This window comes from Nerophis ophidion, linkage group LG04, assembly GCF_033978795.1.
Source record: "Nerophis ophidion isolate RoL-2023_Sa linkage group LG04, RoL_Noph_v1.0, whole genome shotgun sequence".
In the NCBI taxonomy this organism is placed as follows: Eukaryota; Metazoa; Chordata; class Actinopteri; order Syngnathiformes; family Syngnathidae; genus Nerophis; species Nerophis ophidion.
Genome location: NC_084614.1, coordinates 32653015 through 32941372, shown reverse-complemented (window position 1 = coordinate 32941372; position 288358 = coordinate 32653015). Strand labels below are relative to the sequence as shown.

Genomic DNA, 288358 nt, shown 5'->3' with positions numbered 1-288358 from the left:
GGCCAGAAGGAAGACTGGTGCCGATAAGTTCCATTTGGTCCGAGGACGGCGCCATCTTGCCGCGGTCCCGGAAGCACCGACCCCAACGAAGGACGTCAAGGAAGACTTCTGCGAGCGGACAGGACGCGTCGACCACGCAAGCTCCTCCCCCTCCGGGCGGAAACAGACTCCAACGTGCCCGGCGTCCCCAGGACAACGTCACGCCACCGTCAACAGATGACATCACAGACAAATAATTTTTCTTTTCTCAACTCTCTTTTTTGTCAGCCGCTCCCAACTAAAGACTCTATGTCCATATCAAAACTCTATCAGAACATGTTTTTGAACTCTTTATCTAATCAGTCACAGCCCTCCAAGTTTCATGCCCCTCCCCCCAGGACTCAAGTCCTGCCTATCAGGGGGGGGGCTGTTCAGATGGTGTTGCCCAGCGTCATGCTAAGCCACAGCCGCCAGCACAGCCGCCACCACCAGTTCTTCGGCCTGCCAAGCCACAGCCGCTAGCACGGCCGCCGCCACCACTGGTCTTTCGGCCTGCTAAGCCGCAACCCCCAGGTAGGCCACCTCCACCTGCACCACGGCTAGCTTCACCACGGCTAGCACCTGTCGCTGCTCCAAAGCTAGCTCCACGGCTAGCACCAAGTCCAAGGCTAGCACCAAGTCCACAGCTAGCATCAAGTCCAAGTCCACGGTTAGCACCAAGTCCACAGATAGCACCAAGTCCAAGTCCACAGCTAGCAACAAGTCCGAGTCCACAGCTAGTACCAAATCCAAGTCCACGGCTAGCACCAAGTCCAAGTCCCCGGCTAACACCAAGTCCACGCCAAGCTCCAGTGCCTGCACCACGCCAAGCTCCAGTGCCTGCACCACGCCGGGTCTCAGTGCCTGCACCATGCCGGGCTACAGTGCCTGCACCACAACAGGTACCATGGCCTGCACCACGACAAGCTCCAGTGCCTGAACAACGCCGAGTCCCAGTGCCTGCACCACGCCGTGCTCCAGTGCCTGCACCACCACAGGTACCATTGTCTGCACCACGTCTAGCCCCAGTGCCTGCACCACGCCGAGCCTCAGTGCCTGCACCACAACAGGTACCAGTGCATCCTCCACACCAAGCTCCAGTTCCTGCACCATGCCAAGCTCCAGTGTCGCCAGTAGCAGGACCATGCCAAGCTTTGCCGCCTGCCACGATGACGTCGCGTCCGCCTCCTTGTCGGCCACGGATGTGGCTACTACGTGATCGTCCGACACGCCAGGGGCACCGACCTCCTTGTCGGCCACGGATGTGGCCACTACGTGGTTGTCTGCCACGCCAAAGGCGCTGACCTTCTCGTCGGCCACATATATGGCCCTTCCCAAGTCGCCTACCTCGTCAAGTACAGCGGGCCTCTAGGCGTCGCCGCCACCTAACTACGCCCCGGTGGATACGGGGACACGTGGTCTGTCGACCCACCGCCATGTCCCCATCCCGCGCTTCCATGATTCTTGATCATTGTTTTGTTTTTTGTTTTTTTTTACATCTGGTATCTGTCCTTGACGGAAGGCTCTGTCACGCCCACAAAATCATGTTTTGTTTTTGTCATGTTTGGTTTTATTTTTTGGATACTTGTTTCGGTTTTGCACTTCCTTGTTTCTCTCATTTCCATAACAACTCATTGATTTTCACCTTGCCCTCAAGTCACGCCCCTGTTCTCAGTTCTCACACATGCTTGTAATTATCACTGGTATTATTTAAACCTGTAGTTGCCAAGTATTCAGTCTGGCAACTTTAAAACATATCCCACATCCCGATTCATGACAAGCCATGCTGTTTATTCCCACTTGTTCATGTCAAGTAAGTTTTTGATTTAGTTATGGAATAGCGTTAAATAATTATTTAATTGGTGAGGAAGTACGGACAAAGGAGAGATTATTTTTCGACAACGTGGTGCAGTAACGCAAGTCTGTTCACACCAGATGTCTGCGGTTATTTTCATCTGTAGGATGGCGCTGCGTCATTCTTTTGTACTTTTCTACTACTTCTCTCTATTGCTTTGGGCTTATTACTTGCACATTGCCTATATTTCTCCGTGTCCTGGGATCACACCAACAATGCCAACCTGCAAACATGACAGTTTTTTCTTCACAAAAATAGTGAAGTAAAAATTTAAAAAAAGGTATGTAGCAATAGAACTACTCAGACAAGTACAATTTATCCAAAAAGTTACGTAAGTAAATACAATGAAGTGCATTATTCACAATCTCTGACAGTAACCCACCCTTTCAATCTGTTTTTGTTTTAATAATCATGTGAACAAGTTGCTTCTGTCTTTCTCTTCTCATTTCATTATCCCTTTACTGAGCAGGTTATATCCTTGCTTTCATCTTCTTTCGTTCACTCCTAATCAACAGCTGCAATTAACGTAGCACGCAGCTCATGCAATTTCAACAAACTCATCAAAGTAAAGATCCAGGATTGACCATACTAAACCTTCCTACACTGCTTTGGGGATTTTCCGGAAAGTGTGTCTGAAACCTTTTAATCTCGGTGCTGCAACATCCAGGAGGGTTAAACCTGTTCATGGAGACCAAAGTGAGGTGAATGTGCTATTAAATTTAGGAGAAATGAATCCTGACTGAGGTGAAGGCTTGCTGTAAATCTTAAATCAGAGTTTTTTTGGGGAGGTAATTCACCTTTTCCTCTTCCACACCTGGAGTCTTAGTGATATTAGGGGTAGAGGAGGAGTGCGCCCACCAGAAGGCACTGTTTCTTTATTTTTTAGTTCTTATGTCACAAACGTTTGTATGTTAAGTACAAACGTACATGGTCTTGATTTTTTTTCTGCAGGTTAAATGTGTAGCAGCAATGTAAATCGATGCTGCAACTTAGAGTATAAATGGCAGAGGAAATATATTTCTGATTATAGTTAGCGTTAAAATGTGATACATGTATTCACTGCTTAAGATTATCTGATTTTATGTGAGTATTCCTTGTTAAAAAACATTAGGTTGTGCAAACATTTGTAAAACATTGAATAGTTGGTCATGTGCATTTTAAAAGTTTAGAGAAGGTCAAATTAGGTTGACTTTTGAAAATGTCATGATCCACTACTTGGAACATGGCATGTTCTGGTTTTGTTCTGTTTGTTATTACATTCTGTCTAGTATTTGTCGTCCTCAGTTCCTGATGGTACTTCCTGTTTCGTTACCGTTTTCTTAGCAACGCATTTGTGTCACCTGCCTTGTTTTTCGACGCACACCTGCCTCATGATTTCTGTTCCTATTTAACACTATATTTGTTTGCCATTTGCTCTCAGATTCTCATTTACCATTTGATGCAACAAGTGACATCGCTCTTCCCGCATTGTGGTAAAGACTGTATGACCCTTGTTAGCTTCCATACTTTTCCTGCATTGCTTATGTGCCTAGCTTACATGCTAGCGCTTTCTGTTTGTTTTGTCTTAGTGCCTTTGTGCAAGTCTTTCTGTTCCTAGTCCGTTTTTATAGCTAAAGGGGAACAGTATCACGATTTCAAAAGGGTTAAAACCAATTAAAATCAGTTCCCAGTGGCTTATTTTATTTTTTGAATTTTTTTTCAAAATTTCCCCCATCCCAGAATATCCCAAAAAAAAGCTTTAAATTGCCTGATTTTCGCTGTCTGTGAGGCCCACGTCCATTTTCCTGTGACGTCACATAGCGATGCCAATGCAAAAAAATGGTGGATAGCACAGCAAGATATAGTGACATTAGCTCAGATTCAGACTCGGATTTCATCGGTTTAAGCGATTTAGCAGATTACGCATGTATTGAAACAGATGGTTGGAGTATGGAGGCAGATAGCGTAAACAAAATTGAAGAAGAAACTGAAGCTATTGAGCGAATAGCTATTGACGCTATTCAGCCATGTTTGCCTTAGCATCGCCGGTAAAATGTGCAGACCAACGATCGGGACTTTCGCATCTTGTGACACTGGATCAACTTAAATCCATCGATTGGTAAGTGTTTGTTTGACATTAAATGTGGGTGGAGGGAAACGCTGGATGTAAATATAGTTTCAAACGTACATACAGATAGCCTAAATAGTATGTTAGCATCGATTAGCTGGCAGTCATGCCGTGACCAAATATGTCTGATTAGCACATAAGTTAACAACATCAACAAAACTCACCTTTGTGATTTAGTTGACTTTATCGTTGGAAATCCATCTGCAGGTTATCCATACATCTCTGTGCCATGTCTGCCTTAGCATCACCGGTAAAATGTGCAGACACTCTGGCACATTCAATGGGGGTCTGGCGGCAGATTTCTTTGACTTTATCGTTGAAAATGCATCTGCTTTGAGTGTGGCAGGATATCCACACAATCTTGCCATCTCTGTAGTAGCATAGCTTTTGTCGGTAAAGTGTGCGGAACAAACGACTGACCATTTCGTCGGCTTTCCCCACACCCTCGTATTTTGAACAAATTTCGTCCAATTTCTTGCCACTTTTGCATCTTTTGGCCAGTGGTGCAACTTGAATCCCTCCCTGTTAGTGTTGTTACACCCACCGACGAGGCATGATGTCTCCAAGGTTCCAGAAAATAGTAAAAAAAACGGAAAATAACAGATCTGAGACGCGATGTTTGTAAAGTGTTTGAGAAAAGGAAAATGGCGGTAAAGACTGTAGTTGACGTCTCGTTCTGACGTCATCGCTCCAAGAGCGATAAATAGAAAGGCGTTTAATTCGCCAAAATTCACCCATTTAGAGTTTTTCAAATCAGTTGAAATAATATATGGTCTTTTTTTTGCAACATCAAGGTATATATTGACGCTTACATAGGTCTGGTGATAATGTTCCCCTTTAAATAAATCAGCATTCTTACCTTCACGCTGTGTCCATCTCAACTGCATGCTCAAGAGAACAAAAACCAAACCACGATGCCAGCAAACCGTCACAGGAGTATCCCAGCAAACAGACGTTCTCTCGCATCTGAGATAGAGGAATTTGATGTGCTTATGGGGAAGATAGCCCAATCGATAGAGGCTGGGACATTTCGCTGTACGCCGCAGATGATCTGGGGCCCTGGAGGTCTCCAAGCCCCGATCGAGTCCACTTGGTCCAACGACATCCCGTCTCGCCCCGCTCGCATGCGTCAACGAAGGGGAAGCCACGGAGAAAGACTTCGCCTCGCGATAGAGACGCACCAACCTCGCCATCTCTCTTCCCGGGACACAGCCTTTTCCAACCCGTCCAGGACTCACCCTACATGTCTGGTAGTGCGTTTTTGTACCTTTCTATTGACTCCTCCGGCTGGCCTGTCAGTCACGGGTACTGCAGCCGTGACGTCACTCCTCTGATGTCTCCAGAGGAGAGTGGAGATGAGGATTTTTTTTTAGATCATGCACTCCCTCAGTCGTCCACAGGGGACTTAAATGAAGCCATCACGATTCTTAAGGACAATTGTTTTCAGTCCCAATATAAGTCTTTTTTCTGACACCCCACCACCTGTGACTTGGCCTCCTCCCCCAGTGATTTTTCCTCCCACCCTGTCGACCTTTTTCTGTTCCTCCCTCCTACCCACCCCTAGAGTTAGTTTTGGACCGCGGGGATCGCGTCTGGCATCTGCTTTTTGAGGGGGGGTTATTGCTGGTAGCTGTGCTTTTCCTGAGGCGGGCCCTCCGTAATTTGATGGTTCTGTACCTGTGTCCTGATGGTAGTGGTATTATGTATTGGTGTAGTAGGTGAGTGACATCCTGGACTATCGTTTTTCCCAGTCGATTGATGGACATTTGGTTTAAATCTGAAATGATGGGTAGAAATGTAGGCCGATGATTTTAGCTGCTATGTTTGAAATGCGTGTGAGTTTGGTGCGGTTGGTTACAGAAAGCATGGTGAAAAACACATGTGGAACAGTACATAAGGATGTGTTGAACAATGCTTTAGTAAAGTAATAACTGGAGATTAGGTGCAACGTATAGCCCTTTAAGTTTTATTATTATTATTCCATAGTAAATTAAGTGCATACATTTGGCACCATTGTGACAACGTTAAACTAGTGTTACAAACATGTTATGCTCGCTTATTTTACATGCAGGAGTCATGTATTAAATAAGCAAAATGAAGGTACTTACGAGACGTTACTTGCTTAATGTCATCTTCAAGCACTAGACTATAAAAATGGGACCCATTACCTCCCTGCTTGGCACTCAGCATCAAAGGTTGGAATTTTGGGTTGAATCACCAAAATGATTCCCTCTCCTGCTCACTGCTCCCCTCACCTCCCAGTGGGTGAGGGTGATGGGTGCATAGGATAATCTCACCACACCTAGTGTGTGTGTGTGACAGTTATTGGTTCTGTGTTGCAGGTGGCTGAGTCAGCATATTTTTGGTGACGTACAAGTGTAACCGGTGGTCTTTTCCTCTGCGTTGTGTGTGATTTATGGAAGACGACCGACACCACGGGTTTCTCCACTGCACTTCACTTATAATACGGAATACAATTGTCATTAAAAACTTTGTGCCATCGTCGAGCCCCTCTCCCGTTATCATAGACAAAAAGGGCGGGCGTAGTTACACACAAAGTAAAATAAAAACGAACCTGATAATACAGAATACAATTGTCATCAAAAACGTTGTGCCATCGTCGAGCCCCTACACAAATATAATAATGAACAAGAAATAAATTAGAGTTCTTAACAAGACACAATATTTTCTGTCGTCGCATGGACGCCTACCTCTCCCGTTATCGTAGACGAAAAGGGAAGTTGGAGGGCGTGTCCAACGCATATAAAAAGACAGGTGTCACAGTAATTATTGCAGTAGGAAGGACAACGAGACAATGGTTCCACATTGACAAAACATCAAACAATATTCAGATATTTACATGTAACTTACATATTTTGTGTAATTATAACAATAATAAAACATCAGAAAATACATTATTTACAAGACGTAATTGACCCTGTTACACAACCAAACTTTAGAAACTTTTAACTCACAGTTTTTGCATGTGAAAAACCAACGCCCAATGTAACACCGTCAGGGCAGTTGACTCGTCGGTAACCTCATTTTGGTGGCACTATTTTAGCACCAGCAGACTTGGTTTTTCCGTCCTATTATTATCGGTCACTGTTGTACAGAGTATGGATGCCTATCCCTAATTATTAGTGCCTCCTGTATTTTTCTATTAAAAACGCTGCTCTGGTGTTTTACACAATACAAATAAATAAATAAAAATGACACCAAATATTCAAATTATATAGCTGTACTTTGTTTTCATTTATTCAAACAAGAAATAAACAGTTTCTCATCTACAAACTTTGTATTCCATCAAGGTTTTTTTCCCAGTAGTACAATATTACCTTGAAAGTCTACCAACCGCTTGATGACAGCTGATCACGGGAAAACATGATGTGCATTTCATTTCCTATTTGTGCAGAACGTCCCCTTTGCCTACCAAATGCTAAAGTCTGGTAAAAGGTTTTACTGTAAATAAACACGATCAGACACATGAAGAAGAACCATTTTTCATTACAGCTTTAGTTTAGCACATTTACTAAACAGGTGGCGTAAGAACATGCCACTCAATGAGTTTTAAGGTTTAAAGAGTCAACTTTTTCCACTGAGGGCTGCATATAGAAAATAATTGAAGAATGCGGGCGGGCACTTTGACAAATGTTGTACTTAAAAGACAATAAGACTACCACATTTTTCAGACTATAAGGCACACTTAAAATCCCTTCATTTCTCAAAAAATGACAGCCTTAATAACTAGTGTGACTTATACATCTATTGATTCTGATTGTGTTCTTTCTGGCTGCAGTACATGGTGTAATGATAAGTATGACCAGTGGATGGCAGTCAAACATAAGAGTAAGTGAGGACTGCAGGTTGACGCCTGTTCAATAAGTGACACGATCCAAAACTATGATCTTCATTGAGAATATGAAAGATTACTCATGGCGTACGATAATCTGTCAAAATGTTTAATGAATTATTGGAGCATTACGGCTTCCGTAGTCAGATGTACTGCGCTTCAACATATGGGTATTATTGTGTTATCGTTGTCTGCGCTGTGGTCGATCAGCTATTTTTTTTTATCTATCTGAGGCATTCATCCTCTGCTGTTGCCATTTCTAATATTTATCAGCGTACATATAACTTAAATATGTCAGTAGACTTGCTATGGAAGTGCTAAAAACTACAACAAAAGATAATGGGGAGAAGACGTCGTTGGAGCCAGGTAACTAAGACCACCCACAAAAAGGCACATTCTGAAGAGAGCACCTTGAAAAAGGTCTGTAAAACATAATCTATGCAATATTTTGACCAACGAAACACTATTACATGTTATGTAGACCACAGGAATAAGAAGGAAAACACCAGGAATTGTTTTATATGTAAAAAAACAATCATAATATAACCCATTTAATGCGCATTATAATCTGGGGCACCTTGTGTATGAAAATAGAGCTGAATAGACCTTACAGTCCAAAAAAATATGGTAATTAAAACTACATAATTTTAAGGTAAGCTAACTTAACAATCTTTTAACATTGTAAAAAAAAGTCTGTAGAATTTATTGTAAAAAAAATAATGATTTTATTGTAAATTAAATCCTCTGAAGATGGCGCGTAGTAAAACTGATTGATCGCATTTAAGACCTAACCTTTAACCTCACCATGACACTTTGGATTTGAACATCAAAATTAAAACAGTTAATCCGAACATTAATTGTTGAATAATCACAACCATAACATATAAGAATACTGAAGTCAATAGGAGATTATATACAGTAACATCTAACATAGACACATTTGGTTAAGTCTGGTGACTGCATATGAATATATGTCATGCACATTTAACCATGAAGCTCACTTGGAGCCTATTTTGTCTATCAAGGACACATTTTTAATGTTAAAAGTTAATGCTTCTAAAGAGAGATTTGAACATTTGCAGGAGGGGAGTACAGACTAACCTTGGACATGTCTAAAAATTGCCACACAGGAGAGAACTGACAGCGAATGTAAATCACGTGCCGCTTTAGCTGATTAGAGTGTCGTATGCAGTCTAACGGCACAATATATAGAGGAGCGAAGTGCAAAACGTGTGCCACAAATAATGCATCCTTCGATCAAAGAGGGGCCCAAAACGAGAAAGACAGCTTTATGTGCTAACTGAAAATGACGAGTGTCCTTCGTAAAGAGAGCGAGCGCAGACTGCCCTCTGAGTGACTCGCCATCATAACCAACATGACAAACTATGTGCTCATGGTTGGGAATGACCAAACAGTAAGAGTACAGGCTCTCGTCTTTTGAAAATGTAAATGGCTTCCACGGCCTGTCTACTGTTTAGTCATAATGATATATATATATATATATATATATATATATATATATATATATATATATATATATATATAAGGGAATAAGCGGTGGAAAAATGGATGAATGGATATATGTATATATATATATATATATATACATGTACACATGTATATGTATATATATATATGTGTGTATATATATATATATATATATATATATATATATATATATATATATATATATATGTATATATGTATATATATATATATATATATATATATATATATATATATATATATATTAGGGCTGTCAAACGATTTAAATATTTGTTAATTCAAAATTAATCGTAATTAATCACAGATAGGTATAATTTTTTACCATTAATAAGGGTACCCCAGACAAATAATTTTCAGGGGGGGTGGTTTCATATTGCTGCATGACAATGTTTTAAACTTTTCTATTATTGATACAATGTAATATCCAGCCTGCTAAACATTATGTAATTGAGGACTCGACCAGAACATCTTATACAATTATTTACACAATATTTCAGCCAGCCAGAAAAGAAAACTCTCCTATATTTTTCTAAACTGATGTACTAGCAAGGGCAGCACAGTGGAACAAGGGTTAGTGCATGTGCCTCACAATACGAAGGTCCTGAGTTATCCAGAGTTCAATCCCGGCTTCGGGATCATTCTGTGTGGAGTTTGCATGTTCTCCCAGTGACAGCGTGGGTTCCCTCTGGGTACTCCGGTTTCCTCCCACCTCCAAAGACATGCACCTGGGGATAGGTTGATTGGCAACACTAAATTGGCCCTTTGTGTGAATGTGAGTGTGAATGTTGTCTGTCTATCTGTGTTGGCCCTGTGATGAGGTGGCGACTTGTCCAGGGTGTATTCCGCCTCCGCCCGAATGCAGCTAAAATAGGCTCCAGCACCCCTCGTGACCCCAAAAAGGGATAAGCGGTAGAAAATGGATGGATGGATGATGTAGTAGCATGTCATACAAAACATTTTTGACAAAGCATGATCGTAATGTAAGACATTTTTTATTTTTTAATGTCAAAGTTTCTCCTAAATTGCCAAAATACCTGTGGCGGTGGGGGTGTGGTCGATATAACGTCTTTGCATGATTTGCTGTAATGCATATATTCTTTAAAAAAGCAAAATATGTGAATATACATTGAAAACAAATCTGTTATCATTAAGTATAGTGTTTACTTATATACTTTTCTTACATAATATTATTATTTTTTTTTTTAATTGTACAATGTACTTTGGTGAGAATTTTTATTTTTATATTTAGAGGTATTTCCTGATCTTTTTAGTCACTTTTCCTGTGATAAAAATGATTGTCAATAAATCTAGCATCTTTTTCTGGTGTTTTTGGTTACTGTACTTGTGTTTTGAGACTCTGTTTGGATTTTGTCGCACTATGTCCATGACAAAAAGCACACTTGCTTCGCGTTGCTGTGAGTCTTCCTCTCATAACAAGCCGCCAGTGTCATCTTAAACTGTGAAGATCTATATATCTATATATATATGTATAAATGGTAAATGGGTTGTACTTGTATAGCGCTACTCTACCCCTTTTTAGGGAACCACAAAAACCTTATTTCCAAATTCGCCCATTCACACACTGACGGCAGGAGCTGCCATGTAACCCATCAGGAGCAAGGGTATAGTGTCTTGCCCAAGGACACAACACAACAGACGTTACTAGGATGGTAGAAGGTGGGGATTAAAACCAGTAACCCTCAGATTGCTGGCACATGTATGTATGTGTGGGAAAAATCACAATACTACTTCATCTCTACAGAACTGTTTCATGAGGGGTTCCCTCAATCGTCAGGAGATTTTAATGGAAGCATTCACATACAATGGTTTATATAGGGCACAGAGTGGGTAGGTACAGGCAGGCGTAGGGGCGTGGTGATTCGCTCCGGTGTTGCCTAGGAGGTGTTTTCGTCTGTGACGGCATGCTGATATGATTTCGCTGCGCTTTTTGAGAGATAACAGGTCTGTGTGATATATAATAAACAGTTTCTCTTTTAAGCATAGGTTGCATCTTTTATTACCACTGTTGTAAAGTGTACTGGATGCAAGAATTTGCCATGTTATTGAATATTCAACATTATTGTCTTTGAGGTTCCAAATGTGCTTGCTGAGTTCTGTAGAATTTCGCAAGGTCTGGTTTCTAAAGGAGGCCTTGTGATTATTCAGTCTGGTTTTAAACTCTCCTTCAGTTAATCCTACGTACATGTCGGAGGTGTTAATGTCCTTGCGTGTAACCTTTGCTTGGTAAACGACTGATGTTTGTAAGCACCCCCCGTTGAGAAGGCAATCAGGTTTCCTGCGGCAGTTGCATTCCTTAATGGTTTTGGAGTCGTTCAGTCTGGGGGCAGGCAGTCCTTTAGCAATTGCTTTATTGTGATTTGAAATGATTTGTTGCATGTTATTCATACAGCTGTAGCTCAATTTTGATGTTGTTCTTGTTGAATACTTTTCTTATTCTTGCATCCGGCACACCTTACAACAGTGGTAATAAAATATGTAACCTATGTTTAAAAGAGAAACTGTTTATTATATATCACCCAGACCTGTCATCTCTCAACAAGCGCAGTGAAATCATATCAGCATACCGTCACAGACGGAAAACACCTCCTAAGCAACACATGAGCCAATCACCACGCCCCTACGACTGCCTGTACCTACCCACTCTGTGCCCTATATAAACCATTATATAAATCTATATAGATCCCCTGACGATTGAGGGAACCCCTCATGAAAAAGTTCTGTAGAGATGAAGTAGTCTTGTGATTTTTCCCACACATACATTTGTGCGCTCTACCACGGTATCGAGCACTATTCTCTGGATAATCCAATTAAGACGTATATATATATATCAATCAATGATTATTTATATAGCCCTAAATCACTAGTGTCTCAAAGGGCAGCACAAACCACAACACAAACCACAACGACATCCTTGGTAGAGCCCACATAAGGGCAAGGACAACTCACACCCAGTGGAACTCACACCCAGTGGGACGTCGGTGACAATGATGACTATGAGAAACCTTGGAGGGGACCGCATATGTGGACAACCCCCCCCCCCCCCCCCCCCCTCTAGGGGAACCGAAAGCAATGGATCTTAAGCGGGTCTAACAGGATACTGTGAAAGTTCAATCCATACTGGATCCAACACAACCGTGAGAGTCCAGTCCAAAGTGGATCCAACACAGCAGAGAGAGTCCCGTCCACAGTGGAGCCTGCAGGAAACCACCCCAAGCGGAGGCGGATCAGCAGCGCATAGATGTCCCCAGTCGATACGCAGGCGAGCGGTCCATCCTGGGTCCCGGCTCAGTACGAGCGGTCCATCCTGGGTCCCGACTCAGGACAGCCAGCACCTCATCCATAGCCAACGGACCGGACCCCCACCAGTGGGACAGATGATAAAAAGAAAAGAAACGGCAGATCAACTGGTCTAAAAAGGGAGTTTATTTAGAGGCTAGAGTATACAAATGAGTTTTATGGTGAGACTTAAATGCTTCTACTGAGGTAGCATCTCGAACTGTTCATTCCAGAGTACTGGAGCCTGAACGGAAAACGCTCTATAGCCCACAGACTTTTTTTGGACTCTGGTAATCACTAATAAGCCGGAGTCCTTTGAACGCAGATTTCTTGCCGGGACATATGGTACAATACAATCGGCAAGATGGGCTGGATTTAGACCGTGTAGTATTTTATACGTAAGTAGTAAAACCTTAAAGTCACATCTTAAGTGCACAGGAAGCCAGTGTAGGTGAGCCAGTACAGTCGTAATATGATCAAACTTTCTTGTTCTTGTCAAAAGTCTAGCAGCCGCATTTTGCAGTCTTTTAATGCTAGACGTAGGGAGACCCGAAAATAATAAGTTACAGTAATCGAGGCGAGACGTAACAAACGCATGGATAATGATCTCAGCGTCGTTAGTGGACAAAATGGAGCAAATTTTATCGCTATTACGGAGATGAAAGAAGGCCGTTTTAGTAACTCTTTTAATGTGTAACTCAAAGGAGAGAGTTAGGTCGAAGATAATACCCAGATTCTTTACCGAGTTGCCTTGTTTGATTGTTTGGTTGTCAAATGTTAAAGTTGTAATATTAAATAGAGGTCGGTGTCTAGCAGGACTGATAATCAGCATTACCGTTTTTTTGGCGTTGAGTTGCAAAAAGGTAGCGGACATCCATTGTTTAATTTCATTAAGAAACGTCTCCAGTTGACTACAATCCGGCGTGTTGGTCAGCTTTAGGGGCATGTAGAGTTGGGTGTCATCAGCATAACAGTAAAAGCTAATACCATATTCGCGTATGATGTCACCTAGCGGCAGCATGTAGATGCTGAAGAGTGCAGGGCCAAGGACCGAACCCTGGGGAACTCCACACGTTACCTTAATATAGTCCGAGGTCACATTGTTATGGGTGACGCACTGTATCCTGTCAGAAAGATAAAAGTTAAACCAAGACAGGGCTAAGTCTGACATACCAATTTGTGTTTTGATACGCTCTAATAAAATATTATGATCGACGGTATCGAAAGCAGCGCTAAGATCGAGGAGCAGCAATGATGCATCAGAATCCATCGTTAGCAATAGATCATTAGTCCTTTTTGCGAGGGCTGTCTCCGTAGAGTGATTTGCCCTGAAACCGGATTGAAAGGTTTCACAGAGATTGTTAGACGCTAAGTTTTCATTTAGCTGCTTTGAAACAATTTTTTTGAGAATTTTGGAAATAAAGGGAAGGTGAGACACCTGTCGATAGTTTACCATGAGGTCAGGATCGAGGTTAGGTCTTTTAAGGAGGGAATGAATAACCGCTTTTTTGAATGCTAGGGGAACAATGCCAGAGGAAAGTGATACGTTTATAATATTTAGCACTGATGGACCTAATAATACAAAGAGCTCCTTGATAAGTTGCCCAGGAAGAGGGTCAAGTAAACATGTTGTTTGTTTTATTTCATTTACATATAACAATTCTTCTAATGTTATTTCCTCAAAACGAGAGAAACTATTTTGGAGGGCAGTACCCGCCGTATATACAATCGTATCTGTGTTAATAGAACCCAGTTCTAGCTGGGACGCATTATGTATATATATATATATATATATATATATATATATATATATATATATATATATATATATATATATATATACATATATATATATATATATATATATATATATATATATATATATACATATACATACATTTAATAATGACAACATGCCTATGTTGCGTTGAACCCCCCACCCCAAAAATCGGGATAAGCTTTTAAAATGTGGCCAAACACCAGAAGCAGGTCAATCATGACTCCAGCAAAACTTAAGATAGCCGTGAAACACAATTCACATGTTATTGTCCGAACTGTTTTTCCCAAAGCTAATTAAATTTTAAGCTTACTCTCTTTGAGAGAGTAAGCTTAAAAAATGCTCAGTGTCTGTATGCATGTATGCAAATTTTCTCGACAACAGCAGACATGATGTCCGGGAACATGAGCATGAGTTTAGACGACTGAATCTCTGCAACTATCGCCATCCATCCAGTCAATCTCAGCTGCACTCGGGCAGAAGCCGGGGTACACCCTGGACAAGTCGCCACCTCATCGCAGGGCGCAAGTATCGCCTGTAATTTCAAATCACTTGTCGAAGCGGTCGGCAACCCGTTCCAACAGGAACTAGCCATTGTCTCACTCCAAAAACTGTCGCTCAACTCGTCTCAACAAGAAGGCTGCGCATCATCTGGGTACCCGGGCACTCTAATCTTTGAAGCAATGAGATGGCAGATGAAGAGGCCAAATTGGGGTCCCTTTCTCCCCAAACTGGCAAAACAATCCTGGGATCCTTCGCCAAGGAAGGTGGGTAACCGGCGAGAAGACAAATTCCCCACATGTGAGCACCCTCGATTCCAATCTCTTCACCTGCAAACGCAACACTGCCAAAGAGAATGTCCTAACACAGGCAGACCTCACTGATCACATTCGATTCTGTAGCAGCCATCATCCACCTCTTAGGAAAGTCAGGAATGCATGTTGTAAGCCGTTTTTTCATAGTAAAATCAGCCCCTGAAGTGATCAATCAGCTATAAAATGACATTGCTGACGAGACTAAATAGTTTGACACACACATAATTAGTATGTGTAATTGTGCCAGTTTTATACGCACCTTCCAAACTTGCAAACAGTAAACGCAAAACAACGACCGTAGAGTATCCGCCCTGAGAGCGGTAGGTCGTGAGTTCAAACCCTGGCCGAGTCGAACCAAAGACTATAAAAATGAGACCCATTACCTCCCTACTTGACATTCAGCATTAAGGGTTGGAATTGGGGGTTAAATCACCCAAATGATTCCCGGGCGTGGCCATCGCTGCTGCTCACTGCTCCCCTCACCTCCCAGGGGGTGATCAAGGATGATGGGTCAACTGCAGAGGATAATTTTACCACACCTAGTGTGTGTGTGACAATAATTGGTACTTTAACTTTATTAAAAACAGTATCAGTTTTGATGTTGTCTCACGTTGCAAGAGCTAAATGGTTATATTTGCTTCTTCCCCTCACTTAGTATTGTGAGCATTTTAAAAGTCAGCATATACTGTATTCTGCATGAGACAGACATGCTCAATGGATTGTGCTCTGTATTTTTCTCATTTTAGAGACACAATTCTCAGTGCACAAACCTACTAGATCAGCTTTGCGTGTGCTATCAGATTTGCACATATTTTTTAATACATGTAGGTCTTTTTAGAGCATCCCTAAAGTGTCAATATGCAAATTGTTTAAAAAGCACTGAATTCTGAGTAGCAGTCACGGGCAGTTGTGGTTTACATGGTGATAAGTATACATGTGCTAACCCAAACAACATTTAGGGAAGAAAACCTGTCCAATGGCCGAAATTTAGAAAAAGTTGTAACGATGGGTTAGAAGGGTCATTACTGTTGCCAGAGGGGAGGGCTCCTTCCCAAGCAAACTGGTTGGACATACACATCTGGGCTGAGGTGAAGCGTTCCGGCGCATGTCCAATTTCCGGTGAGTATCACCAGGGCGCATGGAGGCATGGCGAGCTCCGTGTCTGATGGCAGCGCAGGGGGCAAAGCGTTGGGAAAAAAGTAGCGGTTTGAGTTCCAGGAGATAAGTAATATTTACTGCCTATTAAACATTGTTGAAGGTTTTTTAGAAGGCCTTTCAGGCAGAATGGATAAAAAATCCCCATCACCTGCATTGTTAGCCACCTTTTGCTTGCATTTATTTCTACGATTTGGAATGCTTAACAGAGAAAAACATGTGCTTGTTTGTCTCTCATAGGATTTGTGGATGATAAGCAAAAAATCCAAAAAAGTGCTGTTCCCCTTTAAGTACAGTGGTATTTTGGCATAGAAGTTTTATTGGTTGTCTAACACAATTTTTACATGTAACATGTCTTAAAAAATGTTTTTAGATAAGAAATATGGTATAAAAACAATACAATAGAATGTACTGAAGTAATATAATGAAATAATAAATTACAGCTTTTACTTAGGAGAGTGCAGTGGACTTCTACGGTATCTCTTTCCAGCTGCTTCTCCGGCAAACACACCTTCAGCAGCTTCTCTATATTTTCATGGATACATGTCCCCGTCATTAGGGCAGACCGGTTGAAAAAGGGTTACTGCATGTGCCTTACAATACGAAGGTCCTGGGTTCGATTCCTGGGCTCGGGGTCTTTGTGTGTTAGTTTGCATTTTCTCCCCGTGACTGTGTGGGTTCCCTCTGGGTACTCTGGCTTCCTCCCACCTCCAAAGACATGTGCCTGGGGATAGGTTGATTGGCAACATTAAATTGGCCCTAGTGTGTGAATATGAGTGTGAATGTTGTCTGTCTATCTGTGTTGGCCCTGCGGTGAGGTGGCGACTTGTCCAGAAATCGTTTAGATATTATTATTGGCAGGTGTTAGACACATCCTGCTACATTCTGACTCACTCCAATTGCTTCACCAAGTTGGCAACATGCTCCGTCTTTTTTTTTTTATTATATATTTTTTTAATATGATCCTCATCCACTTCTTCTCAGCACTTTCCTTCACAGTTATTTTCTTTCTTCCTGTGGTTAGAAAAAAAACTTGTTTGTCCCCAGTTATAAGTTAACACTAGGAAATAATATGTAATGCAGGACATTATATCGTATGCATGTTCTAATTAAACTGAACATTTAACTGAACTGAACGGTACAGTAAGACACTGGATGATTAGGGACAATCTTACGTGGTTAATTGTGACAATTACTATGCCAGCTAGCGGCGGGGATGTTCATAACCCAATTTTTTGGGTGAACATATACATGTGGAGCCCCTGGACACCAACAAATTGGATTGATTTTGTCAGCTGTCCACCTTTTTTCTCTTTACTGTGCCAAAAGCATCAAAACATATTTAAGTCATTTTCTCTCCAGCATATTGATGCATTTTATATTTAGCATATGTTAATAAAAACGAAAGTCATTCCAAAAAAAGTGAAAGAAGTGCAAATGAAAATGTGTGACAGTGAATGCAATTTCTATTTCAGGTGTCTTTGTTCATATTAGACCTCTGAAAGGAGCTAAATGTATCGCTCTAAAAATACACACAAAAGAAAGGCGTTGTTCCGAGACAGAACCGTGTCATGCAAAAATAGAAGTTGTAATCATCCTAATGATGATAAAAATGTGCAGTGTATTGTAACATATATTGTATTAAATTAGAGGAGTCAAACGTACGGCTGGCAGGCCGGATCAGGCCAGCGAACAAGTTTTTTCTGGCTCGCGCAATGAATTTGCTTAATGAAAAAATTAGCCAAAAATTTGGAATTTTGAATGAAAGAAACTGCTGTTCTAAATGTGTCCACTGGATGTCCCAAAAGCAATTATTTTTATCTTTGTAGATTATGCTATACATGTAAAAAAAACACACAAAAAAACACATGATGTTAGTGCACCACTCGAGGAAAATGAGCAAATTACAGAAATCACATCCTGTAATTTCATTTTGATATTATTTTTTTATCTTGATGATTGAATGAGTTGACTGCTAAATATTATCACATCATTTATTCTGAAAGTATAAGTAACAACAAATAAAGATATACAACTATTATCCACCACATGTAAGTGTAAAAATAACAACATTATTATTCGTACATTTTCAGAATGTGCTTGTTCTATTTTTAAATAAAGAAAACAATCTGAAGTTGTCTTCATTTTTAAGTTATCGTGCCGTTGTTTTACCAGTCCGGCCCACTTGGGAGTATATTTTTCTCCATGTGGCCCCCAATCTAAAATGAGTTTGACACCATTCTATTAGATTACATATTAATGATCGCAAAATGCAGCCTTAGAATATATTATACATAATACTTTGAGTGGTGCGGGTTAGTTAATATAAGGAACATTTCAGTGTGATGCAGTCAAGTTCTACACTAAAAAACTTGACTTTATCTTCTTCTATTATTATCCCTGTAATGTACAGGCGCAGGTGAACTTGATTCTGTGGCTGGTACTAAAATGAAAGGCAGGGGCAACAAAGTCTGCATTTCTTCTTTAAAGCATGATCATTTAAACATGGCAAACAAAGAGAAAATGATAATTCTGTGTGGTGACGTGATATACCAGTCGTCTTCAGAAAGTCATCAGGGAGCAAGGACACAGGACTCCATCCAGAGGACCACACAGGTACTGCAGGAAGACAACCTGAAATTGGAGATGCTTTTTTTTTCTTCTTTCTCTCCCTTCATCACCCACAATGAGACCTGCTGAATCACAGCAGTGGTCACCAGATGGTGCTGCAAAGGCAGGTTTGATCAATGTTTGCCTGCTCCAGTAAGTACCATGAAGGTGTGAGGGAGAGGAAGAGCCCGTATTCATCAAAACGCTGTCTTGAGTCTCTGAATGTGACTGATGGCTGCTGCAAATCTGACTGGGGAGGATGAAGGTTGTTCTGTTGTAGGGAAGAAGAGTGATGCTTTACATTTTAGAAATTAGTGATGACCTAGCAGGCAATCCACTATATTTTATGCCCCCATACACTCCCCATTGAATTTGAATAATATTGATAATCTGATAATATCATGTATTTATACGTACTTACACCGTGGGTAGCTGGCACCGGCATTCTGCATGCAATCACCTCATTGTCATAATAGATTATATCAAATAAAACAAGAAATCACCTGTATTAATCAGTCCCTCTGGGAGTTTACTGGCTTATTATGCGATTGCTGCTACCTGAAAAATGCCTGAGTGGTATTTATCAGCGTTATCAGTAAGTTGTGGGAAAAGTTGTTTTGAGGTTTAGATTTTTTTAATTACACTGAATCTAGTTTCAATTGTATGCAACTATTTTATTTTATTTTTAATCAATGTATTAAGTGTTCCTTGTAACGTTAACCTAAAAAAAGCACAGGATTTCAACAAAAATTGGAAATCAAATGTGTGGATGTTTTACTTGTTTTATATCAAACAGCTTTCAAAGTAAGACACCCGCACATATTCATGGTAAATTACTGTACTGTTATCAATAATAACAATTGTATCCCTCCATCCATCCATTTTCTACCGCTTATTCCCTTTGGGGTCGCGGCGGGCGCTGGTGCCTATCTCAGCTACAATCGGGCGGAAGGCGGCGTACACCCTGGACAAGTCGCCCCCTCATCACAGGGCCAACACAGATAGACAGACAACATTCACACTCACATTCACACACTAGGGCCAATTAAGTGTTGCCAATCAACCTATTTCCAGGTGCATGTCTTTGGAGGTGGGAGGAAGCCGGAGTACCTGGAGGGAACCCACACATTCACGGGGAGAACATGCAAACTCCACACGGAAAGATCCTGATTGAACCCTGACTATTCAGGACCTTTGTATTGTGATGCAGACACACTAACCCCTCTTCCACCGCGAAGCCCCATAACAATTATAATACTTTAAAAAATTATTTAAATATTAATTAATAATTATATTTAATAATTATTAATTATATACAAAACGGCATCACGGTGGAAGAGGGGTTAATGCGTCTGCCTCACAATTCGTAGGTCCTGAGTAGTCCTGCCGGCTTCCTCCCACTTCCAAAGACATGCACCTGGGGATAGGTTGATTGGCAACACTAAATTGGCCCTAGTGTGTCAATGTGAGTGTGAATGTTGTCTGTCCATCTGTGTTGACCCTTTGATGAAGTGGCTACTTGTCCAGGGTGTAGCCCGCCTTCTGCTCGATTGTAGCTGAGATAGGCACCAGCGCCCCGCACGACCCCAAAGGGAATAAGCAGTCGAAAATGGATGGATACATACAAAAACACCACCAAACAAAGGTTTCGTTATTGTCCAGTGTCTGCTCTGTCGTCCACAAGTTGCAGTCCTTCTATTTGTATGTTTTACGCCTAATACTTGTTTGTCCATCTTGAACATGCATTTATGTTTCATTACATTTACCCCACACGTTAAGAGCATTTGTGAACTGTTTAGAACAATCTGTAGCGCTAATTTGTGTTGGTAAACAAGTGACAATGAGGGATTATCATCACACTTTAACATCTCTAACATGTAAATGCTGCCTCTTTGCTTGGTCAGCATTGCAAATAAAAATATGTTCTTAATTTCCCAATCCTGCATAATCCATAAATACATGTAAACTGGGAAGTAAATGTTTATACAACATTACCCAGAAGGCTTAGCGCTGTAGACAGGAACAGGAAGCCTGTCTGAGCTGCAAGAGAAAATGGTGCCGTTTGAGCAATAAAGAGTTGATATATTTTTACATGTTGCTGTCCTTGTTCTGTCTACACAAAAAACAAACACACGGTTTGAATAGATGTTTCACATGCGCATTTGAGCGCCACTCAGGGACTAATTTGTTTGTTGCAAATCGCGCTAACGCTACAGTAACTAGTGTTCCTGACTAATTGAACACAACTACCCTTTTTTGCAATACTTAGCTGGAGGTTTGTGTATCATTAAAACACACACAAACAATAACGTAGAAGGCCCCTCCTGCCTCTTATGCACCAAGTATACAATAATATTTTGTGAATTGATATTAATACTATTTTTCATCATGTATATTAATCCTACTCACATATTCTTTGCAGTGGAGCCTCTCTTAATTAGCATGTAATGCATGTAATAATTGTAGTGTTGTAAGTAATAATGGGGCGGCACCAAGCAGCAAAGGAGGCCATGCAGGATGTTTTCATAGAAGCCATTGCATGGGCGGGGAGCAGGCGGGCAGCAGATGGGATGTCCTATTAGTGCTTGTCTTGTTAGGTCCAGCTGCCACTCTGTTGTTTTTTTTCCTCGTCCTTTACACCCACGGAGTTAAAGCTCTAGGTATGGTACGCCTCAAATGTACGATTTAAAAAACTCTGTATAAAACTGTCAGCTCAGTCGCCAGAAATGGATTGTAAAATAACAATGAACCATATTTTAATTTATAGTAAAGCACTGACAGTAGATTTTACGGTAAAAAAGCAACAACCTGGTAGCTCAGTCTCCAGAATTGTAACACCAAATCTAAAATTTTTTTTTTTACAGTGTACTGTTTGAATTCCTTAGGAGTTAGAATAACCCATCCTCTGTTTGAAATTACACTGTCACTGACGCTCTTCATTACTTCATAGCAAATTAAAATACCCAACATTTTGTAATCATGGAAATATTGATGACACTTTGGACACTGTTCTTTATTTTCCAGTGTTTTGTATCATTTCCAGTCCAGTGCTCTGTTCCACTTTCTGTGTGCCTCTATATTCAGCCAATTTACCTCTGACAAGAGCGTTGATCTTCACACCTTCCCTTTGCAGACCGACCTGTCGACGATATATAATTATGAGGCGTCATGAACCCAGCTTGGTCTGTTGGTTGTAGCAGTTCATTTTGCATTCTGTTTGTTGTGTTGCCTGCATGCTTTGTTTGTTGTTTTACCGTACACTACACGTTTCCGTTTTGCACCCGTCAACGCCGGTGCTGTTTGTTTTGCCTTTCATCTGTCTCACCTGCACTTTGCTGCCATCTCTTAAATCTCTGGTTCACGCTGACAGCAGCCACGCGGTTCTGTAATAAATAAATGATAAATGGGTTGTACTTGTATAGCGCTTTTCTACCTTCAAGGTACTCAAAGCGCTTTGACACTACTTCCACATTTACCCATTCACACACACATTCACACACTGATGGAGGGAGCTGCCATGCAAGGCGCCAACCAGCACCCATCAGGAGCAAGGGTGAAGTGGCTTGCTCAGGACACAACGGACGTGACGAGGTTGGTTCTAGGTGGGATTTGAACCAGTGACCCTCGGGTTGCGCACGGCCACTCTCCCACTGCGCCACGCCGTCCCGTAATGCCAAGTCTACACGTATAAAACAAAAAACACCGTCTGCGCACGGACGTGGACTCTGTTTCTCTGCATAAGTGGTGTTCCTCCATTTTAGCACTTTGGGATAGGCATTGAATACACAATGCAATATAATTCTACATCGTCGCAAATTATAACCACCATAGTCAACCCGTCCAAATGGAAGACTAATGCATCATACGTTAGTGGGTGTTGATAAAACGAAACCCACTGGAATTGGTTCATCTTATGTCGACAAGACGTCTGTTACTCCCTTTTGCACTGCAGTGGTTCCAGAAATTTCCATTTTCAAGGCACCAGAAGGTTGTCTACTTTGGAGGTTTTGATTTTGGTTCAATTCTGACTCCAAAAGCTTGCTGGGCCTGGTAGCAGAATTATCTGGCAGGACACCGTAGTCTCCTGTAGAAACTAATATTGAAACATGGACTTTCCATGTAGAGTTATTGTTCCAAGACGGAGTCCGAGTAGGGTTTAGCGCGGGAAAATTATTCCCCCAGCTTCAGATGTAGTAAGACAGCTAGGCGCCTCCTCTCTTCCCAAGGAATATTTGAAGTTGTTAGAATCTGCTTATAATTTTGTAGAAGATGGTGATGAGATTTTTGTCAAGTTCCTAAATACACACCCAAATATTGGTAAGAAAGCTTCAAACTACATGCAAAGACTTCCAGTACTGCTCCTCACTGCTGTGAAGAGAAATGGAGTCAGTCAGTCAGCAGTAAGCCATCATCTTCTTAGACATTTCAAAAGTGGCTGTTGGGACCACACTCTCCTCATACAGTTAGAACTGAGACCTAAGAACCACTCAGATTTTGCGGGGTTACTGTTGTGGCTGAGAGCAAAGGAGGATAGAAAGGCAACCAAGTTAGAACAAATGCATCTACATTTCAGGGTTTCAATGCCAGAATTCACTGCAAACGTGTATTCTGTTCCTGACATATCTCCCCAAAATGATCCAGATTCAAGTATTCTCCGAACCTACATATCTGAGACAAAATGTCTAAAGCTCAGCACAGACGAAAAGTGAAAAAAAAACATATGGACAAACCAGATTAGCAGACATCTAGAGCTGAGGTGCAAGTTCAGCCAGTAACTCAAAAACCTCAGCCTACATCTTGGTTTTGTTTCAGATGTGGTTAGTATGTGTGAAAATCCATTCAACAAAGCTGCTGCTGGCATAAACATGAATTATTAAAAGCAAAGCAACATGCTTGGAAAGCTAAACACTATCCTTAAACTGGACAGGTTTCCAGTAAAAGGACTTACTGGAGCCCAAAAAATATCAACAGTCCCACGACAAAATGCAATGAAAAAGCTGACGGTGACCAAATAGATACATGTGCAAACAGTGTCAAGCAATGATTGATTGTGGTTCAAGGGTCACTACAATTTCAAAGTCTTGTTATGACATTTAGCTGCCTTGCTTACCAATCAGGCCCCACAAAGACAATCTTGAAGTAGAGTGCGCCAGAGGTCAAAGTTTGCCTTACCTGGTCTATGTTGAGATTAAAATGTAAATTCCAGTGAACATCACTGGCAAAATTCAACTTGTTAGAATACTTGCTCCCGTTGTCCCAGATTTAAGGTCTAATGCTGAAATTCCTGCTTTTCGAAGCACCATTAAACCTATATTCGCAACATTTACGTTTAATGCCTTACATAATGACGTAAGCCTGCATTGGCTTAGGGCACTTCTTTATCAAGAGCAAGATGGTGAGATGAGGGTAATTGCTTGTGTGGGTCAATACTTGTCTAACTCTGAGCAATGTTACCCCACTCACAAAAACACTATTTTATCCCTTAAATGGGCTATCACCAATTTGACTACCTTTATGGCGCAAAGACAACAATCCTCTGACAGATGTGTTGACATCAGCCAAGCTTGATACTACAAGTCAAAGGTGGCTCCCAGTTTTGTCCAATTTCAATTTTAACATACAGTCTAGAGCCGGTAAAATAAATGCTGATGCTAATGGTTTATCCAGACGTCCTTAGAATCCAGCACAAAGTGATGAAAGTGCCCGAGTTGACGACGGCAGAGTGAGACAATTTATATCAATTCTGTTTTTATTTTAGTTTCTTTGTCCACTGTGGCCTACACAAACGTCTTCATAGAGACAAGGGTTGGGAATTCGAATCTGCTCTAGTCAAAGACCTTTGTCAACTAATCGGAAACAAGAAGACTAGGACAACTCCTGATCAACCCTGAAGTAATCCGGTTGAGAGGTTTAATAGGACACTCTTGGATATGGAAGGAAGAAGACAAAGTTAATTTGCATGATTATGTACAATCGCTCGTCCATGCCTACAATGTAACAAAAACTTGATTTTCTCCTTACTAGTTGATATTTGGAAGACAGCCTCACCTTCCTATTGATGTGGCATTTGGACTTAATTCAGAAGGATGTAAACAAGATATTCATGCAAACTATGTGAAAAAACTGAAGGAGTCTGCAAGATAACCTGAAGCACATTGAGAAAAAAAGCTCAGCCTAACAAGCAGAGATATGACTTTAAAGTCAGAGAATCCATCCTTGAGCAAGGAGACCATGTACTTGTCAAAAATGTTGTCTTCAAAGGTAAACACAACAAAGCAGACTGATGGTGTATCACAGCCTGTAAGGTCATCTATCCATCCATTTCTACCGCTTTTTCCCTCTCAGGGTCACGGGGAGTGCTGGAGCCTATCTCAGCTGCATTTGGGTGGTAGGCAGCGTACACCCTGGACAAGTCGCCACCTCTAGCATATTGATAATTCTCCGGCCAATAAAGTTGCTCCGGTGTATTCAGATTACACAGAGATTTGTTGTTACCCTGTGGATTTCTAGATTCATCAATTCAAGATGAGTTAAACCTAACCGGAAAAAAGGTAGTTTCTCAAGGCGAAATTGAATCAGAACAGCCATGGAAAAATGAAAAAGAAATTGATTACCATTACCCACAAACTTCTAAAGAGGATATTACACTCACAGAAATGACCATGATCATGAAATCCCGCATTTTAGAGTTGACTTGACTAAGATTTACAACGAAGATGGACCAAGCTTGGTTTGAATCCAGAGGCTGACGTATTAAATCCTACAGAATACTGTGATAAAAACTTACCTCAGGAGGACAGTATACTTGTTGAAAGAGTCTTACCTCTAGAGGATAATGCAGGAGTTTGAAGTGAAACTGTACAACATTAACTTTATTGAGTAAACAAAGAAAGGATGGAAGAACATATTGAGTCCACAATATCCTCCTCGAGCGAGACAATATCTTCTGATCGGCCTCAGTATCATAGAGTACATCAGTGTCACTTTATCCGCACTGAGGTTACATGTATTTGTTTAATTTAATAATATCCATTTCATCAACGTTCCCATTTTGTGCTGGTTGAATTTGTTTATTGTAAAATTGTAATTTTAATTTAAGAAAAGGGACAAGCGGTAGAAAATGGATGGATAGATAATTAACATGTTTTGTCCAGCTATTCAGGCAAATCATTCTGCTGTACAGATTGGCTTTACAAAAAGTGTGGATTGTTTCTCTTGTTGGGGGAAAATAGAAAAAAATAAATATCTATTATAAGTGCACAACTACAATTCTGTTTTAATACTACTACTTTTTGAACCAGTAGCAATTTTCATAACTTAGCTATTTTTAGACCCATATAACAAGGTAGTTGTATCAAAGCAACAAAGAAGGAAAAATGACTGCAAATCTGAGGGGGAGGGACAAAAAATATGGAGTTTATCCACAACGGTTGGTTGTTGTGCCATCTCGCCTTCCATCTTCTTCTGTCTATCCGATGCAGAGAAGCCCAGACTTCCCTCTCCCCAGCCACTTCAACCAACTGCTCCCAGGGGATCTCAAGATGTTTCAGGGATGCTGGGAGACAAAGTTCCCGAAACGTATCCTGGGAGTCCACGTGGCCTCTAAACACGGCCCCAGGTAGGCGTTAGGGAGGCATCCTGAATCGTAAATCATCTGAATCCTCTTGATGTGGAGGAGCAGCTGCTTTACTTTTAGCTCCTCCCGAATGACAGAGCTTCGCACCCTAAGGGAGAGCCCTGCCACCCGACTGAGGAAACTGATTTCAATCTCTTGTACTCGTATGCAGTTCTTCCGGTCATAACCCAAAGCTTATCACCATAGATGAGGAGAGGAACGTAAATAGATTGGTAAATTGAGAGCTTGGCCTTTGGTTGATCTGCATGTAAGAAAATCTATGACGATGGGTTGGTTTACAAATGATAAGCCAGAATTGGTTAAAGTAAGGGCAAAATATTCCCTGGCTAATCTTAGGCAAGACAGGGTGGGTCATCTAAAACAGAAAGCAAAATCAAATCACACATGCCGCAAGACAACGAGGGAGTCAGAGATAAAGGGAAGCTGCAAATAACGACTCAAAAAAAAAAAAAAACTTTTAAGAATGCCAGAGGGATTCTCTGTGCAGATTTTCCTTTAGTGCTTAAGACAACGTCCAGGAAACCCGCAATAATGCGTATTGTTGGTCATATTTTGACACACTCATGCATTTAGAAAAAAAAACGCCCAATAACGTATTTGGTTTTTTTTTACTCAGTAAAACCAACATCCAAACTTCTACGGACATATGAAACGTCCAACACATACTTAGGTAGATGCATTAAGGTGAGTTGTGTTCATGAAAGGTTTTACTGTTACATAACCATTACCAACTGTTCCCAAACAACACTCAATATCTCCAAAGCTCCTGTTTTTTAATTTAAAGTAGGCAAAGAAAATGAATAACATTATATGGCAGGGCCAAACAAAAGTCAAAGTAAAATAATTGCGTAAGGTACAGTGGATTGTGAGGACCCCTAGTGGGAGTTTTAGGGTGTCCCCATGCAGCTAAATGACAGTAACTGTTATAATAAAAACAGTAATGGACTTCCATTGTGTCCATTTGGTTCCATTTGTACACTCTCAGTTTAACATTGATTTTATACATGTGGACCTATAGATAGACATGCTATTAAGTGGGGGTCTGTAGTTTAATGCATGTCAAACTGGGGGTCCTTGAAATTAAAATGGGTGATGATAATCACTGCAAGAGCCGTAATACATACAAATATTCTCCCTTGGGGGTCCCTGGCATATTTTTTCAAACGGCAGTCCGTTGAGCTAATGAGTGTTAATTTAATATGTAGTATTAATGTAGCAAGCTACAAACCATATCCATCCATCCATTTTCTACCGCTTATTCCCTTTCGGGGTCGCGGGGGGCGCTGGCGCCTATCTCAGCTACAATCGGGCGCTCATCGCAGACAAACCATTTGAGTTGGGGAATTGTGCGACTTGTCCAGGGTGTACCCTGCCTCCCGCCCGGTTGTAGCTGGGATAGGCACCAGCGCCCCCCGCGACCGCAAAGGGAATAAGCGGTAGAAAATGGATGGATGGGATGGATGATAAATATAAACAAAATACAATGATTTGCAAATCCTTTTCAACCTATATTCAATTGAATGCACTACAAAGACAAGATATTTCATGTTCAAACTCATAAACTTGATTTTTTTTTTGCAAATAATAATTAACTTAGAATTTCATGGCTGCAACACGTGCCAAAGTAGTTGGGAAAGGGCATGTTCACCACTGTGTTACATCACCTTTTCTTTTAACAACACTCAATAAACATTTGGGAACTGAGGAAACTAATTGTTGAAGCTTTGAAAGTGGAATTATTTCCCATTCTTGTTTTATGTAGAGCTACAGTTGTTCAACTGTTTGGAATCTCTGCTGTCATATTTTATGCTTCATAATGCACAACACATTTTCGATGGGAGACAGGTATGGACTACAAGCGGGCCAGGAAAGTACCTGCACTCTTTTTTTTACGAAGCCACACTGTTGTAACACGTGATGAATGTGGCTTGGCATTGTCTTGCTGAAATAAGCAGGTGCATCCATGAAAAAGACGACGCTTAGATGGCAGCATATGTTGTTCCAAAACCTGTATGTACCTTTCAGCATTAATGGTGCCTTCACAGATGTCTAAGTTACACATGCCTTGGGATCTAATGCACCCCCATACCATCACAGATGTTGGCTTTTGAACTTTGCGTCGATAACAGTCTGGATGGTTCGCTTCCCCTTTGGTCCGGATGACACGATGTCGAATATTTCCAAAAACAATTTGAAATGTGTACTCGTCAGAACACAGAACACTTTTCCACTTTGCATCAGTCCATTTTAGATAATCTCGGGCCAAGAGAAGCTGGCGGTGTTTCTGGATGTTGTTGAAAAATGGCTTTCACTCTGCATAGTAGAACTGTAATTTGCACTTACAGATGTAGCGGCAAACTGTATTTAGTGACAGTGGTTTTCTGAAGTGTTCCTGAGCCCATGTGGTGATATCCTTTAGAGGTTGATGTCGGTTTTTGATACGGTGGCGTCTGAGGGATCGAAGGTCACGGTCATTCAATGTTGGTTTCCGGCCATGCCGCTTACAGGAGGTAATTTCTCCAGATTCTCTGAACCTTTTGATGATATTATGGACCGTAGATGTTGAAATCCCTAAATTTCTTGCAATTGTACTTTGAGAAATGGTGTTATTAAACTCTTTGACTATTTGCTCACGCAATTGTGGAAAGACTGGGTATAAAAACAGCTTCCCAAAAAAATGCTCAATCATGGCACCCACCTGTTCCCAGTTATCCTGTACACCTGTGGGATGTTGCAAATAAGTGTTTGATGAGCATTCCTCAACTTTTTCAGTATTTATTGCCATCTTTCCCAACTTCTTTGTCACGTGTTGCTGGCATCAAATTCTAAAGTTAATGATTATTTGTAAAAAAAAAAAAAAGTTTATCAGTTTGAACATCAAATATGTTGTCTTTGTAGCATATTCAACTGAATATGGGTTGAAAATTATTTGCAAATCATTGTATTTATATTTATATTTACATCTAACACAATTTCCCAACCCATATGAAAACGGAGTTTATACTTTTGCTATGTATCTTAAATGGGTTGTACTTGTATAGCGCTTTTCTACCTTCAAGGTAATCAAAGCGCTTTGACACTACTTCCACATTTACCCATTCACACACACATTCACACACTGATGGAGGGAGCTGCCATGCAAGGCGCCAACCAGCACCCATCAGGAGCAAGGGTGAAGTGTCTTGCTCAGGACACAACGGACGTGACGAGGTTGGTTCTAGGTGGGATTTGAACCAGTGACCATCTTGGTACATTTCTCTATGGATAGCTTCTCCTGTAGTTAAATTAAAGTTAAAGTACCAAGTATGGTCACACACACACTTGGTGTGGTGAGATTATCCTCTGCATTTGACTTGGGAGATGAGGGGAGCAGTGAACAGCAGCAGTGGCCGTGCCCGGGAACCATTTTTGGTGATTCAACCCCCAATTCCAACCCTTGATGCTGAGTGCCAACAAGGGAGGTAACGGGTCCCTTTTTTATAGTCTTTGGTATGACTCGGCCGTGGTTTGAACTCATTCAGCTGTATTTAATCCAGAGTTACTAGTATCTTACTACATTTTCCAAGTGGCTTTCCCTTCGCTGTGTATCAAGAAGTGCTTGAAACTCCTGACATACCTAAAAGATAAATGTAAAACGTTATTGCTGCTGGCTGCAGCTGAGTGGACCAACTCAAGTATTCTTCTTCTTTTTCAACAATTTGAGACACAAAAGGATGATTTCTATGCAAAACGGTTTTACTGTATTTTATTTTTGTGAACGTTGATATTATGAGCTAAATTGATATTATGAGCTAAATTATGACATGGCAGATACTAAAAATCAGTGGTTCTCAACCTTTTTTCAGTGATGTACCCCCTGTGAACATTTTTTTTAATTCAAGTACTCCCTAATCAGAGCAAAGCATTTTTGGTTAAAAAAATAGATAAAGAAGTAAAATACAGCACTATGTCATCAGTTTCTGATTTATTAAATTGTATAACAGTGCAAAATATTCCTAATTTGTAGTGCTCTTTCTTGAACTATTTGAAAAAAAAAGATGTAAAAATAGCTAAAAACTTGTTGAAAAATAAAAAAGTGATTCAATTACAAATCAAAATTTCTAGAGGTAATCATCAACTTAAAGTGCCCTCTTTGGGGATTGTAATAGAGATCCATCTGGAATCATGAACTTAATTCTAAACATTTCTTCACAAAAAAATAAATATTTAACATCAATATTTATGGAACATGTTCACAAAAAATTTAGCCGTCAACACTCAATATTTCTTTTCACAGTTTATGAACACACATTCATATTTTGTTGAAGTATTATTCAACAAAAATATTCATAAAGGATTTTGGAATTGTTGCTATTTTTAGAATATTTTAAAAAAATCTCACGTACCCCTGGGCATACCTTCAGGTACCCCCAGGGGTACGCGTACCCCATTTGAGAACTAATGCTATAAATGAATAAATTGTTTGGAAAAGGAAGCAGTGGCGTTGTGTTAAGACGACAGACGAAACTGTTGTGCAAGATTATAATTGCGGGATTTCCGAGCTGCGACTCGCGAGTCACGTCCATCACTTCCTCCGCTCCACACTGAGACAGCGATTCATGTTCACTTCCCACCATTTTATCCTCCAATCAAACAGGCATGCACTTACATGTTTGTCTTTGGGTTTTTTTCTGCCCCGCAACCTTGTTTTCCCACTCCTTGTTGTCTTTTTTTAATAGCTCTTTGTTCTCTGCCCATGTCTATTTTTATCCCTGCATTCACGGGAGGAGTCAGAGAAATGACGAGGCTTGGGAGACTTGCTCATTTCCATGGCAACAATATTGCAAGCCGACATTGTCAAGCACCACCTGTTTTGTTTTGTATACGGTGTCCATGCTATGATGGATGAATTGATTTTATTACATTTTTCCATATTTTACAACATTTCCTTTACAGACGGTGGACTTTACTGCCATGCAGACTTCCTCTTGCATTATCATCTCAGCGCCACTCATCATCAGGCCCCCATCGCCCCTGAAGGAGTGGATTGAGCTGTCGGGTTCTCTCTGAACCAATAGGCATGCTGCTTTAGAGTAATTGTGTACACGAGCCCACTTTGCATGCCGTGCAGGGTGCCGCTGCTATGAGGCCCACTCCCGTGAGGAGGGAGTCTGCTTTGTGTGGTTCTAGAGGGTTTCCCCCATTCGCCCTCACACCCCCCCACACTTCTTGCACTGAAATGCTGCTTAGCAATAACTGGCACCCATATTGTATTGCTTACAAGATGGAATATTTGAGATTGTGCATCACCCCCATCTGCTCTAAAACACTAATAGAATAGAAGAGAAAATAATAGAATAGAATGCTTTTTATTGTCACTCACTATACACAGGTACAATGAGATTAAAAGCAACTCCAGTATCAGTGCGACAGTCTATAAATATGCAAAACATGGGAAGGAAAGAAAATAAAAAAGAGTGCAAAAGGGGGTAAGATGCAGTCCAATCCTGAGAACGAATGTTCTGAATGTGTTGTTTAAATGTTAAATATTATACTACATACGTATATACAGAATCATTCAGACTGTGGGTGGAAAATAAAAATTGCACACAGACAGGTGCTAAATTATAAAATCAGTGCCGATGAGAGTGCACGAAATTTCATGCATCACAAATTTTGTGCTGCAGGAATTACGTATTTACACACTAATATACTCAACGTGTCACTGGTACGTCAAATTAAGCAGCGCAAACAAACCAGCGACCAAACAGATTCCCCATCCATTAGTCATCTCATCTTTAAAAATTTCCTCAATCTGTCTGCTTGGGAAACATGTTTTTCCATTGCTTGCGGGGGTTCCTTGTGGTTACATGGCTATCTGACGCTACTACTCTCTACTTGAGGCTTCATAAGCTGTATACGAGCAGGAAAAACCCACATAGAGATGTAAAGAAGAAGAGAGTCATGGGTGCTATATCGGTAACAACATGGGGGTGGGGGTTTCTGAGGTGGTGCAGCAATGAAACATGAGCAGGAGACAGAAATGTAGCACAGCGGAAAATGGCTCTGTTGCACTTCCTTTAAAAGGAGGAAGGAATATGGCTACCTCTTACAATAATAATTCCAGGGGAGATGTGAATGTGAGTGTGAATGTTGTCTGTCTATCTGTGTTGGCCCTGCGATGAGGTGGCGACTTGTCCAGGGTGTACCCCGCCTTCCGCCCGATTGTAGCTGAGATAGGCGCCAGCGCCGCCCGCGACCCGAAAGGGAATAAGCGGTAGAAAATGGATGGATGGATAATGACGTTAATTATGTGCTGCCTTTTGTGCCAGTTCACAAGTGCCGACCGATGCCAGTAGCCCCGGGGAACTAAGTGCTCACCCATGAACCTCCAGATTGTCTCGAAAATATGCCTTTCGCTGTTCTGCCCGCTTCCGACAGCATCAGTGACCCCTTGTAGTCGTCACTGCACAGGGAGGGAACAGGTGGACCCAGCAGGGCCAGGTGGAACCGTCATCTGTCACGCTTGCCAAAGGCACAGAAATGTCGGCACGCATAGTCCACAGCCAGAGGCGTAGCACCAAATTCTTGGGCCATATTTTTTTTTTAATTTAACATTTTTTAATTTTGTATTTTTTTTTTTCTGTCCAGCTTCTCAGGCAAATGTAGATGCCCATATCGGCTGTACAAATTTACTTTACAAAAGAAAAGTGTGGGATACTTCTCTTATTGACTTAATTGTATATTTGACTTTATTAAATTGATTTATATTATCATTTGGTGCAACCGGGCCGGATCAGGAGGGGATAGAAAGAGAAAGAAAGGAAGACAGAGGGGGAAATTGTGGGGATACGAGGGGGATAAGATAGACACACAGACAAAAACAACAACAGCAAACACATAAAAAACAACAACGACAACAACAACTATAGAACAACATCAGCAAATACAACATGTACAAATGTGATAGTAAAATGGATAACAATGAAGCAGTTAGTAAAATAATTAATAATACAGAAATGACAATGCACATTATTACACTGCAAATGAAGCAATACAAATACCAATAGAAGTAGCACTATTGATAATGTCACGCCTGTAAGATTGTTTGGTTTTTTTCCATGTTCGGTCAGGTTATGTTTAGTTTTTTAGACATTTAGTTCTGTCTTTGCACTTCCTGGTTTGTTTTCATCTCCATGCCAACCCATTAGTTTCACCTGGTCTCCTAGTCACGTCCCTGTCACCAGCCTCACACCTGTTTTCACTAATCATCACAGCTGCTATTTAAGTCATTCTTTTTCTGTCTTCGTCCCGGCATATTCACCTACCCATGCTTCACCTCCCTCATGCCCTCGAACACCTTGCCATCCATGCCCTTTGTTTCGGTCACAGTAAGTTTTGTATTTATGCCTCAGTACAAGTATTGTTTTTTTTATGCCACAGTGCACGCTTTTGTTTCATGTCCTTAGTCATGCCATTGTGCTAGTTTTCTTTTGATTAGTCTCGTTTATTATCCGCCATTGGGCGCGTCCTTGGCTCGTTCCAAACATTCTCTGCATTGAAGAAACAACCCTAATCCAAGTCATAGTTTGATAGATAATGAATAACTGCCATGACTTGGAGACTTGTCCAGGGTGTACGCCATCTTCCGCCCTAATGCAGCTGAGATAGGCTCCAGCAACCCCCGCGACCCCGAAAAGGACAAGCAGTAGAACGTGGATGGATGGATAATCAATCAATCAATGAATGATTATTTATATAGCTCTAAATCACTAGTGTCTCAAAGGGCTGCACAAATCACAACACAAACCACTACGACATCCTAATAAAAATACAATAATTTACCTCAATTATCAACAATACAAGTGTTAAAATGCAACGATACTATGTAATGATAACTTCAAATACAAAAAATAAGCCACATATTGAATACAAAATATAGAAATTCAATGATTTGGTGCATTTGCAAACAGCTAAAATGATACACGAAGCAAACTATTTTCTGCTACCTAGTAATGTACACGATTTCCCCTCAACAAAAGAGGAAAAATATAACCTCAGACAAAAATCTGATTTTAAACGTGTGTATGCACGTACAACACTTCAGACCTTCAGCATATGAGTATACGGAATTAAATTATGGAATGGATAAAGCAAAGAAGTTCATTAAAGCACTATTACGATCCAATTTCTGAAACTGTTTGTGGAGGGGGGCGTGGTCGCCGCGCCTCCTGCAGGAATGGGGTTGTGTATGGACCGGCCTCGAAGCACAGCTGGCAGGTGATTGGATTAGCCAGCTGGAGCTGATCATCCAATCACCTGCCATGCTTTTTAGCAGCAGCCGGGCCAACACACAAGGTTAGAGCTGATGTTGCTGATGAGCAGAGGCACACGGAACATGTCCAGAGGGACTGAAAAGTCACGGGTGAGAGACTGAAAAGTTGTGTGCTGTGCTAGCGTATGAGCGCAGCAAATAAAAAGACATTATTAAAACCAGACCCCGAAGCTCTCAAGAAGATTTGTCAGCCCCGGGTGAATCTACGAGAGGAAGGCTTTCACACTGTTCAAACTCAAAGTGTTTACAAAGTACAAAGAAGATGAATCCTGATAGACATTTTAAACTTTATTTAAAAAATGAGATAATCATATTCACCTCATTATGTGAATTACAATGTATTTAATATATAATTGATAACTTTATAATGTACGGATTTAAATGGTGTAAAAATTGAGAACATGAATTTAAATATGTTAGAAATTGCTATGAAATGGAAAAGGGGTCATTTCAATAAGCTCTGCTTCTTTCTACTTTTCATTGTAACAACAACCTTGGAAATGTATGATATATCATATTGTAACTGTATGCATGTTCGAAAAACAAACTTACAGCATATACCAACGTAGACCAGCATTGTTCTACAAAACAATGCAAACACAAAACACTACAAATGCCAGAACAACAATATGAATCCCTAAAACTGTATGACGAAAATGGCAACAAATCAGAGCAAAACTGAAGCTAGCCAGAATACCAAGAATTTGGCAAGGCATTAAAAGTGGGTACGGTTTCCCTTGTCTTTATTTTAATTTCTTGCTTCTTAGTTTTAGTTACTGTCATTAGTTTTAATTACTATGGTATGTTATCTATGTTTATTTTTACTGAAGATAAGGAACATGTACCTATTATTGTGTCCTGTTACAATGACAAGACATATATTCTATTTTATTCTCCTGAATTTTGGCTGTAAAAATACTGTAAAATATTGCGTATTACGTAATGCTGTCTCAAGAGTTCAAGGCATCCCGTCCCCTTCCGCGGTGAAATACAACATAGTCAATAGTGGCAATGAGATGCAGTGTGACGAGTGGCCCATCAATACTTCCGGGCAGAAGGGGTCGGATTCATAAATCAATGCAGTGTATCACAGTCTGATTGTACAAAATAATTTACAATAGTAGTAATAGTCGCAGTTTAGTTTTTTTTCAACACTGAAAAAGGATATTAACAAAAAAATAATATCATGTCCTTTTCTTCCTGTGAATATGCATTATAAGGACAACAAGTATTACTTTATTTTGTATTTCAAGGTATCGTTACATATATGTATTGTTGCATTTGAACAATTGTAGTGTTGATAATTGTTATTATTCATTATTAATAGGGCTATTTTTATTGGTATATGCATTGCTCCATTTGTAGTGTAATAATTCAATTCTCATTTCTGTATGATTTATTTCACTAACTGCTCCTTTGATTTCACTTTTACTATCATATTTGTGCATATACTATTTGCTGATGTTGTTCTTTGTTGATGTTGTTATTGTTGTGTTTGCTGTTGCTGTTTTTGTCTCTCTGTCTTATCCCCCTCTTGTCCCCACAATTTCCCCCTCTTCTTCCTTTTTTTCTCTTTCTATCCCCTCCTGCTCCAGGCTGGCTGCACCGAATAATAATATAAATCCATTTAATAAAGTTAAATACAAATAAGGCAGCAAGATAACTATCCCAAACTTCTCTTTTGTAAATCAAATTTGTACAGCCAATATGGGCATCTACATTAAGTCTATGATTTGCCTGAGAAGCTGGACAGGACAAAACAAAAAAAAGTATCACTGACGAATCGACGGAATGAGAACAATAACATGATATTATATTGCACTGATCCAACCTAGATCTTACACAAGAAATTCCACATATTCCTCGTTTTCATCCATCAGCGATAACAACGTGATGAATGTGCAGTCAGAGGGTCGCACGCCGCTCCTGTGGTGACGATACTGAATGTTACAAGATGGATGCTTGAGTTTAGCGGGAGAGAAAGCGAGAGCTCAATCTGATCACTACAGGACTAACTTTAGAATGTTGAAGGCTACCTTGTCTTTCAGCTTCCCGAATGTTCGCCATGTTGGCCTGCTCTGCACTCAAGCCAGCTGACATGTGATGAGATGGCATGTGTGGAGATGCGTGTTGTCACACTTAGTTGCCTGCACACTTGTGTGCATCCTCTAAAAGGATCCATGCGAACGTCCCGGGCCCTCACCACCCCATGCCCCCACTTCGGTACCACCGTTGCTCTCAGTAGGGAAATCCCCCAGGATTGTTCACATCTGCACATATCAGCATAGTTTTTTTTTCACCATTTTTTTCATGGCCCCGTCAGATGAGATCCGACGGCTGACAAATGGCGACGGCCACGGCACAGGTGATACTTCACACATGTCCAAAGTATAAAACAATGAGCCAGGTGTAACTTACACATGTGCTCGATTATTATCACAGAAATCCTCAAGATATTGTAATTGGGGCTAAAACTAGATGGATGCTGATGATTATGTATATAATGTAGCAAATAAAACTGTTAAACAGAAAGGTTAATTCGCCACACCAATGGAGAGAAATCTACAGTGGCCTGGAATTGCAAAACACTTAAACATTTCATGAAACAAAACACAAAAACAAGCGATGAAACCGTTTATGTGACGTCTTGGTGGCATTGTGGTGACAAGTTGTTCTCTCGTGGGTGCAGCGAAGATGGACACAGCGTGAGGTAGGAACAATAATTTATTTATACTAACTAAAACAGACTAAGAACCAAAAACACTTGCTCGTAGGCACTAACAAACAAAAATGAAAGCCCTAACACGAGGTAGGGGACAAACAACTGAAATAGCATGGAAGCTAATGTACATGAAGGTAGTTACCACAATGCTGGAAAGTGCGACGTCAACTGTAGCGTGAAGCAAACAAGAGTCCAAGAAAGATTGTCAAACAACGGCGGTCTTAAATAGGGAGATAACTAATCAAGAGCAGGTGCGCGTGATCAAAGGAGAGACAGGTGACACAAAATGGGTAACTATGACAACGGAACAAAACCAGGAAGTGCCACAAAGAACTAAGGAAGACAAATACTAGACAGAACCAAAACCAGAATATGCCATGATCCAAGATGTGGATCATGACAGTTCACAAAAAAACTAACAAAAAAACAAAACGATTTGCAACCAAAAAACTATGTTCAGCAAAAAAATTATTAGTAACCAAAACATGTATTTACAACTCAAACCTTTTTTGGTTGAAACATGTTCTTTTGTATTTCACACCAATTTTTTAACATTTAGAAATCTTTTTTTTTTGTAGATGGCATAGAAAGAAATATTTTTTTTTATATAGGCCAGGCCTGCAAGATAGAGGTTAAGTCGATGTACCAAAAAAAAAAAAGATTTGTAACCAAAAACAAGATTTGCAACCAAAAAACTATATATTTTTCTGTTTTATTTATTTTCAAACCTATTTCTATTTCTCTGCAAATCTTTTTTTTAATTTTAGTAACAAATAAATGTTTATGTTTGGTTGCATAGAAAAACACAGATTTCTACAGTGGCCTGGAAGTGCAAAACATTTGAATATTTCATGAAACATATTACAATTTCAGAAAACACAAAAAAAAAGTTGATCGGAGCTGTGGCCGTAAGGTGGTCGGTGTCTCTATTTTTCAATAAAATGTTCTGTAATTAAATCGTCAATAGTGTGCCAGCATGCTTTCGCTTCAGTGATGTCCTCTCAAAACGATCAAAGATAAAATAGTCTTGTCGGGTGAATGACTTGCCATGGCTTTTGATCTCCGATATCCATAATGTACGCTTTTCTTTGTGCATTTCTGCTTGCTATTTTCGAGTTTGTGGCTCAATGATAACCGAACAGCATTAAATTTCCCACATCTTTACGTTTGAGTCAATAAGGAGTCAGGACGCATGCGTGTTCATCGCACATTAAAAAAAAGAACTTATAGTCAAAAGCGTTATTATCACATTAACTTTGACAACCCTAATATAAATCTTGATTTTCAAATGAACAACTTTTTTTGGTTTCAAGTCTTTTTTTGTTTGGTTGGATGAAAACACAAACAATTATTTAAGCCCCACTCTTGAGATTAAAGGTGAGTCATAACCCAAACATAAAAAAAACAATAATAATTGAACTTTTAACTCTTTTTTTTGTTTGTTTTATTTCTGTTGGTTGCGTAAAAATACACACCAATTTCTTTCCATACGTCCTGCCCACAATACTGAAGTTGAATTGTAACCATAAAAGGAATATAATCAAAAAATATGAAACACTTTACAAATACAGAAAACACACCGGTAACGACACACACCACTTGGACTGCTGCCACCGATCCCATGAGCCTACTAGACCCGAAAGGACTCCTTCAGTTTGACGACATGCTTGGTTCTAGGACTACCACAAATGCAGACACCGACCACCTTACGGCCACAGCTCCGATCAACTTTTTTTTTGTGTTTTCTGAAATTGTCAAACTGAAGGAGTCCTTTCGGGTCTAGTAGGCTCATGGGATCGGTGGCAGCAGTCCAAGTGGTGTGTGTCGTTACCGGTGTGTTTTCTGTATTTGTAAAGTGTTTCATATTTTTTGATTATATTCCTTTTATGGTTACAATTCAACTTCAGTATTGTGGGCAGGACGTATGGAAAGAAATTGGTGTGTATTTTTACGCAACCAACAGAAATAAAACAAACAAAAAAAAGAGTTAAAAGTTCAATTATTATTGTTTTTTTTATGTTTGGGTTATGACTCACCTTTAATCTCAAGAGTGGGGCTTAAATAATTGTTTGTGTTTTCATCCAACCAAACAAAAAAAGACTTGAAACCAAAAAAAGTTGTTCATTTGAAAATCAAGATTTATATTAGGGTTGTCAAAGTTAATGTGATAATAACACTTTTGACTATAAGTTCTTTTTTTTAATGTGCGATGAACGCGCATGCGTCCTGACTCCTTATTGACTCAAACGTAAAGATGTGGGAAATTTAATGCTGTTCGGTTATCATTGAGCCACAAGCTCGAAAATAGCAAGCAGAAATGCACAAAGAAAAGCGTACATTATGGATATCGGAGATCAAAAGCCATGGCAAGTCATTCACCCGACAAGACTATTTTATCTTTGATCGTTTTGAGAGGACATCACTGAAGCGAAAGCATGCTGGCACACTATTGACGATTTAATTACAGAACATTTTATTGAAAAATAGAGAAGGTTGAAAGATTGTCATGCATTGATATGAATACCATTAACTTGTACAACATGTAATGTACAGAATACCAGAATAATTTTTTGACATTTACATTAATACACTCATGCATGCAATAATGTTTCATTTAAACTTGGTTGAAACACAGCACACTGCTTAAAATTAACCTATTTTTCCAAAACAATGTAAAAGGTTAATTAGTCAGCTCCTTTTTCTCCCCATCTGCTTACTTTTGTAATTCAAGTAATAATAACAATTATTTCTGGTTGAAGCAAATATAATGTTGATATTAGAGGCCATTATTATTAACCATTACAATAGTGTTATTTATATTGGTATTTGATTATTGCTTCATTTCTAGTGCAATAATGTTCATTGTCATCTTTGTGTTAATACTATCTACTTCATTAACTGGTATTTTGTTGTAATGTATGGTATCTTATTTGTATACATGGTATTAGCTGATGATGTTCTGTCGTGGTCGTTTCTTTCTGTCTTAACCCCCTCTTGTCCCTGAAGTTTTCCCTTCTGTGTTCTTTTTTTTCGTCTTTATATTCCCCCCTGTTGTGGTCCTGCTGCACCAAACACCAAATATATTGATTTGATAAAGTCAAATTAAAATAAGGCAACGAGAAATATCCCACACTTCTCTTTTGAAAAGTAAATCTGTACAGCAAGTCTGGTTTACCTGGCCGGTTTTAGGCAGCGTGGCGTCTTACCCCGGGTACTCTGGCCTCTGTTGGTGTATGAGGTTCCTCTGTCAACAGTGGGAGACTCTAGAGAGAAAGATCAGCAGCTACCTCCGCAGATGGATGGGCTTTCTACGCAGCCTGTGCAGCACAGCACTCCAGCTCCCTTTCAGCAGCCTGGATGAGGAGTTCAGGGTCTCTCGCATTAGAGAGGGTTTGCTCTATTGTGATTCCAATAACTCTAAAGTGGCATCAGCAGGCATCGTGGAGCCTGGAAGTAGCTGAGCCTATGTCTCGGCTGAGATATAAGGCCATGGCGGGCACGGTGGCACCAGACCGTGCTGGGCTGGGAGCCTTTCCCCAACCTCGCTACGAGAAGGTGCGTGGTGAGGACAAATGCCAGCTAGTCCTGAAGGAGGTGTGTGTAGATGTTGAAGAGGAACGAACCAGCAGGATGGTGGGCATGCAGCAGCAGAGCGCATGGACAATCAATCAATCAATGTTTATTTATATACCCCTAAATCACTAGTGTCTCAAAGGGCTGCACAAACCACAACACAAACCACAACGACATCCTCGGTTGAGCCCACATAAGGGCAAGGAAAACTCCCCCCAGTGGGATGTCGGTGACAGCGACAATGATGACTATGAGAAACTTTGGAGAGGACCACATATGTGGGCAACCACCCCACCCCCCAATCCCCCCAGGGGACCGAAAGCAATGAATGTCGAGCAGGTCTAACACAGTAGCGAGAGTCCCGTCCATAGTGGAGCCAACAGGAAACCATCCCAAGCGGAGGCGGATCAGCAGCGCAGAGATGTCCCGAGTCGATACACAGGCGAGCAGTCCATCCTGGGTCCCGACTCTGGACAAGCGGTCCATCCTGGGTCCCTACTCTGGACAGCCAGTACTTCATCCATGGCCACCACAAGGGGGAGTGGGACAGAGGAGAAAAAGAAAAGAAACGGCAGATCAACCGGTCTAAAAAGGGGTCTATTTAAAGGCTGGAGTATACAAATGTGTTTTAAGGTGAAACTTAAATGCTTCTACTGAGGTAGCATCTCGAATTGTTACCGGGAGGGCATTCCAAAGTACTGGAGCCCGAACGGAAAACGTTCTATAGACCGCAAACTTTTTTTGGGCTCTGGGGATCACTAATAAACCGGAGTTCTTTAAAAGCAGATTTCTTGCCGGGACATATGGTACAATACAATCGGCAAGATAGGCTGGAGCTAGACCGTGTAGTATTGTATACGTAAGTAGTAAAACCTTAAAGTCACATCTTAAGTGCACAGGAAGCCAGTGCAGGTGAGCCAGTATAGGCGTAATATGATCTTGTTCTTGTCAAAAGGCTAGCAACCGCATGTTGTACCAACTGTAATCTTTTAATGCTAGACATGGGAGGACCCGAAAATCATCCATCCATCCATCCATTCTCCACCGCTTATTCCCTTTGGGGTCGTGGGGGAGCGCTGGCGCCTATCTCAGCTACAATCGGCCGAAAGTTGGTGTACACCCTGGACAAATCGCTATCGAGACGAGACGTAACAAACGCATGGATAATGATTTTGGCGTCGTTAGTGGACAAAATGCAGCGAATTTTAGCGATATAACGGGGATGAAAGAAGGCCGTTTTAGTAACATTCTTAATATGTGACTATTGATATCTATTGCTACTGTGACACAAGCAGGAGTCTGATCAACCCTGGCTTCGTCACCTGAGGGAGGGGGTATGATGTTGAAAAACCCGAAACCGCTGATGATCTCAGACATATCACGGATGATGTGTTCCAGTGCATCCTAGGACACGACATTATTCTGGTAGCAATAGCATGCATTACATCACCAAAAATCTTCGACAATCAAAACATGATCATAACAGTCCACATTTTGTGTTATTAATGTGAGAAACTGGTGTCTAAACATGGTGTAGCTTCTCTCCTCTGAATGTAAGTGCTGTATTCCTTCAAAATATACCAGCACACTGCAGGTATATATATATATATATATATATATATATATATATATGTATATATATATATATATATATATATATATATATATATATACTGTATATATATATATATATACATATATATATATGTGTATATATATATGTATATATATATATATATATATATATATATATATATATATATATATATACACATATATATATATATATATGTGTATATATATATATATATATATATATATATATATATATATATATATATATAGTCATTAAAAAGCATGTTTAATTTCATTTTGTGTTGAGCTGTTAAAAAAAAATTTATGTTTAAAAAATCCTTTTATAAACACAAACTAATCAGTAAACTATATATGTATATATGTCCAGGGCACACTTATTACTGATAAAAAATTAAATCTATCTGCAAATAATCACAAATACTTTTGAGTTAACTATGAACAAACTGTGGTTAATCGCGATTAAAAATTGTTGTCGTTTAGCAGCCCGAATAAATATATTTTTAGTTCCAAGATGGCGGCGCCCGGACGGGCTGCGTCCTCGAGGGGCTCTTGCTAAAGATGGAACATTTGGCAGAAATACCGGACAATTCCACAGACTTTATGGCTGGCTCACATCGTGGTCACTCCGTGATCACGTACGACCGCCAGACACTTCTGGATGTGGACATATTGGGCCGTTTTGGACTGATAGACGCGTGCGTGCTAAACATGCTAACTAGCATGGGAATACGTCGGCGGCTACATCCAGCGGCCTGTGAAGCAGGGGAGTATAGTAGCAGCGGGGGCCGTCTACGGAGCAGACGCCAGCGGTGTGATCGGAAACGCGGATGTCGAGCGGGGCTAAAAACAAAGCAGAAGGCTAATCCCCACAGAACACCACTTCCCTCCATCCTGAAGACGGATTTAAATGGAAAATGCGAGACTACTGGTCTGGGTAAGGAGTCAGTTAAATTAGAACACGTTTTTTCTGCTTTGAGTGTTTCAGAGTTGGACATGTGTTTTACCGAGGTGGCTAACTATGATGCGTGCAGTTTATCAAAGCAACAAACACACAATCGGAAAATCCCCGTTACTGAGGTGGCTAACCATGATGCGTGCAGTTTATCAAAGCAACAAACAAACAATCGGAAAATCCCCGTTACTGAGGTGGCTAACCATGATGCGTGCAGTTTATCAAAGCAACAATCAAACAATCGGAAAATTCCTGTTGTATCAATTCCTAGATATGGTCGTAACTATACTAAATGCACTGGGCATAATAAACACAACATTATTAATATTGCTACTACGGATAATTTGATCAAAAACTCCCTAAAACAGCCCACTACCTATAATATAGGTTTTTTAAACATAAGATCATTGTCTCCCAAAACGTTATTAGTTAATGATATTATCAGAGACAACAATCTTAACGTCATCGGTCTCAGCGAAACCTGGCTTAAACCAAACGACTTTTTTGCGCTAAATGAGGCATGTCCTCCTAACTTTACACATGCGCATATTGCCCGTCCGCTTAAAAGGGGTGGGGGGTCGCACTAATATACAACGAAAACTTTAACCTTAGTCCTAACATAAATAATAAATATAAATCATTTGAGGTGCTTACTATGAAGTCTGTCACACCGCTTCCTCTACACCTGGCTGTTATCTACCGCCCCCCAGGGCCCTATTCGGACTTTATCAATGAATTCTCAGAGTCCGTTGCTGATCTAGTGACACACGCCGATAATATAAACATAATGGGGGACTTTAATATCCATATGAATACCCCATCGGACCCACCGTGCGTAGCGCTCCAGACTGTAATTGATAGCTGTGGTCTCACACAAATAATAAATGAACCCACGCATCGCGACGGTAATACGATAGACCTAGTGCTTGTCAGGGGTATCACCGTCTCCAAAGTTACGATACTCCCGTATACTAAAGTATTGTCCGATCATTACCTTATAAAATTCAAGGTTCAGACGCATGTTCGTCAAACTAATAATAATAATAACTGCTATAGCAGCCGCAACATTAATACGGCCACAACGACAACTCTTGCTGACCTACTGCCCTCGGTAATGGCACCATTCCCAAAGTATGTGGGCTCTATTGATAACCTCACTAACAACTTTAACGACACCCTGCGCGAAACCATTGATAACATAGCACCGCTAAAGTTAAAAAAAGGCTCCAAAAAAGCGCACCCCGTGGTTTACAGAAGAAACTAGAGCTCAGAAATTATTATGTAGAAAGCTGGAACGCAAATGGCGCACGACTAAACTTGAGGTGCACCATCAAGCATGGAGTGATGGTTTAATAACTTATAAACGCATGCTTACCTTAGCTAAAGCTAAATATTACTCAAATCTCATCCACCGTAATAAAAACGATCCTAAATTTTTGTTTAGTACGGTAGCATCGCTAACCCAACAAGGGACCCCTTCCAGTAGCTCAACCCACTCAGCTGATGACTTTATGCAATTCTTTAGTAAGAAAATTGAAGTCATTAGAAAGGAGATTAAATACATTGCGTCCGAGCTACAACGGGGTTCTATTAACACTGATACGATGCTATATACGGCGGATACTGCCCTCCAAAATAGTTTCTCTCGTTTTGAGGAAATAACATTAGAGGAATTGTTACAACGTGTAAATGGAATTAAACAGACAACATGCTTACTTGACCCTCTTCCTGGGAAACTGATCAAGGAGCTCTTTGTATTATTAGGTCCATCAGTGCTAAATATTATAAACTTATCACTCTCCTCGGGCACTGTTCCCCTAGCATTCAAAAAAGCGGTTATTCATCCTCTTCTTAAAAGACCTAACCTCGATCCTGACCTCATGGTAAACTACCGACCGGTGTCTCACCTTCCCTTTATTTCAAAAATCCTTGAAAAAATTGTTGCGGAGCAGTTAAATGAACACTTAGCGTCTAACAATCTATGTGAAACCTTTCAATCCGGTTTCAGGGCAAATCACTCCACGGAGACAGCCCTCGCAAAAATGACTAATGATCTATTGCTAACGATGGATTCTGATGCGTCATCTATGTTGCTGCTCCTCGATCTTAGCGCTGCTTTCGATACCGTCGATCATAATATTTTATTAGAACGTATCAAAACACGAATTGGTATGTCAGACTTAGCCCTGTCTTGGTTTAACTCTTATCTTACTGATAGGATGCAGTGTGTCTCCCATAACAATGTGACCTCGGACTACGTTAAGGTAACGTGTGGAGTTCCCCAGGGTTCGGTCCTTGGCCCTGCACTCTTCAGCATCTACATGCTGCCGCTAGGTGACATCATACGCAAATACGGTGTTAGCTTTCACTGTTATGCTGATGACACCCAACTCTACATGCCCCTAAAGCTGACCAACACGCCGGATTGTAGTCAGCTGGAGGCGTGTCTTAATGAAATTAAACAATGGATGTCCGCTAACTTTTTGCAACTCAACGCCAAAAAAACGGAAATGCTGATTATCGGTCCTGCTAGACACCGAACTCTATTTAATAATACAACTCTAACATTTGACAACCAAACAATTAAACAAGGCGACACGGTAAAGAATCTGGGTATTATCTTCGACCCAACTCTCTCCTTTGAGGCACACATTAAAAGCGTTACTAAAACGGCCTTCTTTCATCTCCGTAATATCGCTAAAATTCGCTCCATTCTGTCCACTAAAGACGCTGAGATCATTATCCATGCGTTTGTTACGTCTCGGCTCGACTACTGTAACGTATTATTTTCGGGTCTCCCCATGTCTAGCATTAAAAGATTACAGTTGGTACAAAATGCGGCTGCTAGACTTTTGACAAGAACAAGAAAGTTTGATCACATTACGCCTGTACTGGCTCACCTGCACTGGCTTCCTGTGCACTTAAGATGTGACTTTAAGGTTTTACTACTTACGTATAAAATACTACACGGTCTAGCTCCATCCTATCTTGCCGATTGTATTGCACCATATGTCCCGGCAAGAAATCTGCGTTCAAAGGACTCCGGCTTGTTAGTGATTCCCAAAGCCCAAAAAAAGTCTGCGGGCTATAGAGCGTTTTCCGTTCGGGCTCCAGTACTCTGGAATGCCCTTCCGGTAACAGTTCGAGATGCCACCTCAGTAGAAGCATTTAAGTCTCACCTTAAAACTCATTTGTATACTCTAGCCTTTAAATAGACTCCCTTTTTAGACCAGTTGATCTGCCGTTTCTTTTCTTTTTCTTCTATGTCCCACTCTCCCTTGTGGAGGGGGTCCGATCCGATCCGGTGGCCATGTACTGCTTGCCTGTGTATCGGCTGGGGACATCTCTGCGCTGCTGATCCGCCTCCGCTTGGGATGGTTTCCTGCTGGCTCCGCTGTGAACGAGACTCTCGCTGCTGTGTTGGATCCGCTTTGGACTGGACTCTCGCGACTGTGTTGGATCCATTGTGGATTGAACTTTCACAGTATCATGTTAGACCCGCTCGACATCCATTGCTTTCCTCCTCTCTAAGGTTCTCATAGTCATTATTGTCACCGACGTCCCACTGGGTCATTATTGTCACCGATGTCCCACTGGGTGTGAGTTTTCCTTGCCCTTATGTGGGCCTACCGAGGATGTCGTGGTGGTTTGTGCAGCCCTTTGAGACACTAGTGATTTAGGGCTATATAAGTAAACATTGATTGATTGATTGAAACTATAATAGTTTTGATTACCAATTTTTTTTGGGGAGGTTACAAATCAACTTTAATTTTGTGGTCGGAGCCCCTTTGAATATTATTTTAGAAGTCTTTGTCAGTTGTCGTAACCATATGGGGGTGACCGCTGACTATTTCCGCCCACAACTCGTTTGGATGGAAAGCACCAGATGAGATGCTCAGAAGAAGCACTGTCAAAAAGATTGAAGTTAAATCGGAACCAAAAAAATAAATATAACATTTGTAACCAAAGCATTTTTTTTTAAATTCAAATCATTTTTTTTTCGTTTGTCAATCAATTTTGTGTGTCTGGTTGCATAAAAACATATTCTTTTTATACACAACAAACATTCCTCTTGTGTCTTTCTCTCATGTTGCACAAGCCATTACTGTCTTGATACTGTACAGTGTATGAGTTTCTCCCCTTGGGTCTCTCTGACGTGCAGAATCATGAGTTGTGCACATTTAGGTTGACAAATTAGTTTACATTTGGTTCGACACCAGAAGTGAAGGCCTCGGCTTGCCTGCAGGAATGTCTCTTGTGTGTAAAAGCCTGGCTTGCTTGCTTGGAAAAATCTGGAGGTTCAAACTCAGACACTGTGGATTCTGCATACTAACGCAAAGCCCCCCATGCTTGCCTGTAGTATACAAGGTGAATCATCTATATGTGCCTCCATATATACTAAGTAAAGCAGAAATAGGCCGCGGGGAAGATTCTGTTTCTAAATTAGTAGCCACTGAAGGCCACATTACGGAAGAATGCATAATCAGCGTTCAAATGTGCTTAAATCAACACTGACCATGTCTGAGAGAAACCAAGTTAGTTGTGGTACTGTGTGTAACATTGACTGTTACTTGTCATTGTATCATGAGCTGCTTATTGAAGTGGAACTCCTTTTTAATATAAACTATTTACAAATCAGTACTTCTATTGTTTTTGTAACAAATTCATATTTTCATTGCAAGACATGTTAAGGTTCAATATGATGAATTCAATGCTGGCTTTGTTTCTAAATCTGTTTCAGAGCTGCTTTGTGATGGTGCAGGTCCCTTGGGTGTAGCCCCTAACACACACACGCACACTCACGCACGCACGCACGCACGCACGCACGTACACACACACACACACACACACACACACACACACACACACACACACACACACACACACACACACACACACACACACACACACACACACACACACACACCTTTCCCCTGCTGTTTGTTGTGCAGCTGTTCTTGTTAAGGCTGTTGAGGTTGATCACTCAGGCCAGATTAAAGTGTGTAGCTCTGCAGAAAAAAATGAGGTACTTGAAAGAAAATGCCTTAAACGACAGTAAACAAAGTCTTAAACACTTTGTAAGCACGATATATATGAAGGTATGTGCATTCTTTTAAGGGATTTTCAAAATTGACAATGCAACCTTACAGACCGTATTCCTTAATATTTTGGGTGCAAAGAATTGATCCCGTTGGCCAAATTCTAAAAATATTGTTGGAATCATGATTTTTTTTTTAAGAATTTCCCTTAAAAGTGAAGAGTAAAGATAAAAGCTATTCCTAAAGAATCCTAGCTCTTAAGAGAGCTCCTAAGGTGAGAGCAGTGAAGAAGACTTTAACGCAGGTTTGGAACAGGGCAGTGTCCACAATTTGACAAGATCAAAACCAAGATCAAAAAATGGATGAAAAAAGGCTTAAACCATGGGTTTACCCAGGACCATTTCAATTACATTAAATTACCTGTATGAATAGCATTATAAATAATGTTGACATCATTCAAATATAGGTTTGAACCCTTTACTTCGACTTCTACCTGGACTTGAACTCGCAGCATTCTACCTACATATCATGCCTAGTCACACGCCCCACAAGGGTATCCAGAAATGTTAGGAGACATTTTTGTTGATGTTCTATTCATTGATAGTGCATGATATGCCCTGGAATAGTTTGGGGTGAAATGTTTTAAATTTGAAAAATATGAAACGCCTGGTCATTCAACAATTTACATTTGATATGACGCCGTCCATAGGAGGGTCCATAGAAGTCGGGTGCTCTGTGAGCTGGAGAGGAGGCTATGTCAGATAGTCGAACCTCGGAGTCAGGAAGAGCTGTGTGTGTTCATCCTTCTCGTGGAACTGTGGACCAGCTCTATACTCTCGGCAGGATCCTTGAGGGTGCATGGGAATTTGCCAAACCAGTCTACATGTGTTTTGTGGACTTTGGAAAGGAATTCAACCGTGTCCCTCAGGAAGTCCTGTGGAGGGTGCCCAGAGAGTATGAGGTTCCGGGTCATCTGATTGTGGCGGTCTGCTCCCTGTGTGATCAGTGTCAGAGCTTGGTCTGCATTGCCAGGAGTAAGTCAAACTCCTTTCCAGTGATGGTTGAACTCCGTCAGGGCTACTCTTTGTCACCGATTCTTTTTACAACTATTATGGCTATAATTTCAATACGTGCAGTCAGACCGTTGAGGGATTCAGCAAAGTTCTCAATTTACCGATTGATCTACAACACTATCATCACCTATGGTCATGAGCTTTAGGTTATGACCGAAAGGACAAGATCACGGGTCAATCGACCGAAATGAGTTTCCTCGGTTGTGTGGTAGGGCTCTCACTTAGAGATAGGGTGAGAAGCTCTGTCATTCAGTAGGAGCTCAGAGTAAAGCCGCTGCTCCTCCACATCGAGAGTAGCCGGATGAGGTGGTTTGGGCATCTGGTAAGGATAACTCTCAAACACCTCCCTGGGGAAGTGTTTATGGCATGTCCAACCATTAGGAGACCACGGGGAAGACCCAGGACACGATGGAGAGACTATGTCTCCCAGCTTGCCTGGGAACGCCTCGGGGTCCCCCGGGAAGAGCTAGACGAAGTAGCTGGGGAGAGGGAATTCTGTGTTTCTCTGCTTAGGTTGCTGCCCCCGCAACCCGATTTTGAATTAGCATAAGAAAATAGATGGATTGAACATGTAATGTGCCGAATATCAGAAGCATTCATTTCGGAAGAAATATCAGATTTTAAATTACCTTTGACAATCAAATAATGATTGTAACAACCAATTTTTAACATTTATTAATGCGCAAAATTGCTATCTCAACATGGTGTTGCTCCTCTTTTGAATGCAAGGGCATCTACAGCAGCAACACAAATTATATATTACTGCAACATACACAATCTGTCAATACACCTGGGCACTGCAGGTATTTGTTTTGTTTTTTCATCTTGTTTTAAAAGTGTGTTTATATAATTTTTGTGTTGAGTTGTTTAAAAAAGGCATATTGTTTAAAAAACATTTCATTCAAGAAAGCTGATAGTCCAGTCACAGTATTTAAATTTTGAAAATTATCCGTCCAGGGTGGACTTGTCAATGATGAGAAAGTAATTTATATCTGCGATTAATCATGATTTATTTTGAGTTAGCTATTAACAAAATGGGAATAATCGTGATTAAATGTTTTAATAGTTTGACAGCCCTGTCTTCGCAGGGGTGTATAATATAGTCAGGAAGAGTCATGGGTGCAAATGATTCTGGGTATTTGTTATGTTGCGTTTATGTTGTTTTATTGTGAGGATGTTCTCCTGAAATGTGTTTGTCATTCTTGTTTGGTGTGGGTTCACAGTGTGGTGCATATTAGTAAGAGTGTTAAAGTTGTTTTATATCACAACCTTTAGTGTAACCTGTATCACCCACATGTTGTAGAGGACGTTAAAAGTAAAGCCATCACGGCACGCCCTCAATGTTGTAGTCCGAGTGAAAATCGGAGAACCTTGACCCCGGGTGATGTCCGGGAGAGGCACTGAAATCCGGAATCCCCCCGTAACAGTCTGGGGCGTCGGCGATTATGCAGCTGAGCCACATCAGAGTTGCCAAAGAGCCACATGCGGCTCCGGAGCCGCGGGTTGCCGACCCCAGACCTATAACAACATCAGTTAGCAGATTGATCAGGGGCTGAAAGAGTTACATTGAGAGAATTAAATTATCCGAGCAGTGTTCCGCATCATAAAGCCTGCCATCTTCAAATATGTGCTTTCTAGTAAAGATGACATGACATGACAGAGCTGAAGAGCTTTTTACAATCCTACCTAAGAAAGATGAGCAGTACTGAGCTGTTCCAGGAGCTAATAACTCCAAACAACACGAGTAGGAACCGCTGCATGACTCCTGGGAAAAGTGGAGAACTATGTCCCTCTCAGTGCTTTCCGTCGAAGACGTGGAAGACATCGACCTATTTGAACCATGATCGCAGAACATTTACTGATGGGGCTGGGCATCGCCCTGGCGTATCGTCAAATTCGGAAAACGATCGCAGCCACTCAAGGAGCCCAATGGCTGTTTGTTGCAATGGAAGGCATTGGTCAAGCTGTGGGATCACAGACTTGGGCGATTTCTGAACTGAATCATAAATTGGATCACATCATGGAAAGGTTTATTCAAATGCAAAAATTGGATCTGATCCCCTCCAACGATTACCTGTTTCTCACCTTTTTTTGTGAGGGGCAGTCCTCTCCGCGATCCTTTTCTGTCTCCCTGCAATGTTTGTCTGATCTTGAATGGGACAGTGCTGAAAAGCTCAGTTTCCCCTCTGGGATTAATAAAGTACTCCTGAATTCTGAGAGAGGCCATGCAGATTGAACCGCTCAAAACTGAGACAATTTAGAACTCCATGCAGACGACCAAGGAATCCTCACAGAGGAATTAAGCCGGGAGACTTGGTCAGCAAGATGTAGTCGTCCAACCAGATTGCGTTGCCTACATCAAGTGCAGGGTACCTGCTGATTTCACCATGACTGTTGCCCTGTTTGAGGTTAGCTATCCAGACTATAGGTTTGAGCAACTAGATATTGGTGATAGATTGCTTGAGGTCGATCGTGTCAAGCAGCCCTACTTGAAAATACCAGTCGGTAATCACACCAAACATAGCATACACAACTTCACAGTGTTAGTAAGTAGTCAGTCACTCGACAAGATAGTGGGGACAGATTGGACGAAAAGCACCGAGGTCAACAACAAGCACTCACTTGTTCCATTGAAGGTTGATTACACTGACAGTCAATCAACCATCCAAAAGGTGGTCTCCCCTTGTCGATTTAAGCTATCTAAATGAGACAAATGCTCTATGAAGAGTCAAATGTGTTTAGATGAGCATAACCCTGAAGGATGATGTTCCTGTACAACAAACATATGCAGTAATTCCTAAGTCCCTCTAGAAGGAAGTTAAAGAGTACATTCAAGACTTGCTTGTTAAGAGGTGGATCGCAAATCCCCATCTGCTGCCTCTGTTTTTTATGTCCATAAAAAAGATGGAAGTTTGCGCCCATATATCCATTTCAGGCCCCTGAACCCAAAGACAGTCCCAGACAGACATCCACTCCCAAAGATTCATTATGTCATCGACATGTTGAGTGGGTACAGCTGGTTTACAATTTTGGATCAAGGAAAAGCCGATAACCAGGGTTTCATTGCAGAGGGGATGCAACACATGACTGCATTCATCACACTATAGGGCTTTTGCAAGTGGGTGGAAATCCCCTTTGGGTTTTGAAATGTCCCAGCTGCTTTTTTTTACAAGTATGAGGGAAGTGCTCAACTGTTTGCAAGATGAATGCTGCATTCCATACTTAGAACATGTCGAACTTGTTGAATTATTGGGATGCGCGCTGAGAGCTGTTCAAAAATCTCAGGACTACCAAAGGGTGAGCTTTTCAGAAAACAGGTTCGATACGTTTGAAGATGTGTCTCTGCTGACAGATTTTGAATGGACCCAGAAGACTTAGAGGCTATTCAGGCTTTCAAGTTTGAAGATCCAAAAACGGTCGGCGAAGTCAGGAATCAATTAGGTATTTTAACTACTATAAGACCGACTTTGCTAGAATATAAAAGTCGATGTATAAACTCTTGAAGTCCAATAACCCAGTCACTGCCTTGCCTGAGCCTTGACCAAAAAGTGGAAGAGGAGCAGAGCTTTCATCAAAAACCCCAATTCAGTGGATGGAAGAACACTAAACCCCCCAAAACCCTGTTCAATCCATCAGTCCTTGGTTATTCTAATTATGATCTCACCTATGTACTGCACACATCTATCAGAACATGAACTTGAAGAAGTATTATACCAGTGTCAAAGAGAAAAGCTCAGGATAATTGAAAACAGGTCTATAACGTTTACACCTGCTGAGCTGAACTACAGTCTCCATTCCAGCAAACTTGAATTTTTTGCATTAAAGTAGGCCGTATGCGAGCAGTTCAGAGACTTCACTTGTTGTAAGTACCCCATGTTGTTGTATATACGGACAAAAACCAGTCTCGCACATTAATGCACTGATTGTTGACCCTTTCACCAGGTATGTACACGCTTATGAAGGTGTAAATCTGGAAAGACAGCTGCAGAGAAACTATTTGAGGACCTTATCCCCAGTTTAGCTAACCCTCAAAACCAGGCAAAGAAATTTGGAAATTAACTATTCAAGACCCTGCTACCACAAAGTGGAATTGGTCTTTCAATGACCACACCATAACTCCCCCTGAGTAACCCGACAGAACGATTTAACCGCACTCTGCTCCAAATGCTCAGAATCCTGGTTGAAAAAGAGAAAGGAAGATAGAAAGAACATCCACCAGAAGTTATCCATGTTTTAAAATGTAAATGGGTTATACTTGTATAGCGCTTTTCTACCTTCAAAGTACTCAAAACACTTGGACACTATTTCCACATTCACCCATTCACACACACATTCACTTACTGATGGCAAGAGCTGCCATGAAAGGCCCTAACCACGACTTATCAGAAGCAAGGGTGAAGTGCTTTGTTTAAGGACACACCGGACGTGACGAGATTGGGAGACAGCGGGGATTGAACCAGGAACCCTCAGGTTGCTGAAACGGCCACACTCCCAACAGCGCCACACCGTCGCAATGTACCCGGCATGAAACAACAAGGTTTTCACTTTCTTCCTACTGTATGGTCGCCACTCACGTTGATCAGTAGACATGATATTTGGAGTAGAAAATCCAGAAGGAGCCACTTCAGCTATACATTTTGCTGACAGGAATCAAAGATGCTTACAAACTCGCCTCTGAGAACAGCCAACATTCCAGTTCTCGTAGAAAGCAATATTATGACCGCCACATAAAAAGTGTTGTTCTTGAACCAGGTAAACATGTCTTGGTAAGAAACCTGAGTGAGAGATGAGACCCAAGTACAATCCCCGTTTCCATATGAGTTGGGAAATTGTGTTAGATGTAAATATAAACGGAATACAATGATTAGCAAATCCTTTTCAACCCATATTCAGTTGAATATGCTACAAAGACAACATATTTGATGTTTAAGGTGATTAACATGTTTTTTTGCAAATAATCATTAAATTTAGAATTTGATGCCAGCAACACGTGACAGAAAAGTTGGGAAAGGTGGCAATACATACTGATTAAGTTAAGGAATGCTCATCAAAAACTTATTTGGAACATTCCACAGGTGTGCAGGCTAATTGGGAAAAGGTGGGTGCCATGATTGGGTATAAAAACAGCTTCCCAAAAAATGCTCAGTCTTTCACAAGAAAGGATGGGGCGAGGTACACCCCTTTGTCCACAACTGCGTGAGCAAATAGTCAAACAGTTTAAGAACAACGTTTCTCAAAGTGCAATAGCAAGAAATTTAGGGATTTCAACATCATATAACATCCATAATATCATCAAAAGGTTCAGAGAATCTGGAGAAATCACTCCACGTAAGCGGCATGGCCGAAAATCTACATTGAATGACCGTGACCGGCGATCCCTTAGACGGCACTGTATCAAAAACCGGAATCCATATCTAAAGGATATCACCACATGGGCTCAGGAACACTTCAGAAAACCACTGTCACTAAATACAGTTTTTCTATATCTGTAAGTGTAAGTTAAAGCTCTACTATGGAAAGCGAAAGCCATTTATCAACAACATCCAGAAACGCCGCCGGCTCCTTTGGGCCCGAGATCATCTAAGATGGACTGATTCAAAATGGAAAAGTGTTCTGTGGTCTGACGAATCCACATTTCAAATTGTTTTTGTAAATATTCAACATCATGTCATCCAGACCAGAGGGGAAGCGAACCATCCAGACTGTTATCGACGCAAAGTTCAAAAGCCAGCATCTGTGATGGTATGGGGGTGCATTATTGCCCAAGGCATGGGTAATATGTGAAGGCACTATAAATGCTGAAAGGTACATACAGGTTTTGGAACAACATATGTTTCCATCTAAGCGCAGTCTTTTTCATGGACACCCAACTACTTTGGCATGTGTTTCAGCCATGAAATTCTAAGTTAATTATTATTTGCAAAAAAAAAAAAAAAAAATGTATGAATTTGAACGTCAAATATATTGTCTTTGTAGTGCATTCATTGATTATGGGTTGAAAAGGATTTGCAAATCAATGTCTTCCGTTTATATTTACATCTAACACAATTTTCCAACTCATGGAAACGGGGTTTGTAAACTGCTATCACATTGGGAGAACACTGTCCACGTTGAGAAAAAGAGAATTGCAGATGGACCAATTTGCAAAGTCTCGTCATCAACAGGTGAAAACAGACTTCGAATCTGCTTCACTTGGTTACTGATTTACCTGTAGACTTACCCCAGCAACAACTACAACTTCATCTAAAAGAAAGAAATACTCACATCGTGACCATCACTAATAGAACCACGATACAGGTCAATACTGAAGAAAAGCCGGAACATTCAAGAACTTAGGCAAGTCAAAACAGTGGATCTTCAGCATTGGACTATGAAGCACCAAGGCTAAGAGTACCAGCAATTAAACTACTTGAAAGTAAACAAGCTCAACTACGGTATGACCCCTAAAGAAACTTTGTCACAAACAATCAAAGATTTGAGCAAGTGTGATCACCTATCCAAGAAAGGAGAGTGGAAATTGCTGTGAGAGAGAACATTCGTCCCATCCATTTTCTACCACTTGTCCCTTTCTGGTTTGCTGGGGGTGCTGGAGCCTATCTCAGCTGCATTCGGGCTGAAGGCGAGGTACACCCTGGACAAGTTGCCACATCATCACAGTGCTAACACAGATAGACAGACAACATTCACACTCACTTTCACACACACATGCCGATTTATTGATGCCAATCATGAATGTTAGTAATGTGATGCCAAGAGATGAAAAACACTTACCAATTGAAGTACTGTATTTTTCGGACTATAAGTCGCAGTTTTTTTCATAGTTTGGCCAGGGATGCGACTTATACTCAGGAGCGACTTATGTGTGAAATTGTTAACACATTACTGTAAAATATCAAATAATATTATTTAGCTCATTCCCATAAGAGACTAGGTTTATAAGATTTCATGGGATTTAGCGATTAGGAGTGAGAGTTTGTTGGGTAAACGAATAGCATGTTCTATATGTTATAGTTATTTGAATGACTCTTACCATGATATCTTACGTTAACATACCAGGCACCTTCTCAGTTGGTTATTTATGCGTCATATAACGTACACTTATTCAGCCTGTTGTTAACTATTCTTTTTTTTATTTTAAATTGCCTTTTGAATTTTTATTCTTGCTGTTGGGTTTTATCAAATACATTTCCCCCAAAAATGTGACTAATACTCACTCCAGTGCTACTTATATATGTTTTTTTCCTTTTTTATTATGCATTTTTTATTGTGCGACTTAAACTCGGCAGCAACTTATTCTCCGATAAATACGATAGTAAATTCAAATCGTGCGCAGGAAAACATAAACCAGATGAGGGAAAAGGCAGCAGCAAGTTTTTAGAGGCAATAGGCAACCAGACTGTAGTCAAATCAGTACCAGTATTATGGCGGTAAACCGGTGAGAGAAGAACTACCCAGAGATTCACATAAGACTCCTTAGGCAAACCCCATTGTCAACACTGTGGAAACTTATGGGAAACTATCCACGCCAACGTGGTCGTTGGGAACACATCCTATGACATCATACAAACCATTCATAGTCCCACATTATCCCTCAACCTTGATGTACACTCTACCCCTCTTGGCATATTATCGGGAAAGGAATCCACAAAGAATTTTCTTCAAAGATTCCTAATTCTTATGATGTATTAATTCCATACATTTTCTACCGCTTGTCCCTTTTGGGGTCACGGGGGGTGCTGGAGCTTATCTCAGCTGCATTCAGGCGGAAGGCGTGATACGCCCTGGACAAGTCGCTCTCTAATCGCAGTGCCAACACAGACAGACAACATTCACACTCACATTCAAACACTCGGGTCAATTTAGTGTTGCCAATCAACCTATCCCCAGTCCCTAAGGCGGTGTGACCTTGTCTGCATAGTCATTCCAGCAACTGCTGCGATGCCGCTGGTGCCAAGATGTTTCGGTTTTACCTTTCCCTTGGATCCATCAGCTGTGTGGAGAGGAGGGATCTGCTTCATGGGCAACAGCTTACTCTCCATACCACCTTGCCCAGGCTAGCGCCCTTGAGAGGACACTCCAGCTTTGCTGCAAAGCGTCAAAACAACACGGGAAGCAAAAGTTACCGGTTATAAGCCACCTGCTTGATTGGCGTAGAGCTGGCGCCAGGGATTGCTTTCGTCGGTGGGAGAGAACACCCACGTCTCATTGGACAACTACCGCCCGCCTCAAGCTGGGCAGCCCCCATTCTAATAGGTGTTTTCCCGCCACAGTCCGCCTGCCTTTTAGGGTGATTAGGGCTTAGGGTACGAGTATACGACAAGTGGACTGCGATTGCTGCACCAGGCAACAACACAAGAAATTCAAATTAAAAAATGAGAACTTGGCCCCTCAAGCTGGTCACATGGAATGTCAGAACAATGACACCAGGACTGTCCGATGACCTCCAGGCCATCAGCGATGCCCGGAAGACCTCAGTCATCAACAATGAACTTGTGAGACTGCAGGTTGACATTGTCGCACTGCAGGAGACACGGCTTGCCCACTCTGGAACTCTCAGAGAAAATTACTTAACGTTCTTCTGGCATGGGAAGAGTGCATTGGAAACCAGAGAGTATGGCGTTAGATTTGCTGTTCGGAACTCTCTACTGGGAATGATAGAACCCTTTCAATAAGGCACAGAAAGACTACTATCACTCCGTCTCCGCACCATTACTGGGCCTGTCAACCTGCTAAGTGTATATTCACCAACACTCAGCGCCACCAGGTGTACCAAGGACGAGTTCTACAGCCAGCTAGGCTCTCTTATTGACAGGATCCAAAAAGAGAAGATCCTGATACTGCTGGGTGACTTCAACGCCAGAATGGGCACTGACCACGACTCTTGGCCCTCCTGTCTTGGAAAGTTTGGTGTTGAAAAGATGAATGAGAATGGGCAACGACTCCTGGAGTTGTGCTCATACCATGACCTCAGCATCACCAACTCCTTCTTCCAGACAAAGCCTCAGCACAAAATGTTTTGGAGACACCCTCACTCCAAACACTGGCACCAACTAGACCTGATCATCACCCGGCGGTCTGCGTTGAAGTGCGTCCTCCTTACCCGCCCCTTTCACAGCGCTGACTGCGATACTGATCACACGCTGGTGTACTCCAAAATGAGACTTCTGCCTAAGAAGATCCATCGCTCCAGGCCCTTAGGCAAACCCCGCATAGATGTGAGCAAGACCGCAAATCCTGACCTCTCGGAGGTGTTTGACTCAGATCCTTTTGGTGGCTGAGCCACAGAGAGATCGGACCGCATTAGAGTCAGTACCCAGCACTGCCATGGATGGTCTTTGGAAAGAAGCAGACAAAGAACGACGACTGGTTTGAGGCCAACTCCTCCATACTCACTCCAGCCGTAGATTAATGCTGCAGAGCTCACCAGGAATAGAAGCGATCAAGTAGTTCCATGACGGCATGAAAGGCACAGTCCAATATGACGGCTCGACGCCAGATGCCTTCAACATCCGCAGTGGCATTAAACAGGGCTATGTCCTCGCTCCCACTCTGTCCGGCATCTTCTTTGCCGTTCTGCTGAAGCACGGATCCTCGACCGAGGGTGTTTTTTTGGGGGGTTAAATCACCAAAAATGATTCCGAGACGCGGCACCGCTGCTGCCTACGGATCCACTCACCTCCCAGGGGGTGATCAAGGGGATGGGTCAAATGCAGATGACACATTTCGCCACACCTAGTGTGTGTGCGACAACCATTGGTACTTTAACTTTAACTTACCTCCACACCTGTTCAGACGGCCGACTGTTCAACCTGGCTCGCCTAAAAGCAAGGAGCAATGTCCAAGAGTTAACCATCAGAGACATGCTGTTTGCAGATGACGCTGCTTTGGCCACCCACACAGAAGAAGAGGTATAGAGCCTGATGGACAGCTTTGCAAAGTCATGCGATGAGTTCAGCCTAACTATCAGTCTGAAGAAGACAAATGTGAAGGCCCAAGATGCTTAACCACCCTGTATCACAATCAACGACTATCAACTAGAGGTTGTCAGCCAGTTCACATACCTTGGCTCCACCATCACTGACAACCTCTCACTGGAAGCAGAGCTGTACAAGAGGATCAGTAAGGCATCCATAACCTTGGCCAGGTTGTCGCAAAGAGTGTGGAACAACAGCATGCTGACAATAATCACAAAGATCGCTAAGTACTCTCTTGTACGCCAGCGAATCCTGGACTCTGTACTCCACGCAGGAGAAGAGGCTAAGTGCCTTTCACATGCGCTGCCTCCGTCGCATTCTCGGGATTACATGGAGTGATTGTGTGACAAACAACGAGGTGCTGATGCAAGCCAAGATTCCCAGCATGGTCACTCACTTTCGTCAGCGTCCCCTTTGATGGCTGGGCCATATGCGTCGAATGGACGATGGCCGGATCCCCAAAGACATCCTCTACACAGAGCTTGCCTCCTGCAAGAGGACAATGGGATGGCCACATTTCTGCTTCAAGGATGTCTGCAAGTGTGACCTGAAAACGCTCGATATAGACCTGAACGCCTGGGAAGAGCTTGCTCAGGACAGATCCAGCTGGAGACACACTGTGAACACTAGACTGAAAGCTGGCGAGGGAAAACTCCGCCAGCTTGCAGATGAGAAGCGAGCTCAGAGAAAGAGCAAGCAACTACATCCTGTAGCTGACTCGACCCACGAATGCACCAAGTGCAACAGAGACTGTCACTCCCGTGTGGGTCTGTACAGGCACAGCAGATGCTGCATGACCAACTAAAACATATCCGAGGGGCGCCAATCCATTGTCTTACGGATGCCGACGACAACAACACACAGTGTGTGTGTGAGACTATCAGTGGTACTATAACTTTAACTTGTGTAAACAAAGATGTCGAAATGTTTTTATCAGCATTTTCATGAACACATGAGGTTTTGCACCATAAGCATCATGATATAACATCTCACAGCAGGGAAGTATTTTATCAACACCTGCATTTTATGTCTTGAACAAGTAAACTATGTGTGCATGTGAAAAGTGCAATGTAGTTGTCATGGTATCATCTTGTAAAGACCACACAGATCCATCACTGTGTTTCTATTGATTACATTTACACTCAGTATATCCATCCATCCATTTTGTACAGCGTGTCTCTTTAATAACATGTACAATAACAATAATTAGATGATACATAATAAAATTAAAAAAAATAAAATGTATGGTATTCATGTTCTCTTACAGAACTTTACCATGATATATCATATCAAATATATACTGGAATGTTAATCAGTAAAATCTATCAACATGGTCGATTTGTGTGCATTTTCTAACAATAAAAATTGTTACTCATGTTCATGTTGTACACAGACTTATACTTATTTGAGTGAAGGACCGGAAGCCAGTGTGGACAACCATCTACGTATGTGTCTGTGTTGTGTCTAAACTATAAAAATGCAAAGACCTATTGATTATTTAAAATGTTCACTGTTTTTTGTGGATTAATATTGGCCTGTGGATTACGGGATCTCTTAGAGGACAGTCGGATTGTTAAAGCGCCATGGTTGTGAGTTAAGTGGCGTACACTTCAAACTGACACCGGCTCCTTTGGGGACAAGGAGAAAATATTGTTGTGTTACAAATTATTGTGTGGTGTTGCTTCCTTATTTGTGATTATTCCAAGATTAAAATTATCTATCCTTGCGTACAGTAATAGCGGCACTTGAAATGAATGTGACAGCATGTAATAAATACAACTGTCAGCTGGAAGAAAAAACAAATACAAATAACAGTATCCTAGTCCAGATGGCTGGACCGACCCAATTGGGGAACTGAAACCAAAAAGTACCAGTACACCGAGTGATGTGTTTGTTTTCATTTTCATTTATTTCACTTTAACTGTTCACAACAATATCAGGAAAGGATTGATAATCAGATAATGTATGAATTTGTTTCTACCAAATGGGTCAGGGTAAGAAAAAAAAAAGGTTTTAGGTACTTTCAAGTTATTTTTACACATTTGAGCGTATAGCAGACATTTGCATATTTAATCATTTACACATGCACTTGTTCTTGTGGTCATCTAAGTGTAAATCATATATGCAATGGGGAAAAGGCCATGTGTGGAAGTTTCCTTCGTCCCTCCCGAGTTTCTTCGGCCAACAGTACCGCACAGGATGCAGGTTTGACACCGTTTTATTTTCGTTACAACACTCAATTTTGGTTCAGCCTCTCTCCAGCTTTTCAGCGGTCTGTTCTCTCATTCGTTTTCCCCCCACTCATGGTCTCCAGCACTGCTAATAAAGGGAACAGGTGATTAGATAACTCGTTCCAGCTGAGGTATCCACTCACCAGCTCAGTCAGTGGGCTGGTCAGGTCTGCAAACCGGGTAATTAAATCGGCGGTAGTAGCCCGCCAGTCCCAAAAACTGCCTCACCTCTTTTTTCGTCTTGGGGGGTGAACAGGCTGCAATCGCCGCCGTCTTGTCAACTTGTGGCCCCAAGTGGTACCCCAGGTACTGTACCTCCCTTCGGCCAACCGCGCACTTCGTCGGGTTGGCGGTGAGCCCCGCTCGCCTCAAGGACTCGAGCACTGCCCCCACCCGCCGCAGGCGATCTTCCCAGCTGCTACTCTGGATGATAACATCATCCAGGTAGGCAGCCGCGTATGCAGCGTGGGGTCGCAGCACCCAGTCCATGAGGAGCTGGAACGTGGCGGGCGCACCGAACAAGTCAAATGGGAGTGTCACGAACTGGTATAAACCTTTCAGAGTGGAGAAGGCCGTTTTTTCCCGGGACTCTGGTGATAAGGGAATCTGCCAATAGCCCTTGGTTACATCCAGTGTCGTGAAAAAACAAGCAGTACCCAGCCGATCTAGGAGCTCGTCGACCCAAGGCATTGGGTACGCGTCGAAATGTGACACCTCATTCACCTTGCGGTAATCCACACAGAAGCATACAGACCCATTTTTTTACCTACTACAACAATAGGACTGCACCACGCAGTGTGGGATTATTCTTTCATCCCCAACTCAAGCATGGTTTTTAATTTGTCCCAAACTATTTTGCGTTTGTGCTCGGGGAGCCTGTATGGCCGAGACCGCACCGTAATCCCCGGGCTGGTCTCAATATGATGTCGGATGAGATCCATGCACCCGGGCCACGAGGAGAACACATCCGAGTAGCGCCGCTGTAACTCAGCAACCTCCGCTCTCTGAGGCAATGTGAGCTGGTTATCACAGGGAAGAGGAGAAGAAGAGGCGGAGCGCGGGATCTCTGGCCCCGACTCCTCCTCCTCCCTCACTATCATCACCATGGAGACAGGCACCGCCTCCCTCCATGCTTTCAGTAGGTTTACATGGTAAATTTGTAAGCCTCCCCCTCGGTCCGAGCGCCGAACCTCGTAGTCCACCTTATTTACCTGCCGTGTGACCTCAAAAGGTCCTTGTCACTTCGCTAATAATTTTGAGCTGGAAGTTGGGAGTAGTACAAGTACTTTTTCTCCCGGTGAACATTTTCTAAGCTGGGTTCCCCTGTTATACATGCGCTGCTGCCGTTGCTGGGCGCGGAGCAAATTTTCGCATGACAAGTATCCCACCTGGTGGAGTTTTGCTCGCAGGTCCATAACGTATTGTAATTCATTTTTACTGCGGCTTGAACCCTCCTCCCAGCTTTCTTTAATTAGGTCCAATACGCCGTGCGGCTTCCTGCTGTACAATAACTCGAACGGCGCAAAGCCGGTTGAGGTCTGGGGTGCCTCCCGCATCGCAAACACTAGGGGATCCAGCCATTTATCCCAATTAGGTTTGTCCTCGTGTGTGAACTTACGGATCATGGTTTTCAGTGTTTTATTAAACCGTTCCACCAGCCCGTCAGTTTATGGGTGGTATACACTGGTGCGGATCGCTTTAATCCCCAATAACCCGTACAGTTCCTTTACCGTGCGTGACACAAAGGACGTGCCTTGGTCTGTCAGAATATATTTCGGGATTCCGACTCGGGAGATGACCTGAAACAGTGCTTGTGCTACACTCTCGGCAGAGATGGAGCGCAGAGGCACTGCTTCAGGATAGCGTGTTGCGTAATTCACCAGGACTAACACAAAACGATATTCCTGTGTGCTCGAGTGAAATGGTCCGAGGAGGTCCATCCCAATTCTTTCGAACAGGACCTCCATAAATGGTAATGGCCGCAAAGGGGCCTTCGGGATAGCCGCCGGGTTAACCAGCTGGCAGTCCGGGCAGGCCGCACACCAGCTGCGCACGTCTGCCCGGATGCCTGGCCAATAAAAACGGACCATGACCCGATCAAGTGTTTTGTTGTACCCCAAGTGGCCAGCGAGGTGATTGCAGTGCCCTGCCTGGAAAACCATTTCCAGGCGGGTTTTTGGCACCAACAACTGGGTGGATTCCTCACCTGTTTGAGTGTCACGGCTCACTCTGTATAATCTATCTCTAATAATCACAAAGTGGGGGAATTACCCTTTTTCCCCGGGCGCACCAGCTGACTGTCTATGCAATCCACCTGGTCTCAGGCCGCGCGCAAAGTTTCATCGCGGGACTGCCCAAGGGGATAATCCTTTGTGGGTTGCCAATGGAGGCCCGGTGGGGCTTCCCGAAAAGCCCCCGCCGGTTCCCGCTTGGCAGCGCCAGATGAACCCGCGACCCCAGCGAGTATTGCACGGATATTCCCCTGTCCTACAGTCCGTGAACGCATCCCAACACATTGTGTGTGGTTAAACCCCGGCCAATTCGTTCCTAAAATTATGGGATGCGTAAGGTGCGCGCTTGCGGCAACCTTGACACTATGCTTTTGACCCTCATACCAAATTTCCACTGGCACAATCGGGTACTCGTGCACATCCCCATGAATACACCTGATTCTTCCCCGTGTCGCCTGCCTCAACAGCCCGGGTCGAACCAGGTTTTGGTGAATCATGGACTGTTTACAGCCCGAATCCACAATCGGCTAGTATGTACTCCCTTGTATTCTTCCCAGGGCACAGTACGTCTCCGCCAGATCGGGGGAAGTGCTGGGGCCCCGACAACCCGCATCACCTGCGCCACCTCCATCAAGGAGCACACCCGGCGAACGTAAAGGGGTTGACCGCAACCCCAGCACACCGGCCCGGGTGTATGAGGCGCCATCTGCGAGGGAAGCCCTCTCTTGACAGCGCTGTTAACCTGAAACAGACAAGGAGACAGATGTGTGTGTGACTGGGTGCGTGTGCGTGTGTGTGCGTGTTGATCGTTCGAGGAGGGGACCTGCTCCATGCTTCCAGGTCCTCCGGCCAGGTGAGGGCACCGCTCCAATACCGTCCCGTCCGGTGGCGTGAGTCGTCGGCGCGGTGCTGGGATGGGCCTTCTGGCTGTTTTTGTTATCGCTTCCCTCTGGACCGCTAGGTGGTCCTCGGCCAGTGTCACTGCCGCCTTTACGTCAGCAGGGCGGTGGTACCTCACCCACGCGGCTGTCCTGAGTGAGAGGGCGTCGATGAACTGCTCCAGCAATATTTTTTCCACCACTCCGGGATCTTGCCCATTCGGCTGGAGCCATTGGGTTGCCGTGTCTCTCATCTGCTGCGCCAGTACGAAGGGGCGGTCCTCTTGGCTCAACTTTATTGCCCGGAACTTCCTTCTGTGATCCTCCGGGATGCTGCCGACCCGATCCAGGATGGCGTGGCTCAGGTTCACGTACTGCATCCTGCCGGCTGCCGGGAGACTCAACGCACCCCGCTGCGCCTCCCCCACCAGAAGCGGCAGCAGCTTCACTCCCCACTCGGCCTCCGGCCATCTGCATGAGGTTGCTGTGGCCTCGAAAATGTCCAAAAATGTGTGGGGGTCTTCTGCCTCCCCATTCGCTGCATGGTTGTTGTTGCTCCCGCTCCTAACGTGGCTCTGTCCATCAGCTGCTGGACTAGCTGCGTCTACTGCCGGCTCGCTGCCGATACCTCGGCCAGCACTTGCCCGAGCGCCTCCAGGGGTGTTGTGGTGGAGATTGTTGTGGTCCGCTTGAGTTGGGCGCCAGTTGTGGAAGTTTCCTTCGTCTCTCCTGGGTTTCTTTGGCCATCAGTACCACACAGTCTCAGGATGCAGCTTTGACACCGTTTTATTTTCTTTACAACACTCAATTTTGGTTCAGTCTTTCACCAGCTTTCCAGCGGTCTGTTCTCTCGTTTGTCTCCCCCCACTCATGGTCTCCAGCGCTGCTAATAAAGGGAACAATAGGTGATTAGATAACTCGTTCCAGCTGAGGTATAGACTCACCTGTTGGCTGCTTCATGACCGGCCCCTGCACACACCCCGCCTGCAGAGAACGTGTGGAACACGCCCTTCTCCACACCATGTTTGTTAATTTGTGATGCAACTATTACCAGGTCAAGGCTATCTTGGTCAGGTACCAACCTTTTTCTTTTTCCTGTGTTTTTTTTTTCTTCCCTGTTCAAGCAAGATTGTGAGAAGCTTCCAGATAATTAATTTGCACGGCAGTGTGGTCCACTGAACAAGGCCTCTCTCCACCTGGCCCATAATATATGTGCAGTGACAGCATGCTTAGCAGGCATTGACTGTCTCCACTGTGGTTCTTGTACAAAGATCAATAGAAAGGTTTTGTGCCGTGATTCCGAGAGTTCAGAAAAAAATGCTCTGCCAGGGAAATGTTAGCACAGCATCTCTTCCGGGAGACAAATCCTTATCTGTTGTTTCTTCAACAGAAAGGATTTCCCTTGTTCAATTGTAATAGATTACAGTGAACTTGTGTACCTGAGTGATTTACGAGCACTGATAACATCAGCAATGTCCAGATGAATGGTTCAATTTCAGCAGATTATGAGATGGCCCTGAGCCCACCTTGTCTCTTTTGACAAGCTGCATGATGACTTGCAGTGCATGTTTTGTGGTTTTCAAAGTTAACAGTTTTTTTTACCCACCAACACTATTTTTGTCACAGTATGATTGTTCAACCAACCAAACCTTGCAGACAGGTAACAAAAACACTCAAAGTATTTTTTTATGACATCACACTAGGGATTGGTGCCAAAAGGAATTTGAACCGATACGGTACAAATTCCTTTTCTACTGGGTATTAATATAGGTAATCAATGCTACAAATATGATATAATGTGTAAATCATTCAGAAAATACAAACATACAGGAAACAAACAAGAGAGATGTGTGCCGATCGCATGGGGAGCTAAGGCGAAACTTAGCACAGGAAGTTCCCTGTATACACAATGCTGCACCTCCAGTCGCCAGTCGGTAAAGCTGGTGAAGTTCGCGGAGGACACTACACTCATCGGGCTCAATTCAGATGGCGATGAATCCGCCTACAGGAGAGAGGTGGACCGGTTGGCGTCTGAATACAGCCTCAACAACCTGGAGCTGAACACCCAGAAAACAGTAGCGGTAATCATTGACTTCAGGAAAGTCACAGCCCCACCATCCCCCCTTACCCTGATTGACTCTCCCACCCCCGTCTTCATTGTGGAATCCTTCCGTTTCTTGGGCACCACCATCACCCAAGACCTCAAGTGGGAGCCGACCATCAGCTCCCTCATCAAGAAGGTCCAGCAGAAGATGTACTTCTTGTGGCAGCTGAGGAAACTGAAGGTGCCGACTAAGATGCTGGTGCAGTTTTACTGAGCCATCATCGAGTCCATCCTCACCTCCTCCATCACCGTGTGGTTCCCCGGCGCCACCGTCAAGGATAAGCTTCGACTGCAGCGCATCGTACGTGTTGCTGAGAAGGTGATTGGCTGCAAGCTCCCCATCCCTCCAAGACCTGTTTTCCTCCAGGACCAGGAGGCGCCTGGGTCGGATCACAGCTTACTCTTCTCACCCTGGACACAAACTATTCTCCCCTCACTCCTCAGGCAGGAGACTACGGTCCATCCAAAACCACACCTACCGCCACCTAAACAGTTTTTTCCCCACGGCCATCAGACACATGAACTATAACACGATCTGATAGCTCAGTTACAGCTCATCTTATTACCTATTCTGTCTTATATGTATTTTATGTTGCACGATTGCACCAAGAAAAATTCCTACTTTGTGAACCCGTTCTCAAACCATGGCAATAAAAACTATTCTGATTTTGTTTCTGATTCTGATTCTGAAAAGCATAGAAGCAGGATTTCATCCAACGTGTGTACTTGTTGGGTACTGCAAATAAGAAAGCCAGACCGAATCTGGTTGTAGAGCCGCAAACATTCCCCAAAAACATATTTTGCCAAAATAAAATTATGCTTAATGTAAGATTATGAGCTGTAGTATGTTTACAGCTATATTTAGACTGATTATTTTGATCTATTTCATCAAGAAAACAATATCAGAACGAATGCAATTGTATGCTACCGAGCACAGCCGCACATGTCCTTGGTGTCCTTGGCGCCTGTTGTTGAGCTGTCCATACTCTGTCTATACACAGCTCTGGGTTACAGTGTGTTGTCATCGTCAGGAGGTAGTCTTTACCATTAAGTTGAATGTGCCAGTCTAGTCTTATTTTGAGCCCTATTAAGTGTTTATACTGTAAATATTGTACTTATTACATACCAGTTGTTTTTTGGAGGTGGTAAAATTGCTAATACTAGTCATTAGCTTGTTTATGGAATATCCAATATAAATCAGCCTTGAGCAGGCGCCTTACTGTACTTTTGAGCGTTTTCGATCAGGGATACTTGCTTTGATGGAATTAAAAATTGTAACATTACCTGGAGGTAGTCTGGCTGAGTCCTCTCTGAGTGCTTGTTTCTTGCCAAGTACTTGAGCCAAACATACGTGATGTCACATACAACTAAGGTATCATTATACATCAGTGTTTAATTCTACGAAAATCAGTACCTGGCAGTACATCGGAATTTGGTCAGTATCTGTAAAAGTACCAAATAACCTTTCTCTTGTCACGATCCTCTTAGCCAGAGTAGGACCCCAACTCATAATGGAAAAATACAAAAGGATAATAAAAAAAAACAGAAAAACTAAGGATGCACAAAAAAAAAAAAAAAACGCTCAAAAAACCCTGAAAAGAAGATATTGAGAATAACAACCCACACTACTACAACTGCAACCAGGACTGAGCCCCAGGGAACAAGAAGCATGAATGGAGCCGAAAAAGAGAAAATGTACACGATTGGCAAAGTGAAACACCAGGAATCTCCTGGCGCCGGGTGAAGGGACTGGGCAGCGTACGTAATCAGGAAAAAATGTGCAGGGAAGTGAATTATATTTATATGGCGCTTTTCTCTAGTGGCTCAAAGCGCTTTTACATAGTGAAACCCAATATCTAAGTTACATTTAAACCAGTGTGGTTGGCACTGGGAGTGGGTGGGTAATGTCTTGCTCAAGGACACAACGGCAGTGACTAGTTCGGCAGAAGCGGGGATCGAACCTGGAACCCTCAAGTTGCTGGCACGGCCACTCTATCAACCGAGCTATACCGCCCCGCAACTTATATGAGTATAATTTGTGTGTGCAGGTGGGTCTGCCCCTTGACCCAGAAACCAGGCAGTGCAACAAAAAGAAGACAGTCGGCAGCAGTGCTGCCAGAACATAACATATCTAACTCTAATCCACTCAATGACGACTAATACTTGGATCACGTATAGTGTTTTGTAATGCTAATATTGGACATTTATAAAATATTTACTAGAATTTTGTCATGTTAATTTTTTTTCCTATTTATTATTAATTTAATTGTATAAAATTGTTTCTAATTTCTAATTACAATCATTTTTGTATCTGCTTTTCTTTCTCGGCACTGTAATTTTCTTTTACCTTTTATTTGCCTTTTTTGGATATATTTTTTTGGGAACACCTTTGCTTTTTTCTTTTCTTCCCATATTTACTCCCTACCTCATATCTGACATGTGTTTCTATATTGTGCCATTCTTTCAAAAACATTCATAAATTGATAATATTACACATTGTTAGTCCTAAAGTCCTTACATTTCTTGTATTTATTTTTATATGCATTGATTAGTTGACATAATCAAAAATGTTGATTACTAGACTATATCAAGTACGATTTACTTTTGTCGATGAGTCGATGAATACAGTTTTATTTGAAAGACCACCAGCAATGTTCGTGTTTACACATTTATTCATTTTAGTATATAATTGCAGCTAGATAAGCCCCAAAGTTTTGAATAAAAAATTACTTTTTGCAATTGAATGTCATGTTTACAGGACATCTTGCGGTGTAAGTATATGTCGAATTATTTCTCACTGTGATTAAGTTTCAACATGTCAAAACTATAGAACAAATTAATTATCACCGCCTCCGCTTGGGATGGTTTCCTGCTGGCTCCACTTTGGACGGGACTCTCGCTACTATATTGGATCCACTTTGGTCTGGATTCTCACGGCTATGTTAGATCCACTATGGATTGGACTTTCACAATATCATGTTAGATCCGCTCGACATCCATTGCTTTCGGTCCTCTAGGGGGCACATATGTTGCCCACATATGCGGTCCTCTCCAAGGTTTCTCATAGTCATCATTGTCGACGTCCCACTGGGGTGAGTTTTTCCTTGCCCTTATGTGCGCTCTACCGAGGATGTCGTTGTGGTTTGTGCAGCTCTTTGAGACGCTTGTGATTTAGGGCTATGTAAATAAACATTGATTGATTGAATGATCACTGATAAATGTGCACAGACAAAAAGTGGAATTAAATTAGCTTTCTATTTAACTCCTTTTCGGACACGGTGAAATGTACAAAAGTAAGCATGTGATGTTCCTTAATGTATTTTTGTGTAACAAAGCAATCCGGGATGTATTTAACAAGTTTAATCATGTCTGGTCAAACCATCTAGAGCATCATATAGTATAACACATTGCAGATGGCTTGTAAACAAATGTTGATTTTTTTTTTATTGACTGTAACACAAGATTTATTGGCCAATGCTTACAGTTTTGGTATATTGTCATCCTTTGAGATGAAGGTTTTGACAGCAGGTGTGTATCAAAAGAGAACATGACAAATATGCCAGGGACCTTGGCTGTCACCGCAGTAAAAAAAGATTTGTATTTGTGCTTGGCTTGCGCTTTGACTTTGATCTCATGTATTTTTGGTTCAGTATAAGTCACAGGTCATAGTCCAAACTTTTAATGAAAAACAAATATCAAAATAAAAATAAAATAAAGCCAGGGTTTGAGCATTCTTGTACATTTTCGAGTCGTTGATAGTACAGGTCTTTGAAATATAAAGTAATTAGCATAGGTTGGATTCATCAGTCTAATGATTGTAATGATGGACTTTGTTTACAAATCACTTTCTTTCTCGTTTTCCCTTCATCAGGCCAAGCAGTATATGTTTACATTCACATTGGGAATCTTTACATCCTTAAAGGGAACTGTCGTATTCAATGGCAGGCACAGATGTCAGCCAATCACAGGACGAGGTACAGTATTTAAAAAAGGTCCGTAAACAGTTTGGAATGGATTTGTTAAATCTGGTAATATGTTTACAACAGCAAACAACACCATATCAATTTTGGGGAAATTATTTATAAACATTTAATTGTTACTCTGTATTAAATAAGAAATCACAATTGATTATTGGATACATCAAGTCGGATTTGCAGGACCATAACACAAACACTGTGTCACAACTGTTGGATTGATGGCCAATCTTGCTGATAGATTGGCTGAATGAGAAGTCTTCGCTTACCATGTATTGATTAACATGGACCCCGACTTAAACAAGTTGAAAAACTTATTCGGGTGTTACCATTTAGTGATCAATTGTACGGAATATGTACTGTACTGTGCAATCTACTAATAAAAGTATCAATCAATCAATCAAAAACGCTGGTGATAGATCGGATCTCTGTCTCAGTGACCTTGTGTTCCTCCCCCTGTTAGTGACTTTTGGTGTGCAGGTCAGTCAGTAACATAACATCCAATTGCAAGTTTGGATCATTGTTCTGGGTATACGTAGGTGCAAACGTTTATCTTTCCAGCTGAGTGTTATTCGTGTGCAATTTTATACACGTGGGTTTGCGTCCTGCTGGCTTCGTGAGACCCAAAAATTCTGCAAGGTAGATCGAAGTTGTACATTTTAAAATGTCTTATTCATGGTATGCGAGTTTTACACTATTTCATCAGGCTTGAATTTGATTGGATCCGTGCCTTGCACTAAAACCAATTCATGTTTTGTGTAAAAGGACGCAATTAACATAATTAAAACATAACTCTGGACATTGTCTTGACACAACTCCAACCAGTATGAATCCCACTATGGTTGCCTTTTAAAGACCAGCACTAACGCTTCACGCCACAGTGGACAGTGATGTATAGGGAATTTGCTGTTATATTCTTATCAATGATGGAGCAGGAAGGAGCTAAATTTCACATGAATCACCCTGTCTTTAATTAACTAAGAACCTACTCAGTGGCCTAGTGGTTAGAGTGTCCCCCCTGAGATCGGAAGCTTGGGAGTTCAAACCAAAGATTATAACAAAATTGTACTTTTTTTTTGGCACTCAGCATTAAGGGTTGGAATTGGGGGTTAAATCACCTTAAATGATTCCTGGGCGCTGCCCACTGCTCCCCTCAATTCCCAGTGGGTGATCAAGGAGATGGGTCAAATGCAGAGGACAAATTTCACCACACCTAGTGTGTGTGTAACAATCATTGGTACTTTAACTTTAACTTTAATTCACAATTTACAGTACATACACCTCTGTTGTACATTAGGGAAATAATTCATACAGCACCATTACTGGGTGCATTTCCCATGACTGGCAATTTTGCAATGCAGTCTTGATGGAAAATGCCACCCCAAAGTCATCACGTTTCATGTGTCAGTTAAACAGTGATGAATGGGGGCATATGAAGCATCTTCCTACTGTACATAAAGTGTTGAATTTAATTGATTTAGTTTAATTTCCTAGATTCAAGTAGTAGGATGCTTCCCTATCCTTTTTGTTAAGCTGTCTGCTCTGACTCCTACAGTAGGCCCTTTCAGTTGATGAAATGTACCCGATGCAAAATTCCGTCCGAAAGTCGGATTCTGAAAAAAATCAAAGATTTGAATCTTTTTTTTTTTTAAATTGCGCTTTTGCAGATATAGGTTTAAGAAAATACACTAAAAGAACCTATCACTGATCTGCATCTAATCAGACGTATATGGGAACTAAATGTTTGATGATTAAAAGTCCTTGAGCTTGAGGATGTGTTCGTTCAGACTCTTCTTAAATGCATGAATATTACTTGATTTAAAATATCCAACAACCACAGGGGAAAGGCTGTTTCATATTGCTATAGCAGAGTGGAGAAAGCTCCTGTCGAGGCGTTTGGTGTTTGACTTTGGGATTTCCAGGGCATGGCTTGGTCGTGCCCTCCGGGTAATACGACCTTAGATGTGGGCTGTGGGTAATAGTGCTTTAAGATTCGCAGGACAGCTGGGGGTGTGCATCTTATAAAGGGTCATCGATGACACAGGTTGGTGATAGCAAACTGCTCTAGGACAAAGTCCTGATACACGCAAATTATTTTTAGAGCCTTTTTTTTGGATGATGTCCACCTGCCCGACAGTGGTCTGAGCGGCATTAATACAGGCTTGGCAGGAGTACTCCGTAATATTCCTAACCTGGCTCTTGTAGATGTTGGCTCTGCCCTTAGCTTCAAGCTCGTTAACATAGCGCTCCAATACGTTGACTAGCACATTTGCAGATGTTGGACGGATGACTAGTTCACATTAGTTTGGAGTCAATACAAAGACCCAGGACCTATATCTGCTCACACAGCCTAATTTTAGTGGCCCTGAAGAAGAGATCTGGGTGGGATGGATTCCTTTTGCTGGACAAGATTATAGCCTTGCACATGTCGGGTTCGAATATGAGCCCACTTTTGGGTGTTCTCCAAGTCTTTGGTTTAGCAATGCAACTACCTCTGGTCCATTTAATGTTGTTGTAGGTGCGAAGATTGTGGATTCGTCCGTATGGAGGAATATGGTGTACTGTTCCACAACATCATTTGAGATCCCCGTTTCCATATGAGTTGGGAAATTGTTTTAGATGTAAATATCAACGGAATACAATGATTTGCAAATAATTTTCAACCCATATTCAGGTGAATATGCTCCAAAGACAACATAGTTGATGTTCAAACTGATAAACATTTTTTTTTGCAAATAATCATTACTTTTGGAATTTGATGGCACAACACGTGACAAAGAAGTTGGGAAAGGTGGCAATGAATACTGATAAAGTTGAGGAATGCTCATCAAACACTTATTTGGAACATCCCACAGGTGTGCAGGCTAATTGGGAACAGGTGGGTGCCATGATTGGGTATAAAAACAGCTTCCATGAAATGCTATTTAATTCTCAAACAACGATGGGGCGAGGGTCACCACTTTGTAAGCAAATTGTCAAACAGTTTTGTGACAATCTGTCACTTTATTTCTGTTAATTTTCGTGTTTTTGTATTTACTTCCTGTTCAGTGATCTTACTTTGTTGTATTTCCTGTTTTATTCACGAGCACTGTTTTTCTCTTTTCGTTGATTGGCAGCGGTTCACACATGCTGTCAATCAAGCTACTGCCTATTTATGTTTCACTCGAGCACTCCTCTGTGCTCGAAGATAATATCATGTTGAGAACGTTACTTTGCACGACTGCTTTGTGTTTATTTGTTTTTTTATGAGTTCTGAATTAAATTCCTCTTACCTACACTCAACTCTCCTGGATTCTTGCATACTCGGGGACACACAACAGCAGACATGCTAGTTCCTAACAAGTTTTAGAACAACATTTCTCAACGAGCTATTGCAAGGAATTTAGGAATTTTACCATCCACGGTCCGTAAAATCATCAAAAAGTTCAGAGAATCTGGAGAAATCACTACACGTAAACGGTGATATTACGGACCTTTGATCCCTCAGGCAGTACTGCATCAAAAACCGACATCAGGGTGTAAAGGATATCACCACATGGGCTCAGGAACATTTCATAAAACCACTGTCAGTAAATACAGTTGGTCGCTACATCTGTAAGTGCAAGTTAAAACTCTACTCTGCAAACCAAAGCCCATTAATCAACAACACCCAGAAACGTCGCCGGCTTCGTCGGGCCAGAATTCATCTAAGATCTACTGATGCAAAGTGGAAAAGTGTTCTGTAGTCTGACAAGTCCACATTTCAAATTATATTTGGAAACAGTGGACGTGGTGTCCTCCGTAACAAAGAGGAAAATAACCATCCGGATTGTTATAAGCGCAAAGTTCAAAAGCCAGCATCTGTGATGGTATGGGGGTGCATTATTGCGCAGGGCATGGGTAACTTGCACATCTGTGAAGGCACCATTACTGCTGAACGGTCCATACAGGTTTTGGAGCAACACATGTTGTCATCCAAGCAATGTTATCATGGACGCCCCTGTTTATTTCAGCAAGACAATGCCAAGCCACAGGTTACAACAGCGTGGCTTTGTAAAAAAAAGAGTGCGGGTACTTTCCTAGCCCGCCTGCAGTCCAGACCTATCTCCCATTGAAAATGTGTGGCGCATTATGAAGCGTAAAATATGACAGCGGAGACCCCGGACTGTTGAACGACTGAAGCTCTACATAAAACAAGAATGGGAAAGAATTCCACTTTCAAAGCTTCAACAATTATTTTCTTCAGTTCCCAAATGTCTATTGAGTGATGTTTAAAGAAAAGGTGATGTAACACAGTGGTGAACATGCCCTTTCCCAACTACTTTGGCACGTGTTGCAGCCATGAAATTCAAAGTTAATTATTATTTGCAAAAAAAATAAAGTTTATGAGTTTGAACATCAAATATCTTGTTTTTGTAGTGCCTTCAATTGAATTTGGGTTAAGAAGGATTTGCAAATCATTGTATTCCGTTTATATTTACATCTAACACAATTCCCCAACTCATATGGAAACAGGGTTTGTATGAATATGAAGGTTAGTAGTGGGCTAAGAATTGATCCCTGCGGTACAGATGCGTTGATGGGAAGTTGAAATGAAGATTGACCAGAAAGTCCAACTTTGATGGTTCTTCCTTAAAGGTAAACAGATGTGCGGTCTTCCAGTTACTCTCTTGGAAATGAGCATAGCACAAAGGCCGTTGTGCCAAACCTGGTCGAATGCACCCTTAATGTCCAGTGCAACAGTGTACATTTCGCCACCTTTGTCAAGCATGTTGTTCCATGTCTGTGACAAAAATATAAGGAGGTCTGCTGTACTATGGTCTGGTCTACACCATATTGTTTATTGGATATAAGATCATGGTAGAGGAGATATCTCTGTACCTGTTTGTGGACAAGGGGGCAGCAACCTAAGTAGACTTCTAACTCCCGAGCTACTTTGTAAGTCAAAAATGAAAATAAAAAAATGTATGCAAAATATTTACTAAAAGGAAACATGGTCATAACCAAACTGAAAGAAAAGCGTGTGTCCTGCTTTTTATTTTGATCATACATATTTGTTTTAATTCATCATCAAAACTTGATTTTTCAGTTCCAAAGTATATTTTTTGAATCAATCATTTTGAAGTACAAAATGATTGACCCTAAGTTAGCTCCATTGAACACAGTTAAAATAAGGGTTTAGCAAGAGTTATTATGAAATTAACCAGAAAAACAACCTGCACTAAATCGGTGTGCTAAAAATACATGTTTTCTACTCATTTATCTAATGTTTGAATGGACATATATTCTCAGCACTCTGCCTTGAAGATCTGAAATGTTATGACAAAGGATGAGAACACTTCACAGTACACAATATTTGTAGTGATGGTTTTGAGTGTACATTTTTCGTTGGGGCGTCAAAATGCACTGCATACGATTCCTCCTAATATTTTTTAGCTTTTATTTACGGACGTGCCTTTCTGATTAGATGGTACAGGTGTACTTAATGTTGTGGCCAATCAATGCATTGTATTTCTTTTTTCCTGAGGGTCCCCCGATAAATCCTCACTTGACCATTTTAGTTTATTCAAAATAACGCACATATCATGGATGATCTCACATTAATGTTTAACAAACAGCATATCAATGTGTCACAGACTTACTACTGCACACACACACACACACACACACACACACACACACACACACGCACGCGTGCACCTACGCAGACACACACATACACACAAACACACACACACACAACGCTATCAGCATTGTTTTTCTTTCAGTGTGTGCGCACTCAGATTGTTAACTGTTCAATCTAGTTTCACAATTCCACAAGGTCTCACAAATAAACCAAATATGCTTACAAAGCAATACTTCTTCTGAATAAAAATGATGTTGATTGTGTGCTAGGGTGTTATACAGTGGTGTTCAGTCACATTTTTCGACCAGAACATTCTGTTTCAGTCCTGTACAGCACAGGGGTCAAACTCAAGGCCCTGGGGTCCAGATCTGGCCTGCCACATAAATTCATGTGGCCCGCCGCATCCCTTCAGTGGTCTTCCACAATATTTCTTGTGGCCCAGAAGGACAAGAAACAATGTCCATCAAAAACATACTTGATCTTGTTTTTTTTGTTTTTTTTTACAAAATATTATTTTTTTCAGTTTTGACAGAAAAAAAAATATGTACAGCTTGTATTTTAATATTTTCTGGCCAAACAACAAATATTATTATTATATACTGTATTACAAAAAATTGTTTTATACAAAAAAAAATACCTTGACTCATGATTTGAAGCAAGTAATCAACAGTTCCTGGGAAATTATTTTAGCCAAGTCCTTTAACATTTATGGTTACTCAATTATTTTTATTTTTTTCATATTCATATTTCATATTTACTTCAAATGGGGATTCAAATGGTTAAAATAAATAAATAAAATAATTAATAAAACATGACACATTAGCTATATTTTCACCCTAGTGCACTGCAGTCTTAAGAACAACTACACGCACTTACTCCTATAGATCCAAAAGGGATCTGCTCATAAAAAATGTAATTTTTTAACAACTTCAGATCCATCTATTGTTTTAGAGTTTCATCCATCCATCCATCCATCAATCCTTTTTATTATTATTAATTTTATTTTAGGTTTTCGGGACAAATATTTTTTGTTTTTTTTGATCATGGGAAAATCCAAAACATGCATTAATTCTAAAAATACATTGCAGACTGGAATATTTGAGGTTGGGTAGTCAGAGCCTTGAATAGTTCAATAATGTATGACAACATTGATTTTGATACAAGAATAACAATTTTTTTTACTGTGCATACTGACCTACAATCAGAGAAAAAGCGAGCGTGACTTGTTTAAGTTCATTGAATTATTTACATATATATATATATATATATATATATATATATATATATATATGTATATATATATATATATATATATATGTATGTATATATATGTATATGTATATATATATGTATATATACATATATATATATATATATATATATATATATATATATATATATATATATATATATACAGTAACACTTTAGTATGGGGAACATATTCACCATTAATTAGTTTCTTATTAACATGCAAACTAGTAAAATATTGGCTTTTAATTAGTCATTATTAAGTACGTATTAATGCTTTATTCTGCATGGCCTTATTATACAACCAGTAAGCCGTGAGTAAGCGTATGTTCCCCATACACTTTAGTATAAGGAACATATTCACCATTGCTAACCCTAACTCTAACCCTAACCCTCTAACCATTACCCTAACTCTCTAAACCTAACCCTAACCCCAGCCTTACCCTAACCAAATAACTATAAATTAATAATTTGTTACTTAGAATATGTTCCCCATACTAAAGTGTTACTATGTATGTATATATATATATATATATATATATATATATATATATATATATATATATATATGTATATATATATATATATATATATATATGTATATATACATACATATATATATATATATATATATATATATATATATATATATATATATGATGACGATTGCATTACATCCGGAGATGCTTTCTTCTTCATTCACCTTAGGTGAATGGAGCCTTGGCCAGGAGAACTTGATATTTTCAGACGGTGTCCAGCGGTCATTGGGTGTTTCGACCCTGAACCGTAACACCCTACCGCTGGCTTCCAGCTCATCTCATGTCTCCTGCTCCATAACCAGCAAGAGGCTCTCTCCGCTGCCTCCCCCATCCTGCGAGCTGCTGTCTTTCTCTCCTTCCCTGTTATTCCCAAAGCTGTGAGCATTCTCCATACCGACAGGGCCGGGAATCCTCTGCAGCCGACCTCGACTGGGAACAGCCATGCCTGCCATCCTTTTCCCCTGCAGTTTTTTAAAAGGTCCTGGTATTTAGCACTTTTCCTTTCAAAGGCTTGGTCGCAAACTTCTTCCCATGAAACTGTGAGTTCAATGAGAATTATCTTCTTTGCCTCTTCAGACCACAGCACCACATCCGGTCTCAGGGTTGTTTGTACAACCTGGGGGAACTGCAGCCTTCCTCCCAGGTCTACCTTCATATCCCAAGACCGTGCCATTTGCAGTAGGCTCTTCCTTGCTGTTGCTGTGGTTGGTGGCTTTTCTCCCTCCCTCACAAACTGGATGGATTTTGTTTTCCCTTGGGGTTGCTGTTTCTTGCATCTCTGCTGCTCCAGCGCGTTAGCCAGTGTCATGAGCACCTTGTCATGACGCCATCTGTATCTCCTTGGGTGAGTGCTGTTTTACACCCTGACAGAATGTGTGCCATGGTACCCTTCTGCCCGCAAAGCTTGCATAGTGGATCCCCTCTCATGCCCCAACTGTGCAAGTTTGTTGGAGTCGGGAGTGTGTCATACACTGATCTCAGCAAGAAAGAGATGCGGAATGGTTCCAGCTTCCACAGATCTGCCCATGTGATCTTTCTCTTAGGGAGGTCCCATTTGGTCCAAGCTCCCTGGGACGGGAGTTCCACTGCTCTTGATATCCGACCTTCCTCCTGGACCATAGCTCTTCTTTCCCTGGATTCTGCCTTACTCCATTGTTGGACATGGGAAGTTCCAAGACCCTGTCTCCCTGTGCATGGCATCCCTATGATGTCACGTAGCCTCAATATGCTCTCAACTTGTGCAACAGTTGAGTCAGCTGCCCACTTGCGTCCTAAATCTAACCCTAACCCTCTAACCATTACCCTAACTCTCTAAACCTAACCCTAACTCCAGCCCAACCCTAACCAAATAACTATAAATTAAGAATTTGTTACTTAGATTATGTTCCTCATACTAAAGTGTTACCATATATATATATATATATATATATATATGAAACTGTAGTTTAACACATTTACGCTCGTCAAAGCTTTGACAATTATTCATCATGTTTTTCTGGCACCACCTAATAGTTAGTGGCCGCAATAACTTCAAAACAACATTATCTTGTTTATTAACCAGCAAAAATGACTATTTTGGTTTAATAGAAAACAAGATAATTTACCAGGATTACTGTCTGCAGTTATTATGGGAGTAAAAGGGTCTGAAAGAGTTCTGAAGAGAACTGTTTTCTTATGTGCAAGGTTATTGTGTTCAAACAAATCATTTTATGTATGGGATGTCTCTTACCTGCAATAATATTTTACCTATCTATTTGAAAAGACTTGATAAACGCAATATAGTCTCTTCTAACAACGATGCAATCAAAAACACAATGCAATTTAACAGAAAAAAAAAATCTCCCTGGCAAAATGTTAGGCTGATTATCTTCCAAATGAACAAACACATCACATATTGAACACGTGATGCCCGTTGTTGTATATTCTCACCTCCAATTCACTAGTAAATGACGCATGGCCCAGAAGGTCAGGCTCAACCAGTGTCTTGGATCAAAGTCTTGTTCAACTTCAGAAGTTCCTCTGCGGCTGTTTTTTTTTTAAATATTTATTTAAGATGGAGAAATATTTGGGATTTTCTGTGCAAAAAAAAAAACGTTTCTGATGATTTTGAGTGTGAGCCTCGCAGTACAAAATCATCACGTCCATCCTTAGCTAATTTGGAAACCTTGATAGGCTGGGTTGACGTACTGGCTGACACTGCTGTCACGGAGCCTCCCACTGATTTTCCTAATAACTCACTCCTCTGTGCCGCTGTGATAATCTAGGATAGTTACTTAATCTCGCAATTTCTGGCAGTTGTAAGCTATCTCGTCAATTAAAGGAAAGCCACAACGGAGGACTGGGTCCCACAAGGATTTACTTGTAAATTATTATCCATTTATAGTCTGTTTACAGCTGTGTAATTACACTAGACCACAGTTCCTCTCACTGTGTGAGGAGAGAGGGAGGGGGCGCGGGCTGAAGTCCACCATTTTTTTTAATTAGCCTAGATGAATATGTCTCAGAAACATGACGGAAAAAGCAGATCGCACGTGTGGGGTTAAATTACAAATTGACTGATGTCTACTGAGACACAACCTGTGACGTTCCTGTTTAATTGCGGCTAATAGGGTTATCTTTAATATAGTGTATATTGTTGTGAACATAATTTCAGTTTTTTTAAACTGTATTTGGATTCTACTGAGTACGCCGTTTTCTCACCATTTAGAAGTGCAAATTATTTGACTTTTACTTTTATTGTCATTGTCAAAGCAGGGATATATATATATATATATATATATATATATATATATATATATATATATATATATATATATATATATATATATATATATATATATATATATATATATATACATATATATATATATATACCTGGGCAGCACAGTGGAGGAGAGGTTAGTTTGTCTGCCTCACAATACGAAGGTCCTGACAAATCCTGGGTTCAATCACAAGCTCTTTCTGTGTGGAGTTTGCATGTCCTCCTGCGTGGGTTCCCTCCGGGTACTCCGGCTTCCTCCCACCTCCAAAGACATGCACCTAGGGATAGGTTGATTGGCAACACTAAATTGGCCCTAGTGTGTAATTGTGAGTGTGAATGTTGTCTGTCTATCTGTGTTGGCCCTGCGATGAGGTGGTGACTTGTTCAGGGTGTACACCGCCTTCCGCCCGATTGTAGCTGAGATAGCCACCAGCGCCCCCCGCGACCCCAAAGGGAATGAGTTGTAGAAAAATGGATGGATGTATATATATATACCTGGGTGTACCCTGCCTACCGCCCGAATGCAGCTGAGATAGGCTGCAGAACCCCCCCCCCCCCTTCAAACTTGAAAGGTACAGCGGTAGAAAATGGATGTTTCGCTGCTTTAAATGGGACAATGAAAAAGGAGGATTTCCTCCAAATTCTTCAGGACAACCTAAAATCAGCAGCCCGGAGTTTGGGTCTTGGGCAGTGGCGTCGCCAGACAGATTTCACTGGGGCACGTGCTCCAGTGTTGATCTGCAGTGCCCCAGTAAAATTTTCACCAATAAAAAAAAACGCTTCAGAGTTTTAAGTCTACATAACATAGACAACAGCGCACATACTACTTAGTATGGTAATTGATTGTTACTGTATTCACTCCACGTAACAATGAGCACATGGCTAATTAATATGGTAATTTATTCATGTGTGGATCGAGACTTCAGTTGAGAGAGAGAGAGAGAGAGAGAGAGAGAGAGAGAGAGAGAGAGAGAGGGGATGCGAATCACTGCTGAGGTAGGTAACGTTAGCCAACAACATTTTGTTAATTATATTATTTTGTTTTTGATTTGACTCAAACTGTAACTCCTAGATGGATATCAGAAAGTTATTCGCCCGCAGCAGGGAAGAAGCAGCGAGGAATGAGAGATGTAAGTGAAGTCCTAGCTGGACTAGGCAACATCATTGTCTTAAGTTGATGCTAAGTTAGCTAACGTTATTCCTTGTATCAAGACAAAAATATTCATTTGCTGTACGAGCTGTCGGGGGAATTTCCAATCAACATGAAACATAATGTTGGTTATTGTCTGCTGGTTCTGCATCACTGATGATTTGTGTGAGTTGAGTGCTTCTCAAATGGTCTATCTTCATGAAGAAAAACATTTTTCCATATCATCAAGTCGTGAGCCAAATTTTTAAATCCTTCAAGTTTATTTCACAGAAAAATAGCACAGTAGACTTGTCTTGTTAATCGGTGTGACTTTGAATAAAATAATCTTGTTTTGTCACCAGAAAGATGGCTGAAAATATCGGGTTTTGTTGCCCCATTTAGATTTTTTTAAATTATATTTCCATGTCTGTCCTGAGTCCTCTTCCAACTTTTTAGTCGGTGTGCCTTTTGCTAAAATGCTCACTAATAGTCACAAGAAAAATGGCTAAAAATATCTGGTGTTGTTGCCACAATTTGATTTTTTTCTCCCTAAACTTTTTTTTTTTCATGCACACATCTGACTGTGACGCACTGAAAATGACACACAATCCACTTTTGTGTCACGACCCACCAGTTGGGAACCACTGGTCAACTGTATAACAGTTACTGTAATATTTCCATGTCCGTCCAGAGTGATTGACCACTTTGCAAAAATGAAAACGAGATATTACAGTTTACTTCTCAGAAAATTATTCCCTGAACAACAGTTGTTCATTTATTCTACTACTGTGGCTTTATTGTTTTGTGTATATTTTATAGTTTTTTGTATCTGAAATAGGATTCGCCACATTGCCATAAATGGAAATTAAATAATATAACAGAACCCAGAGATGTAGGGGTGCTTTATTTTTTGTTTTACGTTTGTAGATGTTAAATTTGCAGATGATTACTGCAATATATATTTCAAAAAGATTCATTGCTCTTCCTTTTTGCTTTTACCAGTAGCAGTTTAGAAGTCTGGAGTAAAAAAGTGCACAATTAGGTCAAATGCATTTGTTAATTTCAGGTGGTTAATCAACGATCCATACAACATAATCTGATATGATTTCATTGTTTAAAGCACTATTTATGTATTTTTTATGATAAATAAGTGCTAAAATTGTTTTTGCTTGCGCGCTTTGCACGCTCACATGAATTATTTGTGCCCCAGGCGTGCCCCAGTACAGTATTAGGTCTAGTGACGCCCCTGGTCTTGGGCACAGTAGGGTGTTCCAACTTGACAATGACCCCAAACACACGTCAGAAGTGGTAGAGGAATGGCTAAATCCGGCTAGAATTAAGGTTTTAGAATGGCCTTCCCAAAATCCTGACTTAAACGTGTGGACATTTCTGAAGATACAAGTCCATCTCAGAAAACCAACACATTTAGCTGAACTACACTAATTTTGTCAAGAGGAGTGGTCAAAACTTCATGGATGGCTACCAAAAGCGCCAAGGGACATGTAACCAAACATTAAAATTGCTGTATGTATACTGTACTTTTGACCCAGCAGATTTGGTCACATTTTCAGTAGACACATAATAAATTCATAAAAGAACCAAACTTCATGAATGTTTTTTTTTGTGACCAACAAGTATGTGCTCCAATCACAGAGTTATAGAAATTATTGGAAACTCAGGACAGCTATGACATTATGTTCTTTACAGGTATATGTAAACTTTTGATGGCGACTGTACACACACACATATATATATATATATATATATATATATATATATATATATATATATACATATATGTATATATATATATATATATATATATATGTATGTATATATATATATATATATATATATTGTACACACACACACACACATATATATATATATATATATATATATATATATATTTATATATATATATACACTTCATGTTGGCTGCACCTGCATTCATTGCATCACCAAGCCAAGTCCTCGCCTAGCACTTAAAAGCTTTTTCAATGCATCTCAAAATATTTATGAATACAAACACAGTTATTTTCCTTTCCTTCTGACTGAGTGCTATTCATGAAGCCTTCACTCACCGTTGGAGTCACATCTGCAGACTCAAGCAGAAAGTCCATTCGGACAACATGAGACATGAGTATTGACTCACTATTAGTCAAATGCCTCATGGCACTGAAAGATTGTTCTTGTGCTTACATAGATTGGGGTCTATATTATAAAATTACTTGCACTATTAATGTATTTTAACATCAGGGAACTCCGTACTACAATGGCACCTGTTCCGACTTTAACAGTAGACACCCTATCGAAAAATCAAGTTCAAGATCCAAGATTCTTAATTTGTCATCGCTACCGATCAGAATGCTTCTTACCCTAGCCCTGTCTTCTGGATAATTAGTTGTATTCGATTTGTGCGTTTCTCAAATAAAAATGGGTTCTTTTATGCATTTGCCTGCTGTCTTTGCAACCTGGGGTTCAGACATACCCCATAACAGAGTACAATTCATAACTAAAATCATAACTATTTCAGTATTTGCTTCAAAGCGGCTTTTGCTTCCCTAAAAAAGGCTGATAAACACCACTAACCAAAATTTTCAGGCCAAAAATGCTCAAAACCCAATTTGTGTTTTTAGACGCTCATAACAAATCTTGCATGTTTAGGATAAGCAAACACACATGGTTGTAACAGTTTTATAATATTACCACAATTGTGTATCAATGATCAAAAAATCTGTGAATTTCTGCTGAATCAACAGACTCATATGATTATTTCTTTACATTAAAAACATTTTCTTCTTGTCTACATAACATTTAATGGTCGGTCTTTGGTCAACATATTGCACAGATTATGTTTTATAGACATATTTTCAAGCCGTTTTTTGCTCACTTTTAGAACGGTTCCTTTTGAGAAGCAAAGTGTTATGTACGTGAGGACTGGAAGGAGAGGACACCATGAAAGACTTAAGGTTACCAGGTTTATTGTAACCTTTGATGATTGTGTGGGATGTGTATGCTACTCTAAGTGTTGGTTGCAGGAGTCAGTGTAAAGTTAACCATGTGAATGAAAAAAGAGGATGTTGTACATGCGTGTTGAATGAAACCTTCGTCTGGTCAAGGAGGGATAGGCACAAGGAAGATCAGGGGACAGGCAGGAGGTCGAGGGCAGGCGGCAAGCAGGTCCGAGTCCTGGCGAGTGATCGAGGATCGAGGGAGGCAACTGCAAGGAGGACAAGGGACAAGTCAACGAGGCAAAAGGCACAAGACAAAAGGAGGCGAGGACAACGAGAGGGAAGCCAGAGACGTATAGGCTTACTACAAGAGTTAACGACGTTCTGGCGCAGGATCCAAGGAGTGACTGGATTTTATGCTGTCCTTCTAATTACTGTCAGGTGCTCTGATGACAGGCAGCCTGCAGCTGCGGTGAAGCGTGGCCGTGGTGTGCATGGCGCGTGCATGGGCGTGTACTGGCATGCTGCCAGAAGGAGTGTGGGTATCAGCTGCAGGAGAATCCTGGGTTCGAATCTGTGCCATGACACAAAGTTGCCATAGGCAAATGAACCAGTCCTCAACACCCCCCTCACGATAAGTTGGACTTTCGCCCCCGCCCGGCAGAATTTTTTAAAACTTTTTTAGTTTTCTTGCTTTTATTGTGCACTATGGACATGGGTGACCACCACCAGACATCTGTTTTGAGGGACTTTCACCATAACACAATATCCCAGACGATTTAGATCACCAGCTCACATGTGTTTTGTTGCCTGCACTAAGAAATGAGGCAATGGTGCGGGCAGTTGCGAGAGAGAATCAAAGCCCGGTTGGAACTATATATGTTACAGTTCAAACACCTGCCACCTCTCACAATGCTGTGTGCTCTGTGGTGCACACCTCGGGAAAAGCCCACGGGCGTTCCTCTTGTGCTGCAGCCGCACCCCGTAGCTACTTGTACAGTGAGCCTCACACGTGTCTCGCTTCTCTGCTTATGTGCTTCTTTGCTCTTTGTGTCTCTCTTCCGTTGTGCTCATTGTGTTTTGTGCTGTGTCGTCATCCAGCAGCTCTTCGTCATCCCCTGGTTTCGAGCTGTGTGTCTCGTTTCCCTGGATCCCCTCTGGACTCTCTGCTGCGTTCCTGGATCTCGACCTCATGCCTGCCCTTGGACCACGACACCACGCTCCAAACTCTGACCTCCTGCCTGTCCCTGGACTTCCGTGCCTGCCTCGCCCTTCCTGGACTTCCACACTAATCTCAACACTCACATTCAACACCCCCTGGTAACGCCCAATATCTTGGTTTAATCACACACTATATATATATATATATATATATATATATATATATATATATATATATATATATACATATATATATATATATATATATATATACATATATATATATATATACATCTATATATATATATATACATATATATATATATATATATACATATATATATATATATATATATACATATATATATATATATATATACATATATATATATATATATATATATATATATATATATATACATATATATATATATATATATATATACATATATATATATATATATATATATATATATATATATATATATATATATATATATATATATATATATATATATATATATATATATATATATACCTTTCAAGAAACACACTGCAAGCTGACAACGTCTCTCCCTCTGTGCCGTCTACTTTTCCCACTGTACCGTTACAATATACTCGCTAAGGTTAAACTTTGACTGAGTCCTTAATGTTCTAATGCCAGACCCTGGATGTATACATGTGTATATTGACAATACAAGCTTTTTTAGTCCATGTAAATAACTCCGCTGCACAGCTGATTTGAGTTGTAATCATTGGAGGCTTAAGATTTTGCCCTAGACTGGTAACTATTCAATCACCAGGAGGATCCAAGATGGCGCCAGTATGTGCTTTGGCCTGCCTTCTCTCGCTGTCAGCTCTGTTCGTTTTTGTGTTGTTTGCGTCTATTTATGTCTCTGTCAGCTCACTGCTTGTGTATGACTGCCAAACACTGTTGGATCTTTGCTCCTCTCCCACTGATATGATCAACTTTGACGTTGGTTATTTGACGTCCCAGTCAGCTTTTTCACCTGGCCGGATTCCTGCCTTCCTTTCCCGCCTCCTGGCTCCTCTCCCCCGGCGGAAGCGTCTCCGGCGCCGCGGTAAATGTGGCGGCCAGCTGGTGAAAGTTAGGGCACTCCTGGCCCGGCTTCCCGTGGCTTCCCGAAGGAGGAATGGTGCAGTATCCGGTTTCCCCCTGCATCCAGGCTCGCTGGATCCCATCGGTTCCTGGCTTGTTCCTATCGTTGGTTTGGAGGCTGAGGTTTAGAGGATGAGGCTTGCCGCCGTCGCTCCTGCTGTCCCCGCCCCCAGAGGCGCAGGGTGGATTCCCGCCACCTGCGGGCTGTGTGTTGGGCCCCACCCGGATTAGGTGCGGCCTTGGACGTGCTGGCCCTCGCCAGGTTCGGTCTTGGGAACGCAAGATCCTTGACTAACAAAACGTTTATCCTTAAGGATTTCTTCACTCCCCGCGGACTTGACTTCCTCTGTGTGACGGAAACATGGCTGAGAGCCGGTGAGTCCGCCCCTCTTAATGAACTTCTCCCTCCGGAGTGTCCCTACTTTAATTATCCACGGTCGTCCAGTCGAAAAGGAGCAGGATTAGCACTCTTTTTTAAAAATGACTTTAAATGCAGTCAGATCCGCCTGCAATCCTCCTTTTCAAGCTTCAAACTGGGTCTTTCTGATGTCGTCCTATGTTCCGTCGTCTATCGACCACCCAAGTACCACAAGACTTTATAACTGACTTTTCTGAATTTCTGGCTGAAATCCTGCCCTGCTGTCCAGACGAGTAGCTTTCCAGGAGCTTATTGAATGTTATTGACTCATTTAACTTTGTACAGTATGTGTGTGGTACACTCGATTTAGTGCTCTCGTATGTGTCATGATCCACTACTTGGATCATGGGATGTTTTGGTTTTGTTCTGTTTTGTTATCACCCGGTTTAGTATTTGACGTCCTTAGTTCCTGGTGGCACTTCCTGTTATGTTTCTGTTGCCTAGTTACGCTTTTAGTGTCACCTGTCTCTTGTTTGTCGTCGCACACCTACCTCCTAATTTTCTGTCCCTACTTAAGCCTGCCCTTTTTGTTCCTACGTCCTCGCAGTGTAGTTTGCTTTCCACGCAACAGGTGACGTCGCATTCCCGCATTGTGGTAAATACCTTTTTGTACTCGGTTAGCTTCCATGCTATTTTGTTTGTTCGTTTCCCTAGCTCACATGCTAGCGTCTTTTGTTTCTTCTAGCTCATGCTAGTTCTGTTGGTTTGTTTATAGTGCCATTGTGCAAGTCTTTTTGTTCTTAGGATGTTTTTTAGTATATAAATAAATCATCATTCCTACTTTCACGCTGTGTTCCATTCCGACTGCACCAACGAGAGAACGCAATCCACACCACTATGCCCACCAAGCGTCACAGTTTGGTTTGTGTGTTTTTAATTTGGACATTTGCGATGCTGTGTTCTCTGATCATATGCCGATCCTGTTTGATATTCCCACTCAGTGACCGGTTAAAGTTGTGCGCTCCGCCTCAATTCGTCGTCTGTTCTTCTCAATTTTTTCAACTTTTTGTGATGATAATTCTGCAGCCTCCTTATGTCTGAATACTGAAGAGTTGGTTTCTGGGTTCAACTGCGGTGAAACTGCTTCTATCAGGACATTTTTGATTGATTGACATGATCTCCAGAAATTAATCCACTCTTTTTTCTCGAATCGTTTAGACTACTGCAATGCCCTGTATGTAGGCATTACCCAGGCTTCCTTGCCCGCCTGCATCTCGTGCAGAACTCTGCTGCTCGTCTGCTAAAACAGACCCGCAGACGTGAGCACATCACCCCTATATTAGCGTCCATTCACTGGCTCCCTGTGCGTTACCGATTCAACTCCTTCTGTTTGTTTTTAAATGTCTAAACAACCTCGCCCCAATATATCTCTTCGACCTCCTTCAGTCTTACTGCCCCACCCGATCCCTAAGATCAGCCGATCAGCAGCTACTGACGGTCCCTGACACAAGGCTGAAGCTTAGAGGTGACAGAGCTTTCGCCGCTGCTGCTCCCAAGCTCTGGAACGACCCACCTCTGAGTGTTAGACAAGCCTCCTCTTCCTGTTTTTAAATCTCTCTTAAAAACATACTTTTATTCCATGGCTTTTAACACTGATTGATATCCATCCTGCAATGACGCCCCATAATACACCTGCTATGAACCTGTTTTTATATTTTATTTATTTTTATTTATTTATTTTCTATCATGTTCTGTTGTGTTTGCTCGGTTCTCGTATTATCTTTTAACCTGCCCATTGTACAGCACTTTGGCTACACCTGTGGTAAATTTTGAATGTGCTTTATAAATAAACAAAGTTGAAGGCTATAAACTAGACTACCAGCTAAAAGCTACATCGTGAACGTAATAACAATTTATATAGATAACTAGTCCATCGCCAAACAGTGCCGGGCAGGCACAATACATTGAAACAACGTTGATTATATATAACAAATCAACGTCAGAACACAGTATTGATTACAAGTCGTCAAAAAGCATGTTGTTTCAACGTTATGTTTGAGTTGCTCAACATCAGGACCTAATTCAACAATCTCTCAACATTGTTTTAATGTCTTGTGCCTGCTGGGTAGGCACTGATCGAATTTAAAATAGTTTTAGGAAGATCATTGTTTATTTTGCTTGGGCTGTTATCTTACATTAGAAGGCTCAGCGAGATACAAAACAATGGAAGCTAACATTGCTAACCATGGCCGGCTCTACGCAGGGGCAAGAGGGGGCAGAGCCCCCTTAAATAAATGTCTTGCCCCCTCAAATGAAAATTTGAGAAAGCAAATGTTAATAAACTCACAAAATTACTACATTACAAGTTGACAAAATTATCTGCACTAGCGGAAAAATCCGCCGAAAAAGGGACAAACACGATATAGTAGTGTCGGCTTCCCTCTCATCCCTCCCTCCGCTGTGCGTGTATTCAACATTCCACAGGCTGCGCAGCAGACACACACCCGCACACACCCCTCAGCCCTCAGTACACATCCAATCACTGTTGCAGTATGAAAGTAAAATAAAAGGAAAAGGTGTCTACATGTATCATATACTTGTTAGGATGGGTGTATTTGTGTAGTCTTATCTGTCATAAACACGTTTATCGTCGCGGACTTTCGGTGCTACGGAGTTCCTTTTTTTATTTTTTTTTTACAACTTGACGAGAGCATTGACAGCGGAGGCTCTGCGCAGCAGTGGTTTGGAAGGCAGAGAGCCTCCACTGTCCCTGTAACAAGCTACAAGTCATTTATGATGCTGTTAATGACGGTAAAAATGAAACATAAAGTATATATCCTGCTTAGCAGTCCTCCTCTGCTGTCCTCTGTTCAGAGTGGAGACCCTAGCAACAGCCCGTTTTACTTAGTAACGGTCTGGCAATCGACTGCTGGAATTCTTTTTCTGTTGTTTTTCTTGTAATTCTACATAGTCAACCTTTAATGTTTCAATCTACATTTTGTAATAAACAAATTATAAGTTTCATTTGATATGACCAAGACACCTAAAAACAAAAACACTGCCGTTTTCATCAATTTACAAGCAAGTGGGCAACACACATACATTGGAGTGAATGAATTTTGTGCCCAGATGAGTGCCCTCATCCACTGCATGTGACAAACTGAAGACAAGTGACCTGTGTCTGACAGACTCCTACGTCAAGCCCCCCCCAGGCTGTAGTCCTGTATTGTTGTTGTTTTTCTTCATGTAATCACAGCGGGTTTTTTCTGTTGTTGTTCAAGCTTACGTATTTTCTGCTCCAGCTTCCAGCAGCTCACAAAGAGAAAGTTCATGCTCTATAATGCATCCATTTTTCAGAGCATTTAAAAAGTCTAGTCCTGCTCCTGCATGTAGTAGTAGCATTGATGCTACTGCTAGTACATCAGGGACAGCAGCTAGCAATACTGCACCTTTAGCACCAGCAAGCACTGTTTCTCCTGCACCAGCTCCCTCCGTCCCCCCAACAAGCGCTCCCCCAAAGCAGCCTGCTCAGCTACCCAGTGACTTAAATGGCAACGCACCATCTCAGGCAATACTGGGTGGCTACCCGAAGCGTGCATTTGGTACAACCTTCAGATCATTCAATCCTGCCTGGTACCGCACACGACCATGGCTAGAGTATTCTGTGTTACGAGACGCCTGCTTCTGTTTCCCCTGTTGGAAATATGGCAGCACTGTTAATGTTTCCCCCCCCTTGAGGGATTGCCACCTTATTGTGGTCAGGGTGTTTGCGTGCCTCAGTGACCGTAAGAGCTATACCAGCAGGAGCTTAGTCTTCAGGTGGGACACCCAAGTTGGACAGGTCTGAAGGTAGAGGCCTGACAAAGTTCAATCCACAACTCCAGGTAAGGGTTGGACACATAGCTAAAGACCCATTTCAATGAAGAAAGCATCGTTACTATAAGCACAGAAAAAAAAGTGCTGGAGCATGATGTGTACACATGATGCCCCCTTCACATTTCTGACTGCCCCCTCATATAAGCATGCCTAGAACCGCCCCTGCTGCTAACATCATTCACAAATTTCAAACCCACTGTTATTACTTACCTTTTCATTGTCTTTTCCATTGCCATTAATAATAGTCACTGCACCTGCCATTAAAAGTAGTTTATTGGAAAATCCATCTCTATCCTGGTGCAGGTTTCTGAAACAGGACGCTTCGAGGTGCTTTGCACACACAAAGAGAGACTTATTTTGAGTTGAAGGTGCATCGCCATGAATTTTAAGAGTTAAAAATAAGGGACTTTCTTACTTTACATGAGGCTGAAAGTTTGTGTAGTGACTTGTGCTGGTTAAAAAAACCAACATCAGATAATTGCCGGTCTTTGTGTCCTACCGTGGACATTGTGTTGTTTTGACTACAAATGCTCAAACATTAAATAAAATGGCAGACTCAAGCAAACAATTTGGGGAAGCCTTTACCATATGTAGAAATATCAGCAGTCACAAGTCTGAAAAACATAACAGGTCTGAAAAATGTCACAGGACATACACATTCCTAAGCAACCATTTGGAGGAAGTAGAGAAGAAGGTAAGATGTTTTATAAATATCTTTGCAATTCCTCCATGGTTTGATTTCACGCTTCATCATATATAAAGATATCCACAGGTGTCATGGGTTTACTTGCCAACCTTGAGATCTCCGATTTCGGGAGGTGGGGGTGGGGACGTGGTTAAGAGGGGTGGAGTATATTTACAGCTGTTGTGTGCACAGTTGTGCACTGCACTATCTAAAAGCTGTAGATGTTATCGTCACATATGCATGATCGATTGATTGATTGAAACTTTTATTAGTAGATTGCACAGTACAGTACATATTTCGTACAATTGACCAATAAATGGTAACACCCGAATAAGTTTTTCAACTTTTTTGAGTCGGGGTCCATTTTTCTCAATTCATGGTACAAATATATACTATCAGCATAATACAGTCATCACACAGGTTTATCATCATAGTATATACATTGAATTATTTTACATTATTTACAATCCAGGGGGGTGGGATGAGGAGCTTTGGTTGATATCAGTACTTCAGTCATCAACAATTACATCAACAGAGAAATGGACATTGAAACAGTGTAGGTCTTAATTAGTAGGATATGTACAGCCAACAGAGAACATAGGGAGTTCAGATAGCATAAGAACGAGTATATACATTAGAAATACATTTGATTATTTACATTCGGTTATTTACAATCTGGGGAGATGGGATGTGAATGGAGGCGGGTATTAGTAAAGGGTTGAAGTTGCCTGGAGGTGTAGCCTGTAGTGTTGTGGTGCATGTACAGTAGATGGCAGTATTGTCCTGTTTACATTGCTGTTTACGGCAGATGAACTGCTTTACGGCAGACGAAAACGTGACTGCTGTTGTTGTGTGTTGTTACCACGCTGGGAGGACGTTAATGAAACTGCCTAACAGTAAACCCACATAAGAGACCAAGGACTCGCCCTCGATCATTCTACAGTTATAACGTCATTAGGCAGACACGCTGTTTATATTGTGGGAAAGTGGATGCGTAAACAGGCTGTCCTCACTCAGGTCCGCATGGAGCTGGAAGGGGCGTGGCCTCCAGCTACGCCTGAATTTCGGGAGAAAATTTGTCCCGGGAGGTTTTCGGGAGTGGCGCTGAATTTAGGGAGTCTCTCGGAAATTCCGGGAGGGTTGGCAAGTATGGTCACGGGTCTGAAAAACATCACAGGACTGACCAATTCCAAACGGGCACCGAGGAACTTTTTATTTAGCGTAGTAATACATCGTCTTGTGACGGCATACTACGGCATTAGCCGTGAGATAGCTACAGCAAGATGTAGGCTAGCTTTTTCTTTAGCAACTGAATTGTGTTTAAGTTTTTAATGCACAACACAATACGACTATAGGGCAGCACGGTGGAAGATAGGTGAATGCGTTTGCCTCACAATACGAAGGTCCTGAGTAGTCCTGGGTTCAATCCCAGGCTCGGGATCTTTCTGTGTGGAGTTTGCATGTTCTCCCCGTGACTGCGTGGGTTCCCTCCAGGTACTCCGGCTTCCAAAGACATGCACCTGGGGATAGGTTGATTGGCAACACTAAATTGGCCCTAGTGTGTGAATGTGAGTGTGAATGTTGTCTGTCTATCTGTGTTGGCCCTGCGACGAGGTGGCGACTTGTCCAGGGTGTACGCCGCCTTCCGCCCGATTGCAGCTGAGATAGGCACAAGCGCCCCTGGCGACCCCAAAGGGAATAAGTGGTAGAAGGTGGATGGATCGATGTTTTTGGACAAAATAAATGTAATGGTTCAGGCACTGTTTTATGTAAAGGATGATATGTAAAAGACATCCAACTCTAGATATTTAGTGCATATGTACATGTAAGTGCATAACTTGAGTGCAGCTATGTTTGTCTTTTTCTATTCGAAAACAGCATCATGGTCCTCAATGTACTTTTGTTTTCGATTCAACCATGAGGTTCATTGCCTCGGGTCTTTTTCATATTGGGTATTAATTATCCACTGCTTGAAATCAAGCGTCTGGGCGTGCATGTGGGCATGCATGCATGTTGTTTTTGCAAAGGAAATGACAAAGCATGGTATAATTGCCCCATCTACCAAACCGAGAACCCTTATTTTGAAGTCAATATGGATTTTTGCAAATGCTTCTCCCTATTGGTATTCACTGGGATTTTAATTTGGAAGGTAGAGAGTGAGATGAGAGGAAGAAAGGGGCTACGTGCAAGATGACTACCTCATAATTTAAAGCTCAGTATATGTTTATCCATACATATATATCCATCCATCTATCCATTGTTCTACCGCTTGTCCCTTTTGGAGTCGCAGGGGGTCGCTGGTGCTTATCTCAGGTGCATTTGGGCGGAAGGCGGGGTACATATATATATATATATATATATATATATATATATATATATATATATATATATATATATATATATATATATATATATATATATACATAAAGTCATTTATTTTCTGTAATGCAACTAAAAACATGAAAAGGTCATACATTCTGGATTCATTACACATCAACTGAAATTTTGCAAGCCTTTTATCTTTTTAATTTTGCTGATTATGGCATACAGCTTTTTTACTTTGTCCGAGGAAATGTTCCAATTTTTTGAGATAGGATTTTTGAGTTTTCTTAAGCTGTATGCCATAATCAGCAATATTACAATAATAAAAGACTTGGAATATTTCGGTTGATGTGTATTGAATCCGGAATGTATGACATTTTCATGTTTAGAAAATAAAGGACTTTATCACTATATTCTAATTTTCTGAGACAGTCCTATTTATACATTTATATATACTGTATGTATTTATATGTACATATGGTTCAGGCTTGTTACTGACTGGTTATGTCTGGGTTTTCCCCTGTGTTTGTGTTTATATATATATATACACATTATACACATATATGTGTGAGTGTGTGTGTATAGATATATTAAAAAAATATGTATATATAACACACATATATATATATATATATATATATATATATATATATATATATATATATATGTGTGTATATATATATATATATATATATATATATATCCATCCATCCATCCATTTCCCACCGCGTATTCCCTTTGGGGTTGCAGAGGGCGCTGGTGCCTATCTCAGCTACAATCGGACGGAAGGCGGGGTACACCCTGGACATGTCGCCCCTCATCGCAGGGCCAACACAGATAGACAGACAACATTCACACTCACATTCACACACTAGGGCCCATTTAGTGTTGCCAATCAACCTATCCCCAGGTGCATGTCTTTGGAGGTGGGAGGAAGCCGGTGTACCCGGAGGGAACCCACGCAGTCACGGGGAGAACATGCAAACTCCACACAGAAAGATCCCGAGCCCGGGATTGAACCCAGGACTACGCAGGACCGTTGTATTGTGAGGCAGTCGCACTAACCCCTCTTCCACCGCGAAGCCGTTATATATATATGTGTGTGTGTGTGTTAATTACATATATATATACATATATATATATATGTATATATATATATATATATATATATATATATATATATATATATATATATATATATACATATATATATATATATATATATAGTCATTTAATTTATAATAATCATGGAGGGCAAGGCAGGCATAAATAGTAGCCTGATTGGCAACTGCAACCAGGTGTACCAGGCTGTAATCATAGACAGGTGAGGGAAACGAGCAATCAGGGAGACCTGCAGGAAATGGAACCAAAATAAGAGCGCTGACAGGAAATAAAAACAAAGACAGCGGAAAACCCAGACATAACCAAACTGTCAGTAACAAGCCTGACACATATGTAAATATAAATACATATGTTTGTATGTATATATATATATATATATATATATATATATATATATATATATATACATATATATATACACATGCAGGTAGTTCACGAGAAAGCTCCTGTTTGTTGAATTTTAAAACACCTTTGGCACCATTGTGTCCCACCCTCCCACCACTCCTGTGTGTGTATACAAGCTGCAAGAAGTCACACGGCTGTTTCCATGGCAATATCTATCTGTGTGAGGAATTCATTAACCCTTTCTCACAGGAGTTCTGAGTAGAAATCCCACATTGAATACAGATTGGGAATGAGGAGGGGTTGCTAATGTGCTATTTTTGAACCACATTGTATTATTCATGAAATTCTACATATTACATTTCTGGAAAGTAGAGTGGAATCCTTGTTTGCTTTTGGCATTTTTTCCTTGTGCTTTTGTATCAGGTTTTGTCAAATATGACTTTTAGAATGTTAATAAGAACATTACTCATGTTGTCACTAGCAGGGTCCAAATAAAGCCTTTAGCCACAATCAAAAATGAGGTATAGTGTAGAACTAAATATGTATACACAAATACAAACATGAACCATCCCGCAAGGAGAGAGTACTTTGACTGGCTAAAGACTAGACAACACATACGTCATACGTGTGTTGATATTGATAAACCATTAAGAAGATTAACCTCATGCCAAAGCTTCACAAACACTCGATCATTGTGATTCTATCAATAAAAAGTAGGGATGGTCTATTTACATATGCGCCATGTTAATCAATGAAATTCATTGGGCGTTGCAAAGACATAGGTAAAGTAATGGATACTAGTCCAAATTCCTATTAGTATACATCCTTCAGTTGTTTTGCATCATGTCTCACGCCTCTCCCATGCTAATTTTGGACCATGTGACCCTAGGTGATGAGCGCCCCTCCATTGCAGAAGACAGAAGCCTGTGTTTTCGGCAGTGGGTGGGGAATAACCTCTACACGTTGACGAACAAGTAGACTCTAGGTTAAATTTAACTTACTTTACACAGTGGAGTCTCTATAGTACACACAGTAAGGTTCATGTATGTTGAGGCACTGACCTATTTTTGAAGCATTGCATTTGTGTAGTCTAATCAATGTTAATACATACCGCTCGTTAAAGGGAAACTGCAGGGTTTTTTTTTTGGTATTTTAGCCTTTATCCAAAATCCTTACGAAAACACATTGGGCCCCATTCAGCAACCGTTCTTAAGAACACATTTTGTCCTTAGGCCCACTTACAAAGTTTTTAAAGAGATTTTTGTATTCACTAATGTTTTCTTAGCTGGGATTTGTTCGTGGGTAAGAACAAAATCTACGAGTGCTCCAGAGCACTCTTAAGGTGGCCTATTTGTTCTTAAGTGTGACAAGTTCCCTTACTTCTATTGCCTAATATTAAATTAATATCATAGATAGATAGATAGATAGATAGATAGATAGATAGATAGATAGATATACATAAGACAGACATATAGCAAAATGAGCACACACGCATGCACACACGCACTCACACACAAACGCACACGCACACACACACGTACACACACACACACGCACGCATCCACACTATGGCAATGCTTTGCTGCTACTTCAAGATGCCGCAGATGTAACTGGGGAGGGAGCGCATATTTCTCTATTTGCCCAAAGTGATGAATATTTATTTGAACCCTTTATGCTAGTTCCCTCTTTCTTAAACTTATGTTTTTGACATTATGTATTTCCCCTGCGGGATAATACAAATTTCTCTTCTGTAATCTGTTTGTGTTTACTCCGTGTGTCTGATGTTTGGCTTTTCCGCTGGAAAATTAGCCCTTATATGGGGAATTAAGGGCGTTTACCTATGCAAATTTCGGAATTAAGGGTGTTTACCGATGCATATTGGGGAAATAAGGGTGTGTTTATATGCAAATTATGATAGACACACACGCACAAACCATTAGTCATTCAGCAACTTAAGAACAGCAGGTGGGAACAATTTGGCCGTTTAAGGACATGAATTTGAATGGACTCTTCTTAGGAAATCACTTAGGGAGAAAGATTAGAGGAAAAGTTAGGAACTTATTGCTGAATAGGGCCCATTGTTTGCCTTATCTGTGCATTCTTAATAATGAAACATGGCTAATACAGGGTGGCTAACAATGCAGGTATTGTATAAGGAATGTATCTATTCTGCCAATAAAGCGCTCCAAAAAAACTCCAACAACCGCCGACAATGCTCCATTTACATGCCGTGACCTGGATCTTAATCACACTATAGCAACATGTCTATTGTAAGAGCTTACACAGAGGAACTACTTTTCTGGTGTAGTGACACAATGCCTTGCTCTCACACTGCTACTCCAACCATAAGCGATTGGCCAGCTACGAGTGAGCTTGAGCTGCTAATAACAGTGGTTGCGACCCACGATGAAACAAAGAAAAAAAGGTAGTTTAAAGGCCTACTGAAATTAGATGTTCTTAATCAAACGGGGATAGCAGGTCCATTCTATGTGTCATACTTGATCATTTCACGATATTGCCATATTTTTGCTGAAAGGATTTAGTAGAGAACATCCACAATAAAGTTTGCAACTTTTGGTCGCTAACAGAAAAGCCCTGCCTCTACCGGAAGTCGCAGACGATGACGTCACATGTTGATGGCTCCTCACATATTCACATTGTTTTTAATGGGAGCCTCCAACAAAAACAGCTATTCGGACCGAGAAAACGACAATTTCTTCATGTTTTTTCACTACCTTTTGGTTACTTATTGTGTTCACCTGTCTCTGATTAGTACTCACCCTCTCACCTGCTTCCCGAGCACTTATCAGAGGCAGTATTTAAGCTTGTCATTTCCAGCCTGTCCTTCTGGCGTCATTCGGTCATAATGGGGGGTAGCAGCTTACTGGGGTGTCGTTCTGCCAGGAAGGCAGACGGACTACTCGAAACATGGTGTTAAGGTAAAAACATGATTTAATTGTGACTAAAAAAAATACAAAAAAAAAGCGCTCACTGCAGAGCCACAACTTAGCTAAAGAAACAAAACTAACACTTTAACATAAACTATGAACATAACGCAAACAACACTTACTGTGACTTGAAAAGAACAGCTTGAACTCTGGCATGAAAAACGAGTATGACTTACTGTGGCAAGAACAGACCATGGAACGAACACAATGAAACCCGAAGGACAGACTGGAAATGACAAGCCTAAATACGGTCTCTGATCAGTGCTCGGGAAGCAGGTGAGCGGGCGAGCACTAATCAGAGACAGGTGAACACAATAAGTAACCATGGCGACAAAAGGGAGTGAAAAAACAGGAAGCAATGGAGTCGTCATGGAAACTACAAACCCCGTTTCCATATGAGTTGGGAAATTGTGTTATATGTAAATAAAAACGGAATACAATGATTTGCAAATCTTTTCAACCCATATTTAATTGAATGCACTACAAAGACAAGATATTTGATGTTCAAACTCATAAACTTTTTTTTTTTTTGCAAATAATAATTAACTAATGACTGCAGTACGTGCCAAAGTAGTTGGGAAAGGACATGTTCACCACTGTGTTACATCACCTTTTCCTTTAACAACACTCAATAAACGTTTGGGAACTGAGGAAACTAATTGTTGAAGCTTTGAAAGAGGAATTCTTTCCCATTCTTGTTTTATGTAGAGCTTCAGTCGTTCAACAGTCCGGGGTCTCCGCTGTCATATTTTACGCTTCATAATGCGACACACATTTTCCATGGGAGACAGGTCTGGACTGCAGGCAGGCCAGGAAAGTACCCGCACTCTTTTTTTACGAAGTCACGCTGTTGTAACACTTGTCTTGCTGAAATAAGCAGGGTCATCCGCGATAACGTTGCTTGGATGACAACATATGTTGCTCCACTCTCCCCACGGCGTGGCGCAGTGGGGAGAGTGGCCGTGCGCAACCCGAGCGTCCCTGGTTCAATTCCCACCTAGTACCAACCTCGTCACGTCCGTTGTGTCCTGAGCAAGACACTTCACCCTTGCTCCTGATGGGTGCTGGTTGGCGCCTTGCATGGCAGCTCCCTCCATCAGTGTGTGAATGTGTGTGTGAATGGGTAAATGTGGAAGTAGTGTCAAAGCGCTTTGAGTACCTTGAAAGGTAGAAAAGCGCTATACAAGTACAACCCATTTATCATTTAAAACCTGTATGGACCATTCAGCTTCAATGGTGCCTTCACAGATGTGTAAGTTACCCATCCCTTGGGCACTAATACACCCCCATACCATCACAAATGCTGGCTTTTGAACTTTGCGCCTATAACAATCCGAATGGTTATTTTCCTCTTTGTTTTGGAGGACACCACGTCCTCTGTTTCCAAATATAATTTTAAATGTAGACTCGTCAGACCACAGAACACCTTTCCACTTTGCATCAGTCCATCTTAGGTGAGCTCGGGCTTTTCAGGATATTGTTGATAAATGGGTTTGGCTTTGCATTGTAGAGTTTTAACTTGCTCTTACAGATGTAGCGACCAACTGTAGTTACTGACAGTGGTTTTATGAAGTGTTTCTGAGCCTATGTGGTGATATCCTTTACACACTGATGTCGGTTTTTGATGCAGTACCGCCTGAGGGATCAAAAGTCCGTAATATCATCGCTTTCGTGCAGTGATTGCTCCAGATTCTCTGAACTTTTTGATGATTTTACAGACCGTAGATGGTAAAATCCCTAAATTCCTTGCAATAGCTCATTGAGAAATGTTGTTCTAAATCTGTTCAACAATTTGCTTACAAAGTGGTGACCCTCGCCCCATCCTTGTTTGTGAATTACTTAGCATTTCATGGAAGCTGCTAATAAATCCAACCATGGCACCCAACTGTTCCCAATTAACCTGCACAACAGTAGGATGTTCCATATAAGTGTTTGATGAGCATTCCTCAACTTTATCAGTATTCATTGCCACCTTTCCCAACTTCTTTGTCACATGTTGCCGGCATCAAATTCTAAAGTTAATGATTATTTGCAACAACAACAAAAAATGTTTATCAGTTTGAACATCAAATATGTTGTCTTTGTAGCATATTCAACTGAATATGGGTTGAAAATGATTTGCAAATCATTGTATTCCGTTTATATTTACATCTAACACAATTTCCCAACTCATATGGAAACGGGGTTTGAAAACAAACAAGGGTGCACAAAGACAGGAACTAATGGAGTCCAAAACCAGAAGAAAAAAAACAAATCCAGACCTCAGAACATGACTTATTCATTGAATTAAAGAACTAAATCATCAAAGACATGACAACTTGGCAAAGCAATTCGAGTGTGATAACTGCTATTCTGCACCATACTGAAGCAGAATGAGTCGAAACGCCCACCAAAAATGATTAAAATAATATCTAAAAGGTGGACATGTATCCATAAAATGATGAGAAATCTGCAGATGATGATGAAGAAGCAGCTGGACGGAGATACAATAGAAGTCATCCCTCCAAGATAAATGTACATTATCAAATTACATTACTTGATAACAGTACCATGGAACAGGGGTTAGTGCATGTGCCTCACAATACAATTGTCCCGGGTGCGATCCTGGGCTCGAGATCTTTCTATGTGGCGTTTGCATGTTCTCCCCGGCCTCCTCCCACCTCCAAAGACATGCACCTGGGGATAGATTGATTGGCAAACACTAATTTGTCCCGGGTGTGTGAATGTTGTCTGTCTATCTGTGTTGGCCCTGTGATGAGATGGCGACTTGTCCAGGGTGTGCACCACCTTCTGCCCGAAAGCAGCTGAGATAGGCTCCAAAAAGGGACAAGCAGTAGAAAGGGATGGATACAACTACTGCATCGTACATGCTTGTGGTATTCTATTGTGGTGTTTTTACACATTAGTTCATCTCTAAAAGTTGTATTTTCTTATTAAAAGGCAATGTTGCTGTTTTGGGGTGCCAAGTATTTAAATCAGTTGGTATTTTTTAATATCAATGAGAGACGTTGATTTGAGATAAAAGTGTTTTGAGTTAAGAGTTCCATAACCCAACCGATTAAGTGTACATTTGTGGCCTTCAACTGAGGTTGGACTTTATTTTCAATTCATTGTTGACTTTGACATATTGTACTGAGCAGCCAGGGTTGCTTTCCTTCAGTTTATTATCTTATGGCTGCCATCATATTAATATTGGAATCATGAAAAAGCCATCAATAATGGGATAGGCTCCAGCACCCCCCGCTACCCCCAAGAAGGACAAGCGGTAGGACATGTCTGAATGGAATAATCACATCAAAGCTCATGAAGACAATGACCTCATTTGTAAATAAAGTACCATTTAAAAGTTGCCAATCATATAAATAAAACACAAATTGGCTCACATCTCCTTTATTTCTGACAAAGTTGCTCCTATAGTGTTTAAAATGTTGCAACAGAACATATATACACTATTTTGCCAAAATTATTTGGCCACCTGCCTTGACTCACATATGAACTTGAAATGCCATCCCATTCCTAACCTACAGGGTTCAATATGATGTTGGCCTACCTTTTGCAGCTATTACAGCATCAACTCTTCCGGGAAGGCTGTCCACAAGCTAGCAGAGTTTCACATTCAGAGCACAGTTTTGAGCGAGCACCTTCCTCTTCCAACATGACTGTGCACCAGAGCACAAAGCAAGGTCCATAAAGACGTGGATAACAGAGTCTGGTGTGGATGAACTTGACTGGCCTGCACAGAGTCCTGACCTGACCCCGATAGAACACCTTTGGGTTGAATTAGAACATAGACTGAGAGCCAGGCCTTCTCGAATAACATCAGTGTCGGACCTCAACAATGCGCTTTTGGAGAAAAGGTCGAAAATTCCTTCCCAGAAGAGTTGAAGCTGTAAGAGCTGCACAAGACGGACCCACGTCAGATTGAACCCTGTGGGATGGCACTTCAAGTTCATATGTGAGTCAAGAAAGTTGGCCAAATACTTTTTGCAATAAAGTGCATTTCGACAGATACTCGGCTTTATCTGATTAGTGTGATCCTTTGCTCTTTTGCACAAGCTGCTCATACTGTACCAACACTATTGATTCATTAAAAAATATATATTGGCTTGTTCCTTGATTTCCGTCAAGGGCCAACACTTCTCTGTTTATGGTCAATCAGGACATGTTCATTCATTTCCAATTACGTTGGAAAATTGGTACTTGGCGCTGAGCGCAATCAGACTCCAGAGTTGAACAATGGAGCATGAAAAGTGTGTGGTAAATGTTGAAGCACTGCATCTGTCATTTTTATGATTCTATTTAATGGTCACGAATGGATGTAATTCATGCCACTCTCTCATCATAAATAATAAATAGGATTTCCTTCAGATATCCTGGAGTATATGTATTAGACATTTATTGATCACTAGTAAATGGGATATATATGATGCATCATCCTTGTTGTTTATATGATTGCACTATGAGACAGTTTGGCATTTTTTTTTTCAATTTGCAGCACAAAAATATCAACATAAGACTTGTGTATTTCAGAGTAAACCGAGCTCCTCCCAGCTATTTGCAGTGCAGTTCAGCTTCAACAACCAACATGCTGCACTCTGAGTGGGCTTTCTGCGGTACCATAGCAACAATTGCTGGGGAGCTTGCTTGGAGGGAGTACTTCAGAGCTGCCTGTTCAATGCCTCTGATCTCATCTCCGCGTCAATGGGTAGCGTGACATACATTGTGGCCCAACCTTCATCTTCTCTCCGAAGTGCACAATCTGATGGCAGCTATGTCTTTGACCTATAGCGGTGTGCCACAGTAGAAAAAAGAAGAATGCATGTTTGGAGAGAGGAAGTTGAAGTCTTTATCTTAGAATTATTGGTAACACTTTAGTATGTGTTACATCAGGGGTCACCAATGCGGTGCCCGGGGTACCAGGTAGCCCGTAAGGACCAGATGAGTAGCCTGCTGGCCTGTTCTAAAAATAGCTCAAATAGCAGCACTTACCAGTGAGCTGCCTCTATTATTTAAATTTGATTTATTTACTAGCAAGCTGGTCTCGCTTTCCTCGACATATTTAATTCTAAGAGAGACAAAAGTCAAATAGAATTTGAAAATCCAAGAAAATATTTTAAAGACTTCGTCTTCACTTGTTTAAATAAATTCATTAATTTTTTTACTTTGCTTCTTATAACTTTCAGAAAGACAATTTTAGAGAAAAAATAAGACCTTAAAAATGATTTTAGGATTTTTAAACACATATACCTTTTTACCTTTTAAATTCCTTCCTCTTCTTTACTGACAATTTGAATCAATGTTCAAGTATTTTTTTTTTATTGTAAAGAATAATAAATACATTTTAATTAAATTCTTCTTGTTTTTTCGAGGAATAATATTTGTGAAATATTTCTTCAAACCTATTATGATTAAAATTCAAAAAACATATTCTGGCAAATCAAGAAATTCTGTAGAATCAAATTTAAATCTTATTTCAATGTGGATTTCAACCTATTTAAAACATGTCATCAAAATTCTAAAATCTTAATCAGGAAAAAATACCAATGATGTTCCATAAATTATTTTTTTTATTTTTTCAAAACGATTCGAATTAGCTATTTTTTGTCTTCATTTTTTTCGGTTGAATTTTGAATTTTAAAGAGTCGAAATTGAAGACAAAATATGTTTCAAATTTTAATTTTCTTTTTTTTTCCTGTTTTCTCCTCTTTTAAACCGTTCAATTAGGTGTTTTTTTCATCATTTATTCTTTACAAAAAAAAAATTCCGTAAAACGAAAAAAAATGTACGACGGAATGACAGACAGAAATACCAATTTTTTTTATATATATAGCTTTATTTATTTAGGTAAATTGAGCAAATTGGCTATTTCTGGCAATTTATTTAAGTGTGTATCAAACTGGTAGCCCTTCGCATTAATCAGTACCCAAGAAGTAGCTCTTGGTTTCAAAAAGGTTGGTGACCCTTGGGTTACATATTCTAAGTACCAAATACTTAACTTAGAGTTATTTGGTTGAGGTTAGAGGGTTAAGGTAAGGTTGTATAAGACCATGCAGAATAAGGCATTAATAAGTACTTAATAATGACTAATTAAGAGCCAATATGTTACTAATTTGCATGTTAATAAGCAACTAATAAATGCTGAATATGTTCCCCATACTAAAGTGCTACCATATTTTCTTATTTTTTTCATTATTTGGATCATTCCGCTCACGTTTCAAGGAGTTTGACGTCGGTTTGTGGGCAACAGCTGGAAACAATCTCTGGACCTTTTGAAAGCTGCAGGGTTTCAACGTCTGAGTGACTCACCACATACGTTATTTTACTGTCCCCCGAGGTGAGGATGGTCTCACCCAGCAAGCAGCTGAGGTGAGACCGGCGGTGAACCACCCCAATCGCCTTCAGTCAGGTTGGCCAAAGTTGAGCTCTTCAGTTTCAGTGGTACTCCTCTAATAATCAGTATTCATGTCTCGTGACCCACTTGTCTTTCAAGAATTACAGAAAGTATAAACAGCAGTACCTTAACTGACAAGTAATTTGAACAATGAGCTGTTTTTCGGGTTTTTGCTCTGCTTTAATTTGAGCATACCTTGAATTGCAATTTTGTCGTCGGTTAGAGTATTATTTGTAACATTTTGCTGTTTGTACAATAAAGAGTTGATATGTTGTGACGCATTGTTGTACCTATCATGGGACGGCGTGGTGGGTTTGGGAGAGTGGCCGTGCCAGCAATCTGAGGGTTCCTGGTTCAATCCCCATCTACCAACCTAGCCACATCCGTTGTGTCCTTGAGCAAGACACTTCACCCTTTCTCCTGATATGTTGTGGAGTAGGGCCTTGCATGGCAGCTCCCTCCATCAGTGTATGAATGTGTGTGTGAATGGGTGAACGTGGACATAGTGTCAAAGCGCTTTGAGTACCTTAAAGGTAGAAAAGAACTATACAAGTACAAACGTATTACCCATTTACCATTTACCTGCTTCATTTACAAAAAAAACAAACAAGTTTGATTAGACAGTTAATGTGCGTGCTTGAGCGCCACTCAGAAATGGACTCAATCCTGCCCTTTACCCAATGAAACTAAGGACGTTAGTGCAAATAAGTTGAAAGAGAAGACCATTAAAACCAAAGCAACTATTAAAAAAACATGTCCTACCACATAACAGCCTTAGATGTCCCAACGATGAACATTTATCCATGCAAACATTAAGAAGCTGCAGATGATGATTTATTATGTTTAGTCCTGACTCCACAAACTAAATGGCTGAGCACCACGTTTGGTACAAGGCTTACATAATACTTGCTGTCAACTCTGACTGCTTCCATCCGTTGCTCAACTACGTACATGTGGAACATAAACAGCAATGTATTGATTCCCTATTGTTACAACACAGACAGTGTTGACAGATGTCAGCCTATTAAAGCAAATCCCTTATAAAAAGTGGACTTGGCAAAACCGAACGAAGAAGCAGCTGAACCTTATATTATTGTATAAAACTACTGTAGTGTGTTGTACATATTATTGTAATGTTTTTCAAACTATTTATGATATAAAAGTTTATTTTTCTGTTTTAAAGTCATGTTATATGTTAAATATGTGGGCGGGACAAGTACATAATAAATTAGTTTGGATTCAGTTAAAACATGATCCGAGCAACGGCTCAGGTTTTGTTTAGTTGTGGACTCCCGCCATTTTATGTTCAGCACCCTTGTGTTTGTGTGTTTTTGGTTTCCATGGGTGCTGATTAGTTTCACCTGCTCCTGATTAGTGTTCCGGATGCTCACCTGCCACCGGGCACTAATCAGAGAGCTACTTTTTCCTGTTTTTCGCCACACTCAGTCTGGCTGTCTGTTTGCTCCAATGCAAAAGTTACGTTGTTACTTCTTGATTCCTGAGCTAAGCTTTGCCATTTGTTTTCGATGGTAAGCTTTCCTGTTAGCTATTTCCTTAGCTTCCCGTGCTATGGGCACGTTTGATTTGTTTGTGTGTTTCGAGGTATGAGATCGGTCATGGAACACAATGTACTTTGTAAACTGGTAGCACGGAATCAGCGTCCAATAAAAATGTTCAATTGTGATGCATTGTGATCAGGATGTGAATTGTGTTGATTTTAATCTCCAAATAATGAAAAAGTATCAAATCGATATTTGTTAATCAGGAGGTATATCTATCAGGCAGAGGTCATTGTTGCCTAACCTGGCTGAAAAATGAATTTACCAAAAAATATATCTTTTTTTACTTTTTTTATTTAAGTGAAACCATATTTTTACTTTGTTAATCAAACTTGAATTTAAATTTGATGAATGTTTGGATCGGTTCGCAGCCGAGTGTGAAGCGACCGGAATGAGAATCAGCACCTCCAAGTCCGAGTCCATGGTTCTCGCCCGGAAAAGGGTGGAATGCCATCTCCGGGTTGGGGAGGAGACCCTGCCCCAAGTGGAGGAGTTCAAGTACCTAGGAGTCTTGTTCACGAGTGAGGGAAGAGTGGATCGTGAGATCGACAGACGGATCGGTGCGGCGTCTTCAGTAATGCGGACGTTGTACCGATCCGTTGTGGTAAAGAAGGAGCTGAGCCGGAAGGCAAAGCTCTCAATTTACCGGTCGATCTACGTTCCCATCCTCACCTATGGTCATGAGCTTTGGGTCATGACCGAAAGGATAAGACCACGGGTACAAGCGCCCGAAATGAGTTTCCTCCGCCGGGTGGCGGGGCTCTCCCTTAGAGATAGGGTGAGAAGCTCTGCCATCCGGGAGGAACTCAAAGTAAAGCCGCCGCTCCTCCACATCGAGAGGAGCCAGATGAGGTGGTTCGGGCATCTGGTCAGGATGCCACCCGAACCCCATCCCTAGGGAGGTGTTTAGGGCACGTCCGACCGGTAGGAGGCCACGGGGAAGACCCAGGACACGTTGGGAAGACTATGTCTCCCGGCTGGCCTGGGAACGCCTCGGGATCCCCCGGGAAGAGCTAAACGAAGTGGCTGGGGAGACGGAAGTTTGGGTTTCCCTGCTTAGGCTGTTGCCCCCGCGACCCGACCTCGGTTAAGCGGAAGATGATCGATGGATGGATGGAATGTTTTGTACTAATATTGATTCATGGAATATATGTTTTTTTCTTTTTTTTTTCAGCGCAAAACAATTATAATATTATTAAAACATAAATGCATAAACATTCTTAACTCATTTCTAAATGGGATTCTAACCCGGTTTTACCTCTTATTTAAATAAGCACTAATGCTGTGTGTCATAGTAGGCAGTGGGACATTCTTTTCAGTGACAGGCAACATTAGGAAAACGACTTTAGAAAAGTAATTAATAACAGTTGGTCTTTACTTTCCCTTTCTTTATGTGATGTAATTAATAAAGTACGTTTTTTTATACAAACATATATGACCATCAAATGCCATCCACATTATGAAATACTACACAAGAGTTAGTCCCGGCTTCCCACAGCACCTTCGTCTTGAAACACAACATTAATGTGGATAATGTTTGTTTGAAAAAAAAAAATAATAATAAATGCTTTGTTTATTTACATGACGTTTGGGTATTTAATAAACATGTTAAGTGCATATATTGTATTTTTCTGACTTTGAACCGCTACCTTTTTTTAACGCTTTGAACCCTGCGGCTTATGAAATGGTCTTCCTAATTGATGGATTTTTCGTCTCTAACAGTCATAATGTTTTGTATTCAACAAAATGTTTTCATATTACACCGACAGAGACACTGAGAATTTGTGTTGTTTGTACTATGGCGCCATCTTTTGGAGGAGTGTGTACTGCAAGTTTTGCAGGTTCGCAATATGTTTCGTGCCAGAAGTATATTACTCTACAGCGATTATTTTTCAGTCATCACTCCAAGCAAAGTTTGTAAGTTTTATAATATAACTCAAACACCTCTCTCCTACGAAACTGTCTGTGATGTTTGTGGGAGTGTTTTCACATGTAATGTAATAAAGCTAGTGCAGTTAGCATTAGTGAATATACTAACATGTTTACAATGTGTCTGTGTTAGTGTTATTAACTTACAATGGCATTTTTTTTGGTATTGTTTCAGTTTTGAAAGTTCATCAAATCGTCACTCTGGAGTTTTAAAGTCTATTTAGCTGATTTGGAGAGCTAGTTTCTGCAACTAGTAGGTCCATGACGATGACTTCAGCTTTGATTGGTCATCCATTATAATGCGAAAAAAAATTGGTGGGGTGCGGCTTAATTACCGGTACCTATGAGGTAAGATAAATATTTTTCTTTGCACATGCCAAATTAAATATGAATTGTGACTATTCAAAATTATTACAAATTAATCTACAGTTACCCTGTGAATGATTAATTAATTAAAAATAATTTGTTTGGCAAGAGTAAATATAATTTATGAGATAACCGTGTGCATTGTTACTATGATGCAACAAGTACAAGCCCCTCAACAAAATTTAAACATTATTTGATACAGTCTACTAGTGTGTCACTGAGAAGAATAGCAGGAGAAAACCAAATGACTGGAAGGCATCGATGTATAAACCATGTGATACTATTTATATCAGAGGAATAAGGGTGACCCAGTAACTCACATGTGTTATGCAACATGTGAATGAAGAAAAAAATTGTTCATGGCACATGATGCACATTTCCTAAGATGTAATGTTAGGATGATGTTATAGATGCCAATCAGTTTGCTTGTCTTCATCATATTCTTGGATGGCAGCAATATTACGAGTGAACATCTCCAGGAAAAATCACTTGGTGATCAGTCCAGTCCGTCCAAAAAGCTCTCCTGTAACCATGAACAGGATAAGTGGTAGAAAAGGACGGATGGATGACCACAGTAAGAAAGTGCACAGTAAACATGCTCTACTCGAACGTCATGATTTTAAAAAATTATATAAAATAATAATTCACTGCACCATTTATTGTGTACCACAAAATATGCATGACAAAACAAGATTAAAGCTATTTTAGTCTCACCCATTGGCCTTTACATAATACATTTTAGTTTAGCAAAGGTCAACACACGTGCTTTTGTTTAGATTTGTCAATTTAAACCTGAGTTTAAAAAGAGGTTAATACTGTTTTCAGTTTAGGAATTGCTCTTGTTCGGTTCCATTTGATTGACACGAAACATTTTATTCTTCCAACTCCATTCAGTATATTATTTTTCCGAGTGTAATATGTGTTCAAAATAAAGTATTTTCATTACCAATTACTACCTCATTGTTGTCATAGTACATGCTGTGTATTGCAAAAACTAACAATTGCCACAAACATGGTGATCAAAATACAGTATATTTATTGTTGTATTCACTCGTAACAGAAGGGTTATTCTCGTCGGACATGTTAAGGTTTATACTGTACAGCTCTTAAAATGGATCTAATTTGTGTGTGTGTGTGTGTGTGTGTGTAGAACAAATACTATATAATTTACTGCACCAAAAGCGTCTTCGCAGCAGCGATAGGGATCATTAAAAACCCGGATGACACAAGGACATGCTTGAGTTCCCCCAATCCAGGATACTGGGTTGCAGCGCCCAATGGACAAAGAGCTTGTTAGAGGTCCACCTCGAGGTCCCGGATTGGAGCGCAGCACAGTCTTGACCAGTTCCTCCACTTTCCAAGTCACCATCCCCACAATGCGGGTAGGAGGGAGGATGGGTTCCGCCACCGACGGACAGGTGGGTTTTTTCATGAATAATCGGGACAGGGCGTCAGCCATGGCATTCTTTGATCCCGGTCTGAAAGAGAGCACGTAATTGAATCGGGAGAAGAATTGCTGCCACCTTGCCTGGCGATTGTTGAGTCTTTTGGCATAGCGGATGTACAGAAGATTGCTGTGGCCGTTCAGGATTTGGAACTGATATCCAACTCTTTCAAGCCAATGTCTTCATACGGCCAGGGCTTCGTGGACCGCCAATAATTCCCTATTCCCAGCGTCGTAGTTCTGCTCAGCTTGGGTCAGGCATCTAGACAAAAAGGCACAAGGATGAATCAAATTGTCATGCTAGGAACATTGTGAAAGAAGAGCCCCAATTCCAGTCTGAAGCGTACACCTCCACCAGGAATGCACATTCCAAGTCGCTGTGGACGAGCACGAGTGCAGAAATGAAGTTCTTCTTCAAGTTCTCGAAGGCTCTGCTAGCCATAAGAGTCCAAATAAATGGCACGTTAGGGGATGTGAGGGAATGGAGTGTTGCAGCAACCCTACTAAAGTCACGTCTGAAGCGTCTGTAGAAGCCGGCTAAGCCGAGGAACCTCCGTAGTTCCGTCCTTGTGGCTGGTTGAGGCCACTCTACCATGGCCTCTACCTTCTTCGGGTCAGCCCTTATGTGGCCCTTCTCGACCATAAAACCCAAGAACTCCACCGACGAAGAATGGAAGCTGAACTTCTCTGCCTTTACAAGTAAGTGATTCTCCAGGAGACGTTGTAGGACAAGTCAACCAAGTTGCTGGTGGTCAGAAAGGTTACGGGAAAAAATCTAAACATCATTCAGGAACACCACCGATTGGTCCAGCATTTCCCGGAGAATGTCGTTAATAAGTGTCTGAAAAACAGCAGGTGCGTTAGTAAGTCCGAAGGGCATTAAGAGTATGGCGTAATACTCTTCGGACTTACTAACCATATGAGTGTTGAACACTGTCTTCCACTTGTCCCCCTCTCTGATTCGTACAAGTGATAGGCGTTACGGAGATCCAGTTTGGTGAAGACGGTAGCAGGCACAAAGGGCTTAAAAGAAGAGTTAAGCAGCGGAAGGGGGTACTTGTTCTTGATGGTAATGTTGTTCAAGTGATGGTAATCAATGCGGGGCCAAAAGGATCTGTCCTTTTTGGCCACCAAAAAGAAACCCACAGCCAGCGGCGACTTGGACGGTGTAATAGATAGATAGATAGATAGTACTTTATTGATTCCTTCAGAAGAGTTCCTTCAGGAAAATTAAAATTCCAGCAGCAGTGTACAGAGTTGAGATCAATTTAAAAAAAGTAAAAAGTAAATAATGGGGGTTTAAATGGAAACAAAATAGAGAAATATTACAATAAGAATAAAAAATAAAAATCAACAATGGGAATAAAAATACAACAGTAAAATAAGACTATAACAAGAGAAAGTAGGCAGTAGTGACCATGTCACGAAAACGCACTGCACTGTTATTGTTTTGCATCCCCTGTCATCCTTGTACCCCCCGCCCCCCGCCCCAGAGAGGAGTTGAACAGTCTAATGGCGTGTGGGACAAAGGAGTTTTTGAGTCTATTAGTCCTGCACTTGGGATGAAGCAGTCTAGCACTGAACAGGTTCCTCTGGCTACTGATAACGCTATGCAGAGGGTGACTGGCATCATCCAGGATGCTCACTAGTTTGTCAACAGTCCTCTTCTCTGCCACCGTCACCAGTGAGTCCAGTTTCATTCCGATTGTGATACCGGCCCGCCTGATCAGTTTCTTAAGTCTGGAGCTGTCCTTCTTAGATGTACTGCCCCCCCAGCACACTACCATGTAGAACAGAACACTGGCAACCACAGACTGGTAGTACATCCACAGGAATTTTCTACAAATGTTGAAGGAGTGCAGTCTCCTGAGGAAGTACAGCCTGCTCTGTCCTTTCTTGTACTGGTGGTCCGTGTTAACAGTCTAGTCCAGCTTATTGTCCACCCAAACCCCGAGGTACTTGAATGAGTCCACGGTCTGTACCTCAACTCCCTCGATCACAATAGGTTGTGACCGTGGACTCGACCTCCCAAAGTCAATGACCAGCTCCTTGATGTTTGACGGATTGAGCTGCAAGAGGTTTGTGTGGCACCAGACAACAAAGTCCCTCACCAGGTTCCGAAACTCCTCCTCTCTGCCGTCCCTGATGCACCCGACGATGGCTGTGTCATCCGCGTACTTCTGGATGTGACACAGCTCTGAGTAGTAACAGAAGTCAGTGGTGTACAGGGTGAAGAGAAGAGGGGCCAGCACCGTTCCCTGCGGTGCTCCAGTGCTGCTGATCACAGTGTCAGACTTGATGTCCTTCAGTCTGACGTACTGTGGCCTGTCGGTGAGGTAGTTCGAAATCCAAGCAACCAGGCAGGAATCCACTCACATTTTGGAGAGCTTGTCCTGGAGGAGGCGGGGCTGGATGGTATTAAAGGCACTCGAGAAGTCAAGGAACAGGATCCTCACAGTGCCATTTCCCTTATCCAGGTGTGAGTGGCCTCGGTGCCGCAGGTAAAGGATAGCATCCTCCACACCAACGCCTGCCTGGTACGCAAACTGCAGGCTGTCCTAATGATGCCAGAGGAAAGGTCCTCCGTAATATAGTCCCCCATAGCCTCCTTTTCCGGAAGTGACAAATTGTAAAGGCGGCTGGAAGGCAGGGTAGCGACAGGGAGTAGCTCTCTGGCACAATCGTAAGGTTTATGAGGATGTAATTTCGAGAGCAGATTCCTTGCAGAAAACCTCGGCCAGATCGTTGTAGCAAGCAGGAATCAGAGAAAGATCGGTCTGGATAGATGCTAACCTGAGACAGTTAGCATGGCATGAGTTGGTCCAAGCCAGGATCTTGCCGGAAGTCCAAAAGATATGGGGGTCATGGTGACGAAGCCAAGACCTCCCAAGGACAAGTGGGGCTACGGGGGCCTTCAGCACCCATAGACTGATGGTCTCCCTGTTGTTTCAAGAAATGGTCAAAGAAAGGGGCTCACCCCTCAGCTGGTGAGACTGGTCCTTTTGGTCTCGACGGAGAATAAACAGGACATGTCCGGTAAGACCACAGTGGAGGCAGAGGCGCTGTGTGTACTTCTTCTCCCGTTCCTCAATGGACAACCGTGTTCTCCCCAACTGCACGGGCTCAGGGGTTGTCAACGTGGTGGTTGGAGGCCGGTATAGTTCAGCAGAAGTTGACCCCTGAAGATGATGTTGACTGCTCCCTGTGCTCGCTCTGCTGCACGCTCAGAAAGTCTCTGGTCGAATAAAAGGGCCAAATCGATGAGACCCCTGCAGGAAGTGGGTCTGTCCCTCAGCAGGCCATCCTAATTCCTTCGGAATGGCCCCGACGGAACACATTCTAGAGCGTCTGGTCATCCCAAATGCTGTCCTCCGCCAAAGTCCGAACTCCAGGCTGTAGGCTGCCACGGAGCGTGATCCCTATGAAATGGAGTCCCCATCCTTGGGGTGGTCAAAGACGGCCTGAAATTCAGCACGCAACACAGAGGAGTCCAAGCTCAGGCACACGGTTCTGTCCACGGCGGCATTGTCCCACTTGACTGCGGTCCGGAGAGTTAAGCAAAAATTAAGGCAATCTTTGCTCCTTCGGTAGAATAGCAGTAGGGCTGGTGTCAAAAATAAGATCACATTGCACTAAGAATCCCCTACACAGTTCAAAGTCTCCCTCAAAACGTCTTGGGCTAGCAAACTTGGGTTCCCGCTCCAGACTGCTGCGGTCAGGTCCCTGGGCTGGGGAGGCTAGCTGGGGCACCACGGGTCTGGAACTTGATCCAGGGCACAGGCTGTCCTGCCTCGAATGCAGTTGGGTGAATGCTCTCTCCTGGGTTGTCCTCTTGTGAAGAAAACCGAACCTGGTGTTCACTCACGATGGAGCTCAGGATAGCCAGGTCAGATGTTTTGGGGGACCAGGGTGGGGCTTGCCGGTGTCGCCTGGTTCCGACATGTTTTAACCAGAACGTACTATTGTGTACTGAGAAGGGAAGGAGGCGACAACCAAGGCTGAACCGTGGTTTACAAGGTTTATTAAGTGACAGCGTAGTCCGTGTCCAAGCCGTGGTCCAGGATCGAGGAAGGCAGTCAGAGATCCGGATGGATGTCAAAAGGCAAAACTCTATCACGGATGACTGGGAAGACACTGCGGGAGACACAAGGGACATGAACGAGGGAAAACAAGGAAGAGCACAGAGAAGGCGAGCAAATCACAAAGGAGGGAATGCCAGACGTGATGCTTACTTGGAAGATGAGCGACGTTACGGCAAAGGTTCCTTGAGTCCGCTGGACTTTGTCGCTCCCTCTCATTAGGTCCCAGTGCGCTCATCCGCGATTGCTTGCAGCTTTGTCGCTGCGTGGGCGTGCTGCGCTCAGCGCGAGCAGGGGTGTGTCTGGGCGTGCTGCCAGTGGATGTGCCGGCAGACCCAGGGAACAGCGGGTTCGAGCTTTTCCCTCAGTTTGTAAACGATCGATAAGTCCATACTAGGGTTGTACAGTATACAGGTATTTGTATAGAACAGCGATACTAATTAATCATTTTCGGTACGATACCGTCTCTGAAATAAACTGCTCCCCTACCCCCACCCTGTCGCCCGCGTCGAAGTTAGGTTGTGACATTGCTGATTTACGAGCAGACGAGCATGTTCAGCTGTGCACAATCACAGAGTACTTACAAGCAAACAAAGTGTTTTGACAGAAAAGAGAGAAAGGACTCATTTTGACTTGAAAACTAATAATAAAGGTGAAGTTATAACACTGAAACGCCCTCAGGAAGAGATGCTTTAAGACATGGCTAGCAAGCGAGCGGCTAACGTCCATCTGCCGTCGGCAGTGTTTTAGCTACTTCTAAATCACTAATCCTAGTCTCCATGGCGACAAATAAAGTACATTTCTTACGAGTATCATCCCTGCAGGAAAAAAAAACAGCTAAACATGCTTCACTACACACCGTAGCTCACCGGTGTCAAAATGAAAACAAACGCCATTAGTGGATCTACACTTGACATCCACTGTGATGTATATTTTGTTTATAAACTCAGGAAATATGTCCCTGGACACATGAAGACTTGGATTATGACCAATGTATGATCCTGTAACAACTTGGTATCGGATTGATACCCAAATTTGTGGTATCATCCAAAACTAATGTAAAGTATGAAACAAGAGAAGAATAAGTGATTATTACATTTTAACAGAAGTGTAGACAGAACATGTTAAAGAGATAGTAAGCAGATATTAACAGTAAACAAACTCAGGGTCAACGTGAATGACTGCTCGCTGACTGCTCTTGTTGCAAAAAAGCTAAGTATCGTTCTATCTGTGTGATTTTAACTGTTTTGCAGCTTTATTTACAACTTCTCAAACATATTTAATAGTTCAATTTAACTTGCAAATCACCCGATGTCTGTGTCACCTCTTTGCCCTCAGTTAGCTAGCTGCTAAGCTAACGAGGCTAGCGGAGAAAGGCAGCGCCGGTCTGAAGGAAGCTTCTCCCCCGCCACCGTGACCACCACTTCCCGAAGACAGCTGGCACCCCACTCGGCGACGGAAAGTTTCTGTGAGTATGGCTTCCTGCGCTTCGTGCACTTTACTCATGGATAGGTTGGCTTTGCTAGAGAGCCGTGTCCGCCAGTTAGAGCAGTGTAATTTCGTAACTTTAGATGTTGCGGACACATCTGCTAGCGTTAGCTGTAGCGAGCTAACTAGCCCAGCTTGTAGCAGCCCTAACCGGCCTACAAGCTACGGTGTACCGGTTGAGACGCATAATAGATTTAGCCCTTTAGCTAGTCCTACACCCCAGTCTACCGGGCACCACACTTTAATCATAGGGGACTCCATCACCCGAAACATAAAGCTTAGCAAACCAGCCACAATTAAGTGTATTCCCGGGGGCAGAGCACCTGACATTGAAGCTAATCTTAGGGAGCTAACTCGCAACAGGTCTAGTAAACACGTACGGCAGGCTAACCGCACCACTAGTTATGCGAATATAGTAATACACGTTGGCTCCAATGACGTTAGGATGAGACAATCAGAGATTACAAAGAGAAACATAGCCAGGGCTTGTAATCTCGCCAGAAAGATGTCCAGGCATCGAGTAATTGTCTCTGGCCCCCTGCCTGGGAGAGGCAATGATGAGAGATATAGCAGATTAGTCTCTCTCAACAAGTGGCTGGATAGCTTCTGCAGACAACAGGGATTTACGTTTATTGATAATTGGCCCTCTTTCTGGGGCAAACCTGGCTTGCTGAGGAGAGACGGCCTTCACCCTAACCAGGAAGGCGCTATCCTCTTGTCTCGGAACATAGACTTCGCATTGAGCCACATTTGACTAACTGCACTAGAGCAAGCCCGGTCACAGGCAATTACAGAGCCTGCTAGCATGGGTATGGAGTCAGTTAAGATAGAACTAGCCAGCGCCAGGCTGGACGATCCCTGTACACATAGCAATTTTCGTAGAATAATACACAACTCACACAATGTTTTTTCTACTGTGTCTATGACTACGTCAGAGTTAGACATGCGTTCTACTGAGGTGGCAAATTTTAATGCGTTCAGTTTATCGCAGCGCCAAGTAGACAACCTGAAAATTCCCCTCATATCAATTCCTAGATATGGTCGTAATTATTTTAAGTACACCGCGCATAATAAACGCAACATTATTAATATTGCTACTACGGATAATTTTATCAACAACTCCTTAAAACAACCCACTACCTATAATATGGGCTTTCTAAACATCAGATCTTTGTCTCCCAAAACGTTATTAGTCAATGAGGTCATTAGAGACAACAACCTTAACGTCATCGGTCTTAGCGAAACCTGGCTTAAACCAGACGACTTTTTTGCGATAAATGAGGCATCCCCTCCTAACTATACGAATGCGCATATTGCCCGTCACCTCAAAAGGGGAGGGGGTGTCGCACTAATATACAACGAAAACTTTAACTTTAGTCCTAACTTAAATAATAAATATAAATCGTTTGAGGTGCTTTCTATGAAGTCTGCCACACCTCTGCCTCTGTGCCTGGCCGTTATCTACCGCCCCCCAGGGCCCTTTTCGGACTTTATTAGTGAATTCTCAGAGTTTGTTGCTGATCTAATGACGCACGCCGATAATATAATTATAATGGGGGACTTTAATATCTATATGAATACCCCATTGGACCCACCGTGCGTGGCACTCCAGACTATAATTGATAGCTGTGGTCTTACACAAATAATAAATGAACCGACGCATCGCAGCGGTAATACGATAGACCTAGTGCTTGTCAGAGGTATCACCGTTTCCAAAGTTACGATACTCCCGTATACTAAAGTATTGTCCGATCATTACCTTATAAAATTCGAAGTTCAGACGCAAGTTCGTCAAACTAATAATAATAATAACTGCTATAGCAGCCGCAACATTAATGCTGCCACAACGACGACTCTTGCGGACCTACTGCCCTCGGTAATGGCACCGTTCCCAAAGTATGTGGGCTCTATTGATAACCTCACTAACAACTTTAACAACGCCCTGCGCGAAACCATTGATAGTATAGCACCGCTGAAGTTAAAAAAGGCTCCAAAAAGGCGTACGCCATGGTTTACTGAAGAAACTAGAGCTCAGAAATTATTATGTAGAAAGCTGGAACGCAAATGGCGCACGACTAAACTTGAGGTGCACCATCAAGCATGGAGTGATAGTTTAATAACTTATAAACGCATGCTTACCTTAGCTAAAACTAATTATTACTCAAATCTCATCCGCATTAATAAAAACGATCCAAAATTTTTGTTTAGTACAGTAGCATTGCTAACCCAACAAGGGACTCCTTCCAGTAGCTCCACCCATTCGGCAGATGACTTTATGAAGTTCTTTAATAGGAAAATTGAACTTATTAGAAAGGAGATTAAAGACAATGCGTCCCAGCTACAACTGGGTTATAGTAACACAGATACGATTGTATATACGGCGGATACTGCAAATATCCAAAATAGTTTCTCTCGTTTTGATGAAATAACATTAGAAGGATTGTTACAACGTGTAAATGGAATAAAACAAACAACATGTTTACTTGACCCACTTCCTGGGAAACTTATTAAGGAGCTTTTTGTATTATTAGGTCCATCAGTGCTAAATATTATAAACGTATCACTTTCCTCGGGCACTGTTCCCCTTGCATTCAAAAAAGCGGTTATTCATCCTCTCCTTAAAAGACCTAACCTCGATCCTGACCTCATGGTAAACTACCGACCGGTGTCTCACCTTCCCTTTATTTCGAAAATCCTCGAAAAAATTGTTGCAGAGCAGCTAAATGAACACTTAGCGTTTAACAATCTATGTGAAACCTTTCAATCCGGTTTCAGGGCAAATCACTCCACGGAGACAGCCCTCGCAAAATTGACTAATGATCTATTGCTAACGATGGACTCTGATGCGTCATCTATGTTGCTGCTCCTCGATCTTAGCGCTGCTTTCGATACCGTCGATCATAATATTTTATTAGAGCGTATCAAAACACGAATTGGTATGTCAGACTCAGCCCTCTCATGGTTTAACTCTTATCTTACTGATAGGATGCAGTGCGTCTCCCATAACAGTGTGACCTCGGACTATGTTAAGGTAACGTGTGGAGTTCCCCAGGGTTCGGTCCTTGGCCCTGTACTCTTCAGCATCTACATGCTGCCGCTGGGTGACGTCATACGCAAATACGGTATTAGCTTTCACTGTTATGCTGATGACACCCAACTCTACATGCCCCTAAAGCTGACCAACACGCCGGACTGTAGTCAGTTGGAAGCGTGTCTTAATGAAATGAAACAATGGATGTCCGCTAACTTTTTGCAACTTAATGCCAAAAAAACGGAAATGCTGATTATCGGTTCTGCTAGACACCGACCTCTATTTAATAATACAACCTTAACATTTGACAACCAAATAATAAAACAAGGTGACTCTGTAAAAAATCTGGGTATTATCTTCGACCCAACTCTCTCCTTTGAGTCACACATTAAAAGCGTTACTAAAACGGCCTTCTTTCATCTCCGTAATATCGCTAAAATTCGCTCCATTTTGTCCACTAAAGACGCCGAGATCATTATCCATGCGTTTGTTACGTCTCGTCTCGATTACTGTAACGTATTATTTTCGGGTCTCCCCATGTCTAGCATTAAAAGATTACAGCTGGTACAAAATGCAGCTGCTAGACTTTTGACAAGAACAAGAAAGTTTGATCATATTACGCCTGTACTGGCTCACCTGCACTGGCTTCCTGTGCACTTAAGATGTGATTTTAAGGTTTTACTACTTACGTATAAAATACTACACGGTCTAGCTCCAGCCTATCTTGCCGATTGTATTGTACCGTATGTCCCGGCAAGAAATCTGCGTTCAAAAGACTCCGGCTTATTAGTGATTCCTAGAGCCCAAAAAAAGTCTGCGGGCTATAGAGCGTTTTCCATTCGGGCTCCAGTACTCTGGAATGCCCTCCCGGTAACAGTTCGAGATGCTACCTCAGTAGAAGCATTTAAGTCTCACCTTAAAACTCATCTGTATACTCTAGCCTTTAAATAGACCTCCTTTTTAGACCAGTTGATCTGCCGCTTCTTTTCTTTCTCCTATGTCCCCCCCTCCCTTGTGGAGGGGGTCCGGTCCGATGACCATGGATGAAGTACTGGCTGTCCAGAGTCAAGACCCAGGATGGACCGCTCGTCGGGACCCAGGATGGACCGCTCGCCTGTATCGGTTGGGGACATCTCTACGCTGCTGATCCGCTTGAGATGGTTTCCTGTGGACGGGACTCTCGCTGCTGTCTTGGATCCGCTTGAACTGAACTCTCGCAGCTGTGTTGGAGCCACTATGGATTGAACTTTCACAGTATCATGTTAGACCCGCTCGACATCCATTGCTTTCGGTCCCCTAGAGAGGGGCTGTTGCCCACATCTGAGGTCCTCTCCAAGGTTTCTCATAGTCAGCATTGTCACTGGCGTCCCACTGGATGTGAATTCTCTCTGCCCACTGGGTGTGAGTTTTCCTTGCCCTTTTGTGGGTTCTTCCGAGGATGTTGTAGTCGTAATGATTTGTGCAGTCCTTTGAGACATTTGTGATTTGGGGCTATATAAATAAACATTGATTGATTGATTGATTGATTGAAACAAGTAGATTAATAATTAATGTTCTACCATTTGTCCTTAATAGTGTTAACAATAATAGAATGATAAATTATACAATATGTTACTGCATATGTCAGCAGAAAAATTACGATCCTTTGTTTGTTTACTTAATACTAAAATACAAGTTGTCGTGAATGTTCACTATTTCAAATAAGGACTTAACTGCAATATGAAACATATGTTTAATGTACCCCAAGAGTTTTTGTTAAAACAAAGTCAATAATGCAATATTGGTGTGGTCCCCTTTATTTAGATAAGTACCAAAATCATTTTAGCACCGGTACCAAAATATTGGTATCGTTACAACACTAGTCCATACAAAACTAAGAGCCGGAGATTCAAAGCAATACACGGCGCACTTACCCGTGTAAACAATTATCCAAAGAGGGAGACCTTAAAGGCCTACTGAAATGAGATTTTCTTATTCAAACGGGGATAGCAGGTCCATTCTATGTGTCATACTTGATCATTTCGCGATATTGCCATATTTTTGCTAAAAGGATTCAGTAGAACATCGACGATAAAGTTTGCAAAAAAAAAGCCTTGCCTCTACCGGAGGTCGCAGACGATGACGTCACCGTGTGAGGTCTCCTCACATCCTCATATTGTTTTTAATGGGAGCCTCCAACAAAAAGAGCTATTCGGACCGAGAAAACGACAATTTCCCCATTAATTTAAGCGAGGATGAAAGATTTGTGTTTGAGGATATTGATAGCGAAGGGCTAGAAAAAAAAAAAAAAATCAAGTAAAAAAAAAAAAAGGCGATTGCATTGGGACGGATTCAGATGTTTTTAGGCACATTTACTAGGATAATTCTGAAAAAATCCCTTAACTTTTTATTGTGTTGCTAGTGTTTTAGTGAATTTAATAGTACCTGATAGTCGGAGGGGTGTGTCCACGGGTGTGTTGACGCCAGTGTCTGAGGGAAGTCGACGGCAGCTGTATGGACGGCACAAGCTTAGCTGATCTCCAGTAAGAGGCGACTTTTTACCACAATTTTCTCACCGAAAACTGCTCTGATCCATAGTAAAGCTTTACCTCCGGGAATTTTAAACAAGGAATCACCGTGTGTTTGTGTGGCTAAAGGCTAAAGCTTCCCAACTCCATATTTCTACTTTGACTTCTCCAATATTAATTGAACAATTTGCAAAAGATTCAGCAACACAGATCTCCAAAATACTGTGTAATTATGCGGTTAAAGCGGACGACTTTTAGCTGTGTGTGTGCGCAGTGCTTATTTTTCCTTACAGTCCGTGACGTCACGCGTATACGTCATCATCCCGCGACGTTTTCAACAAGAAACTCCCGGGAAATTTAAAATTGCAATTTAGTCAACTAAAAAGGCCGTATTGGCATGTGTTGCAATGTTAATATTTCATCATTGATATATAAACTATCAGACTGCGTGGTCGGTAGTAGTGGGTTTCAGTAGGCCTTTAACGATGGTTAGTGTGGCTGAAACAGGGCCTAGGCTAAATAAATATTTATTTAAGGGGTTATCTGGCTTAGTGTGTACATGGCCTAATTAACAATCGATTCATGGTTGCAGCTCAAAACCTATCAAACTGGCACCCAGCATTCTCGTGCACCCCTTGGTGTTAAAAGTTTGAACACCTCTGTGTGGCAAGTGTCAACCACCACCGGAATAGCCGCTTAAATGGACAACTTCTCTTTGCTGCCATGACCAATCCGTGCTTGCTTACTACCGTGACGTCACTTATGGCTGGATGGCTCCTTGGTGATGTGGTTGGCGTGAGGATATTCAGCAATCCCGGCAACAGATGACCGCTGCAGTTTTACGACAAAGCAAGCACAGACTGGTTTGCTTGCTGTTTTGTCACAGTGCTTTTGGGCGGCGACACTGATGGTGATGAGTCCAAATGATGATCAAGCACAAATGTGCCTCAGGCTAGATTCCCTATACATATATGCACACACACCCTTTTTCTTTTTAAGAACACCTCCATTTTGCTGTCTACTTTCATCCCACTGACACCACAGTGGCGGGTCTATTCCTTTAAATGAGCCTTTGCGCATAGCCTTCGCATCACCACAACTGCATTAGTGCTGGATGGGGTTGCCTAGCAACTGGACAGCAAAGCGATCCCAGAAGAAAACCTCCTCTGTATAAAACAAGCATGCGTGTGTGAATGTGTGCGTGCGTGTGTGCTTTTCTGAAATGGTGTTTGTTAATGTTGTTTAGTCATGAAATTGTAAATAAGTCCCCAAAAAGGCAGAAAGTGGGGAGATGCGTGAGAAAACACACGCAGCATCCTAATAGGTTTCACTAAAGAGCATAGGTTGTCGTTAAGGAATTCACCCTAGGTGTCCCCTGCACCTTGCAGTTGGATATTTATTTTCATTTCAGGACTGAGAACTTTTTTTTTTTTTTAAGTAGATGGGAAGTGAACACACGCGCGCACACGCACACCCAATATTGCGCGTCATGTGTCAGCGGATGCTTGGATGTTTGTCATTTGTGCTTGGAGGAGGAGACGCGCGGACCTTGTTGATGGGTCCACACGCCATTTAATTAAAATCGCGCCTGGAAGGACATTTTTTAGCTTTTTTTTTGAGAGGACATCCGAGTTTAATACAAGATTGTTTTGACGTCTGCTGATTCATTTTTTTTTTTTTTTTTTGAGGGGGGATTTCTTTCTCCCCCATCCTAATCGTGCGTGCCTTTTGCGCGGATCTCCATCATCATCTCACAGGAGCAGCAGCGACAAGGGGGTGGATAGCAAAAGGGGGGGATGAAGATTTCATTTTTCTTTTTTTTTCTTTCCCCACAAGAAATAGGGCTTTAACGACAGCGTGCATCCCGTGCTGCTGCTGCTGCGACTGCAAGCATGCCTCTTGTGCACACTTGGACTGGGAAATTCCATCCACCAATTTGATTCCAACCCGACTTGCTGCCCGTTTTTTTTTTTTTGTTGTTTTTTTTTAATTACTAACTTAACTTCAGTAAGATGTCTGATCTGCTGGTGTTGGTCGAGGGGCTCTGTGACTTGCACGGATTTCCATAGCGGGGGGACCACATCTTCTTCAGCTTTTTGACACCATAGAAGACGTCGCATGCTACATGTATAGTAGGCTCCTCCATCCTATATTCCCCATTGATTGGTTTTAAGTTTGTGGAATTCTGCAGGACGGACCGCTGGACTGGTTGGATTATAGATACTAGACATAAGGATTTGTGGAGATGTTGGGTCGTCAAGAAGATAAATTATGTGGAATTGTCTCTGCTCTGGCGGCTTTGTCCTTCGCATGCTTTGTTCAAAGGTAAGGGGACCTCTCACATTGATCTGTGCTATTATGGCGGCTGAATTTGGATTAAAAGGGGTGCCCAGGCCTTATTAGTATTAGAGCACATCGCTGCCGGTGCGCCTACTTTACGCGTGCACGTGCCAGTGTCAGACGTGCACATCCTCCAGACAGCAGAATGCAATAATCCTAATTACGTGGCTGCATGAGGTTGCCGCTGGTGTGTTGTTTAAAAGTTCATATCCATAATTGATCATTCTTTCTACGCCTCTGTGAGATCGTATATCACTTTCTGACAGTTCTATTATGATATACACTATATTGCCAAAAGTATTCGGCCAGCTGCCTTGACTCACACATGAACTTGATGTGCCATCCCATTCCTAACATCTAGGGTTCAATATGATGTCAGTCCACCTAAGGGGCCAAGCCCAACTCCTGAAAAACAACCCCACGCCATAATTCCTCCTCCACCAAATTTCACACTCGGCACAATGCAGTCCGAAATGTACCGTTCTCCTGGCAACCTCCAAACCCAGACTAGTCCATCAGATTGCCAAATGAAAAGCCTGATTCATCACTCCAGAGAAGACGTCTCTACTGCTCTAGAGTCCAGTGGTGACGTGCTTTACACCACTGCATCCGACGCTTTGCATTGGACTTGGTGATGTATGGTTTAGATTAAGCTGCTCAGTCATGGTAACCTATTCCATGAAGCTCTCTGCGTATTGTACGTGGGCTAATTGGAAGGTCACATGAAGTTTGGAGCTCTGTAGCAACTGACTGTGCAGAAAGTCTCTTTGCACAATGCACTTCAGCGTCCGCTGACCCCTCTCTGTCAGTTTATGTGGCCTATACCACTTCAGGGCTGACTTGCTGTTGTTCCCAAACTCTTCCATTTTCTGATAATAAAGCCAACAATTGACTTTGGAATATTTAGGATTGAGGAAATTTAACGACTGGATGTGTTGCACAGGTGGCATCCTATGACAGTTCCACGCTGGAAATCCCTCAGCTCATGAGAGCGGCCCATTCTTTCACAAATGTTTGTCAAAACAGTCTCAATGCCCAAGTGCTTGATTGTATGTACCTGTGGCCGGGCCAAGTGATTAAGACACCCGATTCTGATCATTTGGATGGGTGGCCAAATACTTTTGGCAATATAGTGTATCTATGAATAGGAGGCATCAGTCTTTTGGGGTCCAGCTTGATGAGCATCTGTATTTCTTAAATGAGCTCATTGAGCAATGCTTCCCTCAGTGTTCCTACTACACACACACACACACACACACACACACACACACACACACACACACACACACACACACACACACACACACACACACACACACACACACACACACACACACACCTCCAATCCGTACTCTCCCTTTTTAGTCTTGGGTTATGTGCTGCAGGTCATGGCACCAAAGTAAAAACGTCAGTCGGACTAGGTGGCGAAATGTTGCTCCGAGGGATACAGTACAGGCCAACTATACCTGAGTGTCAACAGCATCTCTGTGAGCATATGAAAAAACAACGCTTGTGACTGGAACATTAACTATTTTGGATGACCCACGTCTGTAAAATCCTTGACAACTGCATATTCATTAAAAACGATGACATAAAAATACATAATCGTGGGTTGGATTGCGCATGTTCTGGTATAGCTTTGTAGCTCTGGAGATTTTGACTCCCACTTTCCCCCTGATCTTGTCTTTAAGCGTTACAGCCAGCTGTTTTCTCAAATGTCCCTGGTAAATCCCCGAAAAAGTATTGTGACACATAATTTATGTAAATAAAATAACAATTTCACCCAGGGATATTCCACTGTTAATCCTGAGGTCAAAATCCAGCTGTGGAAACCAGTCTCAAAGTTCAGTTCAAAACTTGCACATTAAATGTAATAAAACACTATGAGGTCCTGTTGTATAGAGTAAATTGGACCTGTTATGTTTGCGTGTGGCCTTGATGATTTGAACCCCAGGATGCAAAGACGAAGTGCAGGTAAAAATGTATATAATGACAAAAGCAAAGACGTGCAGCAGGGATGTGCGCAGGGCGCTTAGGAAGAACAGAATGCAAAGCAACAGGTTGAGGAGCAAAGCACGTTCGATGCACACAAGGACTGGGCTGGAATATAAAGCATCTTGGCTACTAGGAACCGCTGTGTCGTTATTGCCAATCAGGGACAGGTGAGAAAGCCAGCGTTCAGACAGTAGAAGTAATTACAAAAGGAGGGAAACAGGAAATGTAATTTTAAAAAAGCACTCTGGAAGGAAATAAAACAAAATGCCAGAAACGAGTCATAATTGTCATGCGAGATCATGACAGGACCAGTCTGAACACATTGTCAGATTTTTGGACCCTTGTATTTTGCATAACAGGGGCTATTTTTGAATAGCCCTAATTTAGACTGGCACTTTACTTCTTGCACTTCATTTTTACCAAGACCTTTTCAACGGAAAGTATGATTCCGATTTGTTGGAAAATCAGGTTCTGTTGCAGCTGTCATGACCTCTCAATACAATTATCATTAGTCTCTTGTACTTTGTTTTCCTTTCTAGTCCTGCACGTTTATTTGTTTCTATTTCTTGTTTGCCTCCGTTTTGCTTCAACCCTTCCTGTCTGGGTACTGGCTCCTACACCTGTTGAATATTGGCAATTAGGTAACACATGTTCCTGGTTGCCAATCAGGCTTCTTTTTAAGCCAGCTCTATCATATGAATAGGACTGGATCATTGTGCTTTTAGCTTGGCACCTAAGCGTGAATAGCTTTCCATACTCTTCCTATGCCCTTCCCTGAAGTATTATGTCTGTGGATGTTCGCATTCATCCATGTCATTGTCATCTCAGGGCATTCAATCGATCGCAACTGGACTGTTTGGTCAGATCTAGTCTTAGAAGACAAACCAATCTAAGTCTATGAGCATGAACTGATGAAGCCTACTCGGATTAGCGGCAAACCGTCTTCTAAGACAAACCAAACAGACCAGTTGCGATCGATCAAATGCCCTGAGATGACCTGCAGTAAAAAGTCATTTTTTTAGATTTTATTTTCGATTTATTTTCTCTGCATCCTGAGGTCACGGCCAACAATGATCGACACCGAAACAGCAGTATGATGCTGACCTTGGAGCGCGGAGTGAATTTGACGTGGCATAATTAAATCTATCGGAACACCTTTGAAATTAAAATCGAAATTCTGTCAACAATGTTTGATCCAGTCATATTGCCTGAGAGGTGGAATTTAAAGGGAGCCAAATCCTTAATAAAACTAATCAACTTGTGAATTTATGAATTTTTCAACAATGTTTTTAGTGTCCCTTGTAACCTTTTCCCTAAAAAAAGCACAGGATTTCAACAAACATGGAAAAAAATACTGCATAACCATACCATACCAATTTTCTTTATAAAGCTCTTTGGAAACAACCAGATGCTGTTTTACTCGTTTTGAACCCTACAGACTGAAAAGAAGACCCTGGATTGCAGTGAAAGTGAACACACTAACCTCATCGTCAAATTACTGTACTGTTTCAATAACATTTATATTTATATATAATTACAGAAAAAAAACAACAGAAATGTATTCCCTATTATCCGCTGTCTTATCTGTCATCCACAAGTTGCAGACATTCTATTTGTTTCTTTTGGCTTAAGAGCATTTGTGAACTATTTTTTTGTCAGTAAATGAGAAACAATGAGAGATTTTCATCACATTTCAACATCTCTTACATGTAAATGCTGCCTCTCTGCTGGATCAGCAGTGCATATATATATATATATATATATATATATATATATATATATATATATATATATATATATATATATATATATATATATGTATATATATATATATCCATCCGTCCTTCTTCCGCTTATCCGAGGTTGGGTCGCGGGGGCAGCAGAAGCCCAGACTCCACTCTCCCCAGCCACTTTGTCCAGCTCTTTCGGGGGGATCCCGAGGCGTTCCTAGGCCAGCCGGGAGACATAGTCTTCCCAACGTATCCTGGTCTTCCCCATGGCCTCCTAACGGTTGGACGTGCCCTAAACACCTCCCAAGGGAGGCGTTCGGGTGGCATCCTGACCAGATGCCCAAACAACCTCATCTGGCTCCTCTCGATGTGGAAGAGCAGCGGCTTTGCTTTGAGCTCCTCCCGGATGGCAGAGCTTCTCACCCTATCTCTAAGGAAGAGCCCCGCCACCCGGCGGAGGAAACTCATTTCGGCCGCTTGTACCCATGATCTTGTCTTTTCAGTTATGACCCAAAGCTAATGACCATAGGTGAGGATGGGAACGTAGATAGACCTGTAAATTGAGAGCTTTGCCTTCCGGCTGGTCCACAGTTCCACGACCAGGATGAAAACCACACTGTTCCTCCTGAATCCGAGGTTCGACTATCTGGCGTAGCCTCCTCTCCAGTACACCTGAATAAACCTTACCGGGAAGGTTAAGGAGTGTGTTTCCACGATAGTTGGAACACACCCTCCAGTCCCCCTTAATAAAGAGAGGAACCACCACCCCAGTCTGCCAATCCAGAGGTACCGCCCCTGATGTCCACGCGTTGCTGCAGAGTCTTGTCAACCAAGACAGCCCCACGGCATCCAGAGCCTTAAGGAACTCCGGGCGGATCTCATCCACCCCAGGTGCCTTGCCACCGAGGAGCTTTTTGACTACCTTGGCAACCTCAGCCCCAGAAATAGGAGAGCCTACCACAGATTCCCCAGGCACTGCTTCCTCATAGGAAGACGTGTTGGTGGGATTGAGGAGGCCATCGAAGTATTCGTTCCACCGATCCATACACGGTGTTGACAGTACACTGCTACCCCTTCCTGAGGTGGCGGATGGTGGTGCAGAATCGCTTCGAAGCCATCTGGAAGTCGTTTTCCATGGCTTCCCCAAACTCCTCCCATGTCCGAGTTTTTGCCTCCGCGACCGCTGAAGCTGCACACTGCTTGGCGTGTTGGTAGCTGTCCACTGCCTCCGGACTCCTATGAGCAAAAAGAACCCGTTAGGACTCCTTCTTCAGCTTGACAGCATCCCTCACCGCTGGTGTCCACCAACGGGTTATAGGATTACCGCCCCGACAGGCACCAACTACCTTGCGGCCACAGCTCCAATCAGCCGCCTTGACAATAGAGGTGCGTAACATGGTCCACTCGGACTCAATGTCCAGCACCTCCCTCGTGACATGTTCAAAGTTATTCTGGAGGTGGGAATTGAAACTCTCTGACAGGAAACTCTGCCAGACGTTCCCAGCAGACCCTCACAATGCGTTTGGGCCTGGCAGGTCTGTCCGGCATCCTCTCCCACCATCGCAGCCAACTCACCACCAGGTGGTGATCGGTAGAAAGCTCCGCCCCTTTCTTCACCCGAGTGTCCAAAAGATGAGGCCGCAAATCCGATGACACAACTACAAAGTCGATCATGGAACTGCGGCCTAGGGTGTCCTGGTGTCCTGAACATAGTGTTTGTTATGGACAATCTGTGACGAACACAAAAGTCAGATAATAAAACACCACTCGGGTTCAGATCCGGGCGGCCATTCTTCTCAATCACGCCTCTCCAGGTTTAACTGTCGTTGCAAACATGAGGGTTGAAGTCCCCCAGTAGAACAAGGGAATCACCTGGAGAGCACTTTCCAGTACTCCCTCGAGTGTATCCAAAAAGGGTGGGCACTCTGAACTGTTGTTTGGTGCGTAATTACAAACAACAGCCAGGACCCACCCCCCCCCACCCGAAGGGGTAGGGAGACTACCCTCTCGTCCACTGGGTTGAACTCCAACGTACAGGCTTTGAGCCGGGGGGGCAACAAGAATTGCTACCCCAGCTCATCGCCTCTCATTGCGTGCAACGCCAGTGTAGAAGAGAGATCAATCCCTCTTGAGAGAACTGGTTCCAGAGCCCTCGCTGTGCGTCGAGGTGAGTCTGACTATATCCAGCCGGAACTGCTATACCTCGCGCACTAGCTCAGCCAACCCCCCCCAGTGAGGTGACGTTCAACGTCCCAAGAGCTAGCTTATGTAGCCGAGGATCAGACAGCTGAATTCCCTGCTTTCGGCTGCCGCTCAGCTCACAATGCACCCGAACTCTATAGTCCCTCCTATGAGTGGTGAGCCCATTGGAAGGGTGACCCAAGTTGCCTCTTCGGGCTGTGCCCGGCCGGGCCCCATGGAGACAAGTATGTATATATGTGTATGTATGTATGTATGTATGTATGTATATGTATATATATATATGTATATGTATGTATTTATAAATGTGTATATATGTGCATATGTATTTACAGTATATATATATTTATATATATATATACTGTATATATATATATATATATATATATATATATATATATATATATATATATATATATACATATATATATACATATATATATATATATATATATATATATATATATATATATATATGAATGTGTGTGTATATATGTGTATATATCCATCCATCCATTTTACACCGCTTGTCCCTTTTGGGGTCGCTGGAGCCTATCTCAGTTTCTTCATCTGGGTGGAATAAAAATCTAAATCTAAATATATATATATATATAGACACACAACCATATATAGGCATATATATATATATATATATATATATATATATATATATATATATATATATATATATATATATATATATAGTATATATATATATATATATATATATATATATATATATATATATATATATATATATACATACATACATATATATACATAAATACACATATATATGCATATAAATACACATATATATACAAAAAGTATATATATATATATATATATATATATATACAAACCCTCGTTCCATATGAGTTGGGAAATTTTGTTCGATGTTAATATAAACATAATACAATGATTTGCAAATCCTTTTCAACCCATATTCAATTGAATGCACTACAAAGACAAGATATTTGATGTTCAAACTCATAAACTTTATTTTTTTGCAAATAATAATTAACTCACAATTTCATGGCTGCAACACGTGCCAAAGTAGTTGGGAAAGGGCATTTTCACCACTGTATTACATCACCTTTCCTTTTAACAACATTTAATAAATGTTTGGGATTTGAGGACATTAATTGTTGAAGCTTTGAAAGTGGAATTCTTTCCCATTCTCGTTTTATGTAGAGCTTCAGTCGTTCAACAGTCCGGGGTCTCCGCTGTCGTATTTTACGCTTCATAATGCGCCACACATTTTCGATGGGAGGCATGTCTGGACTGCAGGCAGGCCAGGAAAGTACCGGCACTCTTTTTTTACGAAGTCACGCTGTTGTAACACTTGTCTTGCTGAAATAAGCAGGGGCGTTTATGATAACGTTGCTTGGATGACAACATATGTTGCTCCAAAACCTGTATGGACCTTTCAGCATTAATGGTGTCTTCACAGATGTGTAAGTTACCCATGCCTCGGGCACTAATACACCCCCATACCATCACAGATGCTGGATTTTGAACTTTGCGCCTATAACAATCCGAATGGTTATTTTCCTCTTTGTTCTGAGGACACCACGTCCACAGTTTCCAAATATAATTTGAATTGTAGACCACAGAACACCTTTTCACTTTGCATCAGACCATTTTATGTGAGCTCGGGCCCAGCGTAGCCAATGGCGTTTCTTTGGTTTTGTTGATAAATGGGTTTGGCTTTGCATAGTAGAGTTTTAACTTTCACTTACAGATGTAGCGACCAACTGTAGTTACTGACAGTGGTTTTATGAAGTGTTCCTGAGCCCATGTGGTGATATCCTTTACACACTGATGTTGGTTTTTGATGCAGTACTGCCTGTGGGATCAAAAGTCCGTAATATCATCGCTTACGTGCAGTATTTATTGCCACTTTTCCCAACTTCTTTGTCACGTGTTACTGGCATCAAATTCTGAAGTTAATGATTAATGGAAACAAAAATAAAAAGGTTTATCAGTTTGAACATCAAATATGTTGTCTTTGTAGCATATTCAACTGAATATGACTTGAAAATGATTTGAAAATCATTGTATTCCGTTTATACATACATCTAACACAATTTCCCAACTCATATGGAAACGGGATTTGTATATATATATATATATATATATATATATATATATATATACGTATATATATATATATATATATATATATATATATATACTTTATATATGTATATGTATATATATATATATATATATATATATATATATATATATATATATATATATAAATATATTTATATATTACGCAGAAGGCTTAGCGCTGTAGACAGAAGCAAGAAGTATGTGTCAGCTACAACAATTGTGCTGTTAATCTATAAAGAGTTAATATACTGTATTGTTATGCGTTTCTGCTTTATCTACATATGAACAAAACTTAAGTTTTGATTATCAATTAAAATCAACCATACCATATCAACTGGACCCATGTCCTATCATCCATCATCAGTTGCATTACAATAATTTTCCTCAATAATTAAATACAATTCCCACAAATACTCCCACATGTTGTAGAAGATACATTTACTTTTGCCGTCTACTTCTTCCCATGTGGCCCATTTTTTCCCCTACTCAAGTCAGTGAACATTTTCAGTATATCGCTTTTTAAGAATAGGTAAATTCAAAATCAAACCCCAAGTATTACAAATTGTCTTGTGTTAAATGCATTTTACATTGTGTTTTTTGTCCGCAGCTCCACTGGAAGCACTGGAATGTCCGTGGCCAAGACCACTGTGGACAAGTTACTGAAGGGCTATGACATCCGTTTAAGGCCTGATTTTGGAGGTAAGTGTCCAGGGCTTTTTGTTGTGGCCTTTTGTGTAGCCAGCGCAGCGTGATTTACGAGTCGCTCCTCAAGCGAGTCTTCCCAAGTGCTTACCTTTTGCAAAACTGAGAGGATCGCTTTGATTGCAACCAGGCCATGACAATGCATCTGTTCTCTCATTGAAGATGGCTGTTCATGGAGAAGTAGGGCGAACATGGAGGTGATACTAGCATATATCATAATTTGTTTTATTTTGGCTTTTTCCTGTCAGGATTGCCTCCGCAAGTCAATCGCATGTTTGATATGGTTTAGTTGTGTTTTTGGTTCTTTTGCTGGATGCCTTTCCTGATGCAACCCTCCCATATTCTTCAGGTTTGGGATTGGCATTGCTATCTCCAGCGGCTAGTGAATTGGTTCCAGGACTGACCATGATACATTTATTTTCGCAAAGTGGGATTATCCTTTTTAAATCAAATATGTACAGTATATACTTGGAGAATAAAAAAACTGTTTACAAACTTCTAAACAAGTCATTTTCGAAACAATATTAGAGTCCTTTACACTCCATCTATAGTAGCCTTGAGTTTGTTCTACTTGCTGATCGGCGGGAGATCCTCCAATTATCATTGCTTTGAGTTTCACTGACGCACGGTCACAATGTGGAAACACTTTGTCAAATTCTGGGTAATTCCTTTCAGTTTGAAATGGTCCTGGATGTGCTAAAATTGAGTGGGCGTAAATTGTTCTGAAAAAACCTTGTCAACTTAGCAGTCGCAGCAAAGCTAGCCGTCGACATTGTCCTGCCGCGTTTTCTTTTTTTTTTGCTGTTGTCATTAGGGGTGTTCCGATAGAACTTTTTTACTTCCAATATGATACCGATATTAGATAGAACCTTGCGTATTGGTGACATCAATATTAATCCGATACTATGTTAGCACAAATTGTAATACATGCTTTTATTATCTTGAAGTGTGAAACTTGAGAAAAACGCTTGATGGACACCAGCCTTATGAAGTATTTATGCTTTTAAAATTAAGTGATAATTGTTTTCCCGGTAAGGTTTATTCAGGTGTACTGGAGAGGAGGCTACGCCGGATAGTCGAACCTCGGATTCAGGAGGAACAGTGTGGTTTTCGTCCTGCTCGTGGAACTGTGGACCAGCTCTATACTCTCGGCAGGGTTCTTGAGGGTGCATGGGCGTTTGCCCAACCAGTCTACATGTGCTTTGTGGACTTGGAGAAGGCATTCGACCGTGTCCCTCGGGAAGTCCTGTGGGGAGTGCTCAAATAGAATGGGGTATCGGACTGTCTTATTGTGGCAGTCCGATCCCTGTACGATCAGTGCCAGAGCTCGGTCAGCATTGCTGGCAGTAAATCGGACACGTTTCTAGTGAGGGTTGGACTCCGCCAAGGCTGCCCTTTGTCACCAATCCTGTTCATAACTTTTATGGAAAGAATTTCTAGGCGCAGTCCAGGCGTTGAGGGGTTCCGGTTTGGTGGCCGCGATATTAGGTCTCTGCTTTTTGCAGATGATGTGGTCCTGATGGCTTCATCTGACCGGGATCTTCAGCTCTCACTGGATCGGTTCGCAGCCGAGTGTGAAGAGGCCGGAATGAGAATCAGCACCTCCAAATCCGAGTCCATGGTTCTCTCCCGGAAAAGGGTGGAGTGCCATCTCCGGGTTGGGGAGGAGACCCTGCCCCAAGTGGAGGAGTTCAAGTACCTAGGAGTCTTGTTCACGAGTGGGGGAAGTGTGGATCGTGAGATCGACAGGCGGATCGGTGCGGCGTCTTCAGTAATGCGGACGTTGTACCGATCCGTTGTGGTGAAGAAGGAGCTGAGCCGGAAGGCAAAGCTCTCAATTTACCGGTCGATCTACGTTCCCATCCTCACCTATGGTCATGAGCTTTGGGTCATGACCGAAAGGATAAGATCACGGGTACAAGCGGCCGAAATGATTTTCCTCTGCCGTGTGGCGGGGCTCTCCCTTAGAGATAGGGTGAGAAGCTCTGTCATCCGGGAGGACCTCAAAGTAAAGCCGCTGCTCCTCCACATCGAGAGGAGCCAGATGAGGTGGTTCAGGCATCTGGTCAGGATGCCACCCGAACGCCTCCCGAGGGAGGTGTTTAGGGCATGTCCAACCGGTAGCAGGCCACGGGGAAGACCCAGGACACGTTGGGAAGACTATGTCTCCCGGCTGGCCTAGGAACGCCTCGGGGTCCCCCGGGAAGAGCTAGACGAAGTGGCTGGGGAGAGGGAAGTCTGGGCTTCCCTGCTTAGGCTGCTACCCCCGCGACCCGACCTCGGATAAGCGGAAGAAGATGGATGGATGGATGGATGGATGTTTTTTTTTTTTGGGGGGGGGGGGCAAAACCTAGTGGCCACAATCATTCATTAAATTAACCTCGTATGCAGTAATTTGAATGATCCAGACATGTTTTTTTTTACTGGATACACTCTAATACGCTTCTACATTGGAAAGTTTATATATGTCAATAATACATAATTATAATTATTCTATACTTGTTTGGACTGACAAATTTGCTATTTTAAACTGCAATATTGTTCAAAAAAGGAACCTTACTTTGTACAGTAAGTGCTAGCTATAGACTACCTTGTTTACCTTTTGTTAATGAGTTCACTAAATTACAAGAAAAGATCACACCAATGTGCTTAATGAAGGACATTTAGCTGGCGGTCCAGCTAGTGAAAGAGTGCAAGACTGTGTGTGTCAGAGTTTATGACATTTTACACGCAAGCCAATATCATCCGATAAATATTTTTTGAAGATATCGGACCAATATTCGATATCAATATGGGATCAGGACACCCATGTTACGTTATGGGTTGATCGTTGTTTGTCAGGATCCCAGGATGCAGGCAAAGTGAAGGTAAACTCCATTGTAGTAAGGAAAAAAACAACAAATAGTGCTGAGGGCATGAGCACAAAAAGAAACTAGACACGGAAAACTTAGGTAAAGCTTTGCAGCAAAATGAGATACAGGGCAAAATAGTCCTGCCCAGTCCAGAGAACTGATTTGGCATAACAAAGTTAAAGTACCATTGACAGTCACACACACACTAGGTGTGGTGAAATTACCCTCTGCATTTGATCGATCCCCTTCTTCCACCCCCTGCGAGGTGAGGGGAGCAGTGAGCTGCAGCGATGGCTGTGCTTGGGAATCATTTTGGTGATTTAACCCCCAAGTCCAACCCTTGATGATGAGTGCCAAGCAGGGAGGATCTAATTTTTTATAGTCTTTGTTATGACTCTGCCGAGGTTTTGAACTCACGACCTACCGATCTCAGGGCAGACACTACAACCACAAGGCCACTGAGCAGGAAGCAAGCATCCTGATTGGCAACCAGGGACAAGTGTGTCGTGGTTTCCTAAAGGGGAAAGGAAAGGAAGCCAGCTCTCAGCCAAGAGAAGTAGAGGAGGAAAACACGAAATGGAAAACCAAAATAAGTGTGGTGGACAGAAAATAATACAAACAGTAAACTAAAGATCCCATATAATCCCATTGGGTTGAGATTTTTCTTGCCCTGATGTGGAATCTGAGCCAAGGATGTCGTTGTGGCATGTGCAACTCTTTTGAGACACTTGTGATGTAGGGCTATATAAGTAAACTTTGATTGTTTGATGTGAGATCATAACAACTCCTAGTTGGCATTGAAGTTGTGTTATTGATCTCAAAGATGAAGTGCATCAACAGTCCAGTCCAGTGTCGCCACTTTGTGTTGCGCCGACATTAGCGTTGTTGCGAGCAGGAAGTGACGCGCCCAGTCCCATCAAGTCCTGCCACTTTGGTACCCCTGCTGTCTTTTGACATCGTTCATGTCAAAGGCTCAGAAATGTGGAGATGTGTTATTGGTGAGGCAGTAGTCTGAAATGAAGCACATATACAGTTATACTATAGTCTTCGCTAAACAATGGCTTATCGCAATTACACCGAAAGTTACTGTAGTTACTTGCTGACTGGTCTTTTTTTATGATAGAAAAAAAAATACGAATACCGCACTGTAATGCGCATAAGACTTTATTTAAGAAATAGCACAGGCATAGTGTTGTAAAAGTATAGTGTGCATAAACAATATCGTCTGGTCTGAATGCAGCTTTTGCTGTTCTTCCTATTATAGTAGTAAATGCCAGCATGACCGTTTACTGCTTAAAAGAACGAGAGGTACAAAGCAGGCTTTTCATTAAAAAGACACATTCATGGAGTGAAATGATAATTACATGAGTGCAAGGAATGGAATAGTCTGAGGTTCATCATTTCAATAAACTACAGCCCTTGCCAGTCAGAAGTGACCGTACACTAACTGATCATAAATGTAATGGTCATGCATGTTCTTCTGCATTTACTTAGGTTTTGACACCGCTCTGTTGTTTATTCCACCATTGATCCCTGAGTAAGTTAACAGTCTGTTTTTAAATTGCTTTTAGATATTTATACATATATTAATAAATGAGGTGATACATTTTCTTCTAAAGGCAGTCAGACATGACAATACAACCTTCATAATGACTGTGAGTAAAACAATATTACATGCACTACAGTGGTACCTCAGTTTCCGTGTTGTTTTACACAGTAAAGTAACACTTCATTAACAATGTAGTAATATTGTAGTAATAATATAGTAACAATGCTGTCACAATGTTGTAATAATGTCCTAACAATTTTGTAACAATGTCATAACATTGTTATAACAATGTAGTAACAATTTAGTAATAAAGTAGTAATAGTATAGTAACAATGTTGTCACAATGTCGTAGAAAGGTAGTAACAACATAGTTATAGTAACAATGTAGTAACAAAGTAGTAACAACACAGTGATAGTAACAATGTAGTAACAACAAAGTGATAGTATAGAAACAATGTTGTCACAATGTCGTAAAAATATAGTAAAAATGTAATACCAATGTAGTAACAAGTGTAAAACAATCTGGATCAAATATTTTATGTTAATATTTTTGGGTGACTGGAATGGATCAGATGGATTCACAATTTTTATTATGGGAAGAGACAGACTCTTTTGAACAAATAACAACCACGTGATGTATATTTACAAAAGGATGTTTTAATATACTGCAGTTTTGCTTAACCATCTATGTCCCAGGACACATTAACAGAATCATACCGTATAGTAAACAATGTTTTTTTTTTACTGTAATACCACGTGCTGAACCGTGTGTGCAAACCTTAAAATTGAGTGTACCATTAGTGGGTGTGTTGCGTTTGATCTACTAAGACTGCGTATATAATTGATAACCGGTGAATATTGTCTCATTTAAATGCGGTTGTTGCCTTACTACATTGCTTTCACCATGGAAACACTCATTTACAGCACATTCATGCCTACCTGTGTGGTGTTATGCCATGTTTTGAAACAACAGCAGATATGTATGTTCCACTTCCTGGTGGGCATTCTAGAAGCAGTCCTGCAAGGCATCCATAATTGGACACACCTTTTTTATGCGCTGAAGGTGCGCCCTGGGAAAGTCTGCCACTAACTGCGAGAGTGCGCTGGAATGTTCCAGCCACAAAAAAATGCATATTGCAAGATGTTTTTTTCGTACGTGAGACAAAAAAGAACATCATTAAAAATAAGAAGCCCACACTAAAACGGAGCACTTCAAATAAGTTTAATCAGCCCCTTAAGTCATCCAGCAGCCATAAAATTATACATAATTAGTGCTAAATAGATAATGTATCTAATAACTTTATATTGGAATGTCCATATATGTTGACAAGCATACGTAGGATGTTGCTGAAGCGCGATCGCCTCCATTTTCAACTGCCGGGTTGCACTTTATTTCAAGACGTAGTAAATATAGATGCAAAACACCTTCTGCAATTTAGTTTTAGCCTTGTTAAATCACACTGCATGTGTTAAATAATTATATTTGCATTTTCTCATACCATAGTTGTGGGCGTTCTGATGTTCAGCATGTATTCTGCATATTCATGAAGACAACCATGCTAAATGGATCGCACTCCTTTTTTTGTTCATTTGAGACACAATCCTCCACGAACTTAGAAGGTCAGCTTTGCAAGTGTAATTACGTTTGCACGTGTTTTAAGCCACGCAAATCTTTAGTCGCTCAGGCCCAAAGTGCTTTATTGACGCACCCTATTTCTAAGCTTTGGCTAGCCACGTCATGGGCCTTGAGTTTGGCACCTGCACTGTATACTGTACATGCAAACATATCTGCAAATGTGCTGCCAAATGTATTTCAAGCACGTGTCCATTGTTGCATTCATAAAATGTGCATCATCCAAGTTACTTCATCATTGCCGTGACAAAGACTCACTGAGTCACATGTGGTTCTGGGAGAAGTCTGCACGAATTAACTGAGCTGTGTGCTTCCGGTAATGTGGTATGATATAGACCAGTGCTTACAGTACTGCACTTGGCTTCCCAACATTACAGGAGCCAGTTTGGTAGTTATATTGTGTTGTTGTTATCCATCCATTTTCTACCGCTTATTCCCTTTTGGGGTCGCGGAGGGTGCTGGCGCCTATCTCAGCTATAATCGGGCGGGAGGCGGGGTACACCCTGGACAAGTCGCCACCTTATCGCAGGGCCAACACAGATAGACACACAACATTCACACTCACATTCACACACTAGGGCCAATTTAGTGTTGCCAATCAACCTATCCCCAGGTGCATGTCTTTGGAGGTGGGAGGAAGCCGGAGTACCCGGAGGGAACCCACGCATTCACGGGGAGAACATGCAAACTCCACACAGAAAGATCCCGACCCTGGATTTGAACCCAGGACTGCAGGATCTTCGTATTGTGAGGCAGACGCACTAACCCCTCTGCCACCGTGAAGCCCGTGTTGTTGTTATTGTTTTTTTTATTTTTAAATGCTATTGGAGGAATCCTAATTGTGGACTTTATCTAGTTTTGTTTATGTTTTTTTGCAGTGCGATTACTTCTTCTTTGATACATAATGCAAATTAATCCAAATAGTAAGTCGACAATTATGTGAGTCCTTTCATCTAAACACAACCTTATAAGTACAAACATGAAGTCAGCACTGACCTGCTTAAAAACACTTTATGCTGCAGCCTGATGGGAGGCCGCGTACAGACACATGCCTCAGAACTAATTAACTACTGTAAACCTGTTTGCCAAGTGTTGCAAACTTTATACTGTATATCTGTTAAAAGTGTACTAATCAGACATACTTTGCTGTGTGTACTGACAAGCTTTACACGAGTCCGCCATTGTAGTGTGACATTGTAGTCAATAAGCTTTTTCTTTTTCTCTATCCTCTTGTTGTGGGGCAGATTGGCTTGTATATGCACATGTATCCTCCGCTGTTTCCAATTCTAAAACAAAGTAGCATATAGTTCTACTGTACATCTGTCTGTAGAACCGATATGGAAGCACTAAAACTACAACATGACTGACATGGAGAAGACACCGTAGAAGTGGAGGCACGTGATTCCCGAGCGTGGCGCACACTGCTGCTCACTGCTCCCCTCACCTCTCATGGGGTGAACATGGGGATGGGTCAAATGCAGAGGACAAATTTCACCTCACCCAGTGTGTGCGTGACGATTGTTGGGACTTTAACTTTAACCTTCATGTATATAAGACCGCCAACAAATCGGAGCATCCTGAAGGGATGGTCCAATTGTTTAGGATTTTTAAGTAGTGTGTGTCTGTAAATGTGTTAATTTGCAAACAGATGTGGCAATATGCATACACTGTGGGCTATATTATGTTTATTGGTAAAACTTTAGCATATATTAAGATATCCACTGGCGTCACAATGGAAACTTCACAAATGAGGAACATTCCAAACGGTGAGTTTGGAGGAAGTATGAATGAAGGCAAGGTTAGAATACGTTACTTTTTTAGTAGCCAAAGGTGAACTTGTTTTGCAGCCGGCAAGATCAAAACATCCATTTAAACATACAGAGAAAGTAGCATCTTAGATATGCAATACAAAGACCTACCACTTAACAAGCATTACAAACATTGCCAACATCACAAAAAAGTACATGTACTCAAAGTTCTCCATAAAAAGGATGAAACATATACATTCCCAATCAGGTAAGATTTGGAACAAGTCAGAATTAAACACCATAGAAAAAGAATGCACTAAATAAATATAGGCTAAAAAAGGTACTACGGCTTATTTAGTTCTGTAATGGCAGTTGGGACCACTTTGTTTTGCCTCTTGGGACTAAAAACCTCCGTCCAAATGGGAGAAGCTAAAAATCTCCGGGACTTCTGCAGATCCCAAATGAACAAAAACAGGTACCCATAGGTAAGAAAAGTTGGTTTTGCATAATAGTCCCCTTTAAGTCTGTTACTGTGCACCTTCATCCATTTGGGCGGGGGGCCCCTTAAATGTAAGTGTTCCTTGTCAAAAATGGCCTTCTGCATATTCTCCCATTGACTAAATTACTTTTGCCTCACCATACTTCTGAGGCTGAGTAGGCTAATAGGTCCAGTGCCCCTGAGGTGAAACATTATATTGCACTTGAAGTTTGGATACAGTGTACATCACACATAATTAATAGACGGAACTCTCAGGAAACTATCACATTTATTCTGATCGCTTCAACTGAGACATCTGGAAACACCGATTGAGATGAAGATATATGACAATATTGCTATCGTTTACCTGGCTGTGTCTCTGCCTGAGTGCGAGAGAAGGAGAGTTTGACCACGACATAAAGCAATTGCATATACCAGCCGCAGTTGGACATCATTGGATTTGATTTCAGCTGGACCGTCAGGTCATCATTTAACTATATGCCATTATTTATTACAAATGACATACTGTAACTATCAGACACTGTAAAAAGGATGAGGAGGTGTTCATCAATATTTGCTTCATTTCGAGATAAGCAAGAATTTGATAGGCAGAAAACCTAAAAAAAATTTTACATTCTAATCACTTAATTTGGTTAATTATTTCACTCTCTGACTCGCACAAACATTCACACACAAACCAACAGGCAGCAATCAACACTAGCCCCTCTGATGCGTCACAGTTTGACAAACAGTTGTGCTAAGCAGAATTCTTAACATCACACATAACATCAGGGTGGCTAAACTAAATAACAAAACAGAATACAAATTACGATTCACATCCAGCCTGGAAGAATATGCTGTTGTAGCATGCATACACACGCTACTGTTATGATCTCACATGACAGTTTGGACGTTATTTTTAGATTATTTGGTTTTTGTATTGGCACCACGGTGGAAGTGGGGTTAGTGCGTCTTCCTCACAATACGAAGGTCCTCAGTAGTACTGGGTTCAATCCCGGGCTCGGGATCTTTCTGTGTGGAGTTTGCATGTCCTCCCCGTGACTGCGTGGGTACTCCGGCTTCCTACCACCTCCAAAGACATGCACCTGGGGATAGGTTGATTGGCAACACTAAATGGTCCCTAGTGTGTGAATGTGAGTGTGAATGTTGTGTGTCTATCTGTGTTTGCCCTGCGATGAGGTGGCGACTTGTCCGGGGTGTGCCCCGACTTCCGCCCGATTGTAGCTGAGATGGGCACCAGCGCCCCCCGCGACCACAAAAGGGAATAGGCGGTAGAAATGGATGGATGGATGGGTTTTTGTATTATTTTTTGTCCTCTGAACTGGGCTAAAGCATGTTGCTTTGTATTCAACGTGATTAATAGTTTCCCCCTGCTGCACTATTCCAGTATTTTTTTTTTCCCTAAAAAAATGTTTTTTACTTGCACTTTACCTGTTTCTACATCGTAAGTTCCAGACCAACAACACTTACCCCACAAAACGTAAAAACTGTATCACCAGGGCAACACACATACAACATCTGGATAGATGTGGCCTTCTTAAAGTTGAAATGCCATCGTTTTCATGGATTTTAGTGACATACCCAAGTGTTAATAAAACTTCCTGTTCATTTGGTAATGAAAAGTAAAACTAAGATGCACAATACAATTTAACAGTTAGTGTGTAATAAGAACATATATATAGTCCCTCCCATCCATTTTCAACTGCTTGTCCCTTACGAGGTTACGGGGGGAGCTGAAGCCTATCTCAGCTGCATTTGGGCAGAGGGCGGGGTACACTCTGGACAAGTCGAGTCGCCACCTCAACGCAGGGCCAACACAGATAGACAGACAGCAGTCACAAAATAGGGCCAATTTAGTGTTGCCAATCAACCTATCCCAAGGTGCGTGTCTTTGGAGGTGGGAGAAAGCCGGAGTACCCGGAGGGAACCCACGCAGTCACGGGGAGGACATGCAAAATCCACACAGAAAGATCCTGAGCCCAGGATTGAACACAGGACTTTTGTATTGTGAGGCACACATACTAACTCCTGTCCGACTGTGTTGCCCTCATATATATAGTATATAGGACAACTACTTTGTAGGGATCACCAAAAATTAGACTACTCAGCTTAATGACAAATAGTACTCCCTGACGAGGCAACGCAATGTAGCCTACAGTATACACTACTGCCATCTAATGTCTTGGAATCTAAAGTTCCATGATGGAGTAATTAAAAATGTTTTAAAAAGTTTTGTGGATGTACGAGTTTGACATGTTCACAATTTTTCTTGAATTAGTTAAGTCTGACGGCCTGTGGAATAAAGCTGTTGCCCAGTCTGGTTGTCTTGCACAACATGTGGTGGTGGTGTCTTTGATGGGGTTGATGGCTCTCTTGCAGCAGCGGGATGTTTTCAAGTCATGAATCGGTGGTCGGGCTGATGAGGCCCACTATTGTAGTGTGATCTGCGAACTTGATGATGTGGTTTGAAGAGTATCTGGCAAAACAGTTGTGTGTCATCAGTGTACTTTATGATGGTTGTCTCAGAGGAATTGTTGCCAACTCTTACTGCCTGTGGTCCGTCAGTGAGAAAGTCCAGTAGTTCTTTGCAGAGTGGAGTGATAATGCCTATTGCACTGATTTTTTTTCACCAAGGACCTCATAAGAGTTGCATGGATTTCCTACAAAAAAAAGGTGTACACCTAAACAAAGAAAACGATGCGCTCACAGTTTCAGATGTATTCAAGAAAACCCACACAATTTATCCAAGCACGTATAGTTTTTACTTCCCGATCAACGTGGAATTGAGCACACATGTTTGAGTAGCTGGCCACGCCCAGACCACACCACCATTACATATGCAAATTATATTTTAATTATCCTTGTGCTTGAGATCCCCCACTGTGCCCAATCTAGATTTCACCGCCAAGGAGGAGAAGGTGCTTCTTTCTAGTGTTTCCAGCAAAAAAAAACAGGGTGGAATAAAGTGTGTGAGGCAGACAACTGTACACAGCAACTAACCAGAAATGAGTGGTGCAGGTGAGGGCACCGGAGATAAAGTAGTGCTTACCCCGCTTGAAAAGATGGTTGCTGCAATGATGCGTAAAACTTTAGAAGAGGTGGGAGCACATGTGGGGGACCCTGATTACACCCAATAGAAATACAATGCGTGTAACTTACAAAAAAATTGTTTATACAGTAGCTTGCTAATTATATAATATATGGTTTTAATTTATTTTAAATTTAAAAATGCCAGCATGTCAAAAGGATACAAACTTCTTTAATTCTTGTTTGATTGTTCAATTTATTAATACAACCCAGGAGAGCTACTTTCGGTAGCAGCCACATGACACAGAGTTGGCTCATTCCTCCATTGTCCCTGGAATCTTCGGTGCCAGTGTGCCGCAACCACCACCGGCTGCTGCAGCTGCCAGCCCGACTGGCCATGTCCTCAAGTAAGCTGTGCTGGAGTCACAGGAAAAACTTGTGAGAGCAGTAGACAGCATAAATGATCACCTCGATCGATTGTTCACGAACATGAACCTTGCGTTGCTCTTTCACATTGTTAAAATCAAATGTTGGCGAGTCTGAATGGTCGCCTCTGTGCGTCACCAAAGTATCAACAGCGTGTAGAAATGTGCATACGTGAAGCATGACGTTGGTGTGAGTCACTGCACATTTCCACATTCAGATCACGCTATACATTTAAACTTAGCAGTATAAAAGGGTTCGCTTAATCCATGAGGCCACAGGTGTTATGGAATGACTCTGTGAAGGCGGAACCGAAGTCGATTAACAGCATCTGCACAAAAGTGTTTTTGTTTTCCGGATGAACGAGGCATTGGTGAAGTGCTGTTGCTATGGCCCCATTTGTGAAGGGCTTGTGGCAATATACAGATTGGAAAGGGTGTCAAATGTAGTGGGTAGACTTGTCAGCAGCGCTCCGTACCTCCCGACCTGACTACTCCGTTTAACGGGTTAATCTCGCCATGTTGTCGACGGAACTTTATGTCAGGGGCGAGGGATACTCACCCAGGTATTAATGGCCTGCTGTGCAGAGGCGGCCCCGCTGCAATCAGTTCCTGGTGCGAACAGCGTAACTGATTTAGTATCGCACAGGGAGCTAAACCCTCTACTTCAGTGGTCCCCAACCTTTTTGTAGCAGCGGACCGGTCAACGCTTGATGGTAAATGGGTTGTACTTGTATAGCGCTTTTTTACCCCTTTTTAAGGAGCCCAAAACGCTTTGACAGTATTTCCACATTCACCCATTTACACACACATTCACACACTGACGGTGGGAGCTGCCATGCAAGGCGCTCACCAGGACCCATCAGGAGCAAGGGTGAAGTGTCTTGCCCAAGGACACAACGGACGTGACTAGGATGGTAGAAGGTGGGGATTGAACCAGTAACCCTCAGATTGCTGGCACAGCCACTCTACCAACTTCGCCACGCCGTCCCCCTGATAATTTGTCCCGCGGCCCGGCGGGGGGATGGGGGGGTTGTTGTTTTTTTGTTTGTTTGTTTTTGGCATGAAAAAGGGAGGTTTTTTAGGTTGGTGCACTAATTGTAAGTGTATATTGTGTTTTTTATGTTGATTTAATAAAAAAAAAAAAATATATATATATATATATATATATAAAATTATTCTTGAGCCCGGTGGTTGGGGACCACTGCTCTACTTTATGGCTACCCTCTTCGTTTGGCTAGCTGCAATTGGTGTAATGCACTTGTGCTATTTAGCGACAGGAAGTCGGACCTATAAATATGGTTATAAAGCAAGAATAACCCAGCATGAGTTCACTGGTACTGTGGACTGCATGCACTTTTATATCACAAATAACTTGAGGTGAAAATTTAGTTAGGAATTTAACAATATAGTTAGATGGATAGTACTTTATTGATTCCTTCAGGAGAGTTCCCTCAGGAGTGAATTTATTAAAGAAATAGGGGTTAGCAAAAGTGGTAGCAAGTAAGGTAATACATCAAAAATGTAACAATCAGCCTCATAGTTGGTAAATGAGCTATGTTTGAATAAAGTAGAAATAAATTATTTTTTTTTTAAGAATGACCTCGATAAAGGTGATTGAGTCAAAAAGCTTCCGCACAGGTGAAATCCTTAATTCGAGCAAAAGAAGTCGATCTGCAATCTCCATTGGAACTTCTGTATGCTCTAAGTTGCTCTCAAGATGGGCATGGAAGTGGAACTGCGGCCTTTGCTGTCCTCTGTCTGCTGTGATTCAGCCCTTACAAATCTGGTTTGTGTCATTGAGAGAGTCTCAATGTTGATGTCCACGCTCTTCTCAGGAACAAGATAGTCTTTGTTGCAGTCTGTATGCCAGAAAAAAAGAGTCTTGTTTTAGTTTATAAGTGCAGGAGAAATCATTGTCCAATTCTTGGTCCGCTGATCAGTGGGATACAATTTCCCCAGGATCTCACTCGAGGGAGCCACAATGTTATTATTCTCTAATCTTTACTCTACTCCTTGGAGGGTTTTTCCAAAGTAGGAGGACTGTCCCATGAGCTCCACCAATGGCAGTCCTTCTAAAGTGGGCATTAAAAAACACCCTCCATAGTAATTCTGCCCATTTTCAAGCAGAGCTCAACCTGAGTGGACCTCAACCTCTCTTTCCTCGAGTCATTCTTAGTAGTTAGTATAATAGTTGTAAAGAAATGATTCTTCTATCTTTTAAAATCATCTTAAAACATGATTTTATTTTACTATTTCACATACATACATTCTGGTAACTTGGGGCAGCACAGTGAAAGAGGGGTTAGTGCGTCTGCCTCACAATACGAAGTCCTGAGTTCAATCCCGGGCTCGGGATCTTTCGGTGTGGAGTTTGCATTTCCTCCCCGTGACTGCGTGGGTCCCCTCCGGGTACTCCGGCTTCCCCCCACTTCCAAAGACATACACCTTGGGATAGTTTAATTGGCAACACTAAATGGTCCCTAGTGTGTGAATGTGATTGTGAATGTTGTCTGTCTGTGTGTGTTGGCCCTGTGATGAGGTGGCGACTTGTCCAGGGTGTACGCCGCCTTCCACCCAATTGTACCTGAGATAGGCTCCAGCGCCCCCCGCGACACGGAAGAAAATTAGCGGTAGAAAAATAGATGGATGGATGGACATTCTGGTAACATTTGACAATCATTTGCAAATCGTTGTCATGTCATAATGTTCCAAAAATCAAGTTTAAAAAGTATTACAAAACATTCTTCGTTGCACATGTGAAATCATCCTTCAACATGTGTTCCAACGACATATGTTTTACTACTTTAAACGTTGCAAAGGTATGTAAATATTTGTTATGATACTTTATAGAAAAAATATTTTATACTATACAAGGTCAAGTAAAAATTGTATCATAAGGGTACAATTTTAAGACAACACAAAAGTTAAGTTTTGTCTTGTCCTACCTTTTTTGTTGCCTCTTTTTGCACTGCTCTCCAAATCTAAACATTGGAACTATATAACTGGCCTCAACAAAATTGACAAGATCTTGGGTTTGGGGGAACCTGCTGTCGTGACGAAGCGGTTGTTGCTGGACACACGACGGACTCTTGGGAGAAGAAGGAGGGCCGCAAGCCTGGCGACCCTTTTCTATCGAGGACGTGAAGATATCCACCTATTTGGAATTATGACAACAGGACATCTGGTGATTGGAGTAGGCGTTGCTCTGGTTTGTCGACAAATTGGAAGTTGCTGGCAGTCTTCAAAGTACCCCAAAGCTGCCACAAATGATTGGAGGATGCAGGAAGAACTGTGGATTACATCGGACTGTCTACCCCGCAGTTTTTGAGGACCGGTCATAGAAAATTTTAGACTGAAAAGCAAATTTTATTTTCACTCGCATACAAATCATTTTAACTATGATTGTTTCCCTGGCTTCAAGACTCTCCCGAAGATCACTGCTGGAAGACACAACAAACTCCCTTTTTTGTCTCTCATGGACACACACCTGTTGTTGTGAACTTTGGACTAGCGACGGCAAATACATCAAGGCCGCGGAACAGAGACACACTATGGGCTTATACACACACACACACACACACACACACACACATCCACAAAACAAAAATATATATACGCCACACATACACCTTCCCGTCCCCCAATCCAACGCCCTCGAGGCAAATCCCGTAGTGGTAATGAATGGATGGTCAGCGCCTGAGAGCTGCGGCCTACCACCATGACCTTGAACTACTGTACCTTCCCTCTGTTGCTAGATATCTCTAGATGTATGTTGTAATATGTATATGTGCTTTGCTATGGAGGTTTTTTCTCCCTCCGAACTGGGCCCCCTTAGGAGCCCAGTCTGGATTGTATTTTTTTACTCATCCGTCCCCAGCGTTTACCCTTTTCTCATCTTTTACGGGGCGCCTTATGGGGACTCATCAGCGTTCTTGTTCTGTCACCCTGTACACTGTTTGTTTGTCTAATCTTGAACAGGTTTGTGCTGAAAACAAAGTTTTGTTGTACTTGTTGCAATGACAATAAAGACTTACCTAAAAGCTAAAATCTTTTAAGAAAAAAATACAGATTTCCAACAGTGTATAATGTGTGCGTGTGTGAGCTGCACAACTGATATATTTAGTTTGGCCTGGTTGAAATCATCAGCGATTATGCAAGCCAAGTCGGGTTAGAGTTCTGAAGTGCACTCACATACTGATACAATATAGGCAGTGTGTCTTTTGTGTTTGTATTGGGTGAATTGTAAACAGCTGTGACGTAGACGACATTGACTCCTCTTGGCATGTAGAATGGTTGGCATGTACGTATATGGATCTTTCTGTGTGGAGTTTGCATGTTCTCCCCGTGAATGCGTGGGTTCCCTCCGGGTACTCCGCTTCCTCCCACTTCCAAAGACATGCACCTGGGGATAAGTTGATTGGCAACACTAAATTGGCCCTAGTGTGTGAATGTGAGTGTGAATGTTGTCCGTCTATCTGTGTTGGCCCTGCGATGCAGTGTTAATTTTGACAGCAAAATTTGATTTAGTTTTAGTCACAGTCTTTTGACTAAAGTGTAATTTAATTTTAGTCATAATTTAGTTATTTAAATTGTTTTAGTTTTAGTCTAGTTTTAGTTGACGAAATATCATAAGATTATAGTCGACTAAAGGGTAATATGTAAACTTTCCCTTCAATTTCTGAAAGTCAAAGCAAAACAGCGGAAAAATCACCGATACAAGTCGTATTTTGATGAAAATCCTGTCTCAAATTTAGTATTTCACGAGTAAGCCGTGTAATAAACGGGATAACGTCGAGTGAGTTGTATGTTGTGGAAAATGCTTATCTGTGTGTGGATTTCGGGGTGATTCGACTGTAAATGTCGCTTCAAGTTTGTTGTGTTTTTCCCGGTAATCCTTGCGCTGCATTTCTTACACTGCGTCTTGTTATCTTTGACGTCAAATATAAAATTTCCCCATATGTCCACTCTCCTCTTCCTCCCCGGCGTTGACATGTTGTCTTCTGCAGCGCATTCCCGGGTCAGTCTCAAACGCAAACTACGTTTACGTAACTTCCTTAACACGTCGCTCTAATTGGTTCTCTTCCCAACTCCTCCCGCCTCTTCCTAACGAAATGAGTTCCGATTGGATCTCGTCTCTGGCGGAAATTTTCGTCTCGTTTTTATTTGTTGACGAATATGTCAATACACCTCGTCATCGTCTTAGTCTACGTAAATTATTTTTTATTTAGTTATTGTCTCGTTTTAGTCAGAAAAAAATGGTTGTTGACGATAACTATGACGAAAATTTTTCGTCAACAAAATTAACACTGCTGTACACCGCCTTCCGCTCGATTGTAGCTGAGATAGGCACCAGCGCCCCCGCGACCCCAAAGGGAATAAGCGGTAGAAAATAGATGGATGGATGGATGTCCTCAGAACAGAAGCTTGAGACATTGACAGTGTTTGCCCACCAGTTGATGTTGATAAAATACACGCACCACTTCCCCGAGGTTATCGCTGAAGGTGTGGTTCCTGTCCACCCAGAATGTATTTAGTCTGTTTACCTGAATGACGCGGTTTGGAATGGTGTCGTTAAGCCACGTCTCTGTGAGGATGATGGCGTTGCAGTCCTTCACCTTTCCTTGTGTTGTTAAATCCAGAATTAGTTTGTTAATTTATTTTCAGTGAATGTACGTTGAATAACTGGATAGAAGGAAGTGCATGTCCGTAAGGCTTAGCTTCTAGCCTGGCCCTGATCAGTTTGCCCGCTTGTTAAATGGTTGAATTTTTGTTCGGCTTGAAAAAAAAAATCCAGTTAAATTTAACAAGTCTGTTGACACATTGGATCAGAAAGAGCACATTTTAAAGAGACAGAATCTCATGGGGGAGTGCCACAGCTCTTTAACTTCAGGGCTGGAAGCTGCACTTGCGTCACGGCTCGTTCTAACATCAGTCAGCTGCTTCTGTTGGAACCACTCCCGTAAACCTTTCGAATCTGAGTATATTCATTTGGAACACTTCCAGTGCTTTATTTCAACTGAAAGACAATTGAAACAAAAGTAGATTTGTTGTACATTGAGGTAAAGTCCAATTTACTCCTTTCAGAACGTGCCTTTTTGTTGTTGTCATTGTAGTACTAGAGTTGGTTATCAAACAGCCTCTTTAGGTTTGTGTTTGGGAAAATAATATTTTTTATAAAATATTCCATCCATTTTCTACTGCTTATTCCCTTATATTTTGTACAAACCCCGTTTCCATATAAGTTGGGAAATTGTGTTCGATGTTAATATAAACTTAATACAATGATTTGCAAATCCTTTTCAACCCATATTCAATTGAATGCACTACAAATACAAGGTATTTGATGTTCAAAGTCATAAACTTTATTTTTTTTTGCAAATAATAATTAACTTAGAATTTCATGTCTGCAACACGTGACAAAGTAGTTGGGAAAGGGCATGTTCACCACTGTGTTACATCACCTTTTCTTTTAACAACACTCAATAAACGTTTGGGAACTGAGGAAAGTAATTGTTGAAGCTTTGAAAGTGGAATTCTTTCTCTTTCTTGTTTTATGTAGAGCTTCAGTCGTTCAACAGTCCGGAGTCTCCGCTGTCGTATTTTACGCTTCATAATGCGCCACACATTTTTGATGGGAGACAGGTCTGGACTGCAGACCTGTACCCGCACTCTTTTACAACAAAACCACGCTGTTGTAACACGTGGCTTGGCATTGTCTTGCTGAAATAAGCAGGGGCGTCCATGATAACGTTGCTTGGATGACAACATATGTTGCTCCAAAACCTGTATGGACCATTCAGCTTTAATGGTGCCTTCACAGATGTGTAAGTTAGCCATGCCTTGGCCACTAATGCACCCCCATACCATCACAGATGCTGGCTTTTGAACTTTGCACCTATAACAATCCGAATGGTTATTTTCCTCTTTGTTCCGGAGGACACCACGTCCACAGTTTCCAAATATAATTTGAAATGTGGACTCGTCAGACCACAGAACACCTTTCCACTTTGCATTAGTCCATCTTAGATGAGCTCTGGCCCAGCGAAGCCGGCTGCGTTCCTTGGTGTTGTTGATAATGGGTTTTGCTTTGCATAGTAGAGTTTTAACTTGCACTTACAGATGTAGCAACCAACTGTAGTTACTGACAGTGGTTTTATGAAGGGTTCCTGAGCCCATGTGGTGATATCCTTTAAACACTGATGTCTGTTTTTGATGCTAAGGGATCAACGGTCCGTAATATCATCGCTTACGTGCAGTGATTTCTCCAGATTCTCTGAACCTTTTGATGACTTTACGGACCGTAGATGGTAAAATTCCTAAATTCCCTGCAATAGCTCGTTAAGAAATGTTTTTCTAAAACTTTTTGACAGTTTGCTTACAAATTGGTGACCCTCGCCCCATCCTTGTTTGGGAATTATTTAGCATTTCATGGAAGCTGCTTTTATACCCAATCATGACACCACCCAATTAGCCTGCACACCTGTGGGATGTTCCAAATAAGAGTTTGATGAGAATTCCTCAACTTTATTAGTATTTATTGCCACCTTTCCCAACTTCTTTGTCACATGTTGCTGGCATCAAATTTCAAAGTAATTGATTATTTGCAAAAAAAAAAAATGTTTATCAGTTTGAACATCAAATATGTTTGTTTTTGCAGCATATTCAACTGAATATGGATTGAAAAGGATTTGCAAATCATTGTATTCCGTTAATATTTACATCTAACACAATTTCCCAACTCATATGGAAATGGGGTTTGTAATTCATTGCACATATTAGCAGTAAAACAGCTGATTAAACAAAACAAAAGTCATTCTCATGTACCCACCAGCTGAAGAAGTTTGCTGTCCAAATCAGCTAAACATACTCAATAACTTCACATTGATGTTTTGGTGAATTTACAAATCTGAAACATTACAAAAAGAATCCTGTTGTAAGTTAATAATATTAACACAAACACTTGTAAACGTGTTAGCGTATTTGCTAATGCTAACAACGCTTGCTTGATTACATTACGACAGCACGTAACAATATCCATCAAAACAGTCCCACAGGCGTCAAACAAGGGACTGTTTTGATGAGTATGAATTGTTTTAGTTTTATTGTAAAACTCACAAAACGTGGCCTGGAGTGAGCAGAAACGCTATGGACAAATGTACTTCCGGTTTAAGGCACAAAACAGAAAGGACCTTTTCAACTCGCAGCACCTGCAAAAAGCAAATTCGTCCAAAAGACGGCAGCAAAGCCCAAACAATAACACACCTGTTTTGAATCACTGTTGCCGTTATTTGAAAAAGATGTGTTTAATACAAACCATAATGGCCGTTAACAAAGAAAAAAACATAAATTAGCTGCAATGTATTATAAACCACAGAGTAAAAAGAGTCGAGAAAAAAACGAGCTTATAGTCTCAAAATCAAGGTATGTATTACATTTATGTTATTGAATGCTGCATACAATTATTATTAGCGCTTTTTTTAAATTATCGGTCTATTCACCTTAATATCAATCATATATTGATACTATATCAAGTGTCAATTGTACAGACATCTAGATTGGTCACCATACATTTAAGCTTTAGCGCTTAGCTTCATTTGTCATCCTGCTCGGTGTGTGTGTCTAGCATGCTTTGCCACTCCTTTTCCTCTAGTTCTCCAGTGATAAATGTACATGGAATAAACTTGGTAAAGAGGTTTAGTATCTTGGAAGTAGCATCGAGACGACAAGTTAAGTTTGCTCTCAAATTTGAGCCGGTGTTCTGGCAAGACACACACCCTCCTGGAATTTATACAACTCCTGCATGTGAGTAACAAGGTATATGTAAATGTAAATGAGTTTTCCTGAACGTGCATCATTTTAAAGAAATATTTTATGTGACTACAATCTTTAACCACATAAACACTAGAACACAGCTTTAACAACGACTCTCGATCCGATCCATAATGGGGACAGGGACATGTTAACAATACCCGTCCCTACTTACAGGTGGTAAACTGACTCACGGGTGCTCGATGAATGACCCGCTCAAGTTTGAGGTTCAGGAGCTTATTGTTGAGGTTCTGCGCATGTGGTGTGTGACCAGTACCTCAAGTGAATCAGGTATTCTTTGCACTTCAGCGAGCAACTAAGTATGCTTGTCAGTTTCCTATGACTACATTGTGGTCATCAACAAACTATTAATTACAAGAGTGATTATTATGTTAATTCAAATATCCAAGTGTATTAATAGATGGAGGCTATTTATGCCATGAATGAGAAATAACACACTTTGATTCAAATGAACCTGATTAGGAATGTACATCCACTACAGGCTCTTATCTTCTCGCTTTTTATGATCTCAACATTCCTCATTTACAAAAGGATGAAAGATGGCATATTTCTTTGTTGCCATCAGCACTCCACTAAACACACACAGAAGGGCCAAATCAATGTTAAATACTGTAGTTATTTTTTATAAATCTTGTACAAAATTATTCGATAGTATAAAAATGTGCATTGAATAGGTCACATTCTAAAAAATGTGTTTTTAGCGTTCAAACGTAATCATGCAGCCTTTACTAAATGTAGTCGACAAATGTCCGGGAGGCAGTCTGAGCAAGTACTTTGGGAGGGTGTTGTCCTAGTTGAAGAAATTAATTCTTAAATATGTGTGTACCAAATAAGTAACCGCTTGGGCTAGAATCAGTTTGTTACACTTTGGGACACACATAATTATTTTTAAATGACACAGTTTTTTTACATACTATAAGAGTAATACCACTTCTGTAAATGTGTTCTCCACAAAATCAGTGCAGAGGAGGAACCAGGAGGCATGTCTTGCAATGCAGGACTGCTTTGAGACTACAGAGTGGGAAGTACTCTGTAAGCCCCACGGGACAGATATTGACAGCATCACAGACTGCATCACAAATTACATAAATTTCTGTGAGGACTCCATCATCCCTACAAAAACTGCCCATTGTTACCCAAATAACAAGCCCTGGATCACCCGCCATCTAAAGGTGCTGCTGAATAAAAATAAGCTAGACTTCAGATGCGGTAACTGGGACGAGTTGAGGAGGATACAGTGGCAGCCTAAAGTCCAGCTGCAAGAAAGGAAATATGCCTACAGGAGAACGCTAGAGGCTAAACTCCAGTAGAACAATACTTGTGATGTGTGGAAAGGCATGAAAGCCATCACAGGCTTCAACAACAAAGCCAAACTGCTGGATGGGGGTGTAGACAGAGCCAACGAGCTGAATTTGTTCTTCAATAGATTTAGCAATGCACCCCTTACTGGCCCACCCCCCACTACTCCTGTCCTCACACCTCCCCTGAACATCTCTACACAAACTCCTTCGCTGTTACCTGCCACCGCTGTTAACTGAGAAAGCCAGCCCGGTGTGTCTGACACCTGAACATGTGAGACGACAGCTGGAGAGAATCTATCCAGCCAAGTCAGCAGGCCCTGACCGAGTCAAGCCCTGGTTCCTGAAGAACAGTGTTGCTCAGCTGACTGAGATCCTGCATTTCATCATTAACCTGACTCTGAAGCTAGAACGGGTACCAGTGCTATGGAAAACATCCTGCATAGTGCCGGTGCCCAAGAAGCCCTTCCCATCGGGCTTGAACGACTTCAGACCTGTTGCCCTGACATCTCAGGTCATGAAGGTCCTCGAGAGACTTGTACTGGATCCACTGAGACTCCTGGTGGCTCCTTCCGTGGATCTTCTACAGTTTGCATATCAGCCCCATGTAGGAGTGGATGATGCTGTTATCTACTTGCTGCATCATGCTCACTCTTACCTGGATGGTGGGAAGGGAACTGTGAGGATCATGTTCTTTGATTTCTCCAATGCCTTTAACACCATTCAGTCAATTCTGATGAGTGACAAGTTGCTCAGGATGGGTGTCATTTCATCCATTGTCTCCTGGATCACTGATTACTTGTCTGACAGGCCCCAGTTTGTGCGACTGGGGAGTTCCCTGTCGGATACTGTGGTCAGTGGTGTAGGTGCTCCACAGGGGACTGTCCTGTCTCCTTTCCTGTTCACCCTGTACACCTCAGACTTCCAGTACAGTTCCAGGTTCTGCCACCTGCAGAAATACTCTGACGACTCTGCTGTGGTCGGGTGTGTCAGAGAGGGACAATAATTGGAGTACAGGACACTGATCTCTGACTTTGTGGAGTGGTCTCAGGCTAACCGTCTGATTCTAAATGTGGACAAGACTAAGGAACTGGTCATCGACTTCAGGAAGAGTATGACCCCGGTGGAGCCCATTAAGATCCAGGGCCGGGAGGTGGCAGTAGTGGGGCAGTATAAGTACCTGGGAGTTCATTTGAACATTAGACTGGACTGGAAGGACAACTGCATTGCTGTTTACAAGAAGGGCATGAGCAGACGCTTTTTTCCTGAGGAAGCTTAGGTCCTTTAATGTGTGCAGCAAGCTGTTGGAGATCTTTTATCAGTCTGTTGTGGCCAGTGCCCTGCACTTCGCAGTGGTTTGTTGGGGGAGCAGCACCAGCAAAAGGCACTCAAACCGGATTGATAAACGGATCCTCACCATCGCAATCAGCCCGCCGTAATGCGGGACCATATGACCCGCTTCGTCTCTCCCCGCCTGGCTCCATTGTTCCTTTTTTTTGCCTAAAACAGCAGGGAGAACTACAGGGAGATGCAGCTGAGCCTGGAGTACCTGCTAGGAGAACCGCAGGCATACCACAGTGAGCAACAGAAGTGGCTTACGCTCCATCTCCATTGCAAGCTACCAATAGCTTTGGTACTCCCACCCCAAGTCCCTCACGCCCTACACCAACAGCATCAGCGAGCTAAATCGCCGCTTGGGATGTCCATGGGACCACATCCTCGACGAGGTTGAAGCCCTCTGGGAGATTTTCGAAATCAGAACCGACGTAGCCCTGGATGACTACGCCCTCCGCATCCGCTCTCTGGTCACAATGCTGAAGCTGCAGGGACTGACTGGAGCCAGAGAACTGAACACAGGCTCCACCGTTGAGCGCTTCATAAGGAAGCTACCCAGACACCGAGAGGAGAAGTTCCAGCGGCGCCATGACCAGCTTCATCCCGACCAGCCAGCAGCCAGTTTAGAGGAGCTATCTGACTTTCTCGGAAGTGAGGTGAAGCATATCCGTCTCCCAACGAAAGCTGAGTCGAAGTACAGCGGATACGAACGGTCTGATCGGGCCACCAAGTGGAAGGAAGGGTCAGTCCAGGTGATGACGACGATTCCAGGGGCTGACACTAATGAGAAGAGGGACACCCCCCAGGCTGAGCGGAGCGGCCCTAAGCAAGGTGATAAAAAGTTAAAACCACCTTGCCCGTGTTGCACAGGGTCCCACTGGCTGGAATACTGTCCAAAGTTTGGAAAGAACAACACTGAAGAGAGGAAACAGTGGATTCAGGAAAACAAGCGGTGTTAGAGGTGCGCTCGTGAGCACATGGCCAATCAATGCACCCTGGAGGGGCTTTGTCGTGTTAACGAATGCGGCAGGATACACCTCACGGTCCTCCACGACCTCAACACTAGAAATGACAAGCCGGAGACCGGAGAGTTCCCCTGTGACCCATCCAGTGAGATCCAGGAGGGTCGTACCTACTACGTAGGCCCAGTCCGTGGTAACAATTCTCAAGTGTTACTTAAGATGGTGCCAGTCATCCTACGCCATGACGGGAGGGAGATGTCGACCTACGCCATCATTGATTATGGTGCAAAGTGCACCATCTTGATGGGGGAGGCAGCCACCGCCCTCGGGCTCAAGGGTCATCCTCATCAGATGAACATCTTCACCATCTGACCGAAGCCCACCCAGGTTACGGGTGAGATAGTGTCACTGGAGATCATGGCAAAGGGGCAACAAGGAGAAGTGCACCTCCTGCGCAATGTGTTCACCGCGGCTGACGTGAGCCTTTCGACCCATGGCTACCCCATGAAGGCGTTCAAGGCAAAGTACCCCCATCCATCAGAATTGAGTCTTGATCAAGAAGAGGACGTGGTACCAACCATCCTACTCGGGTCCGATCAAGCAAGGCTGACCCTCCCAAGGCGCATCCTCCCAGGCCCACGTGGCTGTCCCGTTGCCCTGGACACCCCACTTGGTTGGACTCTCCAAGGCCCTATCAACCTGGGGAGTGCTAATCCCAACCAGACCTGAATACACTTCCTTGGAGCCCAGCATGGCGATGGGGTCCTTCTAGACAACGTCAATAAATTATGGCAACTGGACGTTTTTCCTTTCAAGAATGGAAAGCATCATATGTTCTCCAAGGAAGATCAGACAGCCATGGTCCTTCCAAAGCAGAAGAACAAGGACAAGGCAGAGAATAAAAGGTCCCACTCTTGTCACCGGCATTCCCAAAGCAAGAGCCGCAGTTGCCGAGGAGATCCATGGTCGCCGTAGGAGCCGCAACAGACACCGGAGCAACCACGGCAGACACAAGGACCGGGACAAAGACAAGGACTGGGACAGGGAAACAACTGAGGAGCTTAAGAGGCCACTAGCCTCCCTTCAAGTCGATCCCATCACGCCCAACTCTCTCCTCATGGGACGGCCAGACACTGCGCTTCCACTCGCTGCCTATGGTTCCACGGATGACGTCAGTGATCATACCTGGAAGTACAGTCAGGCCATAGCTGACCAGTTTTGGAAGAGGTACACCTCAAAGTATCTTCCCAGCATGCAAGGCCATCGCAAAAGGCACAGAGAGCGCAATAACTTGAAGGTGGGCACTCCTGTCATGATAGTGGATCCAGCGCATTGGCCTCTGGGCAAGTTGAAGACGGTCACTAAGGGGAAGGATGGAAGACTTCGCTCAGCGATAGTAGACACTGGCCAGAGAACCTACCATCGACCAGTCGCTCGCCTTATTGAGCTCCCCCCATACTCTGACCCGACTCCCCCTCGACTCCCCTGACTTGCATATATATCAAACCTCCATGTATATGTCGGATTTCCTTCATATAAATCAGGTGGTGGCTGTTCTGAAGGTTTGCATGTTTGTGTAATTGTTCCTTTAAGTTCTACAGTTAGGAGATCATTTTTGTTATGGGATTATAATTATTATTATTATTATTATTTATTTATATTTACTACGTGTCGTTTGGGAAGCTGAACTGTGTATATTTAAGTTCTTTAACCGTTGCTATGGCTTCGGTTGCTACGGTTACGGGCAGTTCCGTTTCCGCAAGCTGGTAGAAAAAAAATGTTAAAAGACCTCCGGCACTAACAGCCAACGCAGCGTCGGTAGTACTTCATGGAAGACAGTTTACCACGATTGCAGATTGGAGAAAGAACCAGAGTAAGAGTATTATTTCATAGTTTTATAAGTGACAGTGTATCAGTTGCACTAGTTTAAGTTTAGGACGTTGGGGCGCTTCACGTTGCCAGTATACGTGAAGTGCATGCTAACCGCTAGGAAGCTAAACACAGCTCGCACTTGTGTTTGTGTACTGCACCGTGACTTCACCAACAGCAGGTTTAGTCACCTTTGCCTTAAGTTTTTTATATAGACCCTCTCCCCGGTGACTGTATAATTTGGAGAGCAAGTGTGGGACAATTTAGCGAGTTTAGTTATTTGCTATTGTTGCTACATTGCTGTGAGGGACGTGGACACGCGAGGTTGGCGTGTTCATTGCACGCGCTCACGGACTTGTCGACAGAGAGGCGACCCAGGACGAAGCTGGTTCACCTCTCGCTCCAGACTTGACCTCCTGAGGCGTGCTAAAGGAAGCACGGCCGTGCTTCCCCTACCCCATTTCTACTCCACAACGGGAGGTGTCCCCCATCTCCAACACCCCCTTTGTAACCAGCAGTTTCAACTCACCACCCCACCCCTAAATGCACCACCGATTCATCAGGACCGCAACGGACAATCTTCTGGCCCAGCCAAGGGGCCCAGGTTGAACTGTGTGTGTGTGTGTTGTGTTATTGGCTTAGTGCGGGTGGTTTTATTGGGGAGGTAAGGTGCGGGTGGTTCTATTGGGGAGGTAACGCGTGAGTGGGGAAAAGTGTATGAGGGTAATTAATATCTGGTTATTGTTAGTAAATTAGTCAACTGTATAAGCCGTCTCCTCTCACTCTCTCTTAAGATTAGATACTTGAAAAAATAGTGAATAATTTGAGTCATCCCCCTAAGGTAAAAATACAGTCCTTTAAATGCTCCTGTACATTTAATATGCGCATGTTTGAAGTTATACTGTACAGTATGTACTATGTATTATTCTGTGGGGTGCACAGTAAGGTGACAGTGATGTACAGCATTTGTTCTTGACTCTTGCTACACTCCGGCCGATTGTGTCTTCAATTCTGTTCCGTTTTGTCACGCATTCAGTGCAAAAAAATAATACCAAATCTGGAGTGCCTGTTTGGGATTTATTAAGCCTAGTCTGCTTTTATGGAGACTATTCTTTGTGTTGGCCATGATGCTCGTGGAGTATTTGGAAAGCAGCGTTGCAGAGGTGAAGATGGACATAGCGTTGCTCGAAGCTGTATATTAATAAATGATCACTTTTGTGTAGCTGTCAGACAGGACCGAGGGGGGGAAGTATCTTGCCTGGGATTGCAATGTCAGAGTAATGAATCGCTCTGCTGAGAGTAAAACCCTAGAACGAGATGAGTGTTTGAGCCCCTCAGGGTTTCTCTGGTTTGCAGGAGCAAGTAACCTGTCCTTGTACTGGGACAAATGAGGCTCATCCTCTTTTTTTTTCCACTTGGTTAACTGTATGGTGTAAAACCAGAGTTTGTTTGTAGATATGGGAAATGTTACAACTTTTAAAAACATTCAGTGTGCCACACTGTGAAAGAAAAATGCTTGAAGTAGAACATTTACTGTGCCATTGACATTGTGTCTGAATTGTTATTATTATTTTTGTACAATACTGTTCAAAATTTTAAAACATATTTTTATCTTCAAATGGCTGGTGACATCATCGCCTGCCATATGTACAAAATGTAACATATTTTTCCTGCAACAGAAAATCTGCACACATATTACATTTTGTGCACACTTCTTATGGACGCAACCAAATCCTTCACTCATTAAGTGATCACTTTATATGTTTAATATAGATCAGCTTTTTGACCGCAGGCATTCAATAATCCTGCGAATTTTTGAAAGCTCACTTTTTCATGTATCAATAAATCAATTAATTGATTTTTACTTATAAAGCCCTAAATCACAAGTGTGTATGGTCTAAATTTATTTATTTTAACACTTTACTCTACCTGGAATGATACCTAAGGCGCTTTAACTATACATCACATTCATCCATTCACACACTGCCATGCAAGGTGCTAACCACAACCCATCAGGAGAAAGAGTGAAGTGACAAGCCCGAGGACAGTGACGACAGTGACCAGCATGGCGGAGGCTGTACTCGAACCTGGAAGCCTCACGTTCCTGGCACAGCCACATTACCACCCGCGCCACGCCACCCCCAGAATATGAATCATAATAATCATATAACATGTAATTATCACCTAGATATAATTATAAAACAGTAAAGAGTCCCTCTACTATGGATTGTAAAGTAAAGATTATCTGATACACATATAATTATCATTGGTGGATGATACGAATCATAATAATACAGAATTATTATTATGATCATCTTGTTATTACATTGGGAAAATTTAAAAATAGATTATGTTTTACAGACCGTCTTCAAACAGCTTTCTGTCCGTCTCGTCAAGATGCGTAGATTTGTGGGTGGTCTTATTTACATGCCTACACTTTGACTGTGTCTTCTCCAGTCAGCAATATTGTAACTTTTAGCGCTTCCATAACGTGTATACTGGCATATGTATTAGAACTATACGCTACTTGGTTTTAAAAATGGCAACAGCGGAGGACGCATGTGCATGTACAAGACAGTCTGCCCCACAATAAGAGGATAGAGAAAAATAAGGCTTATTGGCTACAACGTCAGACTAGAATGGCAGACTGGCACAAAGCCCATCCATCCATCCATTTTCTACCGCTTATTCCCTTTGGGGTAGCGGGGGGCGCTGGTGCCTATCTCAGCTACAATCGGGCGGAAGGCGGCGTACACCTTGGACAAGTCGCCACCTCATCGCTGGGCCCTGGCACAAAGCGCTTCGGGTAAAACTTTAGCATTTATGGAGATATCTGCTAACGTCAACAATGGGACTTATGTTACACGTGGAAAATTCCAAAGGTCTCATTTGGATGAAGTATGAAGGAGGCCAAGATTGTTTCATAAATATCTCTGCCATTCCTCCATGATTTGATTAAAAATGTTGGGGTCATATGCAGATCCCAAAATACACAAAAAACAGTTAACGATAATTAAGAAAAGTTGGTTTAGCATAATAAGTCCCCTTTAAGTCATTTTAGCGTCAAAGTTGAGTAGTAAATAGTATTTATTTAGCAATTTTGTACTATCGATTTTGCTGCGCTCAAACATTTATAAGTAAGAAAAACAAACGTGTTAAAACATTGTGCTGATATTGTTGAACTGTCACAAGCACTCACCATTATGTTACAGATACTACATGTAATCTCACTCATGGCTCATCAGAATCGGCAGCATACAATATCCTTAACGTCAATGCAGCTCAAAACTCCTCCACTGCATCTTGACCATCACATCTGATTAAATATGTGCATCTGACCCGCAGACTCGTGCACACAACATCCTTAGGCAGAGACAAATTCACGTGGCTGATCGAAGTAATTTAGTGTGTGCAAGCGTGCAGTATAGTATATGTTGAAATAGGACAGCTTTTCTATGCTAGATATTCATCACAATGCACTTAAGCTTTAATGGTTTCAGCTAAAAGCGCATTAGCGTACATGTGACACTTTAATGATTTTCAACATTAGAAAGCATCAGTAAGTGCCAGAACCAATGGAACGTAAGCGCTGCACTCGATCTACGAGACAGACAATAAATATGAGCACCTGATCTCAGGCTATATGCAGCATTCATTTTTACCAGTCTGATGCTTCTCGGTTGAAGTTTTTGCCTGCAGCCATGACACCTAACGTATATCCACCTGCCCTTGTCTCTTCTGCTTGCAGCTCGGCCTTTTCTGATCTCATTTCCTATTGAGCCAAACGAGTCTCAGCTGCTTCTTGATCTTGTTTGTAGTGGAATAACATAAAATATATCCATGAAGGTGAATATCCGCAGCGAGACTTCTCGCGTGGAATTGAAATATAATTGACAGGATATGAAAGGGTATATTCGTCTGGCTTTGTAATGTGCAACTGTGTGGAAGTAAAACTGAGCTGGACGCTGACATAGGAAGATGCAGCTTAGGCATTAGCTCTTTGCAGAAATACGGTAGGGCCGCTGTAGCAGGTGGTGCAGAAACTTTTAGGTTCTGGAGGCGCAAACCTGGCTTGCTCCATCCCTGTCACTGACATTGGATCCATGGGCAAGACACTTACCAACACATTAGAACAATAACCAATATAAAAAGCAAATACTAACATAAAGTAAATACAAACACCATTTCCATATGAGTTGGGAAATTGTGTTAGATGTAAATATAAACGAAATACAATCATTTTCAACCCATATTCAGTTGAATAGGCTACAAAGACAACATATTTGATGTTCAAAATGATAAAAAATTTTTTTTACAAATAATTATTAACTTTAGAATTTGATGCCAGCAACACGTGACAAAGAAGTTGGGAAAGGTGGCAATAAATACTGATACAGTTGAGGAATGCTCATCAAACACTTATTTGGAACATCCCACAGGTGTGCAGGCTAATTGGGAACAGGTGGGTGCCATGATTGGGTGTAAAAGCAGCTTCCGTGAAATGCTCAGTCATTCACATACCAGGATTGGGAAACGGTCACCACTTTGTGAATAAATGCGTGAGCAAATCGTCAAACAGTTTAAAAACAACATTTCTCAACGGGCTAGTGCAAGGAATTTAGGAATTTCACCATCTATGGCCCGCAATACCATCAAAAGGTTATGAGAATCTGGAGAAATCACTGCACGTAAGCGATTATATAACGGACCTTTGTTCCCTCAGGCAGTACTGACTCAAAAATCGACATCAGTGTGTAAAGGATATCACCACATGGGCTCAGGAACACTTCAGAAAACCACTGTCAGTAACTACAGTTTGTCGCTACATCTGTAAGTGCAAGTTAAAACGTTACCATGCAAAGCCAAAGCAATTTATCAACGATACCCAAAAAAGCCGCCGGCTTCCCTGAGCCCGAGCTCAGCTAAGATGGACTGATGCAAAGTGGAAAAGTGTTCTGTGGTCTGACGAGTCCACATTTCAAATTGTTTTTTGGAAACGGTGAACGTCGTGTCCTCCGGACCAAAGAGGAAAAGAACCATCAGGACTGGTTTAGTTGCAAAGTTGAAAAGCCAGCATCTGTGATGGTATGGGGGTGTACTAATGGCCAAGGCATGGGTAACTTACACATCTGTGAAGGCACCATTAATGCTGAAAGGTACATACAGATTTTGGAGCAACATATGTTGCCATCCAAGCAACGTTATCATGGACGCCCTTGCTTATTTCAGCAAGACAATGCCAAGCCCCGTGTTACAACAACATAGTAAAAGAGTGCGGGTACTAGACTGGCTTGCCTTTATTCCAGACCTGTCTCCCATTGACAATGTGTGGCGCATTATGAAGCCTAAAATACCACAACAGAGACCCCGGATTGTTGAACAACTTAAGCTGTACATAAAACAAGAATGGGAAAGAATTCCACCTGAAAAGCTTAAAAAATGTCTCTCCTCAGTTCCCAAAGGTTTATTGAGTGTTGTTAAAAGAAAAGGTGACGCAACACAGTGGTGAACATGCCCTTTCCCAACTACTTTGGCACGGTAGCAGCCATGAAATTCTAAGTTCATTATTATTTGCAAAAAAAAAAAAAGTTTATCAGTTTGAACATCAAATATCTTGTCTTTGTAGTGCATTCAATTGAACATGGGTTGAAAAGGATTTGCAAATCATTGTATTTCGTTTATATTTACATCTAACACAATTTCCCAACTCATATGGAAACGGGGTTTGTACATATTACAACGTACATCTTGAGACAAGCGACAGAGTGGAGGGAGTGGGGGCTATAGTAGCAGGCTGCAGCTTTTCAGGCGCTGCCCAGCCGTCCATCACCCCTAAGGGATTCGTGTCAAGGGCGTTGGCTGGGGTGTGGGGTATGTGCGTGTGGTGTATATTTTTTGTGGATGCATGTGTGTGTATAAGCCTGCCGCGCGTCTTTGTTCCACAGTCTTAGTGTCATGCAGTCGCTAGTCAGTCCAAAGTCAACAACAGGTGTGTGTCCATGAGAGAAAGGGAGAGATTTTGTTGTGTCCTTGCTGTCCTTCGGGAGAGTCTTGAAGCCAGGGAAACAATCCAAGTTAGAATGTTTTGTATGCAAGTGAAAATAATTTGCTTTTCACTCTAAATTGTCAATGACTGGTCCTCAAAATTCATCCTGCGGGGCAGACAGTCCGATGTTATCAAAATCACAAGTGTCCACAGTTCTTCCCGCATCCTCCGATCATTTGTGGCAGCTTTGATGTACTTTGAAGACTTCCAGCAACTTCCAATTTGTTGACAAACCAGAGCAACCCTTACTCCAATCAGCAGATGTCCTGTTGCCATAATTCAGAATAGGCCCGATATCTTCAGCAGAAGCAGTCCTGCAGCACATTTACTTGTTCAAAGCTGGACAGCAAGTCAACATCCAAATGTCCTCCAATAAGCACACAAAGTTGGTCGTTTTTTTATATTTTAGTCAAGTGGTTTACAAAAGCTAAATATCATGGGCTATAGGCTATTAGAAGCTAGCAGCTACTCAAGAGCTAACCACACAATAGCGCACAAGCTAGACGTTTGTGATAAGTGTCCTTAATTGAACAATATCACAGTTTAAAACACAACATTTGTCAATATAAACAAGTATTAAATAGTTGTAGTTGTAAATTCCTTACACATACAAAGTATTCAAAACGGAAGCATCCTACAGTAGAAAGTATCCAGTAACAAATGTGTCCGCATTATTCAAATTCCTGCGTCACTTAAGTGATTTTCGTTACCATTAGGAGTCGCCAAAGACAATTCAACACTCCTCTTCAAATGCATGAATCTGTCTTAAGGTTAGTGTTTTTCATGGCTACTTTTGTTCTCTGAATAATTTCACTCGATCAAACCTTTTCTAATATTCAACTCTACCAAATAATTACAGGGACAGACTAGTACAATACAGGCCAAACGTTGCGACACACCTTCTCATTCAATGTGTTTTCTTTATTTTCAAGACTATTGTAGACTATTGCAGACTGTCATAGAAGGCATCAAAACTATAAATGAATCCATGTGGAGTTATGTACTTAACAAAAAAAGGTGAAATAAATGAAAACATGTTTTAGATTCTAGTTTCTTCAAAATAGCCACCCTTTGCTCTGATTACTGCTTTGCACACACTTGGCATTCTCTCAATGAGCTTCAAGAGGTAGTCACCTGAAATGGTTTTCACTTCACAGTCGTCATAGTTTTACTGCCTTCAGTGACAATCTACAATGTAAATACTGTAGTCATGAAAATAGAGAAAATGCATTGAAATGAGAAGGTGTGTCCAAACTTTTGGCCTGTACTATATGTGCTGCAATTTGTGTTAATATCGTATATCGCAATGTATGACCGGCAATGCTAATCAGTAATATGTATATGGCAAAGCCAATGTAAATTATCATCATGTTGACGCATTTTGAAAATGTGTACTTTTCATTCGAGCGTTTTCTATCATGCTAATTCGGGAGATTGTTTAATTGGCAACCGGACGTGACATCACAAGTCACCGCAGGAAATATATTAATGCCTTTGGATTTTACGTGAATCGATCCTCAGTAGCACCGACGGAATTCGTCCGGTGCCTTTAAAAGTGCAGATTTCGGTCCCCATCCCGACTTACGAACATAATTTTCCTAAATGTTTGAGATGAACTACAATTGAAATGCCCTCCAGGGAATTCAACTTTAAAGGTTGCGCTTTATTGTTATGACTTCTGATTGATGTAGCCTCCAAATAAAATACGGCAGCGAGTCCTCCAAAGGCAAATCGACACTTTTACAATACTCAGGGCAACCTCCCCGCCTATGTGCTGTCACATGTCAAATGGCAAGGCTGCTTTGCATTTGGGGCTGATAGCGCGGGCCATCGTAATTCACTGGCAAAGTAATGCCTATTCAGCACAAAGCAGGAGTGCGTTGTCAGACTCCCAGGATGGATGTTGGGGCATGTACAAGTGATATCTATCCTGATGAAAAAAGAACGCCTGGTGATTTATTACAAAGGAAACACAGGAGAAAATGCTCAAGCTTGGTGCTTTTCCCTTCACTTAGATTTTCGATTTGAATTAAATGAGGTGTGCATGTTGGCAGGCAGAGGAGGCCAAAGGGTGGTGCGAGAGAGAGAGTGCAGGAGAAGGGAAATACTTTGTCTTCCTATTCAAAGTGTTGTTTTCAGCAACTTTGAAATGGAGGAGAAAAATGCTGATAGACTGGCACCAGAATGAATCACACTGGACTGCAAAATACAACCAAAAACACTTGGTCAGATCCTGCATACAGGGCACTTTCTTCCTCCCATTTTGACCTTTCTTAAGTCCCTTGTGAGTCCCATCTGGAAAGTGCAGTGATTGATGAGAGGAGTGCCCTTGACATAGCAAAGATAGGTTTTCCAAGGGCAAGATGCAGCCATCCAATTCTTCCTGGAAGATAAACAAGGCAACAAACGTCATTTATAGTATAGATAGATGTTGTCATTCTCGCTGCCAGGAAGCACGCTTAAAATCCCATCTCATTATTGAACCCCGACAGGCGGGCGCATACACAAAATGTACGCATATGGATGATGCATGCACCATGCGGGGATAGAGAACAAGATGGAAGAGCACCGGAGGTGGAGTTGACACATCTGTATGTAGAAAGCAGATACACAAACACGCAAACATATATATATATATATATATATATATATATATATATATATATATATATATATATATATATGTATATATGTATATATATATATATATATATATATATATACACAGTGGGGCAAAAAAGTATTTAGTCAGCCACCGATTGTGCAAGTTCTCCCACTTAAAATGATGACAGAGGTCTGTAATATTCATCATAGGTACACTTCAACTGTGAAAGACAGAATTTGAAAAAAAATCCAGGGAATTCACATAGTAGGAATTTTAAATAATTTATTTCTAAATTATGGTGGAAAATAAGTATTTGGTCAATCATTCAAAGTTCTCACTGATGGAAGGAGGTTTTGGCTCAAAATCTCACGATACATGGCCCCATTCATTCTTTCCCTAACATGGATCAATCGTCCTGTCCCCTTAGCAGAAAAAAACAGCCCCAAAGCATGATGTTTCCACCCCCATGCTTCACAGTAGTTATGGTGTTTTAGGGATGCAACTCAGTATTCTTCTTCCTCGAAACCTGACAAGTTGAGTTTATACCAAAATGGATACATGGATGATACGGCAGAGGATTGGGAGAATGTCATGTGGTCAGCTGAAACCAAAATAGAACTGTTGTGTGAACACAAACTAGGAAGCAAGACTGAATGAACGGAAAAGGCAGGCTTAAATAAACACAGTAATTAGAAAACACAGGTGCGCGTTCGGAACAGGCGGCAGGTGAAAATAATAAGTCACCATGGAAACAAACAGAGGAGCACAAACCGGAACCGAATGAGTCCAAAACTAACAGAACATAACACAAAAAGACCCAAAAACCCAAACACAATATGATCCCCCCCCCCCTTAAGGAACAGATTCCAGATGTCCCCCCCAAAAAAATGTAAAACCCCCCCAATAATAAGACAGTTCATGAGTCAAGGGAGGGCGGAGGGAGGACATGGCGTAGGGTCGCCAGGCCATGTGTCCCCGAATCCACCGGAGACAAGTCAGGTGGCGGCGGCGAATGAAACGCCGCTGCCGCAATTGTCTAGGCGGGCGACCTCGAAAAGGCCACATGGGTGGCCGCCGAGAAGGTGGGCGTGAGTGGCGCCAGAAGTTGAGCAGCCGGAGAGTTCTCAGACCAAGTCTTGGGTGAGGCTGCTGTTTGTGCCACTGGCGTCCAAGCACTGACCTCCGAGAGGGCCGCCTGCAGGCCCCATATTGCTGCTTGCACAGCAGGCCAGCTCGAGGTCGCTGAGACGTTGTCGTCAAAACAGGAGGCGGCGCCGTCGTCGTCGTGGAAGCAGGAGGTGGAGTCGTCGTCGCCGTGGAGGCAGGAGGAGAAGTCGTCGTCGCCCTGGAAGCAGGAGGCGGAGCCGTTGTCGCCATGGAAGCAGGTGCTGGTGTGGGATCCAGCCTTGGAGCAGGTGCTGTTGTGGGATGCGGTCTTGGAGCAGGTGCTGGTGTGGGAACCAGCCTTGGAGCAGGTGCTGGCGTGGGAACCAGCCTTGGATCAGGTGCTGGTGTGGGAGCCAGCCTTAAATCAGGTACTGTTGTGGAAACCAGACTTGGGTCAGGTGCTGGTCGAAAGACTGGTGGTGGTGGCCTAGCTGAGCGTTGTGGCTTGGCTAGTCGAAAGACTGGTGGTGGTGGCCTAGCTGAGGGTTGTGGCTTGGCTAGTCGAAAGACTCGTGGTGGTGGCCTAGCTGAGGGTTGTGGCTTGGCTGGGCGCAGCTGTGCTACCTCCGTAGCACAGCTCCCAGCATTAGGCCCCCCTCAAGAAGCGGACACCAGACGCGCTCCCTGTGGTCTGGGATTGTCATTAAGGGGGGTTGGAGGGAGGTCAGGAGGGGGATAGACTCCTCCCCTTTTGATTGTTCAGAATGTCTTCTCCCAACCCCCACCCGAGGTTGATTGGGAGGAAGAGAGGAAAAGGCCACTGACGTGGGTGGGGCTTGAGTCCTTATGGGCTGAGTCCAACAAACAGGTGACTGGGATTGACTAGACTTAAATTGTAAAAAAAAAATTCCTGATAATGTTTAATAGTATTGTTAAAGTCATTAGAAAATGGCTGATAAACAGAATTATCAGTTAAAAAAAATTGTTCGTCTCTGACGTCATCAAAAGTGGACGGGAAGACGTCATCACGGGGCGTCAATGGAATGACGTCATCCGTGCCTGTCTCCAGCTGAAGTGAAGTGTTTGGCAAAATGGGAGATGGGAATACCTAACATCTGCTGGGAGGAAGACAGGGCTGCTTGTGGCTGGCTATGAACCGGAGGGAAGGATTGTGGGTTTGGAGCGTCCCTGTCGTGAGTCGAAACTTTCTTGTGTGACTTCCGCCTTTGCTGACGAGTGCGAGCAGGCTGAGAGGGGACCGGCTAGATGGAGTCGACCAGGACCAGAAACCCTCCCGGTCCCCAAATCATGTCTTCATCCGGCGCACAGCGCAGCGTCTCTGCTTCCATCGCTCGGAGGACCATCAACGTACCTTCATCGATCTCCGGAATGCCCGCAGCGAGATAACTTTTACTTGCTTGCTTCCTACTGTAACGATTTGGTCGCATGGTGATGCGGAGTCGTTCTACCAATGATGCAGTCGGGCTTCGAACACAGCGTGAAGGTAAGAAACAAATGATTTATTAAAAATTAAATCAGACTGACAAAAACGAACAGAACTAGCATGGGAGCTAGAAAGAACAAAAGGGCTTAGTATGGAAGCTGGTATAAGCAGAGCTTGGTAAACAAAGTTGTCACTGTTGTGCGAACACAAACTAAGAAGCAAGACTGAATGAACGGAAAAGGCAGGCTTAAATAAAGACAGTAATCAGAAAACATAGGTGTGCGTTCGAAACAGGCGGCAGTTAAAAATAATAAGTTACCATGGAAACAAACAGAGGAGCACAAACCGGAACCGAATGAGTCCAAAACTAACAGAACATAATACAAAAAGACCCAAAAACCCAAACACAATATGATCCGGGCAGTGGATCACAACAATATTGTCTAATGCATTTAAAGCTGCACCTCAAATTATTCAAACTCTCTATGTAAAATATATTATTCATGTTGTTTTGTCAGCTATTTGCAATCCACTACAAGTGTATAAATATTGCACATAAATTTCGTAATGTGGGCAGCACGGTGAACCAGGGGTTAGTGCGTCTGCCTCACAATACGGAAGTCCTGGGTTCGATCCTGCGCTCGGGATCTTTCTGTGTGGAGCTTGCATGTCCTCCCCGTGACTGCGTGGGTTCCATCCGGGTACACCGGCTTCCTCCCACTTCCAAAGACATGCATATGGGGATAGGTTGATTGGCAACACTAAATTGGCCCTAGTGTGTGAACGATGTCTGTCTATCTGTGTCGGCCCTGTGATGAGGTGGGGACATGTCCAGGGTGTACGTCGCCTTTCGCCCGATTGTATGTGGCATACTGTAAGCTTCAGCGCCCCCTTCAACCCTAAAAGGAATAAGCGGTAGACATGGATGGATGGAGTTCGTAATGTTGGCTGGATGAGTAAAACTGCAATAAAATATACACTGTTTATCAATACCTAAAGCATGACATGTATACCACGCAATAGACTTATCTTCTAATTCAAACTATCGATGCCTGTGTGGAGACAAACACACTTGACCGAGCTGTCACGTTCTCTTACGAGTCCAGCGTTTTTCATTTGTGAATTCATGTTGATTTACGCCGCTTGTTTTAGGTATTCTATACCACCCCACTCCCCAACCTTTGTTTGTCACATTGACTCTTCTTTCTAAAGACGTTGTGTTCTTCATGTTGTCTTCTTTTGGTTTTGTCTAAGGTGAGATTGCATGCACACCCTAACAACATGACTGCGTCCAATTTTTGGGCGGATCATCACTGTTAATTCTCAAATGGATTTAGATGGCAGCATAATATAAGCCAACTGACAAAATAAACGAGCAGGGTGTGTGTCCTACACTATTATAACCATTTAACACGTGGTCGGTATTTGAATTTAAAATGTATGGTAACAACATCCAATAACCCTTTAATTACACCTATTGTCTTTCTTATTGTTCTTTTCATAAGTGCCTGCAGCTGTTGTGACTTAGACTGAATTGAACAATAAAGCAAAATGAATGTAAGGTCAAGTACAACATTTGTCAAAATAACACTTACTTGCATGCACAAATGTGAAGCTCATATTTAGATAAAGTAATGAAGTCATTTAAGATTCAGGAAACATGAAGTACTGGCCGTAAAAAAATAAAGTGTTTATGTCATCTTGCAGGCAGTTAAGTGAGATTTACTGCTGGCTACCTGTACATGCAAAGTTACTCAGGAGGTTAATTTGTAAACATGGCATCAGCTAGAAGAACGAACAACCAACTTGTCCATCTAAATTTCAAAAACATTTTTACTAAAGATTATATAAAGGAAGTCCAATTAACCCCAAAGCAGTAATAAATAAAGTATATACTTATTTAGCCATTGAACCTCCAAATGTCTTCAGAAAATATAAACAAGACATTATTAATAATATTTTACAGTAGGAAGGAGATTCATATTGCCCCACTCATCGTGGTTTACCTGACACATGAAACATGACAAAATGGGGGGTTGCACTGTCCACATTAGCCATCAGATGGCAGAAGACTGTTCGATATCCCATAGTTTTAACATTTTCCCCGTGGGTAAGAAGTTATAAATAATTTTAATTTGAAAATAACGATTTTGTACATCGATAGTAGTTTTGTAGATTAGTTTGAATATGGCATCCCACGGCAACAGCCATCAAAAAAGTCCTCCCATTTTCCATATGTGTTGTATGGGACAGCCTTCAAAGATTTATTTATTAAATAAAAATTACATGTTTTTTTTATTTATTTTAGTTCCTTTTTGCCAACTAGAATTTCTTATTAGAAGGTTTACAAAATAGTAATTTAGTAGTTCCAAAATTAATTATTTGTTTCCATCTTTTCCTAATTACTCCAGTTAGTTGATTAAAAGAAAAACTTGAACAAGCATCACCATACATAGTTCTAAATTCATCATACTTCTTAAATTTTACCCTTCTCATTGATAATATCATCAACAAAAATTATTCCTCTTTCAAACATATTTTTCCAAAAGAAAGGCTTTCCATCTATTTACAATATTAGAGTTCATCCATATTATCTGCTGCAAAATATCGTCTCTTTTTTTTGGCGGATTTTTGGTGGATTGTTTCCTTTATGAACCCCTCCATGTTTCCCAGCAGATTCTCTACATAAGAAAAATGGGAGGGGATCACTTGTAAAAACGGATACAATTTTCTTTGATACAGTACATGTTTTCTGCCCAACAGGACACTTGTGTACCACTCAGTGTTTAATTACATCTTTGGAACAATTGATGCTTTTAAAGAGAGACACATAGCTTCAAGGTTGAGAAGTTTCAGGCCCCCATATTCATTGTACAAAACCTTTCTTTTGATCTTTTCTGGTTTGCCGTCCCAGACAAAATCGAAGACCCTCCGTTCATAAATCTTAAAAAAGTTTTGTGATGGAGCTGGTAATGACAAAAACAAAAAAATAAACTGAGGAATAATTAATGAGTTGACTATAAAATGTTAAAACTATGGAATATGACTGTTGAATATCTTAAACTGTAGCTTGGGGCAATTTCACCTTTCACCACAGTCCATGCTATGTGCTGGTATTGGTGTGTTACAAACGTGAAGTGTTGTGCCCTAATGGAATTTGACCTGCGCCCGTTGGAAGTGTCGTAAATGTTGAGTCCATGTATCCTTGAATATAACATTGGCTGCAGGGATAAAGCTCCCTTTTTCTCCTTTGCCTCCCTTTCACGCTCTGCCCGGCGAGCCGCCGATCTTGTGTGCCTGCTGGCATTATTCTTTAGAAACTTTTATTACGGCCATTAGGCTAACTGACGCTAGCAACACTTGGCTTTGTGCTATGCTAATACACAGCCTGGGTAGAGAGGGACAAAGGACTTTAACACTCTTGGACCTATGTTGCCCTGCTGGCTGGACATGTTGCTGCCACACAGAGTATTATCGTCCGGTGAATAATCTTCCGCTAGCCGTAGCGCTGACAACTACGTCACAGCCTTTGCAAGTTTGGCCCTTTGGAAGAAAAAAATATTCGCAATCAGCTGGAGAAAATGTTTGCGTCACGTGTCCCTCACCTGCCGTTATCGAAAGGGATAAACATGGCTTTCCAACTGGAGTCTGTTGTACAATTAGGATCCCAGCTAACCGTCTCAGACCCCTCCCCTGCCCACTTTGCACTGCTGGCTCAGACACTAAGCCCAGGTGCTCAGCTCCCGATAAAAACCCCTCCTCTCACATGGACTTGGGGTGAAGGTCACAGGACGTCAGGGCGCTACAGCACGTGGGCTGTGTGGCATTGTGGCTCTTGTGCCCAATCTACCTATGAACAATCTGGTCCAGCCGCAGGACAGAAATGCCAGTGCTGTGGAAAAATTAACCACTTCTGTGAAGTGTGCCGATCTGCTCCCTTCTGCTAATTAGCGGCACCGCCCGTTCCAAGCGCCAAGTTCCACCACCATCCACTCAGTGGGCTCCCACACCAAGCTGTTCTAATGGTGTACATATATGTGAGTCTGCCACTGCTGCTGGATACTGCTGCTTCCAAGTCGCTGCTTAATGAATTAAAAGTCAGTCTTTTCACGACAATCCATTAAAGCAGGAGCAGTGTAACTGTACAGCTATGGACATACTAAAATTGACATGGTGGCCAATGCCACTTTCTTTGTTTGCTGTGGCTGCAGAGCCCTCCCAGAATGCACCTTCAAAGTATCTGGACATGGTGCTAATTTACTGGGCTTTGATCTTTTCTGCGTGCTGGGCTTCTCCATTACGGACAATACAGGCTTCACCATACTCACTGTATCCACGCCCTGGATACACCGACGGCCGTCACTGGACCACGTCATTGCTTTTAAATACCAGCAGTAGGGTCTCCTATCACTCAACATCTGCGACGTCTGCCCCTCGCCTTATCGAGCGTTATCAAGCGAGTCAACACCTAACCCTGGATCTCTAACCTGGTGGTGGCAAAAAAGAAAGATGGTGGACTGCGTCCCTGTAGCCCATTTGGCAGGCTACAGAGCAGTCGTCCTCAACAAATACCCTCTTCCAACGTGGTATGAGCTGTCTGCTAAGTTTCCCAAGCTGGACCTCCGCTAAGGCTACTTGCAGGTTCCCTACACCCGGACAGCCGAAAGCTCACAGCTTTTGAGACCAATTCGTGCCTGTTCCAATACACATGCATGCCTTTTGGCCTAGGCTCTACTCCAGGCTGTTTTTAAAAAAATATCTCCACCATTTTCCTAGAAGTTCAACCAGATCCTCAAGAATGGCTTCAAAGCGTTCTAATTCAGTATGGTGAAGACTAGCAGTGATGAGCTCAAATTGCTTTGCCAAGTTGGCGACACACTTGGTTTGATTTTGATTATTTGATTTTTTAATTGTAGAGTAATTATATTATCTGTTTCTGTCCTTTTACACTCATAGTCTTCCTTTCCATGGTTGGAAAAACAATGTTTTGTCCATCTCTAGCTATAAGCTAATGCTAGCAAGTATGTTTTGGTTGAATCTTACAGGGTTCACTGTGGCATTTGCTATGCCAACTAATGGCTTGTAACCCAAATTTGTGATTGCAACTTAAAGCATAGGAATTTGCCAGATGGTAGATTTTACATCAAAGCACTCCGACTGTAACCTGACTCTTGCCAGAACCTCGTAGTTTGCTGAGCTCCACACATTGATCTGGGAGTTCTCAATAAGAGATGTATTTCAGAAGGCGGGGCCTTGTAGAAAAAATCATTGTATGTGATTGGATAAACCACTTGTCCCTTATCTTGAAAGGCATGCTACTCCAACCACTCACATCCAAATCAACCTGTGAAACTGATGAGCGCGACGCTGGGAAATCCAAACCAGGTCGGAAGAAGAGCCAAAACATCCTTGCCACCAATAAATGCCTTCAAAACTGTTCTCTGTTCATCTTTTAAATAATAAATATTCGATAGATTCGACAAAACAGTTGAAATAGCAGAATCAATGTCAGCACACGACGCAGTGAGGGCTGCATGCCGCCATTGTTATTTGAATCAATCATACAGTCGCTTCGGCGCTACGTCTCATCTATGAAATCCCGCCCGGCGATCCTGATTGGTTCATTGTTTTTTTGCTATCTGGAAGGAGTTAGCAATGCCCTCGAGCCCAGACAATTGTGTGGAGCTCAGCAAACTACAAGGATCTGGCGAGAGTCAGGTTACTCCGACTGAGCATCTGCTACATTTTGTAGGAATAATTTCAGAAAACGTACTAATCAGACAAATGATCCATTGGAGCTGTTTGCGTGACATTGCAAAATAAGAGCTTTTGAAAGTAAAATATCTTTATAAACCACACTCTAGTTGAGGTTCGTTAATAAAGCTAACCATGGGGACGGTGATTTATGAGTTGGAATGTCCCCAGGTAATGTTTGCAGTCTTTCATAATTCACTGACAAACTTCACTGCAAGTAGGAAGGGTTGCTCATATTATGTAGCTTTTTAGTAGAAAATCTAAGTAGGTTTCATTCATCAGCGCTGAACTTTGTGACATGATAGGACGATAAGATGAGGCCACCTTTACTTATCCTCTGCCTCTATGACTGGCTGTGATGTACTGCCTCTGCTCTCTTGCTTTACCTCATCATTTTCTTTCGCCTTCTGTTCTGGCTCTTTTTGCTCCCCGTGTCAGAGCTGCTTTAATGATTTCCCTTTATTCACCAGCAATCTTAGCATTTTTCTAGCTCCACTGGTGGCAGCAGTCTGCAGCATTTTAGTACTGTGCAATACAGCGCTCCACTAAAACTGCAGTGATAGAATGTAGTCAAGGTTGATGAGGCACGTATCCTTTATCATAAACAGTATATCTACAAGCAGTACATGTGTCCTTGTGCTCCCCTAAATCTGATCATTCAAAGTGTGATAAATCAAGCTGTTGTTTTTATTCTCCTAATACGTTGCTGGTATGTTTTGTGTCCTATGTGGCAATGAGCATTTGTTTTGCTTCCAGCTGATCCTCACAATGCTCTAGTAGCAATAAGCCTACATGAGGTGTGTCGTGCTTTCAAGGACAGGTAGCAGGAGAGAGCATTTTTATATTTAAAATAAGGCAGAGTCAGCCAACTTACATTAAGGACAATGTTTAGGTGTTGTCGGCGCACACTATGGAGGGAGGTACAGGGGGCAATTGGTGCGTTCGACGGGTAGTACACAATCAGATTAATTTCTTCCGTGTTCGTTATTTTATCTATAAATATATCTTTATAATGAGGTGATGGGAAAATTAAATATAATACATTGGTCTGTGGCAGCATATGAGAAAGTTATGTGTATGTTTTATTTTTACATCTGATTGAACATAACTGTGGTGTGTTCAAAGACCCTTGATACAAGTTAAAAACAGAGGCATCAATAGGTTTTAAAGACATGGGGATACTTAATCCCCAAGAAAATACACTAATAAAGATATATTCATAACAAAAATAACGTAATATCATTACATTACATCAAACACAAATTATAGTCATATATATATATGATATGTTTACGATATTACTGTCCTATCTTTAAAAAGTCAAAAACCTATTTTAAATTTTTTACATGTTTCAAAAAGCTGGTTTCAACCAAACCAATGCAATAATCAGTTTTTTAGTACATGCAAACATACCAAGTAATTTTGAATGGTGGTATGGGTAGGGTGGAATAATGAGACCCCAAAGAGTCTTGTGTATGTGGGCCCACAATGTGGTGCTTCCCCCCTGGCTTCAAAATATATACACTTAAGGGATGTGATGATCGATCTGCCACCAATCAGTGTCGGACATTTTTTGGGGGAAAATATTTTGTAATGGCCATTGCATATTAATTCCTTTTAATGTCGATCACAAACGCAGATCCCCTTTGGTTGAAATTGTATTTATTTTCAGTAGCCCGGCTTACAGAGTCAGGAGCCGCTCCACTACTGTTAGTCAGTAATGATCACCTCCATTATGGCATACAAATTAAATTTCCTCGTATCCATAATGTCATCACCACTCCAGGACGAGGCTAAACACTGAGATCAAGGCAGAAAAAGGCATCCCAATAGCAAACCTAACCATTGATCTAGATTTTAACAACACCAAAAAATAAGTGCTTAGTAGAATTAAGAAGTGTAAATGGATGTATGTTACAGCAGAATATAACCCAAAAATTAACAAGTAGATTAATAAGAGTCGAGAGAGGATAATATAACAACACATGTCGGTGTGTAAGCAATGTCAGTCAGTAAAAGACATGTAAGAGGAGGGTTAAATCTGTGGTGTTGATACCATGGGTAGTACCAAGATGTGACTGATACTAAAGCTATTAGGTCAATATTTTAATCTTTTCATAATTATTGTACTTTGTTTTAAATGTTAACAAACTCACCAGTATTCATTCCTTGGACACAGGATGACTTTGACTGCAAAAACCAAAGGGTTTAAATGAGTAATAGATATTAGTAGTTTTGACATTTGTTTATTTATTGTGTATTATTGACTTTGTTTTGCACAAAGAATTGAATGTAATAAACGAGAATAAGGAAATAGTCTGAATATTGTGTTCAGCGTAGCTGGTTTGGTAGAGCGGCCGTGCCAGCAACCTGAGGGTTCCAGGTTCCATCCTCGCTCCTGCCATCCTAGTCACAGATGTTGTGTCTTTGGGCAAGACACTTCACCCACTTGCTTCCTGTGCCACCCACACCAGTTTAAAAATGTAATTTCGATAGTGGGTTTTACTATGCAAAGGGCTTTGAGTCACTAGAGAAAAACGCGATATACATATAATTTACTTCCCTTCACTTCATTGTGTTGAATAGCACTTACCATAAATACAACTCCTGGAAAATAGTACGGAATCACCATTCCAGGTAAGTTGAGGTACGACTCTACCTGCAAATTCCAGCAATGGCTCAAAGGTCACCGGTGCATTAACGTAATATGCTGCGTTGCATTACCTCTTAACAGTCAAGTTTGACACAAACACTATTTCCGCCACATTGCACTGTTGAGCTTTATATGTAACCGTAAAAACTTTGTAGCGTGGACATGACATACAGTGACTGCTATACTGGTTTTACTGAACCCCCATCAAGTTGTACATTAATCAAGTTAAAAGCACGAAAGGTCTCATTTGATCGTTTTATTACCACATGTGTACTCTATCGTCTCTTCTAGCACTTAACAGTTTGTGCTGAAAGGTTGGAAAATCAGTTACATACAGTATGCAAATTACTGTATTTTTTAATAGAAATATAGTACATGGTGAATTCATAACATTTGGCATACAATTTTAATTCTGAGGACACATCTTAACAAAGGTCTTAAACACTGACAAGGGTGAAGGTGGAGCAGTTCATGGCTATGTAAATCTTTTCAAATCGATGTGGAGAGTACATGTTACTTGTTCAGGCGTTTCTTCCGCTTTGATATAATTTCCTCCCGCAGAGGAAAGACATGTAGGTTAAGTAAAGTGGAAATTTGCCTATGGGTGTGAATGTGTCAGGCTATATGTACATTAGCCTTGTGATAAACCGATGACCTGTCCAAGGTGAACTCCATATACAGGCATAGCTATATGCCTGATGATGGAAAAAGACTAAACTTTTTTGCTTTTCTATAATAAACATGCCACGTATTTATGAACAAAAGCCGTGAATAAATAAATTAGATTCACAGTGGTTTCCTACAGTGACCTAAATAAATCACTTTGTAAAGACATTACCACCATGTCTTTGTTGTTGCTACATAGTAATTAGATACATGTGCAAATCTTTGCATCCTCGAATATCATCATTTAGCTCTTCATTTTGTAGGAAATCATATGTACGTTTAAATGCAATGCACTATAGGTAGAAAACATACATAATAATTAACTTAGAATTTTGCCAATGTAGTTGAGAAAGGGCATGTTCACCACTATGTTACATCACCTTTTCTTTAAACAACACTCAATAAACGTTTGGGAACTGAGGAAACTAATTGTTGATGCTATGAAAGTGTATTTTTTATTTCCCATTCTTGTTTTATGTAGAGCTTCAGTCGTTCAACAGTTCGGGGTCTCTGCTGTCAAATTTTACATTCATAATGCGCCACACATTTTCGATGGGAGACAGGTCTGGACTGCAGGTGGGCCAGGAAAGTACCCGCACTCTTTTTTTATGAAGCCACGCTGTTGTAACACTTTTCTTGCTGAAATAAGCAGGGGCGTCCATGAAAACGTTGCTTGGATGACAACATATGTTGCTCCAATTCCTGTATGGACCTTTCAGCAGTGACTCCGAGGGTCACTGGTTCAAATCCCACCTAGAACCAACCTCGTCACGTCTGTTGTGTCCTGAGCAAGACACTTCACCCTTGCTCCTGATGGGTGCTGGTTGGCGCCTTGCATGGCAGCTCCCTCCATCAGTGTGTGAATGTGTGTGTGAATGGGTAAATGTGGAAGTAGTGTCAAAGCGCTTTGAGTACCTTGAAAGTAGAAAAGCGCTATACAAGTACAACCCATTTAATTGTGCCTTCACAGATGTGTAAGTTACCCATACCTTGGGCACTAATACACCCCCATACCATCACAGATGCTGGCTTTTGAACTTTGCGCCTATAACAATCAGAATGGTTATTTTCCTCTTTGTTCTGGAGGACACCACATCCTCTGTTTTCAAATATGATTTGAAATGTGGACTCGTCAGACCACAGAACACCTTTCCACTTTGGATCAGTCGGGCCCAGCCAAGCCGGCGGCGTTTCAGGATATTGTTGATAAATGGGTTTGACTTTGCGTAGTAGAGTTTTAACTTGCACTTACAGATGTAGCGACCAACTGTAGTTACTGACAGTGGTTTTATGTAGTGTTCCTGAGCCCATGTGGTGATATCCTTTACACACTGATGTCGGGTTTTTTATGCAGCACCGCCTGAGGGACCAAAAGTCCGTAATATCATCGCTTACGTGCAGTGATTTTTCCAGATTCTCTGAACTTTTTGATGATTTTTTTGGACAGTAGATGGTAAAATCCCTAAATTCCTTGCAATAGCTCGTTGAGAAATGTTGTTCTAAAACTGTTCGACAATTTGCTTACAAAGTGGTGACCCTCACTACATTGTTGTTTGTGAATTACTTAGCATTTCATGGAAGCTGCTTTTATACCCAATCATGGCACCCATCTGTTCCCAATTAGCCTGCACACCTGTGGGATGTTCCATATAAGTGTTTGATGAGCATTCCTCAACTTTATCAGTATTTATTGCCACCTGTACCAACTTCTTTGTCACGTGTTGCTGGCATCAACTTCTAAAGTTAATGATTATTTGCAAAAAAAAAAATGTTTATCAGTTTAAACATCAAATATGTTGTCTTTATAGCATATTCAACTGAATATGGGTTGAAAAGGATTTGCAAATCATTGTATTCTGTTTATATTTACATCTAATACACTTTCCCAACTCATATGGAAACGGGGTTTGTACATATAAACAATAGTTGCGTTGGCGAGGTCGTATTGACGAGCGTTTTTACAGTCAAAGTCAGCATTCTAAACATGCACACTAATAAATGGTGGGTTATTTTGATAACCCAATTTATGAGTTGCGAGTGTTGGGTTAAATTTTTGGATTTATTTTTATGAAGAGCAATCCATGTTTGGGGTTATAAGGGTTTGTAGTTCAACTCATTTTCTGTGTTTTCAAAACTATGAACCTTTTTTGGGTTGTTTTTCAATGAGTAACGTTTTTTGGGCTAAAAGGCTTTTTTAAATAAAATAATACTTTTTTCTTGAAGGTAATTTTATTAAAGATTGATCTCATTAACATTATTTACAATCACACATCTTATGTACATGAAAATATTTGAGCATGCTGTACAGAACTATCATGACCATCCGCGGCAATTCTTGTAAAGAAAAAAAAAAGTCACTCATATTTTATTTTTGAGTATATTTTAACGGAATAACATTAATTTTGATCAGTAGTTGTGAAGGAGTAGGACAAACACAGCAGTAAAATGTACACTTTTTAACCAACTATTGGGTCAAGGAGCGCTAAATTGTGCAACCCAATAGTTGGGTTTGTTATGAATAGTTGCCTGGATCATGTTTTGTTCTGTTCGTTTGACTACTTCAGTTCTGTTTTCACCACTCCTGGGTTTGTGTTTTAGTTGCCGTGACTGCAGATTAGTTTCACCTGCCTCTGATTAGTGTTCTGGACGCTCACCTGCTCCTGGACACTAATCTGAGAGCTACTTATTCCTGTTTTTCGCCACAATCAGTCTGGATTCCTTGTTTACACTACGCAACATTGACAACGTCTTCTATTTTGCTTCCATGCAACCCTTTACGTTAAGTATTTCTACGATCTTTGATTCCTGTTCCTGTGCTAAGCTTCGCCTTAGCGTCCACGCTATTGTCTCACCTGCACCTTGCCTCCGGAGTTCCTGCTGGATCTTGGGAGAACGATCCGCGCAATAAAATGTGACTGTCATTACGGGGTTTGGAATAACCCAAAATTGTAGTGAGCATAACACAGCTTTTGTGTTAAATAAATTCAACCCAATAGTTGGGTTATGAATCAACCAACATTGAGTTAGCATAACTCATCTTTTGAGTTAAATAATTCAACCAAATAGTTTGATTGTGAATAACCCAACATTAAGTTATTATAACTGAACTTTTTGGTCAAATAAATCAACGCAAAAGTTTGGTTGAAAAATTTACCCGAAATGTTGAGTTAACATAACTCAAATAAGGGGTTAGTCTATTTCTGTACCAGCAGTTGGGTTATTTTTTTTATTTTTATTTGAACCCAAACATTTTTAGTGTGTGGGTAATGTGAATTCTGAAAGTGGACCAGCTGTCCAAGCATTCATGAAATGGCGTACATTGTAATGAAGACAGTTTTATGCTCGTCTGACATCGTAGTTTACCAGATACAGTAAACAAGCTGCAGACAAGTAGCTAGCTGGTAGGACAACCGATTAAAAAAATATATAACATAAACATTTGTACGTGGGATAGAAATGGTTAAATACCTTATAAAACACCAGTGTCATAACAATGAAAGTCAAAATACTCTATGATAATTACTTAAGATTTGCAGGATGTGCTTTTTGCTCAGCCATTTTCAGCAAATGTGGTGTGATAGAAACTATTGGTTGCAACTGTGTTCAGGAGTAGGGACTTGGGAGCAAAAAAACAATTAGCAGATTACATGAGTCTCTCATACAGGCGGTCCTGCAACATGTTTACTTGTGCAAAGCTGGACAGCCAGTTAAACTCCAATAAGCACACAAAATTGTCTTTTTCTTGTATTTTAGTGAAGCACTTTAGTTAGACATGGTAGTCATAGGCTAGCAGTTACACACATGCACACAATAACACTTTTGTACCCAACCACTGGTCCGGGGGCCGGTACTGGTCCATGGCGCATTTGCTACCGGGCCGAACAGAAACATATGTAATATGTTTAAAAATGATATAACTTATAAAATAACTACATTTCTCCAACTTAACTTTTACCTGTCCCACTAGACACACCAATAAGCTTGTTCAAAAATGTACAATAAAACTCTTGATGGGAAGTCGCCATTTGTTATATCTTTGTTGTATAGCACAATACACATACAAAATGTAAATGTGCCAGATTGTAGCCAAAGGCTAATTTCCATCTGCAGTCCCCCGCAGGTGGATGGCAAGGTCCATAAAAACTTAGGTTAGACAGCACCAACAGACAACATCAGACGTTATTAGTAAAATAAAGTACAGGCTCAGATATAATAATGCATATAAAATATAATGGAGACCTATATTAAGCAGTAGATTGCTGCATGACCTTAGCTCAGGACGGATAAAGAATAAAGTCACCATAGTAGTTAGTGCATAAGAAAGATGGAGAAGTGCTATTGTGCAAGTGTGCTAAATTGGTGCATATAATAAGTGTGTCAAAGGAAGAAAATACACATCTCCCTTGGCCTAGTAAGTTAAGGTGCTGCTTTTATTGCACGTAACCCTCGCGCACAAGTAGTGTAGTTAGTATTAACAGATGTGTTGAAGCATGGAAAATTGCTCCAAAAAGCATACATCGTATAAGTTTATCTATGTATGAAATATTGCACAGCATCTGAATAGATAACTTTTAGAATACAAATGTCAATCAATCAAAGTTAATTTATATAGCCCTTAATCACAAGTGTCTCAAAGGGCTGCACAAGCCACAACGACATCCTCGGCTCAGGACCCACATCAGCAAGAAAAAAACTTAACCCAATGGACGTAATGAGAAACCTTGGAGGGGACCGCAGATGTGGGGACCCCCGACCTCCTCCCCGGGCAACCGGTGCAATGGATGCAGAGTGAATACGGTTAATAATGTGAGAGTCTAGTCCATAATGAGGCTAGCAAGGGGTCCTCTTGCATGTACACAAGTCAGCAGTGCAGAGACGTCCCCAACTGATGCAAAGATGAGTGGTACATATCCCAGGTCCCAAATTTAAACAGCTGTGGTCACCTGTTAACCTCTCCACGCAGGAGAGGGGGGCAGAGCAGAAAAGAAAAAAGACGGCAGATCAACTGGTCTAAAAAGGGGGTCTGTTTAAAGGCTACAGTATACAAATTAGTTTTAAGATGGGACTTAAATGCTTCTACTGAGGTAGCTTCTCTAATTGTTACCGGTAGAGTATTCCAGAGTACTGGAGCCGGAATAGAAAACGCTCTATAGCCTGCAGACTTTTTTTGGGCTCGGGGAATCATTCATAAGCCAGAGTTCTTAAAACGCAGATTTCTTGCCGGGACATGTGGTACAATACAATCAGCAAGATAGGATGGAGCATGACTGTTTAATATTTTATAAGTAAGTAGTAACACCTGAAGTCACATCTTAAGTGCACAGGAAGCTAGTGCAGGTGAGCCAGTATAAGCGTAATATGATCAAACTTTCTTGTTCTTGTCAAAAGTCTAGCAGCCACATTTTGGACCAACTGTAATCTTTTAACGCTAGACCAGGGGTCGGCAACCCAAAATGATGAAAGAGACATATTGGAAGGAAAAAAAAATCTGTCTGGAGCCACAAAAAATTAAAAGGCTTCTATAAGTGATATAATGAAGTCAACACATGATATAAGTGTCTATATTAGCATACAATCAAAATGGCCACGTGTTCCTGACGCAAATCTTCGTTGACAGATATGTTGAAATGTAAAATTTATTCTGCACATTTTTACAACATTGGAGAATATTATTACAACGCAGGCTTCTCAAAGGGTGAGATAACTCCTCTAAATTACTGGCTTAGAATGGCCAAAGGTATAGATGTGTGTGCCCAACTTAAAGTAAATGGTAAATTGTCTTCTAATGGAATTATAACAATCTTAGCAAGCTGGTTTACGTTTGCTGTGGTCTGGAACGACACGGCGCACAAACAACTATCAGACATGCAACCAATATGACATACAGATAATATGTCATGAGAAATGCAGATATAAATTAAATACAGAGGACATAAGTAAAGGCAATTAAATAACTCAAATATGCCTACTAGTGAGGCATAATAATGCAATATGTACATACAGCTAGCCTAAATAGCATGTTAGCATCGCTTTGCTTGCAGTCATGCACTGACCAAATATGCTTAATAAGCACTCAAAACAAGTCAATAACATCAAGTAAGCCTAAAATGTTTGGTGGAGAAAATGAGACGAAGAATGAGTGGCATAAAATATGTCTTTCTCTGGCATCGTTGAAGAATGTTATACATGAAAACAAACTGCGGTGAGTTCAAGGACCGCCAAAATTAATAGGACAAAACAGCACCCTCAGAAAATCATGTTTAATATCAACTGTGGGATTTCTAACAATTAGAGAGGTTTCTGTCACGCTGTCCTCCTACAGAAACCCTATTAAGACAAAAATATATTTTTTCCCAATCTTTTTCTATCTCATACATTTTTATTTTTAAAAACTCCAGGGAGCCACTAGGGCGGCTAGACACAAGGAGACCCGGAAATAATAGGTTGTAGTAATCGAGACGAGACGTTATGAACGCATGAATAATGATCTCAGCGTCAGGTGGTGGACAAAATGGAACAGATTTTAGCGATGTTACGGAAATGAAAGAAGGCTGTTTTAGCAACACTCTTAATGTGTGATTCAAACGAGATAGTTGAGTCAAAGATAATATCCAGATTCTTTATCGAGTCGCCTTGAGTAATTGTTTGGTTGTCAAATGTTGAAGTGGTATTATTAAATAGAGGTCGGTGTCTAGCAGGACCGATAATCATCATTTCTGTTTTCTTAGCGTTGAGTTGCAAAAAGTTAGTGGACATCCATTGTTTAATTCCATTAATACATGCCTCAAGTTGACAACAATCCGGTGTGTTGGTCAGCTTTAGGGGGCATGTAGAGTTGGGTGTCATTAGCCTAACAGTTAAAGCTAACACCATATTTGCGTATGATGTCACCTAGCGGCAGCATGTACATGCTGAAGAGTGCAGGGCCAAGAACCGAACCCTGTGGAACTCCGCACAATACCTTAACATGCTCTGAGGTCACATTGTTATGGGAGACGCACTGCATCCTGTCAGTAAGATAAGAGTTAAACCAAGAAAAGTCTAAGTCCTATATATTCATATGTGTTTTGATACACTCTAATAAAATATTATGAACAACGGTATCAAAAGCAGCGCTAAGATCGAGGAGCAGCAACATGGATGATACATAAGCATCCAAAATTAGCAATAGATCATTAGTCATTTTTGCGAGGGCTGTGTCCGTAGAGTGATTTGCCCTGAAACTGGACTGAAAGGGTTCACAGATTTTGTTAGAGACTAAGTGTTCAATTAGCTGCTGTGCAACAATTTTTTTCAGAGGATTTTCGAGGTAAAGGGAAGGTGGGACACTAACCAGTAGTTTACGATGACGTCAGGATCGAGGTTAGGTCTTTTGAATTGTTCTTTTTGAATCACCGCTTCTTTGAATGCTAGGGGAACAATTCCAGAGGAAAGTGATAAGTTTATAATATCTAGCACTGATGGTCCCAATATTACAAACAGTTCCTTGATAAGTTTCCCAGGAAGTGTGTCAAGTAAACATGTTGTTTGTTTTGTCCCATTTACACGCCGCAGGAATTCCTGTAATGTTATTTTATCAAAAAGAGAGAGACTATTTTGGAGGGTAATATCGGTCGTACATGCATTCGTATCCGTGTTAATAGAACCTAGTTGTAGCTGGGACGCGTTGTTTTAATCTCTTTTCTAATGAATTACATTTTCTTATTAAAGAAATTCATAAAGTCATCAGCCGATAAATAAAAATCCCTAGAAATGAAAATATTTAGACAGCCATAGAAATCCATTGGAACTAATGGCAAGTATATTTAGTTTTAATATACATTTACTGTATGTTCTTGTCGGTGACGAGGACATATCACGTGCGTTACACGTGATATGTCCCTGAAAATAATACCTATATAAAACCTGTCCCTGATGCAAAAATTTTTGGGGATCTCCGCACTAGCACAACAGCTAGACATCATTAATTATTGTACCTTAATTCAATAACATTGCAGTCTAAAACACAACTTATATCAATATCAAGTATACTTATATACTACTTACACATACAATGTCTCAAGGTAGAAGTGTTTTAGAAAGAATCCAATACAAATATATCTGAATCATTCAGCTTACTACGTCATGATGATCTTAACTTAATGAATAGAAAATATGGACAACCCAAGTCCATTTCAGAATGTTGATAACATATAGCTTAGTGTTTTTTTCACATTTACCATTACCATATTTACCATCTGTTTGAGTCATTTTCCTTGATCAAGCCTTTTTTTTAACATTCCACACTACAAAATAAATGATGTATGATTCGTGCTGACATTGTATCAGATAAATGTCGGCATCGGAAGTGAAACCTGCAAAGCTGAATGCGAAGGGCTAAGACAAAGGGTAATGGGGACGATTAGGATTTAACTAAAAGAAATGTTCAGATATCTTGAAAAAAAAATCAATAGTTCCCAATTTTTAACACCATTTCTTATCACATTTTGATACCACCCAAGCACCAGCTGGTTAGCGATTTTCAGATAAGTTGTTATAAATTGGGTCTCATTTCAATTCATCATTTATCTAATAAATGCTATGAATTTTAATTATAATAATTGCGATTTCTTAATTGTTATGATTTTGGACTCTTCCATTCCTTAGTTTGAGCACTTCCTGTTTCATCTGGTCTCCATGGTTTCACATTGGTCCCGCCTTCCCTTGTTTCTACTCACACCTGTTTTTCATTGATTGGTTTAGTATTTAGACCTGCCTGCTACCTTAGTTCATTCTGGATGGTTTGTTTCTTTGTTATCTTTACTAGTACTAAGTTTCGTCTTAGCTTCTCGTGCGCTCGACACGCTAATTTTGATCTCTGTTCTCGTTGCTAAGTTTTAGCTTAGCTACCATGCGTTCTGCACGCATTTTCTTTGTAATTTTGTACCAGCGTTATTTTTTTTTTGTATTAAATCTAGTCTTACCTGCAACTCCTGCCTGTCTTGGACCTCGTGCATCCCTGGGGTGACAACGCGCATACACAATGCGTCGCCAACATATCATTAATCGAGCAAAGAAAAGAAAGAAAAAAGGGCCCTTATATGTGCTGACGTGTTTATTAAACACATTTAACATCATAATGATGTTAACGTGTTTTTCAAAACAAATTATTTATCAATATTACTGTGGACCTGTTATTTCCTTTGTGATACCAATGTGCTATTTTAAGATGAATGTGCTTTGGTGGAAAAGAAACACGATCTATTAATTTAAGTTAAAAAAATAAATCATCGAAAACATGACCAAACTTGTTGGCAATTTGAGCGCATTACTGCTCGCCTGCACCTTACTGGAGCAGAATGAGTTTAACGCCTGCAAAGAATGTTAAAATAATATCTAAACGGTGGACATGTATCCTTAAAAATGTGGAGAATCTGCTGGTGGAGTGTTTGACAGAGAAGCAGCTGGAAGGAGATACCCTAGAAGTCTACTCTCCATTATGAATACTGTACAGTATTATTACATTACTTCAAAAACTACTTTTAATTCAATAATTCTCATCTAAAAGTTTGTTTTACATTTTTAAAATGCATGTTACATGTTCCGTTTTAAATTAAATGTATTTTAATACATTTAATACGTTTTCGAGTTAAGAGCTCCATCACAGAACCAATTGAGCTTGTAATTTGATGTACTACTGTATATAATTCCAAGTAAAAACCCAAAGGTCATGCAAATCTTGGTTAGTGTGTTTTGTGTTTTTTTTTTGTTTTGAGGTTCTAATTTTGTTTTAGCGCATCCTGACTTGGTTTTATTTCGCATGCTTCTGATAAGTGATCAGGAGGATCACCTGCTTCTGATCTCTGATCAGAGAGCTTTATAAGCGAGTGTCAGTCTGCCTTTTTCGTAGGTCAATTGTTAGCCATTGGCAACTGTTATGTTTGTATAATACCGTAGTTTTCACATGCTGGCCTTATGCTACGACCTAGTGTGTGCTAAATTTTGTTATGCGACGTTGAGTTTCCCGTGTGCTTCCGAGCAGCATGACACTGTTTGTATGTTTGCCTTATTGGATTAAAATACTCATCCGAGGGACACAACCATCACAACAATGTGACCCAAATGCAACTATATAGTCCCTGGTAAAATAAGAATGACAAAATATTTTACTTATATAAATGTGAAAACATCCTGCACAACATGATTTTGTTGTTTGTGCGCCATCTCTGTGTAATGTCGAGTATAGGATACGTCTCGGTGAGGCGAACAAACAAACATGGTTTTTGGGTTTGGCACTTTTATAATTGGCTTGAATGGAAAAATCATTACATGTATGGCACTTGCAAATAAAATAAATAACACAAACAAATAAATAACACAAATTGTGCTGCACTAATAAAAGCTGTTGATTTCAGACATCTTGCCTTTGTTGAGTCACAATCAGCATTTGACTGGGCGAGCTAAGATTGCTTTTCCTGCCATTCTGTTCTGGCTCCTCTCTGCAGAGGCAGAAATAATTGATGTGAATCACTGTATCAAATGTGGAGGAACAATTTGGCGGAACATGTTTTATTTTTTCGATTCTTAAGGAAAAAGGCTTCACAAGTGCAGTCGCCATTGAAAACAAAAGCAAACACACACTCGACTGGATAAATCATCATGCTTCTCTTGCAGCACTGAGGGGAAAATGCTGCACAGTTGCTATGGAGCCCCTCTGTTGCTAGGCAATGGGTTTATTCTCTGAGTTTTTATATATATGAGAGGAGAGTGGTGTTTTCGTCTCTGGCCGGCAAATTAATTTTCAGTTGGCTTTAAACTCGACAAAATATGTAGAATTACATTGTTCTCAATTTAAATGCAGCTTATCACATTTATTTCTATTAATTGCATATTCAAATGAGCGCACATTTGCATCAAATGTGAGCGTCGTGACAGCGCTCAATGGATGAGGACGATGATGTATTCTACAGAAAACCATACCTTAGAACATTCCACAAGGTTAGACCATTATTTCTGTTGCCACATTATCGACAAAATGTAATGTCCTCCTTTTGTTGGATTTTCTTTTGGAATGTGCACCAGATAAATGCACAAAGGATTTGGTTTGTTTCACTAGTCAAAGGATTTGAGTAGTATGTATCGCACTTTTTGGCCAAAATATAGATTTAAAAAATCGGTATATGCAATATAAATGATTCACATAGTATGTATGATTTGACAGTATTTTATTTTTTTTGATAACAGCTTAATAAGAATCCCCATAATGTTTACAACAGTGGCCAATGTCCAATGAAAAAGCATCCTTTTGGTTCTCGCTGTTTGTTTCCTCGAAAACAAGCACAACCATTTTCTATTTTTTAATGTCTGTTTAGTAGTGTGATGAAGGATTTACAGAAACCTGTGCACCGCTCTAATTCAAACACTCCCTGGCAGACGAGCACTCGACTCCCTTGACAACTGATAAAGCCTGCAATTATCCAAATGGCAGACTTATCATGTTTCATGAGGCTTGACTTGAACAAACACTGTTCACCCGAACAAACACCAGGCCTTGATGTGTCCACTACTACTGTACGTGTGTTAGCATGAGATGCCTTTCATGCATGTTTCTTAATGTTTTGTATTCAGCCAAAGAACTTTAGGAACATATCAACAAACATTTGTGAATTAGGCTTATGCATTTAAAGATGATATAAATCTTAGATATTTGACCAACAATAGAGCTTTTAATCTTCATAATGGATGTTGTGTTCGGAAAAATGTCGTTACATAATAAGGGCGTTACTTAATTTTTCTAGTAACGAATAATGCAATTAGTTTATTTTATGCAGTGATGACATGTCACTACTTTTTGAAAGAGTAGCGATTCCTGTAGCTTAGCTATTTTAGACCCACACTGAAAAAAAATAACTCATAAGATTTACTTGAAAAAATTATTGTAAGTATTTGCACGCAAAGGATTTAAGTAACATTTAATGCTGTAATATCAAGTAACACTCACTGGCCTGTATCAAGGAAATTCTACTTACCATGAACATAACAGTTGTGAAGTTATTAAGTAACAGTTACTTAATTACATCCAAGTTTTAAGTTATATTTATTTAAACAAATTAAGTAAAGTCTACTTGTTTTTCATCGGCAGGAACATAATTTCACTCAAAATTTTAAGTAAATTTTATATACCGTATTTCCTTGAATAGCCGAAGAAATGCTATTTAATTTAAAACCTCTTCTCACTCCTGCACTAATCAATGGCATGCAGTGAAAAATTGAGTGTGATTAAAAAAGATAACAATAATAAAAAATTATTTTGCGGCCACGGGCCGGTGGGTGGAGGCCACTGCTCTACAACATGTCATCGCGCCCACCTTTATACTAAGCTGTCCACGTTTCAGAAGAACGCATGCGTTTCACTGTTTTTACAACGAGATTGCAATCTATACTTGGTCAACAGCCATACCTTTTACACTGACGGTTGTGATATAAACAACTTTAACATTCTTACTAATATGAGCCACACTCTGTGAACCCACACCAAACACATTTCTGGAGAACATCGACTCTGTAACACATTATAAACGCAAGATAAGAATTACCCATAATGCCACCTTGCAGTGCTCTGTGAAGTGATTGTAACGGCCGGAGCAGAGTTAGTCGGCCAGAGCCTGTTGTGCTGTGCGCATGCGTCGTCGTGCTTGCGTTTCAAAACACTAGATTTTCAGAGTAAAGTTTATGTAATGTTTTTAGGTTTATGTACGTACGACTATTAAACATTTAAATAGTATGAGGAAACATAAGTAAAAGTGACTCTTCCCCCATAATTCATGTATTACGTTAATAAAATGTTTAATTTACTCAAGAAACTCTAGTTCTTACTGAATGTTAAAAATACTAGGTATAAATTATGACAGTTACTCTAATAGAGTTTACAGCACCAAAAAGTCACTTTTTTCAGTGCACAAGGCTATAAAGAGAGGAAATCGATTGCGAATCCAGGCCCAAAAAATACGGAGAAAACACAATGACCTGAATAAATGAGAACATCCATACTTACGGAGAAAATCCATGATAATTGGTTGGTGTTTGTAGGATGAGTCACAATTGGCTAAGGTTAGGGCGAAACATTAAGGACTGGCCAATCCGAAGCAAGATAAGGCAGGAATCAAATTCATAACAGACACGCACTCATGTCACATGACGATAAGGGAGTCAGAGACAGAGGGACGCTTCAAGCTGACAACTCATAAAAATAAAATAAAATTAAACATACTTTAAAATGGCCGAAGGATTTTTCCTTTAGTGATGTTGACTACGTCTAGGAAACCCACAACAATACGTGTCTTTGGCCATATTTAGACAAATGTATGTACCCCTCCAAGGTTTCTCATTGTTCTCATTAGGTTGAGTTTTTTCTTGCCCTGATGTGGGATCTGAGCCAAGGATGTTGTTGTGGCTTCTGCAGTCATTTGGGACATTTGTGATTAACGGCTTTATAAATAAACTTTGATTGATTGATTGACATTTGAAGAAAACATTGCACAAAACCTTTGTTTTTGGTTGTTTACTCTGCAAATTAAAATGATAACTACTCTCTTCATCTAAGACATCAAACACACGTTTAGGAACACACATTACGGTGAGTTGAGTTCAAGAGAGGTTTTACTGCACATAACCAATGGCAACTGTTCCCAAACACAAAATTATTTTTTTTTGTTCAAGATATAGATAGCTGACGTTTGTTTTTATTGTTGGTTTGTTTTACTGTTGGCAGAGGAAATTAATACCATTACAGTTGAGGGCCAAAGAAAAGGCAAACTGAAAAAATTACATACAGTGGGGTGCGGGAACCCCCTAGATGTAGTTGTTATTGGGTCCATTTGTACACAATCAGTTACATTAACATTGATTTTCTACATGTGGGTCCATTGATATGAATGCCGTTAAAAGGGGGTATGTGGCTTAATTTATGTCATACTGGGGTCATAATGTAGGTTTGATGTAGCAAGCTACTTTGGTTGTGTAGCTTGTTGTCAGAAAATAGACTGTGGAGGGGTTTGTTTTCCCACAATGCAAAGGAAAGTGACGGACATGGCATGAAGGTAAAAGCATGATTTAATTGTGACTAAAATAGTGAAAACAAAAGGTTCGCACAAGGCGGAGGCAAAAACAACTTAAGACATGAAAACATGAATTAAACAACGCACTAAACTGTGGCTTGAATAACAAAGAAAACTTACGTGGCAAGACAAGAGCGGCATGAACAATGAGCATGGAACAACAACGTGAACTAATCGTGAAACAGAGTGATGACACCAGAACGACCAACAGAAAATGTCAGGCTTTAATAGTCTCTTCATGTTTGAAAACAGGTGCGTGAGTCCAAATGTGTACAGGTGCGTGGCATGAGGACAGGTGAAAACTAATGGGTTGTCATGGAAACAAAACAGGGAGTGAAAAAACAGGAACCGACAAGAGTGCAAAAACCAAACAGAACATAGCTAAACTAAACATGATCACGAAGACATGACACTTGTACTGTAACTTGCTACAAGTCTCTGGGGATAGCTTCCCCTGTAGATAAGCTACAGTTAATCGAGAGTAACAAGTAGCTTAGCTTACTACATTTTCCAAGTAGCTTGCCCACCACTGCTTTTATGTACGTTACAACGTCGTTACCAATACATTTGATGTAACATGGAACGCTACTTTTGAGGCGGACATGACAGCTTTAGAATCCCAGGAAGTTCACCTCAGCAAGTGTTTCATACTACTAATACTACTAGAGATGCGCGGATAGGCAATTATTTCATCCGCAACCGCATCACAAAAGTCGTCATCCATATGCCATACACCCGAACCAACATTTTATCAAAACCACAACCGCCCGCCACCCACCCGTTGTTATATATGTAATAAAGACGATGCAAGGCACTAGTAAGGTTAGAAAGTGTAATAGCACAGACACAATGGCTTTCTTGAACTGATTTATTTGAAGGCTTCCTTTTCCTTCAAATTCACAGTGAAAACTGTAATAAATAAAGCACCTTACAAGCGTAAAAAAAATAACATGCACAGCATGTGGATCAAACATTTTACCAAGTAAAATACCAACAAATGACAAACAAATACCTCGTTGGCCATACCCGGAAGTAGCTTCCTTACATCCGTCGACAGACCAAACGAGACACTTCAAAATAAAAGTATGCCCACATACTGTTTCAAAGAGTGCTGCTCGTTTTTCGGATGTGGGTAACAACATTTAATTATTTATAAATGGTTGATTTATATAGGCTAGTAAGGTAAAGTGTTGTACCTGACAAGTTTGGGCTACCTTGCTTCTGCAGCCTTCATCAGAGGTGTCACGTGATGTTAGCGTGATGTTAGCGTGACGTTGTCTGTAACGTGTTATATGGATTGTACCATCAAGTAGTGTCAGGTACAACACTTTACCTACTAGCCTATAGAAATCAACCATTTATAAATACACGTCAGTAGGCTAAATGAACCTCTTCAACATAACATTTAACTATGTATATATATTTCCGAATGGTTCAACCGCCACCTGCCCGAATCTATTTAAAATCTATTTTTTTGTCATGTCACCCGCCCGACCCGCGGTTTATCCACGGACTCCGCGGATAAACCGCAAACCGCGCATCTCTAAATACTACTAATACTACTAAGGGGAATAAAGAACATTCACAAAGTGACAGATTGACAATCATCAAAAATAATACTTCTAAAATACCACATTTATGGACAAGGAGAAACACAGCCATGGACGCATATTCATTCGCTTCATTAACTACCAGTGAAAAGAGTCCACCAGCACTACATTCAACAATCTCATCCCTGTCTCCACTACAATGCTGAGGTAAACCAGTCAATGAGTGCACCTTTGCTGACTTCACCTAACTTGGAAACAGGCACCTAGCCTTCAAAAGGCACACACTCACTCTTTTCTCATGAAACCACTCTTAACTGCATACACTAAATGTATATGAAAGTTAAAAGAAGTAACATTAATTACTTTCCCTAATAATGATTAGATCTGTTATAGAATAATTATCATAGTAATTCAATTACATATTAGGGAAAGTAACAATAATTTTCCTAACACTGTTGATGACACATTCTAGCTGTGTCCCACAAATTTGACAGCAACAATCAAACAAGCCCGCCTTAAAGCACTGTAGCATTCTCACGATTGAGCTTGAGGCTACAGTTCAACACCACTTCTAAGTCAGCAGTCCTCCACGGCGGCAAATAAACAACAATTTGTACAACTGGAGGACATGCTCCACTGAACGCCTTATAATATGCAAACTGCTAGGCTACAGCTCTTGAATGTAAACAGAGGTGGGTGGATCAATACAAACATCGACAGTGATGTGTCAGTGTATGGTCAATACTTCAGTGGTTAGATCGATATTTTTCATTATCAAACCATCTCTTGTTTTTTCTTGTGGTCGGAAATAAGTCTCTGCATGTACACAGGAGGGCTTTCACAGCAAAATGTCATGACCTGATATGACAGGTCTGGTTTTATATTATATTTACCAGTGTTTTGTGTTTGGTTAGTGTCAGCATGCCTTCCTCTATGTTTTTCCACTACCTGTGCGCTTCCCCTGCCTCGTCACAGCAAGTTTGGAACGCTGATTGACATACCTGCCTCTGTTTGGTGATTAAGACACAAACTTGTTGACTTTGGCCCCGTTTACACTGCACACTAAATCAGATTTTTTTTTTTTGCCCTTAAGTGACACAGTGTCAGTGCTTCAAATCTGATGTTTTGGCATCAAATTCAAGCCACATCTAGAGGTAGTCCTAAATCCGATTGGAATCTGATCTTTTTAAATGTGATATTAACCAAAACGCAGTGTGACCTGAAATTGACCAGTATGTGACTTTTTTGTCGGCTTTAGGCGAGCACCGTCATTCTGTTTAAGATGACCCAGTGCATCACTTGTCAATAGTGCGCAAATAATAGGCTAAATATAGTATATGAATATGTATTTTAAATACGAAGAAATAGTCATTGTTAAAAGACCGGAATTGACGCTGTGGCGAATTTACTTACAGTACATGTTAATTGAAAAAATAAATCCAGGCCAATGTCCGTACTTAACAGCCATTAAAAGATCACAATCTTCCCAAATATATTACACTACATACATCCAGGCATACATTATACTACTTTAATTTACTTTCACCAAAAAAAAACACAAATTTTTAAGATGTTGCGGTCAACTTCTTTTGTTTTTACTTTATCGAAGTCGACGTCAAAGCCACATTGGGGCCACATTGGCGCCTGTGTGCGTTTACACTGGAGTCTGATAAATATCACATTTTACTTACAGTGTAAAAAATTTGTCAGCTGGAAAAAGCAGATAACATTTTTTCGATTTGGGCCATTTTGGCCTGCAGTGTAAACGTGCTTTATATGCCACCGGTGTTTCTCAGACAGACTGTGCTGGTGCATGGTCGTGTGCACACCCTAGTGCAGTGGTTCTCAAACTTTTTTTTTACAATTCAACTACCACCATGCGAGTTCATGACACAAAAACAAAAGGTGTTAAATCTGAGCAAGTAGTAGAAATAAATTAAATATTTATTTGTTACAGCACCATTCTGTATGTTGTCTGTTTATATTTATGATCAAAAATGTGATCAATCAATGATGTAAAAAAAAAAAATAATAAGCACGGATATCAGTATCAGTGTGACCAATACTGTCCTTGTAACTACCTGGTATTGTGTTGATAGTATCGCCCAAAACTAATGTAAAGTACACAAACAACAAAATTATAAGTACTTTTTACATTTACCAGACAGTAAGCAGCTACTGACAGTAAATTAGCGATTAGATTATTATTAGTTTTGACAACGTAGTATGGGTTATACTTGTATAGCGCTTTTCTACCTTTTTTACCGCTTACGTCACCAGCTAAATGATTAGCCTTTACAAACTGCTCTATTATCATTTACATACCAAATATATAAATGTTATTTATATAATTTATTATCAATATCATAGGAGGTTGCAAACTATATTACGACATAGATGTTAGGCCTATCACTTATACCTAATGTGAATCTAAACTCCTTTCAATCGAAATGGTTTAGTTTACATTGCCTAAGTTGGCATTGCAGACATCTAGGTGCAATGCTTTCAGAATATCCGCACTGCATTATGCTGAAGGCTGTTTCTAATCTTTAACCCTCTCATGTTGTTCAAAAAAATCAGAAAGATGAAAGACAGTATATCTTGCGTCATACTCAACATATTATTAAAGAATTGTCAGATGTGTGATTCACAACTGAGAGGCAGACTTGCCCTGGATCTCATTAGATTGCGCCAGTGTAGGATAGGATAGGATAGGATAGGGTAGGTATTTATTGTTATTACACAAGTACAACGAAACTTTGTTTTCAGCACAAACCTGTTCAAGATTAGACAAACAAACAGTCTACAGGGTTACAGAACAAGAACGCTGATGAGTCGCCATAAGGCGCCCCGTAAAAGATGGGAAAAAGTTCAACGCTGGAGAAGGATGAGTAAAAAAATACAATCCAGACTGGGCTCCTAAGGGGGCCCAGTCTGGAGTGGGAAAAAACCTCCATAGCAAAGCACATATACGTATTACAACATGCATTTCGAGATATCTAGCAACAGAGGGAAGGTATAGCAGTTCGAGGTCATGGTGGTAGGCCGCAGCTTTCAGGCGCTGACCATCCATCCATCACCCCTATGGGATTTGCGTCGAGGGCGTTGGGTTGGGAGGGGACGGGGTGTGTATGTGTGGCGTATATTTTTGTGGATGTGTGTGTGTGTGTGTGTGTGTGTGTGTGTGTGTGTGTGTGTGTGTGTGTGTGTGTGTGTGTGTGTGTGTGCGTGTGTGTGTGTGTGTACGCCTGTAGTGTGTCTCTGTTCCGCGGCCTTGATGTATTGCAGTCGCTAGTCGAAAGTCAACCACAACAGGTGTGTGTCATGAGAGACAAGAAGGGAGTTTGTTGTGTCTTCGCTGCAGTGACCTTCGGGAGAGTCTCGAAGCCAGGTTTTTATGCGGGTGAAAATAAAATTTGCTTTTCACTCTAAATTGTCTATGACTGGTCCTCAAAACCGCAAGGTAGACAGTCCGATGTAATCCACAGTTCTTCCCGCATCCTCCAATCATTTGCGGCAGCTTTGGGGTACTTTAAAGACTGTCAGCAACTTCCAATTTGTCGACAAACCAGAGCAATGCTTACTCCAATCAGCAGATGTCCTGTTGTCATAATTCCGAATAGATGGATATGTTCATGTAGTCGACAGAAAAGGGTCGCCAGGCACGCGGCCCTCCTTCTCCCAAGAGTCCGTCGTGTGTCCAGCAACAACCGCTTCGTCACGACAGCAGGTTCCCCCAAGCCCAAGATCTTGTCGATTTTGTTGAGGCCAGTTAAATAGTTTCAATGTTTAGTTTTGGAGAGCAGGCAACAAGAAAGTTAAGACAAGACAAAACAAAGAAGCAAGCAGGAGAGATAAGGTAGAGGAAAGGGGAGAGTCCACCCTCGATGAGTGCCTAATGGTGTGGCCTTATGTGGTGTATTTGCCATATTTTTACTTTTAGCGAACATGGTATTGTGTGTGCTTTGGCTGCTATCGTCAGTCCCCAATGAAATTTGCGAGCTAGTCTTTAGCTGGTTGCAGGCCAAATGAGCAACACTCACTAATTGACTAAGGGAAACTACATTATCATTATTATATGTCAGGTTGTGAGTTCAAAACCGGCCGAGTCATACCAAAGACTATAAAAACTGGAGCCATTACCTCCCTGCTTGGCACTCAGCATCAAGAGTAGGAATTGGGGGTTAAATCACCAAAAATTATTCCCGGGCGCGGCCACCGCTGCTGCCCAATGCTCCCCTCACCTCCCACGGGGTGAACAAGGGGATGGGTCAAATGCAGAGGAAAATTTTCACCACACCTAGTGAGTGTGTGACAATCATTGGTACTTTAACTTTACTTGTTGCAGATGAATGAGACTCCATTCATTTAGCACCGAATTGAAACAACGATTACTAAATTTTTTTTTTCTTGTTGGGTTACTACATTTTACATCAGTGCGAAACCAAGTATCGGTAACCAGCACTACTTAAAATTGTTTTGCTTTTAATTTTTACTTTCTCAACTCAACTTCTTTTTAAATTTACATGGAAGTTAGGAATATCACATAATTACCCATAGAACGTACAGTTGAGGTTTTATGATGGTGACAGCTTGAACCTGCAACTGATCATTAACCGCACAGATTTCACTGTCCAGCCAAACCATGAAGGAAAGTAACACCTGATTAAAAAAAGACGTATCATCATAATCTAAATATATTCATATACACAAATACATGCAAAAGTCAGCAGTTATTAGCCTTTTGTAGTAACACCTGAGCCATGATCTGGTTCAATCATCTCTACTGGCTGATGAGGTACTGGTAGAAAATAACTGGCAGCACACCAAACATAAATCTAGTTTGTAGTCTATTAGCCAGATCACCTCTCTGATTACCCGCCCTCTGCCCGAGTGCAGCTGAGATAGGTCACATCCATCTTCCTCTTCACCTTCTTCCTGACCCGACCATTTCATTTTTATTTCAACCTGGGTTCAGTTCTCGGAAACCACAGAGTAATGACAGGCTCCAAATTTTTCCTCTGAGAGAAGCACCTCTTACTGAAACATGATTGGACAGAGCGTGCAGATTTCAGACACATGGCTACTTTCAATATGATTCGCATATTTGATAGGAGGCGTGGTCTGGGCATGCCCTGCCACGCAAATGTCTGCAGTCAATTCCACGTGGAATGGCCTTGGGTTTAATAGATCTCTTTTTTTTTCTTCTTGCGAACAAAGTTTTCTGGATTTTAATGTATGGCCCCTTGGAGGAGGCCCCTGATCACGGACCGTACTACCACCTGTGCTGCCTTTCAGGTCACCAACCATATTATAGGTTAAGGAGCACGTGTTGTCAAAATAAATCGTGTACAATCTGCTTTCATGTTAAAAACACTAGTTTTTTGCATTAATAATCACATGCATTAAATTTGACAGCCCGAGTTAAAATGTTTTTGATTGATTGATTGATACTTGTATTAGTATATTGCACAGTTCAGTACATATTCCGTACATTTGACCACTAAATGGTAACACCCGAATTAGTTTTTCAACTTGTTTAAGTCGGGGTCCACGTTAATCAATTCATGGTTGTGATGCATGTAAGGATGTATTGAACTATGTTTCCGTTACCATCCATGCATACATCTTATTCCGCTAATACGAGGTCGGGTCGCGTAGCAGCATTCTAACCAGGGTAGCCGAGACTTCCCTCGGCCCAGCCACTTCATCTAACTCCTCCCGGGGGATCCCGCGGCGATCCCAGGCCAGCCCTGAGACATAGTCTTCCCAACGTGTCCTGGGTCTTCCCCGTGGCTTCCTACCGGTCGGACCAGATGCCTGAACCACCTCATCTGGCTCCTCTCAATCTGGAGGAGCAGCGGCTTTATTTTGAGCTACTTCCGGATGACAGAGCTTCTAACCCTATCTTTAAGGGAGAGCTCCACCACGCAGCGGAGGAAACTCATTTCGGACGCTTTTACCCATGATCTTGCTCTTTCGGTCATACCCTAAAGCTCAAGACCATAGGTGAGGATGGGAACGCAGATCGACCGGTAAGTTGAGAGGTTTGCCTTCCGGCGCAGCTCCTTCTTCACCACACCGGATCGATACAGCGTCCACATTACTGAAGACTCAGCACCGATCCGCCTGTCAATCTCACGATCCACTCTTCCCTTACTCGTATGTCAAAAACTTAATTTTTCCTTTCTTTCATGTCAAGTTTTTTCAGTACAAAACATGTTTCAAATCAAATTTAAGTTTTATCAAAAAAGTAAAAAAAAATATTTTCCATGAATAAAACAGTGTGAGAAAAAAATGGAAATGGTAGGGGACTGTCTTTTAATAAAATTCTGCTTAGGGACGCAATTTAACCTGGGGTGGTCTTGTGAGTACGTATTTTGCACATTCTGTCAGCATTCACGTCTGAAATTGGGATCCACTCAGTTTTCTTCATCATTGTCTCTGCAGAGCAGAAGGCACATAAGCTTACCATCTATTTTTAATTATTAAAAACTAGCAAAATAATGTAAGCACCTGTTTGATACTGTCGACAAAAATTGTCAATAAAACATTTCGCCGAAAAATGTATCTGTCAATAGTGGCTCGTCGGACATCAGGAGGATGTGATCTCGGTAAGATAGTTAGCTTGTGAGCTCGATAGCGAACAACAGAAAGACAGGGTTGCTTGTTAGCTAGCTAGCTAAAAACAGAGAAAGGAAGTTTGGTAAAAACTAAATGTACCTATCATTTTAGCCGACGTCCATTAGATAAACTTGGTTCATACACCTGTGTGTGTCTTTCTAAACCCATCATCATCACAAACTGCTCTTTTCTTTTAGCAGAAGTTAGACATCCTTGATGTTTTGTTTGTTTATGTGGCTGCTATTTTGGCTGTCCTTTGTTTACATACAATGTTGAACTTTGTTTTTACCAGCAAGTTTCATTGTCTTGCTTTAAAATGGATAAAAGTTTACTTGAGTTATTATTTTTGTAACAGCCTAATAAGCAGGACAGTTGCATAGCCGAGATAGGCATCAGCGCCCCCCGCAACCCCAAAGAGAATAAGCGGTAGAAATGGATGGATGGATTTTAAAATTAAGTAGTCATCTTTATTGTTTGGTAGCACATGCCTAAAACATCGCCAGCTGAATTTAAAAGCCATTGGCTAAATTTGAGCCATTGGCTCCACCTCTGAATGCAAGTGCATCTACAGCAAGAACACACATTCTGAACTACAAAATACAAAATCTAGCAAGACATCAACTTACTGCAGGTTTTTTTTTGTATTATTCTCACTAAAAGCATGTTCATGTCTTTTTTTTGTTTAGCTGTTAAAAAAAGCATCATTAATCATTTCAATAAAGCTAACTAACTGTTTAGTCATAGTAATAAAAACTTGACAATTATCTGTCCAGGGAACACTTATTAATGAGGAAAATATATGTTTATATGTGATTAGTTAATTTTAAAATCAACTATGAACAAACATCAAATCTCAAATAAATAGTTTAATTATTTGACAGTCCCAGTGTGAAAAGACAACAAATATTATGCATAATATTAGGCAATAAGAAATCCTAGCAATGCATTTGGAGTACTGGGTTTGTAGTCCGCTGTGTGATGATTGATAGGAAGCGCTTATACACTTGTTTGTATAGTATGTTGTTTTAAGGCATATTTTTGTGTTGTACATTCTAAATGTGTTGAAACAGTTAGCCTTTTGCAAACCAAATGTGTTAGTTTTACCATCAGTGTTACTGTTTATGCATGTGTAGTCTAGTATGTCTTAAACGTGGAGTTTGAGTTGACTGATGCTTCAAAGCAATCAATAAAAACTGTAAAAAAAAAGTTTTTAAATTAAAATATCACATAACCATTTGTAACTGTATTTGAGCATTTCTGTTTAGCATATAACAAACGCCACTTCAGTGCTCACAAGTACGTTTTAGACGCAACATCGGTTGAATGAGATCTGTATTACGTTCACAAATAATTCAAGTTGTGATGAATTTATGTTGTTTTTTTGTAATCCAGCGGCTGAACCACAAGTGCAGTTTGAGCAGCTTTATTTTGAGAAAGCTGTCCTGACAAAGCGAGAGTCGTTTTTCACTAAAGCGACATCAAAATATGCAGAAAGCGAGATTTTGCTTTCCCGCTTCATCTTCATCTCACAAATAAATGTACTTTGACATCTCTGGAGAAAAGGGTTACTGGTTGCCTTGACAAAGGCAATGGCAAATGGACCTTCTTCCCTACCCACAGCACTCCCACCCCTTTCCTTCCTTTTTTTTTCTTTTTTGTTTTTCATTTTTGCAAAGAGTTGGGTCAGGGAATATGACAAAGCTTCAAGGCATTTAGTGCTGTAGGAGGACAGGGCCTGCAGGAGAAAATAGGATTATACGACATGAGAGAAAGACTAAAACATGTTTGTACAGTATTAGACTGTCAGGATTTTAAGAAAACATTTTAAATTAAAAAAAAAGTGCCAATTATATTCCATTACATCAGACGAAGTCTGTGGAGTTTGTTGTATTAAATTTGCCAAAGGATAAATGGTTTGCAATTAGTGTTGTACAAAATAATGCTATGAACACACGTATTGATACACTTTGTTAAAATCCCTGAAGCAGGACGGGCAAACACTCGTCCCGTTGGTCTTTTTAATCCATCCATCCATTTTCTACCGCTTATTCCCGTTGGGGTCGCGGGGGGCGCTGGTGCCTATCTCAGCAACAATTGGGCGGAAGGCGGGGTACACCCTGGTCAAGTCGCCACCTCATCACAGGGCCAACACAGATAGACAGACAACATTCACACTCACATTCACACACTAGGGCCAATTTAGTGTTGCCAATCAACCTATCCCCAGGTGCATGTCTTTGGAGGTGGGAGGAAGCCGGAGTACCCGGAGGGAACCCACGTATTCACGGGGAGAACATGCAAACTCCACACAGAAAGATCCCAAGCCCAGGATTGAACCCAGGACTACTCAGGACCTTCGTATTGTGAGGCAGATGCACTAACCCTTCTGCCACCGTGAAGCCTCTTTTTAATCTGGCCTGCCAAATATTAGAACATTATTGAGCAAATATCTGTTTTGAGAATTGCCAGGACAAAACTTACACTGGACTTTGATGCACTGGCAAAAAAAGGGTGATCAACAACACTGCTCCCAATAAATAGAATGTAAGTGTTAACCCTTTAATACCATTTTCACATTTCTTATGAAATTGTTGGAAATAGATACAAACGTTTGTATATTTAATAAAATTGGGCACGTTTCAGAAGTCTACTCTTAGTTTCAGAAGATATGATATGCTTTGAAATGTGTCATGTGCTTGCCTGACCAGTCTGTCAAATTCAAAAAGCTAATATGGCCCCTGAGCCCAATCGTTTGCCCACCTCTGCCCTACAGGGAGAACAGATGTACTTGTTGTCTTCACAAGACACTTTTGGAAATGCCTTATTAATGAGGGTCTGGTTAATGGTCGTTGATCTAGTTCATCGCTAAGTTACCTAATGTCTGGTGTCTTGCTCACAAAATCAAGAAAATGCCCTTACCCACACAGTTAGAAATATTGAAATGACTGAAATAATTTTCTTTTATGAATCATTCAAATTCAGTTGAAAGTATTCAATGTACACTAGTCAATCCCTGAATGGTTCATAGATTAAGGGCCTGATCTAATAGGAACCAAATGCTACACGCTTAACAGTGTGTGCAAACAATGACATGTCTATTATTTTTTAAACTAAGACAATTACATTGATGATAAGTCCAAAAGTGGTGCAAACCACCCAATTTAAATGAAGATTGTGTGTGTACTAGCAACTGTGACAAAGGAGACACCCATTTCCCTCCACATCCATGACCTAAAATGTTCCAACCGGTGATGTTTTATTAAGTAATTTCAATGTTGTTGTGTATTTTCAATCCTGTGTAATTTTAATTGTGGATGTTAAATGCGCCATAGCAGGACTACAAACGGAAATTAGCATAGTGCCAAATCTGGTGGAGCCATCTTCTTATTGTACATGCATTGAATTCCAAATAAACAAAACAAAAAAACAAACAAACAAGTATTTTTAATATGCAGTGTTGCCAATCAACCTATCCCCAGGTGCATGTCTTTGGAAGTGGGAGGAAGCCGGAGTACTCGGAGGGAACCCACGCATTCACGGGGAGAACATGCAAACTTCACACAGAAAGATCCCGAACCTGGGATTGAACCCAGAACTGCAGGACCTTCGTATTGTGAGGCAGACGCACTAACCCCTCTACCACCGTGAAGCCCACATATTAATATGTCTCTCATTAAAAAAAAAAACACCAGCAGACACCAAAACAAATCAATTTATTTGTCTTAATCAGCCCTGAAGTCATCCAGCAACTACACAATTGGAAAATTATATTGCTAAATCGACTTTATGTCCAATAAGTCTATTTCTTATGGAACATATAGTTTGACAAAGGATTAATCTGTCCATCGATCACCTTCTTTCTCACAGCCATTTCTGCGTAAGTGTGCAAGTTTGCACACATATTTGAAACGCGCTAAATATAGACAAATAACAGCAGTCGCAAAACAGTTTCAGTCTTGATGAATCTCATTGACAGAGCGGAATTATTATATTTGTATCTCCTTTTCCCAGTATTACGGGCATTCTAATAATCAGCATACATCTGCATATACTGTAAATTAAAACAGAGGCCATGGATTGCACTCTCTATTTGGCTAATTTAAGAGACACAATGATCTGCACAACAAGCTTAGTTGATCAGCTCTGCAAGTTTGCAAGTTTTAATACACACACACCTTAAGTAATTCAGGCCATGTTCATTGTCATAACTACCAGTAAGGACACCGACGTCATGTCCTTTGTATTTTTTCAACAAAAAGAAAATTATATGACTGACTGCAAATATAAACCTAGACTTCCTTTTGTTGTCATGCAAATTTGAACTTTACAGTATAGATAAGAACAAAATGTTGTTGCATGAGCTCGTTGTAGTGCAGGATAACATAGCAATAATGTGCAGATACAAATAAAGAGATTACTGTACTGATAAATATATTGCATGTTTGCATATGCATCCACGTTTATGGATGTATGTTATATTGTCTTTATATTCCAGCGAGTTAATCCGTTTTTGGGGGGAATTGAGAGGATTATTATGATGCGTTCAATAGTCTTATGGCCTGAGGGAAGAAGCTGTAACAGAACCTGGAAGTTCTGCTACGGAGGCTGCGGAACCTCTTTCTAGGGTCCAGCAGTGAATACAGTCCTTGGTGGGGGTGGCAGGAGTCTCTGCAGATTTTTTGAGCTCTGGTCATGCTTTTTGCAATATCCTGGATTGGAAGGAGAGGAGTTCTGATGATCTCACCACTCTCTGCAGAGCCTTCCAGTCTGAGAGACTTTGTGTAGGATATTGTGTGCACTGTAAATCACCGTGCTGTAGAGTATCCTCTCTTAAAAAACAATTTTTGGTCATTCGCAGGCTGCTACAACTTCCTTTACCAACACACAACAGAAACAGAAAGGTGACGGTTGATTGGCTCAGTCTTGTGTCTTGTCTGTCAAGGCTCTTTGACAAAATAGGCCAACGAGAAGCAACAGAGGCCCGCAAGTCCTACCTACGCATGTTGTAGGCCTTCCTCGTCCAATCATCTTTAATGGAGCAGGATAGAATAATAAATGTTGATAAAAAACTCTACTGCATATTAATAAAGAGTTGATATTATGGTAAGCAGATTTACTTTCGTGCAGCATGGCATTGATGTGGATAAAACATTCATAAATGGTTCCAAACGGTCGTACATCCTAAACTTTAAATGAAATAAATAGCAAACATGGCATGGTGTGTTATGACTAAATGTAGTTATCTAAAGTTTTGGAAAACAATAACAATATTATTTTTTTCTTTTTAACCATTTAAGCCCTATTGTAGACTTTTTTCAACTAACACCACTTTGCAGATCTACACACTTGTTGCAATGTGTTTTGTAGGGGTGGGTGATTAATAAGCAGTCCTAAATCTTAAATCAAATACTCAATTAACGCTTTAAGAACAAGTAAGCAACCCACTATGTAGTTATCATTAGTTTATGTACAGCTCCATAATGTAATGTTGTAAACCGATCGGGTGAGTTGGCACAATATCTGCACATGGATTGTAGGGGCGGGTCTGGATCAAAAAGTCCATAGCAAAATTTTTGACCCAATACCTGTATATATGTAACCGGTGTTCTTTTCCTCTGTGTTGTGTGTAGAGTTTAATGAACACGACCGGCACCAGGGGTTGCTGCTCAGCTGCGTGGCAATGAGTCTCTGACGAGAGGAAATACAAATGTAGTCAATATTGTCTGCCAATTGTCGAGCCCTTACACAAATACAATAATACAGAATAAGACATAATAGTGAACTGAAGTTTTCGGACAAAAAAATACACTTGTCTGTAGACATATGGGTGCCTACCTCTCACGTTGATATCGTTGACAAAAGGGAAGTAGAACGACGTGTCCAACACACACATATATATATATATATATATATATATATATATATATATATATGTATATATATATATATATATATATGTATATATATATATATATATATATATATATATATATATATATATATATAGGCAGGTGTCACAACTATCATTGCAGTAGGGGAAACAAACTAATTGACACATTATCATGTAATTTACACATTTTGTGTAATTATAACAATAATACATTATAAAATACATTACAATTACATGACATAAATGACTTTGTTTCATATACACACTGATTATGTTAAAGAAGCTATACTGTTCTCTGCTCAGATGACCTGCTTTTAGGAATGACCGGAGAGGTTTTATTTTTTATTGTCCAGTGTAATGTTGTCCCGATACCAATATTTTGGTACCGGTACCAAATTATTTCGATACTTTTCATTGCTTTTCATTACAGTTCTAAATAAAGGGGACCACAAAAAATTGCATTTTTGGCTTTATTTTAACAAAAAATCTTGCGATACATTAAACATATAATTCTTATTGCAAGTTTGTCCTTAAATAAAATAGTGAACATACAAGACAACTCGTCTTTTATTAGTAAGTAAGCAAAAAAAGCCTCCTAATTAGTCTGCTGACGTATACAGTAACATAATGTGCCATTTATCATTCTATTATTTGGCGGGTGGCAGACCAGTACTTTTCAGAGGCGTTATAGTACCGAAAGTGATTCATTAGTATCGCGGTACTATACTAATACCGGTATACCGTACAACTGTAGTGCAGTGTGTAACCTGCCTTCTGCCCAAATGCAGCTGATATAGGCATATATATACATACATAATGGAACTTATATAGCCTAAATTTAACAACTTACTAAAGTACAATAATAATAATAGCATGGTACAACCTAAATTTCACTTTTACTCTTGTACTGCTTGTATTTTGTTGATTACATTCTGTCATTCTTATTTAAATATGTCAATGTTGATGTGAAGGAGTTGTATTTCATTTTACTAAGGGGTCATGCCATACAAATGGCAGAGAGGGAGAGAGCGATAGAATGTGGAGAGAAGGGACAAACAGTGGATGGAGGAATGAAAAAAGAACAGAGTGAAAGCAGAAGTTGCAGAATTTTGACCTCTGTATTGTCAAATCCTGGTTATGGCCTTGGCTCTATTACGGGTGCCTGGAGAAACTCCAACTCTTTAAGTACACTTGGATATAATACTGGGTTTTCCTTCAGCAAAATGTTCAGAAAATGTATTGTTTGCCATCAAGGTTTCTTTAAAATGTTATCTTCCTTGCATGAACAGATGGTGCTGAGAGCTACCCGAAGTCCAATTGCGTCTTTTTCACCCCTGTTTTTATTGATATTGGGCCAAACCACTTTGTATATTGGGGCATCACGAACATGCATGACACCACACTCATTTCCAAGCAAAATCTATATAAAAAAAACAGATGGTATTTAAAACTAACATATATCTGTGCCAAAACACCATATTAGAATATCTAACATCTTGTGCCGAGGATGTCATTGTGGCTTGTGCAGCCTTTTGAGACACTTATGATTAGGGACCTATATGAATAAACTTTGATTGATTGATTGTACTTCTAGTATGTAATGTGTTTTATCACAAAGTGGGATAAAAAATGAAGCACCATGATGCAGATAATGTTTATTATATCAGATGTTACTGTATTTGTGGTGGCATAGAAACACATGGCATTATAGTGAGGTATTTTTAGATTGTGCTGATGTAATTATTAGTTTGTTTGAAAACTGTATATGACTTCAAAAATGAGTGGATTTAATCAGTGTCGGTTTTGAAAAGGGGTTAATTATATTGTAAAAAAGCTCAGATTTGTATTTTGTTGCTTCAATGATTCGCTTAATTAATAAAACGTATATAAAATCCAGACTGCTCCAAGAGAGCACACATGAGAGTGGTGCAGATACGGTGCTGTAGGTCACGCCCCGGGTCATGTGGCCGTGTGACTGTGAGGGGGAAACAGCAGAGTGCCGAAAAAGACCCACACAGAAGAGAGCAAAGGGCCCAAAGTAGACGAGAGAAGCTGTCAAAGGTTTTGCAATCATTACAAACCGAAAAAGTGTGAAATGTTTGCAGTGTCAAACGTAGCTGACATTTCACGATAACACCACATCGATGTTGCAGCTTAATACGAGAACTCATCCTGCATGTATAATAGTAATACCACGGCAAAAGTGCAAATTCACGGTTATGTGCATTTGGGTGATCAGAAAATCTTTGTTTACCGTATTTTCTAGACTAAATAGCGCACCAGTTTATATGCCAAACCCACTAAATTTTAGAAGAAAACAATACATTTTTCTTGTATCAGCCGCACCGGACTATAAGCTGCATATATACGTTGTTAAATTAGTTATTTACACAGGAATATTGTTCGAAATGTTTATATCCATACCTGGATTTTTTCGAAACAATGCCTGTAACAAGGCAATAAAACTGCTGATCAAGCAAAACAGAAGTATTCATCGTGGACCCACTAGCTGCGGAAGCTAGCTCTTCAATCAGCAAAAGAGACACATTTAGTCCACTATGACGTTTTGATGATTTTATTAAATTGGAACAATACAAACAGAATACCATTCTAGGTTAATAAAACTAACACAGACACTCTTATGCCTGTTAGCATAATAGCCAATCCTAACGGCTCTAGCTAGTTTACATTACGATAGCACATGCAAATATGCATGAAAACAATACTATTAAACATGTGACAGTTGAGTTATTTAGTTGGTTAAACTGACCAATATTGTTTGGAGTATTGAATGAAGATTCCTTTCAACCAGAGATGCTAGGAACGACGAGAAGACGGACCAGCACCTGTACTTCCGGTTTAAATACTGCAGACATTCACACTGCAGCACCGGCAGTGAGCAAACTGGTCCAAAAAATGCTGTCATAGTACAAAGAATAACATACCCTTTCACTACTATTTGTTTAATTCAAAACTTTATTAGCACTAGCAAAGAAAAATCAATAAATTAGCTGAACCATTTTATAAGCCACAGGGTTCAAAAGTGTTGGAAAAATGTAGTGTCTTATTGTCTGTAATTTATGGATGATGTCACTTTGTTCTTTTGTACAATCCAATCCAATCCAATCCAATCCACTTTATTTATATAGCACATTCAAACAACAAAATGTTTCCAAAGTGTTGCACAACAATATTAAAAACAACATTCAAATACTATCCTGAGCTCCACCAATGACTGAATAAAAACAAAAAAATTAAATAAATACATATAAAACCAATATAAAAACAATATAAAATAAATATGATTAAAAACGATTTTAAAGGTGAAACCAGTCAGTAAATAGAAATCAAAATTTTAAAACACAGAGGGCAACAGAGGACCACGCAACTCACGTAGTGTTAAAAGCCAGAGAATAAAAATGGTTCTTAAGACGAGACTTAAAACACTCCACTGTAGGAGCAGTTCGAATATGGAGGGGCTGTGTGTTCCAGAGCTTAGGGCCGACCATAGAGAAGGCCCTGTTTCCCTTGGTTTTAAGTCTGGTCTTGGGCACCACGAGCTGGAGCTAACTCTCGGACCTCTGAGCGCGCGCAGGATTGTAAATTTGGATGAGGTCCGAGATATAATGAGGTGCCAGTCCATGTACAGCTTTAAAAACAAACAGCAAGAGTTGGTACAGAGTTGGTGAGTGATTGCTAAACTACTAAGAAAATAAGAGAGAACTTCCTGTTACCATTTCCTGTACACCTCAAGCTCTCACAATATGTTGCGCTTTACCTGAGACGTTTGGTTGTATCCACCCCATCTGACACACATATCCTGACCTCTGATGAGTTGTCCACAAGGATTGCACAAAATTCCAATTCGATTTGAGATTGTCTCCCATGTTCTAATTTGATTCCATGAATTTGGATCAAATTTAAATTGAGGTCGCAAACAAGGAGTATAATTGGAATTCAAATGAAAGCAAATGGAATTTCATGAAATCCCTCTTGGTAGTTTTGGTGTATACCAGATTCATGCTTTACAGCAGGGGTCCTTTATTTTTTTTTTTTTCAACTACAGAGGCCCACTCAAATATTACCACTGAATTAGTGATCTTACTGTATTTTTCAATCTCACAATTATTTATGTCTAACCTACCTACAGGTTAACAGGATAAACATTGTAAAACCATTCACACTCACATTCACCCACTGTGGCCAATTTAGTTTCGCCAATCAGCCTATCCTTGTGCATGTAATAAATATTAATCTGTTTTTACCCCTCATCTTTATGACGCCCTCAAGAACATTGCCAATAGCTAAAACTGCCACTGGATTTAATGTTTGCATGAAATTGTGGATGTACACATTAGGAAGTAATGATTCCTCCTTTTCTGTTGATGTAGATAAAGTATCGTCTGAAGTCTTCTCCTGCTAATTACTTTCAAGTTCATTACAGGCTCACTGTGAATAGATTCTCCTTGTAAACTAAGTTGTCTGAATTTTTAAGAGGGCCAAGTGTTTACGGGACATATAAGCAAGTTGTTTTGTTTACAGCATGTACTCCAATCATGTAAACGAGGCATAGTTTGTTCTTGCCGCTCCTTTACATTCATTGCTTTCATTAACATTAGTGTGGATGACCGCATATTTCCTCACTGGGCCCACGGAGTAATGTATCCCTGTTTTATTTTTTATGAGCTACTACAGCTGACTTAGTGTGTCGTGGTTGTCAGGCATGTGGCAAGATTTGTGCATTGTTTGATTGAAAATATTATCATATATGTTCCTCTGTTTGTGCAAATGGTGCATAATCTAAAGCATAAGTAATATGACATAGCCTATATGTAAAGTGGTGGTGAATACATTTAAAGGAAAATAGTGCATGGCTGGCCAGTTTGTGGTTTGCAAAATAGTACAATAAAATAGAGCTGGAACTATAGTTTGTGCATGTTAACCATACACATATAACGGAAGGTTTCAATTCGAATAAATACAAATTAAATCCCCACACCCCCCATCTCAAATCTGTAACAAATGAGTCTGGTCTTATCACAATTAAAACTTGCTGTGGTACGAAGTCTGCGCCAGTTTGTTTTTTTAACTCCACAACGATTCCCTCCTTTCCATGCTCGCCTGTTGTCTTTTTCAGATGTAAAATTGTGTTAACAAAAGGGATAACACTTGTGAAAAGGCAAGAAAAACACATAAAATGCACACACTGAAGCACTGCCAAGTGATTAGTAATGTGGTGTACTGCGCAGCAAGTGACATGGCACCGCCTTTCCAAAAATGTTGCGCTTTACGACAAACAATGGCTGCAGGCGGGACACAAAAATGAATGAATGAAGGATTCGTACACATAGATGTGATTTGCATAAGGAGGCATATTTGGCTTGATCTAAAAGTCTGTAAACTGAAAAATTGGCAAATAGAGGGGTTTGTAAATTTAGGTTTCTTTGTACTTGGATATCATATTTTCAGGTAACAGTGTACACAAATATGTTTTTTTTTTGTAAACTTACAAGATCTTCAACCGGCGTGGCTCAGTTTGTACAATAGGAAGGGGATTCATATGGCCCCATCGGTCACGTTTTATCTGACACATGAAATGTGACAAATGGGGGGGTGCACTATCTACTTCAGCCGCCAGATTGCAGTAAAGTGTGGAGTACCTTAAAATATGTTTTGTGGCAATTCCAACTTTGAACACAGCGTCAGTTTCTATGTAGAGTGGCTCTTTCCATCTTTTTCAGCAGACTGCATTGCAAAGTGTTTAACCCCCCCTCCTGCCATGCAAGAAACACAAAGGAATTGGGCCATATATATATATATATATATATATATATATATATATATATATATCCATCCATCCATTTCCTACCTCTTATTCCCTTTTGGGGTCGCGAGGGGCGCTAGCGCCTATCTCAGCTACAACTGGGCGGAAGGCGGGGTACACCCTGGACAAGTCGCCACCTCATTGCATGGCCAACACAGATAGACAGATAACATTCACACTCACATTCACACACTAGGGCCAATTTTTGGTGTTGCCAATCAACCTATCCCCAGGTGCATGTCTTTGGAGGTGGGAGGAAGCCGGAGTACCCGGAGGGAACCCACGCATTCATGGGGAGAACATGCAAACTCCACACAGAAAGATCCCGAGCCTGGGATTGAACCCAGGACTGCAGGACCTTCGTATTGTGAGGCAGACGCACTAACCCCTCTACCACCGTGTATATATATATATATATATATATATATATATATATATATATATATATATCGGTCCATTCCCTACTGTAGAGCGGACGTTCCAGCAATGTGTTCTGTCATTCTAGTCACTACTGTTGGGTCCTTGGGCAAGACACTTTACACACTTGCTCCCAGTGCCACCACACTGGTTTAAATGTAGCTTAAAGATGTAGATCATGTGTTTCACTGTGTTAAGCTCTTTGACGCGCTATATAAAAATAATTCACTTCACTTCTTTTGTTCTTCCTCAGGTTCTCCAGTCATTGTTGGGATGAGCATCAACATAGCAAGCATCGATTCCATCTCAGAAGTAAACATGGTGAGTACGACAGTGGACAATCATTCCACCTCAAGTCTTTCATAGAGGTCCTCTATTCCGCCCATAAAACCCAATAAATAACCATCCAAAAAAGGACCAACAGTACTCCATTTATATTTCATGACTTGAATATCAACCAAGTATTAGTGATATTGTTATTATAAGAGCTAACACAGACAAACTATTCATAGTGGCGACTTGATCACCAGTTTATGCTGCTATGTTTACATCATCGAATGGTCAACTGTTTGTTCGTTTCCCTGCTCCTTGGAAGTTTATTCTATATCATAAATCATGCATCTCACCTGGGTAAGAAGAAGGCTGAGGCAAATTTCACCAAGTTGGTAAACTTTGACAGCCAATTTAGACCCGATAATGGAGAGAGTAGCACAGAAAAAAAGCTTGGCTACACTTCCCTTTTATTTGCGAGTATTATGAGTCATATTTCATCCAAACAGGACTATAACAAGATTCTATCAGTCGGCATCTTAATAACCGCAGAGTGAGTACAGCAAGTGATGTTTTATCGAAGTCTGCAGTGGGCAGTAATCAGTTATGCTGTGGGAAAAAAAACATAAGTTGTTATGAGTTTTTTAAATTAACCCAGTTAGCTCTTTATCTTCCACCCGACACTTGACTTCTTCCCGGGAGTGAAATCCAATGGCGGTTGACTGCAAGCAGCACGCAAACGATATTAGTACAAAAGGGGCTTGAATCTTCCTGCAAAAACAGATACGAGCAAAAGAATCAAACAATGCAATGGACTGGATCCCTATACTTAATCAAAAAAGATTTGTCGAGTGATATCAAGGATTATAAATCGTTTGCATTCTCATACATATCGAACTGATGAGCTTCAGACGCCTTTCTAAACGACAAATCAGATGAAAACTTGCAAAAGCATGGAGGTCTACAGCTTCTTTGTGTGTGACTTGGTAAAGGAACTTGGTATCAAGACTCTCAATACTGGATAAATATGCATTGGTTTTGCTCAAGTAAGGTTGCATTACATGATTTAACTTCAAGTCTCGATAAGCCATTTTTGTTGCTATTGTTGTACGTGCCCTTTACGAGTAGCGTGTTTTTCTTTATCAAAATATAACTATAGAGCTCGACATATTTTATGTGCTGAAAGCTTCATTTATGAAATGCTGCCTTTAATAAAAGTTTAACTCTTTTAGGTCTTGCTCACATTTGCTTTCGTTTATTTAGCTTTTCAAAACACCCGCAACAAACATGTGTTTAAGAAATACAAAAAATATGAAGGTAATACTTACATAGGAAATAATAAACTTTGAAAGTATATCAAAAAAACCTTTAACGAAGTGATCACTGCAAATTTGTGCATTCTTCGACCCTGCTCCCTTGGACTGGAGTGTAAGCTGCATGCTTTTTTTGTCATTGTTTAGTAAAATCTTGTACTCTTCCGCCCTTTTTTAATTACCTCTCCAGGAACTCTGAAGAAATGTTAATCCTTTTTGCGATTTGAACAATTCGTACAGCCGAAAATAACACAGCATCGGGCATTTTTTCTTCAAGAAATGTTAAACGCCATTACCCATTGAGAACAGAGCAAGCTTGACCACAATGCATATTTAATGAGGGTAACGTCAGCCGAACATGACGTCAATTAAATCCAAGCAATACATGGCATGTCTGCAAGCAACCTGAAGAATTGCATAATTTTCCACAAGCTGTAACTGGTGAAAGCTGACAGTAAATTTGGAGCTGGGCCGAATGTAACAAGTAAAAATCTAACGGCTCATCGATGATGGGTTGTCACTTTACACATTTCCACTACAACATAATCTGGAGAAGTTCTGAATCAATATTTATCTAATACCATGACAAATACAAATACAAAACCAACTTATACTTCATAACTCGCCAGAGATGCGGTATTTCTATAGACAAAATTTAAAAAACTAGGAAGAAAGTAGACATTGTGCAGATCGCTACAGATTATTCACTTTATTCAATTTGGCTTCCGATCAACCAATCAGATAGGAAAATGCTGACAATAATGTGAGTCAGCTTGCAGAGTAACAATCTACATTTTATGTTATAAATGCCATAACAAAAACACAGAAAAGAAGCTCCTCCTCCCTACAAGCTGTTCGCTCCAATGATACCAAAAAGTTATATTTTGTTTTCATCTGACCACATGACATTCTCCCAATCCTCTGCTTTATCATCCATGTATCCATTTTGGTATAAACTCAACTCGTCGTGTTTGGGGGAAGAAGAATACTGAGTTGCATCCCAAGAACACCACACCTACTGTGAAGCATGGGGGTGGAAACATCATGCTTTGGGGCTGTTTTTCTGCTAAAGGGACAGGACGATTGATCCGTGTTAAGGAAAGAATGAATGGGGCCATGTATCGTGAGATTTTGAGCCAAAACCTCCTTCCATCAGTGAGAGCTTTGAATGGTTGACCAAATACTTATTTTCCACCATAATTTACAAATAAATTCTTAAAAATTCCTACAATGTGAATTCCTGGATTTTTTTTTCACATTCTGTCTCTCAAAGTTGAAGTGTACCTATGATGAAAATTACAGACCTCTGTCACCATTTTAAGTGGGAGAACTTGCACAATCGGTGGCTGACTAAATACTTTTTCGCCCCACTGTATGTATATTAATATATATATATATATATATATATATATATATATATATATATATATATATATATATATATATACATATATATATATATAAATATATATATGTATATTTATGTATATATGTATATTAATATATATATATATATATATATATATATATATATATATATATATATATATATATATATATATGTGTGTACCCCGCCCGAGTGCCGTTGAGATAGGCTCCAGCACCCCCCGGGACCCTGAAAGGGACAAACAGTAGAACATGGGTTGATGTAATATGTATGTATACATTTACACATATATATGTACATCAAAATATATAGATTTACATTAGTTGTATCCTTAACAGATTACATAAACAATGTTATTTGCTTTTGCTATTGTTAGGTTGTTTGTTTTGACCAAGAAATAACTTGTTGCTTGGTTGCATCAAACATGACAACTAAGACTTCTGCTCTTGTTGGGCACTTAAATACAGACATGTTTACCAATTTCAAAAATGTGTTCTCCCAATTTTCCAGGACTATACCATCACAATGTATTTCCAGCAAAGTTGGCGAGATAAGCGTTTGGCCTATGGAGAGCTAAACCTCAACTTGACTCTGGATAATCGTGTAGCAGATCAGCTTTGGCTCCCAGACACCTACTTCCTTAATGACAAGAAGTCCTTTCTTCATGGCGTGACAGTCAAAAACCGCATGATCCGACTACATCCCGACGGCACTGTCTTGTACGGGCTGAGGTAAGAACATTTTAAATCACCGCATCGCATTCACATGATTTTTAGATATCTGCTCCATTTTGAATTTTAACTATAATTATATATATCATGTCAGTAATATTGTTCATACTCCTGGTCCACAACAATAGGTACTTAATGATAAAATCTTTCAATATATGTTGTAAAAAGCTGTCAAAACACAGTATGGTAGGATTGTTTATACTGCCTTGTTTTTCTATGCTTATTGTTGATGTCTGTTATATTTTCAAACAACAATTGTGTTGGATGTCATTGCATTGTTCTTGTGTATCCAATAAATTTCTAGTTGTGCACTTTAGGTGGAGTAACCCAGAGCTGAGCTCGTTCAATTACACTATATTGTCAAAAGTATTTGGCCACCTGCCTTTAATCACATGTGAACTTTAAGTGGCATCCCATGGACTTGTCCAAAATGTTTTTGTATCCTGGGGCATTTCACTGGAACTAAGGAGCCAAGCCCAACTTCTGAAAGACAACCCTACACCATAATTCCTCCTCCACCAAATTTCACACTCTGCACAATGTAGTCTGTAATGTAGCCTTGTCCTGGCAACCTCCAAACCCAGACTCATCCATCAGATCGCCAGATTGGAAAGTGTGACTCATCAGTCCAGAGAACGCATCTCCACTGCTCTAGAGTCCATTGGCGACGTGCTTTAAACCACTCCATCCCACGCTTTGCATTGGACTTGGTGATGTACGGCTTGGACGCAGCTGCTCGGCCAGGGAAACCCATTCCATGAAGCTCTCTGCGTACTGTACGTGGGCTAATTGGAAGGTCACTTGAAGTTTGGAGCTCTGTAGCAACTGACTGGGCAGAAAGTCTCTTTGCACTTTGCGCTTCAGCATCGGCTGAACCCTCTCTGTGAGTTTACGTGGCTGAGTTGCTGTTGTTCCCAAACTTTTAATTTTGCTCATTATAAAGTTGACTTTGGAATATTTAGCAGTGAGGATATTTCCCGACTGGATTTGTTGCACAGTTGGTATTCTATGACAGTTCCACGCTGGAAATCATTGAGAGCGGCCCATTCTTTCACAAATGTTTGTAGAAACAATCTACATTGCTAAGTGCTTGATTTTATACACCTGTGGTCAGGCCAAGTGATTAGGACACCTGATTCTCATCATTTGGATGGGTGACCAAATACTTTTGGCAATATAGTGTATGTGTCACTTTTCTCTGATTGCAAAAGTGCACATTTTCATATCTTACATAATTAACACAAAGAGAAACCATCTGTGATCCCTTTGGGGTTTCTGAAAGTAACACATTGTCCTAAGGTGTCTTCAACACCTGAATTAATTGTTGCTCTTCTTAATACCAGTCCTCAAAATATATTGTGATGATGGTGTGACGAAAGCTGAAAAAGTGTTTTGTTCTATGAATAAAAATGGCAGTGACAAGTTAAGTTCACATGAAGTGATGAATTATTAATGTGACAATCAGTGTTCAGACGCTCTGAATTACAGAATTTGCTCTGAAACATGAGGAGATGAAATGGCTCGTTTTTCATTTCACGACTAAGTATTTGGAAGGTCGCACAAACACCAGCACATTAATAGAAATGTGTCTTGGTGAAAAAAGTGGATGCTTAAAAGGAGAACTGCTCTTATTTGGGAATTTTGCCCATCCTTTACAATTCTTGTGTGAGACAAGTACACACGTTTCTCTTTTCTGTGCGTTATAAATAATGAAAAACTGCTAGCAAGAGGCAACTAACAAAGCAATGTGATGGGGATTGACCTATTTTGCCCTATCAAGCCCTCTAAAAATCATCAAAAACCTCCAATAACATTTTATATAAATGCTGTATCAGACACATTCATATCTTACAATATTTACTGTGTTTTCCTCATTTTAAGCATTGATTTCATTGGGCGCACAGTAACAAACACTACTTCTCTCAACAACAACAGCATTTGAGATGTTCTATGTTTGCTACCACTACAAGTGGCAGACGATGTGAGAGATGACGCCAAATGTTTTGGGACAAATAAGGGTGTTATCTTTTTGAGCTTCAATATACGTAAGAAGAACTACCGGTCAAAAAATTTGAGCTAAGTCAGGACTGGCATGACTTAGTGGTGTAAATTCGGAACTAGCCAAGCCATGCTGACAAAAATTGCGACACTGAGTGACACACAGTGTTAACGATGGAAGAGGTGCGTGTACCTAGCAAAGAAGACTGCATCACAACCGGTTGGGTCTGTCTTCAAATAGTCGAAGATTTGATAATTTGATTATGAGAAGTTTGATTCGACTATCAACCTCACAGTTGAATCGTCAGACATTGACTACGTTTCCATGCACTAAATTAGACTGATTTCCCAAATAACTTGGCTCAAAGGAAGCATTCTACAACATCTTGAAAAACCTAATCTGGTCGTGCCTTTGGAAAATCAGACCAACACACCAAGATTATGGGATTGAAAACCAGATCTCTCGAGTAGGTGGCTGCCAACAGTGCCGGCCCAATCCTCCATGGGGCCCGAAGCAAAATTTGATTTTGGGGCCCTCTATTTCTGCCAATAATATTGATTGTTGATCATTCACACACCTCCTATAAACTCATTGCGGGGTTGAACAGTCCAAGTGATAAAGCTTTGTATTTACAGTAAAAGTGTCATCTTGTCTCATCAGTCTTGTACATGTTAGTCTTTAATTACTAGTCTATATTTTTAGTTAATTTTTCATATTTAATGTTTACTTTGTACAAAGAGAGCGCAGTCTACTTAAGTTAAATTCCATGTGTGTTAAACATAACTGGACAATAAAGCTGATTCTGGTTCACTTTATTATTTTTGGTAACAAAAACCTGAAATAACAATGTGCAAAACTAATTCGTAGTGCAAGAAAAACCATTCAGTGCAACAATAAAATCACTTAAACATATATAAAAAGGAACAAATTCAATCGTACAAAAACCAACATAATTAAATTAAATATCAAGCAAATACTTAAATAATATTAATGAACAAAGTTACCAGAAACAAGGTAACATAACTGTTTATAAACAAATATAAAGTTACTACATATTAAAACTATGTAAATGTGCATAACGATGTGCAAAAATATTGGGGGGAAAAAATTGAAAATAAACTACCTTAATTCACACATTTGACCTTCACATCACAGTTTTGTACCTCTGTTCTTCACCACCCACACCACTCCACCCACTCCTTAAAACCTGTGCTTCCTGGCTTTTCTGGAGGCAAAGTCATTTATGACATCACTGTAAGAAATCTGATGGCCGACTTTGTTATTAATACTAATCACTGCCAGTCCGCTCAGTCTTTCTTGAGCCATGGAAGATCTCAAATAGTTTTTTTATTAATTTGAGCTTGGAAAAGCTCCGCTCTGCAGATGCAACAGTCACAGGAAGAGTGCAGACGCGTACATGCAAAAAATAAAAAACAATAATGTTTTGTTAATTGCTTTTGGGGGCTCCCTGGTGGCCGCGGGGCCCGAAGCAAGCGCTTAGTTCGTTTATGCCTTGGGCCGGCTCTGGGTGCCACCACAGAGGACCCTTCGTGTCGCGCATGCGCTTGTCTCAACGCGCGGGACGCGACCCGCAAGAACTGTAATAAATAGGGGACTGTATATTTGCTTCACAAATTAAAATAATTGAAAATTTTCAAGTGCATTTACGGGAGAAAAAAATAAAAAATAGATTTGCTTAAAAAGGTAGCTCAGGCAATGCAGAATGTGACTTCATTCGGACTCCGGAACAAAAACAAGTGTGACAGAAGAGAATGAAGTAGATATATGACAAGGCAAAGAAGAAAGCATACACAAACCACTTGACGCTACACATGTGTGCTCTAAACTCTTTAGCAATAACTCTGTATTCCGCAAAACTGGCAAGCATGTCCACAACAATACCAATCCTACTCGAAGCATGAACAATGTGAGGACTCTTCTTCGGCATGGTAATGCCGGTGTGGTTTTCCCGTGGATGCGTCGAAGCAGAACACAACAAGGTAAGTTAAAGGGTATTTATTTAATAACAAAAGGCTATGAACAAAAACACTGGTGTAAAGAGAAAAGGTAAACAAAAGACGCTAGCATGAAAGCTAGGATAAAACACAAGGAAAACTAAAACTTGGTACGAGGACACAAAAGAGTAAACAAAAACATTCAGCATGAAAGCTGGAAAATAAAGTGGCTTAGCGTGAGAGCTAGCGAGAAAATACATACATGGAATGATTAGAGTCGTCACTGTTGCGCGTGGGCAAATTAGGATCCGAGAATGAGTAAACAGAAAAGGTGAGCTTAAATAGGAGGGTGAAAATTAGTAGCAGGTGTGCGGGGCGAGACTAACAGGTGGACTGATGTGTAACAATAGTGATGGACAAAAACAGGAAATAAACGGGTCAGACTGAGAATGAAAAAACAAACATGTGAAGATCTGAGCAGCAGATCGCAACAAACAAAGGTATTTTCCTTCGGATTTAAAACTCCTTTCATCATGTCATAGAGCTTATTAGATGAGTTTAGAGACATTTCTTAAGATTCTCAGTCCAAAAATTCCCTCAAAACAACTCTCTAAACAAGTCTTTGTTTCTGACCCACATCTTATTCAGCAATTCCGAGAGGGACGGCGAGGCGCGGTTGGTAGAGTGGCTGTGCCAGCAACCTGAGGGTTCCTGGTTCAATCCCCACCTACTACCGACTTCGTCATGTTTGTTGTGTCCTTGAGCATGACACTTCACCCTTGCTCCTGATGGGTCGTGGTTAGGGCCTTGCATGGCAGCTCCCGCCATCAGTGAGTGAATGTGTGTGTGAATGGGTGAATGTGGAAATAATGTAAAGCTTTGAGTACCTTGAAGGTAGAAAAGCGCTATACAAGTATAACCCATTTACCATTTTTGGTAGTAATGTCATGTTCTTAACGCAGCTCATTTGTTGATGCTGTCTGCTATTTAAAAGCAGTATCTCCATTAAAGACATAATATTGCTAATCTGTGTCTTAGTGGTTAGAGTGTCCGCCCTGAGATCAGTAGGTCGTGAGTTCAAAACCTGGCCGAGTCATACCAAAGACTATAAAAATGGGACTTATTACCTCCCTGCTTGGCACTCAGCATCAAGGGTTGGAATTGGGGGTTACATTACCAAAATGATTCCCGGGCGCGGCCACCGCTGCTGCCCACTGCTCCCCTCCCCTCCCAGGGGGTGAACAAGGGGATGGGTCAAATGCAGAGGACAAATTTCACCAAACCTAGTGTGTGTGTGACAATCATTGGTACGTTAACTTTATCGTTAACTTAATATTACAGCAGACATCAAGTATACAACAACTGCGCTTGTTATAGTGTGATGTAACAAGTCCTCCGGAAAAGCAAAAAAGAAAATAAGTAAAAGATAATAGTATGAAGATATTAGTATCATATGATATCAGACACAGAACTGGCTGCCCAAATCCGGTCATCGAGAATCATGTGATGTTACTCACACTTATAGTGATCCGTCACTTTACAGTATTACATAGCATCACTATTTATTGACTATGGGCAAAATATGACAAATCAGATTTGACTATGAAAATCCCTAGTCGAAGACAGCAAATGAAAAATTGTTCGAACAAAAACAAAGCCTGCAGTGGTAGCAACCCAAAATGACCCGGGAAAGATGCCCCAGTTAGCTCCACCAAACGAACAAATGTCCATTAAGTAAGTCACCATGATATTGATTCTGATACCTTGAGCCCGTAGTGCTTGATATCACAGCTATAATCACAGTAGAGCTAGTTGTGTACATACAAAACGTGAACTGTGGGATAATACTTTACAAATATTATGATCGCCCATTCGTAATAGTTTATAGATGTTCTTGTTTCTCAGTCTGTAAAGATTGTTGTCTAATCGCCTTGTATAGTGAGCGAGGATAAATGCACTGTTATGCCAGACATGTAATCTGTGTTAGAGGGCTGTCGTGGCAAAATAGATGACTCTCCATTACCTACATGGTTAGCCACTTCTTGCGAGCAGTTTTTCATTATTCAAAACAGACAGAAAATAAAGGCAAAATCGCAAAACAAAAGTGCAATTCTCCTTGGACACGATCCACTTTGGACTGGACTCTCACGGTTGTGTTGGATCCACTATGGATTGAACTTTAACAGTATCATGTTAGAGCCGCTCGAAATCCATTGGTTTCGGTCCCCTTGGGGGGTGTTGCCCACATATGCGGTCCTCTCCAAGGTTCTCATAGTCATCATCATTGTCACCGACGTCCCACTGGGTGTGAGTTTTCTTTGCCCTTATGTGGGCCTACCGAGGATGTCGTAGTGGTTTGTGTTGTGGTTTGTGCACCCCTTTGAGACACTAGTGATTTAGGGCTATATAAGTAAACATTGATTGATTGATTGATTGATATTTTCTGGGCTATAGTGTGCACCAGTATTTAAGCCGCGGCCACCAAATTTTTGAAAAATAAAAAATCAAATGTACCCACCCGACTACAAGTTGCAGATATATTCTGGTACCCTATGGTTTTGTAAATGTTTATTTACACACCTTAATTGTTTCCAAAGGGTCTCTTTAACACCAGTAAAGTGGCTGGAGTCATTGTCAGGGTCGCACTAGCTGAAGAATAAGCTCCAATCAGCTAAACAGACTCAATAACTCCACAGCAATATTTTGATGAAATTACAAAATTGAAACAATTTAAAAAGAATGCCATTGTAAGTTAATTATACTAATACAGACACTTGTATTTTCCGTAGCATTTTCACTAATGCTAACGATAGCACATGCAAATATGCATGCAGACACTCTTACAGAGATCTTACCTGCAATGATTAATAAGTATGGATATTTTTAGGGAAAATTGTAAAACATACAAACATTGCTTGGAGTGATGAATGAAGAATCATTTTGATGAGAAATGCTATGGACAGTTATACTTCCGGTTTAAAGCACAGAAAAGAAAGTACATTTTCACCTTGTAGCACCTGCAATGTAATATGAAAATTATTTGTTGAATAAAAAACATTATAGCCTTTAGCGAAGAAAAAGAAAAACATTGACTGAACTGTTTTATAAGCCGCAAGGTTCTAAACCATGGAAAAAAAGTAGCTGTTTATAGTCCAGAAGAAACGATACATACGGTAATAAGACCCAAATTAGACATAGTTAATATTTTATCTTAACAATATCTGATCCATTGTGATTGTTGTGTACATCAATAATATTTCAAAGTTTCAAAACAATCATTGCCGTTTTTTTTTTTTACAAAAGTTAAAATCAAAGTACAAGAAAAACAATGATCTCATTGTAATGCTTACGGAGCACAGCTCTTGCAAAGCATTTTAATTAGATTGAGATTAGACGTGTGTGGCACAATGAGCCCACCCCTCAGAGAGTACAATAAGGTCGGGACCACCCGTCCTCACCAAAAAGGATTTTTTGGAGGTTATTTTTTTGTAGTTGGCCGTTCACCCCTATACTCTATTTAATCACTCACTTAAAGTCAACTAATTTTGCCTCCAAACATGATCTTAACAGGTTTGAAAAATGGGTTGTTCCTCATTTCTTTTCATGCAGCTACAATGGCCTGCTATACACGTTTCATTTACGACTCTTTGGGGGGGTGGAGATATTAATTGTTGGTTTAACTCTTTTTGTTCATAATAATAATAATAATGGTTTATACATGTATAGCGCTATTCCACCTTCAAGGTACTCAAAGCGCTTTGACACTATTTCCACATTCACCCATTCATATACACACACACACATTCACACACTGATGGCGGGAGCATCAAGTAATATAGATTAGGAATCAATGGTCTGTACTCTTGAATAATTAATTGATTAATTGAAATCATTTTACTGCATTAGTTTCAATAATACAATAGAATGTGAGGAAGTGAAAAATAGTTACAATTTGTGTTTTTGTTTTATGTATAGCATTCTACCTGTTTACATTCAGATGCAAAGGGATGGATACTGATTTTTTTTTTTTTTTTACAGGAGTTTCCGAACAAATACCGCAAACTGATTACCATGAAATTAAATGGTACCATATTTTTATACCTTTGTTTCACACGATCGATGTTACATCCACTTGTAGACTTGGCACCGGTTCAAACACTTGGCGAAGAAACAAACACTCGAGCAACACTTAGGCAGCACTCATAACGGACTCAGCCAATTTGCCTCTAGGGCCCTGTTTACAGTGTACACCACATCAGATTTTGTTTTTGCCTTCAAGTCACACAAATAAGATATTTTTTGCCAGTCTAAACACTCCAAAATGTTTCAAGTCTGACCTTTTTGCATCAGATTTGGTCCACGTCAATTGTTAGTCCGAATCCAATTGGAATCTGACCGTTATAGATGTGACCACAGTCTAACAGCAAATGTGACCTAAATGCGATCTGATTGCGACTTTTACGACATCTTTGGGTGAGCTATGTCATTTGTGTGTGCAGGAAAAGACGCGACCCACCTTCGGAAGTGGATACTTCATCACAACATCTGCTTTTAGAGGCCTACTGAAACCCACTAATACCGACCACGCAGTCTGATAGTTTGTATATCAATGATGAAATATTAACATTGCAACACATGCCAATACGGCCTTTTTAGTTTACTAAATTGCAATTTTTAATTTCCCGCAAAGTATCCTGTTGAAAACGTTGCGGAATGATGACGCGTATGATGACGCGTGCGCGTGACGTCACCGGTTGTAGCGGACAAGTTCTTCCAGCACCGCTCACGGCTAAAAGTCGTCTCTTTTCATCGCATAATTACACAGTATTCTGGAAATATGTGTTGCTGAGTCTTTTGCAATTTGTTCAATTAATACTAGAGAAGTCAAAGAAGAAAGATGTAGGTGGGAAGCGGTGTATTGCAGCTGCCTTTAGCAACACAAACACAGCCAGTGTTTCCTTGTTTACATTCCCGAGGGTGAAGCTTTGCTATGGAACAGAGCGGTCAAGCGAACATGGTTCCCGACCACATGTCAACCGGCAGGTTTCGGTGAGAAAATTGTGCTAATGAGTCGGCTCTTACCGTAGACATGAGCGAAGCTTGTGTCCTCCTGCAGCTGCGGACTATTACCTCCTCCCACCGGAGACACTGGCGGTCATCACACCCGTGCCCACACCCCTCCGACTTTCAGGTACCATATCAATCAATCAATAATGTTTATTTATATAGTCCTAAATCACCAGTGTCTCAAAGAGCTGCACAAACCACAACACAAACCACAACGACATCCTCGGTAGAGCCCACATGAGGGCAAGGAAAACTAGGGGACCGAAAGCAATGGATATCGAGCGGGTCTAACATGATACTTTGAAAGTTCAATCCATAGTGGCTCCAACACAACCGTGAGAGTCCAGCCCAAGTGGATCCAACACAGTAGCGAGAGTCCCGTCTATAGTGGAGCCAACAGGAAACCATCCCAAGCGGAGGCGGATCAGCAGCAAAGAGATGTCCCCAACCGATACACAGGCGAGCAGTCCATCCTGGGTCCCGACTCTGGACGAGCGGTCCATCCTGGGTCCCGACTCTGGACAGCCTATACTTTATCCATGACCACCGGACCGGACCCCCTCCACAAGGGAGAGTGGGACAGAGGAGAAAAAAGAAAAGAAGCGGCAGATCAACTGGTCTAAAAAGGAGGTCTATTCAAAGGCTAGAGTATACAAATTAGTTTTAAGGTGAGACTTAAATACTTCTATGCTTCGAACTGTTACCGGGAGGGCATTCCAGAGTACTGGAGCCCAAACGGAAAACGCTCTATAGCCCGCAGACTTTTTTTGGGCTCTTGGAATCACTGATAAGCCGGAGTCCTTTGAACGCAGATTTCTTGCCGGGACATATGGTACAATACAATCGGCAAGATAGGCTGGAGCTAGACCCTGTAGTATTTTATACGTAAGTAGTAAAACCTTAAAGTCACGTCTTAAGTGCACAGGAAGCCAGTGCAGGTGAGCCAGTACAGGCGTAATGTGATCAAACTTTCTTGTTCTTGTCAAAAGTCTAGCAGCCGCATTTTGTACTAACTGTAATCTTTTAATGCTAGATATGGGGAGACCCGAAAATAATACGTTACAGTAATCGAGACGAGACGTAACAAACGCATGGATAATGATCTCGGCGTCACTAGTGGACAAAATGGAGCGAATGTCAGCGATATTACGGAGATGAAAGAAGGCCGCTTTAGTAACATTATAAAATAATCTCACTAAAACACTAGTAACACAATAAGCAGATAAGGTATTTTCCAGAATTATCCTAGTAAATGTGTCTAATAACATCTGAATCGATCCCACTGCCCTCGCCTTTTTTTTTTTTTTCTAGTCCTTCACTCTCACTATCATCATCCACAAATCTTTCATCCTCGCTCAAATTAATGGGGAAATCGTCGCTTTCTAGGTCCAAATCGCTTTTGCTGCTGGTGGCCATGATTGTAAACAATGTTCAGATGTGAGGAGCTCCACAACCCGTGACGTCACGCGCACATTGTCTGCTACTTCCGGTACAGGCAAGGCTTTTTTATTAGCGACCAAAAGTTGTGAACTTTATCGTCAATGTTCTCTACTAAATCCTTTCAGCAAAAATATGGCAATATTGCGAAAATATTAAGTATGACACATAGAATGGACCTGCTATCATCAACAGCTGATGATAAAAATATACTGTACAATATTTACAGTATAACACTGCCTACTTGCACATTGAGCTTAACGACAATAGAACAAAGTCTATACATGACCCTAAATTGTAAGTGCATGCAAAGTCTACTTTGCAAATGAAACTCAGAAATGTTAAAAAAAAAAAACAATACATAAATGGACAGCACAATAATCATTATCAGGTCTCTGTTGAATGTTAAATTTAAACATGTATTTTATTATTACACAAATTGGCATTTATTAACAAATGAACGTACTCGCAAGTACCAAAAATCGGTACCGTTGAATACCGATTTACATGTACCATTAATTAGTACCGTATCAGTTTGATTATGAAAGGTACTCATCCCAATACGAGATACATTTCAAAATAAGGCCTATTTGACACTGTTGACATTGTTGAGTCCACAGAGATTCATAGTAGATCCTGCATATCACAGGCAGTTAAAGTCGCACTGTAGAGTGCCTCATAATTACAATAAATGACCTGCTAATTACCTGCCAAATTCTGCTTCAACTCCTGTTTTATTGTATGCACAAAATAAAGCGAGCAGAAAACGGAGCAAGACCCGAACACAATGGCACCAAAACCCATTGTCACCTAATCTGAATGAACATTCCCAGCTGCATCACTCTGGGCACGCAAGGTTCCATTGAAGCCATAAAAGTACCATCATGAGCCGGGAAGATTGGATATGTGCCAGAAGAAAATGGGATTACACCTGCACTTGCACATCAGCTGATTGTGTGCTACAAGAAACGGGAATCTTGTTGATAGGGATTTTGGCACCAGTTCTTCCTCCTAACAGGTGCGGAGGTGCTTGCTTGTTCTTTTCACTTGTGCGTAATGGTTACTAACAGATTGCATCAAGACCTTGAATCAGTGCTCATGTCTTTCACCGGGCCGCTTTTACAAGTATGGCATTTTGAACAAGCAGGTTTTTAAGTAATTGTTTGATACATTTAAATTTTTCTGAAAGTTTTTGTGTCTATTTTAACCCTTTTGGGTCACGGGTATATAACACCATTGGACTCTCAAAGTAAAACAGAAAAAAAAAACGGTAGAAAATGGATGGGGATGGATGGTGCTATATAGAATGGTGTTATATACTGTATTTGGTGTTATGTATATGAATGGGGGAAAAAACTGAAGTACTTGCTAATATATTTATTTATTTCAGTGCTGTCAAATGATTATTTTTTTTAAATCCGATTGACCCCACTTTTGAATTTGGTTTAATCATTATTAATCACAGGTTATTTTTACCTACAGGCACAATTAAAGAAATTAAAAAATCTAAATAAAAAAATACCCCAATATTTGGATAAAAATGCAAATGTGTAAATTCAATATAAATTACGTGATTAATCTGCAATTATTGCAATTTTATTGTGTAACTAATTACATGAGTTCACTTGTTATTTTGGACAGCTTTAATTTGGTCATTACAATTGCTCTAGTATTGGAGCAGTTTATCTACATGAAATGTTATTGTTTTTCAAAGGTTTTAGTGCTTACTTGTTGCTAGGCAAAGTAGATGGGGCTCAATCACAAATGTGCCATCTATCAAAAAAAAAAAAAAAAGCATGTTAACCACGCAAGTTAAAATACTAAAAAAAAGAAGCAAAAAAACAGTGTGATTTGGGTATTCATACAGGCAGTATTATCTCACTTTATGAGCTTAATTAGTTTTATCACAGAGTAGGGACGGCGTGGCGCAGTGGAACAGTGGCCGTGCGCAACCCGAGGGTCCCTGGTTCAATCCCCACCTAGTACCAACCTCGTCACGTCCGTTGTGTCCTGAGCAAGACACTTCACCCTTGCTCCTGATGGGTGCTGGTTGGCGCCTTGCATGGCAGCTCCCTCCATCAGTGTGTGAATGTGTGTGTGAATGGGTAAATGTGGAAGTAGTGTCAAAGCGCTTTGAGTACCTTGAAGGTAGAAAAGCGCTATACAAGTACAACCCATTTATTTATTTATTTAGCTCTAAAATGAAAACACTTGTAACTCAAATCAACAACTTATTCTATTGAAATTAACCAACAAACACACTTTTAACATGTGACATGGCTTGAAAAACAAACTTAATATAATAAATGTTGTATATGAGCCATACAATACAATAGTATGTACTACAAACTACAGTAATTGTATTAAGTATTGTATTAACATACAGCATTTACCTTGGAGAGTGAACTTATACGGTATCTCATTTCAGCAGTTTCTCCGTCAAACACGTGATTAGCAGTTTTGTATATTTTAATAGATTAATGTCCAAGTTGTGGCCTGTGGCAATTTGCAGCCGACGGCACATTTTAAATATACTAATACAAAAAAACATAAGTGGAATAAAAGAGGAAACAGGTTTAATGTAACAAGAAAATGTGATACAAAGCTGCCATGCAACCTGTCATTGCTCAAAAAATAACAAAAATGTACAACCGACTGATAGAGCTGAAGTTGATCTAGACTGATTTAAGTGTTGAAATGAAAATAATACATAATGACTGCCTTCCGCTCAAGTGCAGCTCGGGTGGGCTCCATATAAACAGGTTTTTTTTTTGTTCTTCTTTTTTTAAAGGGCATAAAACAAAAACAGAACTTCATGGCAATGGATAAATCTGAAGTTTATTCATAGATACATAGGTGTTAAAAGTAAAAAAATATATTCTTTAATATGTGACCTAATTTCAACACTTAAATGATTGAGACCATTTTGGAATCACGTAACCTTTAACATTCACCAATATTGAGAGAACCCCTAAGTGTTGGAATATGTTTTTGTTGGTTTTGAATATGAAAAATATCAAAATGGCCCTTGCATACATTCCGTGTGAAGTCCTCAAATGAAAAAGTTTGGACAACCCTGTTTTAAAAATTATTTTAACATTCTTGTTTGAAATTAGACCCATTTTGCTTCAGTGTAGTAGCAGTTACACAATCAAATTGCCAAGCCAAAGTGGTCACACAATTGTTTTTGTTTTTAATGTATTTTTTCTTTAATACAACTAATATTATCCACTTCTTCTCAGCACTGTACTTCACATCCACTTTCTTCCTTTCCATGATTGGAAAAACAAATATATGTCGATCCCCAGCTATAAGCTAATGCTAACAAGTAAGACTACATCTTGCAGGGTTCACTGTGACATTTAAAACTCCAATTCTGGCTTACAACTCAAAGCATAACAGTTAGCCGAGAGACAGCTCAAAATGCTCTTAAAGGCCTACTGAAACCCACTACTACCCACCACGCAGTCTGATAGTTTATACATCAATGATGAAATATTAACATTGCAATACATGCCAATACGACCTTTTTAGTTTACTAAATTGCAATTTTAAATTTCCCGGGAGTTTCATCTTGAAAACGTTGTGTAGTGATGACGTGTCAGCAAGACGTGACGCGTTTTTAGGAAGTATGAGCGCTACGCACACAAACAGCCTAATGTCGTCTGCTTTAACGGCATAATTACACAGTATTTTGAAGATCTGTGTTGCTGAATCTTTTGCAATTTGTTAAATTAATATTGGAGAAGTCACAGTAGAAAGATGTAGTTGGGAAGCTTTAGCCTTTAGCCACACAAACACACGGTGATTCCTTGTTTAAAATTCCCCGAGGTGAAAATTTAGTATGGATCAGAGCGCGGTCAAGCGAACATGAATCCAGACCAAATGTCAACCAGCAGGTTTCGCTGAGAAAATTGTTGTTAAAAAGTCGCTTCTTACCGGAGAAAAGCTGAGCTTGGGCCGTCCATGAAGCTGCCGTCGACTTCCCTGAGACATTGGCATCAACACACCCGTGGAGACACCCTTCCGACTATCAGGTACTGTTAAACTCACTAAAACACTAGCAACACAATAGAAAGATAAGGGATTTCCCAGAATTATCCTAGTAAATGTGTTTAAAAACATCGGAATCTGTCCCAATGCAATCGCGTTTTGTTTTTTTGAACTATTTTTTTTTTTTTTCTAGTCCGTCGCTATCAATATCCTCAAACACGAATCTTTCATCCTCGCTCAAATTAATGGGGAAATTGTCGTTTTCTCGGTCCGAATAGCCCTTTTTGTTGGAGGCTCCCATTAAAATCAATGTGAATATGTGAGGAGCCCCCACACTTGCGACGTCATCGTCTGCGACTTTCGGTACAGGCAAGGCTTTTCTCTTAGCACCGACAGTTGCGAACTTTATCGTGGATGTTCTCTACTAAATCCTTTCAGCAAAAATATGGCAATATTGCGAAATGATCAAGTATGACACATAGAATGGACCTGCTATCCCCGTTTGAATAAGAAAATCTCATTTCAGTAGGCCTTTAACTGTATTGATAGTAACCATTTAATCAGCTAGTCATCTCTCTATAGAATGTTACACATTTCAACATAAATGTTTTTCAAATCGTAAACACTGAAGTTATTCGATGAGACAGAATATTCTCTATTATTCGTCTGCAAACAAGCTGCTCCAGCAGACTGTGTGGGTGTCAAAATTGTTGCGCATGCATCAGACAAAGTCTTCCCTGTCTGAAGTCGACCTCCAGACTAGAGTTACATTAGATGCATCTGCAATCAATAAACAGAAGTACAAGTGCCTTCTCTTTTGTTTTGACCTCCCTGAAGGCGTTCCTGTTCCTGCATACCAATCCAATATAGAACAATAAAATCATTCATATTGTTCATCATCCTCTTGAGATCTACAAAGGCTGCAGAGAGCTGCATGTCAGACTTCTTAAGTCCAAACCTGCTGCCATCCATTCCTAATGGGACGGAAAGTTATTGAACCACATCTACTGACATCTCCAAATCCCAGAACTTCTCTCTGAGAGAGGCTAAACATGGGCCTGCTTAATGTTGGTTCTCTCCAAACCTGTTAGCTGTCAAATACAAGCACACATTTATTCATTGTGGGCTTTTATTCTGTTTGCCAAAAGGGTGGGGGGATTTATTATCTGTCCATTAGTCCAAGCTTCAGCCAGGTTTTCTCAACTTTATTGTGCTACCAGGAGTTTTATCCTGAAGTGAATTAATTAACTCATATTATGTTTTGCATATGGTGAATGTTTATATTCATCTTGGAGACAGCAAATCACCAGTTTAACTAGGTATTTCAGTTTGGGCACACAAAGACATAGGGCCCTTTAGGGCTGACATTTGTGTGTGGATTGGATTAGTTCTCGTGGAAGTAAAGGCAATAAAATTGGACCTTGGTATGCAAAGGTGATGGCCCTATCCGTGAGAAGAGATTAAATGTTTAGCTTGATGTCAACATCTAAGTTACGACTGGCATCTGTTTTCGTTTCAGTCACTTACATGCAAACGTGCCCTTTATGGTCAGGATGTGCTCTCCTGACCCAACACACACACACACACAGACAGGAGGAACAGTAGGAATATAAAACTGATGGTTTGGTTTCTCCAAGTTAGGAATGCTTCATTCTTGACCTGACCTTCTCCAGGAAGTGCAGTCCTGTACAATGACGTTCGATTTAACTTTTGGTTCAGCAAAGCGTCTCCGACGTCTCTTTTGATTGAGCCGCACTGCCGTAACAAGACCAGAAATACACATCAATCCTTTAGAAAATAGTAGCTTGATTTGACAAGACACGCCTTTTTTGTCACAGGCAAAATAGCATTGACATTCTCCTATGTTGGGTGATTTGGTACACATGCCCAATGTAATGATCTAATACAAGAGCTTAATCAAAAATGATGGATATACAATGGAAATGTGACTTTGCAAACAAGTCGAGGCTTCATAACGGCTCTATTAAGTGATTTGCAGTTGTCAGCCATTCATTTGCAAGTCATTTTATTGAACATTTTCCCAGACAACCTGACTGATTTGGAAAAGAAAGAAATGCTCACTAACCCAGATTTAGACAGATTTGTGAACAATATTTCAGAGGAATAGGTCTTTCTTGTATATAATAAAAGTTTTAGATCTTTGAGTTGAACTAAAAAAAAATCATAAAAATTGCTTGGAAAAGCCCAAGTGTTGTGTTTATATTCTTGTTCAGTGTATATGTACATGTATTAGGGCTGTGAATCTTTGGGCACCACACAATTAAATTTGATTCAATTTTTGGGAGTACTGGTTCGATTCAGAATTGATTAAAAATGATTCTCTATTCAAAATCTATTCTTTTTTTAATAACATCGGGCGCCAGTTCTATGATTAGTCACATTCCTCCATAGAATAAATAAAAAGCTCTGGTCAATTTCCATACTACTTTAAAAAAAAAATGGTTTTGTTAAAAAAAATGGTTCCCGAACATTTGTATATATATATATATATTTATTTATTTATTTATTTTAAAAATATATATATGCATATTTACATATATATATATGTATTTATTTACCTGTGTATATATATATAAATATATATATATATATATATATATACAGTATATATATATATATATACAGTATATATATATATATATATATACATATATATATATATATATATATATATATATATATATATATATATATATATATATATATATATATATATATACAGCCCTTACACATGTATATTGTGCAATTATTCCAAATGTGGCTGGCAAGTTATTAGAAAGCTCGGTTTGAATTTCCATTTAGTCTCATTTGATCTGGTTCTGTAGCTGTATCCAACCATGCATCCAAAATAGAATCCTTATTATTAATGGCTGTGCTGCTTTTTTGCAACTTTTTACATGGAATGCCTAATTGCCAAGTGACCTCTCCCATTATTGTAATTAGAGCTGATGTTATCTGCGCTCACAGTGTATCAGCAGTGTGTCGCCCTGCTGTATGCATTGAGCGGAGGAGTGCTGTGAAAGCAGCGGGGAGGTGTAGTGCAGCATAACTGTAACAAATGCAGTCTGAACAGCAGAATGCTTGTGCAGCAGAATGCAGCTCAGTGTCATTGCGAATAATAAATATCACACGCCGGTCACACGCATATATTTTATTAGCGTTCACCTGGTGCCTCCTGATATCATCAGCTGTAAGTGCTTGTTTCTAAATGCTCTCAATTTTTACTCTGCATCAATCGACGCCAGTGGATTTGCCTCTAATATGTAACATTATGCACTAAGATAACCATGGTTTTAGTTAAGTGTCTTCATAAGTGTTATTGATTTGTTGAGATGTGAATAATAATATCCACAAGTTCCTCAATTTTACATCTGTAAAATCACGTTTAGCGTCATTTGGAAAATAAACTTCACACCATTTTAAAAGTTAATTTTGTTTCTGTCCAATCTCCACAGAATAACCACCACTGCTGCATGTATGATGGACCTGAGAAGGTACCCTCTTGATGAGCAGAACTGCACTTTGGAAATTGAAAGCTGTAAGTAAAAGCCATGCACATACCAACTGTACTGTACCATACCATATAGTATATTGTACAGATGGCTATTCAGGTGGTGGCCCCGAAATGACACCATCTCGGCACATGAGTTAATTTCAAAAGTTCCAAAGCCATGGTGTAGAAATGCCTCTGCGAAAACATTATTTTGACAACATTCTGACAAGTAGACCAGTCAGTAAGCCACACCCTCAGCCTCTCCAGCTGGACATTCCTGCCAATTGTCCAAAGAGCCAGACCCTCAGGTTTATTGTGTGTGCAAATTTAGGGATTTTTACTCAAGTAAATGTTAAACAATTATAATACTAAAAATACAGTTAGAACATGGACACATGTACAAATATTGATCATTCTTTATGATTGTATTTTTTTTTTTCTCAACATGACCGCCCATCCCTATTCTTTTTTTTTTTTTTTTCCAAAAAGACATTTTGTATTGACTGGCAGAAGGTTTTAGATTAATTAGCAATTGCTGGATGAAAGTGTGCATTGTGACTTAAAGGCCTACTGAAACCCACTACTACCGACCACGCAGTCTGATAGTTTATATATCAATGATGAAATATTAACATTGCAACACATGCCAATACGGCCTTTTTAGTTTACTAAATTGCAATTTTAAATTTCCTGCCAAGTATCCTGTTGATAAAGTCGCGGAATGATGACGCGTATGATGACGCGTGCGCGTGACATCACCAGTTGTAGCGGACATGTTCTTCCAGCACCGCTCACGGCTAAAAGTTGTCTCTTTTCATCACATAATTACACAGTATTCTGGAAATATGTGTTGCTGAATCTTTTGCAATTTGTTCAATTAATAATGGAGAAGTCAAAGAAGAAAGATGTAGGTGGGAAGCGTTGTATTGCAGCTGCCTTTAGCAACACAAACACAGCCGGTGTTTCCTTGTTTATATTGCCGAAGTTGAAGCTTTACTATGGAACAGAGCGGTCAAGCGAACATGGTTCCCGACCACATGTCAACCGGCAGGTTTCGGTGAGAAAATTGTGCTAATAAGTCGGCTCTTACCGTAGACATGAGCGGAACTTGTGACTATTAACTAATCCCACCAGAGACACTGGCGGTCACCACACCCATGGCCACACCCCTCCGACTTTCAGGTACCATATAATCTCACTAAAACACTAGTAACACAATAAGCAGATAAGGGATTTTCCAGAATTATCCTAGTAAATGTGTTTAATAACATCTGAATCGCTCCCACTGCCCTGGCCTTTTTTTTTCTTTTTTTTTTCTAGTCCTTCACTCTCACTATCCTCATCCACGAATCTTTCATCCTCGCTCAAATTAATGGGGAAATCGTCGCTTTCTCGGTCCGAATCGCTCTCGCTGCTGGTGGTTATGATTGTAAACAATGTGAGGCTGTGAGGAGCTCCACAACCCGTGATGTCACGCGCACATCGTCTGCTACTTCCGGTATAGGCAAGGCTTTTTTATCAGCGACCAAAAGTTGCGAACTTTATCGTCGATGTTCCTTACTAAATCCTTTCAGCAAAAATATGGCAATATCGCGAAATGATCAAGTATGACACATAGAATGGACCTGCTATCCCCGTTTCAATAAGAAAATCTCATTTCAAAAGGCCTTTAAATTAGCTGTCACTAAGGTGATGTCGACATTTATGGTTTGGTACCAGAACAAACAAAGACACTTCGGGCCTGATTTAATAAGATCTAAATGCCTTGCTCCAAACAGTGTGTGCAATCTAAAAAATAGTGTGTACAATTTGTGGGCGTGTTGCATGCGCTCTATTAAAGTTAAAGTTAAAGTACCAATGATTGTCACACACACACTAAGTGTGGCGAAATTATTCTCTGCATTTGACCCATCGCCCTTGATCACCCCCTGGGAGGTGAGACTGTGTGTACAATTGAAAAGTGATGCAGACCTCCTTGTTTAAATGAGGATTTTGCGTGTACTCTACGGGGCATCACTACAGAGACATTTCCATTTACTGCACGTTAACATGTTATCATGCTATGTTTTCATAAATGCAGGAGACATGTACCACTTTTTATGGGCCTTTTAGAAGCAGTCGTGCAGTGCATCTACAATGACACCACATTTTCTTTCTTCTTTACATGGCTTTTTTCATCATGCAACAGACTGTTACAAATAGTGGATCATAAAATATGAAAAAAAATACCCTTTTCACTGTGGCAAATCTGATTGTGTTTATTGTTTGTAAAGTTCTAACTACCTATAGGGAAACAACACATCAAAAAAACATTGCACAACCAAATATTTACAAACCCCGTCTCCATATGAGTTGGGAAATTGTGTAAATATAAACGGAATACAATGATTTGCAAATCCTTTTCAACCCATATTCAGTTGAATGCACTACAAAGACAAGATATTTGATGTTCAAACTCATGAACTTTATTTTTTTTTTGCAAATAATAATTGACTTAGAATTTCATGGCTGCAACCCGTGCCAAAGTAGTTGGGAAAGGGCATGTTCACCACTGTGTTACATCACATTTTCTTTTAACAACACTCAATAAACGTTTGGGAAATGAGGAAACTAATTGTTGAAGCTTTGAAAGTGGAATTCTTTCCCATTCTTGATTTATGTAGAGCTTCAGTCGTTCAACAGTCCGGGGTCTCCACTGTCGTATTTTACGCTTCATAATGCGCCACATGTTTTCGATAGAGTACCCGCACTCTTTTACTACAAAACCACGCTGTTGTAACACGGGGCTTGGCATTGTCTTGCTGAAATAAGCAGGGGCGTCCATGATAACGTTGCTTGGATGACAACATATGTTGCTCCAAAACCTGTATGTACCTTTCACCATCAATGGTGCCTTCAGAGATGTGTAAGTTACCCATGCCTTGGGCACTAATACACCCCCATACCATCACAGATGCTGGCTTTTCAACTTTGGGCCTATAACAATCCGGATGGTTATTTTCCTCTTTGTTCCGGAGGACACCACGTCCACAGTTTCCAAATATAATTTGAAATGAGGACTCGTCAGACCACAGGACACTTTTCCCCTTTGCATCAGTCCATCTTAGATGAGCTCAGGCCCAGCGAAGCGGGCGGCGTTTCTGGGTGCTGCTGATCAATGGGTTTGGCTTTGCATAGTAGAGTTTTAACTAACACTTTCAGATGTAGCGACCAACTGTAGTTACTGACTGTGGTTTTATGAAGTGTTCCTGAGCCCATGTGGTGATATCCTTTACACACTGTTGTCGGTTTTTGATGCAGTACCCCCTGAGGGATCAAAAGTCTGTAATATCATCGCTTACGTGCAGTGATTTTGCCAGATTCTCTCAACCTTTTGATGATTTTACGTACCGTAGATGGTAAAATCCCTAAATTCCTTGCAATAGCTCGTTGAGAAATGTTGTTCTAAAACTGTTCGACGATTTGCTTACAAAGTAGTGACCCTCACCCCATCCTTGTTTGTGAACTACTTAGCATTTCATGGAAGCTGCTTTTATACCCAATCATGGCACCCACCAGTTCCCAATTAGCCTGCACACCTGTGGGATGTTCCAAATAAGTGTTTGATGAGCATTCCTCAACCTTATCAGTATTTATTGCCACCTTTCCCAACTTCTTTGTCACGTGTTGCTGGCATCAAATTCTAAAATTAATGATTATTTGCAAAAAAAAAAAAAAATTATCAGTTTGAACATCAAATATGTTGTCTTTGTAGCATATTCAACTGAATATGGGTTGAAAAGGATTTGCAAATCATTGTATTCCGTTTATATTTACTTCTAACACAATTTTCCAAGGGCTTCACGGTGGCAGAGGGGTTAGTGCGTCTGCCTCACAAAACGAAGGTCCTGAGTAGTCCTGGGTTCAATCCCGGGCTCAGGATCTTTCTGTGTGGAGTTTGCATGTTCTCCCAGTGAATGCGTGGATTCCCTCTGGGTACTCCGGCTTCCTCTCACTTCCAAAGACATGCACCTAGGGATAGGTTGATTGAAAACACTTAAATTGGCCCTAGTGTGTGAATGTGTGTGAATGTTGTCTGTCTATCTGTGTTGGCCCTGCGATGAGGTGGCGACTTGTCCAGGGTGTACGCCACCTTCCGCCCGATTATAGCTGAGATAGGCGCCAGCGCCCCTTGTGACCCCAAAGGAAATAAGCGGTAGAAAATGGATGGATGGATGGACAATTTCCCAACTCATATGGAAACGGGGTTTGTATTAACATTCGCAAGACTAAAAGGCAAAGCAGAAAATATGTAAACGTTTTTGCTAGACTTTATAGCATTGATGGGCAATCAGAAAATGCCTGAGCTTTTGTTTCCTGCTGCTCTTTTTCATCACCTTTGCAGCCTGCACTCCCTCAGCTGTGCTGTGTGTGTAAGCCCTCCATCCCTTTTCTGCTCATCATCAACACATATGGCCACATTTTTGACCAATCATGTGCGACTTTAACAAAACTGTGAACTTTAAAGAGCCAGCTCTGGGAGAAGCCTCATTTGCAAACAACACACCAATTGTGATCATTTTCATGTACAAGCTTATCAATCACTCCACTTGCTCATTATGCACATATTTGTGTTTCTAATTCTCACAGTATACCCCTGGGAGCAACAAAGTGTACTTGAATATTTGACTGAATATTTGTTATTCAGGCTCATTGAGTTATTTGCACTACTGTGAGCTATGCACTCCAACAGTTTGACTGATTAGGCCGCTGGTTGTTTCAAATCCACGAACAATGTGACATTTCCTTACATTCCAACCACATAGGACGATTTAATGCTAATGACTTCTGGTCTCTAAGTCATTTTAATGCCACCCAGGTCTGTACAAGTCGCGAGTAGAATGTTAAATGTAGTAAGACGCTAAGAGATCCGGCCGTAGTGAATTGCCTGCTGGCCCACTGACATAAATTTACCACTGTGATCACTTTTGATTGTGCTGCAAGCTGAGAATGTGCAGGACCGCCTGGCAACTGACACATGCTGATAAAGTATTAATGCAGGGTGGGGAGCTAGAAGAGAGGTAGCTCAATAGAAGGAAGTCCGTTTGGAATATCTTTTCAGGCTCTATGGACACCAAGTTAGGTTTTTTTTTATTGTCCATAGAACAGTTTTTATGTACAATGTTTCTTAAAAAGCAACATTTTACATTACACTTGAGCGCTGTGACCACAAGATGCAGAGATGGCTGGCGACGTGCAGGTTAAAATGTATTTAATGATGAAAAAAGGAGTTAGGACCAGCGTGGACAAGGCAATCAACCATATGTATCAAAACCACTTAAGGAAGAAATTCAAAGAGTATCCAGAATATAGTAATATCAATTTAAAGCAGAAACGCTAACACAATGAACAGGATTATGCATGTCCCAACTATTTTACTTAATATCGATAATGGAGACTTCAGTATTGGCCAATATCCATACACCATTCTTGAAGAGTGGAATGTTAGAAATTACACAAACAGAGAACAATATGTATGAAAAACAATAATCAATGTGTTGTTATCGGATCAATGCTGTCTTTAAATTAGTATGAATTGGTCATTTGTTTTCGCGACAATTATAGGTCACAACGATTCAGTAAGTCGTATTCATATCGCTGCAAATTGAATGATACAGCTACATTGCCTATGGGAGACTTTGTATTTGTAAGTAATAAACAACTATACATTTTGTGTACTTGTTTATATTGACAGAGACTGTAATGTTGTTCAATTAAGAACACTGATTCCATATGTCTAACTTGTGTTGTGTGCTATTGTGTGCTTAGCTGCTTGTATCTACTGATAGCCCATATCCAAGCATGTTTAACTTTTGTAAATGACTTCACTAAAGTCCAAGGAAAGACCAACCCATCCATCCATCCATTTTCTACCGCTTGTCCCTTTTGGAGTCGCGGGGGGTGCTGGAGCCTATCTCAGCAGCATTCGGGCTGAAGGTGGTGTACACCCTGGACAAGTCGCCACCTACATGTGTGCTTATTGGAGGACATTAAGATATTAACTGGGTGTCCAGCTTTGCCTGTATCTGAACTTATATCAGAGATTTTAGATACAGGCGAATATCATCCGATCAGATCGATATTGAATCGACCAATATAAGAACCAGCACCATCAAACTGATGACACTGAAAAAACAAAACCTCCTGATTGCCAATCAGGGAAAGTGGAGAAATCCACTGCTCTGTGGCACAGGTAAAGTCACTGAAAGACAAGCCAGAGGAGGAAGTGGATAATGGAAAAAAAAGTGTTGCCATCCGCTACTCGGACCTTCACAGGTTGTTGTTTTGTCCTTTTTGTGTATATTCTCTCTCCGTAATTACTCTTAATTTCCTGTTTGCTTTGTCTCCATGGTTCCTAATTTGTTCCACCTGCTAATCACAGTCCCTGCACACCTGTTACTTGTGATTACTCCCTCATTTAAGCTCGTCCCTTTTTGTTGTTCATTCTGGGTTCGTAAATTTGCTTACACGCATCAAGCGACGACTGCTACTGTTCATTATTATCGCTAGCTTTCATGCTACGTTTTCTTCCTCGTACTTAGCTCTCATGCTAAATGTTTTTTTTTCTATTTTGTGTGCCTTCGTGCCAAGTTTAGTGTTTTTGTGTTTATTATTACTAGCTCACACGCTGGCTTCCTTTGTTTGCCTTTTGCTTTGCTCCAGTGTTTTTGTTCATAGCACTTTTTGTTAAATAAATCAGTATATCTTACCTCACACTGTGTTCTTGCTCTACGCATCTGCAGAGGGACAAACCCGGCAGCACCATGCCTTCCAGTCGTTACAAAAAGAACACGTGGCAGGAAGTCGAACCAAAATGCAGAAAGTCGGAAAACAGTCATAAGGGATCATTTCATTTAAAAAAAAAAATTCATTTCATTTTATTCATTTATTTCAGGCAATGACAGAAAAAAAACAAGTGCAAGGTTGACAACACATAATAACATAAATCAATATAATGCAAAAGGTAATGTACAGTATGTTAGCATGATGATCCAGTTTTGCCTGAAAGGGAATGGGAAGAATATAATTTATTTAATTCCACCCCCAGTTCTCTGTTCAGTGATTAATACATTGAGTTTCACTGTTACTTTGTGTAAGGATTATAATACACTTGTTGTATCATGGTGGCATTACCACAAGTAACAATAATTAGTATTACACTGTAGTGACAGAAACTGTCAGGAAAAGGTAAGTGATTTTGGAGTAGGCAAGGAGCGATGGAAGTTTCAAGATGACTAAATTGTTTAGTATTTGATGTCACGATGGCAATTTGAATAACGTTGACAAACCTCTCCACAGTAATGCAATTACAGTATTGAAGACTTTTGTTGACAAAGACGGCCAAGATAGATTGGACAGTAGATCCAAACCGCCGCCACCTTGGTACTTTGCGACAACGTATTCTTGAACTCAATAGTGGTTTTCACAATCTTTATCAATCGCAACTTGTTCGAGTACCCAGTTACACTGAACAATACACCTGCAAACTGACTTGTTTGTCACGCGCTGTACAGTATGCGGGACGCTTTACAGTGAAAAATGTTGTCCAAAAAAAGTATCATACGAAAAAGTGGATGTGCAAAAACCGAGCCACCCTTGTATTCGTAATTACCCTTAAATGCAATACAATGGCCAGGTAAAAAGTAAATATTCATAATAATAATTTGTGAAAATGTGGAAAATAAACATAATAAACATGTTTGATTCTACATGAGGGATAAAAACCAACGTAAAGACTTAACCAATGTATGCACAAGAAACTTGTCCATCAAGAAGAAATCACTTTACTGCAACTAATGATTACTTCATGATCGACATATAACCATGCATAAATCTGGGACTGAGGCATGTATAGTTTCTAATTGGCACAATTTTGATCAAGGCTATAAAGTTATGCGTTTAAGGACTTAGAAAATAATCATATGGGGGCTGATTAGAAAGACTAGAAAAGTCAACTGTTATGTTATTGTAATAAACCGTCTCTTCCAAAAGTTATAATTTCTGTTCCTTCCCCCTTTTTTTAATGAAAACTTTGTCTAATTCTATTATCACTGCAAGTTTAGGTTATTCTGTTGTTCTCCAGGCAGGCAAGCTGCATTATCTATTTTATACCAAGCTACCTGACTAGGTAAAATTATAAAATTGACCAACAGGCAAAATAAAAGCAATGCGAGTGTTTCTTGGTTATCATTAAATACAGCAGACAGAGTGTTGCAAGCGTCCATAAGCTACAACCAATGGTGAGTGGCAACAAAACTGTGTTGGTGGTGTGCTTTATGTGTGGGTGGCAGGTCAGACACAGAAGGTTTGCTGTAGTTCCAAAGTGAGTAACCACATCAGACGTTGTTTGCTCACAGTTTTGTTTTGTGTGGGAATAACAAATGTCTCCATGAAGTCATTCCGGGATGTAATATTGTTTCTCAGTGCAATGTTCTCCAGAAGTCAAGCTATCTGTTCAGATCTGAATGACTTTACAGTAGAGAGCGTCATTCGTCAGAGGGACCTCCACTATTTGCCCAGGCTGTTGGCTTGCACTGGCAAGCTATTCCTGTTTCATTGTTATTTTCAAAATACTTTTTACTAACCAATTTTTTCTTTCTTTTCCCATGTCTTGCCGGGTTGCTCGATAGACGGATACACCACGGATGACATTGTGTTCTTTTGGCAAGGAGGGGACAGTGCTGTGACAGGGGTCGACAAGTTGGAGTTACCGCAATTCTCCATTGTGGACATTCGCTTGGTGTCCAGGGATGTCAGGTTCAGTACAGGTAAGATTTGCTGACATAAGTTGGATCGATGTCTCCATCAACATTTTTGGCCTTTGATCCAGATCCTACCTCTAGTCAGATACTTTTGACAACAGATTATAGAACTGAGAATGTTTCATAGCAAGTAACTAAAGTAAACACGATAACACTCTTTTAAAGCCTATCTTATTAAATTTAGAATTTGTTGTTGTTTTGGTATTAAATGCTACATGCATTTTTTTTAACAAAATAATGTATGTAGTGCACAGTAAATAAACAAAAGCAAAAAACACTTAAATTCTTTGAGATTAGTGCTCAACACCTTCTTGTATCCGGACACGTACTCTACAAATTTGTAAACAATTACAAAAACGACCCGAAATGCATGTTGTAGTAATAAGAACAATACAAACAAAATATCAATCTAATCACCTTACTATTGTTTACATATGGATACTTTACTATTGATCGTATGATCACCTGGATCAATCATCACAACTTTATATTGAAACTTGTGTTGTGTGTGTGTGTGTGTGTGTGTGTGTGTGTGTGTGTATGCGTGTGTGTGTGTGTGTGTGTGTGTGTGTGTGTGTGTGTGTGTGTGTGTGTGTGTGTGTGTGTGTGTATGTGTGTGTGGCATGCTTAGCTATTCATTTTCCTATAGTTCTCCTGTGATAATACTTGAAATAAACTTTGTCTATTTTCCGCCATGGTGGTGAGGGTTGGTCTCTTAGAAGCGGATTCACACTGTGGATAGATGAGGTGTTTGTTGCAGCTTGTACTCTAATTTGTCCAGACAAAACACGCACCGCTTGGAATTCATGCAACTTCTACATGTGTGTAACCAAGAATATGGACGTGTAATTGTGTCTTCATGCAAGCATGGTCGTAACTACCATTTAGGACACAGAGGTCATGTCCTCTGTATTTTTTTTAAGTGACTGCAGATGTACTTTGTGTAGGTCATCGTATGCACTGTACATCACTATGCGGTAAATCATCCTACCACAATATACCAGGGGTAGGAAACCTATGGCTCTCGAGCCCGATGTGGCTCTTTTGATGACTGCATCTGGCTCTCGGATAAATCTTAGCTGACATTGCTTAACACGATAAGTAATGAATAATTCCACTGGTAATCACAGTGTTAAAAATAACGTTCAAAATATTCCATCCATCTGTTTTTTACCGCACCTGTTCAAGAAGTCGCATTAATGGTAAGAAGTATTTTGTTTATTATTGGTTAGCTTCAGAATAGAAATGTTATTAAAAATAATAAGATACGTATTTTACTCCAAAAATGTTGGTCTTACTTAAAAATGCACGCATTTAGTATTATATGGCTCTCACAGGAATATATTTTAAAATATTTGGCTTTCATGGCTCTCTCAACCAAAAAGTTTCCCGACCTCTGCAATATACAATCTTTTGTCATGTGCAGCCGGCTACAACTCCAGCAACGTGACACAATGTAGTCCACTTTTACCATAAACATCATCTGATCCGAAATGTGCTGTCAACATAATCGTACAATTAAATTAAACTGATGTAACTAAGTTTTCTTTCACCTAATGAAAGTGATGCTAAACGCTGTCGGAAAAATACCGTTGTCATGGCAGCCAGTTTCTGCTCACAGAGGTCAAACCCGCCTGCCCTAAACTTAGCTATGTGTTGGTCTTTGCAATCTGTGGGGAGCCCGTTTTGCATAAAGAATCACATGTCAAATGTAAATTATTCGTTGACAAGGCGCTGCATATAATTGTTTACCACAAACATACTCCTGGCCATATCATGTCACTGATAAGAATATGGTAACAACCTTGCCTTATGGCAACGTCATTGATTCCCAGTTGCCGTACAGAAGGTCGTGGGTTTAGTCCCTGCTCATAGTTGAAAATACAGTAAGGTTTATATTTTATGTTTTAATTATGTTAAAATTATTTAATACACTAAATGTCAGCATATTAACAAAAAAAAGTGGACTGTCACCAAATTATGCTGATAGTCAAAGATGTTAGATAATATAACACACGATAGTTCTACGTCAATTAAATATTTTTGTTATTCCGGAAATTATTAGTGTTGCTCAAAGTAACATTATTTATATGGTGCTGGCATACTTGTGATTTTAGCCCTTCACCGGTCCATTTTGGACCAACAATTTTTAACCTCGGTATTTGTCAAATCATAATTACAGCCCTGCCCGTGAGTACAATTTTTAGCCATGTAAAGCATTGATACACAGCTGTGGTTGAATTAAGATCAGCCGATCTGTTCAAAAAGGCAAATATCAAGTCCAAACACATTGACACCACATACACAACTACTATACCACTAAAGAGAATGACAAACAACAGTGATTTGTAACTAGAGCAACAGCTACAGTGGCACCTTGAAATAGGAAATTAGGTGTTTCTTGAAGAGTGATTTTAAATAAAGTTTGTATAGTGAAGCAAATTCCCCCATAATAAACAATTTAAAAACAAATAATGCGTTACAGCCGAGATACAAATCCATGCTGTAGTAAATGATCGTACACTTTGAACACAATACAATGTGCCATACAGTACTGTATATCAGAGAAACACAACAAGAAGTTAATCCATTTTCTATCTAATAACACAATCAAAAAAACAACTACCTGAACTTTCCTCCTCATTTCCAGCTGCCTTGCTGACACACACACACATGATCACTAGCGCTGTTGTGCGCTCAGTTTGAAATCACAAATTTCTAGAGTAATAACAGCCGAGTTGCAACAATATTTAAGAATTTGACATAAAATCCACTCCATCTTGTTGGTTAGTGTTCTTGGTATGCAGCAGATGAAAGGGGGAGAAGGGAGGAGGTAGTCTCAACAACGGTGTAAATACTTCCGGAATCGTTGCTCTCTTCAGACTGTTGAAATGAGTAAAACAAGAAAATGGACTGATGGGCTAAAAAACACTTAAAAGGCACACACTGCTGACTGAATCAGCACGGAGGTCTATTAGCCTACCCACAAACACTGTGCTACTGAGCACAACATTTTAGCGCTGCAAGACAATGGGTGGTTAAACATTCGTACACTGAGACAAGGTTCGCATACCATTGCATATGTTCATTGTGGCTGTGGTTCATTAATCAAAAACGTTGTAGGATGAGGGTTATGAAAATTGCGGTTTCGCTGTATTTGTAACAGGCGCCACAATGGATTGTAGGAAACAGGAAGTACTTCAGTAAATTGTAATTGCAATATTTTGCATGAACCTGGAAGTAACTCTTCACTTTTCTAAACAATTTGACTTTGCCCAAAGTCTACCATTTGGTTATTATGGCTTATTGCAAAACCCACATTTCAAATAATGGCTTACTGCAAGGGTGTATAGAGGAGAAAAAGAGCCAAATAAAGTGATGTTTTGCATTTTGTGTAAATGTGCCAATGTTATTGCAGTGCAGATAGCATAGACGCATCCTGACAAAAGCTGAGATAAATTGTAATTTTAGTGTTTGAGTTAAGTGAAATCTATGAACATTTATTGCCGGCATGAATCTTGGACGCACGCTGGAGACTGGCGAGGGTTTGTCTCCCATTTGTTGAAGCGCATACGCAAAACATATTGATTCATTAAAATATTTACACCAATCTGAAAATGATGAGGTCATTTGTCAATGTGGGTTGCGTCAAACAAAACGCTCTGTAAGATTAAAACTTATCTTTGGAGACAAATTTGCAATAAAACACCATGTGTTTTAGATTTACCTATTCTTGAAGTAATCTGTCCAGCTTCCAAACTATAAATAAGTCCATATAGCTGAAGCAGTGAGGTCCTGCATGGTTGCTTTTACCGCATTTTGCATCAGCATTTTATTTCCCTGCTTGTTTGAATCTAACTGCAATAAAAAAAGTAGTTTTAGTACAACTATTTGACATTTCTCAGCCAAAAAACCATGAAAATGAGTCGCTTTAAAGGGATGTGTTTTGTCCTTTAGTGTGCAGCCATGCATTGCAATCACCTTTTAAAATGGCCTTTCAGTAATGTTTAGAGGACAGAAGGAGAGGGAAGGAAACAGCAAGCAGTTCTCTGTGACAAGTCTCAGAGGGATGCTGGAGTGGCCTGCTGAGATAGGGGCTTGCAGAAAAATCTGCCGTGTTTGCGACTTTGTGCCATGTTTAATTGGAATCGAACTTGTCCCTGGAAAGGAATCCATCGCTTTGGGGAAATTAAGTGCTCCATCTGAACAAACGGAGAAATGACTACCATGCACGTTGTCAAGTGCACAGTTTGGAGCCCTTAACACTTTTTCCTTCTACTTTTTTTTTTTTTTGACTCTTCCCTGATCTTATCCATGCTGTGGTTGTTTCTGCTTACAGGTTCTTATCCCAGACTTTCGCTGAGTTTCAGGATTAAGAGGAACATTGGATATTTCATCTTGCAGACATATATGCCCTCCATCTTGATCACCATTCTTTCTTGGGTCTCTTTCTGGATCAATTATGATGCCTCTGCAGCTCGGGTGGCCCTGGGTAAGTCATCGCCTTTAAATATTGGAAAAGGTCTAATTGGTACAATTTTAATCAAATCATCACCATTTAAAGGTTGCAATGCAACCTGTTTTTTTCATATTATTATTACCACATTTTTTCAGACTACAGATCGCACCCTTCTATAAGCCACATCCACTAAATTTGAGAAGCAAAAAATATGTTTCTATTCATTGGCCGCATCGGACTATAAGCCGCAGATATATTGAATTTAATTATTGAATTATATTTATATAGAATGTTTCTCTAGTGACTCAGCGCTTTACATAGTGAAACCCAATGTCTAAGTTACATTTAAACCAGCGTGGGTGCCACTGGGAGCAGGTGGGTAAAGTGTCTTACTCAAGGAGACAACAGCAGTGACTAAGCTGGTGGAAGCGGGAATCGAACCTGTAACCTTGAAGTTGCTGGCACGGCCACTCTACCAACCGAGCTATGCCGGGCTAGAGTGGCATATACTCTGTGAAATACCGTATTTTCCGGACCATAGGATGCACCGGATTACAAGGCGCACTGCCAATAAGCGTGTCTAGTCAGGTCTATTTTCATACACAAAGAGGATTATTGGGCGCATTAAGGGGGTCATATTATTATTTATTTTTTTTCTAAATGTAAAACACTTCCTTGTGGTCTCCATAACATGTAATGGTGGTTCTTTGGTCAAAATGTTGCATAGATTTTGTTTTACAGATCATCTCCAAGCCACTTTATGACAGTCGCTTCAGGATGCATCGTCTGTGGACGGTCTTATTTCCGTGGCTCACCTTCGGCAGCGTCTTTTCTCCATCATCTTTGCAGCATGCAAGGACGGGAGTGGAAAGAGTGACAAAAGCTGGAGCTAACTGTTTTAATCAATCAATCAATCAATCAATGTTTACTTATATAGCCCTAAATCACTAGTGTCTCAAAGGGCTGCACAAACCACTACGACATCCTCGGTAGGCCCACATAAGGGCAAGGAAAACTCACACCCAGTGGGACATCGGTGACAATAATGACCCAGTGGGACGTCGGTGACAATGATGACTATGAGAACCTTGGAGAGGAGGAAAGCAATGGATGTCGAGCGGGTCTAACATGATACTGTGAAAGTTCAATCCATAATGGTTCCAACACAGTCGCGAGAGTCCAGTCCAAAACGGATCCAACACAGCAGCGAGAGTCCCGTTCACAGCGGAGCCAGCAGGAAACCATCCCAAGCGGAGGCAGGATCAGCAGCGCAGAGATGTCCCCAGCCGATACACAGGCGAGCAGTACATGGCCACCGGATCGGACCGGACTCCCTCCACAAAGGAGAGTGGGACATAGAAGAAAAAGAAAAGAAACGGCAGATCAACTGGTCTAAAAAGGGAGTCTATTTAAAGGCTAGAGTATACAAATGAGTTTTAAGGTGAGACTTAAATGCTTCTACTGAGGTGGCATCTCGAACTGTTACCGGGAGGGCATTCCAGAGTACTGGAGCCCGAAATGAAAAAGCTCTACAGCCCGCAGACTTTTTTTGGGCTTTGGGAATCACTAATAAGCCGGAGTCCTTTGAACGCAGATTTCTTGCCGGGACATATGGTACAATACAATCGGCAAGATAGGATGGAGCTAGACCGTGTAGTATTTTATACGTAAGTAGTAAAACCTTAAAGTCACATCTTAAGTGCACAGGAAGCCAGTGCAGGTGAGCCAGTACAGGCGTAATGTGATCAAACTTTCTTGTTCTTGTCAAAAGTCTACCAGCCGCATTTTGTACCAACTGTAATCTTTTAATGCTAGACATGGGGAGACCCGAAAATAATACGTTACAGTAATCGAGACGAGACGTAACAAACGCATGGATAATGATCTCAGCGTCTTTAGTGGACAGAATGGAGCGAATTTTAGCGATATTGCGGAGATGAAAGAAGGCCGTTTTAGTAACGCTTTTAATGTGTGCCTCAAAGGAGAGAGTTGGGTCGAAGATAATACCCAGATTCTTTACCGTGTCGCCTTGTTTAATTGTTTGGTTGTCAAATGTTAGAGTTGTATTATTAAATAGAGTTCGGTGTCTAGCAGGACCGATAATCAGCATTTCCGTTTTTTTGGCGTTGAGTTGCAAAAAGTTAGCGGACATCCATTGTTTAATTTCATTAAGACACGCCTCCACTTGACTACAATCCGGCATGTTGGTTAGCTTTAGGGGAATGTAGAGTTGGGTGTCATCAGCATAACAGTGAAAGCTAACACCGTATTTGTGTATGATGTCACCTAGCGGCAGCGTGTAGATGCTGAAGAGTGCAGGGCCAAGGACCGAACCCTGGGGAACTCCACACGTTACCTTAAGGTAGTCCGAGGTCACATTGTTATGGGAGACACACTGCATCCTATCAGTAAGATAAGAGTTAAACTAAGACAGGGCTAAGTCTGACATACCAATTCGTGTTTTGATACGTTCTAATAAAATATTATGATCGACGGTATCGAAAGCAGCGCTAAGATCGAGGAGTAGCAACATAGATGACGCATCAGAATCCATCGTTAGCAATAGATCATTAGTCATTTTTGCGAGGGCTGTCTCCGTGGAGTGATTTGCCCTGAAACTGGATTGAAAGGTTTCACATAGATTGTTAGACGCTAAGTGTTCATTTAACTGCTCCGCAACAATTTTTTCGAGGATTTTTGAAATAAAGGGAAGGTGAGACACCGGTCGGTAGTTTACCATGAGGTCAGGATCGAGGTTAGGTCTTTTAAGAAGAGGATGAATAACCGCTTTTTTGAATGCTAGGGGAACAGTGCCCGAGGAAAGTGATACGTTTATAATATTTAGCACTGATGGACCTAATAATACAAAGAGCTCCTTGATCAGTTTCCCAGGAAGAGGGTCAAGTAAGCATGTTGTCTGTTTAATTCCATTTACACGTTGTAACAATTCCTCGAATGTTATTTCCTCAAAACGAGAGAAACTATTTTGGAGGGCAGTATCCGCCGTATATACAATCGTATCAGTGTTAATAGAACCCCGTTGTAGCTGGGACGCATTGTCTTTAATCTCCTTTCTAATGACTTCAATTTTCTTACTAAAGAATTGCATAAAGTCATCAGCTGAGTGGGTGGAGCTACTGGAAGGGGTCCCTTGTTGGGTTAGCGATGCTACCGTACTAAACAAAAATTTAGGATCGTTTTTATTACGGTGGATGAGATTTGAGTAATGTTTAGCTTTAGCTAAGGTAAGCATGCGTTTATAAGTTATTAAACCATCACTCCATGCTTGATGGTGCACCTCAAGTTTAGTCGTGCGCCATTTGCGTTCCAGCTTTCTGCATAATAATTTCTGAGCTCTAGTTTCTTCTGTAAACCACGGGGTGCGCTTTTTTGGAGCCTTTTTTAACTTTAGCGGTGCTATGTTATCAATGGTTTCGCGCAGGGCGTCGTTAAAGTTGTTAATGTGGTTATCAATAGAGCCCACATACTTTGGGAATGGTGCCATTACATAATGACATTCATACTTTACTTAAATCGATAACGGAGCAGCATCTCCTCATCCGTGGCTCACTGGTGCAATACCCACGCCGAAAATATGTCCAGTGAAAAAATTTCCGACCGCAACGCTCTAACAACTAAAGTTCCTTGGGTGAATAATGTAAACTTACTACACCAGTATGTTTTAGCGCTTTCATGGCGAGTTTACTGAGAGATATAAATAAGAACTTTACACTAATTTATATTAGACATGGCAACAGAAGATAGAAAAAAAGAAGAAGCTTATCGACTACGTTTTTCACACAGACTACAAAGACGGAGGCGCGCAAATTTTCAGGACTTATGCAGATGGATTGATTTAAACTTTTATTAGTAAATTGCCCAGTGCAGTACATATTCCGTACAATTGACCACTAAATGGTAACAGCCGAATACATTTTTCAACTTGTTTAAGTCGAGGTCCACGTTAATCAATTCATTATCCCAAATACAGATCAGCATGTACCAGAAGGTAAGAAAAGTTGCTTTTGCATAATATTGCGAAACATGCCAAATATGTTTTACCTTATACACACACCATAATAATACTTGTATGTTGAAGCACAATACAATCCATCAAGCGGTGCAGCTTCATAGCATACCAAAGTCATACTAGAACATTATAATAGATTTTTGAGCGCCGTGTGTAATGTTCTGTATTTTCAATGAAACATATAACATTTTGGTGTTGTTTAGTTGAACGATATTGCAGTCTACACGTATATCTTATGTGTGACTGCCATCATATTCCAGTCTACACGTACCTCTTATGTTTGACTGCCATCTACTGTTCACACTTATCATTTCACTATTCAAAAAATAAAATAGCTTTGAGGTCGGTAAGCACAACCAAAATTATACCGTACATTAGGCGCACCGGGTTATAACCAACCAAATGGAATAACCAAATAAAAAAAAATTACTAGCAAGCTGTACGTCCAGTGTTTAGCTATAATGAGACACTCAATGTTTTGGTGGGATCTTATGGCAACCATCTGTGTCGAGGCTCCTAACACAACACAACCTGAACCATAACAGTTTGTACACCAAAAAAACTTTTGCGCTCGGACAGTCGTAAGCCAATTTACAACTCTACTTAAATAATAAACATTCAATGTGTATTTAGACATTGTTCATTATAATCAATAATTTTCCTGTCTGAGTTAACATCTGACTGACATGGAAGGATCCATTTTGAACAGCCCTCCAGTTTTCCGTGGGGATTTCGCCATTCCAGTTCCGGTACTTTCATGAAAAAAAAAACCCATAAAATTATATCTAAACATATTCAAATTATATTGCTTGATCAACACAGCTTCTGGTCAGCTCATCCTGTCGTCCAATAAGTCAGGCCTTGCAAATAAAAGCACACCATTGAAAACACTGTTGCACTACAGTGATAAGCAACTCATCCCTCTCAGTTCGGTTATCCATCCATCCATTATTTACCACTTGTGGTTCGTTATGTGTCATCATTAAAAAAACGTATTATATACGTCAGCACGAAACGCGTTTGAGTTTGTAATGCACAAGACAATGCAACAGGACACTAATCTGTACAGACTGAAAAACATGTACAATATTACAGTATCTGTAAAGTATCAGCCCCACATTTAATGTTTTGTTCACACACATCTAGCCAGACAGCGTATGCTCTATGTCATAATACACACATGAAGTGCTGCATGCTAATGATCAATATAAAGAGTGACTGACTAGTTGGGCAGTTGTCTGTTTGGTCAAACTGGCCAGGGAAGTTTTTTCCGATTAGTTAAGGGTAAGCACTCCATTTATGTCGAAATTGCTTGGCTTCAAGTTCCACATTTTGTAACTTAGATTCACTTTCACCTCACTCTATTAGCTCCACTTCACGTCTCACTTTTCTTTTGTGATAGTTTCTGGAAGTAGAAGTTCATCCTCCAAATATTCAGATTGAAAAAGATAAGGTTATAAATCCTCATTTCTCCAAAAATAGTTGTCTTCTTTGTTTGTTACCAAGTCTGCCATGATTAGAACACACACAAGTGTTTTGTATGCAGCAGTAGGAACACACATTGTCAGACGTGCGCTGCTATGGAAACGGAAATAAATGTATATTGGTTGTTTATTAAGAGATACAGAGAAAATAGAAGAAAATAATTCACTTCAGGTAGAGATTTTGTTTTCAAGTAATTTTTAATCCCATTAATTTCATTTCTAAAATAGGTACATGTGCTTGGCCTTCACTAGGAATTAAAGTTAGAGATAAATTAAAACACTGAATGTGGTGAAATTATCCTCTGCATTTGACCCACCCCCATGTTCACCCCCTGGAAGGGGAGGGGAGCAGTGAGCAGCAGCGGTGGCCACGCTCAGGAATCAGTTACTTTGTTGCAAATGTCCTACTTATTTTATTTTAGTTGTATAAAGATGCTAGCACCTGCTAGTTCACGTATGCCCTCCCCACGGTGGTACTGAGTGTCTCACCGTGTACAGTATGACATTTCTCTGCAGTTTACTGTCCAATTAGCAAAAATGATCATGCCTCACTTACTTTAAAAACATCACAAGTTGTGTTTTGTAATAAATATTTTTGCTAATATCATGCTGACAATTACGATGAGGAGGTGACTCGTCCAGTCTTGCCTACTGCCCGAATGCAGCTAAGATAGGCTCCAGCGACCCCCCACAACTCCAAAAGGGACAAGCGGTAGAAAATGGATGGATGGATGGATCATGCTGACAAACACACACTGACACACTCAATCCATCCCAGTTTATGAAGGAGTGTGCAGTCATCTTGGGTTTCTGCCCTGTTTTTGATATGGGATTTTTACATAAGTGTTAAAATAAAAAATAAAAAAATATACAGAAAATACATTTATAACAGTTCAACTGATAATACAGTATTCTCATTATTAGTTTTTTTTTTGTGTGGGGCTATACTTAACCTGCCTCTCTTGACTGCACGCCACTCCTATGTTATATGAAACTATATGAAAAGCAAGTTTAAGCATATTGAATGTGAAGTGAATTATATTTATATAGTGCGTTTTCTCTCGCGACTCAAAGCACTTTCCGTAGTGAAACCCAATATCTAAGTTACATTTAAACCAGTGAGGGTGGCACCGGGAGGAGGTGGGTAAACTGTCTTACCCAAGGACACAACAGCAGTGACTACGATGGCGGAAGCGGGGGTTGAACCTGGAACCCTCAAGTTGCTAGCACGGCCACTCGACCAACCGAGCTATACCGCCCCATTAAAAGACAAAAAAAATCAAAAGACAACTATCAAAAGACAACATAAATAAACCACAATAGGATAGATGAATATACACGTTTTTTTTACTATTGTTCGAGTGTATTTGAATGTTGTAAACAGAACTACAAACCCTGTTTCCATGTGAGTTGGGAAATTGTGTTAGATGTAAATATAGGCGGAATACGATGATTTGCAAATCCTTTTCAACCCATATTCAGTTGAATATGCTACAAAGACAACATATTTGATGTTCAAACTGATAAAAAAAAATGTTTGCAAATAATCATCCATCCATCCATCCATTTTCTATCGCTTATTCCCTTTTGGGGTTGCGGGGGGCGCATATCATTAACTTTAGAATTTAATGTCAGCAACACGTGACAAAGAAGTTGGGAAAGGTGGCAATAAATACTAATAAAGTTGAGGAATGCTCATCAAACACTAATTTGGAACATCCCACAGGTGTGCAGGCTAATTGGTAACAGGCGGGTGCCATGATTGGGTATAAAAGCAGCTTCCATGAAATGCTAAGTAATTCACAAACAAAGATGGGGTAAGGGTCACCACTTTGTAAGCAAATTGGGTCACCACTTTGTAAGCAAATTGTCAAACAGTTTTAGAACAACATTTCTCAACGAGCTATTACAAGGAATTTAGGGATTTTACCATCTACGGTCCGTAAAATCATCAAAAGGTTCAGAGAATCTGGAGAAATCACTGCACCTAAGTGATGATATTACAGACCTTAGATCCCTCAGGCGGTACTGCATCAAAAACCGACATCAGTGTGTAAAGGATATCACCACATGGGCTCAGGATCAATTCATAAAACCACTGTCAGTAACTACAGTTGGTCGCTACATCTGTAAGTGCTAGTTAAAACTTTACTATGCAAAGCCAAACCCATTCATCAACAGCACCCAGAAACGCCGCCCGCTTCGCTGGGCCTGAGCTCATCTAAGATGGACTGATGCAAAGTGGAAAAGTGTCCTGTGGTCTGACGAGTCCACATTTCAAATTATATTTTGAAACTGTGGATGTGGTGTCCTTCGGGACAAATAGGAAAATAACCATCCGAATTGTTGTAGGCGCAAAGTTGAAAAGCCAGCACCTGTGATGGTATGGGGGTGTATTAGTGCCCAATGCATGGGTAACTTACCCATCTGTGAAGGCACCATTGATGCTGAAAGGTACATACAGGTTTCCGAGCGACATATGTTGTCATCCAAGCAACGTTATCATGGACGCCCCTGCTTATTTCTGCAAGACAATGCCAAGCCACATGTTACAACAGTATGGTTTCATGGTAAAAGAGTGCGGGTACTTTCCTGGCCCGCCTGCAATCCAGACCTGTCTCCCATGGAAAATGTGTGGTGCATTATGAAGCGGAAAATATGACAGCGGAGACCCCGGACTGTTGAACGACTGAAGCTCGACATAAAACAAGAATGGGAAAGAATTCCACTTTCAAAGCTTCAACAATTAGTTTCCTCAGTTCCCAAACGTTTATTGAGTGTTGTTAAAAGAAAGGGTGATGTAATACAGTGGTGAACATGCCCTTTCCCAACTACTTCGGCACGTGTTGTGGCGATGAAATTCTATGTTAATTATCATTTGCAAAAAAAAAATAAGGTTTATGAGTTTGAACACCAAATATCTTGTCTTTGTAGTGCATTCAAATGAATATGGGTTGAAAATGATTTGCAAATCATTGTATTCTGTCTATATTTACCTCTAACACAATTTCCAGACTCATATGGAAACGGGGTTTGTATTATTTTGAATAGAATACAAAAGTACCTCAACTTACGAGCATTTAATTAGTTATGTGATGGAGCTCTATCAACTTAATGCCGCCCAATAAAATAATTGAAATCAATCTAATTGACGCTTGCACAGTCCCTTAAAAGAGCACAATTTTAACATGTAACATTGCCTTTTACAAACAATATTTTAGATCACAAATAAGGTATGAAAAACAGTACAATAGATGTACTACTAACAACCAAAATAGTTTTATAAAGTCATGTAATAATAATGTACAACATTTACTAGGGGTGTGCATCTGAACCTTAAATGGCGATCCGATATGAATCTAGATAGATGGGTTACCGTACCACTTACTAACAATACTTTGACTTAATGCATTAATCATGTATCCTGTAAGAATAATGCCATGTGTTTATTTGTTAAATAGACACGGACAAAACAGGCGGTTCTGGTATTAATTATGAGCAAATAGAACTATCAACTTTTGAGCATTGCAATCCATAAACTTTACGAAAAGAAGATGTAAACAAAACTATATCGGAAAAGCTACCAGGTTTTTACCGTTGTATTCTCCGGTATCAATAATAAAACACAGAGAAAAGCAAGCTGTGCATCAAGCAGAGATGTTATAACACCACAGTAACAACAAGTGCAATATACAATTAGGTACTACAAAGTAAACTAAACAGTAGCTTTAGGGTTGAAATGCTCAAATACTTTTATTAGTGCCATTCTGCTTACTGTGCAACTAGGTCTTTATCTTTAGCACAATGAACAGTGTAGTAGATGCTGTGATTACCTCGCAGAATTGTGGCTAAGTTGGGGCTGGAATTTTTTTAAATCAATGTCCTTGTCTTGCCAGTTGGTATGCAAGCATTAGCATCCCTAGCTCCCACTTCGCCCGCTAGAGTGTCTTCATGCTGTCACAACAGCTGGGTGTTTGGATTAGTCGTGAGGCCACTATACTTTACCGCTGCTTTCCAAACGCTAAAAAATGGCCACGGTGTAATCAAATCGGTTTTCGGTTCGTACCGATTAATTTTTATACCCCTCGTATTTACCTTCCGGCTGCTTCTCTGTCAAAATCACCAAAAGCAGTTTTTCAATATTTTCATTAACGAGTGTCCACCAGATAGAGTAGGGGAGGGATTCGCATGAGCCCGCTTTAGAGTAAGAGGGGATTAATCATTTTCTTAATGCAGTCTTCTAAAAATGATGGAAAGTGCAACTCTACATAGTAACTACCACTGTGAGCAAGGTTGGACTTGCAACAAAACACACATGAAAGTTCAAGAAAACATCTATACGAATGATGACTTTGTAGATCTTTGTAAGACAGCATCAAGATAGATTGGTTTTCCTTTGTTCTCTCAAAATCAGCTAGAAGTGAGTTACCAGGTTTTGCCTTTGGACGGGAGATCTACGTCTGGACATAAGTCAAGAGAGTTGACATACAATAAGAAGGGACTCCATGAATTTCCAAACACTTGAGCAGAGCTATTTAGTGAAAACCTAAGTTTTTCCAATTTTAAATTGTAAAGAACCTCTCTAATCCAACGGCCGTGTGATGGGGGGGGAGCCTGCTTCCAATTGAACAAGCTCAGTCGCCTGGCCATAAAGGTCGTAAAAGCCACAGCGCAGGGCACGTGTTATCAGGGCATGTACCAAAAATGGCTGATAATGGGTTGGAGGGAAAGTCTTGACCAGGGGCGCTCACACTTTTTCTGCAGGTGAGCTACTTTTCAATTGACCAAGTCGAGGAGATTTACCTCATTCCTATTTATAATTTATATTTATTTATTTATGAAAGAGACATTTTTGTTAACAAGTTAATGGTGTTTAATGATAATACAAGCATATTTAACACACATAGATTCCTTTCTTTCATGAAGACAAGAATATAAGTTGGTGTATTTGATTCTGATGACTTGCATTGATTGGAATTAGACAGTGGTGCTGATAACGTCCGCATTTTCAAATGGAGGAAAAAAAAAGTCCTCCTTTCTGTCCAATACCACATGAAAGTGGTTGGATTTGGCATCTCATTTGTCCAACTTGCATACTCGTTTTTAAACACTTTGTTATGAGAGTAGCATATGTGTGTGGCCCTTTAATGTCTGGCAGCAGGTGAGTGACGTCAGTGAGTGTGCGGGTGGGCAAGCAAGTGAGAAAGCGGTCGCTGAGGGCGGGGGAGAAATACATTGGCATCAAACTCCGTAGCTTGCTAGCTTGTGCACACTAGCTTCCTGAGACTCTTATTTTGTTAGCACAGGCAGGATGAAACAGGTCTTTTATGGTGAAGACAGGAACTGTGCAGTCGGTCTTTAGAGTTTTGACAGTAGGTACGGAGTCTCTAGAAATATAATGTGTTTGCGTCCGCCCTGTTAGTGATTTTTTTCTTAAATATGAGCTTGCAGCAGCCAGCGTCATCTCACAAGATCCTCGGGTGGCGAGAATGTCAAACAACTGACGAAAGTGAAGTCTCGGTATGATTGATGATTGCTCATTTTTATGTCTATTTTTTAATGCCTGGCTTGAGATCGACTGACACACCCTCCGAGATCGACCAGTCGATCGCGATCGACGTAATGCCCACCCCTGGTCTTGACCGTATGCCTTTCCGATAGTGTCATTGATGTCTTTTTTTTAAATGTTTTTATTTAATAGCTATTAACCACTTCTTCTCAGCACTGTACTTCACACTTACTTTCTTCCGTTCCATGGTTGGAAAACCAAGTTATGTTGATCTCTAGCTATAAGCTAATGCCAGTGAGTTTGCTTGTAAGCCGAGCGAGAGGTCTTATCTCAAAACACTCAAGTTTAGGCACTCTTAAGTTGAGGTACGACTGTATTGGATAACTACCCTTGATATGAACTTTTTTCAGAGTGACTTTTATCAGATACTTTGAGATTCATATAGAATTGTGTAAAGACATCAAATGAGGAAACGTGTTTTATAATAAGTTCCCTGTTTATGTGTGCGGCTGCATTCAGGTGTGACAACGGTGCTCACCATGACAACAATTAACACCCACCTGAGGGAGACTCTCCCAAAGATCCCCTACGTGAAAGCCATCGACGTCTACCTCATGGGCTGTTTTGTGTTTGTGTTCCTGGCCCTGCTCGAATATGCCTTTGTAAATTACGTGTTCTTTGGCCGGGGCCCGGCGCAACAGAAGCAAATCAATGAGAGGCTGAACAAAGTCAACAATGAGCGCACAAGATACGAGGAGAAGCGCCTGAGGGAACAGGTTTGCATCTTCATCTGCCGACTCTGTTATATTCCACTGCACTATACTTCACGCTAAAAACACACTTTGAATATTTTAAACAGCTATTAGTAGTTGATACTTTTACCTGAAGAAAACCTTTGCCAGTCGCTGAACAGCCCAATATGCATTCACCAACCATCATCCATTGCTTTTCTCTCAAGCACGGATTACTTTTTATCGAACTGAGCCCGTTTTCATTGAGATAGTAATTAATCGAGCCCAACAGTGGCGTAAACATTCTCATTTCCTATTGAAGTGGTTGTCACCGCACTGTAGGCTTCATTCATTCTCGGCCTGCTACCTTCTATTTAACAACTTCAAAATAGAGCATGCAGAGGCCTAGTGATTACATTTTAGGTTAAAATGGTGGGACTGAATGACGCTTCCTATTGCTGTGTGTTGAATATGAATGCTAAGCTTTTGTTTGTGTTAATGCATTGTGTAATTGAATGAAAATGTTCTTATTTGCCAGTACTGATTGTCGTTCAAATGTTCTCTTCATTTTTCTTTCACATTGCAAGGACTCCATTTCCGTGCCGTTTCAAACCAACACCTTCAGGTCATTTACACAGCGAAGAAATCTGTATCTCGAGGAACAAAGAAAAGTTGGGGTACATTTATTTAGAAATCATATAAGCTTTAGGCCAGACCTCTTTATGACTCATTTGCTTAAAGTTGCTTAACTGTGACTCCAGAACAGTTGGATGGTACTAAACAGTTAATTTAAAATACAAAAAAGTGTCAGAGATTCATAACTATAAACACTTTTGTGAATTGCCACTTGTTCTGAATGTGATGCAGGCATAGCTGTCGAAAGATTGCTGTAAAGCAGGGGTGTCTAAAATTGGTTTTCATTGAGGGCCACATCCCAGTTATATCTGCCTTCATACATACATATAAATATATATATATATGTATATATATATATATATATATATATATATATATATATATATATATATATATATATATATATATATATATATATATGTAATTGCCTTAGTACACAAGTAATAAGTCAAGGTGACAAGCGGATATTTAAGTATGTATTTCTATTTTTGGAAAAAAATTGTAACACGGTATAAAATAAAATAAAAATATATATATACCTACAAAACGCGGTTCTTATTTATTTGTATTCTAAATTGAGAAATAATTTAAAAAAATTGATTAAAACAAATTACCTTATTTTTATTTTTTCTGTTGTAAATAATCAATTTAAAGAAATATGTACTTTAGGACCTCTCCGTGACTATTCACTGTGTGTATAAGTCATATGTCCACAACCAAAAGAAGTTGTTTTATGCTAAATGTTTTTTTATAACTATTATACCAAATAGTACAATGCGAGAATCTGTTTGAATTGAGAATCAATTATTAATCAAAATGTCACACCAAGAATTGGAATGGGATGGAAGGTGCCTAGACATTCCCACCTCTATTAATAATATAACATTTGTTGCATGGGCTGCACGGTGGGAGAGGAGTTAGTGCATCTGCCTCACAATACAAAGGTCTTGAGCAGTACTGGGTTCAAACTCCTTTCTGATTGGAGTTTGCATGTTCTCCCCGTGACTGCGTGGGTTCCCTACGGGTACTCGGGCTTCTTCCCACCTCCAAAAAAAGACATGCACCTGGGGATAGGTTGATTGGCAACACTAAATTGGCCCTAGTGTGTGAATGTGAGTGTGAATGTTGTCTATCTGTGTTGGGTCTGCGATGAGTTGGCGACTTTTTCCAAGGAGTACCCCGCCTTCCGCCGAAATGCAGCTGAGATAGGCTCCAGCGACCAGGGACAAGCGGTAGGAAATGGATGGATGGGCATTTGTTGCATGAGCAAATAATATTGAAGTTTAAAACATATGCAATTTCATGCATTATATGGATCTTTTTTTTCGGTCAAAATAGAAACAATGAATACATTAAATAAGAAATATGAAGCACGCACATTATTTCAGACTTAAAATATTCGTGTATTCGTGGCCAATCGGTTCCAGGCATGACGTGACACATTTCCTGAAAGTAAGTTTATTATGAATTAATCAAATATTGTCAAAGTTAAAGCATAAAAAAACATTTCCAACCCTCCAAATACTTTTTGTTGCTCTTTAAACATGAAATAACACCCGACATTATGATCACCCAATATAGTAGCCTTGTTTTACTGTAGATCACAGTACTCAACCGGTAGCCCGTAGGATCATCTAAGCGTTACTGACATGGCCTTCACCCGGCCACTACTACGCGGCCACGGTATGGAAATTCTTTGTCAAATCCTGCATAATTCCTCAAAGTTAGACCTAGGTTTCCGTGTGCTAAAACCACTAGTGTGTGTTGTTTTGCAAAAACTTGGTCAACAGTCACAACTACGAACGTAAACTGTGTTATTAGCATTTTGTGTTGATAGCATTTACTAGTATTGATGTTGAAGATGAAGTGCATCTTGACTCAACAGAGTTCATCTCCATTTTTGCAAGACAGGTGTTGATAGCTGATTGCATTCTCACTTACCTTGAAGCGCTATGTCCAGCTGTTGTCCTTTAAAACCTGCTCAGGTCAAAGTCTCACCAATGTTGAGATGTGTTATTGATAAGGCAGGAGTTGAAGATAAAGCCCATCACAAAGTTGTTACGCCAAAAGTTGGTCAACTTGATTGTCGCGATGAAGATATACAGTTGCGCCAAGATTAGCCACCTGTTGCTGTTAGAATTGTTAACCCTTAACCCGGAAACAGAAGTCATGCTCGGTGAATATTTTTATTGATAGAGACAACATAATAATAAGACAAATACTACACTGTAATATAGGGGTGTGGGAAAAAATCGATTCGAATACGAATCGAATCGTTTACGTTGTGCGATTCAGAATCGATTCTCATTTTGAAAAAATCAATTTTTTTTATTTTTTTTTTATTTTTTATTTTTTTTAATCAATCCAACAAACCAATACACAGCAATACCATAACAATGCAATCCAATTCCAAAACCAAACCTGACCCAGCAACACTCAGAACTGCAATAAACAGAGCAATTGAGAGGAGACACAAACACGACACAGAACAAACCAAAAGTAATGAAACAAAAATGAATATTATCAACAGTATCAATATTAATTATAATTTCAGCATAGCAGTTATTAAAAATCCCGCACTGACATTATCATTAGACATTTATAAAAATAATAAAAAAGAACAATAGCGTCACAGTGGCTTACACTTGCATCGCATCTCATAAGCTTGACAACACACTGTGTCCAATGTTTTCACAAAGATTAAATAAGTCATATATTTGGTTCGTTTAATAGTTAAAACAAATTTACATTATTGCAATCAGTTGATAAAACATTGTCCTTTACAATTATAAAAGCTTTTTTTTTTTTAAATCTACTACTCTGCTAGCATGTCAGCAGACTGGGGTAGATCCTGCTGAAATCCTATGTATTGAATGAATACAGAATCATTTTGAAACGGAAAAATATCGTTTTTGAATCGAGAATTGAATCGAATTGAAAAAAATCGATATATTATCAAATCGTGACCCCAAGAATAGATATTGAATCAAATCGTGGGACACCCAAAGATTCACAGCCCTACTGTAATACATATAATACATAACTAAGACTTAATTGTTCCCTTAATTTAGGACAAAAAGATGTAATCTTACTGAGATTTTTGATGGCGGTTTGGGGCATTCGGTTGGACAAGACTGCACAGGTCATGCGTGCCCGCCGACTCGCATAAACCAGGAGGTGCAAAGGGGGGCAAAGGCCTTTTTAACGCTGCTCGTAGCTTTAATTCTAAATTAGAATAGAATGGTCTTGTCTCTCATAAGGATTGTGAATGAGAGGCAAAACTCCCAAAAAAGTATGGTCCTCCTTTGAGTATCCATCCTCAGTTTTTTATCCAGTTGCGATTTCCGGTCAGCTGCCGTCTATCCCAGTGTACTACACTGTGGATTGGTCGGCTGTCAATTAGGGTACATACAGACTAACAACTATCACTGAGTAGGGACTGAACCTAGCTCAGTCAGGATTAACCACTACACAATCAGGGGCATTTAGTACCCCATAGTGAACAAGTATTGCTCTCTACAATAACGGTTTCTATATCTTAAAAAAAATACAAGTAAAGTATTGAAAGTCATAAAAGTGCACTTGTATCGGTCATTGTGCCAGCATCACATTCAGAATCCAAAATACAACATGATTATTATACTGAGTAAATGATTGTTGTCTCAACTCTTTTGGAATCATGGGAAATCCTTTGTTAATAATACAAATGCTATGATGTTGCATGCCAGAAATAACATTTCATATCATCCCTGCTTTACTCTAGGTTGGAGGGTGAGATAAGCTTTTTAGCTGTGGGAAATTTGGGATTCCGCTCCAAAACCCAACCCGACATGACGCTTTGTGTCTCTTGCCCTCCATCACAGGTGGACGCGTACGGCAACATTCTCCTCTCCACTCTGGAAATGAACAACGAAGTGATGCCTTCTGATGTGAGAAGCAGCGTTAGTGACTCTCGAAATTCCGTCATGTCCTTCGACAGCTCCGGGGTCCAATTCAGGAAGCCCATGACGCCCCGAGATGGTTTCAGCCACCACTCGCTGGATCGGAGCACTATGCGAAGCCGGGCCAACTGTCGACTACGGCGACGCTCGTCCAAGCTCAAGCTAAAAATCCCAAACCTGTCAGATGTAAGCACCATTGACAAGTGGTCCCGGGTCATATTTCCCATCACTTTTGGATTCTTCAACCTAATTTACTGGTTATACTATGTGAATTGATGTGCATCCCACTAGGAATCATGGGCCATATTTCGAGAGCACATTGGTGAATTGGCTTTGATACAGTTCCAAAATATGTATACACATATACAGGTTGAACATATGTATATGCATATTTCTATACAGTATATTATATTTATATATACACACACACACACACCAACCTGAAGGACTTTTCTGCTGTACAAAGTATTAACGGGATGACTTGAATGTTTAAAATTAATTACGAGAGAAGAATTTCAAATTTCCTTTTTTCCTCCTGAAACGAACAAATGGACGTAAAGATCCCAGCGCGGATTTTTGGAACTAAAAGATTGCATGATATTTTTGCTACAAAAAAAGTGAAGAAAAAGAGGAGAAGCTCTTGATGGAGAGAAGATACCAACATTGACTTTTTAGTGATTCTCTACTGCAGCTCATGAAATCAGTAGTGGCTTGTCTGGGTCCCCCGGGCCCTTGTAGCCCATGGATGCCAAGTGCACGGGAGTCTGCGGTTCCACCATGTACAGCAACCTAATTTATTTTTTAATTTCCACATATTTTTCCTGGATTGGTAGCATTCTGTCGACCAGACATCGACCGGGATGTTTGACCCGCCACGTTTGTGTGCCAGAGTCCACGCAAAACTTCTAAATCCCTTCTCTAGGTCACGTTATTTTCCGGTGATGGGAGGAAGGGGGTCTAATGTCTGCTTTGGTTCAAAAACAAGTGCTGATACTTGTAGTGTGTCTTGAAAAATACTGTGATTTTCAAAGAGTGTCAGAACTTGTTCTAGAGCTAGGGCATTATGAGATAAGAGTCAAAAGGTTCGAATTACTCAATTTGACAAAAAAAAAAGCACTATGTACATTTTTATCACTCAGTATTCTCTATGTATTGTTTATTTCAGTGTTCATATCTTTGTGTTTGCGAAAGGAACTGGGGCGGGAGGGGGACCGGGAAGGGAGTGATTTATTGCTTTTTGTGATTTGTTCGAGCTAATCCACAGTAAAAATGTACCAATTATGTATATTTAAAAGAGTCAGCAATATCAGGCCACAGTTTGGTAGTTTTCATGCTTCGTGGAGCATTTCATCAGTGGAGCACAAAAGAGAAAAACAATTTTTAAGGTAAATTAACAAAATATCTGTCACTCGGAGCCTAAGTTAAGAGAACCTGAATAATCCAAAAGTAATATTGTTTTGTTTATAGAAAAAATAAACAAGAAATTGAAAGAAAAAAACCCAGCAAAACCTTCAATGCAAATGGAAAAATTGACAAAATGTTGGTTCTTACTGGAATCTGTATGAGCAAGGAGATAGGTAAATAGGACCACTACCTGGATAAAAGTATTGGGACACCTGGCAAAAATAGCTAAAAACTGAAGATCACACAGGCTACATTCACACTGCAGGGTTGGATGTCCAATTCAGATTTTTTCCTCAAATCCGATTTTTTTTTTAATTGCGGCCATTCACATTTAAAAAAATTTAATTTCTAATGTGAATGCAACATGACTTGTATGTGGACATGACGTGATGACGTTGCTCGCACTGCGGCTATAACTCGGTCTCAGTACTGGCAAATTTCTGGCAATTTTAAGAATGTTGTGCAATCAAAGTCAACATCTTCTGACCCAAATTATTGCGTGTAGAAGATTAAAAAAGAAGAGAACAAGTATTTTGACTCTGGCAGTTTTACGGGATATTGTGCTTCGATGTCTGATTGAAGACCGTGTCAGTGGGCGAGCAGTCGCAGACAGGAGTGGTTAAGCTGAACATTATTTTCCCTTGTTATCTGCTCCGTCGTCATCTATCTATTTGGGCGATTATCGTTTTTTGATGACCTTCTTCTGGTCAGACGAGTGCAACTTGAGCGCCGGAGCCTTCACATTGAAGACGCATCGCATATATATTTAAATGATTTCCATATATAAAAGAGGCCTTGGTCTGATATGAAACATTCTGCATTTGCACTGTTAATGTTGACATGAAAAAGCCCAATGCAGGTCGTATAAGGGCAAAAAATCGGAACTGATCTGTAGTGTGAACGAGGCCACCAAGTTCAGTGTTTTCTAAAATGATGACTTGTGAGGCAGCAGTGATCAATTGTATCGACATGGCCAACTCAGAAATTTGACAAAATATGGGTTTATTCATTACCGTAGGTGATGAGAATATATGATATTCTTAACCGCATGATTGCTGTCGGCGTGTTGTTAGGTTGCAGAGACGGTAGGCATGCAGATAAGGTATTTTAATTCAGACTACTCTCAATAGACAAACGAGGGAAGGAGAAACTGACAGGTAAACCCTCTTAATTTGCGATCAAAAGCAGGTGAGTCACCTGATGACTAATCAAGAGCAGGTGTGGAGAACAGCGCTCAGAAATAGTGTTCAAGTCACTGCAAGACCTAGCCAAAACAGGAAGTGGAAAAAAATAGAGCATTAGCCAGGAAGAAACACTAAACACAGGAAAACAACACAAAAAGTGTCACACAAATCATGACTCTTAAGTCCAATCAGCTATTTATGTGCAGCAAGGTGATTAAAGTAATACTGGGTTATAGGGTGCACATAATTATAAATTGCACCCATTTACTTTTTGGACAAATCTTATTTGGTACCTATATTGGCCGCAGAGGTCTGTCAGGCGCAGGTGGACACATTGACTATGTTTTCACTGCAGGCCAAAGTGGACCAAATCGGATTCTTTTGAGATCTGATTTTTTTCCAGCTGACTGTTCACGCTGCAAGTAAAATATAATTTTTATCAAAGGGTTCGAAGCATGTGAAAAACAGTGTATTATAGTTCAAAAGCAACGGTAGCTGGACACATACAAATTAATATTTTTATCAGTTTCATTTCAGTCTTGATTCGTTTGTTCTATGCAAGAAACAAAGAAAAACACAAAGAGAGCACAATCTACCGAGTCAAATACCTTGTGTGTTAAACATACTTGGCCCAAAAAAATGTCATTCTATTTCTGATAATCGCTCTTCATGGTGGTTTGACGTGTGACACGCTCAAGGGCAGTGTTTTCATGAGTGAGCAACCACAACTATTGTTGATTAGCTATTAGATTACTGTGTGTAGTATTGTAGTAAACAATGCCGACTAAAGCCATATCTGCATTGTTGTTGGAGCTGGGACTAATCATTTTATTTTATTGTATAGGAGAAGACGTTCTCAAACATGAGTGAATAAGTCGAGGCCGAGTACGGACGAGTTGGAAAACCCGGAAATGCCGTACTAAAGAAAGAAGACTAATCACAGCTTGTTTTGTTTTGCCACTGTCAATCAAAGGGGGGAGGAGCCAGGGCGTCCGTCAAGCAAACAGCCTTAAGAGGTGTTTCTCAATACTTTTGTCCCTCCAGTGGTTTAAAAAATGATATTCCACTTGAGACTGAGTCATTTAGTAACAATTAGTAATCAGTGCAAATGCATAAAATGTCTCCAAAAAGGGAATACTAGTCAGAGGGTTCATAAGGTTGACATCTTGCAGATCATAACGTTTGTAAATACCTAACAAGAATCGCCGGTATTTGCCGTTAATTTACTGAAATTCAAAATCACTTATCAGTGATTAGGTGCGGATTGTACACCTACTTTATTTTGTTTTTAAGTCATACGCTCCTGTAAGTGAGCTCCTCTGTTAAAGAAGAGTCGATTTTTCACAATTACCATTTGTAAGCGGCAGCCTGTATAATTGTTAAATTCTCAAACAGCTGTGTCCAATGAGGAGATATTTCGCCAATCGTTTTGCTGTCATCAAATGTGAGGTGGTGTCACTTTAGGTGACTTTTTCACCTAAAGTAGAATAATGAAGGAGGTAAGAGACTGTATAGACCATTTTTTTTTCTTACTTATTTCACTTTGATTCAGAGCAGCTGTTTGGTCCAGTGCAAGAAAAGTCATTTTCTTTGTATTTGCAAACTAACTTAAGAAATCAAATGTGCCATGTTTTTTGGGGGGGTTTTTTTACCATCCACAATAACAAACTTTGCATGCATCCACGTATATTTCCCTTCACTACATGGAATTAGTACAATCACCCTCAAAAAGCTGTGAGTACCTTCTGTTTACTTTTGAGAGACCATACATTTCATTTGATACATGTTGAAGGTGGAGAGGAGGGGAAAAAGTGTTGATCTGAGTTCAATGTGAATTTTCTTGCCTCTTGTGTATATGTGTAATTACATGTGAATTGTACTGTAAATATGATCTCTTTCACTTAATAATTCTTAATGCATGAACAAAAACATGGCAGTTCGTAAATACCAGCTAGCCTCACAGCTAATGGCATGGACCGCTTTTCTAGCATTGGCATACTTCTGCAAATGAAACCAAGAAGAAGACAAAAAAAAATGAAAGAAGAAATCACAATAAGTGTGAACAAAATAATGGAGAAATCAACAAGTCCTCTTCCAGTGAGGGAGTTTGTGGAGACTCTGTCCAGGTTCACGATGTCCCCTCAAGTGCAAAGCTTATGTTGGTAGACGGCTTTGGCTCACTGTCAGCAAATGGGATGGCGTTACCTTGAGTGAAATTTTCTAGTCGCCCCGGTCACCAATAATAGGATTTTTGCAGTACCAGGAAGCGGCCGTGTTTACCTCAGCCATCAACTCGTGACCCAGTCATGTCTCACTTTACTATATGTACAGTATATTTACAAAGAAGGGCATTATGGCCAAGCTGGCTTGTAGAGGCTAGAGGAGCAGGATATGCCTTAAGAAGGCGAGTGGGATGTTCTTTCCTGTTCCTCAACAATACAAAAAAAAAACTAGTGTGCCCTTGAAACAGGGCACTTTGCTAAGTGCCCTAGTGCAGCTGCTCCCTTGCCAACAACAGAACTTTACATATGTATGTCAAATATAGTTTTAGTACAAGTTTTTTATGTTTGCTCTTTTGACAGTGAATTTCCAGAACAAAAACAGGATATATAAAATTGCCCCAAAGTATTAAGGTAATGCTGAAATAAAAAGTCAAATTACAAGAAGGTTACCATGTGATTTGAATGGAACAGGCGACATTCACACACACACACACGTGCTCGCTCTTGAGATTTGGCTTAGGCTATGTCCGCACAAAGATGGACATTTCAAAAATGTATATTTTTCTATGCGTTTCGGCAGGGACTAAATTAGAATTTCAGAAATGGGGCGGGGGGGGTCTCAATGAGCTTGCATACATGGGTTGAGGTGATAAGGTGCATGTTTTGGAGTAATATTAATGAGCAAAAGGTTCAATAATTACTTCTTTGTACAAAACAAGAACATTAACAGAATGAAATAACTTATTTTATTTGGCTTTTTCAAGTTTGCATTATGATTTAGTTTAATGTTTGCCTCGCATGTCCTTGCTGGGAATGAAGCCGTGTCTGCTTTAGCGGTAACAACATCACGACTTGCCAAAAAACATATATTTTGAAATGTAATAGTCTTTTATTTTTGATCACATTTTGAAAATTGGTATTTGATTCATAATTAGAATAAAAATAATTGTGATTCAGGTGTGAAACGATTTTTTGTTTGTACCCTTTATAACTTACATTTGGGTGGAGCTCTGGACTCGTCTTGCCTGGATTTTGTATTTGTGCTACTTGTTCGTAATTCATATTGCTGTGTGGAGACCAACTTGCCCTTGTCTCACATTTGACTGCTGATTGGTCAATTGCTGTGTGCAGTCAGCCATAGTCACATTTGCAAGAATGCAGTCCCACAAAAACAATCATTGAGCTCTAGAGACAAGCTGATCGATTGTTTTTCCACCCGCTGCTTGTGTTTGACTTGTCAGCATTCATTAGAGCAACATTATGTTTGGACGTTAAAAAGTGCAAAAGACAAACATTTAGTTGTTTGACGTCAAAAACTGAGTTTTTGAAAAATTCCACCCCGAGTAGAGATTTGAAAAAATTGTGTCTTTGGCGCCAGTGTGTCAACTAAGCATTTTAATTCATGTCATAAGCATTGTCTCACGTTTTTAAACACTATCTAGCAACAGAACATGCAATTACTTACGAATCTTATAATATGCATAGGCAATAAATACAAAATGATGCTGTTTTCTAGGCTCTGGGTAAGTGTTCGCTAACCTTGAGGATAATTTACATGCCACTGTACATAAAAGTGTTACAATGTGTCCGGCATTTGAGTGGACAAAATGCACATGGCAGCCAGTGAACACATTTTTATGTAGATGGACATTTTTTAAATACCGACGAGGGGTAAATCTGCTATTTTGAAAATATCCTTTGTTCGTGTGGACGTGGCTTATATTAGTCTTACAACAAATCATTGTTCAAAACATTTCTATTTAGAACATCCAGCAAACCCACACAGAAATTGTGTCAGTCAGTTTGCACAATCTTTCTGTTCACACTGATGTCAGTGAAAATGTGCCAAAATATTGATTATTCTTTTGTTTTTTCATTGACAAAATCGTTGATAATCTCCGTTCCGATGCAAGTTTTATAATAGTAATATGACAATTTCACAATCGTAAAATTATTGCCTTACAATCAACATTTTTTTCCTGACATTTTTCTCATATCATATGATTTAATTATTTTCTTTTTTCTATTTTTCAGTCGTGGCCCTAAAAAAAAAATTATCCACGCAGGTACAAGTAAATAAAGCCTTAACCCTATGACGCACAAATTCACGGTGGGAGAGGGGTTAGTGCGTCTGCCTCACAATACGAAGGTCCTGCAGTCCTGGGTTCAATCCCAGGCTCGGGATCTTTCTGTGTGGAGTTTGGATGTACTCCGGCTTCCTCCCACTTCCAAAGACATGCACCTGGGGATAGGTTGATTGGCAACACTAAATTGACCCTAGTGTGTGAATGTGAGTGCAAGTGTTGTCTGTCTATCTGTGTTGGCCCTGTGATGAGGTGGCGACTTGTCCAGGGTGTACCCCGCCTTCCGCCCGATTGTAGCTGAGATAGGTGCCAGCGACCCCAAAAGGGAATAAGCGGTCGAAAATGGATGGACGAATGAATTCTTTCCTAAAGTGTTATCTCTCTCTAGGCAAAAAAAAATGTAATACTCATTTTGAAAAACATAACTTTTTTAAGGAGTTAGTGAAATGTCCACAAAGGTGAACAACATTCTTTTGGCATAACTGATGAAAAATGATTTTGTGATGCGTAAAACATACTATTTTAATCATTTATGTTCACATATCTAATTTAACATACAGTGGTACCTCAATTTATGAGATTTATTGGTTCTGTGACAGAGCTCTTAACTCAAAACACTCGTATTTCAAATCCACTTCTCCCATTGAAATTAATTGAAATCAATTTAAACGATGCTTGCCCTCTTCCCCCCAAGAAAAACACGTTTAACATATTACATCTACTATGAAAAGAAAAAATAACTTTTTGACAAGCAGTATTGTATAAAAAACTATACAATAGAATGTAACACTAACAACTACAGTAGTTACATGAAGTAATGTAACAATTAGGTACAGTATTTACCATGGAGAGTAGACTCCTGCTGTATCTCCTTCCAGCTGCATCTCCGTCAAACACATCCGAAGCAGCTTTCCCATATTTTTCTAGATAAATGTCCATCATTTGGATACTATTTTAACAAGATCAGCTGGCGTAAGACTCACTCTGCCTCAGTGTGGTGCAGACAAGCAGTGATGAGCTCGAATTGCTTCAAGAAGTTAGCGACACGCTGAGTCATGTTTTGGATTATTTATTTTTCTAATTCAATTAATATTTTCCACTTCTTTGTCAATCTCTAGCTATAAGCTATTGCTAACGAGTAAGAGGAAATTGTTTTGGGCAGATCTTACGGGGTTCACTGTGACATTTTCTACACCCATCTAATGGCAAGGATGCTTATGACTTAAATATGTTCTTGCAACCTAAACCATAACAATTAGCAGAGCGACCACTCTTAACTCAAAACGCTCCTAAGTTGAGTTACCGCTGTATTGCAGTACGGTTGAAAAACATTCAGACTCTTGACTTCAAAAACAGCTATTTTCGAAGCACCGATCCACAAACTATTGCTATGGTCTAATAAAAAAATGGCTTTCCATTAACATACATTCATTATTTTGCAGTGAAAACATTAATGCAGGTGAAATATTTTTAAAACCAACAAAGTCACAATAATACTATACATGGCAATCAAAATATAGGCAAAAATGAATGATGTCCAATTTAGTGGAGACATATGCTCGGAAATTTAAACGTTTATATTATTCTTTACTGACTTTTTTTAGTTTTGTTAGTTTTTTTTTAACTAACGACAACTGACCAATGGGGGGCAAGACACAACAGTGCATTACATTACGTTAAGACTCATGCATATAAGAAAATAGTTTTTGAATATCTGTGCACTGTAGTGACCTTATTGCACCACAGGGTTAAAGAGACTCTCAATTTTGAAGAAGTACGAGCGCCATATTTAGATGAGCATGGGTCTCAATCCATGCATGAAAATTTCATCCACCAAAGCCCAAACCAAGGCTGACAGACTTCTCACTGTTGGAAGAACTTGTGTTGGTGCATTCATTATTTTGTATACACCAATGTTCTGTTTAGCATGAATTGAGCTCTGCAATGTTCATTTTCCTATCCCTATTTTTCAAGGCATTTAGCTCTCTGCATCATAAGATTCATCACCACAGCCAGGATACGGAAGATCCAGTGTTTACATGCTCAAATTGCACTTGTTTTACAGCCAGCTCTTGTTAAACAAACGTTTCGTAATAAAAAAAAACAATAAAATGTAAACACGTAATGTACATGTTGGGATTTGCGTGAATGACAAAATGTACCTGTTGTAAATGACATAATTTGGAATAGATGCTGTTGTTTGGGTCAGGTTTAGCTCACACATCAGTCACTCTTCAGCTACAAAGGATGTAAAGGATGTGTCATCTGCAGCATCCGACATAAGCCATGTGATTGCACAGTGAGTGGGTGTTCCCTCTATTTTCCCTGTAATGATCCCGCCTCTGGTTATAATTGTTGAATGCCGTGTGACAACACTTGCAAGAGGCCTCCCAGTTAGTGTGCCTCCCTCTGTGAAAGTTGCCAACCAGGGAGACCAGGTCACAATTTTCACACATGAAAATTGGCAAAAAAAAACAACACGCACACACACACACGCACACACACACACACTTAAACACACAAAACCAACAGGCTGTTTATTTTTGGAGTATAAATTAGAACATTTGCTTCATTCCTGTGTTTCTAATTTGTTGTATTTGTTGCATTTGTTATGGATTGTTATTCTTGTTGATGTTTTATCATAAAAAGGAAAATGTAATTTATCTGATATAAATGGCATTGGAAGAAAAAAAAACATTTTTTGTATCGTAATTGTTTTGTTCATATTGGAGCGCTTATTTGATTCAGTTGTTTAATGAGGTGTTTGATTTCGTTTGGCGTATCGGTACCCATGGAAATCAACATTTGTGCGGTATGGAACTGTGTTATTTATTTGTTTATTACTTTATTTTTGTCAGTGCAAATTATTGTTATAGTGCCAATCAGCTTTTTTAGGTGTTTGAACAAAAAGTGTTTTTTTTACAAATACAAGATGTTCAAGTATGTGGTATAAAAAAGGGTTATCATTCGAACAACAGACTTTTTACAAATAAAGGCTTGTACAGTAAAGGAAACTCATGTCTTGACTAATATAACATATCAGGACATTTTCATATATAAGTACTCTCTGCAATAGTAATCCCCATTAGATATGTGCTATAACGCAGTGGTCCCCAACGTTTTTGTAGCTGCAGACTTGATAATTTGTCCCGCGGCCCAGCGGGGGACAAGAAAAAGGGAGGTTTTTTGGGTTGGTGCACTAATTGTAAGTGTATCTTGTGTTTTATGTTGATTTAATAAGAAAAATTAAAAATTACAAAAAAAAAATGTTTAAATCATAAAAAATTATTCTGCGGTCCGGTACCAATTGAGTGGTTGGGACCACTGCTATAACGCATTACATTTAGTTAAGTCATTGTTTGGATAAATTGTACTTGTTAAAGTACTTTACTTGATTAAGAAAGAAGACATACTACATTACATTGAGTTTGTATTCTTTATTCTTTTTTTTTTCTTCGTCCTGTCCAGCCACTCAGACAAATCATATTGTTAATGTAGACGCCCATGTCAGCTGTACAGGTTTGCTTACTTAAAAAAGAAGTGTGGGAGGATTCTCGTGTTGCCTTATTTGTATTTGACTTTATCAAATGGATTTTTCTATTAATGTTTAGTGCAGCAGGACCGGAGCAGGAGGGGATAGAAAGAAGAAAAAAACGGAAGCAAGAGGGGGAAACTGCGGGTTCAAGAGAAGGATAACAACAACAAAAACAACAACAACAACAGAACTGAATCAGCAAATAGGATGTGTATAAATATGATATGAAAAGTGATAGCAGAGAAGCAGTTAGTGAAGTAAATAATATTATACAGTTATGACAATGAACATTATTGCACAACAAATGGAGCAATAGAAATACCAACAAATATAGCATTATTGATAATGAATAATAATAATTACTTCTACTGTTTTAAAGGCAACAATACATATAAATGTAATTACAACTTGAATTACATAATAAAAAAAATAAATGGAGCGGAAGAAAGAGAATGGACTGTATAAACCTTGTAGATTGTTATTGTAAAATAAGGTTAAGCATTGTCAGTTTGCCGAGTTTTACCCAGATTCCCCTGGGGGAACAACGTTAATATATATTTGATGAAACTTGATCATATGCATGAGTGTACAAACCCCGTTTCCATATTAGTTAGGAAATTGTGTTAGATGTATATATAAACGGAATACAATGATTTGCCAATCCTTTTCAACCCATATTCAGTTGAATGCACTACAAATACAAGATATTTGATGTGCAAATAATGATTAACTTAGAATTTCATGGCTGCAAATGGTGCCAAAGTAGTTAGGAAAGGGCATGTTCACCACTATGTTACATCACCTTTTCTTTTAACAACACTCAATAAACGGTTTGGGAACTGAGGAAACTAGTTGTTGAAGCTTTGAAAGTGGAATTCTTTCCCATTCTTGTTTTATGTAGAGCTTTGGTCGTTCAACAGTCTGGGGTCTCCGCTGTCGTACTTTACGCTTCATAATGCGCCACACATTTTCCATGGGAGACAGGTCTGGACTGCAGGCGGGCCAGGAAAGTACCCACACTCTTTTACTACGAAACCACGCTGTTGTAACACGTGCTTTGGCATTGTCTTGCTAAACGTTGCTTGGATGACATCATATGTTGCTCCAAAACCAGTATGTACCTTTCAGCATTAATGGTGCCTTCACAGATGTGTAAGTTACCCATGCCTTGGGCACTAATAAACCCCCATACCATCACAGACGTTGGCTTTTGAACTTTGCACCTATAACAATCCAGATGGTTTTGGTTAAAATATAATTTGAAATGTGGACTCGTCAGACCACAGAACACCTTTCCACTTTGCATCAGTCCATCTTAGATGAGCTCGGGACCAGCAAAGCCAGCTGCGTTCCTTGGTGTTGTTGATAAATGGGTTTTGCTTTGCATTGCATAGTTTTAACTTGCACTTACAGATGTAGCAACCAACTTTAGTTACTGACAGGGGTTTTATGAAATGTTCCTGAGCTCATGTGGTGATATCCTTTACACACGGATGTCGGTTTTTGATGCTGTACCGCCTGAGGGACTAAAAGTCCGTAATATCATCGCTTACGTGCAGTGAATTCTCCAGATTCTCTGAACTTTTTGATGATTTTACGGACCGTAGATGGTGAAATCCCTAAATTCCTTGCAATAGCTCGTTGAGAAATGTTGTTCCAAAACTATTCAACAATTTGCTTCCAAATTGGTGACCCTCGCCCCATCCGTGTTTGTGAATTACTTAGCATTTCATAGAAGCTGCTTGTATACCCAATCATGGCACCCACCTGTTCCCAATTAGCCTGCACACCTGTGGGATGTTTCAAATAAGTGTTTGATGAGCATTCCTCAACTTTATCAGTATTTATTGCCACCTTCCCCAACTTCTTTGTCACATGTTGTTTGTGGGTTCTTCCGAGGATGTTGTAGTCGTAATGATTTGTGCAGTCCTTTGAGACATTTGTGATTTGGGGCTATATAAATAAATATTGATTGATTGATTGATTGATGTTGCCGGCATCAACTTCTAAAGTTTATGATTTTTTGCAAAAAAAAATGTTTATCAGTTTGAACATCAAATGTGTTGTCTTTGTAGCATATTCAACTGAATATGGGTAGAAAATGATTTGCAAATCATTGTATTCCGTTTATATTTACATCTAAAACAATTTCCCAACTCATATGGAAACAGGGTTTGTATGTATGCATCAGGGGCAGGCCGTGCATTTCCCACCTAGGCCTTCAGTGATCTCCGACTTCAATGATTGCCTCTCAAAATACCATAATTGATGTCACCACATGATCATAGCTGGAGAAATACTATACAGGAACACATGTACACTCCGGAATTGAAACACATATACAGTGTACAAAACGGGTTATTTTCTGGTGCATTTAAAAATCAATTGAAACGCATCAGGAATTAAAACATATACCGTAACTTTCTCTTCTTGGCTTATGCAATTTCCGGTCAAAACGTTTGATTGAAAGTACACAGTTCTGAATAACTTAGTTACCCAGACAGTAATGTGTTTGTAAAAGTTTAAATTGCGGTATGTTGTTTTTAACAGGGTAAAAGGTATGTCTCTTGTTTTCATGTTAGCATGTAAGCTAGCAAGTTGGCACCTGCCAGTCGGTGAGTTTATCAAAGTGCAGTTATCAATTTCAGTTTTTATATCATTTTAATTTAAAGGAGTAATACTAACTCTATCAGGAGTTTTGCCTCCGTCATAGTTATTACTGTTTATAGTTACTGTTTATAATGAAAAATCCAAACACAGTGTCTTAGTAGGTTTTGTTCTAATTGGATCCCCGACTTGAGGCTCCGTTTGATTGGTGAAATTTAGTCCAATGTCAGGAAAGCTTACCTCGGCTTTGTCATGTGACAGTTCCTGCCGGAAGAGGGCTCACTGACAAAATTAACGTGTCTTTTCAAGTTTTAATCAGTAGATTATAGTTAATTATGATTTAAATAAATGTAACGATCGGAACAAAACTCTGTGTAACAAAGTGAAAGTAGCATTTGTTCTTCACAAATATACTCAAGCAAAAGTACAAAAAAACTACTCTGCCAAGTAAAATTAGCAAAAAAAGTAATTTAAGTAAATGTAATAGAGTAAATGTGGCGTGTTACTACCCACCTCGTTCCACACTACACATTGCAAAAAGGGACATGCCATCAGACAAAATGTTCACATTTCAGCCTACGAGAATTCCACTTCCAAGAAGAGAAAACATGTTATGGGAAGTTGTAGATGTTATATGTGTTTTAGCTTTGCATATGCTAACATTAACCCTGTTATAACATCATCAGTGAATGTAAAATCCATCCATCCATCCATCTTCTTCCGCTTATCCGAGGTCGGGTCGCGGGGGCAAAAGCCTAAGCAGGGAAACCCATACTTCCCTTTCACCAGCCACTTCGTCTAGCTCTTCCCGGGGGATCCCAAGGCGTTCCCAGGCCAGCCGGGAGACATATTCTGCCCAACGTGTCCTGGGTCTTCCCCGTTGCCTCCTACCGGTTGGACGTGCCCTAAACACCTCCCTAGGGAGGCGTTCGGGTGGCATCCTGACCAGATGCCCGAACCACCTCATCTGGCTCCTCTCGATGTGGAGGAGCAGCGGCTTTACTTTGAGCTCCTCCCGGATGGCAGAGCTTCTCACCCTATCTCTAAGGGAGAGCCCCGCCACACGGCGGAGGAAACACATTTCGGCCGCTTGTACCCGTGGTCTTATCCTTTCGGTCATGACCCAAAGCTCATGACCATAGGTGAGGATGGGAACGTAGATCTACCGGTAAATTGAGAGCTTTGCCTTCCGGCTCAGCTCCTTCTTCACCACAACGGATCGGTACAACGTCCGCATTACTGAAGACGCCGCACCGATCCGCCTGTCGATCTCACGATCCACTCTTCCCTCACTCGTGAACAAGACTCCTAGGTACTTGAACTCCTCCACTTGGGGCAGGGTCTCCTCCCCAAACCGGAGATGGCACTCCACCCTTTTCCGGGCGAGAACCATAGACTCGGACTTGGAGGTGCTGATTCTCATTCCGGTCGCTTCACACTCGGCTGCAAACCGATCCAGTGAGAGCTGAAGATCCCGGTCAGATGAAGCCATAAGGACCACATCATCTGCAAAAAGCAGAGACCTAATCCTGCGGCCACCAAACCGGAACCCCTCAACTCCTTGACTGCGCCTAGAAATTCTGTCCATAAAAGTTATGAACAGAATCAGTGACAAAGGACAGCCTTGGCGGAGTCCAACCCTCACTGGAAATGTGTTCGACTTACTGCCGGCAATGCGGACCAAGCTCTGGCACTGATCGTACAGGGAGCGGACCGTCACAATAAGACAGTCCGATACCCCATACTCTCTGAGCACTCCCCACAGGACTTCCCGAGGGACACGGTCGAAAGCCTTCTCCAAGTCCACAAAGCACATGTAGACTGGTTGGGCAAACTCCCATGCACCCTCAAGAACCCTGCCGAGAGTATAGAGCTGGTCCACAGTTCCACGACCAGGACGAAAACCACACTGTTCCTCCTGAATCCGAGGTTCGACTATCCGGCGTAGCCTCCTCTCCAGTACACCTGAATAAACCTTACCGGGAAGGCTGAGGAGTGTGATCCCACGATAGTTGGAACACACCCTCCGGTCCCCCTTCTTAAAGAGAGGAACCACCACCCCGGTCTGCCAATCCAGACGTACCGCCCCCGATGTCCACGCGATGCTGCAGAGTCTTGTCAACCAAGACAGCCCCACAGCATCCAGAGCCTTAAGGAACTCCGGGCGGATCTCGCCCACCCCCGGGGTCTTGCCACGGAGGAGCTTTTTAACTACCTCAGCGACCTCAGCCCCAGAAATAGGAGAGTCCACCACAGATTCCCCAGGCACTGCTTCCTCATAGGAAGATGTGTTGGTGGGATTGAGGAGGTCTTCGAAGTATTCCTTCCACCTATCCACAACATCCGCAGTTGAGGTCAGCAGAACACCATCTGCACCATACACGGTGTTGATAGTGCACTGCTTCCCCTTCCTCAGGCGGCAGACGGTGGTCCAGAATCGCTTCGAAGCCGTCCGGAAGTCATTTTCCATGGCTTCCCCGAACTCCTCCCATGTCCGAGTTTTTGCCTCAGCGACTGCTGAAGCCGCACACCGCTTGGCCTGTCGGTACCTGTCCACTGCCTCCGGAGTCCTATGAGCCAAAAAGACCCGATAGGACTCCTTCTTCTGCTTGACGGCATCCCTCACCGCTGGTGTCCACCAAGGGGTTCTAGGATTGCCGCCCCGACAGGCACCAACTACCTTGCGGCCACAGCTCCGATCAGCCGCCTCAACAATAGAGGTGCGGAACATGGTCCACTCGGACTCAATGTCCAGCACCTCCCTTGTGACATGTTCGAAGTTCTTCCGGAGGTGGGAATTGAAACTTTCTCTGACAGGAGACTCTGCCAGACGTTCCTAGCAGACCCTCCCAATGCGTTTGGGCCTGCCAGGTCAGTCCGCCATCCTCCCCCACCATCGCAGCCAACTCACCACCAGGTGGTGATCGGTAGAAAGCTCCGCCCCTCTCTTCACCCGAGTGTCCAAAACATAAGGCCGCAAATCCGATGACACAACTACAAAGTCTATCATGGAACTGCGGTCTAGGGTGTCCTGGTGCCAAGTGCACATATGGACACCCTTATGTTTGAACATGGTGTTAGTAATGGACAAATTGTGACGAGCACAAAAGTCCAATAACAAAACACCAATCGGGTTCAGATCCGGGCGGCCATTCTTCCCAATCACGCCTCTCCAGGTTTCACTGTCGTTGCCAACATGAGCGTTGAAGTCCCCCAGTAGGACAAGGGAATTACCCGGGGGAGCACTTTCCAGTACTCCCTCGAGTGTACCCAAAAAGGGTGGGTACTCTGAACTGCTGTTTGGTGCGTAAGCACAAACAACAGTCAGGACCCGTCTCCCCACCCGAAGGCGGAGGGAGGCTACCCTTTCGTCCACTGGGTTGAACTCCAACGTGCAGGCTTTAAGCCGGGGGTCAACCAGAATTGCCACCTCAGCCCGTCGCCTCTCACTGTCGGCAACGCCAGAGTGGAAGAGGGTCCAGTCCCTCTCGAGAGAAGTGGTTCCAGAGCCCTTGCTGTGCGTCGAAGTGAGTCCGACTATATCCAGCCGGAACTTCTCCACTTCGCGCACTAGCTCAGGCTCTTTCCCCCCCAGTGAGGTGACGTTCCACGTCCCACGAGCTAGCTTCTGTAGCCGGGGATCGGACCGCCAAGTGCCCTGCCTTCGGCTGCCGCCCAGCTCACATTGCACCCGACCTCTATGGCCCCTGCTATGGGTGGTGAGCCCATTGGAGGAGTGACCCACGTTGCCTCTTCAGGCTGTGCCCGCCCGGGCCCATGGGAACAGGCCCGGCCACCAGGCGCTCGCCATCGTGCCCTACCTCCGGGCCTGGCTCCAGAGGGGGGCCCCGGTGACCCGCGTCCGGGCGAGGGAAATCTGGGTCCATGTTTTGTCTTCTTCATAGAGGTCTTCGAGCTGCTCTTTGTCTGATCCCTCACCTAGAACCTGTTTGCCTTGGGAGACCCTACCAGGGGGCATAACGTCCCCGGACAACATAGCTCCTAGGATCATTGGGACACGCAAACTCCTCTACCACGATAAGGTGGCAGCTCAAATGTGCATATTTTTTGGTACAGTATATGCTAATGTCTCTCTGTCTGTTTCACACACACACACAATCACACACTAGCACACACGCACACACACACTATGGTTGTTTTAGTATAATGTACTTAAGTCATATTACTCTAAATCTAAAGTAACAGTATGCTTACTTGAGTACAAATTTTGGCTACTCTATCCCCCTCTGTTCCCCTACAGTGCATGATGTTTCATGCCAAAGTCTGCCGTTTAAGCATACTTGCTAACCCTCCCGGATTTTCCGGGAGACTCCCGAAATTCAGCGCCTCTCCCAAAAACCTCCCGGAAGAAATTTTCTCCCGAAATTCAGACGGGGCTGGAGGCCACGCCCCCTCCAGCTCCATGCGGACATGAGGGGGACAGCCTGTTTTCACGTCCGCTTTCCTGTTGTATAAACAGCTTGCCTGCCCAATCACGTTACAACATCTACGGATTTTAATAAACAACTGCACACACAAGGAGACAAAGCAGAAGAAAGAGGAAGTTGCAGCCATGGCGACGCCGTCTGTAATAGAGTGATTCTATGTTGTCTGTTGCCATCTCCTGGTGAATGTTGGCAATAGCGTTGTGGGGTTGCTTTTTGATTGGCCAACGATTTACGTGGTGTTGTGCACCTGACGGCAAGTGACTCTCGCCAGTACGCAAATGGCAGAACAAAGGTAAGTGTTGTTTTTTGTTTTCTTAGTAACCAGCAAGTACAGTACAGTTAGTAGAAAAACTGTGTTTTTATTACCGTGTATTTGATAGGTGCCGTCTGAAATTCAACTATTCATTTTATTTATATATATAATAAAATAAATATATATATAGCTAGAATGCACTGAAAGTCAAGTATTTCATACATATATATATATATTTATATGTATGTATGTATATATATATATATATATATATATATATATATATATATATATATATATATATGAAATATATATGAAATACTCGAGTTGGTGAATTATACTCCTCCCCTCTTAACCACACCCCCAACCACGGCTCTGCCTCACATATGTGCTCCTCTCCCACCGGGTGTGAGTTTTCCTTGCCCTTATGGGGCCTACCGAGGATGTCGTAGTGGTTTGTGTTGTGGTTTGTGCAGCCCTTTGAGACACTAGTGATTTAGGGCTATTTAAGTAAACATTAATTGATTGATTGATTGATTTTCTACCGTGTATTCCCTTTTGGGATCGCAAGGGGCGCTGGTGCCTATCTCAGCTACAATCGGGCGGAAGGCGGGTACACCTGGGTCAAGTCGCCACCTCATCGCAGGAAATTAAAAACAGAAAGGTACAAAAATTACACCGTACAGAACATCTTTCAAGAACACAGCTAAAGAACCATTTGATACGCAGTAGAAATGAATTAGGAAAATCCATAAAAATAGTAAAAATGCATAAATAAAAACAGAAAAATGGCAATCACCATAATAATAATAACATTAATGTAAAAATATCTCAACGTTGCTGTATGCAAGCAAGCCATGGACCGCATATGGACCACCATCTGAAAAGTATTGAGATGTACCACCAACGCTGTCTACAGAAGACGTTAGGCATCAGTTGTCAACTATTGTCTCCCTATTAAGACTATGATTGTTAAACATCACCTACGTTGGACGGGGCATTTATTACGCCTGCCCAATCAACTCTTTTACTCCCAGTTGCATCTTGGTGAACGGACACAGGGAGGCCAATGCAAACGACGTAAAGACAACTTGAAGTGCAGTTTCAAGAAATGGGGCATAGATGTTGACTACTGGGAAAATCTAGCTACAGATCTCACAGTCTGGAGGCGTTTAGTTGCCCTCGGTACCAGCCATCATAAAGAAAGTTTACATCAGAGTGCCATCAGGAGAAGAGGGGAAAGAGAGGCGCGTGAAAGCAGAGCCAACTCCTTTCCTACATCGGGAATTACTGAATGCCCATTCTGCCAAGGACTTGTAAATCGAGGGCTGGCCTTGTGAGTCACCTACGACTGCACAAATAAGAAACAAATCCTACTTTACTCGAGTGATGCCAGATGATGATGATGATGAATACAAAATAAGAGAAATACTGCACTGTATTACATATAGTACATAATTCTGAATTTTTGTCCCCATGTATTAATCAATAAAATGAAATAAAATAGAACAACTCTAATCCAATCCCAGCTTTACAATAAGGATAAAAATGCCATCTATCCATCCATTTTCTACCGCTTGTCCCTGGTTATCCAAAGAGGTTTATAAAGTCTTCAAAAATGTACGAAAAATGCTATTCTTATAGGCAGACTTGTGTGTTTATTTCCGTTTATCACGTAACAACCTCCGAGGAAGGCAACAGTTGCAGCCAAAACCGCCAGGTATGGAAATAAACACACAGGTCTGGCTATAAGATTAACGAATTGGATAGAGTGGTTGAGAAACGTCATAAACGCAAATGCCACAACACAATATTGGAATATGTGCGACGTGTTTGTCGGTGTGCCTTTAAGAGTGGTGCTGTTGTGTGTGACGTACGCGAGAGTAGCGGACTGAATGGAGTACCGCGAGAGTTTGGGTGTCTGTGTGTGTAAAGGTGAGTTATATATATATATATATATATATATATATATATATATTGTACCTCGCCTTCCGCCCGATTGTACCTGAGATAGGCACCAGCGCCCCCCGCGACCCCAAAGGGAATAAGCGCTAGAAAATGGATGGATATATATATATTTATATATATATATATATATATATATGTATATATATATATATATATATATATATATATATATATATATATATATGTGTGTGTGTGTGTACATATATCTACCCCCTGAGTTTGTTACCGCTTGTTAAGAAAGCATGAGAGTATATCTCCGACTGTGTGTCTTCTTTTCCACAAACGAGCATTACAATTTCCTAACTTTCAGCGACAGCAAGAATGCACAAGTCACACAAACACAAACAACACAACGCAATGATAAAGCTGCAACACGACTTTATACCACAGAAGACGCAACCGACACAACGGGAGTGACAGCGGTGCAAGTTACCACCATCACAAGGAGAAGTCACTTCATGAGAAACAAATAATAAAACAGATGGATGAAAAAGGCTACGGAATTTAGAAAGTGAGGGGCCAACACCTTCAACAGGGATGAGAGGACATGCATGCTTTCTCACACCTAGAACTAGGAGTGATACTCGAAACCGGTTTTCCCTATTGTTCGATAAGAAAAGAACCGAGTCCTCGGACTCGAACCCCTTTTTGATAACCGGTACCCGTTATCGTGACCACTATAGTAAAGAAAAAGAGTTGGTTCTTTATTCGAATCCGTCTCGACCAGAAATGCTCCGTGAGACATCACAAGAAACGACGTCACGTAACTCAGTCATTAGGCGCAGATAGCGAAAGCAGGAAAACAACGGACGGGAAAAAGCGCTCCAAGGTGTAATAAAGTTCAAAACAAAAGACATAATCCAATTAATAACTTTACTGAGATATTTGAGCAGGGCTTCACGGTGGCAGAGGGGTTAGTGCGTCTGCCTCACAATACGAAGTTCCTGCAGTCCTGGGTTCAAATCCAGGCTCGGGATCTTTCTGTGTGGAGTTTGCATGTTCTCCCCGTGAATGCGTGGGTTCCCTCCGGGTACTCCGGCTTCCTCCCACTTCCAAAGACATGCACTTGGGGATTGGTTGATTGGCAACACTAAATTGGCCCTAGTGTGTGAATGTGGGTGTGAATGTTGTTTGTCTATCTGTGTTGGCCCTGCGATGAGGTGGCGACTTGTCCAGGGTGTACCCCGCCTTCCGTCCGATTGTAGCTGAGATAGGCGCCAGCGCCCCCCGCGACCCCAAAAGGGAATAAGCGGTAGGAAATGGATGGATGGATTTGAGCAGGGTACAAACACATGAACAACACTTTTACGACCAACCGGAAACATAGCAACCAGGCTAGCAACGCACCTCCTTTACGGCAGCTGTCGCAACGTTCTTAAAGCAACTGCAGCACATACATATATGTATACAACATATCCCCCTTTTTTAACTTTTGTTTGTCTTTCCTTGTAAATAAAGCAAAATCACACTGTATATGTGTTGTCAGTCTAATTATAAGTAATACAGATGAGGCGTGTTGGCTGAGTTCTTGACGTTTACTGCCGGGTGACGACATGCAACAACACTTTTCAGGGCTACCGCGCATGCTCGTCACTCCCGTTGCATGCTGGGTAGTGTAGTTGTTATATTCCCTAGCTCATAAAGAAATAATGTTAACTCAATAAAGTGTATTTATTTTTTTAGCTTTAACTTTTCATATTTTAGCATTGTAACCACATTTGCAAACAACTTTTCTCTTCATAGAATTTTCTTTCAATAAAGAAATAAAGTGCAAAAATGTCAAAGCATCGTAACAAACAGTTATGTCAAACAGTAGCAGAAGTGCACTTTTTGGAGAGCTGTATTATTTTCACTTTTGTGCCCAAGGGACTGATTTTATTTAACACTATATTATTATTTATACACCTATAGTGATCTCAGAGACAGGTTGTTTTTGTGTTACTGTATATATTTGTTTTTCTGAAAAATCCCACTTAATATACTTTGGGTAACAATAGTCAATATTTATTTATTTAATTTAATTTTTTTAGGGGGGTAACAGTCAATATTTATTAGATTTTATTTTTTTCTTATATAATAAAAGTGAGATTTTGTTAAACCAAATATTTTTTTTTTTCCATGTACAACAACCTATCTGGACTCGATAAGAGAATCGATAAGGAATCGGTTCGATAAGAGGATTCGAAAATAGGCTCGAACTCGATAATTTCTTATCAAACATCATTCCTACCTAGGACGCTATCCATCATTGAATGTTGAAAATGTGAGCAGAAAATGTTTCTTCTTGTTAAATCAACCAAAAATGTTGGTTGCCGTTTATTCAAATAAGATGTGAATGCATTGGTGAATAATTTCCATAATTCATTTATACATAATTCCCTTACAGGAAATAACAGGAATATAGGAAACTTAACAGGCAGTGTCCAGTAAGCACTATTTATTTCACAGTCACACAGATTTGTCTTGCTAAAAAGTTACTGAATCGATTTAAACTCACTAAATGGTTTTATATCATATTGTTAAAAAAATAATATTGTTGTCCATGAATTGTGTCGGCAACCACAAATATTAAATCAAATCGTTGTTAAAACGAATCGTTACACTCCTATTATATGTGTTTAAACCTGAAAATAATAGATTCCAACGTTAGCAGGCTTTATCCGTTTACACTTAAAAGTCATAGTTATTGATACTTGACGCCATCTTGTAAGGATCTTAACATTTTATTATGTTATTATGCTAACATAAACACACATTTCATTTTTGACTACAAATTTTTCCCCAGGATTTACACACACGTTGGCGTTCGACCTTGGGCCAAAGGTTCACAGCATCGATAGCAGGCCCATCAAAATGATTAATAATCATAATCACTACTTATCATTTCTATAAATTAATATTAAAAACAATATATTTTATAAAATATAAAAAATATAAATTAGTAGAAAATGCTTTTAAAACATGAGATATGGTGTATCAAACAGGCTATTCCAGGGTTCTTGCCAAAGCTTTGCAATTGGTGTTTTGGACAATTTGACATTTATAAGACCCCTTTTAAAACCTACTTCCTGATTAAAACTGAGGTGTAATATCTACCCACTTTTTCGTGGATGGCCGACGTTTATTGGAATTGTTGTCAAATCAAGCAACAGTAAAATGCATCTACTGTACTGCTGGTGAGAAAATGTAGCCTTACAGCTTTTCTGGAGCAGATGTACCTACCAGGTAGCATATTTAATGTGTTGTTTTTTTTTAAAGACAATGTCGTTAAATCTACTCTACAATTGTGCGTCCTCTGTCAGAGGACAGAACACAGAAAATGCGTGCACGATTAATTTTTTTTTTTTCCC

General features: G+C 40.8%; 1 protein-coding gene across 4 annotated transcripts; it reads left to right on the top strand.

Annotated features, from left to right (window-relative positions):
• Positions 1-123791: 123791 nt before the first annotated feature.
• Positions 123792-276329, top strand: gabrb4 (gamma-aminobutyric acid type A receptor subunit beta4). Of its 4 annotated transcripts, XM_061897860.1 has the most exons (11): positions 123792-124582; positions 133250-133341; positions 214300-214367; positions 217527-217747; positions 235675-235757; positions 244382-244519; positions 248853-249005; positions 260515-260771; positions 261314-261403; positions 265226-265489; positions 275809-276329. In XM_061897860.1, the coding sequence occupies exons 1-11, from the start codon at positions 124503-124505 to the stop codon at positions 275947-275949; spliced, it is 1587 nt and encodes a 528-aa protein (XP_061753844.1). In that variant the 5' UTR covers positions 123792-124502; the 3' UTR covers positions 275950-276329. The 4 variants fall into 4 exon arrangements, with proteins under 4 accessions (XP_061753844.1, XP_061753846.1, XP_061753845.1 ...); XM_061897862.1 differs by lacking the exon at positions 261314-261403; XM_061897861.1 differs by lacking the exon at positions 275809-276329 and having other exon boundaries at positions 265226-275327.
• The last annotated feature ends 12029 nt before the right edge of the window (positions 276330-288358 follow it).

Bases quoted from the DNA above. Each gene is read 5' to 3' on its own strand.
- gabrb4 (XM_061897860.1), top strand. From the start codon at position 124,503: ATGTTGGGTCGTCAAGAAGATAAATTATGTGGAATTGTCTCTGCTCTG. The intron at 124,583-133,249 runs GTAAGGGGACCT...TTTTGTCCGCAG, and splicing joins TTCGCATGCTTTGTTCAAAG to CTCCACTGGAAGCACTGGAA. The intron at 133,342-214,299 runs GTAAGTGTCCAG...GTTCTTCCTCAG, and splicing joins TTTAAGGCCTGATTTTGGAG to GTTCTCCAGTCATTGTTGGG.